Below are 270830 nucleotides of genomic sequence, written 5' to 3' on the forward strand. Positions count from 1 at the left end.
CTGTGACGTTATTCTACAAAATGGTGTTCAATGCTGTAAATCTTTGGTGCTGTCTAAGTGGTTCACAAGATTTAAGTCAGGGATAGGGAACCATCCATATGTGGCTCTTTTGATGGGTGTATATGGCTCTTTCCGCCTTTTTAAATCATATTTTTTCTTCATTAGACTCTTCTGCATGCACACTCTCATTGACTAGCAACAGTAAAATAATGTTCTCAAAAAAACCAAAGACCAATTCAAGACAAAGATTTTGAGGATTTTCGACCAATCAAAGGCCAACCCCTTGACAACCTGATCCAATCAATCATTTGAGAATTTGAGAGCAAACTCAAATTATGACATCATAGTTTTGAAAGAAAGCAGTCCGAGAGTCCTTCACTTTTCTCATCTTTTCAGCATCCCGAAGCCCAGCAAAAGTTTCTAAAGCTATTTTTAGCTTTTTATGAGCTGTGACCCACTTGGTGTGACATCAGAGTCATGGGGGTGGGAGGACACCAGTAATCCTATTGACACTCACAACGCACTGAATCTATGTGTAATCTGCATTTGCTCTCAATCTCACTCTGCGCAGGAGGTGAGCAACCACAGTCTGTCTATTGATCAACTTTCAGCAATCAGTTCAGGCGGCTTTTCTGGATCCAGGCAGGGTTTGAATCCTCACCGCTCCTGTGGCACTTGAGCGTCCTGAAGAGTACATTCTACTTTCAGATGCCAGTGTATTGCTATAAATTCTTAGGAAGTTTTCCTAAATTACTTCCTCAAGTCAGCCTTAGCAAAGTTGGAGAGTTTTGGAAATGTTATTTTGGTTACAACCGAAACGTGAGCCAAAGAATAACATTGCCTCAGACTTGTTAATTAGAAATCGATGAACAAAGATTGTCATTTTTCAGTTTAGGTTTGTTATTCAAATGCAGAACTCAGTCCGTTCATGAATGATGCAAAAAGTGACTTTATTTGTTAGCTTAGTGTGCATATGGAAACAAAACGCAAAGCAGACGATCCCGCTTGGACACCAGTCAGCATGCCGGGCCGAACTCCAACGGCAAACGCAAATCCCTCAAAGTGTGACGACTCGAATGTTTCCAGAAAAGGAGAAAATCCTCCCCGGTCACTCAATAGCTTTTGCCCCTCACCATCTTTTTTTTCATTTTTTAATAACATCCCCAAATCAGTTAGTTCTACGATGCATAATTGCAAAAACAAAAGGCAGAGCAAGTATAATAACACAAGGGTGGCCATTTTAAGAGGCGGTGGCCACAGGAGAGGCGGGTTTCTTCTTCAACACCCGCCTACCCGTTTGCCTGGGTGCGGCAGCCACGGGCGTCTGGCTTTGGGCCTGCCCGCTTCCTCTGCTGGCCTTCACCTCGTCCACAAAGGTCTCCATGGCGGTGAACTTCTCCGTCAGCTCACCCAGGTGAGCTTTTAGGGCGTTGAACTCCTTGTAGAGATCATCCAGGGCTTCGGCCAGAGGTTGGATCCTGGACGGAGGAAAGACGCCATCTTTGTGATTTTTATGTGTTTTTAAAGTAAGTATTTTTTGTAAAACCCATCTCGTTCGACCCATTTCAGACTGTGTCAGTCACTACTAGCAGAGGAAAACGCCATTGCCGACTGCTAATATTGTCATATCTTAAGCATCATATATGGAAATATAAACCCTATCCCTAACCCTGACAGGTATGGGATTGTTTTGTTTTCATGTTAGAGCTCCACACTATGTGTGGGCAAGAGGCCGAAGTGGCAATTTGGGTGGAAAACCAAATAAAACTATACAAGGAAAGGAAGCAGCAATACTGGATGGTTTTTCCTTCCAGACCAAACCACAGCGACTTCCTTTTGTTCTTTCCATAAGCTTCTATTTGGAAACTCCAAATAGCCAACAGCGCATTTGTCATGTTTATTTCCAGGGCCAACCGAGCGACGCATTCCTGTGGAAAATGGGATGGAGTTGGTTTCGGGTTGCCATGGTACCTGGCGTAGTCGGGCAACAGGGACTGATGATCATTCTCTAGGAGTCCCTTCATCTGGTTGAGGATGTCGAAACGCCAGTTGTCCAGGATCTCAGTCAGGTTAGCCACGCCCCTCATGTTCACCCTGCCAGCTGGGATCAATCACAACAGGTATTGAAAGGAGTTTATGGATTGCCAGCATCTGATTCTTGGCTTTTCAGATCCCATTTAAATATCAAATTAAGCAAAATGAGTTTTCTCACAGCCATCCCGGTAGTTCCACTCGTCCGTGGTTGCCGTCTGCGTTTGCGTCTGTTTCTGCGCGCGCCGCCGTTGCGCCGTTACACCCGCGATGGCAACGGCCAGCAACACCAGCACCGCCAAGCTCACTTTTTGAGCCATTGTCGACTTCAGTTGACTTTGAAAATAAAACCCTTTCAGAAGAAAAACTTAAGTGTAAATCAGGCAATCTTGTGCTACCATACTTTACTCTACAATAGGTCAAGTTTAATGTTGTGTTTCATCTTGTTGTTACATTTGGATAAACATATATGATCAAATTCATATTTTTGTAATTCTGAGCATGGAGAAATAATATATTTAAAATAAGATGTATAACAGATAATGTAATATTTGATAGTTTTAAGTGCATCCTTAATATAGATTTTATGTAAATACTGTATCTAACTTCTAAAATGAATACATTTTTTTAATGGAATAAAAAAATTGGCTTCCGCCCAAGCGTACCTGCTGCCCAAGCGTATCACCCGAGGTCCTTTAGTCTACCGTCGTTCTCCGACACGTCTGACGCTTTCAGCAGTGATCACCGAAAGAAGGCGAGAACACACCCTTCTGCAGATTTAATGTAAAAAACACACATCCACTGCGGTCAAGTTCTGGCCACCATTTGGGAGGCCCACACTGTGGTTTGGATGTAGAGCCAAGCCTCTGGATGTTTGGACTTTCTCGTTCAGATTTTTTTTTTGACAATTTTAATAAAATGAGTCACTTTGGTTAAAAATAAGTTTTTTTACTTGAAATATGCAGTTTTTTGTTTTCTTTTCGTTATGCATTTGGCATAGTGGATAGGGGATGCAAAATCATTTCCAAAAGCCATATTAGGTTTTATTTAAAATTCATTTTATAAAAAAAAAATACAGATTTATATTATGCCAGAAAGGAAAGGGTCGTAAATGTAGTTGCAATAATTGTAATCTTATAATTTTTAAAATGTACGTGGCAATTTAATGTATCCCCATCATATGTCATTGTTGTTTACAATAACTAGTTGTATCTTCAAAGATGATTGGTTCTAACAAATGTCTGTCAAAAATGACTTCCGGTGAAGGGAGGTTGCTAGGTAACACTCAGTTGTGCTGTGCCACTGCCGCAGCTAGCTAACTGGCTAATTAGCAGTGCACATTTTTCTTACATTTGGCACATTTTAGCTCCATTTGGAGCTGTAAAACGACACGTTTGGCATCATGATGACGATAAAAGACGGGGAGTACACGGCTACAATCTATAAACTGGTAAGGATATGAAGTTTATCGGGCACTGATGTTTGTAAACGATGTGTTTAGCATCGCTAGCTGTCTTGAAAACATGCTTAGAATAAAACTAAACTTTTTTTAAAATGACAAATGAACTGAAATCGCCATTTTTATTGACAAGGAAAATTCGACAGTCAGCTCCAGAGAAATGTGTTTCGGAAATATGAAATAGTATGTTTAGCCTGGAGAAATATTAATAGAGTTGTCTTGTAGATTAAGGACAGCCAGTATGTTGAGGCCATTCACATCCTCAATAGCCAACTTCAAAAGCACACCAGGGTAAGTTTTTGATCACAAGCACGACTCATTCTCCTCCTCACAATGTCAAATATTGGACCAAAAAATGAATTTGTCTTTGATGTTAGAACTTTGAAATTCACAAGACGTAACCGATCAGAGTGGTATGATGTGTAAATCTGAGTTTGGCCTGTAGCAGTCCAACAGCGTGGACAGACAGTCCAATATTTGATAAATGTTTTGTCCTCCTTAGTCCCGTGCAGCGCTGTCCTTGTTGGGCTTCTGCTATTATCACGTCCAAGACTTCAGCGGCGCGGCCGAGTGCTACGAACAGTTGACGCAGCTCCACCCCGAAGTAGAGGACTACCGGGTCTACTATGCCCAGAGTCTGTACAAGGCGGGCTCCTACGCAGAGGCCACCAAGGCTTCCTTTGCCCTGGACACGCCCAGCAGCCACACCAAGGTTAGTGACTTCATTTTGTTCTTTCTCTTTTTTTTTGTTTAAATTGCCTTCTTTTCTTCTTCACAGATGATCAAACTCCAAGCCTCCATTAAATACTTTGAGGAAAATTACTCTTCCACAAAGGTATCCTTGACCCTCACCTCATTCATTGCTATAAAATAATGAGTTGAGTTAATGCTAACTGTGTGTTGGCAGTCTCTGGTGCAGCAGCTTCCCCCCGAGGACGCCGACTACGTCTACAACATGGGGTGTCTGTTGTACCAAGATGGCAAGTACGAGGACGCGTGCAAAAAATTCTCCTCGGCCATGCAGGTGCTGGGATATGTGCCCGGTAAGCCTACCGATGCGATCAAAATCTCTTCTTTTAAAAATGAGTTGTTCAATATTTTTCCTGGCTCTTTGTGTCTCCTGTTTTAGCCCTGTCATACAACATGGCACTGTGCTACTACAGGCTCAGCAACTACGCACAGGCTCTCAAATACATTGGTGAAATCATAGAGCGAGGCATCCGTGATCACCCGGGTAACCAAAAAAACATTTTTACCTAAAAAAAGACGTTATGGCAGGAGGGATATTTCATTTTAAGATGACTATATGTTACGTAATAGTGTTTGGGGCTGCAAAATTAGCATTATGCGTTTTAAGAGTAAATAATGTGAAGCCCACAATGGGCTAAATCATCATGGATGGTCAAATTAATGGTTCGCGGGGGTTCCTGAGCACAGAGCTGAGCGTGGGTCTCACGACGGAAGGCATCGACGTGCGCAGCGTGGGCAACACGTTAGTGCTACATCAGACAGCGTTGGTGGAGGCCTTTAACCTCAAGGCTGCTATCGAGTACCAGCTCAAGAACTGTAAGAGAGACTCCTCCCCCAAATCACAACCAATGTAAATAACCCTAAAAAAATAGACATTCCTTTGCAGTGAAAGGAGCTCAAGAGGCCTTAACGGACATGCCGCCCAGAACAGAGGAGGTGTGTCTTTAATTCATTGACTGCCATTGACGCGGATAGATTTGTGTTTGGACTGTTTTGTGTTTTTGTGGCGTAGGAGCTGGACACGGTGACCCTGCACAACCAGGCTCTGCTCAACATGGACAGCAAGCCGTCGCAGGGCTTTGAGAAGTTGGCTTTCCTGTTGCAGCAGCCGGCCTTCCCGCCCGTCACATTTGGAAACTTGTTGCTGCTTTACTGTAAACATGAGGTCTGTACACTTCAACATCCTCATCATTTGGATGTCCCGATCTAATTGGACGCCGGTCGGTGTCTTGGCAGTATTTCGATCTGGCAGCTGACGTCTTGGCGGAAAACGCACACCTCACCTACAAATTGCTCTCCCCCGTGAGTTGGACTGGAATGACGTCTTAGTACTGTGTTTTCTCTTTCTGATGAGCCTGAATCTTCTTTTCAGTACGAGTACGAGTTTCTCGACGCCTTACTGACCTGCCAGACGGCGCCGGAGGAGGTACAATAACAGCCAGGTGCATTCATTCATGTCTAAGGTGACCTGAATTAAACTCCCACGTGGGTTTTTGTGTGTGTTCAGGCGTTCAGAAAATTTGACGACATGATTGGGAAAATGACGGAGAAGCTACGCAAGTTGGCCAAGCAGGTTGCCTAGTTACTTTTTTCCCTAACCATATTATCTTAAGCATACGTTCCGATGCATGTCTTCGTAGTCCAGGAGGACGGGGCGATAATATGATCGGGAATGTTTACGGCCAAAACTTGGATCCGCTGTGACGCATTTAATCAAAGAAATGTGGCGGCAGTGCTGCCCCACTCAAATTTGACTGACAGCATACAAAAGTCCTTCCAAAGGACGCCAATGTTACACTATATGACAAGTCGAGGTAAACTGTCAAACGAAAAGCAGAGAAAAGTAAACCCACACTTTTACCCTTGGAAACATGTTACCTTAATGCTAATTATGACGTGCAATTAGAAAGTACCACTGTACTTCTCTGCAAAGTGCCACACTGTCCCCCCAGTGGCCAAGGCAAGGACAGCACAACTTGAGTTTGACTTGAATTTGTGTATTTGTTATTGATTACATTAATATATAATACATCATCGAAAATAAGACTTATTATGCCACGTTTGACATGCGTTGACAGCTGCAGGAGGCCAAGACGGCTCTAGACGACGACGGGCAGAAGAAAGCCCTCCAGGAATACGACACCATGCAGGAGAAGTAAGAAGACGTCCCCCGTGAGGAGTTCCTGCTCATGGTGGTTAAACCTGTCACTCTTCTTGGGCCACCCACACACACAGGTACATTGTGGTCCTGATGGCCCAGGCTAAGATCTACTGGAACCGGGAGAACTTTGACATGGTGGAGAAGATCTTCCACAAGTCCATGGAGGTGTGCAACGAGGACGACACGTGGAAGCTGAACGTGGCCCACGTGCTCTTCATGCAGAACAAATACAAAGAGGCCATCAGCTTCTACGAGCCCATCGTGAAGAAGCACTACACTAATGTGAGTTGGAAAACATTCCTCCTCTTCTTGATTTTTTTTTTGTTCAAAGCAGAGCTGCCATAAACTATTTTTGGATTAATAATGTTTTTTGTTTTTTTCCACGATTTGACGCAACGGCTTATATAGAACGTTGTTGCATGAACGTTTTTAGTAAATGCAGGCTAAACATTTAAGCTAAAAAAAAATGCGCACTGGACTATGAATATTATGTAACTATAGTATAGCTGTATGATTGCTTCTTCCCAGGACAAAATGTCTCATTTAGAGTCAATACAAAGATAATCACCTGCTTTGTTATGGAAGATTTTTTTTTCGAGAAAATTATATACAAATAATCAAAAATTAAGAAATAAATGAAAATATGTCATCAAGAAGGGGTGACTTTGTGATATATTCTGTGAATGTTTTGACTATTCATTGTTTTCTGGATTGTAGATCTTAAACGTGAGCGCTGTGGTGCTGGCCAACCTGTGTGTGTCTTACATCATGACCAGCCAGAATGAGGAGGTAACAACACTGCACTAGTGACCCGCTTAAGCCAAAACAATGAAAATGTCTTCTTCCAGGCGGAGGATTTCATGAGAAAGATTGAAAAGGAGGAGGAGCAAATCTCCTACGACGACCCCGACAAGAAAGTCTTTCACCTGTGCATCGTCAACTTGGTCATCGGGTGACTTATAATACCCATGAATCCATTTTTTTCTTGTATTGATAGTGTTTTTTAATTGTATTATTATTTTATGTTGACAGCACATTGTACTGCGCAAAAGGCAACTACGATTTTGGCATCTCTCGAGTCATTAAGAGCTTGGAGCCTTACAACAAGAAGGTAAAGCAAGTGGATTGATGAATGATTTAAAAGCATTCCTTTTGAATAATTAACATTAAGCCACTAAACAAGTTAAATTTGACTACTTGATCTGAATCTGGTTCTAAATTGGTTCAAAATCAGAATAATGTACTTTAATGGTGGTGTACAAAAACTTGATTAAAAATTATTTGAAATATTTTTTAAGTGTTTTAGTCAGCCAATAAATGAATAAAAACAGAAACACACTTAGCCAATAACACTGTAATGTTGGTTTGTTTCCAATAATTGAACTTATTGCCAGCCTAAAATTCATTTAAACTGTGACTGTGGATAAATGGTCATCTTTAATGTTTGTAAACAAGTTGAATTCATTGTCTGATGTGCACAGTTGGGAACGGACACGTGGTTTTACGCCAAGCGCTGTTTCTTGTCCCTGCTGGAGAACATGTCCAAGCACATCATCACACTCAAGGGCGTGGTGGTCCAGGAGTGCATTCATTTCTTGGAGAACTGTGAAGGTAACATCCATTTTCATTTTTTCACAATTTGAAATGATATCCTTTTTTTTGTTGTTGCCTTTTTAAAGAGTACGGACGAGATGTTCCTGCCATCATCGAGCTGCCGCTAGAGGAGTCTCGAGTCCAAATGGGCAAGAACACGGTCACTTATGAAGCACGACTACTCAAAGCGTTATTCTACAAAGTCACCAGCTGGAATGAGTGACCACCACACACACACACTTTTATTTGAGAGACATTTTTTCTACGTAACGACATGTGACACTCGACATGTGAGACAAACCCTGTTGTTAATTCTATCAACAGTAATATGTCCTGTCGTAAGTTGATATCTATGGAAAAGGCCTTGGCGGAGAATATAGTTCTGAGGTCATCCTTGTGGATTTATAGTCCCACGATGAGGAAAAAATAGGAACGCAAGCAGGAAAAAGATTCTACTTTGGCGAGGTCAGACGGGAACTTCACGAAAGAGGCCTTTTGGTTATGTCCTGCTCGGTCAGGTGGAAGTTTAAATATCCTCCTAGGGCGCCCACTGCTACGGCGGTCATGTGACTTGAGCAGCCATCTTCCACAAAAGAAATAGACACAAAAAAAATCAAGTCACAACTGGTCAATAACTAACTAAGAGTCTGTTTTTACTAAGTTTTATCTGTTCTTGAACTGGTTCTGTTTCTTTCCATTTTATTTTTTTTAATGACCACTGTTTAATGGATGTTTGTCGACTTTTGATACATTTTTTTTATGTTGTGTTCATTTATTTATTTCATTTTTACTCCTTTACAAGAAGCCGACATGGTGCAATCTACCTTCTTTTATACTGGCCTAAGCAAAAATGATGCTAGATTAGCATCAGCTCTTGTTCTAAATCCACCGTTTCTTCTAAATAAAACTCAATTGACCGTCAATAGCCGTTCAGGGTGATTAGTATTCTGACACCGCTTTTGTCTTCCAGTAACTAACCCACCTGATAGGATCTTCTCCCTCCTCTTGACCCGGTGATGAGGAGGCTGGAGTTGCTCCAGCAGCTCGTCGCCGATCATCTGCGAGACCACGCTGCCTAAACGCAGAAGGTCACCGGAGTCAAAACATGCTTGGGCTGCTTTTTGCCGTCGGTGGACTCACGGTCGCGGCCGAAGCAACCCAGCTCGCTGTCCTGCCGCCGGAGAATATGCTGGAGCCAATCGGATTTGTAGAAGTCGGAGAAGCCAGCCAATCCGCAGATGAGGACTATCAACGACACGTCAGAAGGTTTGCTGGAGGTTTTTAAAATGAAAAAAAACTGAACATAATCCTTTTCACCAAGCTCATGAAAAGCATGACCTAAAAAAAAGTCTTATTTGGATAGATGTAAATATTACTAACTGTTCTCAATGAAGATATCCGCTGTCTGCTCACTGAGTCCTTCATTGGCAATCTCCTGGTTGGTCTTCATCATATTGGAGCAAAAGATCTTCTGGTAGGCGCGTTCCGTCATGTTGGCGCGGGATGCGCGGGTGTCGCCCTTCAGCAGATTGGTGCACCCTTTCTGCCAGCCACAAAAAGCACACGTCAGGTCCCCCAAACGAAAGTTCCTCAGACATTCCTTACCATCTTCCCGATCAGGAAGTAGAGTAGCTGATGGGACAGCGAGTAGTGGGGGCACCCGAACTGGGTCATGGTGTCGCGACATGGTTTGGTGACGATGCATGGCGTCCCTTTCTGTTTCCTACGACCCAAAAACAACCATGTTAGGTTATCCTAGCTAACTACGAGCACTAGTACACTCATACCTAAGGGCAATTTAGCATACAATTAGCATAGCATGCTTGTTTGTTTTTGGGATGTGATAGGAAACTGGAGTACCTGGAGAAAACTCAAACTTTACACAATAAGCGCCGACCTGGGATTGAACCCTCGACCCCAGAAATGCGAGGCCAATGCATAAAACACTATTTACTATATACTTTATTTTTTTTATTACCATGTTCCTAGAAGCAATGTGAGGCACTTGTCGCTGAGTTGCTCGTCATAACATTCGCTGGCGGTGGTGGCGGCGTACACCAGGCTGGCGTCGGTGCTGCTCCTTTCCTGAGGAACCTGCCAGAACTTCCACGACAGGAGGGGCTCGAACTCTGTGGAATGGGATTCCAGACAGGTATCGATTGTCCATTATTGGAAATTCAGTAGCCAACATTTTGGGTAATAGAAGTCAGACCTTGGAAGTACTTGGGGTCATTTTGGCGCAGAGCGGGGATAGCATTGTCAAAACTGCTGTCCAAGCGCTTGGCCAGCTCGACGGCCGTCGTCCGCTGAGCCCAGCTGACCGGGTCCGAGTGAGGCCACGTCTCCACGGCCTCTTTCAGCTCGGCTGGGGAAAAATATGGAAACCAGGCTGTGTTCATTTAAATTACAAGCCCATTCCCCATCAAATTAAGATTTGACTTGATCCTAAGCTTCACTTTCATATTGCAAAGTGGTTATATTAACAAGAAACAAATGTTGCAGAATAGTACAGTCAATCCATAGTGTCAAATAGTAAACTTTCTAGTTGAAAATTATATTTGAATAATTTTATTATAAGAATTATTTTGTAGAATAATATCTCCAGGAAAGTGTCATATGTATTTTGAGAACAATGAGTTCCAATATCTACTTGGGGGATTCCCCATACACGATGAGGTATAATAAATGTGATTTGACCAATGTAACAAGTGTTTATCTTTTTTTGTCAAGAACTCTGATCCAAAATTTGCACTGAATCTGATTGAAAAGATACAACATATGACATTGATATGTTTTGTTCAGCCAACAGATGAAACATGTAAATGATACTGCGCCACAAAATAAAGCAAGACGGGCGGCCCCCACCCACCCTGCAGCATGAGAAAGCCCACCACGCCGTCCAGATTGATGTTCTCGTGCTGGCGCTCCAAGAAGGTGGCACCCTTAGAGAGGCTGCCCAGCACGTCGTCGATCACCTCCGCCCGGGAGCAGCATAGGAAGCACGCCGCTGAAAGCGTCGCCAAAGCGGCCAGCCCGAGCCTCGAAGTCCGCATGCTGCTCGGACGTGTGGGATGGAGCTCGCTCCGAGGACACTTGAACGCGTCTTCCATCCCCGCAGGGGCGGGGCTCGTAATGACCTCACGGGTAAATAGACGTTTCCGTGGTGTCCCTTTAAATGTGTAGCCCCGCCTCAAGCACTGCCACGCGTCATCACAAGACCCAAAACAAACATGGCGTCGCCCGGTTCCAGCCGGACACTTTCCATTCCGAAAGTTTTTGCGTTAATTGCACTACTTTTGGCGGCGTTATGGGGCGTTGGCTCGGGCGTTTGGTGGCCACTGATGACCGTAACAATCGTGGGCTCCATAGTCGCGCTGGTTCGGCTGTTGCGCCGGCGGGACGACGAGACGGAGCGCCGGTTCTGTGTGCTGGTTCTCGGGGACATTGGTCGGAGTCCCCGCATGCAGTATCACTCGCTGTCCCTCAGTAAACATGGATATGAAGTCATTCTTGTTGGATACTTAGGTAAATACCTTCTGGTGACATAAATGTATTTCATGTCAATACAATTGTTGGTGTCTTTTGTTTAGACAGCAAACCTCGTCGAGATGTATTGGAGGAAGACCGGATTCACATCGTTCCAATTGTGGAAATAAAAGGCTTCACTGGTAAATTGTTATACTTTTCTGTAATATATTTGATGAGCTTATGACTGGAAAAAGCCTCCAAGAACATCTGAATTTCGTGAAACTTGAATCCCTGTCACTCAAAATGTTGTTGTCAATTCCAGGTGGGCCTAAACTTTTAACCTACTTGACCAAAGTGAGTGTTCAGTTCATGCAAGTTCTTTTGGTACTTCTGTTCCTCAAACCACATGCTCACATCCTCATGCAGGTGAGTCACCTGATCGCCCGAGAGGCAATCATAACGGTCACTTTTTCAAGTGATGTTTCTTGTCCCAGAATCCTCCAGGTCTGCCCGGGATGGCATCCGCTTGGCTGGCGTGCGTCCTCCGCGGTGCCCGCTTGCTGGTCGACTGGCACAACTATGGCTACACCATCATGGCGCTAAGCCTTGGCCACGCCCACCCACTGGTGCGCATGGCCCAGTGGTCAGTGGCTTTTGCTAGCTTTTTGGAAAGAACATTGCACGATAATAAGATTGTTGTTGTTTTTCGCAACAGTTACGAGCATGTCTTCGGTCCTCTGGCATCACAGCACTTGTGTGTGACCGAAGCCATGAAAGAAGATCTGGACCGGAACTGGGGCATCAAGTAGGATATGGATTCACATGAGTCAAATGAATTCAACAAAATAGGATTAATGAGGTTGTTGATTTGCATCCTTTGTTCTGTCCAGGGCGACCACTCTTTACGACAGACCGGCGGCCATCTTCAGGGAAACTCCACTGGAGGCACGACACAAACTTTTTGGGAGGCTTTCGCGAACGCTTCCTGCTTTTCGACATCACTGGCAAGTTGAAGCAATGCTAACTAAACACCCTCTAAACAAAATTTTGTTTGGTTAGCATCACCAATAGAATTAGCTCCACTTTTGCTTCAATTTTTATTACTGTATTTTTTAAACTATTTCCATTGACTCTTTGGTTTGGTTATAGCATTGAATTCTTTAGTAGTAGTTTTGTATTTACTTTTTTTATTGTCTTACTCTGAGCAGTGACGGCGATGATGATGCCATAGAGAAGACTGTCTTCTCGGAGCGAGGCCCGAGGACGGACACGGTGACCCTGAGAGCCGATCGCCCCGCCCTGCTTATCAGCAGCACCAGCTGGACTGGTGCGATTGAAACCAAAATGTCCGTTAGCGTTTAACATAGGCCCATGAGTTCATTTGACTTTTTACCATCTGCAGAGGACGAAGACTTCTCCATCCTCCTGCAGGCTCTTGAAGGTATACTGTGAAAACTGGTTTTCTAAGCATCAACAAAGCAGGTTTGGTTAATGATGTTGTCTTTGATAGAATACGAAGAGTTCATCTCCACGGGGGAAAAGCTCCCGCCACTCATCTGCGTCATCACAGGTACGCTCCACCTTGGCGTTGTGCGGCGCACAAGCGATGACACGTTGGTCTCTGTGCACCCGTGAAGGGAAAGGTCCCCAGAAGGAACGCTACCTGAAAATGATTGACAGTCTACGTTTGGAACATGTGAAGATATGCACACCTTGGCTGGAGGCCGAAGACTATCCGGTCTTGTTAGGTAGGGTTGTAATTTTAGTCTGCTTCTGTTAGGTTCATAATACAGAATAAACCCAACAGCTTCTTTATCTGATCCAATTGATATTATTATTTTTTTGTTTAGGTTCTTCTGACTTGGGGGTGTGTCTCCACAAGTCTTCCAGTGGTCTGGACCTGCCAATGAAGGTGGTGGACATGTTTGGATGTTGCCTGCCCGTATGTGCTGTACAGTTTTTGTGGTAAGTTTTGGAGGAGCAATCAATATTGAAATAAAAATGAATGCATTTTAAAATAAATGAAGAAAATGTATACAAATAGACAATAATGAAAAGTTGACAACACGTTTTCACATCTTGGACAAAAATTCCCTGGTTATGTTTTCAGCTTAGAGGAGCTTGTCAAGCACGAGCACAATGGTCTGATCTTCTCCGACAGCCAGCAGTTGGCCCAACAGCTCAAGGTGACGCTTCACTAATCAACACATTGATTCTTCAACTGAATAATCCATGCGTGCTTAAAACGTGTTTCCAGAGTCTTCTGTCAGACTTCACTAGCAGTGACGGCAAACTGGCCGCATTTAGGAGGAACCTCCGTGCCAACAGAGAGCAGCGCTGGGATGCCAACTGGGACAAACATGTCCTCCCACTCTTTAAACCTTCCTGAACATTCCCGAATGAACGGACACTTTTGTAAATATTAAAAAAAAACTTTATTGGCACGCAAACAGTTGAACAAGCTCTATTTCACATTCTCTGCTGTACTCAAAGACGTGATTGACGACTCCATGCATCACCCGGTGGCCAATTCCGGCATCACCTGCCAATCCCATATTGTCAGACACCACATCCAGCATGCCATGAACCAATAAGTACTTTGTCTTCCTACCTAGCTTGTGCTTGAAGTCTGCATACGTCTGTGGGTTCCTCACCGTGGAGCAGATTAGAACCTCTAGTGGAGCGCCTCGATGCAGGAACTTGGATAAAAGTTGGACCAGAACTGCAACCACCTCCGGATCGTAGACCACGTCTGTAACACGCAAAACCACCAGATGACTTTGGAAAGCAACACTCAACAACCTGCACAACAACAAACCTGCTGCAACGAGAACGTCCGCGCCGATGTCCCGAACACACTCCTCATTCACGTCCGTCCAGTCCAACTCCTCCACTGTGATTTCCACCCCTGCGGCGTTAGCGTCGTCAAGTCCGTTCAGGTTCAAGTTATCTCGGAGCCTCCGAAGGACGCTCGGATGACAATCGCTGAAGACGTACGACGACGGTGCGCACGAGCAACACACGGCGATGCCTGTTAGGCCCGCGCCGCTGCCTAGCTCCAGTACTCTCCTTCCGGTAAACATCTTTGGGTGGTCCAAAGCCCACTCGGTCAGGTAGAGGGCTGCCTCCCACGTCACCAAACCCGTCGTCCCTTTGGAGATCAGAGCCACGCTCTCCAACAGGCTGACGCTTTCGCCACACGGCTATAGGACAAATTTTGGTGACCTCATTGTACGATCCACGTTCAGTCCCTCTAGTAATGTGTTTTGGGAAAAAGTTGTTTTGGTACCAATAAGTAGGTTCTGTATCCCTCCGCCATCTCCGGAGCCGCCACGACCTCAGCCAGAGCGTCGTAGAGCTCATCCATAGGTTCACACGCCGCAGCCTCTACCTGCCAATGAGGGTTACCATGACAACAACATCCAGCTAAGTGCAGAAAATCATAGAAACACACCCGTTTGATGAGCTCTGACAGAAACGATTTCCTGTATCGTGGCGATGGTGGAAATTTGCGGCATAAGGAGTGAAGACACGTCTGATAGGAAAAAAAGTGCCATTAGAACCCATTTGATACATTTTAAGGGTATGATGCTAACCTGTTGAAGGAGCTCTAAGATGACGTCAGATGACTTGCTGCGTTCAAGTTCCAATTCTAAATTCTGAAATATCAGAAATTAGATGAAATGCCAATGTATAGCATCCGATTAAACGAAAGGATAATAGATGACTGAGAAAGAAAAGCATTTACATGAGGTCAGCTTCTTGGCTATATGGGCATATTTGCAAATTAGCTTTGGCACAGAACGTACTCACCGTCCAGGGGAATGAAACAAGGCGATTAGTAGCGAGAAAACACGACTGGAATCTTTTTAAAAACGTAGCCCTGTCTTGTGTTCTTGAACTAAACCTTTCATCTGACTTTGCACACTCCATCTTTCACGTGTTGCCTTGTTTACTTCCACGGCCATATTACAAATCTAATATCGCGAGAAAACGTTTTAGATCTAGAACTGTTGTCCCGCCTTTTTCTTGCGATGTCACTGCAAAATCAGATAAGTCGCTTATTTGGAGACAGCAGAAGCAGCAGAAAACGGGTTCATTCTCTTTGTAAGTATAATTATTCAGTTAATATATGACCATTTATAACAAATTAATCAGTATCAATGAAAGAAACTCATAAGCAATGTGGGAATTTGTATTTTTGTCTAAAAACTTTACAAAGAGTTCTTATTTTTAAGAAAAGGGCATTTTCGGGCATTCTATGTGAAAATGATTAATTTGTTAATTGTAGTCACAATTAAGCCGGATGTTAATGTCTGTGACGCAAACGCTCCTCCAGTTGTTTCCTGTCGGAAAATGTTAATGTCTAGGACTATCAACAAACAAAATGGCCGTTTGGGAAATCATGATCTCGTAGACGGGGGTAAAGTTTTGGAGTTGATATCAAGGTAAATATCCAAGAATTGTCTTTCTCGTCGTCATCAGAAAACATTCTAACGTCTTTTTTAATTGAAATGGAACTCATATTTGCTAGTCATGTTTTGAACAATGAACTGGGTTGCGAAACCACTTTTCCCCATTATAATCAACTCTAATATTACCCTTATATTAAGCTATTGCTATTATGCCAAATATGTAGATACGGTTCTATTTGTTAGGTATTTCTCCATGCATTTACAATTTGTAGTAGCGCATTAAAATGCTAACCAGCTAGCAGGAAATCAATGAAACTTGTGCCTGGGGTGCTCTGCCCTTCATGGAGGACAAAAATGGGACAGTCAATGTTGTTAGTACATAAACACGCCACAATGTTATACTCAAAACACCGCCATTTTCTTTTTAGAATGTCCTGGAATGTGTGTGTGTGTTCAAGTTGGGTTTGTTTCATCACCGGTCTGTACAGTTCTGCAGTCTTTAAATGAAAATGTGTTTTTAAATGAAATCTATGTTTGACAGGTTTAACATCACGCAATGGTTCTGAAGGTCTTCTTCCCGCAGTGCTGCAACCTTGCAGCCAGCGGACTGCTAGTCGGACGATGGATCCCCCAGCACGACTCGGCCGTCGTACTGGCCGTCATCCATTACCCATTTATACCATTCCAAGTCAAAGAGTATATACGAAAGGTGCTAACTACTACTAGTTCAATCATTATCCTAATGAGATTCCCTTTTAATTCCAGTTTGGGAGTTAAGGTGACTTTGTTGTTGCTCTTGGGTTAAGTTGCAATTTTCATATATCTATTGCTGCATTTTTATTGTCAGATGGGGAAGGAGAGCCGCATGGATTTGTCCATCTTGGGCACTTGGAGTTTGCCCCAGGATGGTGAGGAAGACAAGGACAACTTTCAGGAGGGCCTGAGTGCAATCTTCGATATGCAACGCTGGCTCCAGGTTAGCCGGCGCATGGGCCAGAAAGGCTTCGTCTGCCGCCTCCTGGGAGAAGAAAAAGAGGCCAAGAAGAGCGAGGAGAAGGGAGAAGAAGAAGATGAGGAGGAGAAGGTGATCTTCATCCACTACGAGCAAAGGAAAGTGATGTTGTCGGAGCTTCATCCCATCCAGAACGGCGTCCCGGAATCCCGAGATGATTCGCTGTCCGAGTTGAGACAGGTACAGACGTGGATGGGGTTTGGTCAGTTTTCACTCCTTGTTCTTAGATAACTGTTGTTGTTGTTTTCTATGTTGAGGTCTTCCACACGGTGTCCAATAGCGGGCCTCTGTTCTTCATGGACAAATACGACGACGGCCCCTTGAAGTCTACCCACTGGCAGTCGGAAGGCCGCGAGGGGAGCATCATCGTGGAGCTCCTCAAGCAGGCTTCCATCCCCCTTTGTGCGCTCCTCAGACGGCTCTTGGCTGTGTGGACCTGGATCTGCACCATGAGGTCTGCCCCTCTTTGTGATTCTAAACAACCCCAGAGTGCAGCACGCTAATATCTTTGTTATTTTTGTCCGGTGCAGGATTTTTGGACTTTTTCCGCTGCCCTTCCTCTGGTCGAAGTTGTCATCGTGCGTGCAGTTGAGCTACAGAACGCAGCACCTCAAGACGCTAACAGATGGCACTCAAGCGCAATTCCTCAGGTTAATTCATTGACGGTAACATACCATGGTATATTCTGCTCCGCTCACTCTATGTTTTGGTTGGATTTTTGTGTACATGCAGAAAGGCCAATGTGTTTGTGTCATTCCTGGTGGACATTGGCCTAGGTCTGTTTCTGGCTTCCTGGCTTTACAGGGACCGGCACATTAGCATGTTAGCTGACAAGCTACTGCCTGCTGCTGACGTAAGGCATTTTTTTTCAACGTTCTGTTATTTACTTTTTAAATCATCAGATTAGGACAAAAAATAATAATAATTCTAGTTGCAGTACCAGGCTTAGTTCCAAATTGATAGTTAAGTGCCATCTTTTCTATTTAGCATGTTGCTAAGGAGCTGGAGGAGCTTCTCCAGTGGCTGATGGGTGCCCCAGCCGGGCTAAAAATGAACCGGGCCCTGGATGAGGTGCTGGGCCGCTTCTTCCTCTACCACATCCACATGTGGATCAGTGAGTGAATCGCTCGCCACAGACCGTGCACGCCGTTACATTTGTCCCACATGTCAATCACTCCATGTCCTTTAGGTTACTTGCACCTGCTGTCCCCATTCGTGGAGTCCATTTTGTGGTACGGTGGCCTGTCGGCGTGCTTGGGTTTGACCTTTGCACTGTCTCTGCTGTCCGACATGGTGGCGCTGCTCACCTTCCACATCTACTGCTTCTACGTCTACGGAGCCAGGTCAGAATCAAAGCAAAAATAAATAACAAATGCCATTTTTTTACAAATATTTTGACATTCACCAGCAGGTGGCAGTACATCTGGCTAAAAGATATGATCAGTGAAATAATCATAAGGACATGGGGATAAAAATCACCCCAATTTTTACAGGCGTATCAATATGACTTATTCATACAAATGTGCAGTCCTTGCTTTGGGCACCGCTCGTAATAATGGACGATGAGGCAGAAAAGAGGTTATCGTGAATAATGCAGTGGCGCTAAAGATAGCCGAGGCTCGCGATGCATTATGAAATCTTTCTGCATATTCATTAGATTCATGTATAAATGTTATGTGGCAGATTGTATTGCTTGAAGATCTACGGACTGGCTTCCCTATGGAGGCTCTTCAGGGGCAAGAAGTGGAACGTGCTCAGGCAAAGAGTTGACTCGTGTTCCTACGACCTTGACCAGGTAACTAAGTCACGTTTCGCGGGTACATATTCGTATTATACAATCCCCAACCTCTTTTGTCTTCTTGTAGCTCTTCATTGGTACTCTGCTCTTTACCATCTTGCTCTTCCTACTGCCTACAACAGCACTCTACTACTTGGTCTTCACACTGGTAAAAGAAAAACAAATTCAATTGACAACATCAGCTTTGGTTATCATGAGCACACACACACACACACACAAAAACAAAAAGCTTAAAAAAGCTTGTGTATTCTCTTCAGCTGCGTCTGGTCATCGTGCTGTTCCAGGGGGTGATCCACCTCAGTGTGGATTTCATCAACTCTTTCCCACTCTACGCCATGGCACTTCGCGTGTGTCGTCCATACAGGCTCGCAGGTATGCGTACGACCGATATTGTTACGTTAATAATTCACGTCAACAAAATAACATCTATGTTTTCTTAATTCATCTGGTGTTAGAGGGCGTAAGATTCAGGGTGCTGAGTGAAGAGCCGGGAACTGCTCTCCACTTGCTGATGGAGGTGAGCCCATACGTTACTTTCAAAGAGCATTTTTTTTGTTTGTTACTATCCCAAATCGTATTCCATTGCGGTCCTCAGATAAACCCGTTGAAAAGTGGCGTGGTGATCAATACCTACCGCACGCCCACCTATAGCTGCTACCCCAAAGACTCATGGGGAGCCCTCATCAAGAAGCTCTTCGTCGGGGAGCTCATCTACCCGTGGACGCACAAGAGCGCCAAGGGCCACGCCGCCAAGGCCGACTGACGGAAGAATATGAAATGAATAAGTCATGAAATGGAAACAGATGGACACCGGCAAGACACAGGAAATGGAAAGCAAATGCGTCAAACGCTACTACATGCTGCACACTTCAGGAATTGGGGAGGGACCAATCATTTGACCAGCAACACCCTAACAAAGTATGGCACACTGACCTCCTAACAAGAAAATACTAACGCACTGACTGAAATTGATAGTGGTTTGATATAAAATGTGTTTTACATAGTATTACAACACATGCTGAATACTATACAGAGACCAGGGCTGGCCTTGAATGCGTTAAATGGATGTCTTAATGTCGTCAATCGCACTGAAAGGTTTACCATTCACTGCCAGCTCCTCCCAGTCCAAATGGATTGGACGTCTATTGCCTTCAAGGGCAACCAATGAGTTAAAAATGTATGCTGACATTTAAGGCCATCTGCCATTTCTTAAAGTCTTTTATAGTTTTATTTATTCACATTTTTTCATGTTGTAACCATTATGCAAGTAGTTTAATGTATTGAGCTTTAGAACAAATTCATTGCACTGACAAGTGACAAAAAATATGATATTCATATATAAAAATAGAAAGTGTACTTTTTAGTATATTCTGACTGTGCCAAAAGTGATTTTTAAACAATTGTGGTGAAAATGTGATGTTATTTATAATTCACTCTTAGGTTGAGATATTGTCTTGTTTGTGGTTAATTTGTACTAATTTCCTTCTTGTTGCTATTATTTTGAGCCTTTTGCTATTATACAGAGTTAATAAAAATGGGAATTTCTGATGCCAAACAATCAGTGCTTGTAGTCTATAGATAGGCATAACTGCCTAATGACAGAAATTCTTGCTTTGGATGAAAATCTTGTTTATTGAATAAAATTAATTTGCTATGAGGATTAAAATGTTATCACAATGACCTGGTGTCATTTTCCAATTGGTGTCACTCGTGAGTAATGCTTCTCCTGCCTTTGTTTAGTACCACAATTTGACCATTGTTGTTTCCCGCACCATCTGCGTGTTATTGAGTAGGAGGTTTGATTGACGACAAACCTCGACCAATGACATCCTTTTCTTCCGCGTTGCTGTGCCTATAGACCAATCATGCGAGTGATAAAAAATGGAGGGCGGGAATACAAAACAGGCGCTCAGTAGCGATCGAATTCAAGGAAAGAACAAAAGAAAAATTTACTCACTTTATAAGACATGTCATAAATATGAATTTTGTTATTATTCGGAGCATATGTTTGTTCATCTTTGCCATTTCCCACTCTATCTGCGTGTTGTTGACAAGAGTTTGGATTGACAGTTTTATCTGACTAATGGCGATAGCCTCCTACGCCTCCCTGAAACCAACAACCAATCACAGGCATGAAAAGGTGGGGCTAAAATCTGGAGAGAGTATCCCAGAAGCAATCTGTCAGACGGCCGCAGATGCTCACTGTTCTCGGCTCGAGTTTAAACATGGAGCGGAAGAATGGGGAAACATGGACGTCTCGGACTGACACGACGGAGGACTCAAGTAGATTCGGAGTGGGAGTATAAGCCCCCTTTTTGTAGACCCTGTACATAAAATCCCCTGGATGTGATTTTGGGGGACGTTCCAGTAATCTTCGTACCCGGACGAAAGGAAGAAAGGGGGGCCCTCAAATCACGCTTACATCGCTGTGAGTGGAGCTCGCCAGGTTAGCGCATGCTAACACCGGTCCGTGTGTTTATTTAAAACCGCTGACTCACCCGTGGAACTCGGCATGAGTGTGACATGGTGACGGTGTCTTGTTTACTCTTTAATTGATTTATTTTTGAAATTTTGTGGCGCCCACTCAATGACGTTAAGCAGTAACAATGTTAGCTTGTTAGCTTTGAGTTGCGAGGCAAGCTTCTTGTCCTCTTGTCAATAATGAGCAAATATATTTGTTTCTTCCCGATAAGAAGTTTATTTTTCTTTTTTGTTGTTGTACACGCCACCCAGCACACAGTACTGGAATGTCATTGTAAATACAGTCGAGATAAAACCTCTACATTAGATCTAATCTTTTATAAAGCACAAATTATAGTTTAAATTCACTTTTCATGACATCATGGACGATAACAATCCGTCCAATTTCACTTTTATTCCGATGTTAAAGATGCCAAAGAGTTTATTTTCAGTTTTAAAAGCACCAAAAGTCTACCTAGATTTAAAAAAAAATCCTAATTAAAAAATACTTTGAATTCGTCTAACCCACATCCCATTGGGCCATTGTTGTTGGTCCACTTTAGCATTTATTTGCAAATAACACATTGGTGTAAAGTCAGCACGGTGTGGCCACCATCAACATCTCGCTTATCTTTTGTTTGCTCATCAGGGCTGATGTGAGAGGCCATGGGCAGCCAGGGCAGCCCGGTGAAAAGCTACGACTACCTGCTCAAGTTCCTGCTGGTGGGCGACAGCGACGTGGGCAAGGGCGAGATCCTGGACAGTCTGCAAGACGGCTCAGCCGAGTCACCCTACGCGTACAGCAGCGGTGAGTCTCCCGTTATATTCCCCTTTTAAAAGTCAAAGAAGAAAAGTTGACAGTTGCTTGGCTTCCCGCTGGCTAAAAGCAACAAAAAAAAAAAAAAAAACAAGACCGTCGTACGGCCCAAAGTAAATATTTACACGGCAGAAAATCCGGACAGAAGAAGTGCATGATTTCATGAATATTTACATATCTAAATAAATAAAAAAAATACTAACATTTCATCACTTAAGGGTGTTGATTATTGATTTTATTGTATCACTCGTGGTCCTTTTTGTTTTTTTTCTAGTAACATTTTTACTACTAACAAAATGTCAACATCTCCATTTTTTAGTCAAAAGAGCAAGAAAACGTTCTATTTGTCCGAGTTCCGTTCTACCAAAATAGAAGCATCGAGCGTAGAGATCAGAAGAGAAATCGATCATATCAGGAAGCACTCGCTCCAATGGCACTATAGAATTAGCGCAGCACTTTAGCTTCCAAGGTTTCAGGATGTTGTTGATGATGATGGTGATGATGATGATGATGCTTTTCTGTGTTCTTAAGCAACTGCTCACTCTCGCTACTCTCCCATTATGTGGAATTGGACTAGCAATTTTTTCCTGAATAATCATATTTAGAGATATCCCTTGCTTTTCAGAAAATTGGAATCATAAAAAATGAAGATCATCTTTTTAAAATGTATTTATTTTTTCCTATTTTTTTATTGGCTAGCATTGACTGGAATGGACGTCCTCATCATGGAGCAAAAAAAAAAAAAATAGAAGAAATGCGCCTTCAGGCACATATAAGGCAACCTAATTTTTGGGGGAAATGAGGCCATAACCGACATTTTGTCAGCGTCGTGGGTGGCTTTTACTCTCGCTTGCGGAAAACTCAATGAGTGCCCGTAGTAAAAAAAAAGTCATCCATTCAACCTGCCATTCAGGTGTTTGGCCTCAGGTCTTTTCCGGCTGGAAAACCGCAGCAACCGGTTGAGAAGATCTCGCGGGGTAACATGTCCAAACACGTTGCATCAGGTGTTCGTGAGACTGGCTTTTGCATTTTGCCGTTCAACTGACAAATCAGAGAAATGTAAAATCAATGTTGCTAACAATCACCATTATTTTCTTCTTCTTTTTTTAAACCAGGCATTGACTATAAGACCACCACCATTCTTCTGGATGGCAGGAGAGTGAAGCTAGAGCTTTGGTAAGTGTTTCGACTACTTTCAAAAGTTCCAAAGACGTGACATTTTTCCACTTTTCTTTTAGGGACACGTCAGGACAGGGGCGCTTCTGCACTATTTTCCGCTCGTATTCCCGTGGCGCTCAGGTAAGAAAACGAGACTCGCAAGAACGAGCGAGTTCAAGACACACGCTTGATGTTCCTCTATTTTACGCATAGGGTATCCTGCTCGTGTATGACATCACCAATCGTTGGTCCTTCGACGGCATCGACCGGTGGATCCGAGAGATCGACGAGGTGAGATCTGTTTACTTTTAATATATGTCACAAACATACAAAGGCAAGAAAATGTGTTGCCGTCGTGACTTTGTTAGGGGGGGCCAGATCCGGTCTGCCGCATTACTTTGTGCGGCCCCTTTAAATTATGTACATGGAGTTGGTGTGATGCTAAAATAAACATGAAAATGATAGGCCGGGGGACTAGAGGAATCTCAGAATAGTTTCTGTTTTATATCTGGTTTTTAAATGTAAAAATGCACCAACATTTTTAGACCTTTCAAGATTAAAAACATTTACTTTCTAATAATCCTTCAAAAATTAAATGTTTTTTTTATTTTACACAGGAGAATATTCACAGCTTTCCCCCTTGTTTAATTATTTGGTAGTGAATGAAAGACTATCCTTACTCTTTTTTTAGCTTAAAAAATGCATTTTGAAGAGTCTTAGAAAACAACATTTTCCCAATTATTAGCTCAACAATATTCAACATCAAAAGCCTGACAGCCCCTGGTTTTCTTTTTGATGGCAGCACGCACCCGGCGTTCCCCGCATCCTGGTGGGCAACCGCCTTCACCTGGCCTTCAAGCGGCAGGTGCCCACAGAGCAGGCGCGGGCCTACGCCGAGAAAAACGGCATGACCTTCTTCGAGGTGAGCCCGCTGTGCAACTTCAACGTCATCGAGTCCTTCACGGAGCTTTCGCGCATCGTGCTGATGCGGCACGGCATGGAGAAATTCTGGAAGCCCAACCGAGGTGAGTCCCTTTTGGGAGCTGGGGGTCGGGAACCTGACCAGACCTGACCATCATGCCCCCTCCCCCCCTCTAGTCTTCAGCCTGCAGGACCTATGCTGCCGGGCCATCGTGTCGTGCACGCCGGTCCACCTGATCGACAAACTGCCGCTTCCCGTGGCCATCAAGTCTCACCTCAAATCTTTCTCCATGGCAAACGGCATGAACGCCGTCATGATGCACGGACGCTCGTATTCGCTGGCCAACCCGGTGGGCGGCTCCAAGGGCAACAGCCTCAAGCGCTCCAAGTCCATCCGGCCGCCGCAAAGCCCCCCGCAGAACTGCACGCGCAGCAACTGCAAGATCTCCTAACTTTTCTGGGCCGGCGATGTCGTTTCTCAGCGTCCTGCCGCCGCCGCCGCTGCTGCTACAAAACTTCACGTGAGACACAAACGAGGAATTTTCTCCACCTTTATACACAGTCTTTTGGCAACGTGAATCTGAAAACGGCCTAACACACTCACAAACACAAGCACATTGGCTGGAGATGATTTGAACTGCAGGCTTCCACTCGTCACATAAAAGCACTTTGCACTCGGATACAGTCTTTACACCCTCATACACACACACACAGGCTCTTCTTACACACACTTTGTGCACTTCTCACATGCTTGTGGACTCACTTTTTTTACTCGTTTGTTCACTCCAAACACGCGGTTATTCTATTGCTTATTAATCAAGACTTTTCTAATTGGCACAATTTAGGGATGGGAGAGTTTTTCCATAGATTTCCAAGTAAACACTTTTTTCTTTTTTTTTTAAAAACTGGGTTTTGTCTGTTTGAGTGACTTTAAAGACTCTTTTTACATTGACCACGCAGTAATTATGGCACATTAACACTTGAAATATTCATACTGAGGAAAGAGATCAGTAATCTTTCTGCTATTCTTTTGGCTTTAAATTCATTGAAAGAATTAACTTATCGGCTGCCATTGACAGCAATAGGCGTCGAATACATTTGGACTTTGAAGGGCTGTACTCAAACACCATTCAATGGCAGCCACAAAGTTAACAAGTCAAAAATGATTCCAAAGACAGCACAAATCTTGTCATGTCAGTCTCCTCCGTGTACCATCCCATGATTCATTGCTTGCTGAATAATAGATGCTCCTCGCTTGGATCTCAGGAGGATTTCTCCTCTTTTTTTAAAAATTTTAATAGTCATTAAATCCATGTAATTTTTAGTTTGGTGGTTAAATAGTGAGTAAAGAAAGAAATGTACATCTTTAAACCACCTTTTTCTCCAAACAAACATCTTGTTTTGAGGAGTGTAAAGTTCATAATGAAACATATCTGGCAAAAAACTTTTTTTCTTTTCTTTTTGGTCTCCGGCCGCTCTGTTTTGGTAGAGCTGGCTCGGTCTGTAATCCCGCACTGAGAATGTTCCTGGCACAAATGTCGGGCTCGTGGCGGATTTTGGTGTTTGGAACGACACTCCTGTTGTTGGGAATGCGTTTCCTTCCTTCCTGCCAGCTCCCGCTGCTGCTTTTTCACTCCCTTCTAAAAAAAAGGGGACACGCACAAAATGAAAGAAAACACATATCTTCACACGCTGGCTTCACTCTTGGTGGTGAGAAATGAATGACATTTTTATTCACCGCACAGGCATATTACACAATTATATTACCTTACAAGGAAACGACCTTCAAACTGTTGGAACTGCTCTAATAATATTTCCTCAATTAACTCATCACATGCCAGCCATCCCAGTTCAAATGGATTTGACATCTATCACTTTCTATGGGAGTCAATAATTTATGTCATTTTATGATGTTTTTTCCGTTCCTGTGACATGAAACAACCACTTTTCCCCCCCCTTTTTTGTTGCTATATAACTCCGGGAATCTATTTCCTCATTTTGGATGAATTGTATGATAAATTAGAGCAGAAAATGGAACAAATGTTTATGTGCCACTTGAGTTTTTCAAAATGGGGATTGTGCGTCATTTGCCACAAATTCCAGAAGAAGTTTTTATCTCTGGTGCAGGAAAACAAAGGCGTGGATGGTTGGTCGTTGCTGACGAAAGTACTAAAGACATGTTTTTTTTTTGTTCTTTTATGTTTTTTAAAAGATATCTTTTTGTGTATGACCTTCTTGAGTTGTCCTAAATTAATTGAGAATTATATACAGGTCCCCTTTGGGGATGCCCACCGAGTGCCCGTTTGGCTTTATATAAGGAAGCATTGTTTAAAAAACAAAACAAAAACAAACAAAAAAATTCAAACACTATTTTTGGGGCTGCTGAATCTAAAGTGTGAATGGGTTTGTGTGTATCTGAGAAATAAGATGAAACTTTTTTTTTCTTCATTTTTTTTAAATTATTGATTGTACAGTTTCGATGCCATAAGGGTTTGAGGACATACTTTTTCACAAATAAACGATTGAATGTTCAAGTTTATATGTGGACTTGTTGTTTCTTGTGTGATAGAAATTTAGTTATACTAGTAGTATTCTGAAGTTGTTGATTTTCTATGTACTATAACATTAAATGTATTCACTGTCCTCTTGTGGTCAAAGTGCTGAACTGCATGTGGAATTGATAACTGTTCCAAAAGGGGGTTTCTTGTTCCCATTACTTATGTTTTATTTTACAGCCGTCTTAAATAATGAAATTCAAACAATAAAGTTTAATAGCTAACATTTATGTACTTGTCAAATTCGTAGGAAACCATTTGGACAGCGATATTTGTCACCCAGCTTCAGAAAAATAATCTGACAAGGCATTTGGTGCATATTTAAAAAATGTAATTCCTTAAGAAAATGAAATACTAGCAGCCGGAAAGAGTTAAAAACAATCTCATTGTTTACAATGGCGTTCGCAATGGCGTTGCTTTTACGACACTTTACGACACGACCTGCAATCGACTTTACGACAGTAAGTCACTTCCTTTCACGCGGGCGCCCTATCGGGGTACTTTTCTCCGAAGAATACTGGTCCCTTCTTAAACCCTTTTATTGTATCGCCTAGGCCACGGTAAGAACGCAACGATGCGCGAGAAGGCGAGTGAAAATGACTTGCTTGCATGTGTCTAATTTATGAAACCTAAGCAGAAGTTATAAGTGTGCAACTCGTCTTTCAGCCGGTTAGCTTAGCGCGGCTACCTGGCGTGATGACTGGCCTTATAGCTGTTAGCATGTTAGGAACATGAGCACACTCATTGACGCCCTCAGTCAACCTAATCTGTCACATAATATAACCTTTAATCCAAGCTGTTGGTCTAAATACTTTCTTCTGATAAATTATACACGAGTACGACTGATGTCCAAATGTTTCTAACTGGACGTTAATGGCAGCCAATGAACTAAATCGTAGTAATTTTTCCTAATTATTCAAATTGGGTGCTTTCTTGTTTTTAGCTCGGAAAATCCTATTCGGTTTTTAACTTGCGTGTAATTATATTTCTCATTTTATTGCGGTGTAACTACGTTTGAAGTAAATCCAAATCATTTGAAAGTTGGCAATTGTATTGAAATGATGTTCCGGGGTCTGTGATGACTAGCCCACTGCGCAAACTGAGCAGTGCCTCTTTGTGAGAGTGCCCTGCTGGAGACAAAAGTGCTGATAAATGCCTGAGACCCTCGGATGTATAAAGCAGGTCTTTGCAACACAAATTACTTGTTGCCATTTAACCTATCGCAATTTGGGCCGCAGTTCATCATGGCCAAGTTCCACGCGCCCGTGATCCAGGACAACCCGTCGGGATGGGGTCCCTGCGCCGTGCCGGATAAATTCAAGGACATGCCATACCAACCCTTCAGTAAAGGAGACCGCCTGGGAAAGGTATTTTATAGTCGTGCCTCAATATCGCTCTCTCTTGTTTCCAGTTTTTTTTTTCAACGTATTTTTTTTTCCCCGTTCTGTGGTTGCCAGGTCGCCGACTGGACCGGGGCTACTTACCAAGACAAAAGATACACCAGTGAGTGCCTCAAAATGGTCTTTTTACAACATGTAGTGTAGTTCCCTGACATGGCACTCTGTTGGCAGACAAGTACTCCTCTCAGTTCGGAGGTGGCAGTCAGTATGCTTACTTCCACGAGGAGGACGAGTCTAGCTTCCAGCTGGTGGACACGGCCAAAATGCAGAAGACGGCCTACCAGAGGAACCGCATGCGCTTTGCTCAGGTAAGGACCCCGTTTCCAGAACCCGTCCCACACGCAAACTTTGTGTTTTGATCCTACAGAGGAATCTGCGGCGGGACAAGGACCGCCGCAACCTGACGCAGTTCAACATGCAGACGCTGCCAAAGGGCGCCAAGCAAAAGGAGAGGTTAGTCCATGAGTAGATGATTTAAAAAAAAAAAATGGAATCAGTCAGTCTTGCCACCCTGTGATGAGTCGGATTTGTATTGTTGCAGGGATCGAATGCGCATGCAGAAGAAGTTCCAGAAGCAGTTTGGAGTCCGGCAGAAATGGGACCAGAAGTCTCAGGTACTGTTACACCTTTCTATTCCACTCATAAAATTGGTTAAATCTATTGGATTAAAAAAAAAATCGTTGGTTCCATGATTGAGGATGAGATCAGTGCCACTGGTAGAGGACAGTGTTTTTGATCTGAATGTGTTTCCTAAGGCTCAGCTGAAGCCTCGGGATTCTTCAGTAGAGGTCCGAAGCGATTGGGAGGTCAAGGAAGAGATGGACTTCCCGCGCCTCATGAAGATGCGTTACATGGAAGTGGCCGACCCCGTGGACATGTAAGACCCCTCTACCCCGATCCCATGGTCTCTGAGCCACCTTTCACAGTTTTTTGTTTTTCCTCTAGCGAGTGCTGCGGCGCTTTGGAGTACTACGACAAAGCCTTCGATCGCGTGACGACTCGCAACGAGAAGTCGCTGAAGAGCATCAAGAGGATCTTCCACACCGTCACCACCACCGACGACCCCGTCATCCGCAAGGTGCGTTTCGGCCTATGTTTTTGCTCAAATCCATAACTCGCCCACAAAAAAAATCTCCAAATGGAAAATGATGTCACAACCAGAATGAGCTAAAGATAATTTGCATAATTGGATGGCGTATTAATGAAATGATCGTAAGTGAATGGTATGGGTACACGCAGCTGGCCAAGACCCAAGGCAACGTCTTTGCCACGGACGCCATCCTGGCCACGCTGATGTGCTGCACCCGCTCCGTCAACTCGTGGGACATCATCGTGCAGCGCGTCGGCAACAAGCTCTTCTTCGACAAGCGCGACAACTCTGATTTCGGTGAGAGCGCCGCCACGCACGCCGAGGTCGTCTATCGTCGTCCGCCGTTTCTCAATGCGTCGCCCCGTCCTCAGATCTACTGACCGTCAGCGAGACAGCCAACGAGCCGCCGCAGGACGAGGGCAACTCCTTCAACTCGCCGCGGAACCTGGCCATGGAAGCCACCTACATCAACCATAACTTCAGCCAGCAGTGCTTGCGTATGGTAAGATGGGGGCGTGGCGACTTGGCGTGGGCGAATCATTTCGTCAGTTGTGTGAAGGACTCTTTTGCTTTGGCGCTAGGGTGGAGATCGTTACAAGTTCCCTGCCAGCAACCCCTTTGTGGAGGAGGACATGGACAAGAGCGAGGTGGCGTCCGTCGCCTACAGGTCGGCATCAAATACATTTCATAAACAATTTGTCTTTGATAGGTAATTGGCCTTTAAGAAAAAGTAATAGTAACAATACGTATCAAACAATCATCCGCTGGCAGGTACCGTCACTGGAAGCTGGGCGAAGACATCGACCTCATCGTCCGCTGCGAGCACGACGGCGTGATGACGGGTGCCAACGGGGAAGTGTCTTTTATTAACATCAAGACCCTCAACGAGTGGGATTCCAGGGTAAGAGCGACATGATGACATTCGGGGCTTGGTCACGGACTCAATTTTTTTTTCTTTCCCGGCAGCATTGCAACGGCGTCGACTGGCGCCAGAAGCTGGACTCTCAGCGCGGTGCCGTCCTGGCCACCGAGCTGAAGAACAACAGCTACAAATTGGCCCGCTGGACCTGCTGCGCCATGCTGGCTGGTTCCGAGTACCTCAAGTTGGGGTGAGTTCTTAGCCTGACAATTTTATCCATTTATTACCCTCAATTCTGCACTAGAAAATTAGCTAACTATTAGCTGCAACGCACATTAAAAAAAGTATTGTCTACTCTTTCTCCTCGCAGCTACGTGTCCCGCTACCATGTGAAGGACTCGGCCCGCCACGTGGTTCTAGGCACCCAGCAGTTCAAGCCCAATGAGTTTGCCAGCCAGATCAACCTGAGCATGGAGAACGCTTGGGGCATCCTGCGCTGCGTTATCGACATTTGCCGCAAGCTGGAAGAGGGCAAGTACCTCATCCTCAAGGATCCCAACAAGGTAAGCCGACCGGATACGCGGTCCCTCAACCCCAGCGGCCCTCTGACGGCCTCTTCTCCCCTCGCAGCAAGTCATCCGCGTCTACAGCCTGCCCGACGGAACCTTCAGCTCCGATGAAGAGGAGGAGGAAGAGGATGAAGAGGAGGACGAGGAGGAAGAAGGTGAGACGCCAAAGACGGGCCCAATGTCATCGGTGAAGGAGACTAAACTGAGAAATGCTTTGTTTCTGATTCCAGATGAAGAAAACTAAAACGGGACATCCGGTGACCAAAACAAGCCAACAAACACACACAAATTCAAATTCATTATCAATTAAAAAAATCCAATTGGCCCTACCTAGCTGTTTTTGTTTTCATTTTCCACCGAGGACTACAAAAATATACTTTAGTGTCCTACCCCCACTGTAAATAACTTAAGCTTAATGACGGTAATAGACATCCAATCCTCGTCTTTCACAGGCAATAGCAGTAAAACTTGATCTTGACTTGTGGGGTTGCTTTAAAGGTATAAGTTCCATTTTTTTAGGCAAGATCTAGGAACATGTACTGTGCTCCATGGCCTGGCCTGACCAGTTTTTGAGTGCAAGCACTTTTTCCACAATGGAAGCACTTTTCCACGCTCGGCAGCAAAAACACGAGCGTCGAAGCACGTTTGGAAAGCGTTGGCGCTGGTTTGACTGCAAGCTGCTGCTGAACAAACAAACAGTCAGTCAGTCAGCACAGAGGTGGCCCTGAGGCCCGGCCACAACGCGACGATCACTTTTCACCTTGGTCATCATCAGCGATTCAACAAACAAACAAATCCCCGCTGACGCCGACACAAACGTCGCAAAGTGACGTTTTGGTGTCACATGAAGGGAAAGGTCAGCAAACGTGGAGGGAAAGAAAGGCTCATTAGGACATGAAATTCAAGGTACAATTTCAACCTCTCAGGAAGAATCCAATAGTGTTGATTTTTAACGCCCTTCTAGTTCAATGCTTATGCATTAAAATATGCTACTGTATTTCCGTTAAGGCCTATGAATACACTATAAAGCCAATTTGAACAATCTATACTTCCCATCGTTCATTGACCTTTGACATTTGCTGTAATGAACATACTTGTCCACGGTGTGGCAGTAAAACTCAGTTAACTAAATTGCTTTCCCTTAAACACTTCAAAACCTTTAATTTTCTCGCATGCCAATTAACACTTTAATAAAACCATCAAAAACGAATACATGTATTTTTCAATTTTGGATAGCAAACCACAACGTACTCGAACCGGCAAGTAAAACGCCAGGGGAAAGGAGAGAGAGCAAAACGCACGCACACACAAGTACACACACACTCCACTCGCTCGGAGCCAATTAAAAATGTTGGCGTAACATCTGAGCGAAGCCACCATTGCTGCTGCACTGCGCATGCACGCACACGACTACCGCGTGCGGCGGAGCTCGGGCTGCATACCGACCGGCCGAGGAGCGTCCATGTGTTTGCCATCGTGACATCTCCTCAGCGAGAAAACCACGACAACGACGCCGCCGTCTACAAAGAGGAGGAGGAAGAAGAGGCACCCATGCGCCCAGCCGGTACGCAGCAGGCGACTTGGGCTCGCCTTCGGGCTCATCCGGCCGGAGCAGAGTCGTGGAGAGGCGGCGTTCCCCCCAAGCCTCTCGCCGTATGTGCTGGACTGACGATCGGACGCTCAGCTGTCCGGACGCCCCCCGCCTGGTGAGCCCATCCCGACCCCGAAGGAAAGAAGCCTCGGTCCGGCTCTCGGAGAGCTCCCTATGGAAACGGAAGACCAGAATTTCCGGAAAAAGGCCAATCGTTTGACGGAGATGATGATGATGATGATGATGATCTCGATTCTTTCCCTCTGGGCGATGAATGCCTTTTGACTTTGAGTGGGCTGCTTTTTTCTTCTTCTTCTCCGTTTTTTTTGTTGGTCCTTGGAGCGTTAAATCCCAAATTCCAGGACGCAAATCCCATGTTTTGCTCCCATGTACAGCGTTCGTCTGATGATTTATGGACGTGCGTAGGAACAGGTTGATCCCACAAAGTGCTGCCTCCTTTTTTTCAAAGACCAGAGCGAGGTTTGAGGATTTAGCATCTTTCATTTTTAATTTTTGAAATTGATTAGTTTTTTTTTCTGTTGACCAGTCTTCATCCCAACGCAACCATAAGGCTCCTGGCTCCTCCACGTCACCCTCCTCCTCCTCTTCCTCCTTGTCGCCCCTCATCCTCATCCCCGTCCTCCTCCTTTTCCGCCTGGCTGAGGTCCCACGCTCCGTCAAATATTTACTTCCTGTACATCAAGCGGAAAGGGGGTTCCCCTTTCGTGGAATGCGGAAACATGGGCCTGTTCGAGCGCGGAGTGCAGATGCTGCTGACCACGGTGGGCGCCTTCGCCGCCTTCAGCCTGATGACCATCGCGGTGGGCACCGACTACTGGCTCTACTCGCGAGGGGTCTGCAGGAGCAAAAGCGCCAACGACAACGAGACCAGCAAGAAGAACGAGGAGGTCATGACGCACTCGGGACTCTGGAGGACCTGTTGTCTGGAAGGTAGGAACCTGCAAACTCGGTATAACTTTTATAGTCTGGTCCAAAAAAAAGGCCAAAGGTCAACGTTGACCACAGTGGGCCGCCAATGCCATCCTTTGCCATTGATGAGATTGTTTGGACGATAGCAGTTCCTGGTGCTAATGTGCTAAAGTAGATAATTACATAAGACGTAATGTAGTACAAGGGTTCAGATGTAGTTTTTTACCCTTCAGGGTCATTTTTGTTCAAATGAAAAGTATTGTCTTTTTTAATATCAGTTGGCTAAAAGATTTACGTTGTATTAAAAGGGGAAGATGATTTTGGAGTTGAACTTTTAGGGTGCTACTGAAGCTTTATTTGCTAGGTTACATAAGCTTCAATACTATCTACACTGCTTGAACATAATGAAGTGGAATAGTACCATAGTGATATAACTCCCAATATCTATTTTTGCTAATATTTTCTTCCATAGAGGCCCAACATGATGCTAGAGTGCTCCCAAAAAATTAGAACCAAGGAAATATTTTAGTGCAATACTGGTCTAACTGAGCATGTATCAGTAATAATCTCAAAGTTCTACACAATAGTGGTCCAAGTCCCCCAAATTCTCAGGTGTATTCCCATTTAATGTAAAGATGGATCCTGGTATGCAAATCCAAGTGCGGTAGTGATCCAAGTGAGGATTGGCTTTCAGATTTGACGTCTATTGCTGTATTTGGCAGCTCGTGGTGACTTGGTCTGTTTCCACATTGTCCAAAATAGCTTTTGGGGGGCAAAATGATGGTAGTCTCGCATTGGCCCAGAGTCCCAATCAATAAATGGGCTTCTTGGCGGCCTTTTTGTGCCAGCGTTGCGCCAGCGTTTTGACCCCAGGCCGTGTGTTTGATTCCCACCAGTTGCGTCGTTGTTTGCACAGAACAAATCGATAGGAACACAACGCCGCCGTGTCAGCGCGCCGGCAAAACGCCCGCGGCCTCGTAACGACACCCCGGCCGGCGTCCGGCGACCGCTCGTCGGCGTCGTGACCGGCGTAGTACGGCTAGAATGGGCGTGGCTCTATCTTGCCACTGCTTTTTATGAAGTTTAATGTGCTTCCTTCCTGGCTAATGTTGTGTTGTTTTGAGCGATTGGCTAATTAGGAGAATGGATTTTGGGATGCTATCCTTTTTCTCTACCACGTGGAAAGTCGAGAAAGCTTCCGAGGCATCTGATCTGCAGCACATCGCCTTCATCCCAAGAGTTAGTGAATGAGTACTCCTTGCTGTCACCTCCATCTGTCACTCCCCCCACCCTCGATAACCCCCCCATTTTGGCCCAGAGCCGCCCTCCGGTCCGCTTTGGGGTCGGTGCCAGAGCCGGGCGCTCCCTCTCCTGCGGGTAGCGCCACGTAAACAAGTGTGAACATTTGAAAAGAGACTTATCTTCTATTCTTATGGGAGCTTTCCATGCAATTCCTGAGGCGGATTTTTGTTGTGAAATGGACATTTTTTAGGGTATTTTTTTAATGCCAGTTCATGAAATTTCATGAATAGACCCACAAAAAGGCTTTTATTTGGATGTCTCAATTATGAGAAAACTCCATATAAAAGGAATCATACCTGAGAGGTAGACATTTTGTCTGAAATGGCCATTTTTGGATATGCTAGAGCGCTTTTGACAATTTGGTGCTTTTCTTTCTTAATGCCAGTTCATGTTAGGGATTGGTTTGCTATTTCCAACCCCCCCACCGCAGAAGCGGAATGCCGGCGAGTCGGCAGCCGAGACGAGCTGCCCGCTAATCGCGCATCCGTCGCGTCGCGTGTCATGCTAAAGCGCCGTCGAGTCCCTTTTGGGACGCTTGAACTCGCTCGTCGCCGCTTCTCGGCACGCCAGCGTCCAGGAGACGATAAACGTGGCGAGAACCCGCACGGAATCCCGTTTGGAAATTCCACCGACGGCATTTTTTTGCCCCTTACGTCATCTGTGGCATCACCGGGGTGGTGGCATGGAAAACACGTACGCCCACTCACGTCGTGGCGATTGGCGTTTGATCCGTTTGGACTGGGAGGGACGGCATCAATTGTAAAATTTGGATTTGGGGAGAAATTTTTGACATGCTCGGTGAGCTCTGAGAAAATCTTAATACTCTTAGTCTTCATTTTTTGGTACAAAAAGCACGTATTGTTGACTTTTAGCTTGCTGGATGTCTCACTGACGCTAAATGAGTGACTATCACATATTTTTGCTTGTGACTGAGATTTAGCTGTTTGGAAACGTAAGAAAAGTTGAATGGTGTCTATGCCGCAAATATGGAAATATGACAAAAGACGCTGGTTGTATTTGGCGAAATGTTTTCCGGAAGTAAGTAGCAACACGCGTCCAGTGCCGCAAGGTCACATCCATATAGACGGACGGACGGACGAATGGACGCACACAGAGTGCGGGCGGATACACGCCAGCACTCTGTTCATTAACTTTATGGACTTGCTGTTTGACTGCAAGAATCTAAGCGATTGTAGACAATGTAGCTTAGCATGCTTAGTAAAATGGCATTGTAATGCAAAGACTGCTTTTACTGCACTATAGAATCTTTTTGTGATAGAAAAAAACGAACTTTTTGATATTGTGATAATAGGGAATGTTATGTTTTTTTTCCCCCAAATTTTAGAAAATAATTTTGAGAATATTTTGGTTTCATCCCACATCCCAAATGCTCTAAATTGCCCTAGTATTAGGTAAAGTTGTGAGTGTCTCCTGTTGCCTGTAGTTAGCTGGGATAGGCTCCAGCACCCCCGCGACCCTGGTGATAAAGAAAATGAATGACTTGCAAAGTGCTCCAATCTAAGCACAATATCTCCCTAGCTTTTGTTCTCGCAACATTTACCGCCGCTGCTGTTTGGCCCTGCAGTGGAAGATGACATGCGGACACTCACGGAATTGACAATGGGCCCAGCGGGAAGGGGGCGAGGTAGAGGTGGGGGGGCATTAGAAGATGGTGGTGGTGGCAAGGTATGTGTGTGTGTGTGTGTGTGTGTGGGGGGGGGGGGTGTCTTTGACGCAGCCACACTGCAACCATCGGCGTTTTCTTTCCCTAAAGATTAGCAAGGGGAAGAAGGAAAAAAAACCCGCAGCGAAGCGCCACGCTGAATACTGGATGTGTCCCCCGATTTCCCCCCCCCCGTCCCCCCCCCAACACACCCACGCAGCATTTTGACCCGTGCTCACCCACCCTCCACCCCACCCCACCCCACCTCGCCTACCGCCATTGTAGCGCAGATCGATAATCACAAATGAGTTCTTCCTGGGATGGATGAAGAGCTTGTAGAAACTTGTTGTGCCCCTTTTTGGGGGGGCTTTGAAAAATGGACTGGCGTTTAGCCTACAGCAAGCTAGCTTGAGCTAAAGGTTGATTTTCACTCAGCTTGAATAGCTCAAATAGTCGGTGTTATAATCATATGATCCAATATTCATAATTGTAGAAATGAATTGAACTAAAAAATAATAACTAGTGTGAATTGATATTTGTATTAATATCTTAGTATCATATTGCTAATATTTTTTTTTTAATTGCTATTTTTTTTAATCAATATTAGTCAATTGGCCTATATAGGGGTTAAAGGTCAAAACAACACACATTTGTAACTCATTAAAATTCAATGTTCATTAGAGCCTTTCTAAAAATTAAATAGCATAACAGCAGAAGTATGTTTTGTTGCTTTATTGATATGAAAATAAAATGAATAACATTTTCAAAGTTCATTAAAAAAACATATCTATATATTTATATTCCATAGTTTCCTGACTCATTGGCTGCCATTGACAATGGCAGCTGTATAGTTCATTTAAACTGGGTGAACTGGGATGCTAACGTTTGAGTGCTATTTACGAGGCTAGGTGCAGTCTAGGTGGTTGTCAATTAGTTCTTTGAGGGTTTTTTGGGGGTCTTAATTGGCCGGACGCAGTGTTTGTCATTTAAGAGTGTGAAAAGAAGTCTGGTGGTCAGCGCGGCGTAATCCGCAGGCGCCGCTTTTTCGCGCCGCCGTCTTTTGGCTGCAGTTTTTTCGCAGCTCAGCGAAGGTGCCGTAATTGGCAAAGATGGTAGAAGGTGACTTTGACGGCTTATCTGCGCCTTTTTAAAATGGCCAACCAAAAAAAAAAAAAAGGAAAAAGGCCAGATACCCTCTGAGCGAGTCCGCAAAGTCGCTCGGCGGAACACGTAGCGCTCCTTCATTGGGCGGCGGCCAACGGGCGGGAAAGCGTCACCAACGGCCGGGCGTCTTGTCTTTGGGCGCCCCCGACTTTATCTGGCTGGAAGGAAGAGCTTATCGCTTGCGCTGAGCTCGCCACTTTTTAGGAAATGGCTGGCGCCAGAAATCTTTTCCAACTTGACTTTGGCCAGATAAGCAAAAAATAGAGAGAAAAAAAAATAGGAAAGTCATCCAATCAATCATTTTAAATTCCAAAATATATTTAAAAGTTCAAATAAGCACTATTCAATAAATCCTTAGCCGTCATTTCACTAAAAAAAGTGGTTGAAACAAACAAGGATTTTTAAGAAATCATGCTTTAAATGTTTCAAGAAAATGAACCAAAAATAGGACATCTTTTATTAGCCTGCTGGCATAGATTTATACACCAAGATTGTTTAAATTTTTGGTTGCGTCCCGCTACTTTTCCCCGTTTAGCTTTTGCGGCTCGCTAACAGCAAGACGAGTTGACGAGGGGTCGTCGGTCGCCAGTCGCCGCCTCGTGGGGACGTTTATTCAGATGAATGTGATGATTAGCAAAATGAATAGTGTGTGATTATGAAGATAAATGGGACCATTAGAGAGAGAGAGAGCTTCCTTGTGCAGGACAAATCGAAGAAAAAGCAGTCTTTTAGGGTAGAAAAATGGCCTTACTATACATCCTCTCTGTTTTTTTGCTTTAGTATACATTGTGGCCTTTTTTTAACCAAAAACCTTACTATACATAGTCTTTTATTATAATTAAATAAAACCTTTATTATACATGGTCTGTTTTGACAAAAAACTAGCTATACATTTGCATTTTTAACAAATAAGCTTTACTATACATAGTCTTTTTTAGCAAAACAATAAAACTTATCATACATGGTCTTATTTTAAAGCCTTAGTATACATTTTTGACCAAAAAAAGTATTTTTTTAAAACGCCTTACTATACATGGTCTGTATTTTTTAGCATTTAGTATTTAGTATCAATTTTTTTTAAAGGCTTACATTGTCATTTTTTTTACTTCAAGCATTAGTATACATTGTCATTTTTAAACGAATATAGGCCTTACTGTATATGGTCTTTTTACATGAAAATTAGCCTTATAAATACATGGTTATTTTTGTTTTGAATGGAACATAGCCTTAGTGTACATGGTCTTTTTTTTCGTAGTACCTACTTTGTGTGCGGGTATCCTACTTTGTGTGTGTGTGTTGTCACACCCCTGGGTGCAGATGCGCCATATGATCTCCACCTCCTCACTGTAACCACGGCAACCCAAGCCACGTCCACATGGCAACAGCTGCCGTAGGCACCGACATTGTGGGTTTGGGGAGGGGGGTCGCGGTACCCTCGGCCGCTGACGCATCCGCCGTCCGCTCGGAAAGTTTGCGAAAATTCCGCCCACCGCCGCTCGCAAAGTGAAGAGGCCCTCCATGTCTTCCTCTGCTCCCTCCCACTAAACTGACCCCCCCCCCCCCCCCCCCCCCCACATCACCTTTCCCATCGTACATCCGTTGGTGTCTCATCAAGCTTTTGTTTGATGACAGCGGCAGGCTGCGTGGGCCGGCCGGCGCCACCCGGATGTCTCCGGAAGTCTACGTTTCTCTGCTTTTTTACTTTCAATGTAGTACTTTGTTGGTATGGCATTTCCATGACCTTTGGCCTTTCTAGCCCCAATACTTTTCAGTTTGTCTTCTGGGTGTTGTCCCAATACTTTTGTCAACTTGGTACGTATGTGTGAGTGTATGTGTGCCGCTGGTGTTTTATGGCCGCAAGGACTAGAGTGGACGTGGGGGTCACGGGGTCAGCGTGAGGTTCATTGCGTTGGCACTGCAGTAAAGAAGGAGGGGCTAATTTTTCTAACCTTTTACACTGTAAAAAGTCTTTGCCATAACGTCTGTAGTTTCCCGTAAAAATGTCTAAGATATATCTTCAGTATGATATAAATGGTTAGTATGAGACGTTAGGTTTTATATCCAATATTCTTTCTTTCTTAGAAATGTTGTTGTATTTATTGTTGGTCCAAAATATTTTTTATGAAGTGTTTATGCATGACTTGATGTGATTTTGTTGGCTTGAAAGCTGCAGGCAGGCAGGCCTTATCTTGCTCTTTTTATTCTATTTTTTTGAAGCACTCAGCGTTTTAGCTTTTAGTGTGAACGGGACACTTTAGCGGCATCCCGCTCGGTTCCCGTGTTGAAGTCTCTCGATGGCATCGTTTGGTTTCTTACTACAAATAACAAAAATGAACTGGAGTAATTGTGGTTTTGACTTGCGTATGTCAAAATAAGAAAAAGTGGACTCATTTGTTCCTTTATCATAATACAACTTTTAAAGCAAGGGTGTCCAAACTTTTTATTGACACATAAGAACATAAAAACAAGAATAGAAAAAATAGAAGCCATGCAAAAAATGATTTGAAGAAAAAACCAATCAGAAAGTGCATTATTTGTTGTTGTTGTTGGTGTTGTTGTTGTTGTTGTTGTTGTTGACGTCTTTTTGTTTTCTTTTGCTTGACAGGAAACTTCAAGGGCATGTGCAAACAGATCGACCACTTCCCCGAGGAGACGGATTACCAAGCCGACCCTTCCGAGTACTTCTTGCGTGAGTACACACCCGCACAATGGTGGGAACCTACAAAACAATCCTCTCCATTGGTTATCCATTTTTAAAAACCCTTACTATACTAAGTCATTTTTAATGAAAAATGTCTTACTATACTATGTCGTTTTTTAAAGAAAAAAATCCTTACTATACTATGTCATTTTTAATGAAAAATGTCTTACTATACTATGTCGTTTATTATGAAAAAACGTTTATCATTTAAAAAGCGACATAGTATAGTAAGGCTTTTTCTCTTAAATGATGACATAGTATAGTAAGGCTTTTTCTCTTTAAAGACGACATGGTATAGTAAGGCTTTTTTTGCTTAAAAAACGACATAGTTTAGTAAGGCTTTTTGTCTTCAAAAACGACATAGTATATGTAAGGCTTTTTATCGCAAAAAAACAACATAGTATAGTAAGGCTTTTTAATCGCAAAAAAACAACATAGTATAGTAAGGCTTTTTATCGCAAAAAAATGACATAGTATAGTAAGGCTTTTTTCATCAAAAAACGACATAGTATAGTAAGGCGTTTTTTCGTCAAAAAACGACATAGTATAGTAAGGCTTTTTTCATCAAAAAACGACATAGTATAGTAAGGCTTTTTATCGCAAAAAAAATGACATAGTATAGTAAGGCTTTTTTAATCAAAAAACGACATAGTATAGTAAGGCTTTTTTCATCAAAAAACGACATAGTATAGTAAGGCTGTTTTCATCAAAAAACGACATAGTATAGTAAGGCTTTTTTCATCAAAAAACGACATAGTATAGTAAGGCTTTTTTCATCAAAAAACGACATAGTATAGTAAGGCTTTTTATTGTCAAAAAACGACATAGTATAGTAAGGCTTTTTTCATCAAAAAACGACATAGTATAGTAAGGCTTTTTATTGTCAAAAAACGACATAGTATAGTAAGGCTTTTTTCATCAAAAAACGACATAGTATAGTAAGGCTTTTTATCGCAAAAAAACGACATAGTATAGTAAGGCTTTTTTCATCAAAAAACGACATAGTATAGTAAGGCTTTTTATCGCAAAAAACGACATAGTATAGTAAGGCTTTTTATCGCAAAAAACGACATAGTATAGTAAGGCTTTTTTTCGTCAAAAAACGACATAGTATAGTAAGGCTTTTTTCATCAAAAAACGACATAGTATAGTAAGGCTTTTTATCGCAAAAAAACGACATAGTATAGTAAGGCTTTTTATTGTCAAAAAACGACATAGTATAGTAAGGCTTTTTTCATCAAAAAACGACATAGTATAGTAAGGCTTTTTATCGCAAAAAAACAACATAGTATAGTAAGGCTTTTTTCATCAAAAAACGACATAGTATAGTAAGGCTTTTTATCGCAAAAAAACGACATAGTATAGTAAGGCTTTTTATCGCAAAAAAACGACATAGTATAGTAAGGCTTTTTTCATCAAAAAACGACATAGTATAGTAAGACTTTTTATCGCAAAAAAACGACATAGTATAGTAAGGCTTTTTATCGCAAAAAACGACATAGTATAGTAAGGCTTTTTTTCGTCAAAAAACGACATAGTATAGTAAGGCTTTTTTCATCAAAAAACGACATAGTATAGTAAGGCTTTTTATCGCAAAAAAACGACATAGTATAGTAAGGCTTTTTTTCGTCAAAAAACGACATAGTATAGTAAGGCTTTTTTCATCAAAAAACGACATAGTATAGTAAGGCTTTTTTCATCAAAAAACGACATAGTATAGTAAGGCTTTTTTCATCTAAAAACGACATAGTATAGTAAGGCTTTTTATTGTCAAAAAACGACATAGTATAGTAAGGCTTTTTTCATCAAAAAACGACATAGTATAGTAAGGCTTTTTTTCGTCAAAAAACGACATAGTATAGTAAGGCTTTTTATCGCAAAAAAACGACATAGTATAGTAAGGCTTTTTATCGCAAAAAACGACATAGTATAGTAAGGCTTTTTTTCGTCAAAAAACGACATAGTATAGTAAGGCTTTTTTCATCAAAAAACGACATAGTATAGTAAGGCTTTTTATCGCAAAAAAACGACATAGTATAGTAAGGCTTTTTTTCGTCAAAAAACGACATAGTATAGTAAGGCTTTTTTCATCAAAAAACGACATAGTATAGTAAGGCTTTTTATTGTCAAAAAACGACATAGTATAGTAAGGCTTTTTTCATCAAAAAACGACATAGTAAGGCTTTTTATCGCAAAAAAACGACATAGTATAGTAAGGCTTTTTTCATCAAAAAACGACATAGTATAGTAAGGCTTTTTATCGCAAAAAAACGACATAGTATAGTAAGGCTTTTTATCGCAAAAAACGACATAGTATAGTAAGGCTTTTTTTCGTCAAAAAACGACATAGTATAGTAAGGCTTTTTTCATCAAAAAACGACATAGTATAGTAAGGCTTTTTATCGCCAAAAAACGACATAGTATAGTAAGGCTTTTTTTCGTCAAAAAACGACATAGTATAGTAAGGCTTTTTTCATCAAAAAACGACATAGTATAGTAAGGCTTTTTTCATCAAAAAACGACATAGTATAGTAAGGCTTTTTTCATCAAAAAACGACATAGTATAGTAAGGCTTTTTATTGTCAAAAAACGACATAGTATAGTAAGGCTTTTTTCATCAAAAAACGACATAGTATAGTAAGGCTTTTTATCGCAAAAAAACGACATAGTATAGTAAGGCTTTTTTCATCAAAAAACGACATAGTATAGTAAGGCTTTTTATCGCAAAAAAACGACATAGTATAGTAAGGCTTTTTATCGCAAAAAAACGACATAGTATAGTAAGGCTTTTTTCATCAAAAAACGACATAGTATAGTAAGACTTTTTATCGCAAAAAAACGACATAGTATAGTAAGGCTTTTTATCGCAAAAAACGACATAGTATAGTAAGGCTTTTTTTCGTCAAAAAACGACATAGTATAGTAAGGCTTTTTTCATCAAAAAACGACATAGTATAGTAAGGCTTTTTATCGCCAAAAAACGACATAGTATAGTAAGGCTTTTTTTCGTCAAAAAACGACATAGTATAGTAAGGCTTTTTTCATCAAAAAACGACATAGTATAGTAAGGCTTTTTTCATCAAAAAACGACATAGTATAGTAAGGCTTTTTTCATCTAAAAACGACATAGTATAGTAAGGCTTTTTTTCGTCAAAAAACGACATAGTATAGTAAGGCTTTTTTCATCAAAAAATGACATAGTATAGTAAGGCTTTTTATCGCAAAAAAACGACATAGTATAGTAAGGCTTTTTATCGCAAAAAAACAACATAGTATAGTAAGGCTTTTTTCATCAAAAAACGACATAGTATAGTAAGGCTTTTTATCGCAAAAAAACGACATAGTATAGTAAAGCTTTTTATCGCAAAAAAACGACATAGTATAGTAAGGCTTTTTTCATCAAAAAACGACATAGTATAGTAAGGCTTTTTATCGCAAAAAAACGACATAGTATAGTAAGGCTTTTTATCGCAAAAAACGACATAGTATAGTAAGGCGTTTTTTCGTCAAAAAACGACATAGTATAGTAAGGCTTTTTTCATCAAAAAACGACATAGTATAGTAAGGCTTTTTATCCCAAAAAAACGACATAGTATAGTAAGGCTTTTTTTCGTCAAAAAACGACATAGTATAGTAAGGCTTTTTTCATCAAAAAACGACATAGTATAGTAAGGCTTTTTTCATCAAAAAACGACATAGTATAGTAAGGCTTTTTTCATCAAAAAACGACATAGTATAGTAAGGCTTTTTATTGTCAAAAAACGACATAGTATAGTAAGGCTTTTTTCATCAAAAAACGACATAGTATAGTAAGGCTTTTTATCGCAAAAAAACAACATAGTATAGTAAGGCTTTTTTCATCAAAAAACGACATAGTATAGTAAGGCTTTTTATCGCAAAAAAACGACATAGTATAGTAAAGCTTTTTATCGCAAAAAAACGACATAGTATAGTAAGGCTTTTTTCATCAAAAAACGACATAGTATAGTAAGGCTTTTTATCGCAAAAAAACGACATAGTATAGTAAGGCTTTTTATCGCAAAAAACGACATAGTATAGTAAGGCTTTTTTTCGTCAAAAAACGACATAGTATAGTAAGGCTTTTTTCATCAAAAAACGACATAGTATAGTAAGGCTTTTTATCGCAAAAAAACGACATAGTATAGTAAGGCTTTTTTTCGTCAAAAAACGACATAGTATAGTAAGGCTTTTTTCATCAAAAAACGACATAGTATAGTAAGGCTTTTTTCATCAAAAAACGACATAGTATAGTAAGGCTTTTTTCATCAAAAAACGACATAGTATAGTAAGGCTTTTTATTGTCAAAAAACGACATAGTATAGTAAGGCTTTTTTCATCAAAAAACGACATAGTATAGTAAGGCTTTTTATCGCAAAAAAACGACATAGTATAGTAAGGCTTTTTATCGCAAAAAACGACATAGTATAGTAAGGCTTTTTTTCGTCAAAAAACGACATAGTATAGTAAGGCTTTTTTCATCAAAAAACGACATAGTATAGTAAGGCTTTTTTCATCAAAAAACGACATAGTATAGTAAGGCTTTTTTCTTTAAAAAACGACATAGTATAGTAAGGCTTTTTATTGTCAAAAAACGACATAGTATAGTAAGGCTTTTTTCATCAAAAAACGACATAGTATAGTAAGGCTTTTTATCGCAAAAAAACGACATAGTATAGTAAGGCTTTTTTCATCAAAAAACGACATAGTATAGTAAGGCTTTTTATCGCAAAAAAACGACATAGTATAGTAAGGCTTTTTATCGCAAAAAACGACATAGTATAGTAAGGCTTTTTTTCGTCAAAAAACGACATAGAATAGTAAGGCTTTTTTCATCAAAACACGACATAGTATAGTAAGGCTTTTTATCGCAAAAAAACGACATAGTATAGTAAGGCTTTTTATCGCAAAAAAACGACATAGTATAGTAAGGCTTTTTTCATCAAAAAACGACATAGTATAGTAAGGCTTTTTATCGCAAAAAAAATTACATAGTATAGTAAGGCTTTTTACTTCAAAAAACGACATAGTATAGTAAGGCTTTTTATCACAAAAAACGACATAGTATAGTAAGGCTTTTTATCGCAAAAAAAACGACATAGTATAGTAAGGCTTTTTACTTCAAAAAAACGACATAGTATAGTAAGGCTTTTTATCACAAAAAACGACATAGTATAGTAAGGCTTTTTTCTTAAAAAAAAGACATAGTATAGTAAGGTTTTTTTTAATGAAAATAGACATGGCATAGTAACCTAATATCTGATGTAAATATCCAATTCAGAACTGCTCCCCTCCATAGCTCTGGGTCAAAAAGAACAAGTCCAACACAAGTAACAGTTTTAAATATGCTTGTTGTTCCACGGCGGTCTTAGGGTTCCACCCTTTCTCTCCTGCGATTGTCCAGATGTCTCGGTAACATTGTGCTTGTGCATGCACCACGCTTGCACCGATGGATGTGCATGCATGTATTCAAGGAAACACTCTCCCTGTGCGCGTCACCAAAGAAGCAATGCAAAGCCCCGCTCCACTGGGATGATTTATGGGCTCAGCTGGGGTGCAGAGAGGTCAGTTTGGGGACACCCGTGCTTCACTGCAATCAACAAAACACAAGATTAAAACATCACCAAACTTTGTTGTTTTTACAAAAAAATAATCACTTTATTGTTAAAACAGATCGGGATTCGAACCCAGGAACCTGGCTCTCAGAGGCTATTGCTCTAACCATTCACCCAGCAGGGCCTTGAATAGTGAGTAAAAAAAAAAAAATTTGACATGGGTTTAGAACCCGTCACTAAACCCATGTCATTTTTTTTTTTTTTACTCATTACTTCAGGCATTGTTGGGTGAGTGGTTAGAGCGATAACCTTTGAGAGCCAGGTTCCTGGGTTCGAATCCCTGTCTGTTAAGTGTTTTTTTTTTTTTTGTTGTAAAAACAGAAAACAGAAAGAGAATCAAAAATTTTGAACATGACAATATATAAGTAAGGATTTTTTAAATAAGAAAAAGGTTAAAATCTATACAAACAACAGAAGAAATAGGGCCACTTGGTGTAGGGATTCACTTACCTGACTGTGGTGCGGGCAGGCAGGCTTGGGTCCAATTCCTGCTGGTGGTGGTGGTGGCAAGATTGTGGGAATTCTTGTCACTGGTCACCTGTTGAGTCCCTCCAACTTAGGGCTGTTTAGAGTGAAAGAATTTTAAAATCTATTACATAACAAATATGAATTCATTTATCTTCCATACCACCACCATACTCACCAGCAGGAATGGAACCCGCAGCAAAGTCAGCACAAGGCAGTCCACCAAAATCCATCAAGTAGACAATACTTCAAACGCCAGTTTCCTATTGCAAAGAGGTTGAAATTGGTCAAAAGAGTATATAAAAATTCAAATTGACACATTAAACCATCATTGTATGAACGAATCCCATTGAAATTTGGAAATCTCCCCCAAATTTGCACTTTCTACTGGTCAAAATACTATCTTCCAATACATTGTATCGCTGCACATTATTACAATGATTAGCATGGTCATATTCTCAAAGGTGGTCATGATCATAAGCCTTCCTCCTCCTCCTCTACCTCTTCTTCTACCATTGCATAATTTGCAGAATGTCACTCCAGGTGAAGGTTCACCCGGTAGTGACAATACACATGCCCAAAAATGGAGTTGGGGGAACCGGTGATGTCATCGCAAAGTGTAGCACAGTGCCAAAACAACTCGCAAACACACACACACACTATATTTCATTGAAATGACGTTTTGCTTTACATCGTGTGTGTAAAAGAAAGAAGAAAAAAAACGTACTCCACATCATGTCACGATAGACTTTAGAATTCCAGTAGACGATAGTGCGAGGATGTGTGTGTGCGTCAGTTTGCACACTCGGATGGCTGCATTATATAAGGCAGCCCAAGCGAGCGCCGCTGGCTTTTTAGATCATGCCGTGTCTGAGCTCCCATCATGCACCACTCGGCCGGCTGAGCGACAAGAAGATGAGGAGGAGGAGGAGGAAGAGGAGGAAGGAAGACTCAAGCGCAAAGAGGCGCTTGCTTGGTTATGCAAGAAAGCTTTTGGACAATCAATACTAGCTCGTGTTAAACGGCAACGCGCGGTTAGGAGTCAAGTCGTAAAAAATCACATCATAGCACAATTTAGGTCTTGTGACGGTGGCGTTGGGTCAAATCGGAAGAAAAAAAAACGGCATACGAGCACATTTATGCAAGTAAAATAAAACATGACTTTATCCACAAGTAGGTCGAATGGAAAAAAATGATGTCTCATTAGCTATGGGAAATGAAGTTTGGTGCATTTGCTTTCATTTAGGTCAAAATCTTATTTTACAGCGCAAGATATCATTACAAAATACATAGTCTCAGGTCCATGACTAAGAAAAACCTTTAAAAAATAAGCCCAAATAATTGAAGTGTATCCGGTCGTGGGTAACCCTAACGAGTGTATTTTTTGGTCATGGACGTTGGCGCTGGCACGAGTTCATCTGAGACTATCCGCCACTATTGACGAGTGCGGCGGGAGGGGTTGGATGGCCCCCACCCCGGGGCCCACAAACAGACTGGACCCTGGCCTCAACTGCCCGCATAAAATCGACGGGCGGGTCTGGCTTTGGACACGCACGCATGCAGAGGCACGGGCGGGGCTAGGGCGTGTGCGCTATGATACGCTAACAGGGGCTGGGTCGCCTAGGTAACAGATGGCCTGCAGACACCAGCCAGCAAATTAAAAGCTCATCTTTTTTTTTCTGCACCCAAATGATTGATGGCGATAGCCAATCAGTTAAATAAATGACATTATTTACAGCTATGGAACTATGTTGAGGTTTTGTTATGCTAAAAACTAAAACTTTTACCTGCTTTCTGGCATTTTATTTTTGGTGCTAATTTGGAAGCTGGATTTTTTTCACAGATTTTTTAGATTATAAATTATTCTATTGGGTTCTGGAGGTCTATTTTGCGATTTGAATAACGGTTAAAAAGGGTCAAAGGTCATTGAGGTCCTAGAGAGTTGTAAGTACTCACGTATGGCGTACTTGTTTGCGTGTGCAGGCGCAGTGCGGGCGTCCAGCATCTTCCCCATCCTCAGCGTCATCCTGCTCTTCATGGGAGGCCTGTGCATCGCCGCCAGTGAGTTCTACAGGTCCAGACACAACATCATCCTCAGCGCCGGGATCTTATTCGTGTCCGCAGGTCTGTTTGCAACTCCAAATAGTACTTCTTTCCCTGCTGGTGAAAAATACAAAAAGTATTTAGTCAGGTTTCAAATGCTGCTAATACATTGGCTGCCATTGACCACCCATGTTGACAATTTGAATTCCGAGCGCTCGCTCATAAGTTGAAATTGTTCAAAGTTGATCCAGTGCTATATTTTGTATTATAATTTACGTTTAAGGCCTATAAAAGTATTTTGAAGGTTTATAAAAGTGCATTTGTATGTTTAAGGCTTGTATAAGTAACCAGCATTGGTTGGTACTGAAAGAAACTTTTTTTTAAAAATGGAGATTACATATAGTATCTATTCCCTCTGTGTGGTCATGGCAGGCTTGAGCAACATCATCGGTATCATCGTGTACATATCAGCCAACGCGGGCGACCCGTCCAAGAGCGACTCGAAGAAAAACTCGTACTCGTACGGCTGGTCCTTCTACTTTGGGGCGCTTTCCTTCATCATGGCCGAGATGGTGGGCGTCTTAGCCGTCCACATGTTCATCGACCGCCACCGGCAGTTGCGGATGGGGACCCACGCCGCCGCAGAATACCTCCGGGGCTCCACCTCGGTGCGGACCCCCAGCTACCGCTATCGCTACCGGCGCCGCTCGCGTTCCTCGTCCCGCTCTACGGACCCGTCGCGGTCGCGGGACGCCTCGCCGCTGGGCCTCAAGGCCTTCGGGACGCTGCCCTCCACCGAGATCTCCATGTACACGCTACCGCGCAACACCCTCAAGTCGGGGGCGCCCGCCAATGCCGCCAACTACAACTCGGAGAGGGACCACGACTTCCTGCAAGTGCACAACTGCATTCAGAAGGACGCCAAAGACTCTACGCACGCCAATGCGGCTGCCAATCGGCGCACCACCCCCGTATGAGGGGACGCCACCCCCCACCCCCCCATCGCCCTTTTTCTGCATGACTCTCAGGAGCGGTCGGCGCCGTCCGAACCCACGCTTCCTTTATTTTTTTTGGGGACTTTTGCATTCAAACTGTGAATTGTTACAGCTCAGCCTGTGACCTCTAGTAAAAGTACTATGAATATAAAAATCTATATATAACTTTTATAACGATTCTTAAGAACAATCAAGAGATACCGATTACTGAAGCAAAAAAATACAAAGTCTATACGTGATAAGAAAGTGCTTTCGGTAACTCTTTTAGAAGACTAGAGTGATAAAATATTAAGTTATTTGGATAGAGCAACAAAAAAGAATAAAAGAGCCAGAAAATCCAAAAATGAAGTGCATGCCATTTAACTGCAGAGAACTTACGTTTTTAGGGCTCTATTTTTGTGGATGCCGCATCTGAAAGACAAAAAAATATATTATAGTCATTGGTGGTGGAGTCATTCATGATCGGCACTTGGCGTGAAAATAGAGTCCTTCCTCTCTCTACCAGAAGAAACAAACGCCTTCTATAATTTCACGTGTATTTGTTTTTTATTTATGTATTTATTTTTGCTTTTGTGAGCCAAACCAAACAAAACACATTTTATAAACAATAGTTTAAAGACAAAGTACATGTAACATCTATTGTTTGGGAAAGCTCACACAGCCTTAGCCATTTTTGTGTGTGTTTTGTTTCAAAGGGAAACTCTTGAAAAAGGTGCCAAAAGCCAGCGATCCTTCTACTTGGATGCATCAACAAGTCCTGATGAATAAATACCAACCCTAAGGGGAACAAGCAAAACCTTGTGTGCGTGCATCTCTAGGGCAAAATTGGCTTTTAATGCTCTTATCTACCAGGAAATAAAAAGATACTTAAATGACTCCTAAAGGGAAGAGATTGGATGGACACTATGAAGGGTGGGATCAATGGTTTGTGGGGGGCATTAATTAAGACCAGATAAGTTAGTGAATACTTCTGGGTGAGGCTGACTAAGTGCAGTTCTTTGGGTGTGGTAACAATAATCAGAGGGGGTAGGATTTGGAAGAATGGGGGGGTTGCAGGGAAAAAATATTGAGCTTTGGGCTACTATGTGAAGACTAATGTGTAAGGGAGTCAAAAAATGGCAGTACTGCATAGAGATAGGGAAGTTGTATTTTTGGGGTCATTGAGAATGTGTGGGCTCACCTTATACAAGACTTGGCTAGACTCAGGAAGCACTTGGGACTGAAGATGGGTCACTTGAGTGGGCAAGACAATCCACTCGTGCGGTAATAAAAGGTTGTTGGTCCAATCAGGATCTCCCCATTCTCTTCCGGCAGTGCATGTGAAGTACATAAAGACACGGGAAGTTACATAAGCTGACATGGAATTGACCTTTGTGTGACTTTAGCGTGTTGTGGAAAACGGGTAATGTCAAGCACCCACCGGAGCTTGGGTGGGGGGATGAACGGCGCCCTCTCGGATGTGGCTGGTGGATACTAGCATGTTTGCGTTAGTGCGTGTCATCTTTGTCCAGGCTCAGGGGCTGGCGACGTTTGCGCTGACAACACATGCTGACTGGGCTCACCTCAGGTTCTTGGTGGTGAAGGGTCACTAAGAGTTCAAAGGGAACGGAAGAGAGAACACACAAGGGGTTGGTTGGATTAAGTGTGTAAACAGTGACTCACTGACTGCCATTGACCACGACAGACGTCCAAGGCTTTTTGAACCAGGAAGGCGAGCGTTGAATGGCCTTGGTTGCACTGCCATCTGCTGGTCACAAAGTGTTTTGCGAAGAGGGATGGGGTGCATCCTTTGCAGCAAGGTCAGCACCTGCACATTTATTGTTTACAAGATGGCACAGCAGGCATTTTTTGTACTATTTAAACTATTCTCTACTTTGCTAAATCCTGTCATTTTAATCGTTGGCCTTGCCATACATTTTAAAAATGAACTGGCAGCTAGAATGGCCATCTATTGTGCCAATGGAAGACAATAAGGAATTAAACAACTTTTTCATTTTTTCTCTGCAGACTACCATGTCATGTCAAGTGTTTGAGGACCCATTAAACTAGAAAGAAAGACATTGAAATCAGTTCTGCTTTCCTTTTTTTTTTTTATTAAACTCTGAAGACATTACAGGCAAAACAGAGCTGATCCACATTAGGCAGTATCCTCCTTGATCAGGCGGTCCTTCTTGAGGGGACCCTGTTAACGTAAATGAAAAAAATTAGTTATTTTTGATCATATGAACAGAATGCATTTTTATAGTTAGTGTTTCCAGAGAGTGAACAGGGAGCAAGCACAAAAAAGGTGCTACTCCCCTGCCTCACTGGATTTCAATTTGGCACCAGAATGGAACCCGTGTTCCCACGGCAGGGCAACCAGGTTACGAAAAGTGCGTTCCACTTGTTAAACGGCGCAAGACTGAGGCTTACCATGAAGGCCTTCTTTTCCTCCAGGGTCTGGAAACGACCATGACCGAACTTGGAGGTGGTGTCGATGAACTTCAGATCGATCTTCTCCAAAGCACGGCGGCTTGTCTGGACCAGGAGAGACTGGGGAGGCAAAAACAGTACATTTAAAAACTGATTTTCAGGTATTTTTTCTTAACGTATTTTTTGTTGTTGTCTACCTTGCGAAGGGTCAGCACCCTCTTCTTGGTTCCAACCACACAGCCTTTGACCATTATGAAGTCATTGGTGACCTCACCATAGTGGACAAAACCACCCTGTTCAAATAAAATTGTGTTAACAACAGAATATCCAAGACAGCTATCTTTCTCCAAGTCTTACCAGAGGGTTGATGCTCTTGTTGGACAGATCGTACTCGGTAGAGGCGTTGTTCTTAACCAGCTTGCCGTCTTTCTGGTGGTAACCCTGGCCGATCTTGTAGATCTTGAAAAGCAACAGAGTTGTTAGGAAAGAAAACTTCCAGAAGAGAGATGAAGTACAAGTGTGTGTGTGTGCCTACCTTCTTGTTGATCTCCGTCCTGTGGTGGTAACCCTTCTGACCGGCACGGGCCACTGAGAAGGCCACGCGGGCTGGATGCCAGGCGCCGATGCAAGCAACCTTGCGCAGGCCACGATGGGTCTTGCGGGGAAGCTTCTTTGTGTGCCAACGGCTTGTCACACCTGCCAACAAAAGTTGCATCAAAACGACTGCCGAACAGTAAACAAACCCAATGGACACCAATGTTTTTTTTTTTTTAAAACCTGCAAATATCGAATATGGTCACCTTTGTATCCATGACCCTTGGTGACCCCAATGACGTCAATCATTTCGTCCTGGGTGAAAACGTTGGCGATGGGCACGGCCTGCTCCAGCTTCTCGCGGGCCCAGTCCACCTTGTCGGACACGGTGCCTCCGTTAAGCTGCACCTCCATCAAGTGGGACTTCTTCTGCTTCAAGGGCAGGAGGCGCATCTGCCGCAACACAAAGAGCAAGGTGGTGAGCCAGGAGGCCATTTTAAACAGGTACCTGGCTTGCGCTCGACCGGGTCTCAGAAGGAAGGCAGCTGGAATTACTCTTCACTCTTATAATCAGGCGCCATGCCTGACGCAGAGTTCCGTGGTCTCATCACCGACAACACGCACACAAAATCCGGAAGCCAAACGCCCCACTTTAGAACTGACCTGCGTATGAGCGATGATGCGAATGATCTGGCAGTACTTCTTCATGGCGTTAAAGTCCCTCTCGAGCTGCTTCTTGCCCTCGTCATCCTGCCACTTCTTGCTGTACTTGGTGAAGGCCTTCTTTTTGGACTTGTACCTGAGGCGACAACGCGGTTGGCGACAGGCCCCTCATGACCGCAAGGGTCAGCGGAAAGACACGGTGCCAGGATTGTGGCTCGTGGCTACGGCTTCTAAGCAGAACTTTCCACCAGCCAGAGGAGCCCGGAGGCGGGAGCCACCGTTAATGTTAGAATCGCTCAGGGAAAGAAAACAAGAACTCCCCTAAGCTGCTAACATCTGCATGGCAGGCAATGCTTCTCAAGTCATTGGCTGCCATTGGGGGCAATAGAAAGATCTAAAAATGACATTAGATAGATTGGCCACACAGTAACTTTGATTTTATGACCACTTATAGGCACAAGGATTGTAGAGCTGTGTGGGTCAATGGCAGCTATGACAATTGAGAAGCACTGCCCATCAAATCTGGAGTAGGGAATTCACCAGTTCTTGTAAAAGCGCCGTTTGCACTCGTCGCTAACATGCTCGGCAAACACCGTCTTGAGGGAGCGCATGCCGCGGGGGGTGTCAACGTAGCCCACCACGCCGACCACAATCATGGGAGGAGTCTCCACAATGGTGACGGCCTCCACTACTTCTTTCTTGTTCACCTCTGTAGGACGCACAATCTATCATATTTCTTGCAAAAACTAAGCAAATAGACTACTTGAAAGGTTTGCTCAGGAAATTTGACAATCACCAGGGACTTATTAAGGTCCATTCTGTCCGCCCGTCAAATAGCTTCATCACAGGAATTCTTAAGTAATTTTAACATAGTCATGTTAATCGACTCACTTGATCCAGGTCGGTCCACCTCGCGAACGATGTGGGTCATGCCGGCCTTGTAGCCCAAGAATGCGGTCAAGTGGACGGGCTTACTAGGGTCGTCTTTGGGGAAGCTCTTGACCTTACCCCGGTGACGGCTGCATCTCTTGCGGGGCAAGAAGGCCAGCGAGCCGTGGCGGGGAGCCGAAAACTTACGGTGAGACTAAGATCAAAGCAAAAAGGGAACTCATGAAATTCCTTGATAACGAGTTAGCTGTTAGCGGCTATAATGCTAGCGGCGCGCCACGTTGCTAACACTAACTGCAAAATTTAAAGCAGTGAGCTAAACACTTTCTTGGGTTATAGCCATTAAAGTAAATACAACGTGCAACAAATGTTATCTTATTGTTTACTTTTGAAAAATTTGAGTGAACAGAGTCACGCATGTTAGGCCACGATGACTGCGTTTCTCACATGATCCAAGTCGAATAATACCCATCGGCGAGATAATTCATCCTAGTATATTCAAATTTGGTGAAAATGCTCTCTGTAGAGCTTTGAAAAGTTGGAGGCGAAAGCGATGTCAACGATATCACACGGATTGACATTTTCAGGCCGGGAGGACTAGCAAATTTCACTCACCATCTCGTCTCGTGTCCAAATGAAAGAGAACCTCGAAATCACTGACAAGACGATATATTGCAATGCACCTATCGCGAGACCAAAAGCGGCTTCACTGAACAAGCCCCGCCTTGACTCGGCTCACTGCTCTGTCATTGGTCCAATTGCTATCACGTGGGTCTACGGACGCCATGTTGTTAGCCCGAGTGTCACTTTCCAGGTTTATTTAGCGTTTTAAAGTGAGAAAATGGTTTGTTGTGTGGCTGTAGGCTGTTCCACTCGTTTCAAACAAGGCGTGCGGATGCATCGTTTCCCTAGAAACCCAGAGAGACGACGCTTGTGGGAGATCAAAGTCAAACGAGTAGGCTGGAAAGCGCACAACAACACTTTTCTCTGTGACGTAAGTTTACATACAGTGAGTATAGTAGTTCAGTGCTGCTGTAGACACGTGGGCGGAAACGTCTAATGGGTTGCCATAGACGGTGATAAACGTCCAATCCATTGGAATGGGGAGGGTTGGCAAATTGATTGGCCGTCTATTTGTCACGGCTGGAAGTTTTTAACAGTCACTGAAATGGACGTCTATCATTGTCAATGGCACTGAAAGTAAATAATGTGATCCGGTCAAATGATGAATTGCTGTATTAGTGATCTTTTATAAAATTCAGCTATGAATTAATGCAGTGTTAAAATCCAAATTAAATCCCTGTGAATTAACATTCCAGAAACATTTTGATGATTCTCAACGAGAGTTGAACCATCCTGAAAGACCACTGAAATGGAGCGCTGTGCCCAATATTTTTGCTCACATCAAGCAAGTCATACCAAGGGCCCCCAGAAAACCAAGATCCCTGCGGGTTCCTACCAAATTCTGGAATGAGCTTGACCATCCATATGCTCATAAAAATCATCCAAATAGTGGTATGGCACATGTTTTGCTTCCAGGTCGGTATTTACTTTTCAACCACACTGTGACTTTAAATCAAACATCAATACAAATTCACTCATTTCTACTCTTACCCCCCAGATGTCAACATAGATGGAATCATAGAAGTGAAAGTCCAATCTCCAGATGGCATCTGTCCTGCAGCCGTCGTTTCGGTAGATCCTTATGAGCAAATTCACAAACTGGAAATTCAAAACCTCCTTTTACAAAGGAAAATTCGGCATGAGCAACGCTTAAGAAGAACCATGGCAAATGAGCGCATGGTCATGCAAAAGAAAATGATGAAGCTTTTCAACACTGACCAGATTAAGAATATGAGCAAATCATCACGTTCCTTCAAGTGGTCCAGAGATTCGTACAGAAAAGCCTTAAGACTAAGAAATGCCTGTGGCAAAACGGGTTACCAAGAACTTTTACGCCAATGTTTCCCGCTACCTTCTCTTCGTTCTCTGCGACAGACGGAGGTTGTGGCTTTGGAAGTGGACATTTTACAGGAGACCAACCAAAAAGTTTGGGATGAAACGTCAATCGATGCTGCGGGTCCAAATGTTACTCTACCCGAAACACCAACACTCGTCTACATTGTTTCTTAACTGAATTACTGCCATTGGTGGCAAAATACACCCAATCCTCTCCCTCATTTTCACACTGAATTAAAAAAACTAACAAAGTTTGTCTTAATGATTGTGTTTTTTTCCTCAATATTTGATGTGGTATTTTCCCTAGGTGATTTTCCTCCAATTTTTACAATGATATAATATGGCGAGCAGAAATGTTAAGAACATTTCACATTTAAATGGCCCAAAATAAAACAAAACACCACCTACTTTATGTCATTTAATTAAAAATAAAACATTCCATGTTAAGGCAACATAAATCTACTTGATGACATAAAAAGTTCTTGGAATTGTCTTATTTTTCAAGCCGAGAGGATATTTCATGCTTGCTTTGAAATGTACAGAAGTGCATCCATTTTCTTTATGGCTTGGCTTTACGTATGAGAAACACCAAAAATTGAAATATGAGCACTGTTGACTGAATGTCAATGCGTGTTCGGGAGATCATGCAATCTTTTCACCATGGATTATTAACCTGCATTGTACTCAAACTCACGTCACATGATCCTGAAAATGTCAATGATTGCGCCATCCCGTTACGAGGCGACGAGCTGGCGATCTTGGTTGACTTTCTGGAAAAAGGCTTTCCCGAACTCGTAAGTGCTGATCATGACGGCGCAGGCGGGCGCTACTTTGATCACCCGTGGCATAAAACCTGGGGGGGTGGGGTTATTATTTTTGTCACTTCCAAAATAATTTTAAGAATGTGACCAAGATGGCGGCGCATACCTGCAAAAAGCCCTCGGTAGCCCACGTCGCTCCAAATGTCCCTCATGATGTGCCAAGTGGATGCAGTTTTCTTTAATGGAGCTGCAGGGACAGTAACATAAAGAGGGTGAGAATGACTTGACGCCAATTACCGTCATTCTTCAAAATAGCCTAAACACACCTGTGAGTGTGTCCATCTCTCCCAGCTGTATCTGTCTGCGAGTTTTCACCACGTCAAAAGGCAGCGTCAAGATGGCGGCGATCTGAGAAAAACATTTGATTGGAACAGTGGTTTACCAGTATAGTGTACAGTAGTGTTTTTAAATATCTTCATACTTCTGTATTGTTTGGCCCCCAAATTAGAATTTGCATTTTAATTTTCGAAAAAAAAATAAAAAATGTCACATGTCATCCTTGTTATATATTCACAAGCTAGCAAGATTCTACATACTGTTCCTGAGATGGCGCCCGCGGTGAAGCTAATGGCAAAGTTAGCCTGCGGGATTTGAGATCGTTGACACAAGTGGGCTTTCGCCAACTCGTAGTTGAACCAGTAAATGGCTGTGAAACAGAGAAATTAGACATAACCCTCGACGCTAAATGGTGTTGCTGGCGTGGGCATTCTTACCCGAGAAGGGCACGTCTCTGAGCACGGTGGGTCCCCATCCACGCCACAGCGACAGCGGTCCGCCTTGGGCCACGGCGCCGCGGATGCACACGCGCAGCTCGCCGTACGTCAGGTGGCGTGACTGCATTTTGGTCCGGATCAACTCCAGGGGGCTGATGACCGTCACGGCGCCCACTGGAACACACCAACACGTTGAAGACCAGGTATGTTCGGGTTGGGGTGCGCCCGTTTGCTAGCTTACATCTGGCGAGCCCCCCGGCGAGGAGCGGGATGTGGTCGCCGTGGAAACCCATGCGCAGACGCAGCAAGTCCCGCAGCTGGTCGTAGCAGGTGAAGTAGATGATTGTGGCGGGCACGGCCATGACGCTACGTACACAAAAGAGCCCTTGAGACCACGAGAGAACATTTTGGAGGACTGGGCGGGGCTACTGACAGTGTGGGCGGGAGTCCGCTCCACAGAGACTTGAGGCCTTCGTGGCGGGTGATTTTCACAAAAGCATCCTGGGATACATCAAAAACAGATTGTTTTAGTACCCTATTTTTACTAATTAACTCATTGGCCCCCATTGAAGTGAACTCACCAGGGTGCCGCTGAAATGGGTTTGCGGCTTGTACCAGGCGGTGCAGCTGCTTCGATTCTGACACACGTAGATGTGATCCATTAAGCCATTGCAATACAGAAAGCACCTCCCTGAGTAAATAAAGGAAAAAATAGAGCAGGTTACCAAACTTTTGGCATTATGCCTGATTTAAAAAAAAAAACTTACCAGTGTAAATCATTAGTAAAGTCAAGGTAGAAAAACAAAGCTTTTTTGTCACTTACACACACACACAGACCTTAGTTGGGTTTGGGTACTCACATTTTAAGGGGCGGGCGGCACCGGCCCAGGAAGGAGCCTCGCTAGTTATAGCTTTGAAAGGAAAGAAATAGCAGAAGGGCGCCGGGATGTTAGCAGAAAATCAAACACCATCCGTCAGACAGCTTGTTATGGCAAACGCAAATCACAAACAAAGACGACGACAATGTTTTTTTTTCCCTCATACCTCGTTTTAGGGGGCTCTGCTGGGCCTGAAGTCGTATCTTCACCACATCCAAAGGTGTCACTACAATAAAATCACTGGATGAAAAGCACTGTACAAAAAAAGTACATTTGAAAGCTGGGAAATTTTGCCTCTCACCGAAAATGGACGTGAGGAGAGCCCCGGTGCCCGAAGCCAGCATCTGCTGCACTGGGGAGATGGCGGTCGACGCACCCCCGACAGTCCGTTCCGCCATCTTGCCCACCTATCACCAGAAAAATGGTCAAAAAAACAAAAAGTCATTGATCTACTTCATTCAGTTATAACCACAAAAATGATTTACTAATAATGTATTAAAGGTATGTGTATATTTTGTTGAACCCTTTTCTTATCTTTTACCTTGATGTAAACAAAGAAGAGGAGGAAAACAAATATTGGCCAATACTTAACAGCAAAGTAGTCGTGACTGTTGTCACGTTTGTCACACACTGGGTTTTGCTCACAAATAGTGTAATAAATTGTGTTTTAACATTATTCTTTCCATTAGAGGTCTAAGAAATGTGGTTTGTGCAACCTTTCCCATGAAGGTCATTGTTCTGTCTATTATTTAAAAAATATGAGAATGAGCCAGCTGAAATATGTCTTTTATTCTTTTAATAGTGTTTGGTGTGTTACATCATTTTATCTTGGGGAAAATGAATTATTTATGCTTTCAGAAAACATTAAAGAAAAAAAAGTTTGAGGTTACAACACAGTTATTAGTAGGAAAAAAACTTAGCAAGGCAGAGTTTGTCACTATGGTTTTTGTGATAGCTTATCAATTGGTTACAGAAGATAAATAACGCCAAAGAAGCACGGCGCTAAAACCAACGCCTCAAATGTTCAAGTTTACTCTTTGGCTGCCATTAACGTGAATAGACGTCCAGTCCATTTGAAGTGGAAAGTGCTGTCAGTGATTGATTGACAAGTCGCTAGCGTGAATAAAAAATACTTCAACGTCAGAATGTATCTTTACCTTCAAAATTAGGCAAAAGAGCCCATGTCTGTTATTCAACTCACTGAACAGTGACGCCATTTACATAAAATGAACGGGAAAGAAAATTTAATAGCGGTTAAAAAAATTGCAAAAGTATATACGTATTTAAAAAAAAAAACAATCAGTACACCATGTCCTTCTCCTCGTGCTAGCTGTCACACGACCAGGTCATTGTCACATAACACAAGGACATGTGTGACAAATCACATGTGTAGCACGATAGGAAACATATGATATCACATTACGATGAAAAACCGCATTGGACAAGATTTTATATACATTCGAGTTAGCATCGAGCACAACGGGTTAGCCAGTTAGCAATTTAGCACACGCGCTGTTGTATTTTTTCTACTCACCTTTAATTCAACTGGAGCCTTCTAACGCCTTTCCACCAAATATATTCACCCATACTATAAAGGCCCTTTTTCGAGCAGTCTGCTACCGTCAACTGCTCTCCATTAGATTTGACCATCGATGTTTGACCCATTAAAATGTTTCTTTTTGGTGCAAGGAGCCCTTATCAAAGCAGTGCAGATAAAACTTAATAGATCTATAAAATATCCTCAGACTGTCGTCGCGTTATCCGAGCTTTCAGAAGTATTACAGATCAGTGATAACATTTTCACTTCCGCCACATTCCCTTTTCGCTGTCGCCGTCTAGCGGATGGAAGGTGCATTGCAAAGCAATAAACCACCGACGCAAAATGGCCACCAAGTTACAACACTCGTTCCCCTTGGCTCGGACCACGAATGAGGCACCAAGTTGATGATTGGCTACCGTCGAAGTATGTCACAGCTCACTTCTGAATATCCTGCGATTGGCTGACGCGTCTCGTTCTGACGTATTTTCATGTTTGCATCAAGATGGCGATGCACCTGTTTCCATAGCAGTAACCAGCTCCGTTCTCTCGCGACGTATCTAATCGAAACGGCTTAAAGCGAGTCAAAGTTACGACCCTGCCCAACGATGTCAACGGAGGAACTGTCAGCCTCCGACAGCGAAGCCGCGATGGCCGGCACGGGCGTTCGTTGGGCGCCGGTGGGCGCCGTATCCAACCCGGAGGAGGAGCGCGCCGTCGGCGGCCAACCCAGGCAGGGAGACTCGCTCGTCGGAGCGGAGCCGGACGAGGAAATGGCCGGGCGCCTGAGGAAGCTGGAGGACGAGCAGGAATTGCTCAACTCATCGCTCCTCGCCCTCACGTCCCATTTCGCTCAAGTGCAGTTCCGACTCAAGCAGATCGTCCACGCGCAAAGCGACGAGAAGGAGAAGATGCTGACCGAGCTGGAGGAGTTCGCCTTCCGGGGATGCCCCCATGTGGTGGGGTGCGGACCCAGGGATGCTGGCCACCTCCATAGCACGGTGAGATTACAAAAATGTTCGCATTCCCGGCCAGTGACGAAGATAAACATTGATCTTTTCCATTGGACGTTTATCTCCGTCAATGGCAGACGATGACTTAATCTTGATGATTGAGGGTGTTTTGTCACACAGATTAAATCAATGTCCAATCTGAAACGGATTAAAGACATAATTTTCCCTCATGCATTGGATCATTAATGCTGGTGGAAAATGTTTCTGTCGTATATATATTCTGAGTATATGATAAAAAAAAGGAAAATAATGCCTCAGGCCGATGGTTATCTTATTTGATCAAGGCCGTTGTGTACTCGGCCAATATTTACTTCCTGGTTTTGACGTTTTTCTCATTCTCCCCCTCGCTCGCACATGCTTCACTCGAAGGAGGACTTGGTGAGTCGTTTGTCCACATTTTATTCTGGAGATTTCCAGTCATTTGTTGTTGCGGATGTTTTTTTCCAATCCAAAAATAGATTCACAGAACATTGAAAAAGCTTTGTTTCCCTTCCAGGTAATAATACAGACATTAATTACACTTGCATCGTCTCCTGCTTTAAATATTCTGAAATGGTGTTTTGAACCACAGATTTCAATTTAGGGGGAAGCCCAGAGCTTTTAATATTGATGAAACATGATTGGATGTCATCTATCCTCAATGGCGATGAAAGAGTTAAAAAAAATTGACCTTTTTTTGGGCTGTTGGCATTCCAGAGCGAACGGGAGAAGCGAGAACGTCTGGAAGCTCAGCGGGAGAAGCAAAAAGATTTGATCATCCAGCTCAAGACGCAGCTGGACGATCTGGAGCATTTCGCCTATCAGGAAGGAAGCTACGATTCGCTGCCGCAGTCGGTCGTCATGGAGCGCCAAAAAGTACGTCCCCCGAAACCGCTATCCGGTTGGGAATTCCCAGTTTGGCCAGCTCTTAAAGCCGGCGTGCCCGACAGGTCATCATCGACGAGCTGATCAAGAAGCTGGACGTCAACCTGAACGAGGACATCGGCGACCTGTCGCCCGAGGAGCTGCGGCGGCGCGTGGACGCGGCCATCGCTCAAATCGTCAACCCGGCGAGGGTCAAGGAGCAGCTGGTGGAGCAGCTCAAGACGCAGATTCGAGACCTGGAGATGTTCATTAACTTCATCCAGGGTAGGCCCGGCTTAATTACTCGCATGTCAGAATATTAAACGTGGCCTTTTCTCTGGCAGATGAGGTGGGCAACCCTCTCTTGTCTGACGGCGGGCGCTGCCAGCAACCTCTCCCGTCGTCCTCTGAGGGAGGAGGGAAACGGAGAGGTGACAACTTTTACTATGGCTATAATGGCACTTATGGTCCTTCCTTGACTAGAAATTGGCATTTGCATGGAAATTACTGGCCTCAGGGACAGTGATCGCCACCACTTTTGCAACTGTAACAATCTTTGTCTCCTCAGTGGACCCGGCCCAGGCACAGAAGATGCGCGAGACGGGCCTGCAACTCATCCAGAGGGCGCTGACGGTACTGCAGATGTTTGCCGCCAGCCAGTTTGGCTGCTCGCCGGGCCAGACGCCGCCGTCCTGGTCCCAGGGCTCTGAGGGGCGCGACTACGCTCCCCTCCTGCGCCGCCTAGAGGCCTCCGTGGACAAGGTCCGCGTGCTGGGCTCGCGTCGCCAGCCGGGCCCCGACCACGTGGTGCACTACGGCGGGCACTCGGCGGCGGGGCCGCGTGACGAGCTGACCACGTGTGTCCGCAAGGAGCTGGCTCCGGCCCTCAAGGACCTGTTGGCTCACGGCCTGGTGTCGCCGTCCCAGACGGTGAGTCTGGTCCTGGCGCCCATCTCCTGCCTGCTGCCCCGGCGGAGCGCCGGCCCTCCGGCGGCACACCCCTGGGAGCTCTTCGTCAAGTACTACCAGGGGAAAAACGGCAAGGCCTTCGCCGAGTCGCCGGCCCGACAGCTGTCGCAGTCCTTCGACCTGCCAGTGGCGGGCGCCCCGGTCGGCGTCACCCCCAAACAGTCGCTCCTGTGGGCCGTCCACACTGTCCTGAAGGAGCACGGGCGTTACAAGCGGGGCCCCGACACGGAGTTCAAGGCGCTGGTGTGCATGGCGCTCAATGAGCAGCGGCTGGTGTCCTGGATCAACTTGCTGTGCAAGACGGGCTCGCTAGTGCACCCCCACTACCTGTCCTGGAGCTACATGGCGCAGACGGGTTTCGAGGGTGCCCTGCGTACCCTGGGCCGCCTCAGCCACCTCAAGTTTGACCTACCCGTCGACTTGGCTGTGCGACAGCTCAAGAACATCAAGGACGCCTTTTGACAGCGCCCGTATTTCAGACCGTTGACATCAAAGATCACAGGGGTGGACCATAATTACTTTCAAGGGTTACGGGGGGTCCTGGAGCCTATCCCGGTTGGGGAACACACCCAGAATTGTTGGCCAGCCAATAGCATTTATTTAGTTTTTCCTCAAAAAGCTCTATTTATTTTTACATAATTGACCTCCTCTAAATAAAAGGTTCCTCTAAGCCTTGTCAAAACAATCCATTATGGTCTTTTGTGTCCAAAAGTTAGTCCACCCCTGTGATAACTTCTTCGACATTCCAAGAAAGAGCAGAAATGCTATACTTGTAGTATACTATGCGACCTGGTTGTGGCAAGTGTCTTCTCTCTGAATGTAATCGCCTTAGTTGCTATGAAAGTGCTACCTATTCGCCCGCATCGTGTTTTAAAGTGCTAACAATAATACCAGCGACATTTTAGACTTCTACTATTTTTTCGCTCTGTCATTTATGTACAAAAGAACTTATTTATTGGAGCATGGAATTGGTATTTGTTCCTTTTGTCTATATCCTGAATGCAAATATTTATTTTAAAAGATATTAATGAAGTCTCCCAAACCTTTTCTTGCAGAGAAGCATTTGGCAGAATAAAATGCGATGATTATCCAGCTTCTTTCTTCCATTTCTTCCCAATTTCAGTCTCTAAAATGACAATAAATGAGGTAAAGGGTTCATTAGATTTGAAATATTTAAGCATACAAAATTGAAAATATTCCCTTATTCAACAATGACATTTTTTGTCATATATAAATAATTCAACAAATAAAACGTAAACAAATTAACGCAGTGGAAAGAAAAAATATTGCCTAAAGTGATATTTTTTTAAAGCATTTATTCATATCGGAACGTTTTAATTGCTGCACCGGAGCGAAATTCTTATAGGAAGTGACGCCCTCATCTGGTGGGTCAAAGTTCTCAAATACCTCCTCCACTTCCTTTCCTACCAGCGGAGGCCGTAGAAACAGTACCAGTGAGTAAACATAACTCGCTATAATCAGCAAACATCGCGTCAAATATACTTTTTCGAGGTGTTTTATTGTCATCGACATAAAATAAACACCGTATTCCATTTATCCTTATTGTAATGTTGGAGAAAACACGTCTGATGACTTGATTAAATGAGCAATAATAGCAACGTTACTCCTCCGTGGTAATGATTCCAACATGGCAGCCTTGTTGTATTTGAAGCCACTATTGCTAAATGACGTCCTTTTTTTAACCATGACATGTTTTTCTGGTGTAAACCAATCAGAGAACTTTTGTTTCTAGTTGCGTTTTTTCCATCAATGATTGTTTAAATCTCACGAGAATTATACATATGTGTTAGCCACACGGAGGCTAAAGCTAACCAAGAATGGATATCGTTCATTTAACAAGATGTGGCTGAATGTTTACTCACTGCTTCTCATGTGGTTGTGCAGAAATGGGCAAATTTATGAAGCCTGGGAAGGTGGTGATGGTCCTCGCTGGACGTTATGCCGGCCGCAAAGCTGTCATCGTTAAGGTGAGCTTCCACAAAGTCAAGAAATGTCCCATGATCCACTTGCTGTTTATCCTCATTAAGAGCACCTGGTAAACACAAAGATGGCGAACCTGCTTTGTTAGAAGACAATGTCAACCTTGGTCATTTAAACTTAAATGACTTGTCAATGCTCACGTCTCAGCGCCATTGGCGATGCTAGACATCCAATCATTTTGAGTGCGATGGTTGGATGTACATTCCCAGCCTCCTGGTCAAGAATTGAACAAAATGACAGTGATAGACATGGCAGACATAAATGTTAAAACCATTGTTTTGGCAATTTCGACTTCATAATAGTTGACCCAAATATGTATTTATGGCTTTGTTTCAGAATGTCGACGACGGCACGGCCGACAGACCTTACAGCCACGCGCTGGTTGCCGGCATCGACCGCTACCCCCGCAAGGTGACGGCCACCATGGGCAAGAAGAAGCTCGCCAAGAGATCCAAGATCAAGGCCTTCGTCAAGGTCTACAACTACAACCACCTCATGCCCACCAGGTTTGGGATTTGGCTCCATTTGTGGAGGTTTGGCTCGGTTCCCCCTCAGGCAATGTTTTCATGGGCTTTTTTTTTGTGGTTGCGCAGATACTCTGTGGACATTCCTCTTGACAAAACCGTGGTCAACAAGGACATCTTCAGGGATCCCGCTCTCAAGTCCAAAGCCAGACGGGAAGCCAAGCTGAAGTTTGAAGAGAGGTGAGCACCCTATTCTGAAGTCTGCCATCCTGCAATTTTACTAAATTGAACTTTGTCGGCAGGTACAAGACGGGCAAGAACAAGTGGTTTTTCCAGAAGCTGCGATTCTAAATTCAACAGATTTCACTAATAAAAAAACTTTAAAAAGATTACAAAGTGTGTTTTGTCATGGGCGGGTTACTACAATTGCTTAATTTCTCGTTCTGAAAGACTACATTACTTAAAGTATCAATTTTTCACAGCTCTAGTGTAACCAAATGACCCATATGGAATCATAAGGGCTGTTTTTCCTTCATATCAATTGATAGTACTTTTAAGGATGATGTCCAATGATAGCAAAACAAGGTGATTCTGCAGAAGGGTCAGAAACGGGCTTTAATGTAAAAATAACTAAGTAAACGTAAACAACATACAAAGAAGGAAATGACATTACTTGGATATGATTGAGTGGAAGACACGCTGACCAGGACCAATGGTCAGCAGGCACTTGATACGGAAGACATCATCAACTCATTACATACAATAAATCCTTTAAAAACACCTAAAAAAGAAAAAAACGGGGACACACAAACTGGGTTGGGCCAGTGGGTCGCTCGCTCGTTTATCCCACCTGGCCGGGAGTGCAAAGTGGCCCCTCGCAGTAACCCTTTCAAAAAGAAGCACCGCACCACAGCTAATCACAGAACTATGAGTAACTTTGTGCTATAGAACGCATTTTTACAAATCTATGTAGTATAAAGTAGCCGTATTATTCCTTGAACCCAGTTCTTATTGCCACAAAACCGCGGGCGGGAGTGCTTTAGTGGTTTTACGTACACAGGGAAAAAGGCAGGAGTTACCAGTGGTCCAAAGTGAAATTACGGGATGTAACTGTTGATTCTACGGTCTTGTGCAAAAAACTTTTAAGCCACCACGGGCGCCCATTCGCTGGCTTTGCGTCCGTACTGTAAAAAAAAATAAATAAATAAAGATTTAGCTGAAAAATACACAATTTCTGTCGCATTTCTTGCTTTCATTTGTACTCGCCACTCACCTGGATATCAGTCAGCTCTTTGTAAAACCTCTTGGCCAGGTCAGGTCCGTTCTGCATAGTCGGGATTTCGTGCGTCTGATGAGGAAAAGTGCATTGTCTTGTCATACCGCAAAGGGAGCCCGACCAAGAAGTGCCCCCCGCCCCCCCTACCTGGCCCTTGTAGAGGAGGCTGCCCACGGGACAAACCACACAAGCCGTCCCGGCGCCGAACACCTCCAGAACTCGCCCGGCGTCCAGCGCGCTCAGCAGCTCTTTCATGCTCATTGTGCGTTCAGTCACTTTGAACTCATTCTGTATAAATGTCACAAAAAACAACAACCTTACTTTGTTTTGTTATCATTATATTATTACAGTAATACCTCATTTACCACAGTCAATATATTCCAAATAACTAGTGTTTTTATGGCACTATTGGGCACTGACCCAGTTTCTGGCCAAGTCCAACAGGGACTGCCTGGTGACTCCCGGGAGGATGATCCCGTCCAGCGGAGGCGTCAACAACTCCTTCTCTGCACCCAGAAACACATTTCTAGTCGGGGGCTTGCGAATGATGGCGAACGCGGTTACCGCGTTCGCCATTATTCGCACGTCCACGACCACGAACAAAATCCTCTACCTCCATTCTCATCCGTCCAGTAGATGAAAAGATTCATAGTCCCCACCTCCGTAATCTCCTCCTGGTCTCCATACAACCACAGAACCTGCTGACACCCACGTTGAAGCGCCTCATTCTGAACGGCGATGGTCGGTCCGTAGTTCCTGCACCAGAACCCACGTCAAAAAACCCCCGAGCCGACCGTCCGGCCCTCCCTCTTTTGGCGTCACGCACCCTCCCATCTTATAGGCGCCGACTCCTCCCTTCCAGGCACGCACGAAGGACGGATCGGCCAGCAGCGAGACGGGGTTGAAAGAACCCGTGGCGAAGTATGGTCCCACGGGGCCCACGATGACAAACAGCAGGGCTCGACTGGGTCGGGTCACGCCCAGCGACGGCTGAGGACGGATGGAGGTATTCGGGTGAGCGAGCGGTGGTCCGAACCTCCCGTAGGCGGAAAACTCACCTCGGTCCCGATGAAGGTGGGCCGTATGTAGAGGCTGGCGTCAAGCGAGTACGGCACCCACTCTCGGTCCAATGCCACCAGCTTCTTGATGCACTCCAGCAGCTCGGCTTTGTCGAACGACTGTCCAAGCGACGGATGTGAAAATGTGGGAGGTTCGGCACGAAAGGCCAAGGTGGGGCGTGGCAACTCACGGGAAGGCAGCTGCGCTCGGCGCTGCGGTGCATGCGCTGCATGTTGAGATTAGGCCGGAAAAGGCGCACGTGGTCGTCGACGCCGCGGAATGCCTTCATGCCTTCAAACAGCTGTTGATAGGTCGGGGTGGAAATCATAGAAAAATGACAAACATTATATTACAGATGTTTGTGTTTTGTTATGCTGTTTTTTTAAGGCTTTTTTTTTAAATGGTATTTTATTCATGAAAGTATGTATATTTGGAACCTGAAAGGGTTTTTAAAATGTAAAAACGCCTTCCTGACCTCAATGGAGTAATGCAAAGCCGAGCAGGCCGGATGGAGTGAGAGGTTCTGGAAGGGTTTGATTCGTGGCGCCTCCCAGCCGCCGTCAGCCGTCCACTCCACCGTCAGCATGTGGTCCGAGAACTGCTTCCCGAACACCAGCGAGGACGGGTCCGGCTTGGGCGCCAATTTGGGGTTGCGCTCCACGCTCAAATCGGCGGCCTGCGGCGACACATGCAATTCAGTATTTATTTACCACCAACGCGAAGCCACACTCAAAACATATACCAAAACATTAAAGGCAGTGGAATAATTGTCAATAATTATGCATTTCAATTAGAAGCAAGAGAGGAGGGCAACAAATGGCAAACTTTCCCATTTTAACCCTTTCAGGTTTCAACTCACCTTGAAGGAACTGGCGAGGCGGCGCGGCACCAAGCCGGTGGGAAGTGTCCGAATCCATCTCGTGAGGACCACCTAAGGCGACAGAAAAAGTCAACAATGGTGAGTGGCGGGGGTGTGGCGCTCTCGGCCAATCAACTCCTTGCAAGCTATAAATAGAAACCTCACAAACTTTGAAGCATGTGACAAAATAAATAAACAAATCCTGCGTGCTAAATGAGTGACTGGTCACATGATAAATCTTTTTAGTTTACAAAAAATATTTAAAAATTTAATCTTTTTATGTGCAATAGAATAGGCTTATACTAACATTCATTTTTTCTGTACTGCTGAATCTCCACGAGGGTTATCGGAGTAGAACATGAAAGTTCCCCACAGCATGACTGTGGCCTGGGATTGAACCCTTGATATCAGACCGTTGAGGCAGAAGTGCTAACCACTTTTCCACTGTGTCGCCTATACGAGATGTTCATTCAAATTGTACTGCCATTTAATATTAGGTTGTATTGTCATAGCCTTAAATTGGACTCATTTATGGAAATTGATCTACCAAACTCGCGCAATTCAAATAATGTATAACAGGGGCAACAACAGGAAACATTAACTAATAAAATGCACATTACTGTTTTTGCACTTATGATGCAACTTGCGATCCGATTGCAGTCATGAGTGCGGTGACGTCACTGGATTTGAGAAAATAAGAGTCACGTGTTTAATACATGAAAACATTGGCGAAAGTGCCACGAGTAAATGCAGGCTAGCCAAACATTTTGCCCTGAAGCCGTTCAATCTAGATTAAAATTTATTTGAGTAAATGATAGGATATTAAAAATAATCACATTGGGGCTATTACGTGTGAGTTTGGATAAACTGGTCAGTTTTACTTAACCAATTCGAAGGAACCGGAAAATTTCCGTGCGATGTCCTTGTTTTTTTTAAGATGGTCTTTTTAAATGAGTTTTATCGCCATCTACCTTCGCTATCTTTTTTTGCTCGTTATCGGTGCATTTGAAAGTGAGCCATTGACAAGACAAGATAAACAAATACTAATGACGACATTGTTCGCCTTTGGACTCACCGTTCGAAAAGCTGCCATCGCCGCTTCGCCGTGTGCTTACTGATTATTAACTCGTGCGGAAACAAATGTGCAAAAGTTCCGCCTATTAAGACACACCCTTGCGCGAGTGCTAAGTGATAAATAAATCCGAAATAAATACAAACTTTAAATAAATATTTAATATTTAAAAACAAAAGGTTTCACTTAGGCATAGAAAACGTAGAGTTTGAAATGAAACTGAAAGTAGATCAATCATTAATTTTTGTGGTACGAAGGAGTGACTCGAGCGTCGCTTCTGATTGGCTTTGAGGAATTTGACGGCTTACATCTGATTGGCTGATAGAGGGGTGGGTGGTTGGCTATCGAGCAAACTACCAAAGGAAAGTTTTTAGTCGGGAAACTATAAAAACACAGATGTATAAAATCGTTTTTTTGTTCAGATGACTGTAACACAATGCAAAAATAAAGAAAACCCAAAGTATGGTACAGCTCAATTCTCAAACACATGCTTCTATGTTATTTTTTGGTATGATTTTAACATGTTTACAGTAAGTTTTATGTGATATTGTAATTTTGCTCTTGTTTACTATTGGGCAAAAAAAGATAAAAATACAAATATTTAAAATAAACACTGTGTTTAAGATCATTTTTTTGTGATGAGGACGGGGGGCGCGGTGTCCCCAGGGGTAGAGCGGGCAAAGGGCCAACAGTGGCGTCAACCTTTGGACAAGTTGAAAGATTCAATTTCAGCCTTATAGCATTTCCCGTCAATGCCAAGATTGTTGGAGGAGAGAAAGTGAGCAATGGAATTAGAAGGGGAGTGGGGGGCGTCTCCATCAAGTGACCCACAAACACATTGCACGATCGCCTGGTTAACACCTGGTACCTCGGAGCCCTCGCCTTACTGACCCCACCACTTCAAGAGGGAACAGAGTGGACTACACCAGCGAGCCAGCATCGTTGAGGGGATGGTGGAACCCCCAGAGAGGGACGGGGGAGCAGTGAGTGCACCCTGAGGGGTCGGGGGGTCATGGCGATGACACTCGGTGGAATCCAAAGGGCTCTCCAATGAGGGCCTCTGTGAAATATAGTTTAGGGGTCTGAAGGGTCAACATATCAGCTAAAGAGGATTATGGCAAGAGCATTGCTTGAGGGGAAAAAGTGAATTTTGATTCTTTCAAAGTGGTCTCGCTGTGCTTCCGGGTTGAGAAATGGCCAGTCCGGACCAGGGCGACAAGGACAAGTGTCCACCCGAGGATGAGGACGAGCAGGCCAAAGATCAACATGACCAGCAGGAGAAGGCCTTGGCGCCAATCTCGGGCGGGGACACCGAGTCAGACCAGCCAGACAAGAGCAGACCGCCGTGGAGAGGCGGCCGCGCCTTGACCGAGCGTTTGGCCATCAACGTGTCGGGCATGCGTTACGAGACCCAGCTGCGCACGGTGGCCCAGTTCCCCAAATCCCTCCTGGGGAACCCTCGGAAACGTCTGCGCTACTTTGATCCCACGCGCAACGAGATGTTCCTGGATCGGAGTCGGGTGTGCTTCGAGGCTATCCTCTACTTCTACCAGTCGGGCGGCAGGCTGCGGCGCCCCGCCAACGTGCCTCTGGACGTCTTCATGGAGGAGTTGCGCTTCTACCAGCTGGGGGAGGACGTCCTGGAGCGTTTTAAGGAAGACGAGGGATTTCCTAAGGAGGAGGAAGAGCGGCCCATGCCCGGCGGGGAGCTGCGACGTCGTCTCTGGATGCTTTTCGAGTATCCAGAGTCGTCTGGCGCTGCCCGCATCGTCGCGATTGTCAGCGTGCTGGTCATCATCATCTCCATACTCATTTTCTGTCTGGAGACGCTTCCTGAGTTCAGGAACGAGAAGGAGCAGAGAGAGGTGCGTCTTCCTTAGTTGGTTTCATCTTTGCGGGAACGTGAGCGGGACATATATTGGGTGTTAATGGAAAGAATGGGTGACGGGGTGCAAATAGGCTGCTAATGAGGTATAGAGGAGGCATTGGGTGCTGATGGGTGTCCCCTTTCAGAGCAAAAACTGTAGAGCAGAGACATTTCTGAGGGCTTAGGGATCGGGAAAGAAGACACTTGGTCCATATCCGGGTGACCTTCATTACTGAAAGATAGAATGAAATGGGAAATAAGGAAAATGTAGCAGATGATTTTTTGAAGACTGATCGGGCGGTAGGGGGAGGATAGGGGAACACATTTAGATGCAGACGATATTCCAGGAGATGCACAGAGGCAGGGAAAGCAGATAAGGCACTCTCGAGTTACGACCTCTGAGATGTGAAGCCCGAGGCCTAAATATAGTCAATGGATAAGCCATCCAGACGTGATTATGTGTATTAATAAACAGCACAGAGACATGACAATCTGTGAGGACAGTCACCTAAGAGAATCAAGATTGGCTCTGATTTGAGATTGGATGATGTTGTGTTTTGGGTTAGTCGCAAAGGTCTGATTTGGATATGGAAGTGGAGTTCCAGGTTATGGATTGCTTTAGAGAATGGCTTCAGTCTTTTGAATTGAATTGAATGGAGTGCAGGGATCTGGAATGTAGACAATCCGTCAAGAGTGACAAAGCAAACAACGAACAAAAAAAACTCTCAGGGTAACCAAAACTAGCATTTTAGTGCCAAGTTCTGCACAGTCACACTCTTCCCAGAAAACCACCTAGTGTTGGTTTGAAACCCAAGTCTGTCCGTCTTTTTAAATTTAGACCTGGAAATTAAAGTCTGGGGGGGGGGGGGGTGGATTGGGTTTGTTGACCACCGACCAAATGAAAGCGGAGACGTGCTAAATGTTAGCATCAAAGTCAACTTCGGATAGCGTGCCGTGGAAGCCCTTCCATCCTTGTTTTGATTCACTTCAGCTTGTTGCCATGGCGATACTTGGCAAAAAAAAAAAAAGTCATTACAGGCCAATGTGTTAAACTAGCAAAGACTTAGCTGGAGTCTTTGTCTTTCAGAGGTTGAACAGCGCTCTCCACTCGTTGGCCAGCAACCAGACCACCTCGACGGTCTTCGCCCCCTTCCAGGATCCCTTCTTCATCGTGGAGACCATCTGCATCTTGTGGTTCTCCTTTGAACTCATCATCCGCTTCAGCTGCTCCCCCAGCAAGATGCATTTCTTCAAAGACGTCATGAACACCATCGACTTCTTCGCCATCATTCCCTACTTTGTGACGCTGGGCACGGAGCTGGCCAAGGACAAAGGGGCTCAACCCTCCGTCTCGCTGGCCCTCATCCGGGTCATCCGACTGGTGAGGGTCTTCAGGATCTTCAAGTTATCCCGACACTCCAAAGGTCTACAGATCCTGGGCCAGACCCTGAAGGCCAGCCTACGAGAACTGGCCTTGCTCATATTCTTCCTTTTCATCGGCGTCATCATCTTCTCCAGCGCCGTGTACTTCGCCGAGGTGGACCGCCCCGAGACGGCTTTCACCAGTATCCCGGAGGCCTTCTGGTGGGCCGTGGTGTCCATGACCACCGTGGGCTACGGGGACATGTACCCCGAGACGGTGGGCGGCAAGTTGGTGGGATCTATGTGCGCCATTGCCGGCGTGCTTACCATTTCGCTTCCCGTGCCCGTCATTGTGTCCAACTTCAGTTATTTTTACCACCGGGAGATGGAGAGGGACGACACCACCCAGTACAAACACGTGTCCACGTCCCTCTGGCTAGATGACGAAGATGAAGAGGAAGAGGTGGACGAGGACGGCGAGGACGCGGGGAAAAAGGTCCAAGCGGATGGGGATGTTGGCAGGCTCCATTTTCTCCCTGGAGAACTTCTGGTCACTCAGGTGTGAAGGAACCACGAGACGTAGGAAATCAACTCTGTGAAGGTAAATGGACAAGTTTGAAAGGTTCCCAGCATTAATTACTCTGTCCCCATTGAAGAAATGGCAAGTACTGTTAAAAGATGTTTTTGGACGACCCGCATGAGTACGAGGTCAACAGAAAATAATAGTACAAATAAATGCAGACCCTGGATGAAGCTTTGAGGAGGAGGAGGAGGTCAAAGGTCAACAAATAGTGCATATGAAAACAGTCTTTGGCTTGCTATTAAAAGTAAGGGGGCGTGGTTTGACAAAATCTTTGATTAGATTGATTGAATTTGAAACTGTGTCAATAAATGTCTTTGCACAAGTGTGATTGTGGCACGGCCAGAATGTGTCTCCTAGTCCATTAAAATCACTACATAGTACTGTTGTGTTGCCATTCCACGCCGCTAGAAGTCAGTGTTGAGCGGGATGATAGAACTGCTGCTTTTCATTTGCAATGTGACCAGGATTAACATGCACATCTTCTTGAAATAATCACAAGGCTAATAGATACCACATGGTTGTTTGATTTTCTTAGTTTTGCCATGTAAAGTCAAAATTTAAGTTATTTTCGGGTGTCAATAATCTCCCTGGCAATGAACGAGTTAAGGAAACTATTGATTTGTTTTTCAAATGATGCTAGCAAAAAGCTAGCTGTCCAGAATCACACAGTGAGTTTAATTAGCAGTAGGACAATGGGATGTCCTGAGATTAATATTTTATATTCACAAACACATATATTTGATTTATAGTTCATATGCAAGTACATCTGTATTGTTTTAAGTCGCTCCCAAACAGAAGAAAGTGTTTAGCGATGGAATGCCAAACTGAAAGGAAATCTTTAAATGATTTCAAAGACTCAAATTGGCTGTCATGTTTTGAAAAAAAATAACATATACATCATTGTCCCCTATTTACCATGTTAGGCTGTCATATGAATTATTCTTGTAGTAAAATATCACACAAGGGATTTGATACAATAACTATAGGAATGACTGTGATGGTGTAATTACCACGTTTGGCATGAGATGACGCTGTTGCTCAGTATGAAGGAGTTGCAGTGTGGCCATTTGTAGTGCCTAAAGTTAGCAAAAAGCAGTAACACAATTACGTTTTCATCACATCAAATATGTCAAAATTGACCCAGATACATATAAAACCCACCATTCCTGACTCTGAGGGCCATACCATGAAATCTCAATTGGGTTCAGGTCAGGGATCAATATTATACATAATTGTCATTCCAGATTATGTCCAAAAATCCCAATCAATAAGTCAATGTTAAAGCATTTGTCTAAAAACAGACAATTGCTAAATAAAAAATGGACCTTTGTGCGTCATTTTTCAGTCACTTGTCGTCACAATGACGTGTTAGCGCTAAGATTAGCGCATCCCCAAGTTAAACGACATGCGTCAAAGCATTGTCAAAGTTTCCCCTTTGACACACACACACACACACACACACACAAACACACATCAGGACCGCAACGCAATCATCCATCGCTCTGATGCTGTCTGGGAAGAATGAAAAGGATTGACGTCTTTCTGGCCATCTGCCACCTTCCATCTCCCACCCCTCCATCTTCTTTGAGAGGATTAAGTGTGTTGATATGTGTATCTTTGTTTCGTCAATGGTGTGTGTGTGTGTGTGTGTGTGTGTGTGTGTGTGTGTGTGTGTGTGTGTGTTAATGTCCGTCCAGTAATTTCTTTCTGATTTTTTTTTGTTTGTCTTTAACTGTGACGTGTGACCCCCTTTGGCACACCAAAACCTCCCACGGAAGGTAAAAGAAAACATGGCTCTAAAAGAACTCTCGGTGAGGTTTTATTGCACACACACACACACACACACACACACACTTAAGACCTGCCACGTTGAAAAAAAAGAATGGCATTCAAGCGGAGTAGTTGAGTGGGAGGTGGGTGTGTTTTGAAGATAAAATCGGAATAAAAGTCAAAATAAAACAGAGTCAGCCAACATTGGAAAAACACCAAAAGAAGAATCGCAAAGTGCTAAAAGAAAACTAAAAACCACTGTGTATGGCTCTAGTTTTTTTAGCTAGGTCTACAATGTCTTGTGTGTCTGTTTTGCTACTCCCAACTAATGACATTTCCCAAATATGGCATGAAATAAAGTTCCAATCTAATCTAATTAAGGAGAGGAAACTGGAGATCCAGTTTGTATGAAGGTGACACAAAATGGAGGTCTACCGTGTCCATTGGTAGTCTCGTACGCCGCTAACGTTTCTGCAAATGACAAATCTCAAACACGGCGAGAGATAAATTAATTTAATGGCTTTAGCATCAAAATGAGAGGTGTTTAGATTTTCACATACATGATTCAAATTGGAAGTCATTTGTTTTTACGGTAGGTCGCACGGAAGGATGCCGTGCCTCCGGTCGTACGCGGTGTCGTCGCTCTCCTCGCCGTCGCTGGGCTCGCCGAGCCCGCGTTCTCGTTCTTCCTCCTCCTCCGTTTCACTTTCTCGGTGCAGATGCTCGCGGCGGCAGCGTGGAAGGCCGGGGAGCTGCGGGAATATACACGGGTCATTGGAGTTCCTTTTCTCTTCACAACAAACTATGACGTTTTTCCAGACTATAACATACTTTTTTTCTGCTACAAACTTAGTAACAACCTACCTTCAGCGATAACATTCCTGAGGCTAAATGGAGCTACTTATAGTTGCGTGCTGACTTTTCTGCCTCAACAGAAGGTCAACTTAAGGTTAACCATCACATAATATACATTAAAAAATGGCTATGATCACACTGCTAAGGTCAGGATTTTCTTTTCCACAATTGTAGAAAAAGCAAAGTGCTTTTGTCTTTTCAAACTAGCTGTGAACACAGGTCGATTTCTCATTCCAAAGTAACGTAAGAAATAAGAGAGAAGTAAAATGAGTACTCGTACCTGGTTGTCGTGGCTGGGCAGAGCCGAGTATCCCGCTTCCGTCCTGCACAGGAGTCGAGGTGAGTGGGTGCGGAAAGGCCGAGGGGAGTGGGAATGGGAACAGATGGAACGCGGGGAGGGCGAACGGATAGAGCGTGGCGACGGGGAACGAACGGAACGGGACGGCGAGTAGGTCATGGAGTGGGATTGGGACAGGACGTGGCCGTGGTGGTTTTGCTTGGGGGGGCGGGGCGAACGGGGCGGCAGCTCGGGGGGCTTCAGCGGATCCACCAGGTCCAACTCGGTCAGGATGGGCGGCGGTGGGATGAAATCCAGTTCTTCCTCCGAAGGGAGGATTTGCATTTCGGCAGCGTCGATTTCCTGGAGCTCGGCTTTGGACAAGTGGTCCACGATGCCTGCCCCGAAAGAGTCGCCCACCACGTTGATGGAGGTGCGCATGCGGTCGCTGAGTGGTAGAAGAAAGCAGTCGGAACCGCTGACTTTTCCAAAATAATATATCCCTATTAGCTGCTTTACTAACAAATTCACTCTCAATTGACGTGCTAGTTAGCCTATCATTGAGTCCCTAGTTGTGCAAAGCCATGTAAACATGTTAAAAGACCCATAAATGCTCATAAAGCTATTTTTAAAAACCTAATAGTACCCTTGTTTTTTTCTACCACTCTCATGCCTTTTATTGGCACTAACAAGTACGAGAATAGTAAGATTCAGCAAAAAGATGACAGAAGTGGAATGCCAAAATGGCGTCATGACATACTTTATCATCCCAAGTCGTTTGAAGCCCACCCCTCCCCTCACCCACCTGATATTGGAAATCCCACCAACGAACCCCTGACTCACAGAAGCCAGTCGACGGCGATGAGCAGGCTGATATCTTGCGTGGGGAGACCGACAGCCGTCAGAATCAGCAGCATGGTGACCAATCCGGCACTGGGAATACTGGCCGCTCCCACGCTGGCTAGAGTGGCCGTCATGCTGGCACCAAAAAAAAAAAAAAAGGACAAGTAAGTATCTTCCTTTTGTGTCTGTTCCACAATTTGTTCACAAACAAACAACATCTGAAGGCAGACTGTCAGTCACATGCGGATATTTACGACGCTCCCTCGGCCGCAAGAGAAAATATCGTATTTCCAAGTTAGGCTTTGCCGCCATCGATCAAATACTTGCACACACACTGAGATCATTTGTCGGCACTGTGTCGCTTGGCGGATGTTTGCAATAAGTGATAGACGGCACCCACCGGTGGACCGGTGGCAATTTTGTCACCCGTGCTGGCCATTTTCCTGGAGAACGTTGGAGGATTTGGGCTTGGGCGACAGATAGCAAAGCGGGGTTGCTTCTAAAAAAGGCGACTAAACTGTAGACAGATGTGGCGCCCAGTACAATATTGAACTGATTCCACCAGGCCAGGCTAACAGACCACAGACAACAAAGCACACACAGAGAATGCAATGGGAGGCAAAAATCTCCGTCGGGAATGGATTATATGCAAATGTGAAACACATACGCACGCACGCACAGCAGCACCCAAACAATGCTGCTAGGGAAACCAGAAAAAGGTGCATTATTTCATTTACCGTATTTCTAAATGGATTTCAGTATGTGGTAATGTGTCACATCTGTGAAGGATTTTGGATTATTTTGACCAAGTTTTCTTTGGTGTCAATATTGTTTACGTACTGTGGATTTTCCATGACAGTTGTGATGTTTCTATGAAGAGAATTGCTGAAATATGTTTCTAGTTTGTCTGTAGACAGAAAAGTATTTTTTTCTAGTATAGTAGTTTTATTACGAGGAATTTGGTGACGCTAAAAATAACGTAAAAATATACCGCTTCACAAAATAACTCTCATTATAAAAATGTGTTTTGTTTTCCTATCAAAAAGTCATTTAATATGAAATATTTAGTTAATCCCCAAGGTCGATATCTATTCATTTTATTTCTAATTTTTCAAATAAAGCTACTGAATGTAGGTTAATATTTGTTAGCCTAGTTTTAAAAAATCATAATACTTTAAAAAGAAAAGTATTTTCATTTTATTTTCAGAATGAGATTGAAGATTCCCACTGACCTGACAGTGACGATCTGCCCCCCATCCAACGTGATGTCATTCATCTGGGCGATAAAGATGGCCGCCACGGCCTCGTAGAGCGCCGTGCCGTCCATGTTGATGGTGGCCCCGATGGGCAAGACGAAGCGGGTCACCCGTTTGTCGATCTTCAGGTTCTCCTCCAGGCAACGGAAAGTCACGGGCAAGGTCCCGGCGCTAAAGGAATCCACAAAAAAAAATTAGGTGGACAGGTGGTGACGTCGGGGCTGGCTGGCGAGGAGACAAAATCGTGCGCCAACGCCAGCGGGAGCGCGGCGGCCTCCTCCCGACAGCTGGCCATCCGCCGCGTGTATTAGAGGAATTTGATTCCCGGGTCGGGCTAAGCTGGGGTCTTAATATAATTAGAGGAAACATTGATAGGATTTCCCATTTGGAGGCAAGTCGTGTGCCAAAATAACAGTTTGGAGCTACTGGAGGTACTTTCACCGTAGCTTTAACTCTCATTTCTTACCTACTGGCCGTTCCCAGAGCGGTGATCCAGGCCTGGAAGATTCCCGAGTAGAAGGTAAAGGGACTTTTGCGGGTGATGCCGAAGAAGATGGCGGGTAGGATGAGACCCCCGTGGATGAGCAGGCCCACGACGACCGTCACCATGTACATGCCCAGCTGGCGAGCCATGGCTTCCAAGTCCCCGATGGCGGCGATTTTGCCCGCGATCAATGAGGCGATTCCCACCGGAGAGTACCTGCACACAGACATGTTTTGTAGTCCATGCGGGTCAGTTGCTGTAGTGGTTGTTTTTCCCGTAGCATGTCTCATGCACTCTGATCGATGTTTTCCATGGAAGAAACGCTTTTTTTTGTATACACAAGCGTCTTGTGTTTAGCTGGCGGCCGGCTAATGTGTTTAGACAGCGCGAGTGATGCGAACGTGAACGCTTCCTCTGGCCAGCAGCTGCATATCAGGGACATTTTTGGGGGGTTTTGTTTCACTTCCCAAAACTAAAATACAAATGCAGTGGTAAATTGATCACTGAGTTGCATTCCTTCTGTGAGCAATGTCCTACGATATTTGCTGGCCTTGATGAGTTAAGATTTATTAGGTGTTTTTCTGACAAAAAGCCACCATTTTATTGTTTTTTAGCACTGTTGTATGAAAGCATTCCAAGAATGGGGCGTGGCTTAGCGAGACATTTCAGAAGCTAGAGTTTGATTGGATAGTTACTTTAGCGAAACCTATAGAAGGCGCGTTATGGATCCGCTTACATATTTCTGACTGTTTGTTTGTGTTCGAGATAACGCAAGAATGAATAACGGAATTATTATCAGACTTGCAAGATATGTTTGAAATATGAAATTAAAGAGGTGAATACATCTGCTGGTATGAGGTCAAAAGGTCACAAAGGTCAGAAAAGGAAGCCCGTGTGGTTTTATATCCCCAAAATTATGTCGCTTTAAAAAAAAAAACTGACTTAAATAGTAAGCATTAGGAGATTTTGTAACTCAATTACCACCATTGACTGTGAAAGATGAATTGGTTATTTTTTCTGAACTGGGACGGTCAATGACGGATGTCGTCAAATGGATTGGACATCGATCAATGCCGACGGCAGCGGTGAGTTCACCACGGGGCAAAGTGACTTTTGCCACCGGCGCAGAGTGCTTACACGGTGAAGATGTTCCATGTGGTCCCCTTGGGAAGAAGTCAACATTGTTCCTACTCCCCCAGCATGTGTGCATACCAGAGAGTCCAGGAGCCCATCTGCGCACGTCCTTCAACCCGACACCCCCGCCCAGCTATCCGTGCCGCAAGCGCAGGCCGGGTTCCCACAGTGAGGCTTCTCCGTCACTGTCGGCGGGCGCCATGTGTGTTTTGTCCGCCGTGTCAAAATATCGCCGGTGAGGCAAAGCAGAGATGCGTGTTTTGGCGTCAGAGTGAATAATGTGAGAAAATAATCCTATTTCATTTGAGCAGTGAAATGTAAAAAAAAATGGAACAGAAGCTACTTACCACATGATCATGGACACCATGGTCATGATGATCTCATTGAGGATGTTGAAGAATTCACACATGACTCTGCCGCGTTCGCCCATCCTGCTCATGCAGATGCCAAAGGTGATGAAGAAGCCGATCAAGCCTGAACACAAGGAAAGAAAGCACATTTTAGAAAATGGAGAACAGACCAAGATATTTTCAAGTATTTGCCTGAATGTTTGTGTTCAAGGTAATACAGGAATAAAGGATCAGAGTCAAATTTGCAGGATATGCTTGTCACCAATGTCGTTATATGCAGCAGTGTATGATGACAATAAAGGCCTTTGAATTTGAATTTTGTCAGAAATATGCTTTGAATTTGCCTGCTTTGTCTGATCCCTCAAAGCCATTTTCATTTTGCCTATCATTCCATGGATTATTTATTATTTTTGGTTATAGGTGAAATACAACAGATTATATTAAAATGTACCCATTTATATGAATTGTTCAAAGACCATTGGCATACAGTGTGATAATGCAAATATTGCGTGGTTGTCCAATGTAATTTCAGTCATGGCGGTGGTTGCAATGAGCTCACCGAGGACATTCATGCCCCATTTGTACTCCAGTTTCTTCTTGCTAACGATGATGGGTTCCGTCTGGTTTGCCACCACCACTGCCGTTTGTTTGGCCACCGTCTGGACCTTTGGGCAAACTCCGGTTAATTCCCTAAAAAACCAAGACCTCCGCCGGTGGACTTTAAAACTCTAAGCTACCTGCTGAAAGCACGACTGCACCAAATTTTCAGGGAAGAGATTCCGGATGAGGTCGAGGAAGGCATCCAGGCTGCTGACTTCCTGACTCTTAGGTGAGGCGGAGGGGGCGGAGCCAGTGCCGCCACTACGGAGCTTGGGATTGCCGGGGTGAATGCTGAGCACCAGGATGACACCAAGGATGGCGGCGATGATGGTGGTGGTCATGTAATAGATCATGGCCCTGCTGCCCATTCGCCCACTGGAGCGAGCGTCCAGACCCGCCAGACCTGAAAATAGTAATATGGATCGTTGGTCCTGAATTGTATGTGCAGGTGCTACAATATTAATATTAGGCACCTGTGATGAGGCTGGAGATGATGAGGGGCAGGATGAGCATCTTGAGCATCCTCATGAGGATCTCTCCGGGGAAGGAGATGGTGGTGAGGGCGGAGCTTTCCGTCACCTTCATGTAGCGAAGCAGCATTCCCAGTACTGCTCCCATAAGCACACCTGCCATGCCATGTTCAATTCTTAATCAGTTGGACTTTTTGTATTATGGAAAATATCAGTTGTTCTTTATGCATATTATGAATGACTTTTCAATGACAATTTACCTCAATAAATTATATTGAAATATTAGGGAGAAAATGTCTATTTCCATTTCAAAATGATCTGTAATTAAATTTTCCATTCTCAATTTTAGCAATTTTTGTGCTCACTTTAAAAAAAAAATTCTCCTTAGATGCTATTTTGCTAAATGGAAAAATAGTAATTAAATTTTTTAACTATGTCAAGACAGCTTTTTAAATTAAGCAAATCGGCCAAAAAGAGCTTTTTTGGAATTGGTACAGCAACATTTTCAGATTTAAAAAAAAAACGCCACACATATTAAAGGGTTTAAAAGCTCTATGCCTGTAATCAATCATTTTTAAACTCTGTTGGACCTGTTTTAAATCACATCCTTTCTTCCACAGAGCGAGCGAGCGAGTGCAATTAACCCTACCCATGACGGTGAGCCCCAACAGGAGGTTGTGGGTGTTGCGGCTGCAGTGGCCGGCGTCTTTGTAGCCGTTCTCCGTGCTGTCATCTTGCCGGCTTTCCTCTGCCGCCTTGGGGTTGTTGGCGTTGGACTGATTGACCGTGGCCTGGTTCGTCATCCTGCCTGAAGACAAATGTTTGATAACTCTAAATTAAATTAGAAACATCCACAGAACTGTGTTGTTTTCCATTTAAGCAGCTTATCTTTGTAATGAATCCAAATGAGATATTTATCTGTCAGATATCTGTCAGCTGAAAGCAAATTTGGTCATTGCGCGACATATTTGAGGTCCGGCGGTTCAACGCAGGATTGCTCCAAGATTTCCCTCCCGACATTCTCACGGCCTCCGACGCAACAAAAGCTCTGATTGTAAACTCGTCCCCAGTCTGACTCCCACCACCTCATGTAAACACATCTGGAGAGCAGCGCCGTTGGCCAAGTCCACAGCACTGCTTTTCCAAACAGATACTGAAGCCACACAAAAAAAAACAACAAAACTAACAAACAACAAAAAAACCAAACGCCGTTACCTGTCCACCTCAAGCGCTCATCCTCCAAGCCCCCCTCGCCACCACGTCCCGAGACGGAGAACGTCCCAGTCTCTTTAGACGACGGGGATGTAATCCTCCGTCCGATGCAGAGTCGGAAAAGCGGAGGGTGGGGGGCGAGGGGCGGAGGGGGGCACCACTGTCATAGTCTTCACAAATCCTCTTTTCGATCCTTATGTCATTTCTTCATAGACGCATTTGTCCGTGAGTTAAAGCTATGTGGTATCAAGTAAGCAAAAACAGAGTGGGAGACCAAGATGCTAACCCTACATGCTCTTTGGGGTACAACAAACCCTTGAACAAGTTACATATAAAATACATTTAACTGTAAAAAAAAAACATAGTTTGAATCTTAAATGAAATCTGTTGCTAAAAAATACCAATACGTCACATTACAGCACGTGTTAGCATTAGGTTAGCGCATTTTCAAGACGCAATGAGTCTTATTTTTGTCGTTTTAGAAAAAAAGTATTCTTTTTATGCAAAATACAAATGTTTTCAATATGTAATAGTCACTGTTTCCTCTCCAAGTTTTCATGGGAAAACAAAAAGGAGAATCGGTAGCAACTGAAGGGTGGGGTTTTCGACAGCTAAACCATACCTGTCAACTGGTACGTTCTCGCCGTAATTGGTACAACTGAAAGCCCATTTTTATATTGGTACGCTGTACACATGAAAATGGTACGCTAAACGGTGATTTTGAGAATCGTTCCCGGAAACGCATGTCTGCCAAGTGATATATGTACCGGCGCCTCTGATTGGCTAAAAAAAAAAGATCATGATAAACATTTCGTTTTGTAACACTTTCACCATGTGATTTCCGTTTCCTGTTCCCTTGTTTATGTTTACTTTCATTTTGTTGTTCGTGATTTTTTACAAAAAAGTAAAGTGGTAAGATTTTCCATGTATTTATACATATATGTAAGGGCGAAAACAAAATTTGGTAAGATCACAAATGGTTCGAGGTTGACAGGTATGCTAAACTACAAGGACATGCTTAAAGACGCCAACCTGTTTAGCAAATCTGTGTTTCCCCAGCAGGCAGATTATTTGCCGCTCCAGGAAATGTCAGCGAGTAGTTTCAAGGTGAGGCCTCGACCGTCTCCGAAGAACCCTGAAATCCTTTCAGCCCACGACTATTTGGGATTTTTTTTTTGCCTGAAAAGTACTTAATTACACTTTACGGGGCCACAGGAAACAGATGCCGATGGTAGGATGACAGTAACAGGAGAAGCGGGCCCGCCTGCGTCACGTTAACAGCTTAGCACGGCTAGTAAAAAAACAAGTCACGGCGGTCAGAGGGTTCAGAGCGGCTGGCCGACCAGCCGCTTTACAGTAAATCCTTGATGTGGGCCTTGAGATGGCCCAGGTGGCTGTCTTCATTCAACAGGTGGGCCAAAAGGAAATCCCTCAAAAAGAAAAGTCAATCGCAATAAGTGAAACGCAAGTCGACATTATAGCAGAAGAAAGATGCGAGAACCTGAACAAGCTTGGCATTGGTAAGTCGCTTCAACTGGAAGTCAACTTTTGCCATGGAATCAGGTATTTGGGGCAGATATACTACCAAATGGACCAAAAAGGGGACTCTAGTTAAGAGGTCTTTTGCAAGACTGGTCAAAATGTACGTCCAGGGTTTCCGCAGACCTTCTCATATGCGTGACGACCACGCGTGACAACCATCTCAATCTGGACCGGCGACTGTCGTACTTAGGACGCAACTTGTTAATCGCCACCGTTTCCACGACAACGGGCGATGATAGGGTAAGTTAATCCCCTACCACACTTTGATTACTGTAATCGAGTCGGGGCCGCCGAAGAACGTGTCGTCAGAGTAGGACGTCACTGGCGACTACTACTTCACATATCGACGGTTAGTCATGTAAACTTACAAAAAATTCATTTAAACTTGTACCGGGTAAACTGACTTCAAATTTCATCTTCTACCAAGTAAAACGGTTAACTTTGCCCTCTATCAGATGAACTATTATAGTTGTGAAGTTCACCTTCTACTTACTTAAAAAAAAGTGCATTCTCCTTTAGTGAACGTGATTTTTTACCTAATTGACTAAAACAGTGGTAAACTAGGATTGGAATTTGTGTAATCTTTGTTTTCTATCATAGAGCTGTTAGTGACTATAACCCTAGAAAACTTGAACTTTCTCAGAGCAACAAACGTCAGGAGACCAAGTATGGAAGCACCCCTTCAAAAATAATCTCATTCCCATTTTGCTAGCGGGCTGATGATGTAATCGTAATCAATGAAAATCTACAATGTGAAAGCTGGGTGAAAGTGTCACAAGTTCATGTCAGGCGACGTCTCCACACATGAATGGAACAACAAATCAGGATTGTGTGAATACATATTGGAATACAGATTGTATTGTGTGTGTGTGTGTGTGTGTGTGTGTGTGTGTGTGCGTGCGTGTGTGTGTGTGTGTGTGTGTGTGTGTGTGTGTGTGTGTGTGTGTGTGTGTGTGTGTGTGTGAGTGTTTGGTGTGTTCAAGTGTCTGTGTGTGTCCTCGGGGATTACTTGCAACAGTTGATTGTTTGGTGTGGGTTTTGCAAGGGATGGACATATAATCCAATCCCTCCAACCCACGACTAAAGCAGCAAAAGCCCCTCTGTCGTCTCACTGGAAGGGAGACCCAGTGTAAACAACGAGCTAAAAAATCCCAGTTGACATTGAATCGAGCAGAAATCATAACTTTGTATAAAATTGTGGCAATATGATGACCAAAATGACCTTGTTGGACTTTACATGGGTAAATCAAATGGGGTGGTGACATTAGACTACATCAGCTCGGCAACACTCGATATAATCGCTCGAGTTGGAAAAAATGGTGGTGGTCAGTTAATTTAAATGATGGCAAAAAGAATCCAAATAGAAGGACAAGACAATAAGAAAAAAAGCCAAATGTTTGTATTCCGAGTATCGTGCCAGGCTTTCTCCACGCGCGGGCGTGAAGGTCTTCCCCTCCCTTCCCTTCCCTTCCCCGTGCCCGTGCCGAGATGATAATCTGCGTGTATTAATCTGTTGTTTGAACTCCTTAAGCGCAGTCCGTCAATCACATCTGCTCTCGTCACCCTTGCAAAGATGTGCTATTTTTAAACGGCGTCTTTGACTTTTCTTCCTTTACCGGGACTTGATTTCCTCACTTGGCCACCAGGTGCCTTGGCAACTCTTCACTCAGTCCACATTTTAACGGTATTAAGCGAATTTTAATCACTTGCACAATGGATAATTTTAAATGATGAAAGCTGTTCAGTAAACAGCAACTTTCAACAGGTAAACTTCACAATAAATTCTAAACCTTTGACTACTAGTCAATTGTTACTGCGCCATCTCAACTTTACATCCTGATAGGCAAACTATGAGAAAAGTTCAGATTCTATATCAAATCCTAGTAGAAAACTTCATGGGTAAAATACTTCATAATTTTAAGAAATAAGTGACAAATTCCATTATAAAATGTAAGTAGTATTATACAACAAATTAATTAAAAACCCTAGCAGCCCTAACATATGTATATAAATGATTAACAGTACAAAAATTAAAAAAAGAATAACATAAAAATGACCTTTCTGATGGCTAAACTCTTGAAAACATCACATTTTACCAGTTGAAATACCCATGAACTTACTTTCTACCAAATGCAACACCAAAAAAAATATCTTTTAACATAACTACCTAAAATTGTTTTAAAAAGTTGAAAAAGGGACCTTCCAAAACCAATCCAATGCAAGAAATAAAATAAAAAAGTCAAGCCATTGGAGTGGAAGTGCAATCCGGAATCTTACCTGCTGAGCGTCGCTGTCTCTCGTCCGCATCGGAGGCATCGGGAGATGAACAGGAGAGACCAAGTCACAGTCTTTGCGTCATCTGAGAAAATTTGCAGATTATATGCCACGACAGCTTGGCGCTGGCTGGGGAATAAAGCCCGTCCCGTCCCGTCAGCGAGCCCTGACACCCCCCCCCCCCCCCCCCGCCTCATTGCGATGCCTGCGAGTGCCCACTCACCTCCTAGACGTCACAGGTCAATTCCTGGATGCCCATCATTAGGATGCATGCGAAAAAGAAGGCGCTTCTTAGGATGTGAAAAAGGGGGTCTTGGCCTCCTGTTCACTAAGGGGCGGTGTGACTCTGTACACCAGCGACATTCGATGTGGTGTTTTTTCTGAAAGAACATTGAAATCGTTAGAAAAGTCTGTTCATGTTTTTAGTATTGATATGCCACGGTTAATTTTTTTTTTTTTTTTTGTCTCGCATTGTAAATTTCACTTTCAGTCAATTCGGGCCTTTCCTTCAATTACGTATCAATAGCGTTTTATTTTGGTAAAAAGGTGGGATAATGCCCTCTTTAACAGGCCATGTAAAAGGGGTTGCAGTCCCACAGGGACAGAGACAGATGGAGATAGCAGTCCGCATGGAGTCCATTGTAGCCCTGAAAATCAATCCGCGGCTAATTGCCCAAGCCTTCCCGACACAATGTGTGCGTGCGAAATTGGATCCGGCCGGGCGTTGTACGCCGAGTAAAGTGTACAACCTGTAACATTTTCCCTCCGGTGTGGAAGTGGCGAGGCATGTAAAAGGGAGAGGGAGGTGTTAGACTCGCGAGTGGATGATTAACTAGCGACACGCAAGCTGTCCGTCTACTTTTATTCGGAAACTATAAATTGGCAGTACATTAATACCCTAGGCTTAGGGCAAATTGTGTCTGCCATTTTGGGTTTCCTACCAGCCTACTACCATGCATATTTTTCTTTGGGGGGGGATATGCACATTCCACACAGTCAGGAGCCACCTGGGATCGAACCCTAGACCACAGAACTGGGACAGACGTGCTAGCCCAGGGGTGGGCAAACTTTTGGGCCCAGGGGCTACATTGACTTTAAAAATTTGACAGACGGGCCAGGTCAGCACAAGATACGATACACCTAAAAAAGTGCATCCGTTAACAGTAAATATGAAACGTAAACAGAAAAATAGGACTAAAGTATTTACATACTCATTACTCATCATTAAAGTAAAAAGTATAAAGTACACAGTAAAGTAAAAAGGAATGTATTAATAAATATTAAAATGTTATTTAAAAAAGATAGAGGGGCTGTAAAACAAGGAAAACAAATAAGAGTTGACACAGCGACTGCCACTGGCTTCCGCATGATGATTTTTTTCCGATGACCACCCTGCCCCAGGAGATAATACTGACTCACCATCACGTATGGATATTGCACCTGTCCCCAGCAGAGAGCAGGTTTGCGTTGGACTGCCAGACGTCCACCATCCCCCACCCGACTGTCCCCAGCCGCTGGCGTAAGCTTCACCTTTCAACCTTTACCTCTTTGCCACCGTGTCTAGCGCTGGGACATTTCCAGCTTTCCTACTCGGGCTAATTGGGTCAGATTGCAAGGAGCGCCGCATTACTCCCGAAATTGGAACCATGTGAGGCTTTACGGTACTTTGGCATTGCTTGCCTGTGTGTGGTAAAGGTCCCGTGATTGAAAAAAGGATGTCAGGAGTGGAGGGCGGCCAACAAATCAGCGTGGAAGAGGACGGGAGGATGCCCCACCCCCTCCGGACGGCGGGGAGGTACGGCGGCCAGGTTGCCGCAATTCATGTCTGACGTCTGCCACACTTTGGCCGCCCTGACGGCATAATTGACATAATAGCTTGTTTCCAATTAGAGTTTCCATTGAAGGAGGATGTCCCAAAAGTAACAGTAGACGTGTGTAATTATGTCACGCGAGCTATGCATGTGTGTGTGTGTGTGTGTGTGTTTGCGTTGGCGACATCTGGACTCGGGTTCGGGGTCCCCGGTCCCGGGCGGGCGGGTCGGCGCCAAAGCCGGTGCAGAGTTCACGTACGGAGAGCGGCGGAAATCGGATCAGGTTTGTATTTAAGGGGGATTTAACGACAGAATGGAAATCTGCTTTGGTTGGTCAAAATGGTGTTTGTCCCAAAAAAAAAAAAAAAAAAACACACAAATCCCACCCCCACATCCCAAAAGGGGGAAAAACAGGAAGTGTCTCGCTGGATTGCCGCGTCCTGTGCAAATCCACATAATGTTTAAATTATTATTTCGTGTCCAGGCCCATTTTCAGTTCAAGATACGTGCATTTTTTTTAAATAATTGGTTCAGACACTTTTTTTTTTTTTAAATCACATCATATGTTCCATTGGTCATTATAATTTTCATTTGTCTACAATTTACTTTTAGTCCGGAAATGTATTGAATTAAAAGGAAATTGTCTTAAATCTTTTAAGACGTGAAGTATTACGTCGTCACCCGTGGTTTTGCCACGCAATTTATAGAGCCCGACTTTGAGAACAAACAATTAATTTTAAAACCAGTGTTGAACGCGTTGACAGTTGCCACACTGCCACGAAACAAGAGAAGAACGTTGAACTCCTGCATGAAACTTTCACTCTGCAAACTCTTTCTGACATAACCCCCCCCAGGCGTAAAATTTTCAACAGCACGCAGGGCGAGTCCGGGCAAAGACGGCGCCGCCGCTGCCAATAATGGCGGGAGGCTTTTGCAGGATTTGAGTTGAGTGACATTAAACGGCGAGGAGGAGGAATGCCGCGAGGGAGACACCGAGGAGAATGCCAGTGTGGGCGCTTAATGGTGAAGATTCTGCTCAGGAATCTGGGAAATCTAATTTTAGTGGCGCTACTGTGCATCCTTGGAGAGGGGGGTGGGGGGGGGGTGCCGCTGTCAAATGGTGATACTCATTAAAATTGGGGAAAACCCTCTCAAATAACAGCAAAAAAAGGGACTGTGCAAAAGGCTACACTTGGATTCAAAGTAGACAAAAATTCCAGGAAAGCAGAAAAAAGAGAAAAATTGTTGCTAATTACCTCGTTTGCCGCTTGGTGTTGACAGATAAACGACTGGCGTTGTCGGAACGATGGCGCAACCTGGGAATATCCTGAAAAATAAATGCAATGGAAATGAAATTTATTTGGGTATACGTGTTATGAAAAGTTATCTTCTTCCCTAAGACTAACGAAATGCAATCAATTTCATGAGTTCCAACTTTGTCAATGACTTCACCATATTTTTACTTTTACAACTCATTAAATGAATTAAAGTATGACTTTGTGGGGAACACGAAACTGTCTAGCGGCCCGGCAGCAAACTTAGAAATGGTAATGCATCTATTCCAATTCACTGGTGTATCATACAAGTTACTGGTAAAGTTGATAACTTAGGTCTTTTAGTCACAAGACATTTAAAGGCAATACTACTGGCATTCCTTGAAAAAACTTGCCCCTTCCAAAGTAAAATGTGAGAGTAAAAAAACAAAACCATATGGGGGCCCAGTTTCTCCAGTTTCCAACTATGGAACTTCTCTCCCACCGGGGCCCGGTGCCCTTGTTGCCCTCCTTCAAATTCCGCCCCTGAGATAAGGCACTTGCGTATTATCCTTTCTACCACTTTGGTTACCGTGACAACTAGCGGCGGGGCTAAGGAGCGGCCACTGGTACCGAACCGGCGCTCAGACCGAGAACGTCTGCCGTGTGAGAAATGGTTTTATAGTGCGAGGGAATGGAAAATCTCCCGCAGCGTCCGTCCAGCTGAGCGGTTTTAGCGAGCGGCACTTGTGACGAGCGCCAGCGTCTTTCATGACGGGCCGGCGGTGTCCGTGTCTTCTCCCATCCCCGAAGCCTTTCATGGGCGCTCTCCGAGGGCCGTCCCGGTAACACGAGCCCGCCGGCCTTTTGTGCCCATTCTTCTGCTTATCCTTTCATCTCTTGAAACAACCAAAGACGGAAAGCACCGCTCGTTGAACGCCCGGGGAAAAGAGATAGCCGGGGTAAGAGGAGGGTGGGTGGGGGGCACAAGGGGGGGTGTTGAGGTCGCCGGCTCATCCCGCAATTTATGGCCGCGCTTTTCAACGAGGCCATTCAAGGTTTCGAGGTGGGGAGGCCCACCGGTCAAAAGCGCAAAAATGTGTGTGTGTGTGTGTGTGTGTGTGTATGTGTGTGCGTATGTGTGTGAAGGGATCACCTGTCTGAGGAGAGGACCCCGAAAACCGTCTGGGCGTCGGCCATTGTGGACCACGGCAACGTCAATGCAGATGCTAGAAAAGACAGAAACAGGAAAGTAGAAGTTGTCATGCTTTGATAGAAAAACATTTTTAAGTTTCATTTCATGTATTTATGCAAAGAGGTTGTTGTACAAATGTGAGTTTTTGGTGAAGAGCTTGTTATGTTTTTATTATTGGGAAAAGATCAATTTTTTTCTAACTCTGATTTATTTCATTTTTTTTTTTTTGGATGGCCCGTTTTGGAGGAATGTTCTACATTTCAGTTTCTATTAAAAAGTCATAAATGTCAAACAATCTACTTTTAACCAAAGTCAAGTTAAATAAAGCTTCATTTTTGAGGGACAAAAACTTTTTGGGAGGAAATAAAAAAACTATTACAATGTAGAAAAAAGAAACCATAGAAAAGGTTATTCTCCCAAAAAGCTTATTTTGAAAGAATGTCTTTTTTAGAGTGAAGAAATTTGAGCGCTTGCGTGTAGGTCCTATGTGTTGAGCATTTTGAGCGCACGCAGGGCAAGTCTTGACAAGGGTTGACCTTACATTAAGACGGCAACAAGCGCTTGTGTACGGATCACTGCAAAGACTTGAACGGCAGGACGAGATCTTCGGATTTCTGGCGTATTCTGCCGAAACAACACAAAAATTATTGCCACCATATCCATACTCCGATTACCCGGCCGACGACAAAACGTACCGAACCCCACAATGAGTTGATGGCACGCGCTGGCAGTAAAACATGTTCCTTCGACCGCATCGGTCTCTCTGACGGTGCTATATTCCCCGAAGACCAAAAGACGTTGCCTTGTGATGAAGCAGTCTGGCCTCCAGTTGGAGATTAGTCACCGGCTAGGGGCGGCAACATCAAAGTCAGTTTGAAAAGTTTATGAGGAAATACACAGGAACACAAAAGTAAAGTCCAATACCTAAAAGAAAAACAAAATTCCAGGATTTATCCCAAGCTACAAAAAGCTGGCAAGGTATCAAAAAGCTGGGATGCATCTACTGGATTTGTAGTGAATATAAAAGTCTACACACCCCCTTTGAAATGACGCCATTTTATGGTCATAAAAAAGGGAAACTATTCCCAGCGTTCATTTGGGGTAAACCCTCACAAAACTATTAGCCCACCATTTTTTTTATTACCAACGTGTATTTAATCTCATTTTTATAAGGATGTTATTAATTTGTCATTGATTTCTTAAAACATGAATGACAAATAATAACTCTAGAAATATATTTAAAAAATGATAGCTGGCATCCACAATACTTGCTCATCACATTTTGGCTCATGTAACCAAACTTTTATACCAAATGTTAATTGTGGCTTACATGAGCCGATTTCTTAACGGGGGTGTTTTGTAAATGACCAAAAAAAATGTCGTTTGAAGGGGTTAAAAAATGTTAAGTATTTATGGTTTTGAAAAAGAAATAAACAAAACAACAAGAAAATCACAGAGGGCCGAGGTTAATTAACAACATTCATGGCGTTGTTTCAGTATGTATACACGGTTAGCAAATTGTAAAAAATATATTTATATATAAATATACATATAATAAACTCACCTGGACGTAGGCCAACATAGCAGCTGCCATTTCGTTTAATTGTTTACTGATAAAAGTGTGTCAAACTTTTGTTTAGCCGATTACAAGGCGAATGGCGGTCTCCTCCTGCTCTCGATTAATTAAGGCAAACGCAGCTTGACATGATAACTGCGCTCATTTTCTTGCTCACTTTCGTGCAGCATGTTTTCCCCAAAAATAACCCTTTAAAATGACCTATTTTTGTTTAACTAGACGGGCAAGTTTGCCCCTAAAAATTGAGCCAAACGGATGTATTATTTGACGTTAGTAAAGTTCGAACGTCTTGATTGAAATGTCTATTCTTTCATATTTATGCTTTTATTTTGAATGCAAAAACCGGATGTCAGTTGTCAGGCTAGCGCTGGCTTGCCTACGCCCGACTTGACTTTTTGCGCGTTGCTTGCAGCCAGGCGGAGTTGCGGATCTTTTTTTGCAAGCTTTTTCTCCCAACAACGTGTTCACCTCGCCACCGCGCAGACTTGAAACGAGAAATTTTTTCATGTTTGGTTTCCTCTGAATAAGCACCTCCGGATATTTGTCCTTCCAACTCGCTTTTGGGGGAAAGATTGGTGGGTTTTTGGTGGGTGCGTCTTTTTTGTAGTTTTAGTTTTTTTTCTCCGCTTTTGACCCATTTTCACCACTTTGGATTGATTTTTAAAGTTTTTTTATTGCCATGAGACGTCATGGACTTTTTTAACAGAAGAGAAACATGTGCGAGCGTGTGTTTTGAGAGTTTTTTTGGACTTTCCCTCCCTTAAAGCAGTTGAGCGACTGACTGGGGTCGACAGGACTTGGGAATCAATGCGGTGTCAGCTGGAAGGACGCGGGGTCCGGATCTTAACTCAACGGTATGAATATTAATTAATACAATACTCGTAGTTCAGCTCTGTTGCCGTCCAAACCATATTGACCGGGAGGGATGGCAGCGATAAAAAAAAAACTGCTAAAAAACGATTGGGACATCTATTGCCGTCAATGGCAGCTAATCAATGAATTCCACCTTCAAACATATTTTATTTCATGCTAGTTTTTTTAATTAATGTCCTAAACCATGATTAGATTTCACTATGCAGCTTTTAGCAAAGAACAAAGTCATTAAAAGTCGACATCGTGTTCCGTTAAATAAATGATATGACACTTTTATGATTTCTAGTGCTATCAGCTTCCTAGAGTGAGGTTAGTGGCTTTTTGGGGGGTGTTCTCCCCTCATATTCTAAGGAACACCCAAATTCCTGGCATGTTTTTGGGATGTGGGATTTTGTGGGATCTCTACGACATCATCTGTCATTTTAAGTGAAGTTTGGAATGCCACCCCATTTTTTTCCATGGAAAAGGTGCCTCTGGTGTCATCACGCAAAGGATTAGCAATTTAGGATTAGCCATTTATTTTGACATATTCTTGGCGTCCAATTTCGGCGCGTTCAAGTGCTGGAATTTGCCTCAAAAAGGTGCCACACCATTTCATATAATATAAACACTTACAAAAACCTAATAATGTACACACAATTTCAAGTGAAACCACCACAATAACATCCTTTCATAATTCCCGGCCTAAAATGAAAACTACATTTCCCATCATGCCTATGGACGACATCAACACCTATTCCTGTAGTCTAACAATTTCCTGCTCTAATGCCAGTAATAGAAATAGAAGGATAAAAACAAACATTTCCACAGTGAATGTGCAACCTGACATTTCCAACATACCAGAAAGCGTCACAAGATTTTTCCCCGCCTTGAAACGGGGGCTTAGCTTTTATGCATCCCTTGTGCTAGCTTGTTTTACAAAGTGCCCCCAGGCGCCTCCAGATAAAGACGACTGGATTACTTGAGGAAAGCGGTGCTCGTTGCTCGTCAGGTGTTTTGTCATTTTGGATTAACGCGCTAACCGGCTAATGGCACACCAGGCGTTAGCATTATGGTGATGGGCTTGGGGGGCTTGGGGTCTCACAACAACAGCATTGCATCTTTTACAGGCTTTGAAGGGGATCAGAAGGTCCCGACACCCGCTTTTTTACTGGCCGAGGGCTGTAATAAACGGGGCCCCCCATCCCATAGTGCTCCCGTCGGATGCTTTCATTTCAGCAGGCTTGTTATTGAAAACGCACATAAATATGTCAAGAAGATATACATACTTTCATCCAATGCAGAAAATATTCGGAATAATCAGAAAATGCCTTTCAAAACAGATGGACTGAAATATTATTATTATGTCACATAGTTCCAATTGAATTCAATTGAAAAGGGCCTATTACTACTTGTAGACAGATTTATGAATTTTATTTTTCATAGTAGTACTATGTAATGATTTATATATCATATATAAATTATCCAACCCCCCTCAAAAGAAATTTAATATCAACAATTAGAAGAGAAAATAAAAAAAAATAAAAAAATATATATATATATATATTTATATACAATGCGTTAATGCATAATGGGAGTACAAAGTTAAGGTCAAAGGTCAGCCAGTGTGCTTTCTTCTCCCTACATGGAGGGGAGGGGGCGGGTTAGTACAGTGTTTGTTTACACTCCATTTGCAAGCATGTTAACACACACTCGCACGGCGGAGGGTCTTTGTTGAGGCGTGCACCAGCCAAGCGTGTGACGGGAGTAAATGGAGTGCGCTCATCAAGTGTTGAGCAACACGGTGCACCGAAAAAAAAAAAAAAAAACACTTAGTGTGACACACACACACTGTGTCAGAGGTGTAATTGCCCCCACTGTGTGTGTGTGTGTGTGTGTGTGTGAGAGGGGCGTGTTAACACCACTAAATGCACACAAACAGCATGTCAGGTGAGGGAAATTGTTAATTTATGGAGGTTTCCATCTGGACCTCCATGCCAAAACATCAATAAAAAAAGGTCAATTGAGTTCAATGGCTGCCAGTCCAAATTGGTTGGAAATGGTGTTTAAATAATTGTCATCAATGGCTATCAAGGTTTAAGTCATGTCAGGTCAAAAATCTAGGAGCAAAAGCATGAATTTGTCATATTTTTTCTTCCAGTTAGTTTTTATTAAGTTAAATTTCAATTGTAAAAACCTATAAATACTACAATCGGATATCGTAAATTGCTGGTCCTCCAACCGCTGTGCTGAAAATTTGATGGAGGTCTTGTTGTAAGTGACAGCAAGCTGACTTTTAAAGCCACACACACACACACACACACAGTCAAAATCAAAAGTAGCATCGGCACGAGTGGAATCAGGGGTCGGCACACTATAAGTTGATGTTTCAACAGCAGGGCGTGGCTTACTTTCACGTCCTGTCATCGCGTCGACTAAACTTCTGTACACACGAGATCGGCTCCCCGGCACGTTCCTTCCTTCCTTCCCCCTCGGAGACCTCGGAGGAGCCTCACCCACTCACTGGTGGGTGACACCTTCTCCTTGCCATTCCACTTGCTCTTCTTTTCTTCTTTTCAAACGTTTTTCCCACGAGTTGACCTCTCGGCGAGGCAGCCACGGCGGCACCCCGACGTGTTTCCGCGCTGACTCACGCACGCCCGCCGTCTTGACGTCACGTGTCAAAGGTGGTCCGAGGGAGCGGCACAGTTCTCGTCAAAGTTGCCGGTCCTCCACGTCCGGGATGGCATCTGTTGGAGGGGTGTGTCTTAAACACTGTAGAGTGTGTCAGTGTGTTGTGTCTTTTTGTGTGTGTGTGTGTGTGTGTGGGGGGGGGGGGGGGTTCCCCTTTTTGACTCACGATTAGATCTCGGTGTTGTGACGAGTCTGTCAACAATGCGCATGAGTGTGAGGGAACGTGTCTCATATGACTTATGTCCTACTCGTGGTATCCAGTTTGACAGTTAGCTAACGACAAGTGACGTTCAAGGTGTTGTCTGGAGCCTTCTTAAGGTATCCCTACTAATCTGGTTTATTTAAAAAAAATGGAAATGTGCTTTCGGCCTTTGGGAAGTTGGACTGAAAGCCCAATGATGTTGAGGACTTGAAATGGAGAGGTGTGTTTCTTTGAGACCAGGCATTGGGGATGTCAATGGCAGATAAAGAGTTAAGGCAGAATGGGCCTCTGTGCGGAGGAAGTAGATCTCGTCGTTTGTTTTGTTTTGTTTTTTTCCACGAGTTGCGCCAAAGCTCCTTCGTGCTGGCTGCGGCTCGTAAAGCCGCCAAAGCCCCCGTAAAAGTTCCTTTTGACATTTCCGCCGAGCCACTTAGCTCGATGGCATGGAGCGCCTTCCCAGAGTGTAACTCCGCCTCCCTTTTTTTTGTCTTCCTCTCTCCCAGCTGATACGTCCTGGGAGTGATGCACTGGCTTCCCCTGGTTGCCATGGTGATCGCCTCGGCCCTGCCCTTCCCTCACAAGCCCGTGTCCAGGATGGCCTCCGCCGCCGACTTTCGTTCCCGAGGAAACGACTGGCGCGCCCCGGTGGACGGCGACGAACCCACGCCCGTCTCCGAGGTGGAGACTCAGATCGTCCAGAGTCCGGCATCCGCGGGCCCGAGAACCCCGAGGGGATCGGCGACCACCGTTCCCAACGTCAACCTGACCGGGGAGCTGGACTTCCCGGACGGGGACGAGATGTTCCTGGACGTCCACCCGCGGGTCCTCTTTTCCTCGGCGGGGTCGCCCCCCGAGCACCCGCCCCTCCTGCTCATGCTGGACGACGACGGCGAAGAGGGTCACGGGGACCGGAGCCTGGCCTGGGTCAACGCGTCGGACGTGGGTCGCCCACTGCGCAGGGACAAGCGCTCGCATCTGATGGACCGACGGCGCGGCGAAAGGTCGGTGTGCGAGGCCGAGAGCGTGTGGGTGACGGACAAGACGGCGGCGGTGGACTCTCGCGGCCAGACGGTCACCGTCCTCCAGAACATCCAGACGCAGACGGGGCCGCTCAAGCAGTACTTTTACGAGACCCGCTGCCGCCAGGCCGAGCAACAGACGGGCCGGGGGGCGCCGGCGGGGTCGCAGGGCGCCGGGGTGGCGGGCGCCGGATGCCTCGGCGTGGACAAGAAACAATGGGTGAGCGAGTGCAAGGCCAAGAAGTCGTACGTACGGGCCCTCACCAAGGACGCCAACAACCTGATGGGCTGGAGGTGGATCCGTATCGACTCGTCCTGCGTTTGTGTGCTCATCTCCAGGGCCAATCAGATCCTGGCGCGAGAGGCGCAGGCCAGGAGGGGGCGGGGCTAACCTCCCACCAGAGATCGTACTATATATATATATATATATATATGTAGATGTTTTTTTTCTACAATTTATCTTTCGTAACCTAAGTTATTAGTACGTAAGCATGTGTATGATTTTGATATTAATATATTCCTTCGCCGGGTTTCGCATACGTATTGTGCTTAACAAATGGATTTTTACAACACTTATCGAATCATTCATCTCGATGGCATTTTATCCGTTATTTTAATATCTGTTACGAAAGAAAATCTAAAATGATATTGTCCAACATTGTCAAACTGATTTGATCATCTAGCGCCCTCAATGATTGAATACATTTGCAAAAAGGGATCTTCATATAATAAATGCCACCAAAAGGGGGGAACTGTTAAAATCTTTTCTCAATAAAACACCAGTCATAAGTCATCATTTACATTTTTGAAATGAGCATGTCATTTTTTAAAAGTCACTATTTTAAAAAGGCATTACAGAAAAGTACTTCATAAATTCACATGTGCCTTATTTCAGGGAGTTGTGCAGTAAAACCATTTGTTAAGCCTTGTATGGAGCTTGTATGTATATTTTGATAGAAAGGCGATGTCTCTAGGTGGAAGCAGCGCCCCCTACCGAGGCCTAGTTTCCATGTCCTAACAGATGGGGAGCATCTTTTCAATAAATGGTTGCTTTAAATTGCAAACGTCCAGTCTTTGTTTTTAAGTCAAATCAGCAAATGTCTCATCTTTCCAGTAGGAACAATCAAGTCCATTTCTATGCATTCTATTACAATAATGATCAACAGCCATTTTGTTGTTGTAATGACAAGCAGATCCGTTAGGATTGCTTTATTTGTTTTTTTACATCACCATTGTCATCATATTAGTTCATTTCCCATATAGGATATCTTGAGTTTTGTATTACGATCACTTTGCACTCATGGAAATTTTCAATCGTTGCACGACCGGTCGTCGGAATAGACACGTAACAGCAGCGCTAGCGAGCTCAAACGCTCGTCTTTCGGCCAAACCGCCAAATGTTCGGCTCCAAAATCAATGTATGTTAATGAGAGATAGAGAGATAGAGAGAAAGAGAGAGAGACGGACATGTACAGTACATACATTTATCCAATACATATCTTAAATCAAAATAAATAGTCATCGTAAAAAAATCAAAAATACAACTGAAAAAAATTTCACACATTTTACAAATTGACCCCGCCCCCCCTTGCACATGAGCTCCCCACCCCCCCCATAAATGTATCATACATACATGTCTTTTTTTTAATCTTTTGTTTTTCATTTTGAAGTACAATTTGTTATCTTTCCCTTTTTAAGGAAAAAGATTTCATTGTCTTTTTTTTTCTTTTTAAAACATGCATCGTAAACACGGAGGCTAACGGTTTTTGTTTCTTGGACTCACTCGCCCTGCCCCCCCTTTTTCCAGAGAGTTGCGTTATGGCTTGTTTGGGTAAAATGGGCGGCCATTTTCTATCTTTTGCGTATTTGTGTCTCTCCGCGGCCCCCTGATGTCACATTTTGGTCCCCAAAAACTAATTGGTAGCTCATTAACGTCCAATTCATTTCCCCTTTGACGTGGGAACAATATTTCATTCCAGTACCTTTCAGGTAGAACCCAGAAACAAGGTTTTCTCGCTGTGTGAACGCGTCAAAACGGTCGAACACGATGCCTGTGGGACTAAACCCCCCCTCCCACCACGGGCAACCTTTCAAGTCGGTTATTATGGTAAGCTTTCAAAGGAAATGGGATCAGCTTTCAACATGTCCCAGAGACAAAAGGACCAAGAAGACCGGCGAGGCTGTGATGCGGTCAATGCTGGACATGTTTTACTGTCCAAACGCAAGCCTTGACCACAACAATGGCGCCGTGAGTCACTTTGGCGCAACTCAAAGAGGCCGTGGAGAGACAACTCGGACTTTCTACTCGGAGAAAGAAAAAAAAAATGGAGGAATAATTAAGTCACCTTGGTCCAGTTGGTGTTATTGCAGAACCCTCAGCACAAATATCCTGAAGTTGAGTGTATTGTGTAGGAGACTTTCTTCTTCTATTCAAAGTCCTTCTTCAGTGGGTCCCGGTGGGATTGGCGTCTTCTGTAAAAGAAAAAAAATACTCTAACAAACTGCTTTTGAGGCTTTAATGAGCCGCTCTTTACCTCGGCGCGCCCCTCAACACGAATACGTCCTCACGGAGGCAGATTCACCCCGGGCATTGGAGCTAGCTGTGGACAAAACACACACATAAGTTTAAAACATTCCCATTAAGAGCCATAATGGCAGATAAAACTTCCTAGTGTGTACTTTGGTCAATGTTGGCCTTGTCATCAACACTTCCTCCGAGAAAGGAGAGAGGAATTCCAGAGCTGGGATAATGGCACCCTAGCATAGAATGCATCCACATCCACACACACATGGTGTTCATAATTGGACCTTGAAAAAAGGGGAAGTTTCCAAAACATTCCAAGTTCTTGAAAGTGCACATTAAACATGATTCATGAATCATTTGCACACCATCAGTAGTGTCGAGTCAATTACAGATCAGACAATCTTAATCCTATTTTTTTGTCTTTATCGGACTAATAGTGCTAACAATGGTGTCGCTGGGTCAATGTGACCAAGACAACTTCGTCACAAAAACAACAAATAACATGATTACTTTAATCCATCTCCTTCCAAAGGTACTAAAAACACTTTTTTTTGATTTAAATAGGTGGGTCAATGTGACCCAAGTCATCTTTATTAGCCTCTTTTGTTCCTTTCATACACTTTGTGACAATTCCACATGATTTAAATCCCATTATTAAGTCCATTACTAAAGACTTCCATCAATGGAGTTTGAATCTAACATCTTTATCGACTTGTTTTGAGCAACGACAAATAATGATTTGAACTTTGAAGTAAGATTTATACTCCATTACTAATAGTTGAAGTCAAATATTGTTATTATACAAAGGATTACATTTGGTTTATTTAAGTGCTTGAATACTCATTTTCGGTTTGGGCCCGCAGTCAAAAGACATTTAATCTCACATGTGATTTAAAAAAAAAAAAAAAAGAGGTAAGACTAAGACTTTTGGTTGTGCGTATATATTGTTGTGGGCATGTTACGACAAGCTAGTGGAAAAAAAATACATTATGTGTGTGATTAGCAACGCACAGGAACATTATGGTGCAGTCTGTATATGCAATGTCTTAAAAAATGAACAAAAAAATCCATATAAAAATTCTAAATGATCAAAAAGTCACTTACCTTAAGGGTTAAAAATTATAAATATCAGTCAAAATTTTAAAAAAATAGTATAACCATATATATACATACTAAAAAGAAGTGTAAACCATATTTCCAAGGTTGCCTGTCAGTTTAAGTATTCTAAAATTGTTTGAAAACAACCTATGTCCTTTTAAACTGTAATGTTGTCATTGAATGATAATCTTTAGTGCCATTTCCCAGTCTGAATTGGACACGGTATCCCATGAGTAAACTACTTGAATTAATTGTGCCAACCCTTCTACAAGCATGTCTACTAAATGAATCAAAGAAAAAAAAGAAGGGCTTTGACAAAACGGAAATCCTAAAACTGGATGTTACTCACTCGCCATTGAAGTGGCTAATCCCAATCCTGCTAAGGCTTTCTAATAGTGAGCCCAAGGCGCCATTCCTGTCATTCCGTGGCATTGAGTCACACCCCGCAAAGCAAAGCGGCGGCGGCTCAAAGGGGCCTCCCGCCCCGACCGCCCCGGGGGTTCCGAACACTCACCGTCGCTCTGCACCTTCCTGAGGGTGACGGAGGGCGTGGCGAGGGCCGAGGCACGGAAGTTGGCGGGCAGCGTCTCGGCAGAGTCCGAGGTGACGCCGCGCAGGTCCTTCTCACGGAACATCTTGCGCCACGACGGGGAACGCGTGAACGTCTTTGTGCCGTCCTAAACAAAAATATTAATTAGAATTCTTAAATGCGTGATTTGAGTGTTTTTGTCAGTTGTGTACATTTGACTGCAAGTGCATTTTGTGTTTGTTTGTATGTCTTTTGGTGGCTATTGCGTGTTGTTTTTCTGTTTGTGTGCGACTACATTGTGCAAGTGCATTTTTTGTATGCATTTTTGAGGTGATTGTGGCATTTTTCTCTGCGTCTGGATTTACTATGTGCATTTTTGTGGTTATTTTGTTAATGTGTGTTTGAGTATTTGTTTTGTGTTAGGCTGTGTGGTTACTGTGTGTTTGTGTTTTTTTTTCTAAGATTTAGTTCTGAGTGAGTGGGACTGCGTGTGTGTTCCTTGTGTATTTGATATATAGTGCTTGAAAGATATTTTGTGTGTGGCAATTATGATTTTTCAGTATATGTTCTGCACAATTACCTTTACATGGTTATTAAAGGTGCTTGTTTTTGTAGGATTTGTCATTTTGTGCGATTTATTATGCTTTGAAAGCTCTACTTAGTTATTTTTGGAGTGTGTCTGTATATATCTTTTCATGGGTGTGCATTCTTTGGCGTGTGACTAACTTCATCAGGCCGTCTCTCCGTTCCCACGGTGATGAGCGAGTTGTACTCCTGTTCCAGAAGCTGGCGTGCCTGCGGTACAGAGCGTGCTCATGAAGGCAAGTAAAAATAATATACGTATACACTAGTATGAATTATTTTTGAATTTGGTACCTGCGTGTTCTGATTGGGTATCTGCAGTAGCAGGGCCAGGTCAGTATAGTCGAAGGTGTCATCCAGTGCCAGCAGGGAGCCGTGTACGCCGCTCTCGCGAAGGTTGTCGGCATACTCCTTTAGGCCCACCATCTGCACCCAGCTCATCACTCGCTCGTTGGACCACACCATCACATCTGGACAAAATGAGAACCGCAGCATTATGCAGTGCAGTCAGTACCACCGCCACAAAACAAACAACACACTTATAAAAGCTCCCGTTTCCTCTCGTGTGAGGTACCAACAGCGCAAGATGGTGGACTCAATTAAATACCCAGACGTGTTTTTTTCTTCTTTTTCTAACGTGCTGCTCTAATTCAGTTTCATTGTAAATTTTAAAAAAAGACAGCACTCCCAACAGCAATTAAAGCAGGGGCAAACAAATGCTGAGTACATATCCTAAAGCCATTTTTGGAAGCTGCCGTGTATTAACGACTTGGCCAGCTTTAGGGAAAAGTGCGTATGTATTGACATCAGTGCTGCACATGCTCCTACCTCAACACGCTTCCTCATAAAGTGAGCAACCGCAGATACTACTGGTCTACATTTAGGCAGTTTTAAGTATACGAGATTTTCCGACAAGCAGGTTGTTTGCACGGAAAATGTCTTTGAACAAAAGCATGGCTAATGAGCCACATGCGGCTTCACCAGACATGCAGCATGTAAATTTTCGTCAGACCGCGTGCGAAGGGGGCCGCAAGATTTCTCTGATGAGACATTTACGCAGCATGAAGGACCAAATCAGGTCTGTAAAATATAAAAATAAAAAAGGACAAAGATTATGGGTGGGGTTGTCTCGCCTTTATTGTGGTGTGCGCTGTCCTCGCGCCGCCTCTCCAACTCCTTGCGGTCGTAGTTGAGGCGCTTCAGGCACATGATGCCGTAATGCAAACTCACCCTGTCGGGGTTAAAAAGAAAGAAAAAAAAATCAAACAATGGCGCTAAAACACAACAGAGCTTCCCGCCAGGATCGTGCAGTGCTCACCGGTGGAAGCTGTCCACCATTTTGAGTTGGCCTCTCAGCTCCTTCTTGGTGAGGTGGTCCAGCATGCGGGCGTCCACCAACGACTCCATGAAGTAGCTGCGGTACTGCGGCAGGCCCAGGCTGGGCAGCCAATCGTTGCCCACCCACTCATGATTCATGTCGCCGTACGCTAGGATCTGAACGGGGACATCGGATTGGACCATGTGGACAGCCAGTGATGTATCTTATTCATTCATTAGCAAGTTGATTAAAAATGTAGGAAAATATAACTATTTTTCTAACAGTTTGGTACAGATGTCATCAATAACCCAGGTCATCAACAACAATAAAATGGTTGTATTAATGCAAACACGTCTAATGTCATTTTGGGGAACTGAATACCAATACACACATTTTTTGCTTTCAAATGGCCCAAAAGGAAAAATAGCAAAACAACATCTGTTATTTTGTGTTTTAGAATGGGAAAAGACAGAAGCCAGCCCTTTAAGACTAAATAGTTTAGCATTTTTTTCCAGCAACTCTGGTCACCAATGGGTTTTAAATCCTATATCTTACTTGAGTAGCCAAAAAAAGTCCAATTGTGCTCACCTGATCCCAACTGAACTCCTTCAGCTCCTAAAAGGGCGGGAGGAGAAAAGAGTGGGCGGAGAGAGAGAGAGAGAAAGAGAGCCGGGAGGAGGCAGCGAGGAGGAAAAGATGGAGGCAAAGCAGAGGAGCAGCCAGGGAAAGAGGAGACAAAGGGAGGAAGAGTGTGTTAGTGAACGGGCAATTAGCTGGAAGCGCTTCACAGTGAAACAGCCACCAGAGGGACAAGATGCTTGACACTACAAGACACAACCACAGAAGAAGAGGAGGAGGAGGAAAAAACTCATCAACTTGGATCGTAAAAAAAAAAAATACAAAAATAAATCAAAATATCCCTAAATGCATGTATATAGTAGAGGTAGCATAATAAAAATATACATGTGGTAGGGAGAAAAATGGGAGGCACTAACCGGTGGCTTGGTTGCAGCATTCAAGGACTCCATTTCGGCATGGGTCATCCAAACGTTGCTTGTCGACTGCAAGCACAACATTTTCCATTTGTAGGTGATTATACATAAGTACAATAAGCACGCACAGGCATGAGGAGGATCTTTACGACAATCTTCAACATGCACAGAGTTAAAATGTGGGATTTTTCATGTTGCGTTTAAAAAACCCTCAGTGAAACTTAAGCCGCTCCTATGGAATTGACTCCAACCACTTGTGGAAAATTTTGGCCAGACTTTTAACCGCCATTGACATTTATAGGATGACGTTTGGCATTATGTTTTATATTCTTTTGCTTTTTACAGCTTTCTTTTTGGAGTTATTTTTACAGCCCCTTAACGCATTTCACCTGACTCGGCGTACAGAACTATTTGAAATCTATATCGGCGAAAGCTAACCGAGCGAGTGCTGGCGGGCGCTGAAGGGCTGGTGAGGGACACCATCTCCTGAATGGCGAGCCTGAGCTTGAGGCGGTGCAGCGGGTTGCTGATGCCGATCTCGCGCTGGATCTCCGTGTCCGACAAGTTGGCCATGATGGCGCCGCTTTTCACGTTGGCCCGGCAGGCCGCTACGTACCAAGCGGGCATGCCCACCCAAAGCTGCAAGGACGGTCAATGGCAAGTCAAACAAAAGGGGACTTGGGAAGAGAAGCTTGGAAAAGATATGGGGAATACCTCCAGCCAAGACACCACAGTAGGTCCGTCCCAGGATGCGAATGGCAAACCATGGCGACACGCTTCCTCTAACAACTCGTGCCTGAAGATTGTAAGATCAACAATCAATGATGTGTATTACCAACATTATTAAAAAAGACACTAATCAAGTCTACAATACTCCACTGACTTCTTCTTGCTTCTCCGGTCTTTGTCAGCCGGGCCCAGAGTCCCCGTCTTGTTTATGCCGATGAGATCCCCAGAGGCCAAATCTTCAGAAGGCGTTGACGCTGTGTGGACGGAGTAAGAAGTTTTAATTTCCAATACAGACGACTTGAATTTGTACAGTCTTACCGAGCGAGCCCGAGCCGTCTCGCCCTGGTGGTCCCATTCTACCTTTCTCCTTCTTCCCAAAGAGTCGCCCGATGGACGACTTGATGCTCTTCTTCTTGCTGGACTTGTGCAAGGAGTCTTGGCTGCTGTTGGAGCTGCTGCCATCTGCTGACAAGCTGTAAGGGACACAACGGGTTAAAAGATCTTGAGGCAGAAACCCAGTCGCCGACGCTCTCACCTGCGGAACTCGCGGGGGTCGTCCAGCAAGGCGCCCGGGTGAGTCAGGGTCATCCTGTCGAGGCGCAAAGCCCTCGGTGTGGGGGGCGGCGTGGAGTCCAGGAGGGCCAGGGAGCGCTCGTCATCTTTGTTGTTCTGGAGGACATTTTAAAAGATTATGATTTGTGTTCCTTATAATAATGCGTCAAGGTCCGTTTTTAGTCAAAGCCTGAGAGGGAATACCTGTCGATCGTTCTCACGTGCCGGTGAGTGAGGCAGGCGTGGTGTAGAGTGCCCCGAGCTGGGCGGAGAGGGTGAGGCCAGGGTGGACGAGGTGATAGAGGATGGGATGAAGCCTCGCCCTGTGCCGTCCCTCCCTAGCGAGGAGGGCGGGATGGGTGGACTGTCCAGGGCCACGCTGCTTACGCGGCTCTCGATCTCCTCGGCGCGCAGCTCTGTGTTTTCCTTCTCTTCTTGGATCAGCCTGGGGGATGAGTCTCATTAGCATCGCTAAACAATTAGCACAGAAGCCGGGATCCTTTTACTTGATCTCCTTGTTAATGGCCTCCAGCTGTTCCTGCAGCATGATGGCCAGCGTCTGTACGTCCGTCTGCCCGCTGGGCGACAGAAGCTCGGACCCGAAGCGATGGTCTCCGTCGTCCTCGTCGTCCGAGCAGCCCACATCCACGCCGTGGTCGTAGCCGGGCCCCAACAGCGCCCCTGTATTCCAGTCTGTGTACTGCAAAATCGTGCAAACACTTAACAATGGAAATAGAGCATTGTTTGAAAGGTTTGGATCAGTGAAGATAAACCCAGCCCACCTTAGTGGAGTCCTCCCTGGCCGAGCTCCAACGGGCCCGGTGGCTTCGCCTGCTGCTTAAGGAGGAGTTCCCGAAGGTGTCCAGGTGAGTGGTGGAGCCCATGGGGAGGGAACCGCACCCGTGGGAATACCGCAGTTCCAGAGCGCTGCCGGGTAGAGATCGACTGTAGGAGATGATGGGAGAGATAAATAGCGTGGATGAAAGGTTTTGTCAAATCTGCTCGCGGGCAGGAATGAAGTCATGCGACGCATGTTACAACACACGCAACAGACAGTGCTTGTGGATAATGAATTGGTGTACAGTACAAGTGTTTCGACAGTTGGAATTTTTTCTACCTAGAGTAAGAGCCTTTAGGCCTGGCTCTCAGCTGATCCAGTTCGAGCTGAATACGCTCCAGCTCTGCTATTAGCTGGTCCTGATTGACGGATATCGTGGAGGCAGGTGTTGAGAATCCAAGAGCAGCCATGAGGACAGATGTGGTCTCACCTTGTTTGCCAGAAGATCATCCTGAATCTTCTTCATGTTGGAAAGCTCCTCCGTGAGAGCATTCTGAGGCAATAGGAAAGCACAGGTTTTAGTTTGATGGGAAGCTCAATAAATATTCATAAGAATCTAGGATTGCCCTTAACAATTGAGTTAAAAGTTAATGGAATTTGTAATTGATTGAAAAGCTAGTCTATTTTTAAGGGCTAACTAGCACAATGTATATGTTAGTGCTAATGCTGTTAACCATTAGCTTTGTGGTGATTTTGACTCTGAATTGTAATGTTTCACCTTCTCCTCCAGGGCGGCCATCCTCTCCTTGAGGTGCAGCTGCAACCTCTCGTTGGACTCGGACAGCAGCTTGTCCACTGTGTCCGAGAGACGCTTGTTGTGTTCGTCGTTCATCCGCTCGCGCTGCCTGGCCTAAAGCGGGGCGGGGACCAGAAGCCACGTGAGACACCAAGCATTCATAACATTTTGTGTTGGGCTTGAGATTGCCATCTTGTGCTTTAGAAAATTAGAGTGTCTTTGTGAGCTTGGAGATGGCGGGCACAAACCAAGCGTGACTCACCCGCTGTAGCTCCTGGTTCTTCTCCTCCAACTGCGCCTCCATCTGGCGCAGGCGTTCCTCAAAGTTACCGTGGCGCTCCTCGGCCTGATAAAATAATAGTATTTAACCTGAGGGCTGCAAGTGAATTATCATGTTTCAGTGAATTATAATTAAAAAAAACTAATGTATGGGGTGAGCCCACTAGGATTCTTGACAGTTGGTTCTTTTGTTATTGCTTTTGTACCTTGTTGAGTGCAGCCACCCTTTGTGCGAGCTGCGCTTCGATTTCGGGCAGCGTCTCGGCCCTCTGCAGGGTCTGCTGCAGCTTCTGCTTGGCATCTTCCAGGCGCTCCTGCAGCTGCCGGTTCTTTTCCTCGCTCTGGACGGAGCAGGCAGTGGTTTGTACAAATGCCGATTGGGCCATGGAACAGCTTCACCTACCTGTCTGTGCAAAGACTCTTTGCTGGCCAGCTCGTTCTCCAGTTTGTCTTTGATGTCGTGGAGAGACGTCGCCTCCCGCTGGGCGCTAAGATACCTGCGGGCGGCGAGACGTAAGGTAGAGTAAATTAAATACAGTAACCCCTCGGGATTTCACGGTAAAACGCGGATTTTTTCATAAAAATGTGAAAATCCACGGAACCCTCGGAACCAGAAGCCATGCTTGGTACAACGACTCAGAAATAAAGACAAAAAATTTTTTTTAATTTTTTTTTTTATGTTATTTTTTTTAATACACCAACTCTGCAGTTTTTCGATTACTGCGGCCATGTCTGATCCACATTAACCGTGATATGTGAGGGATTACTGCATATAAAGACAGTACCTGCGCTCCAGTGTGGTGATTCTCTCCTCCATGTCTTCTCTCTGACACAGAGCCTGAAGACAAATGATGTCATCGTCACTTTGTGGTATTGACCATCTGATTAATCTCCGTGCGGTTTACCTTTCTGCTTTTATCGAGCAGGCTTCTAGTTTAGAGATTTTCACAGGCTAACTAGGATCATAATGACTTGTTTCATTCAATTGGCAACCTGTAGCGCCATTGCCACTAAGTGCAGCCAGTCTCTATCTAATACCGCGAGTGTTTCATTATATAACAACACTCTGAGATCCAAGTGTAGCAGTACACTGACTGATGCATGGTCTAGCACCCTTTTAGCGTTAACATTCCGGGTTTTGTGAGAAGACGAGTTATTTAATTTTTTTGTACTTTAATGTTTGAGAGCTGGCTGTGGTCTATGAACATTAATGTCAGCTAAAAAATAAAACTGAGTGACCTCTTTGACATCCCGTTGTAGTTTGTGGTTGGCTTCTTCCGATCGTGTCAGTTCTCTCCTGGCAGACGTCAGTTGCTCCTCAATCTCGCCGACCTGACCGGTGGGAAAAATGTGTCACATGACTGCAACAGAGTACTGAATAGTAATGGTGTGCATGCGTTTGCGCTTACCTGTCTGCACATGAGCGCCAGTCTCTCCTTCAGCTGGCCCAACTCAGATCGTTGGCGTTCAATCTCGCCTTCACGCTGTCGATCCACCTCGCCATCGTCCAAGATGGACGACGGTCCGTTGGGAAGACGCTGGTGCCGGAACACAAAGAATTGTGTTTCAAGCTAAATTTCACCCTAAATGGCACGTTCAAACCCACCTCTTTGTCCAGTCCTGGCTGCTGTCGCCGCTTGATTTGCTCGCGCAAAGACACAACCTGTGATGATAGTGTAAAAAGAACACCAGCGTTAGATTGGCGTTTTGGCAGGTGCCACAAGTGAGGGACCCACTTCCTGCGAGGACGTCTGCAGCTCATCCTCCAGCGTTGCCACTCGCTCCAGGGCCACACGCAGCCTCTCGCGGACTTTTTCGTCCAGAGCCTTGTGATGCTCGAAGAGCGATTTGAGGGCCTTGAGGACCTCGACCTCACTGGAGACGCCTGCTGGTGACTGCGTCTGACGCTTCACCACTGTCATCCTCAGGCTCCTCTCATGACGCGCCACCAGACATTCCAGGTGCTCCAGAAGCAGCTGAAAGAATAGTACAATGTCATTTTCAGAATATTTTGAATATAAAGATAAAACTTGTACTGACTCTTGTGTTGTTGCGTTCTGCCTTGAGCTCGGAGATCTCTTCTTCTCGTTCCAGAAGCTGCTCACGACATAGGTTCAGCTCTTTGGTCAGCACTGCAAATTCCTACAAGAAGCCACAAGAGGGCGACAATCATTTTTTTTATTATTTTCTTCATTTTAATTTTTTTATTGATGGTCTGAGGCACCAAAATTAATAATGAAATTCATAATGAAAATTTAAACTAATGAGAATGGAACTAAAGGCATGAAATGTGAACCAAAGGAAATTGAGATATATGATGTTAATGTTGCGAAAAATACTGAATTAATCAAAATTTTACTTTTTTATGTTTAAACTTTTAACATTTTTAAAGTGTATTTCTAAGATCACATTGCAGAATCAAACAGTATCTTCCAAACATTTGTAATGTTCATAATAAAATTTGAGATTTCCGATATTTAGTGTAGTTACATAACTGCTTTGACGTCAACATGTATTCAAAGCAACTCTTTCACCTGTTTGTACGCTTCTTCAAAGTAAAAAAAATGCCCCAAGGTGACGGAAAAGAGGCCAGCACTGATTGACAGACAGCAGACTGGTTGAACTTTCATCAAATTGTGCAATTATGTTTAATTGCCTTAAACTTGATTCTCCATGTAACTATGGTGACGTGTCAACAAGAACAGAGAACAAGAAAACACTTGCTATAATGTTTTTAACCTTTCTTTGGAGGACAAAACCAAAATCTAAAATAAACAAAACAAAACCAATGCATGATTTGACAGATGGTGAATTGTGGCCCTAAAGGATTCTGGGAAGATTTTTTGAGCCGAATAAAGATTAAAAAAAAAAAAAAAGTGGTGGGAAGCACATTGCACGCTTTCTTCTCTATACTTCTCGCCGCCTCCATTTTGTGACACAAAAGCAAGCTTGTCGAGAAGCCATAAGATTATCAGACTTGGCTTTTTTAAGCTTTTGAAAGGGTGGGCGGGGCATTTGTTCCTACCTGCGGCAGTGCGATGGACAGTTGCCTCTGTAGCGACTCCTTCTCATGTCCGAGCTCTCGTAGTCGGAGGTGGGCTGTCCCCAAGCTGTCCTGCGTCTCCCTCAGACTCTCCAGCAGCCTCTCCCGTTCCGTCAGCATGTTGACCATCAACGACTCCAGGTTCCCCGTGCTTCCCCCTTCGTCTCCGCCACTGCGGGGGTCTCGACTACCGTAGCCCGCTATGCCGCCGCTGCCAATACCTCCGCCCAGGCCGGTGCCAGTACCGGCCGGCGAGGAAGAGCCGCCGCCTCCGCCACGCCCATCCTCGGAGATGGTGGGCATCACCTCGCACATCATTTTGGGGAATGTCTAGGGTACAAATGGGTGGGAGGAAAGGGGGAGGGGGCAGGGAGACCTCGGAGAAGACCTCAGTCCCCAAGGTCCAGGCTTTTCCAGCAACACCACAGAGGAAACTGCAAGAATGAGAAAAATATTATAAAATGACCCGTATATACTATTAGCGAATAATATTTGGCAGTTAACAAAAAATAACGATTAATTGACGACCATTTGAAGATTTTGAGATATTGAAGGAATATTTCATCTTGAAATGTCATCTTTTTTACTTAACTCAATGTTCTATGTTCATCTTAATGAAGCTCCTCAACTCACTTTGCCATTCAAGATAGTAAGTCAGAAAATTGGCAGGTCTTAACTGATGGCAAACAGGACGTCAGCAAAGTGGAATTTTGATTGCCCCCCAAATCCTCACGTAGGAGGTGCTAAATTAAGGTAAAATCTCGCGATAAATCATCCGAGAACGAGAAATAGACGGAGTAAGGAGGGGTGGGGGCGCGTGCGTTGTCATGATGGGGCTCGTGCGCGCGAAAAGGAGTCTCCCGTGGCGGCCCCCAAAAGACGACATTTTGTGGGGGAAAAAAAACATAGCTCTTAGGGTGCTCTTGTTGCCAGGGAAGAGTGTGTAGGGAAGGGAGGGGCGCTTGGTCGAACGCTACCAGACGTCGCGTTAAGGTGGGAGGTGTCAATCATTCCCTCGTCAAGACGAGGCCTAATTAAAACATGGGTGACATTTCAAAATGGTGAAAAAAGCTTGTAATTGCTCAATTTAATGACGTCTGCCTTCCCATAAAAACAAGTGGACGGTCGAACGGCCGCCGCCGATGATGATGATGAAAATGAGGATGATTTCCGGGGCCCACCGAACGGCCTCTTATTCTTACCCGTGTCATGGTCCACCAAGGCCGGTGAGAAATGGAGAGCGGTGGGCCTCCCACATCAGTCTCGGCCGGTGGAGGGGTCACTGCCGGTTGTCCACGGTTCCAGCCCGGTTGAGTTACTCGGCAACCCGCTCCACATCCACATCTCCTCCCTTTGAGATGGGAGCGTCGGTGCCCGGGAAGTGTCAAAACAGACGCTCTGCAGGACAGCCACATCCGAAATGATGTCAAAACAAGAGCAGGACGTAGTAATACATGCATCTTTTTCGTCTGCCTTAATGAAGCCATATCAGTTATCAAAACGTAATAATTTACTCTTGTATTCATAAATTCAAAGGATATCATTTTTATTAATGAAAGGTGCTTTTGTGATCAGAATTATTTTTGTTGTTCTACAACGATGGGAAGAACTCTGAAACACCCGGTTGCACTTTTATTGTGAAGGCTTTGGTTTACATTTTCCGCCCTAGTGCCTGACGTTACTGTGCACCTGACCACTTCCTGTCACGTCCCTCCCCGCATCTCCATCACCTGGAAAATCATGACGCCAAGCCAATGCTGGCAACCATTATAATAGGTAAATAAAAAACTAATACCCTTGTAATCGTCAAAAAAATATGTATAGCTGTTAATGATAAGTTTAATTATTTACCATGTCCGTAATAATTTAAATATTAACACACATACTTAATAGTAAAACGGACGGCCCTGGTGGAGCGAGTGGTTAGCGCATCGACCTCACAGCTCTGGGGTACCGGGTTCAAATCCAGGTCATGTCCATCTGTCTGGAGTGTGCATATTCTCCCTGGGCCTGTGTGGGTTTGCTCCAGGTACACTAACCCTATCCCTTCCATAGCTAAACTTAGAAAATGAACCATTCTACTCTCGACATTTTTTTCTACTGGTCCAAAATGTAGCATCGTCATATATGTGATTGTTTGTGATACCTCAGATCTTAGCTTGGTTAGAGAGGAATTTTCTTCCTTTAGTGGACAGCAGGCAGACAGACGGCTGTTTGGACAGTAGAAGGGGAGGGGTCAGGCCATGAGTGGAACGGTCGTTCAACATCAAGAACGTCACAGCCCAAGTCTCTGTGGAAACCGAACGCAATTGTATAATGCGACATGCAAAACAAAGTTATCCGGCCATTTTACCTCATTAGCTGCCACTGACGATGGTAGACGTCCAATCTGTGGGACTATATTAGCAGAATTTAATGTCTCCCGCTATGAATAGTGGCAAATGAATAAGAAGTCATCTTTGATGAATGTATTTTAAATGGACACAAAATCAAAATGGAAGTCTGAGTAATTCAGGGCAATTTGGACATAAATTAAAAATTTATTTAAAATGAAAGCCACCCGCCGGGATAAATAGAAGACAGCAAAAGAACACTGCAAATGACAATTCTTCACTTTGTAATGTGTCTTGAGTCAAGTTGATGTTAGTCAGTCTGTCATAAGGAGGAGGACAGTCAGGTCGTCTGTGCAAGCTTTTTGTAGGTCAGTGCATGTCACATAAGTCAATATGCGCATTTGTTCAAGTGTGTATTGGAAGATTCTGCGGTGGTTCAGCAGGCAGATGATTTGGCGCTGGGGCATTTTCCTCCACGGCAACTTTTCCTGCTGGGAAAACAAAAAAAGATTTATAGGTAACAACTTAGATTTAAACCAATTTCTCAAATACTTGAATTTGTTGTTGATGATCATAAATTAAATGAAATTGAAAGGAATAGATGACCCCTTGTATAACTGACTTGTGTAGAAGGAAAGCTGAAGCTTACTTCACTTGACCAATACGTAGCTAGTAGATGGAAAATCTGAGATGCTTGCATTTGAATGGCTAAAACAGTACTGACATTTAAAGACATGTCTTTTATTGTCAATTATTATTTTATATTCTTAATTATAAATTCTGTTTCTTAATGATAGAAATTTTTTATCAGAGTGGTACCAATATTATTATATAAATACCATATGTAATTAAGGCACTATTTTTCTGATGTTGCTGCACCCTAACCTTTATCTTCCTGTTTGGCCGGCTGGAGCTGAATTTCTCCATCATGAGCTGCGGGTTGCTGCCTCTGCGCCATCTCCATTACTGCCTGGAACGCAAGTTTTTTGGTCAACTGAAAGTGAGGGATGCGCGCGGGATAGGACAGAAGTTCAGCTACCTGCTGATATTCCTTCCTCTGGGCCTCAAGGGCTTTTCCCCGCTCCTTCAGCACCTCCTGCTCCTGATTAAGCATGTCTACCTTTTTCTTTAGCTCCTCCTCTTTGTCACGTAGCTCTGCCTCAAAGCGCTGAAGCTCCTCCTCCGTGTACGCCGGCTTAGCGTCCAAAGTCTGGAGACAAGAAACATGGTGATAAAAAAAATGGACTTTTGATTGTGGGCGATCTGGCTGTGCTGACCTCCCATTCCTTGGCATTGTTGAACTCTTTCTTCTCGGTGGACTTGAGAAATTCCTCCAGGCTGACCAGTCGGTCTTTATTTGCATCCACCTTGAAGACAAAGAAGAGAGTCAGCTGTAAAATAACAACATTTGATATGTGGAATGGAAGATGACTCACGTTTTTCATGACGTGTTCCCTCATTCTAAGTCGCTCCTCCTCCATCTCCATCATGTCGTCTTCCTCGTTTTTGGGGTCATAAACTTTCTCCAGCTGGAAGACCAAAGACAGTCGCAAAATATTTTAGGTCAAATTCCCATTTGTTAAAACCGCCATGGTACCTCTTTGGTGAAAAGCGCCTCTAGCTCTTGCTCATCCAGGACGCCATCTTCGTTGGTGTCTGGGAAAAAAAGTCAAGGCAAATGACATCACCTGATGTCGTCGGAAATTGAACTACGTGGACTCCAGCTCTCACCATGCAGTTTGAAGAAAGTCTTGGGGTTGAACTCTTTGGGGTCCAATTGATCGGTCTCTTCCCAGACTTCCCTCAGCTGAGCCACACTACCCTGAAGGCAAGTGGTGACATTTTGCAGATGCTGTTTGAGAAATTACAAACAAAAAAAAAAAGAAACATACTGGTGCGTTGACTTTGGGGTGCTGCCGATGTTTGTCCTTAAGCTCCTCCATGCGCTGTTCTTCCTTTTCACGCTTTTCCTGGTCCAAACCTTTCAGATATTCACGTCTTTCGTGCTCCTTCAGCATTTCGTAGCGCTTGAACTCCTCGTGGCGCTCCGCGTCATAGTTTTCCAGATCTTTAGTGGCCTGTGAGTAGAAAATCACTTTTTGTTTCGTAACAATTGCCACTTTTGTTCACTTTCTGTCATAAGCTGCTCGTGGTGAGACGAATTGAAAGACAGCGTAGAGTCTTATTTACAGGTGAAACAAAAATAAACACAAAATGTGCTTGGAAAATTTGACTCTCACCGTGGAAATGAGAAGCTCCAGGTCTTTGGCCTCAAAGGCATTCTGGTTTTGGGGGTCCAGATGTTCAAACTGCTTGAGCAAGGAAGCATGATCCATTTGAAGACCTGAAAAAAAAAGTCATTTAAATGGACTTATTCCACATATAGTTTTATAAGAAATATGATGCTGACTCTGCGTATTGGTGCTGTCCAGCTTGGCCTTGAGCAGCATCCTGAGGCGCGAAACCTCCTGCCGTTTCAACTCGTCCAGACGCGTCCGAACGTTGTGGCTGACCAGGTCCAGCTCTTTGCTCAGGCGACCGTTTTTGATGTCCTCCGTGTTCGCCGTCTGCAGCTTCTCCCGGAAATGGGGGTCCGTCTCCAGCACCTCAATAACCTCTCGAAGATATCGGTCGTAGTACAGACCGGTGTCCTGCCAGATGAGGACTTTAGTCAAATAACGATCGAGTCAAAGACTGAGGAACTTCCGTACCATGTTCTCATCTTGGACTACATCTTTGCCTTCCTGGTTGACCTCGTTCCGGTCGATGGGCACCGACAGAACAGAGACAACGAGGAGAAGAAGCAACCAGGCGCCTTTCAACTTCATACTCCTGAAAAAAAAAAAACACCTGATTCACATACCTAATTAAATCTCCAGAAGAATGACACGCAAATACTTAGTCGCTGGTGGTCACGTTACATGCCAAATTCTTAGTATGACTAAAATACAATAAAACTTCGTAACAACTACAAAAGTACATGTACTCAATTAAGAAAAACGTCGAAAATACGGCATTTTCGATTGAAGTTCGGCGGGACGTCCTTTGATCTTTTTCCGGCGTAGACAATGTTTTTCCCGTTCGACAAAAACGACCTAGGCCAAGTTAGCATGCACAAATGGAGTCTTTATTAGTTATATAAGGCAAAAATATGAGGAATTTGTTGTTTTATATGACATATTTCTACTTTCACGACACATGTGCCGGGCGCTAGCAAAACAACATAAATAGGAAGCGCCGTAAATAGCTACATACGCAGGTTTTGTCTGCCTCGCAAATTCAAGCCTCTAGTTTGTAATTTCAACGACAGAATTGTAACTACATTTGTACGAAAATGATACAATTAAACTCACCGTATTTTTTTCTTCCTGTACCACAATTCAATCACGGTGCCTTCAGCGGATGGAATGACGTCATATACACGCGCCGAGGACTACGATTTTAAATACACATACTAGTTTAAATAATTCCTCATATTTAGGTTTGATTTCACACCATAGCTACTACATGATAATAAAAAGATAACATTTAACTAATTGTTGCTGTGTCAAACTTAAAATAAATACATATGAAGACAAGACATTTTTTCTTTATTTGTTTCAAAAATAGATTTATTCATTTAATGAGTTCACCGAGTACGTGGAAAACCATTTAAAAGTATGGCAGAGTAAATAAATTAACATTAAACGTATAGAATTGCACAAAATAAATAAATAAAAGGTATAAATAAGCCAAGAAGAGCATAAATAAAAAAGGGCCCTACGATAAAAATAGGGCACAAGTAACATATTAAGTTAAAAAGAAAAGTCTGGCAATAAATAAGAGAACAAATAAATAAACAACACAATTAGGTCATTTCAGTATATAGAAATATGTTATGTTATGGTCATAATTTACATCAGTTTGACTGATGACAACGATATCTGATTGGTCCACACTTGGGATTTGGCAGAACTTTAGAAATCAATCTCTCTCATATCGGTGGGTGTTCCGGCTCTCTCATCTTCCATTTCGTCGCCTTTGGCTGCAGGGGGGCTGCCAAGACGCTGCCGAAGGGCGCGCTCAATCATCTCGCTGTAGTGCTCCAGCACCACCTGCCATGCCGAACGAAAGATCTGTTAGACCAATGGTTTTCAAACGTAGAGGCACGAAAGCACGACCAAAATTTTACTCACCGGCTCGGTACGGCACAACTCGGCCAGCACGGAACAGACTGAGTAAGGCCCATCGCTCAGGCCTCGTAGGGCACAGTTGAGTGAGGCGGCGGCGACCAGGGAGGGTGTTGCCCCTAAGAATCGCCAATCGCAAACACACATGGCTGCCAATGTGTCACTGTGCCTCCTCAGGGTAGCGCTGTCCTCCCCACACAAATCCTCCAGCGACGATAGGAAGTGTGGTAGAAAGTCCTGAGGGGTCACGCCCGCTGTGTCCCAACGCAAGGTAGCAAGGACAATGCGCTCCATTTCCTGGAATAGTTAAAATTAATTGGACGACTATCAGAGTCATTGCCAGATAATGGGTGAAAAAAAGAATCCAAATATTTAGCTATGCATCATTAAAAGTGAACTGCAATCAACAATTTTAGTTTAAAGACAGCTAGCGTAGCTTCTCACCCGTAAGTTGGCAGGTAGGAAATCGTACTCGGCGTTGGTGCAAAGGGCGTCTGAGGTGACGCTGTCACACTCGCTCAACTTGGAGGCCACCAGGATACAAGCGGCCGCCAGGCAGCGCGGCGACCTCGGCGCCGACAATGTGACTGACAGATAACGGTCCATTAAAGAGACCGACAATGGGAAGACGGTTTCATCACAGCCACAATTGCAGCATACCTGAATTTAGGAGAGAAAGACCAATCCTTAACATTTGTCATCTGACATCTGTTTTAGTTTCGCTTCCCCTTCTGTACCTCAAGCATCCACTTGGCCAGCTCCTCACGTCTTTGGGGTTCCTGCTGTATAAGGCTGACGTACAGCGGTGAGGGCGCGTATCGTTTCTCCACACCCAGCAACCTCTGAATGACTCGCCTCCCGGATACCGACGGGTCCCAGGCGGCTCGCAATCGACCCCCAGCGCCACTGTGGTCTTCTTCTGTCTCCTCGCATCGCAGAGACATGCTGCTATTATCCGTCTGCATGCTGGTTGTGAAAAGTCCAAATGATACCGGAGAAACTTTGGCTGCCTTTTATACATGGAGGGAAAGAATAAGAGGGCGGCGCCGGTGGCTATTGACATCAACTGTTAAGGAGACAATTGCTTCAACAGGTGGGCCGTCAAGTTTGGAAGGGGGGCCCAGGGCTGGTGCAGACAAGAGAAGGAGTGGCGGGGCGACAGCTTGGGCCCGTCGATGAAAAGGGAGAAGAAAAAGGTCATCACCACATGCTGACAATGGGAATGGATGATAATAGCAGTGCTGTGTTTGTTTACAACAGTAGACATTAATAGAACTTACTGTAGTTAAGGACCCACACAATTCTCATCATTAATTGACATCATTAAATGGATAGCTATGATCCAACTCTTTAAGTAGAATAGATCACTAATTAAATTTACTTCAAAAGCAATAAAAAGTGAAGTAATTTGTTTGTAAGATGAATGAATTTTTGTTTGGTGCTTATATTCCTTTACAAATGACAAACTATGTATCTTATACATATCTAAATAAATGTAAATAACCCAAATATTCAATTTTTTTAGCAAAAATAGTGGTATTTTGAAAATATTTTATTACACACACACCAAAAATAGAACATGTAGCTGAATGAGTCATTACGATATAAAATATATTTACATTAAAAAAAAGCATTTGTTGAAAGAAGAGCATTGAAAAACAAGCTGCAATTGAAGCCCATCAATAAAATCTGGGCCCATCACGTCTCAATATGCCAAAATAATTGGCCATTTTCCACCCAAGTTGGCCTCATTGTCAAAGCAGCATAGCTCATAGCTGTGACCCGGGACCCCCCCTGTCACCCTCCCTCGTGGCAATCTGCTGCTGTTTAAAGAGCCGTGATGGAGGTATGCGCAACAGACAGTGGAGCATCGGGTCAACGCGCCCGATTGTTTGCCTTTACAAATCAGTGTCAGACGCCAGGCCCGGCCTGGCCTCCTGCCTTCTGCCCGCCACACTCTCAACGTATGGACACGCACCGCCCGGGCGACGGTCGCACGCTTGTCACGCACTCCCACGGGACCCCCGGGAGGGGGGGCCGCACAATGGTGCTCCGCAGTTTGGATTTGACGTACTGACTACAGGTGGTATTCTGTGGCCGTCGGCTCGCCTTTCAAACCGGACGGGCCCGACTCCATCGTCAATAATTCAGTCGACCTCGTTAATAATTCACGTGAATGTGAAGCAAACAACCCCATGAATTGAAATTCACTTCTTCTGTTGACGGCAATAGACGTCCAATCCATTTGGTCGGTAGCATTATTTGGAAATGGATTTGTCAAAATGGAAACTCGTAGGTTAATAGTCATGGAAATTTGATTAATACTTGCTAGCTCTGTCAAAAAAACAGTAGTATCGGGCATGTATTTCACCAACAAACAGGAAAATGGTTACAGGATCCAGTAAAAAAAAACAAGGTTATTCTGTTTGTGAGCCGCTTCAACTTTGACCTCCCCCTCTTAACACACACACACACCAGTAGTAGCAGCAGGTGTCTGTGTGCTAGTTGAATGGCAGTCTTAAAAAAAAGCAAAGGGAAAAAAAGAAGATCTCTGTTCTCCTGTGTCGCGGGAAATGAGCTGGAAAATGAGGGGCGGAGTGGCGCGCCTCCTTCTCAAGACCCTTTACTCGCTTTTGAATACAGCTGCCACGTATGAATTTTGCAGGCTGCTTAAACAGGCTCGCGATCTGTCACCAGGTTTCTTCCGGGTGACGCCCATTACCCAGTCGCCCCCTCTGCTTGCCACCCTGGCTTGACCCCACTTGAGTGGCACGAATAAGCCCCCTTATTCAAACTCAATCTGCTTTGAAAGTGCTTTAAAAGACCGCTGCCTCATTTGGTCACAATGACACCGATGGGAATACACGCTCAATTCATTTTGTCTTTTTTTGGTCATATACAACTTAAGCCCACGGGCATCCTAATCCACAAACCTGGACACATCAATACACTCATCTTCACTCGGTACTGGAAAAAATAATTTTAAATACTTTTTGTATAAACGTTTGACATTTGTCAGATTTATAGACTATAGATTTATACATAGTTAAAACCAATTAATGTCAAATTTTGTTCTTTCTAAGAACAAAAGGAAAGTCATTGTGACTGGAATTATTTTGTTTACTTCTTTTCCCCTTAAGTTGTTCAATTTATTTTTGCTCACATACGTCTTACCTCTAATCAACGTTATCCCTTCCCTGTAGTTGAATATGTGGAATATATTCCGCATATTTTATCATCAAACATACTTACTACTATGGCATTTTGAGTGTATTTCCCAACATTTACAATGATGTAGTTCTGCGTGTCATGTACTAGAGGCGCTGTTGCTTTTGTTCCAGAGTTTTTCAGCCGGAAATATACAAAAATTAACATTTACGTCATTACTAGGAAGTCTCTTTGCTCCTGTCAATGTTAAAAGCCGCATGCAATGATTTGGTGGAAGTTTCCAAGTCTACGTTGAATATTTACGACGTATTTTCTCGACAGTTTACCCAAGTAAGTTGTTTTTCTTAAACTTCCATTGTCTCAGAAAATGTATTTGTTGGTAGCTTATTTGTTTTAGCCAAGTCTTCTCACATGTCGTGTAGTTGTTTATAAACCACTTCACATTACCGCTGTCAGAATTTGGTCTAAATTGCTTTTTGTTACGGGAAGTCAACCTTTTGTTTATCTTGAATACAAAACGGGAATAAACTATGTACAATTATTTGTTAATTAAATGGAATACTGTTCCAGGTTGAACTCATTCCCTCCCATTGACCGTGAATACAGCACATTTTGGCGCGAATTTTCGCTTTGAAGTTTGACCGTCGATGTTTTCTCACTATTGACGGTAATTGTCTTGAAAATTCACCCTTTTCATTTGAATATTTTTTGTTTCAAGCCTTGGTGACATGGTAGGCTTTGACCCCAGGGCACAGGGGGTCCCCCTTAGCGCCCAGGAGGCAGCCCTGGCTGGGTCGGCTGCTGGTATGGTCACCCGAGCCCTCATTAGCCCTTTGGATGTCATCAAAATACGATTTCAGGTATCACTCGACGTAGCGTTGTCACTCTCCTTCCGTTTAACTGGCTCTTTTAACAGTTGTGAAATGGATATTTGTTTCCCTTCCAGCTGCAGATTGAAAGTTTGTCCTCCACGGCACCAGTTGGGAAGTACTGGGGTGTAATTCAGGCTGCACGCCGCATTCATGCTGAAGAAGGCCTCGCTGCTTTTTGGAAGGGTCACGTCCCCGCGCAGCTGCTTTCCATTTGTTTTGGGGCAGTACAGGTGAAGTCAAGTATAAATGACAGCCGTCATTTGACTAACTACGACTGGTTATTATCACCAACATTTTCTTAAAAGGTATTTTTTTGTGGGGTGGGTATTCTAGTTTGCTACATTCGAGCGCTTCACCAAGCTGGTGCACGAGAAGACCATTTTGGACAGCCAGACATCCGGAGTTCACTTCTTGTGCGGCGGTTTGGCTGCCTGCTCGGCCACAGTGGCGTGTCAGCCTTTGGACACCCTCAGGACGCGTTTTGCTGCCCAGGGCGAGCCAAAGGTGGGATAAGATGGCCAATATACAGTAAAGCAAGCTCATGTAAACTTACTGTGAAAGTGTTCATAGCTGTACAGGAACCTGACACATGCCGTGAATGTCATGTGGCGTTCGGAGGGCTCGCTCACGTTCTACCGCGGCCTTTCTCCGACACTCATCGCAGTTTTCCCATATGCTGGAATGCAGTTTTTCTTCTACAATGTCTTCAAAAGACTTTTGACTTCTCAACCTGCCGCCGGCAAGTCGCAAGGTATGTGCAGTCAGGCTGGGTGACCTGAGAGACGTGATTATTATTATTCTTTATTTACAAGTATGTTTGGGGGGGTTATAGAAAATCTGAAAAATCTGCTATGCGGAAGCGGCGCCGGTATGATCAGCAAAACTCTCACGTACCCATTTGATGTTTTGAAGAAGAGATTGCAAGTTGGAGGCTTTGAGGAGGCCAGAGTTCACTTTGGAAAGGTAACAATCTGATCAACTGTTTAACTTATTGGAAGTGATAGACAAATCAGATTTGCTCCACAAATGAACATAACCTAATTATTATTATATTCTTGGACACTGATGAAGGCGAACGTAACATGCCGAAACATGTCAGGTAACAAAACGGCCTAAAACACCATTGTGTATAAACAAAGTAGTCAAAACTTATGATATTCTTTATTAGATTAATTTATTCAGAAGTTTTGCACCTATTATGCATTTGGAGAGTACTTAACTGATTAAAAAAAAAGTTAAATTTTGCATTGGTGTCACTGAAAATACATTTCTGGTCAATGATTTTGTGAAATGTGACTTGTAGGTGCGACACTACCGAGGTTTGGTAGACTGTGTGACACGGATGACCAAAGAGGAGGGGATGCGAGGCTTTTTCAAAGGCCTCTCTCCCAGCCTGCTCAAAGCAGCGCTCTCCACCGGTTTCACCTTCTTCTGCTACGAAATATTCCTCGACGTGCTGCGAGAAGTCAAAAAAGACCACCAAAAGTAGCTGAGACGTTGTCACTTGTTTACAAGATGAGCTGCAGCGGTAGGACATATTACATTTATTTATCATATTCTATATATAAACAAATACTATCATGGGTTTATTTTCATATGAAACGGAATTTTGCACTTAACTGTTACGTCCCTTGACTTATGAGTTCTGAATGCCAAAAATATTTATTTTGATAGTCAATTTATATACACCAAAGCTAGTTAGCATGTAAACAACAAAAATAAGCAGCTCTGGACTATGAACCAGAGGGCTTAAAAAGGGTATCATTTTAATCATAAAAAAATTAACTGTGCGTCTAATTTGACATTATCTTCATCTCAATAAAAAAAAAACAAAAATTGGACTAAACTCATAAGCCAAGGAGGTACACTACTTATACACTGGTATTTATATATAGTGGACTTGAACGCACAACAAATGTGATATTTATCAGGTGAAATGTGGTGTTGGGTCATTTATGAGTTGAGTAAAGTTGTGACAACAGTGTTTTATTGAGTCATATTTACAGCATAGGTATAGTTGAAATGAAAAAAATAGTCAAAATGCAATGGAAACTTGCAAATACCAATATAACACTAAAAATCTAAATTACATATTTGCATAAACATCATGCAAGAACATCACGGAGTACTGTTGAAATCCACAACAGTCAATTAACAAGATTCAATAAGATCTTTTTCAAAATGGTCCGTCTATAGAGTTTGAGTGGGTGGAAATGATTAAATGATTTCAGTGAACAAACTTTTGCTGCAATTTTTTTTTTCACTTAACATATTATACCCGAGTAAACCCCGCCTCCTACAGGCACATAAATATTTAGAAGCTCCAAAATGTACAGTATTTCGTATTCTGTTTGCATTGAGTGTTGAAATATAGTATTTACATTCTGTGGGATGAAGTTGAGTAGTGATATGGTGCTAAGGAATGACTTCAAAAGAGAGTAGTTTTGTTCCGTTCAGACAATAGTACGAAATGCCTTGCTATCATGTTCAGAAAGAATAGTGCTCAGGGACTACCTGTCAGTTGAGGGCGTTTTTTAGAGAAATATAGTACTGTGTCGCCACCTCTTGGCATCTATTGATAACTACAAACCATGTTCATGAAGGCCTATAAATTATTCTTACATTTATAAAACAGGCATAACTGCAAAAAAATAAAAACATCCACAAATATACGTAATGTGTGTATGTATTACCTGATTTTTTTCTTTAAGTGCAGATGACAAACCAATGAGCAGTTTTAAAATATTGGTTAGACCCACCCAAGGGTAAACCTCAAAATATACAGCACAATTCCACCTTTAGCAATTGCCAAATCCATTAAGGTGCCATTAAATGTTTTTTTACCCTCTTTGACCTCATGACCCCAAATTTAATATTTACACCATTATTATTATTTTTTTTTAGCTCTCACATCCACAGTAGTCAAGTGAGACGTTCACAGACACGCGTGAAATCCTGACGCCAGCTCACCAGACAAAACATACGTGCGTTACGTGACTCCATCACCACACGTGAGCAACATGGTGGGCTTTTTATTGACGTATTATTCTTAGGAATGTATGCTACACGTAATCCAGCCAGCACGCCGACCGACGCTTCCGTCTTTTTCGAGGACCCGCGTCTCATTTTTGGGACTCGGTCCCTTCGGGCCGTACTGAGTTAAGACCACTGTCGTGCCATAAATTTCATTCGGGCTGTGGGCTGGTGTTCCACGAGAAGAAGCTGGGCAGTTTAAAAATGGAATCACGCCGGGCCTGTGGGTCGGGCAGCGTTAGGGTCTCGGGGGCAGACTTTTTGCGAGGGCGGTCCTTGGGCACGTTAAGGAACTCGGGGGCTTCGGTGGACAGAGGGGTGGACGGGGCACTGTTTGGTCCGCCGCGGGCGCCGGGTGCCAACGTCGTTTCGCTGATGCTGATAGTCGGTGGGAAAGAGCCCAACTTCAAGTTGGTGGCCTCCTGCGTGGCACGCTCGTACTCGCGCACCTCCTCCATACTCATATCTGACGGCAAACGACGGCCATAAACGTCCGATCCGCTTGGACTTTGAGGGGCCGGCAGCCACCCTCCCAGACCAAACGTATCGGATGTCTATCGCCGTCAAAGTGGACTGGGCGCATTTGGGAAAAAACAGTACCCTAACAGTAGTAAGTTGTTGAAGATTTCCTTTTTTATTTTTGCTCAAATAAAATTAAAATACATTTTCTGTCGTTAAAGAAATGATTTAATTTAAATAAAATTTAAACACTCACCAATCCACTCGTCAACCCAAGCAAATGCTTGCTTGTGTCCCAACAGCAGAACGTCTCGTATCACCTTGCAAAAAAGAGGATAAAGCTGACTCACAAGTTCAAAACCATGTGTCAAATTAGAGTTTTAAACAATGTGGTCAGTCCTGACCTTGTGTATGAATTGCTCCACGCGTGTCTGAAGGCCCCAAACTTCAAACTTGACGCTAACTAGCTTGTAGGAGCACATGATGGGATCCTGGTTTTGGATCCAGCCTTCCTGGAGGAGGCCGCGTTCTGTTTTCTTGGATTTGAAGTAGCGCAAATCCTGACACCAGCCGCAAAAATTACAAAAATTCCAACCATTTCAATTGCTTATAGGCCTCCCAGTCAAAATGAATTGGACATCTATTGCCATTAATGTCAGCCAATATGTTAATTGAGTGCTGAGATTAGTGCCCCCTACCTCCGTATCCTTATAATGCCGTTCAGGGACTTCGTCGTAGGCGATATCCACAAAACATACTTCGGTTTCCTCGTCTTGAGGTTCGCTGCCAAATATCTGCAAAGGGAAAAAGCACAACTCAAATGTGAACAAAAATGATTAAATAAATTAAATTAATAGATAAAAATACATCTACATAAATAATCCAATCCAATTAAAAAGAGATAAATACATTTTAAAACACACTTCTTATTTTTAAAACCAAAAAATTTTACCCAAAAAAACAAAAACAAACTCCCCTTCTTCGATAGCAACAAAAATCCAAACATCCCCAAGCCACAATTTCAGATACAACCACCGTGTAGCCCATTTGAATCATTAATTAGAAAGCAATCATGTTTTCATCACGAACTGAAGTTGGTTAAAGTGGCAGATCCACTTTACTACTCTTCAAAAATTCTGCTTCATAATTAAATTAGTACTACCACTCTCCTTTTCACATCAAATTTACACTTTACTCACTCACATTGGCACTTTATTTCAAATCCTGGGTCAATGTACTAAGACGGTTTTAAAGAAAACATTAGAGAGAATTAGAGATGAGACTCACTTTATCGTTGCTCCCTTTGTTGTCTTCATATTTGCTCTCTATGTGGATGGAGAACTTTGGAAGGAATGAGCACTGACGACACACAAGTGGGAAAAACATAATTAAACATTAGCATTAATACGAGTTCTAGACCCCCATTAAAAAAAAAACTCATAACTCTATGGGACTCTTTTAAATTGTTGCTTTCCATTCAATTTTGGGTGACAGAGGCTAACTACAAGGTTGCTTTTGCCTTGAATCTTCCTTGAAACAAATGTAGACAACCTGCTCTTTTTGTCCCCCACTCCAATTCCTTATTGATGTTTTCTAGTCGCCTTGAGCAGACAGGCTCCTCCATCTTCAGTCTGAGAGCAAAATCATTAGTACCTCAGCTCCAATCAATTAACAAGTTTTACGGCTGAGACCAGCCGTTTGCCGGAACATCTTTTACGGAGAAATGTTCTCGGTTTGTTTATATCGACTTGTCTGGCCTTCCCAAAATGATTTCTTAAGGTGATATTGCTGCATCACCGCCACTACCGATGAACATATTCATCAAAGTAATTTCTTTGCCAGTAGAAATTATATCTGTAAATTGACAAAACAACAATATATATTAAAAGTACTCACCGTGTACTCTGGGTAAGTAGACAGAGGTAGTCGATGATTTAGTGGGTAGAATTAATAAGAGACAAAATGAGTGAAAGAAAGGTGAAAAGCAATATTAAAAATAAAATAAATTGTTATGCAAACGAATGAAAACTACCAGTGATAGTGTAGGGGTAATAGTTCCATGCCTTCTCCGTTACATAGAATATCTTGGGCACCACAGCTCGGGCCCAACTTGGTAGCTTACTGGAAACCACAAAATAGAATGTCTTAGATGAAATGGTGGAACTTTTAAAACATGTTGAACATTTAACAAATTCTATTCCACAGTGAAGAACAGCTGAAACTGACTTGTTGAGGTAGATGCGTTTTTCGGTGAACTGTCCCGATCCGTGCTCAGGGTCTTGGTAGGGCTCATTCTGAACCACCTCCACTCCCTCGCCGCGTTCGCTTTGTTCATTGCTGTGCTTGCTGATCATGTACAGCTGCCCGATCCGGTACTGAAACACAAGGTGGGCAAACAGTCAGTGCCATTGACAACTTTGGATGTCCATTTAATCAGCCCCTCCCTCATTTTCCAGTGGTAAATAGCAGTGAAAAACTATGCTGATATGCAGCTGTCTACAGTATAACACCTAAACCTCCCCCGATCCCGAATTAGCACACAATAGTCAACCTTCTCGGGGCTTTCACTCGTCACTCAATGACCCACTTGGCTTGGTGACAAGCTTGTGGAAGTCCAGAATGCTGACTATTTTCCATACATTTGTGGCCATCGCCGACTATTTCCAGGTCCAAGAAATGGACACGGCCATCCGCGTGACTGATGCAACTTGGGTGAGGAATGCCAAACCGAGGATAGCCGTGTAAAGCTAACGGAAAGCCGACAAGAATACATTTGTCATTGCAGTTGCTAAATAACAATTTTCCATCTGACAGTCAGATGAGGAACAAATTTTGCATCTGGACTTGAACAGTGGCTGCCCTTGGCGGCGATAGACGTCCGATCTATTAGGACTATCGGCAAATCCTTGTCATGCAAATGAGTCCCATAAACAAACCTTGCGACAATGTGATAATTAAAACGATTGGACGGTGTGATGGTTGCTATGGTAACGGTCAAATTTAGCACACGGCAAGAGCGCTTGTGTTTTTCAATTAAAACGCGACACGACCCGCCACGGGAACATCAAATAGAAGCGTCGGCGCGGGGTGTAGAAGGCGTTTTTGAAACGGGTACGACATGATTTTGTGCTCAAATGGGATTCTTTTTTTTTTCTGTTCTCTCACAACAGCAGGTTGGTGGCGTGGGTGGGTGGCTGTGCAAGGAGGGGGTCTGGTCATTGTGCTGCTGCAGCCAAGGAGTGTGTTAGTCTCAAGCACACACTTACTGTACAGTGCTAACTTGTCATTAAAATTCAGCCACAGACTGTTTAATTACTACTCTGAGCTTGTTGTACTTTTGGGTGAGATACTAAAAAAAATGATATTTTTTTTTAGTCAAAAACATTATTTACTATTGCCGTTAAATAGTCTTTAAATAACAATATTGTTAATACTCTTTTAGTAAATAGAGTACATTAACTTGTGACTTCTTGAAATCCTCAATCAAATTCATGTGAAGGAACGTACATTCGCCATCACAGTCAATTCTAAACGAGCAATTAGACCTTCCTCCTCCCAAATCAATGTCAATGTGTGTCCTTTGCTGTTTCAGCACAAGCCCAATGGTGGCTGTTATTGAAAGCACGGCTGACTGAATTTGGAGCAGTCAGCAAAAAAATAAGATCAGCTCTCTATAATAGTTGGATCCAATCTCGATGGGCAGCATGTGGAGGGAAGAGGGCAGGTCTACGTACGACGAAAGGAGACCGGCAGCCCTTTTTTTCCTCATTTAACCGCCTCCCTCACTCAAGCACTCCACTGCAAGATAAATCCAAGAGTAATAAAAATGTCAACGCCAATGCAATGCCCTTCGCTTTGGGAGAAAACAGAGAGCTTTCTTCTTGCTTTGAGTGAGGAATAATGAGAATTACAACTCCTTTTTTAAATTTTAAATACAAATTAAACAAAAATTTAAAATAAATATTGACTTTTTCAAGTGTAAAATATTTTTCTATCATACTTACTGTTATTTTATTCATTTGTTCATGAATTAAAAAAAACATTTACCCCATTTCTTTATTTCAAATATATAATTTAGTAAAAGTATAAAAGTTTTAATTTGAAAATATTTAAAAAAATTGAATTTTAATACCAAGAGCCACAGAAATTATTTTTGTAAAAAGTTTTTAATGAGAACAACAAACTTAAGATTGCCTTTTTTAATTTAAAATTGGAATACATTGTAAAACCTTTTAAAATAAAGAAGTAAAAATATTTCCTTTCCTTTATCTGATTCAATAGATGAATCGTAGCAGCCCTCGCGCAAATATTTTCTCATGAATATTCAATGAGTTTCCAAAACTCAAAAACAGCTCACAAAATATGATCATACTTCTGATTTTGTAGCAAGCATCCTTTTGGTAGTGGCTTTCTGGTGATTTTCCTCTTCCTGCATCTCTGCAGTGTCTGAGGTCACTGAACTAGGCATTGCATAACGTCAAAATCACTCAGTTCGTATTTTTTTTTAGATAGGTAGGGGGTAGATTGGGAGGGCTTGAAGTAAAGGAGACGAGCGGTGCTTTGAGTATAAAAAAAGGTAAAGCACTGCAGACTGAAATTAGAGGATTGGGAGCTGTTATGTAAGCGGATTGGACATTTTTCCCCTTGTTTCTCATTTTGACTTCTACTGTAACTGAAGACATCTTTTTTCCCAACGTCCTTTCAAATTGTTAAATGTGGCTTCCACAATAGGAAAAATGAATAATGGTAACTTCACATTTGTCGTCTTTTTGTCATTTCTTTAATTTGAGGAAGCCTAACGGCAGAAACAGGTTGACTCCATCTTCACAAGGCTCATTGAGCAGCTCGATAAACAAGACTCTCTCAGCCAGTTACGTAAGCTTTCTCCCGTCTCCCCTTGGTTTTACTCGGGGGGTGTTTTGGTACAATTTCAGTCTGCTTGGGGCAATCCATCTGATTTATTATGCATATGGGGTACAAAGTGTACTTCTTGAGACTGCCGTTCAAATGGAGACAGATGGTGAGGAGGAAAAACTGAAAAGAAATTGACCAGAGTAGAAATAACTGTGTACTCAATCTCAAGTATTTTTTTAAATCACTCTGCGGCAAGCACTGTCCCAATTAGTTATGACCGCAGGGTTGACGGTGATCGAATAATTAAAAAAAAAAAAAAAAAACTACATTTTCTAATTTGGCCAAATACAACCAAACCTACTTAGTAAATGTATAGATACATTTGGGCTGGCACTGAATAAAAAAAGTTACATTTTAGCATATATAAATATTTTTTAACAATTCATACCAAAAAAAACCAAAAATATTTCTCAAATAAAATTGATTGGACATTGAGTTTAGTTTTTCATTCATTTATCTTTCATCCCGCTTAAGAATCCAACAGAAAATTAGAAGCCCCTGACTGCAATCCACTGATTGCACTCAGACACTAGATGAGCAAAATAAAAAAGGTGTCTTCCTTATTCTCAAGCACCTCCACTTCAACGGCACAAATGGAAAATACAATTTTCACAGTTGAAATGATTCTGATGTTTGCAAACGGATTGCAGTCGCACATAAGCGCGCCGCGTGGTTGTATAGTAGACTGGCGTTTTGCCTGCAGTATCCGTGGTTGCTACAGGAACAACCCACAACTGATTAACAGATCTCCTTGAAGATCAAGTGGTCTTCAGTGAATGTGTAGTGTGCACCTGTGCATGCAAAATGGAAGGCCATCGACCTTGTGACGGTTTCTCTTCTACAGGCCTCGATATTTACATTTAAAAAGGGGAAAAATACTTCTTTTTATGCGTATGGCATATCCAGTGTAGTACTTGTTTGAACTCAACTGTTGACATTTCTCAAAACAAAGTGGCTACTTGGTGGATTTTTTTTTTAGAGAGATTGTCATGCTTTTGTGGGCTCAAAGTTTGTTATCAAGTTAGCAACTTTAGCTTCTTTTGCTAATCCTAGTATTCATTCATTCAGGGGACTTACTCTATAGTGCATAATCTACACTGACGTTGTAATTAGTAGTTGTTAAGTATTAATTCTGGACTGTGCACAGGTAATGCATTGTAAATTCTATAAATGTGTTGTTGGTATTATTCTGTAATGCTCGTCTCACAAAAAAGAAACCGTTTCTAATTTGTATTGGCATCAGTAACATAAAAGCCAGCATGTGCGGCCGTGGGCGGTCAGGAGTAAAAATAAACCTTAAAGCACACGTCCAAAGATACGAGAAGCGGCGGCCACTTGGCAACACTTTTATGAGTATGTTTGCTTCTCCGGTCGGTACATCACTTATCTGTGCGTACACTGCGTCCTGATGCATTGTCATTGTGGCGTTTGCGCGCCACGGCCAGCTGCTTCCATCCCGCCCCTTCACGCTGCCACCTGACCCATAACTCTAGCCACCTCGCTTCTATTCTCAGCGGCCGTTATCACCTCTTGTTTGGCCAATGTGTTGACACTGAGGGCGAGGAAAGATTATAAAGAGTTTCCTGCCAAATGCCATCCGGGCGACTTCCTGTTTTGGGCTTCATTTATTTATTTATTTTTATTTTTTTTTAGCCACCTGTGACTCACCCGTCCCGTTAGTTGTCTTACGTCAAGAATATTCCCTTCTGTTAACCAAAATATTGGAAGAGCAGTCATTATCAAGCGTTAGAGACGTAGTTTTACTTTTTAAGTAATCTGTTGACGTGGAATCTGTGCTTTCAATCTTTTTTAATAGAGAACATCGATTTTAAATTAATCCATTTTTTTAATAAATGGAAATGGAGTATGTTTGTCTCTTGTGATAAAAAAAACATGGGCCAATGTGACTGACGATATGTCATTTTTATTACCGTTACTTTTTATTGCTTTGACCTAGCCGTTACCCCCTTGAAAAATGTTTTAACATTCTCAATAAATATCTTCACCTCGCCTCCTTTCTCACGGACTGATTTTGTGAAAGTGCAGCTGTGAAGACAACACTGCATTCATCCTTCACAGGCTGAAAATCAATCCCACTCTCGTGAATCATGAATAAATCATTCTCTCTGTGATCACAGAGATTTCCCGAATCCGTCCAAATCAAACGTCTTGCTCTTTTTTTACCCGCACACTTGCTATCGATTGGGGACCTCTTGAAATGTTCATCGTCTCTTATCTTGCTTGGCTTCTTTTCCGATAGAGATTTGATCATTAGGGATCAAGATATGCTTCCTTTGGTCATTGGGCTACGCTAAAGCTAAAGTCCTCTATCATTATGTCCTAATCTGATGTAACATTAAAGACAAAGGAATTGGACACATATCAACTGTCTGTGAGACAGCGATAGACATCCAATCAATCGCTTACAAAAGTAAATGATACCGTTTTAAAAACTTGGCAAAAACAACCACAATTGACTACCACAGCTCATATGTTGAAAGGTAGCTACAAGTGACAAGCCAACAGGTGGCCAACTTGCTTTGACACATTGGCAGCGAGAGGGCTGCTTCTAATGCGTTAAATGGAATTAAAATCCTGACCGGACCAAATCCATGGAAATTAATCAACGCGTCAATGCATTTGGAAATGAAAAAAAAAAGCCAAGCTTTCTTCCAACTGCTGCAGATCGCGGTTTAAAGCACCTAGAGGCTGAAAAAATAGGATTGTTATAACTTTTAAGTCAACAATCTTTTTTTTCTAACTTCACAACATTGTATAGTTTAACAGTTAATCAAAATGTGTTCTGCACACACAATGTGTCACGCACGGTGAGAGGGCTGCCTTTGTTTGCGTCACGTGGTCAAATGTCCTCACTTTAAATTTAGCTTCCGGCTATTAATAGAAGGTGCTTGATTGACCCTTTACATTCGCTCTGACATATTCACAATGCTATTGTAGTCTTTACTCCAAATATCAGCCCCCAGTTGAAGTTTACTGTCATCAACTTTACTCTCAAACTACTAATATGAAAAAAAACATATGTAATAGCACAGCAGTGGAAGGGCTTCATCAAAAAACACAAAAACAGCATTAAAATAAATCATTTCAGCATCAGGAGACAAATTGTCCTGTATGAATCACATGTTTTAAAACAGTGAGCCGCAGCCTGCCATTTAATTTGGGGATTAAAATTCCCTGACCAGCTGATTCCCATTGAGGAAAATTGAATTGTGTTCTGATTTGTGAGCACGCGAGCAAGGAAAACATATTTTGATCAAAGTCCATGAAAAATAGATGGGGAGTCAAATTAGGCAATATTTGAAACTGATTGATGGCTTTAGGCAGTAACCACTGGTGAACTTTAAATCATAAACGTATGCGGCGGACATATATATTGGTTGCCAATGACAGCGATATATTTAGAGCGCCCAGGGGGAGGTCTAAAAGACTCGTTTGCTTTGTACTTGTACCTTTTCTATTGAAGGAGACTTCATATCAGTTACAGAGGGTGTAGTGGTGTATTCCCATGACTTTGTGCAGGCAGCGTGGGATTGTTTCCTACTGTGATGATGATTGTCAATGGTTGACTGACTTGCAACCACTTTAGGGTGTAGTCTGCAGCACCACGCAAAACTGACATAGATCAGTATTGTCTATGGAGGAATAAATTGATTTTTTTGGGGGGGAGGTGTATACACACTTAATTCTGTTTTATTCCATCTCAAATGAAGTATGTAGACAATTCTAGACTTGGAGGAATGTGTGCAAACTTCTGCAACCACCTTATCTCTTACTGCCTTTATAAAACATAAATCATATGATGGTTGTCAAAGGCAATGAAACATCATTCAATCACAGTCCTCACAATTCCAATGGATTGGACATCACTCGCATCTTCCACAGCTTTATACAGCACGGCAACGATGCCATTTAAAGCGACGCTCTCTATAAGCCACTATGGCAACACGCTCTTTTATAGATGGAATGATTCCATAAGGTGGAAGGTCGACTCGTACCATAAAACGGTAAAACCTTGAGGCCAGTGCTGCACTCAATAAAATGCCTGTAGAGTAAATAAGTTCATAATTAGAATGTAAGGATTTTGTAAAATCAGCTCGTTTTTGATAAAAAAAACAAGATGTTCCATTGTTAATTACTAAAGCATGCCAAAAATCTATATACATGTTCATTTGTGTGTTTGGTGCTTATATTCAGTGTGTATAAAAAGATTTTTGGGTTAAAAAAAGTTTTTCCCAAATATATTTGTATTTACCTAAAAACAAAGACTGGCTACCGTAAATATTTGATTTCTGAGAGGTCTTAGGCCGAAATATATAATTATTTTGTTATGATATCAAATGATATATTTGCAAAATCTGATTTTCATGCCATGATATTCCTGATCTAACTTTTGTCAGTGCATCCTTTTTGAATCCATTGCATATTTCCAGCTAAAACCAGAATTCCAGAATACTATAACAGTAAATGATGTGCTTCTCAATAAATGATCCCAATTCGTCAAGTCATCACAGCAGTGCTTTAATCCTCATAACCGTTTCTGGGTGAACGCCTCAAAGTATAGGCATGATTGCACCCCCTAAAGGGTAAATAAGCAAAATCCTACTTACCTCCTCTACAGTGAGAGGCATGCAGATGCGGTACTCCTTCATTAACATATTCTCGCCCCAGAAATGATATTTTTCGGCTTTCAAATGACACTTCCTTTGCTCAGGTGAGTCTTTCCCTTCAAGTTATTGATTGATGGAAAAAAAGCCAGCCATCGAATCCCCTCCTCCGCACCTGCACTGAAAGATGCTGCAAAGTTGTCAAACGATTTGACTTCTAGCTTCTCGATCAATTTCAAAGTTTCAAAGTCTGACTAAAAGAAGAAAAAAAGAAGAGAAGAGTCGTAGTAGACGATTTGCAAACTCCACTCGTCAATTGAGCCCTAACAGCTACGAGCAGAGAAAGAAGAACAAGACGATTTGAGCAAAAGCAACGCAGTGAAGTTAGAGCCAATGCAGCGTCAGAATAGAAAGCGCAGAAGTCAAGGCTTCACAATAAAATCGTCATTGCGCCGTAAATACGTCATTTAGAACGATGTACGTCTTTGTCGGGAAACTGTTCGTCTCAGAAACTTATGTTCAACGCGAGGGCGTCTGGAAATTCTTGTGAAGAATTCAGGGGTCGTTTTATGAAGCGATCACCCTGATTTTAATTTGAAATCCCCAAAAGGACGCATTGACAGGGTTTTTGTTTTGTAAGGAACGGTCTGAGGGGCTTCTTGACCTCACTCGTTAAAAAGACACAAAATGAAACGAAAATCCAGATTGAAGTCTTGGCAAATGACTTTTCAGACTCTTTTAACAAATATACACTATATTACACTACATCTGAAACATAGGGCTGTTGTCGCCTGTACAAATGGGTCCCAAATAGGAGCTGACCTAGGTGCTGAAATGTACTCCTAATTATTTTTATTTTGAAAAAACAAGTATAACTGTATCTTAAAATGAACTGCTCGTATGTATGTCATGTATTGAAGTAGAAACCTAGACTGCAATGACCTTCAAGGTATCTCCTTTCAAATAGTAATCCAATTCTACATTGCACCTTAGCTCTTACACTGAAGGTACAAAAATCGTTTATCACAAGCATTAGATTTGAATACAAATTTATATTTTGTATATGTTATATTCTATATAATTCAGCACGAATGCAGTTTTTTGTCTCAAAATAACAATTTTCAGGGAAAACACTAAACATCAAGTAGTATAAATATATTTTTTAAATATACAAGTAGAATAAAAACATACTGGTACTTTAAATTACGAGTTACATTTATTCTGGGAGCCAGCTTTACATATATACTAACAAGCTAACAAAATAATGTGGTGTGTAAAGTTCAGATAGTGATGGTTGAGCGACGCCTTGTGGCATGAAAAAGAAGGGAGCAAAACCTATACAATACAAAGCTGGCAACTATGAATAAACGTTTCCAATATTGAACACAAGGAGGCATCACGATATAGCAAATGGTAATTGAATATTTCAAATTTCATCAAGACAATGTCTTAAACATCAGGAATGAATAGAAACAGGTACATAGAATTTCATGATCAAATTTTCTTTCCCCATTGAAATTAATTGTAAAACAGCCCATTAATTTATGACATAAAAACTGCATTAAGCATACCAACAGTTGAAAAGAACAGGATAGTACTAATAATTAGCTAAGAACTGAAAATAATGGTTAAATCACAGATGTTCAATTTGGCCACAAAGGGGCAGTGTAACCCTTGGAAAATATTTAGTATAAACATTAAACCACCTCCAATGGATAGGACGTTAGAGGCAGTGAAAAGCGTAGGATAGTACTATAACAAAAAACAATATCCCATTTATTATATTCACAAGTTTTTATGATAATACCTAGTAAAAATAGTAAAATCTCAAATGAATGGATTGGATGTCTATCATGGCTGCCAAAGAGTTATAATTGGAGACAATAGAAAATTTGGCTGTAGACAAAATTTTAAAAAACTTCAATAAGCCAACGATTTCTACTTAAACAATTAGCATGAAGCTGTGTTAGCATGTGTTTCCCCAAACCTAATTAAGGTTATCACCAGAGTATCTTTAATTGCTCCTCTTGATCACTTCCCTCCCACACAATGGGCAAATAGAAATGTTGCTCTGCTTAGCACAAAGCAACACGTCTAATTGGATTTCTCTCTTTTCTGCGGTCCCTCTCTCACCTGCGATACCTGTCTTGCTTTGGCGGCTGCATTCCCATCGGCTCTCGCAAACAAACGGCGTGTTTTCCAGAGCGGAAGCTGTTGCTAAGAGACGCTTCCTCGCCCCTCCACATCATTAGCCGGCCTTTTGCGGCCTTCGCTTGCTGGGCGGGATGTGCCTCTTTTTCTAAGCATGTTTAGCACGTCATCTGGTTTTGACATTCCTTGCCAGCCCTCTCATTTCAAATGCTTTGCACATCTTTTGCCTTCAATAGCAGCCAGTGATTTAGGTTTTCCATTCAAACCATATATTGAAAATATTTATTGAAAAATATAAGATGGCAGTGATAACACATTTGGGCACGGGAAATGTCGTCAGTGTTCACCGCAGAAGTTGCCGACTTTCTGTTTTGCAATTCAAATTGCCTGGGAAATTACATTTGCATGTGCCGAATTGTCGTGCAGAGTGTCGGCAGGTGGGTGGTGATGATGATGATGATGATGGGGGGTGCATGCATGCGTGCAGTGTGATTGATAAAAGCCAGCTCGGCATTCCAACCACTTTGTTGTCTTTGAAGCCACCTGCAACAATACTTAACTCATTGTCTGCCACATTCAGATGTAAAATTGTACATTTTTCTCATCTTTTGAATTGCCATTTATTTGTACTGTACATTATATTCTATTTACATAGGAAAACATTCCTCCAATTAGTAACTATGGCCTAATTCAGGATGAAATTGACAGTATCCCAGCTGACAAGTTACATCTACAAGAGCTAAACTACTAAATTAAAGTGTGATTGGATGTCTATGACTGTCAATGGCAGTATTAAATGTAGCTCTACTACTTTCTAAAGGCAAGCCATAAGTCAGGCAGCCAGTGCGACCTTTTCATCTTCTTTTGTGTCTTGCTCCCTCGTCGTCGTCATGGTGACCAAAATATTTTTTAAAAAGCGTGTATAGTTGAAATATTTTCAAATGAGATTGAGAAAACTTTACTTCTACTTTACAGCATGTTCTTTCCTCCCACGTTTTGCTTGGGAATGACTCACATGGAGATGAGGACTTTTTAGTTAGAAAATGTTCCATCATTCAAAAAAGTGGAATTAGTGTTAGCTTTATATTTTTATTTGCCGCTCTAAACTGACACACCTGTCAATGACATATTTGCCTTCCCGCTTTGCCGACTTTATGGAATCCTTTCAAAAGCATTTATCCACTGCTAAATAAATCAATTTCACACAAGAATTGAGCAAAAAATAACGACACCCCTCCGTGCCTATATTTTATAACAATTGTTTCCGCAATTATTTGCTGACCTTTTCCAACACCCACCGCCTCGACGTGATTGTGGAATCAGACTTTGGATTAGTCATTTCCAACAAAAGCTTTGATGCTTTTGACTGCTCACATTGCCACTGGCACCAAACAACGGCTGACCTTTGCTCTGCTATTAACTCCAGTTAATTCAACTTTAAAATTGACATCAATGACATCCAAGATGAATAGACTCCAGCTCTCCTTCTGTGACCCTATAGAAGTAAAAAAAAATCTTTAGTGTTCAACCCCCGTTGGGTTCAAGCGCGTCTCATTTCAAATTGATTTCATCCATCCAACAGAATTGTAAGGACCCTGTGATTTTTCTGTGTGCCCCTTTTAGCCGGATTGCTCCCTCTCAGGGGGGTGCCGGTGGATGTAAAATGCGTGTCGACTTGCCATCTGCGAGCACAGGAGTATAACATATCTGGCTGTGTCTGGGCTAATGGCTTGAAGTAACCTTGTATGATGAGGGCCAAGTGATACAAAATGCATAGGAATGAATAGAGAGCATTAGAATGCAGCCGGAATATGACTAATCTTGAACAAAGTGGGATCATTGACCCCAAAATGCCCACAAACAACATAACGTGTCTAGTAATCAATAGAAAGTCACTCTGGAATGTATAAACAGAACCTTATGGTTAATGTAACAGCTTGTGGTGTCATAATGTACTTAATTTTAATCACCCTATAATGTTAACGCTAGGGGGTAGGTCAAATTATAAATACAGATGGCATGGGTTGGATACAAAATACATTTTCCCCACAGAATAATGCAAGCACAAAATACAATTATATGCAATCAACACAAAATCTGACTGTTTAATTTATGGCTTGGATAATTGGATTAAATGTGTTAATAAATGTATCATTGTAGGATGTATTTATTTATTGCAAGATGAGTTTAAATGTATGTTCATACACTAACCCTATAAATCTGCTATTATCACATGAAAGCGTTATATTTACCAAAATGTGAAAACCATAGACACATTAAAAGGTAAAATCTATCACATTTAACTTAAAGTTCATCATATGTAGAATATATGCCTGTGACTATTCCTATACTACCTGCCTATGCGTGTTGTGACACCATTTGAGTTCCAGAAAAAAACAACGACTTTATCTTAGTCCATTTTTGTGGAAATTTTCTGGCAGCTAATCCAAGACGTCGGGCTCGGCATCCATGCACGTTTCCCAGGGATTTCTCGGCATGTGTGGCATGGAAATGAGGAGGAGCGCAGCCCCGCTGAGGATGAGGAGCGTAAAGGAGGCGCAGGCGCATGTAAAGGACCACGAGTAGTAGTACTCGATCCAAATGGTCTCGTCGCTGTCGATCATCTTCCTGACCGACTGACGCATGACTTCCACCGAGATGATGATGCACAGACCTGCCGCCAACAGCAAAAGTAGTAAACTTAAGTTTTTTTTTTTTACATTAATTGGTTTCAACACTAACAATGTTTCTATCGTTTCCATTTTTGGTATGTGAAAAAAAAAACAACCTGCAAAGGCGAAGAACATTCCAGCGGGCCTGAGCAGGTAGTCGCGGGCCTTCCCGAAAGAGAAGATGACGCACACGGTGCCCAGGAACATAAAGAACAGGCTGAAAATGGCAATGGCTGCTGCTGAGATGTTGTACTCTATCAACAACAGAAAAATATGAAAGGTATTCACAGTGACTTCATTAGAATGACTGATTTTTTTATTGTAGTACAAATTTTATAGACAGTATTTGTTTAGGTGACACTTCTTACCCTTCTGGGTCTTGACTTCAAAAACTTCAGCTTCTTCTCCAGATGTAAAGTGTTTGAAGTAGGAACAGTTCTTGGCTACAATAGGAAACATAGCAAGTACATATATATACACATACATACATTTATACACAGATTTTGTCTACCTTAAGCTCTATATGCAGACTAATGGGAAATATTGGACTTGTTTGTTACTGCAGATGTAAAAGAATCATTTTAGGAGGTTACCTAGCAACAAGTCAATGCCAGTCCTGGCTGGTCGAATAAGGCCAAATAAATTTTAAAGCCTCAAATCAATAGAACAATGATAAAGTATTTTTTTATATTTCACACTTGTTGAAATGTATTGTATTCAAGATAGCATATACTAAATTACATTTTAATAGACATTTTATATAACTTTTCTGCACAGTAACTTTTATTTTAAATAATAAACACATTTGGCATTCAAATATTTTTGACTTATACAGTTTTAAATCATAATTTCATCTCCTTATCAACCTCCATAAGAAATATGATTGAATGCAATAAAATCTAAACTATTTTTAAAATGTAATGTAACTGAAACACTAGAGGAAAAAATAATATAAATCTATATAGCTACAGAATACATACAATGTAATTATTGTTGAAGTGGATTGCACATCTCTCAACTGTTGCCTTGATGAATTTATAGATTGAATAATTTTTTCTATTGTGTGGCGAGCTCCCAATGGGACAACTTTCCAATAATGCAACAATGCCTCCAAGATTGCATCAGTCCGTTATCTTTATGCTCACCGTTGAACGTGTCAAGCGTGAAATGCGGCGCTCATTTAACACACACCGCCACCACCCGACATCGAGAGTGAAGACGGAACCGATCGAGGGACGTTTGGGGCGCATCATCGACCTTGCCGTGTAAATAATCTAGACGTTTCAGTCATTAAGGCTGGAGAAGCTGTCGTTTTAGTCACGCCATCTTGGACACCTGTCAATCAAAATCTGGTTATATTCAACCTATCATTAGCGAGATTTGATATTTCATTTTATTTTCTATTTTTTCAGGTCTCAGGATTGGTTAATAGTGGACTTGTTGTTGTAGTTACTTGAGTACTCCAGAAGAGGGCAGTGACTGGTCAAAATGGTTTTGGTGCCAAGTGGTTGTAGTTCATTTGAATGTAATAATTTAACATTTTTGAGTCAATAGATTTTTAAATCTATGGAAATAAATGAATTAATTTTGTTTTCTTATTTAGATATTTTGATCCTAAAGTTCTTAATTCGGGTTTTTTAGCCCCATTGTTCTGGAAAGTGTCCTTATTCATTGTTTTTTAATTTTTATTTATTATTTTATTTGTAGAATTTGGGTTTAAAGGCTAGCATGGTCCTTCAAAATGTACCTTGCACCATTTTCCATCAGCAGTTTCCATCACGATTCCATGAAAGAAACCATGTGGTACACAAGTTGTACTGTAGGTGCTTTGCCAGCAAATTCTGCTTCCATTATTATCCAATAAGATGATGTGGAGACCTTCACAAGGAATATTCAAGAGCTCCCCTTTGGACATTTGAACATTTTTAAACTTCCATCCTTATCCTGGACTCATCAATCCATTTCCCCTGTCACCCCACGCTATCTCTGGCTAGAACTCAGATCTCCCGGGTGTGCTTTTAACTGGTCAGACGGAGCTTCTAAGGCACACTTTATTAAGGCTGGTCCTGATGCGGAGGAACAGAAGCTAAAAGTCAAAGAAAGAAATTTCTTTGCCGAAGCGGCTGGGCACGCACACACAGTGAGGGGCCGCTAAAAAAACAGCCTGAGCCTCCTCCGTGAGTTTAGCTTTCCTCAAAGTGGCAAAAGTAGTCATGCTAAAGTAATGAGCTGAAGACTCTGAAAGTACATTTCACTCTGTCCCTTAAGTAAGTTTCAGGTAGGTATTAGGTTTTGGAGCATTGTTGCAAAATGTCTATGCCATATGCTAGTTTTAGAAGCTTAAAGGTGCTCACACTTCAACTCCCACTCATGATTCAGTTTCTCCAAACAGGAACTACTGATTGAATTTCACCTACCTACCCATCTACCTACCAACCAGTGGAATGGTAATCCTACCTCCAGGTAAGCCAATGGGTCCGCAGCCTTTGCCCTGTGGGTCCTCTTCCACCATGAAAATGCTCTTCTTACACAGCCTCCACAGGCCAAAGTGAGCGGCCTGGCAGGTGACATTGAGCTTGTCCACCCGAGGGCTGAGGACGGCCCAGTGGTCGCTGGCCACGGCAGCCAGCATGGCGGACATCCCCACCACGATGACCGCCGATGTGATCTTCACCTTGGTGGCCTGCTCCTCAAACATACCGCCACGTAAGTTCCTCGAACTTCCACTCCGGAGGTCGTGGGCGCTCGCCGTGCTCCGGTCCCCTCTTTTCTCGCCCTGTGTCTTGCGCCTGCTGCTTTGTATGAGAAAAAATAGGGGGATCTGAAAACGGCGCCCTACTTTCTCTGCTCTTGCTCTCTCTCACCACTTTCCATTTGCTGAGTGGATGACATGTTTTTTTTCTAATCCCACCAGGACCAATCTAGAGCCCACTTAAGGTCCTTCCTCGCAATTTGACACGTGTTGGGCCTTCGAAAAAGCATTGCCATTGCAGTGGATAGACGGGGATAGACGTCCAATCCATTTGGACTGGAATGCTTGGCACTGGCGAATTGTTCAATGTCTTAGAAACACAATCCAGTCGGACCACGTGAGTATTGCTATACTATCTGTCTACATGTGTTGCGTCCACATTTGTAGTGCACGTCAAAGCAATTGTAACGACGTCTAGTGCTGTCAATGGCATAAACTTAAAGCATGAGCAAAAGCAGTGCAATAGAAAGGGTTAAATCAGATCTGGTTCACCTATTGCTGTCAATGGCAGCTAAATAGTTAATAGCTTGAAAACTCATCTGCTTTGTGGTGCTGTGTGTCAGGGGAACCCCAGCGGGGATATTTCCTTTATTAGTTGTCGGATGATCTGATCCACTTACTTGGCCAATCAGGACTCACCGTTTCAGAAAAGGCTCCCACCGGGTGGCAGGACCGTTTCCTTTATTTCATTTTATTTTGTTGTTTTTTTTAAGCCAGGTGCTAGAACAGCATGTAAGAAATCATTTTAATGTTAGAACACAATTGCATCATCGTTTTCATTGGATGATGTTCATAAAATAAATAATAAATAAAAATCAATGAATTAGCTAATGAGTATCCTTTTCATCCACATGAAATACTCTAGTGAATGGACATCACTTTTTTGCAATGTGCCCCACTTAGGACTAGTTAGCCCATTTTCAACCCTAAGAAAGCAACTTTAAAAAGGTAAACAAGTGTTACAATACATTTTTCAGATAACTCAAGAAGGAAAAACAGGATTGTACTCAAACCAAGATATGTTTAAAATCTGAAATAGAGGAGGTGAATCGGCCAAATTTCCGAGAGAAACGTAATTTAGCGCTATCCCATTTGCTCCAAAGTCTTCCCAAAAGGTTAAATGCCATGGGATGGAGCCTGTTTTTCTTTCCCCCAATTTCCTCTAACCAGCACCCTGGTATCCCAGCTGTGCAATTCCACGTGGACACGTCACGCTATTTAAAAAGCGAGCAGTGCCGCCAAAGTGCTTTCTGTAAACACCATCACAAGTTAACTGAAGCGGGAAATTGATCATCAGAGATAAATCGGACGGCTTTAAAGAGGAGGAAGAAGAGATGCTTCTTCCACTCAGTAGTTTTTTTTTTCCTCTTATGTCCCTGGAGGGAAAGTCAGGATGATGCCGAATAGTGCCGCCTTGTGACCCCTTTCATTTGGGGGACGTCCCTAAATCACTCATTTGTCTGATGTTTGTCACAAGAATATATATAAAAAAATTCTGCTAATATATATATACATACACATACATTTTTCTGTCTCTGAGCAGTAGTTATGGCGGTGGTGACCCTTCTTTCTCAACTCTTTCTTTCTTATTCTTCATCAAGGTGAAGTCGGGTGCCGTCTCCTAGCAACCAGGCCGCCACGGCGACCCATCACAGCCATTCCAGCGGCAGTGATCCACCCGCATTCAGGATTGACGCCTCCAAAGTGCACCGTGATTAACTTCAATTGGAGCTGTCGGCCACTCTGTCAAGTCTTTTTCCAGCAGGGTAGGGAAAACACTTTTAATTGCTGGCTAATTCAACCCGTGGCGGGCCAGATTACTTCACTGGCAATTCATTTGCAAAGGACAGGCCACATTTCTGTGAACAATTAGATTAGCCGAGGAAAAGATGGATGCTCCCCGATTTGGTGACAGAAAGCGTATGACATTGCGTCGTCGTTGTTGGAATAAATTTACTGAGGAGAAAAAAAACAATGCAGCAAATTTTTCACCGCCACGTTTATTCTGGTAATGGTAAACCATATCGATACAGAGTAATACTCCAGGACATACACATGGCTTTTTCCATTTTAAGATCAACTGGATGAACAAAATCTCCAACAGAAGAAAATTAAATTTCACATTTCACATTTTTGTTGGGCATTAAAAGCATACAATTAAAAAAAACACACACAAATGTGTACATAGGTAGGTAGTTTTTTTCATGATTCTCATATACCTTTATAATACATTTGGAGTACTGTGAAATTTTTAGTTACTTATTTCATAGTGAGGCATCCATTTTGTAAACTGCTTGCGTATAAAATTGCTCAACATCTGCACTATTTTAAAAGGGAGTTAGAGATCAGCCATCTATCTATCAGTGGCAGCTTTTTTTTTAGCTTTGATTCAAGTACAAGATTTGATGAAGTACTTCTACTTCATCCAAACAACTTTACTCCTACTTCACTGGAGGTCCATCAAGTAGTACGTAAGTTTCCCCCCGGAAAAGGTCAAAAGACGCTTTTTCACGTTTTGTATACTCAATATATACAATCATGGAATCCAAGATTCCGTGATTCTTGAAAAATCCATCAAAATGCTGCATAACAGCCAGAAAAGTGAAAGAATCAGTGTGAGTACTGTTTCCACTTGCTGGGGACCCCTAAGGTGCCGGCCCAAACTCACACGGGCGTGGTCCTACGATTGACCCCGTCCTTCAAATCAGCGGGGAAACAGTTATGCACTTGCAGAAAGTCGGCAGCCCCCTCGTGCTCGGGGCTGTAGGCGTTGTCCTGAGCTCCGTCCCGCGTCAGGGTATACATGGACATCTCGTCCATGGGCCCGCCGGGCGGTGGCTTGAGGACCGTCACAGGCGAGTTTTCCCGCGACGCCTCGGTGGACCGCGAGCTGGCCCGCGACGTCCGCCGGCGGTAGCGGAAGCTAGGGATGCGCGAGTACGGCGACGAGGACGACAGGGAGCGAATGAAGTCGCGGCGTGCCTTCCAGCGCACTTCTTTGTTCCTCTCGATGTAGATGTTGATGGCGAGGACGGCCACCGTTTCGGCCACGATGAAGGACAGGGCGCCAAAGTAGAAGGACCAGCCGTACGAGTAGGTGTACTTCTTGTCGTCGTCCCGTTTGTCGTTGGGGTCCCCCGCGTTGCTGGAAATGTACACGATGATGCCGATGATATTGCTTAGGCCTGCGAGAGGGGTGGAGTCAAAGGGCAACTTGAGATATCTGTCTACATGTGTTGTGCCACCATTAAATTTGTTTTTAAATGATTAGGGCTCGCTCACCTGCAGCTACTAAGAGAATGCCAGCGCTAAGTAGGATGTTGTTGGTCTTACTGTACACTCGACCCGCACCCACACATACGCCACCCAGCATGAGTAACACCGTGCTGAGGATGGGGAACACGCTGGAGGCTCGTACGATGCCTGTCGTGAGAAACAATTAATGACTCATCTACGTTGGTCCAGATGCTAAACAAATCACGGCGCTCCTAAAGTGATGATTGTACACAAGCTCACTTACGCAACAGGTACTCCGAGCTGTCCGTGTCATAGTCGTTGTCGTCGGGGAAATGGTTGATTCGGTAACAGCTGCCTTGATTGATGCCTGTATCGTAAAAAGAGAGATGGAAAATGGATTTTAGAAAAAGGCTGTGGACATTCAGTGAGGAGACGTGATGTAACAACATGACAAAAGATGCTTTTCTTCTTTTAAAAAAAACGGCAACAAGGACTTTTAACAGTGTGGACAAAAGAGCTCAGGAAGGGCTTAGAGAAATACAGTTTGTCCTCTTTGTTTTGAAGCGTCCATTTGAGTGTCAGTTTGGGGCTTCCTACCAATGTGTGTGCTTTTTAAAGATAACAAATGACATTAGGAGGACTTTCATCCCTTTAAAATTTCCCCAACTTGTTGAAATGACATTATTTTTGTTGAAATATAACATTTAATTAAATATTAAATACTAATTTAATATAAACTACCCTTTGGGATCCCACCGGGGTCAATCCTGGGAACCTTACAGTTTTATTATATCGTTACCCTTTGTAAAGTGTGACAGAGTTGAGGCAATGTGCTTAGCAACCATGTTACCATTCAAATCGTTTAGGGGCGATTAAATAGGTCTGCCGTTTAATGGGAGACGACCAAATTAATTAGTGTCACTTTCATAGCATAAATGGAGCACAAGTTTCTGTGTCTAGTTGCAGATGGAGTACGACTATTTTAAGATGTCAAGTGAAAATTTGTACCTGTTGGAAAAAATAAAACACCTTTGTGTCTCACACTGTCTGAGGATTAAAAAAAAACATAAAAGCAGCTAATTGGCAGTTGACATCTTGAGTTGATTTCAAATAAAAACAGTAATAAAAACATAGCTAAATATATTTCTTACATTACAATAGAATTACAGTTGCAACCAGGTATTATTTTACTTTTATTTTGCCGATTGACTTGATTAGACGTCAATGGCAGCCGACAAAGTACACATATCTGAAGCACGTGTACTTCCTGGTGTGCTTTCACACTCTCTTTTGGCATGTACAGAGAGTGTGAAGAAAGCCTCGATAACTTGGCCTCACCCGAGCGATATTATTCCACCGACGCTTGGGGCTTCATCAAACACGTTTATGGCAAACAGGAGCAGAAAACAAGCTGCTGTCAGGACGGCGTGACGACCGGCAGGGGAGGCCGCCGTCAGTTTTCGCGGCTCCGGGCACCAGCGCCTTTTATGAAGCCGTAAACAGGTTAAGCGCTGTCCACGGCCTTGTGAATCAAATACCAACCTAGCGTCCATGTCATAATCATTTATTATTGTTCGGAAAAGACAAAATACATGAACAATAATAGTCTCTATGTCATGACCTTTGCCTAGCAACAAGTGGTCATTTTATTAATTGATCTCCGGAGCATTAGTAATTCATGTCTACGTATTCTGCCTAGCAACGAGGGGTCATTTTGAAATTTACCTTTAGGGCAGTTCAACTCTATTATTATTATTATTGCTTTACAGGACATTGAAATGTGTGCTCTTTGAATTCTGCCCTAGCAACAAGTAGTCATTTTCTTTGTTTATGTTTAGGGCAGTTGACTAATTAGCACCCACACATGTTTTCTAATCTATGCTTGAATGTGACAACTACACGAGCTAGCATCACTGTCACCTACACAGCCAAAAACAGCTTTTTCACATCACAATGCCGTGGGACATGTATCGTAACCTGCTAATGACTTGATTCTTTCCATTATAGCCCCGTCTGGAAGTCGTCTTTATTTACCGAAGTCGTGCTCGGCAACCTCGACCCGACTGCTGAAGCAGGAATTTATTTGACCTGAGTCTGGGTTTATGAACAGTAAAAAGCGGGTGAGTACTGCAAGCACTTCATAAAGAAAAGTAATGTTTTTATGAGCTTCGTGCCTGTCTAAATGTCACTGCTGGCTTGCAGGTGAAGAGGTGATGCTTGGTCAAATGGCCGTTTCGGGACACTGAAGACAAACACACACACACATGGTATGTTGTGTAAAATGACAATTCAGGGTATTTTATAAAGGATGTCAAAGCACAAGTGTTTGATTTCAAAACAGGTTCCTCAGCATACAATTTCAGGTTGAAGTAATATTTGGAGTATTTTTTTTTTGCTGTGAAATGTCAAAATGAGTTAAATTGGAGCAACGCTGTGTAATAAAAACAATGATGTCTTCCCTCAAAGTGCTAGGACACACAAGGGCATCAGTGTCAAAAAAACCTGCTATCTTGTATTGACCGCAGTCTGTGAGGATGTTTAAAGACCTCCATGCTTGGCTTCTCTTTACTTCTATAAGTCGTCATGACAACAGAGGCACCGTCCACATGCTTCATTCAGACAGACATGCTGAATGGAAAACAGAATGACGCATTAATAGGGTACCTTTGGAAAAAAAATGCAAAAAAAAATCAGCCTTCAGCCGAAAGTCATCAAAATTCAATTGCTTGCGTTGTGTTTGTTCATTTCCTTCCTATCAATTTGAGCAAAAAACATGTGTGGGATTTAAATGTCTGGCACTCTAATTTATCAGAGGTTGGAGAAAGAGCGACATGTTGATCAAATGTCTTGGCAGAGAAAAAAGTCATGTTGGAAACTTGTAATTTGACTTCTGCTGTTACATTTACTACTACACAATACTTTACTACATTTCTATTTTAAAAAAAAAAAACAAAAAAAAAACAATTTCACCATTTATTACTACATTAAAAGTAAAACAAAATAAATTAGCATAAAAAAAGAAATACTACTTTTACGATTTCACCTGTTTTTTCCCCTTCAGGTGATTTATTTCAACCAATCAATACATTTGATGAGTGAATCCATCCAAGTGACCTCTCAATTGGAGGCGACCAATCAAGCAAGGGCCACCGGAAGGAAGCCAGTAAGTAAAAAAAGCCAACATATGAGCAACTAACTACTCACGACAAAAAACATGATGTCAACATAAGACATGTTCATACTTTCCAACATTTCCGCATGTTTTGATATTTACTTTGACTCTTGCGCTCGGACAACACGCTAACTCGGAGTCATCTATTTTTAAATCAGCGGGCATGTTTCCATAGCGATTCCGAGAGACGTTGCCAAGCAACAGCATCGCGGAAGACGTGAATGAAAGTAGATGATCAGTGGGCCCTTTCCTCACAGTCAATGGACAAGGCAATTTAGTTTTCTTTTCTTCTTTTTTTTCTCTTTTTTCTTCCTTAAACGGTAATACTTTGGTTGCTATTGTGAGCAGCGACAGGGCCACGTAATAGCTTGTTGAAAAGCATAGCAGGAAGCGCTGGCTTTCATTTGTTACTTGGTCACAGGTTTCATTTCAATGGCGCCGCCTCTCCCATTCATGCAATGTACACATGCACAAGCCCATGTTTTTTTCCTTCAGTTATTTGCAACCACTAGTTTGGTAATGGATTATAATTGTTTATATGGATACATTTTCCAAATCCTCTTTTTGCATTGGTGACCCAGGTGTTTGTGATTTGTCATCTTTGTCTGTGTATTTAAACCTTGTATGTAGACATGTCTTAACAGCCAAAGGGGATACATGACAGTAAGTATTTTATTAAAAACAACAACAACAATATTGATCTGGTAAATGAAAATGAGTCATTAGTGTAGGTATTGAGTTGTCTGAAGAGAAATGTAGGGGACATACTAATTAGTCAGGGAGTGTTTATCCAGCAGGGTGTGTTTATCCAGTCAGTGTAAAACATGTGAATTCCCAGCATCACATATTACAAAAACTCTCATTTAACAACATCCCACTACTTATAAGCAGTGAGCAGTCTGGGGCTGTACAAATACATATTTGTAAAAATACAAATACCATCGACTGTATAAAACAGGCAACATTCAGGTGTAGTCTGGTTTGAAATTCAGTCTGTTATGATCCCTTAGGGATTTTTTTTGTCATTTATTATTAGTCACTAGTTCAACCCTAATTGTGATTTTTTTTCAAATATATATATTTTCAAATCTCTACCATTTTTCTTACACATATACTGCCTAATCTCATTAGGACCATACACACATGTAGCAATCCTTACCAAAGAATCGAACCCAGAACTCGGGACTGTGGTGCATATTTGTGACAACTCATCTGACAAGATAACATGCAAATTTAATTGAGTACGTACTATTGACTGTAACAGACCTGGACTGGATCCTTGCCAGCCCCAAATAGATTGGACTTCTATCCCCTTCAGTGCATCCAATGAGAAACACTGTGTAATCCTTAACAAGTTCCATAACAGTTACAATCATCATCTCCTGCATTCTAGGATGCCCATCTCCTCTCTGGAGAAACTTTTGGCATAATCAGAAGAATTGGATTTCCAACCCAGAATCTTTAACCCCCTGCCCCCTCCCCACCCCCAAAAGAAAAAAAAGGAAAAGTGCATTACTAGTTACAAACTCACCCTCAATACAGCAGATCCTCCAGAGCCCTGAGTGCGTGAGGTCCCCTTTCCTGCTCCTCATCTGCGACTGGGACTCGTCAGAGGTGGCGTTGGTTCCGTTGCAGATGTACGCTCGGGAGTAAAGCCAGTAGTCTGTGCCGATGGCGATGCTCATGAGGCTGAAGGCGGCGAAAGCCCCCGCCGTGGCCAAAAGAGTCTGAACCCCTCGCTCGCACCAAGCCATGCTTGCTCAAATCCAAGTACTTCACACTTTGATACGGGCGCGCTCCGCTCGGGTCCACTCGGGTCCACTCGGGTCCGCTCGGGTCACCTGGGGGCCATGCGCCTACTTGTTGATGATTACACTCGCTTCATTCATGTTCGTCGGGATGGGTGCGACATGTTCAGGTGTCAAATAAGACTAAAATCTTTGGCATTTGTCTAAAAGGAGCCTCTCGATGACTCCGATGGGGAGCACGTCAACTCCTTTTAAAAGAGACCCCACCCTCGACTGAAGCCAACCAATGGTGGAGAGCTACTAATCAGTCACATTCAGACATTCTGCTCGGGTAAGTGCTGATTTTTACCGTCTGGCTTTCAGGTTCGGGGGGAAAAATACACTGTGGATTGGACGTCTGTCACTGCCAATGGCATTCAGATTGAATTGAATGGCTTGTCTGTTTACTTTTTTACATTCTTGAAAATGTAGTTTTTCTACATATGCCTTGGCTCCATCCAATTTTCTAAACACTTAATTAAAGAAAACTTTATAATATCGATAAAAATCTATATTTTCTCTTTTTTTCTGGTATACAAACACATTGAACTATATGACATTAAAAAAGACCTCAGAAATTGCAAGTCGAATCAGCAACCAAAAGGTGGCGCTTGCTACTCGCTTTGCTGTTGTGGTATTTAAGTTACGGCTCATGCGCATTGGTACGACTGGCCACTTCGATCACATGACAAGACCCACGCTGCCTGCCATTGGTCGAGCTCATCCCATCGTCCACGCCTGGTTCCGCCTAAACAAAGGCCTGCCCCCTTTTTTTCTCCTCCATGAGGATTTCTCCTTCGCCCGTCGTTACTTTTACGTGTAATCGCGATTACAAAATCGGATTACGACAAATAATTGTATTCTAGGTGCCCTTTTTGCGGCCAAACGCGGCCGGGATGGACTTGGAGTTCAACGCAGGCTGCGGTGAGACCAAATCGGCCATACATTCTTGGCGTTATCGCCACCATTTCACGTACAAGGCAGACCAAGGCAAAAATATCATCGTGCAATGTAATCTGTGCCTGCCGAGGGTAAATCTGCTCTCCACATCCAAGACGTCCACGTCCAACTTGAAGAAGCACTTGGACGTAAGTTGCGAGGCCGTCCTCAACTTTTCAACCATAATTGTTGCCAGGTCAATGTTTGTAAATAAATGGAATTTAATCATCGACATTTTGCTGCTCGCTAACTACCAAGTGTGGGCAGTCACGAGCAACAAGGCCTTCTCGATTGGACTCTGATCTATACAACATAATAAAAAAAAACGTATCTTCTTTGTATGTAGATGCATTTGTAAATCGAGCTACCTTTGTAATTGTAATTCAGTGTTATTGTTGTCAGGTCGGAGAGTTAAGAGAGGCTATGCCTAATTCAGTTGCAAACAAATATTTTGGAAACATGATTATCATATACATACATATAACATTTATGTCCATATAATTAATGTGGATTTTCAAAATTTTGTATTTCAGAGAACCCATTTGGGATGCGAAGCCAGGCCAGACGCGAAACGCGGGAGAAAGAAAGAGGAATACAACGGCGAGGAGAGCAGTCACTGTCAACTCAAGAAGCTGAAAGCGGATATCATGTCCAAATGCATGACCCAAGAGAAGATCGACGACCTGGTCTTCAACTACATCGTGGAGGACTGTCAGTCGTTTCAAGTCCTGGAGCAACCCGGCTTCAAGAAGTTGATCTCTGGTCTGACTGAAGGCCTCCAACCCATGGACGTTGTGAGTTTATTCTCTAAGGTGGACCTGAGTTTCTCCAAGATGCGCGACGAGCTGATGGCTAAGCTGGCCTGCGTCCAGTACGTTTGCACCACAGCCGACCTGTGGACCGTCGGCAGAGGCAGTTTTTTTGGCATGACGTGCCACTGGATCGACTGCGACTCGCTGGAGCGCAAGTCGGCCGCTCTGGGTTTCGCTAAGATGCCGGGCCGACTCACCTACGACGCCGTGGCCGGTAGGATCCACGACATCCACGTGGCGTGTGGCATCGAGAGCAAGGTCCAGACCACCGTCACCGACAACGCCAGCCCTTTCGTCAACGTCTTCAAAGAGTTCACGCCGGACGCTGGCGAAGGCGACGACAACGCTATCGGGCTGTTCGAGAATGTCGGTGCCCTGCTGGAGGGGAAGCCGGAGCAGGACATGTTGCTGTTCTTGCCCACCGTGCAACGGTGCGCATCGCAGACCCTGGAGCAGATTGTCAGTGAGGACTTTTGGCGGGCTGTCTCGCAGGGACCCATGTGCCAGCTCTTCTACACCTCCATGTCCAAAGTCTACTCCATCTGGAGCAAATGTCATCAACTCCAAGTCGGGATGGAAGCGGCGGAGGAGGTCCGAAAGATGGCTCTGTTGGTTCCGGCCGTCATCCGCTGGAACGTGGAGTACTGTGCCTTGCAGAAGATCGTCTCGCTCACCGAACGAGAGCTGACGGAGCTGTCGGCTCGTCTGGACGTGCCGCGTTTGCAGCCCGAGGAGATGGACTTCCTCAAAGAGTACGTTTCTGTGTTCCACCCACTGGCTTTTGCATTGGAGCTCTTCCAAGCTGAGCAGAAATGCTACCTGGGCCTGGTCATCCCCACGGTTCTGAGTCTGAAGAATAAGCTGAGCGAGCACAAGGACTCCTCCAAGTACTTTGGCGATGCGGTGGTCACCATAGTCCGAGCCATCGACACACGCTTCCAGGAGCTGTTTGCTAGCAACGAGGCCCGCTTCGCCACGGCCACTACGCCTCAGTTCCGCCTGTGGTGGCTGTCCGCCTCAGAGAGGGAGGACATGTGCTCTCTTTTGGCCATGGAAGCCTCCCAGGTGGACCCCTGCGACATGATCGTGGTGAACACTTCCCAAAACCTTTCCACCATCAAATCGGAAGACGACTTCTTCAGCTACGGCTCGCCCAAACTAGCCGCTCACATCCAGGAGCGCGGCGTCACCGAGGAGATCCGCAAGTACGTGGAAGGAACTGGCAAGAGCTTGGAGTGCCTGCAGGACTTCCCCAGGGTCAAACAGCTCTTCCTCAAGTACAACACCACTTTGCCATCCACGGCGCCTATCCAGAGGCTTTTCAGTGAGATGGGGAACATGGCCACCACACAAAGAAACTTTTTAACCGATGAATACTTTGAACGCATTCAACTGCTCAGATATAACATCAACGTGTGCTCCGTGCTCAACGGCTGAAACCTTTGCCATTTTAGAGTCGGACCTCTTGCCATCAATGGCAGATCAAGTTATCATCAGTAAATAGAATAATGTTATGTGTTCATGACCATTCCTTGTTTTTTTTTAAACAGCTGTTGATGAGAATGTTATATTTTGTACAATACAGTAGAACAAAAATGCATTTTTGGTTGTTTTTTTTTCTCAGCTATCCGCAAGAGTGGTTAAATAATGCATGACTACACCAATACACTTGTCAAAGTGGCATTTTATTTCATAGGCACAAAGTGGGTGAAAGGTGTTTACACATCCTTGTCTTAACAAGCCTCTTGTCCCTTTTAGATCCTCTCATGTACAAAAGCAGCTAAAAGAGACAAACTGTGCCTCAATGTCAGTCCTTTGAATCTGTTGTCCTGTCAAGAGGTTAGTTAGTATGGGACTTTGATCCTGGCCTATTTCTCTCTCATTTTGGCCTGCTGGCTACTAGACCCGATTTTTTTTGACTTTGACTTCAAAAGATTATTTTTAACATGACCGCGTAAGAGATAGACAGGAACCGTGACCCAAAATGACGATGGCTGAAAACAGAAGCGGGGAAGGAATTTGTATTACTCCAAGAGTTAAGCATGAAACCTTGTTCCTGACACGGCTGGCCCATTTCTCTCTCACTTTACTTTTCTTTCAGGCGGGATTGGGGTCACTGTAGGAGAACCTTAGCGGGGCTGAAGTAACCTAGGTTCTCGCAGGAGCGGACCCAGCGCTGGACATTGGTGGGGGCAGAGGGGGCGGCTCCTGCGAGTAGGAGGCAACAATAGCACGCCACGTCGGCTAGGGAGACGTCGTGCCCGGACAGCCATGGCTGGCGGCCTAGAGTTGAGTTGAGGGAGCGCAGGACCACGGCCCGCTCCTTGGCACCACCCTCGGCCAGCTGGAAGAAGGCCGCGTCCACCCAGTTGTCCACCAAGGTGGCCGATGCGGCGTCGGACGGGTATGGCGATAGCAGTTTGAAGAGAAAGCGGGCCACGTTGGCTTCACCCTCCACGGGGCACATGTTCCGAACGCTGAACTTCATCTCCAGTTTGGGGACTGTGGAAGACGACAAAGGTACCAGGTGGTTAAAATTCACCACTAGGGGGCTCACCTTCTGTAATTATGAAAAAAAAAATGGATTTTGCTGTAGCATGGACTGCTTACCGTCTTTCCATATGAGGGTAAAGCCAAGCTGGAAGAGTTGACGGGCGTAGCTGTCCGGATGGCGTGGTCCAAGGCAGGAGAGAAGCTGCTCCGGCACGTTACTGACCGAAGAGTGAACGTGGACGGTGGAGAGGGCCCTGTAGCGCTGACACAGCAACTTGTGAAGAACCAAGAGCGTGAGGGGGGGCTTCGCCGGATTGGCGTTGATGACAATGTCGCGGAGAGCTCCCAAGTCCTTTGGATGAAAAACAAGTTAGTAGTGCGGTCGGAATTGTATTTTGCTTAATTTTATTTGTGTCCTACCTTGCCCAGCAGTGTGTCCAGATCAGCGGTGCCATGGAAGGCGCAGCCTTGGGATGGCGAGTGATCACCACCGATGGTCAGGTCCAGGTCAGCGTCAGGGGTGGTCACCGTCTTGGCCAGACCCTCCACGGCCGCCTTCAGCTCAGATAGTTTGCGCATAATCTCATCCTGACGGGCCTCCAGAGCTTTGACGGCTGGGTCCACCTCGCCATTCTGCGGACAGCGTGCCAGATTGTACATCAATGAAGACTGCAAATTCATTTCTGGTATGTTATTTTGAAACAATATCACACAATACAGCCTTCCTAATTGGAATGGGTTTGATGTCAATACTTGTCACTGCCAGAGGCAACAAAATAATGTAAGATGATATAGTATTAACTTTACGGGACGCAGCATAGACCTAATACTGTTTTCGTTATGACAAAATGTAATAACAATGAAGGCCGTAGCCAATCAAAGCGAAACGTTACATCAGCATCCCGTCGAAAAGATAAGCCGGCTAGACGTAACCCCAAAAAGCACAAATAGCACATTCATACGACGTGGGACGATAATAAACAAAGCGAAAGTCAAATATAAGGCCATGTTTAAATGAATGACTTGTCGTTTACCTGCAGCGCGTGCTCGTGAGTGCAGCTGTTCCCCGAGCGCGCGTGGATATTTGCTAACTTGTACATGCAGTCGGGCAAATCAACCGTGAAGTCACCTCCGCAAACGGGCTTTACCTGGTACATGTTGGAGGGCAAGAGTGTGTTTTTAGACGACATAACAAAAAGCCCACAAATAATGGGATAAAAAGAGGCCAGCCGGGGAAAGATGAGAGAAGAAATGGACCAGCGTGATATTGACAGCTAGCAACAGCTTGCAAACCAGAGAAGGAGGAAAACATCGTTCCTCGTCATATCCCCCCAAAAGATTAACGTGTGCTTTAATGAAAATATAATATCCATATAATACATTTTTATTTGTGTATTTGAATGAAAAATATATTGGTAATACTAATTCATAATTATAGTAATATATCTATAAAAACGTTTTCCCTAATCCAAATCGGTTCTGGTAATACCTTTGGAATACACGAGAGGGCGCTTCTGCACAATGTGGTTCTGTCACAGATCATCTCAACAAATATTCCTATGTTAAATCTAAGTAAATAAGTTTTAGTTTAATTAAGCATTTTGTCTAAGAGCATCCAACAGCACAATAGATCTTGAAAGGATAGTATTTCGCTTTCACCTGCATGTTTTTTTTCATGATTTGCTTTGACCAAGCAATCCGAGGACAGAAAAATCTCGATTTCAAAATACTTGGCATTACACGTCTTGCAATCAGCCAAGCAGATGCCACATCGGAAAGAAAGCAAGTCGCCGCGAGGGTCAAGTTTCAATCACTAGTGGTCTTTTGACCTGATCGGACATGGCAACCCAACCCGGCATCAGGAAGCAATTCAAGAGGCCATGACTTGGCCCAGTTGTCCACATTGACATGTCCCCTTGTGGTCACATCCCGTCAGTGCTTTACACCTGAGCGACGTCCACTCTCGGGCGCGTGACTTGAAACCCGAGGAGGACGCTTGAAACCTGACAGTGATGAGCGGGAGCTTTAAATGATGCAGGAACCTAGGAGACGGACTTTTCAAGGCCGCCGGGCCGGGTCACGCGGCTACAAGATGAAGGCGACGCGGGCCTTGTAAAGGCTCGCTCACGCTCTTAAGTCACGTCAATGCTGACAATTGTTTGTCTCAAAGACAAGGATAAACAATGAATGATTTATTTAATAAGTTGCACTGGTACGCAGAATGCCGGTAGCTAACTGACAAAGTTAGTTAGCATAGTTAAGAAGCCTTAAGGTCATCAAACAATTTGTGAATACGCCTCTTCAAATATTAACCGCTCTCTGATTGGTTGGTAGTCCAGACGGGTCCCGGGGTCATAACCAGAGTATATTTGTTGATTCTGGGATGAGTTCTTCTTGGCAGAGGATAAAGAATATATGACTTTTTGCTAGAGTTAAAAATAAAGCTTGTAACTAACACAAGTTCATCGTTGGAATCCATACTTGGGGATCGTTTTTCTTTTCTTTGATATGACTTGAAGATGGGACGGACATTAAACTTTTAAAAAGGCCTAATGAGTAAGATGAGCCTGACACACCTTTCTATATAACATTTTTTGGTGGGGGACAATGAAGTGTTGGCATCAATAATTGAATCACTAAGATGATAATTAGGCCTTTAATCCTATGGCTTCTTCAAATATTTGCCGATATAATGCTGTAGACCAGAATAAAGTTTAGAAAAGTGCATTCAAAATGTCTTGCCGGGTGGACATTTTGGTTGGAAAACTGTTGGTGGACTTAAACCTAATCCCACTTCATGGACAACTTTGGTTTTTCATTTGTGTGCACGTGAGACTGTGGGGGGAAAAAGTCTGCACACCTGTAATCGGACCTTCCTACCGAAAGTCTGCACTAGCTGTGCAAAAAAGACAGCTTGTCACATGACCTCATTGTGTCGTCCCACATTCAGTAATTCAGTGTTGACCTGTCGGCTCACGTTTCCTTCCTATTTCCCATTCAATACACTAAACTTGTTTTTTTTTTTTTTGTCATTTCAAGCAGAGAAACCTTCACACAAGTGTCCATTCATACTTTTTAAGTCTATTTAAGAGAAAAAAATCATTCCTTGCTCAGCTCCTCTACTTACATTCAAACACACTTATATACAGTATAAGTATGCTTATAAATTGTGTATTAGTACCATTCATCTTTTGTTATATGTGATATAGTGGAAAAAACTTGGACAAGTCAACAAAAGTGGGTTTTATTATTTTTATTGATCTAGATATATTTGATGACTTTTACATTTGCTTATGCGGGAAATCATGACAAAAAAATGGGAAAAAATCCATGTGATAATGTTGACCCGATGCTTAAATTAAAGATGTCAGCAAAGACGTGCAAAACGATGGAAAGCCCAGACATGTTTAGGAGAGAACCATAGCTTGGAATTCTGTGGAGAAAACAAAGACATATAGAAATAGACAGTTAGTGTATTCTATTTAATAACCCCAATTGGTGATATTGTCATTAATGCTATGTATTTGAAGGGTTTGGATTATCGCACCGTCGACTCCGATGCGACCGTCGCTGTCGTCATCTGCGGCGGCCAGGAAATCCTTGGTCTCCTTGTCGGTCAGGGCCCGAGCGGCGGGGCAGAACCTCTGCAGAAAGAACCTGGGGAGGAAGACATCCACGTGTAAGTCAGAAAAAGGCCGCCATGTTGCTCTCAATGGCATTTACTTGGCGTCCCATTGCGCCGCACTCACTTGAGCTCTTCTTCTTCAATGTAGCCGCTTCCGTCGTTGTCCAGGATGCCGAAAACTTTCTTCACATCTTGGGGGCTCTTCTTGGCCAGGCCGCAAGCCTGGAAGAACTTTTTGGGGCAGAAGGAGTCTGGAGCTGGGAACAAAAAGAGGTCTGTTAACATTGTGGACTTTGATAACATTCACCAAAAATAATTGCCCCCAAAAAAGTCAAAGTCCACCCCGCAGTTTTTGTTGACAATGTTTTGGTGCTTTTAGTTGTACTTCTATTGCTAAGGAACTATGTTGAAGTTATTTTAAGTCATTCCAAGCCATTGAGGGTTAAAAAAAAATCCAGTTGATGATCTTTCAATGCCCCCAAAAAGTCATTTTTTACTTAATTTCTTTATATTTTGAATTTCTTTTTCACATTGGTAGTATTTGTTAAATGAGACAATTAGAAAGCCTCACATCTTTATGAAAATAATATTTAGTGTAGTCATGTGACAAGTGTGGCTTCTGCAATATTTGTCTATTCCTTCAGGATATGTACTTTATTCTATCAAAACAAACCATGTGGAACATACTTAACGTTATTCTTAACAAAACATACATACAGATCTATTTTTTTGTCTTGGGGGGAATAAATTCATTTGAATTTATAATGGTTAGCAATGGTTGAAACAAAGGTATTTACAAATAAAGACATTTCACAATAGAAACCAACTTTTCTCTTCTTCTGATAGAAAAAGTGAGACGTCATTTGTGTTGGGAAATATCCGTGAAAATGCAGCTGGCACCAACACGTGCGAAAAGGCGCAAACGCTGACAAAAGACAGCGATGATGATGATGATGTGCAAGTTGATCCGTACCTTGGCAGTCCTTGACGGCGCCGGCGATGGCATCAGCAGAAAGGAGAGATGACAGCGACATGTTCTTTACCTGCAGGCAAACCTTCAATCATTATTGTCATATTTCACCACGGGGGGCAAAAGTCACATCCAAAATGTGCCCATTAATCAAATAAGGATCATTTCACACTTCACGGTCTTGACTCAAAAATAAAATGCCTGTCCAAATCAGAGAATATTAGACTTTTGTTGATATGTTGAAAAATACCCATTAACAGCAATAGAAGTCCAAATCTGAAAGGTCTTTTTTTGCTTATTTTGAATAATAAAAGACCATGAAAAGTAAAAAAGGACAACTACACCCTCTTACTTTAAATTTAACATTGGAAAAATAATAATATAACACAAAACCCCATCTTTTTTTTGGTTAGTAACTTATACACTGCCAGCCCAAGTATTTGACCATTACAAGAATATGTGTTGTGGGAGTTAGCAGTCCCAGCAGAGTGAGATTTCTACTAAAAAAACACAATTTATGTCCAAGCCGTTTGGACCGGGGAGGTCTGACAGCAATGTAATGATGGTAAAGTCAATCGATTTGCAACTTACCAAGTTGGACGGCTTGTTGTGGATGCAGTAGAGAGACCAGGTGAGGCTTGAGTGGCGAGCGGCGTCCGCCAAGGCGGCTTTTATAGCGACAATGGGCTTTGCTTGAGTTACCTGTCGACGGATCAAATTCTAACTGGCCGCCCCGATCCTGTTTCCCAGCTACCTAATTAACCTTTACTATTTATAAACGCCCACGGCAGGCAGGAGAAGAGGAGCCGAGCGAGACGGGGCCCCGTGGACGCGTGGAACACCCTCCTCGCCCATCGCCCTCGCCCTGGCCCGGGGCAAATCCACGTAAACGAAGGATGCTTCACTTCTTACTTTTCAGGTTTTAAAAGTCAAACATGGCCCAAAATGATTCAAAGCCATCCTCTTGATGTCATTGGAGGAAATTTGAAACACACCATTTCAATTCGTTTTATATTTAATTTGCACCATTTTATGATGTGGAATATGGAATAATGTCATATTTGGTTCCGTGCCTTGCGATTGGCCATAAACCAATTTGGGGTGTCCACGCCCTCTTCTGACCGTGGTTGTCTGGTATAGGCTTCAGCACCCTCTGCGACCCTGGTGATGATAATCGGCATGGAATTAAAAACAAAAATGGTTCTTTTGTATAAGACCAGAAAAATATTGTAAATATGATGAAATTAAGTATACATATTTTGTAGTTCCAATTGAATGTCAATAGATAGAAAGACAAAATGAGTAGTAGTGGTAGTAGTACTAGTAGTAGTAATATACCTATCTGGGCTGGGAGTAAATGAATCCATTTTCACAGCAAATAGCCTCTAGGTGGCGCTAAATATACACAAAAACAGTTAGTGCATCTTAACTGGAGCACAGAAGAAGGAGTATAATACACGATGGGCCTTTTTCCTTACCATTTGTTTGTTTCCTTTGGTAGGCCGCATCCCACTCGGAAACTCAATCGTCGACCCCCCCAGAAGAAGGATGGCAGACACCGGATCGAGAGCCGCCACTCTCGCCGGATGATGTCATGTGCCAAGACGATACCTTTGCACGCTATTCTGTTACCACCGATCATTTATTCATTTACATTTGCTAATGCCTTCAACCTCCCCATACCAGCGTGTGGAACAACAAAGTGCATACAGTAAGTACACAGGTGCAGTACATTAAGTTTATCTTTTAATAAGGGGAAACACTTTATTCTATTGTGTGACAGTCAATGAGTTATAAGTTAGAAATTGACATGTTGATTTCAAAATTGATTTCACTTTTGTGCAAACAACTTTTAGTTACATCCAAAATCCATGAATTGCATGGATGCCTATTCATTTTATATTTCAATGTGTCAATATTTGAAAAAAATATGAAGCTATATTTTTCATACTTTTGTAAGAAAATGGGGATCATTAAACATGATAGAGGAGAAAATAATATGCTGGCTTCCTCTAGTGGTGCACAAAAGAATCATTGCTTATAAAAGTCATAAAGATAACTTTCAGGAAGTACATTTATATTACCTACATTTTAAATCAATGTTTATAATTTCTCCATATAATCTTAGATATTTCCCTTCAAATTATTATCTAGCTACAAATTGTAGTAGTATACACTGTTGTCCGTTTTCACCTAAATGGCATAGCGCCACCTTGCGGACAGGTATAGTATTTTGAATTGTTTTGATGTAAGTGGAAAGTTAAATATGAACGAACAAAAGGCAATTTTCCTGTCCACAAATTTATTGGGTGTTCTTCCAGTCATGTTTTCACAACGTCAAAAAGAAACATGATGAACCTTATAAAAGAATCTTTCTTCCTTTTGACCATCTTTTCTGTTCGTGGAAAGTGCCATGATTTGTCCAAATTCCTAATTAAGATGTGAAGACAACCCAAGGACAATGGCAATCATCATTTCCCTGGACAGCGTAGTGTGTTGCATTGGAGGAAACGTCTCTTAAGCAAATGTATAAAAATCATATCTCTTCAGATGAAAAGGGGTTTTCCTTGTTGTTCCATGCCAGATGTTGCTCACTTTTGACACTTTATGCCTTAACCAAGGTGGTGAACTCTGCAAAAAAAGCAAAAGGGCAACAACTATCATAAAAATAATATTATATTATATAGAGTATATATATTTTTCAGAACAGAAAATACGTAGGAAAAGGTCAAAGGTCAGCCAGGCATACCATCGACTCCAATCTTGCCGTCACCGTCGGTGTCGCCGGCTTGGAGGAAAGCCTTGGTCTCGGCGTCATTAAGTGCGCGTGCGCCTTCCTTGAAGTTCTGCAGGAAAAGCCTACCCAAATAGGATAGATGGTTTACGTAACAAAAAAAAAATGAAAGGCGCTCACAACGTGGCAGACGTTTTCCTACTTGAGCTCCTCCTCCTCAATGAAACCGCTCTTGTCCTGGTCGATGATGTCGAAAGCCGTCTTCAGGTCACCCGAGGACTTGGCGGCCAGGCCGCAGGCCTTGAAGAACTTCTTGTGGTCGAATGATCCGGCATCTGTGTTCAAAATTGGACAGCCTGTGTCAGTATATGTGTGTGAACTGTGCGGGTGTGTGTGTTTTGTCACCTTTGCATCCATCCAGGGCTGTAGCCACGTCAGCCTCTTTGAGTAAACCTTGCAGGGGCATGGTGATATGCTGCAAACAGAAGCCATTATTAGAGTGTTGACAGCCATAGATGTCTAATCCGTTTAAACTGCAGCTATTGAATGACCGCTGACAGCCTCCCTCTTTCAATTGGACCACTTTTGCTGTCAATTAAAGCCCACATTTTGTTAATGGTAGAATAACACTTTTTTGAATTTGTGAAAATGTAATTTATATAACACAATAATATTTCTATTTGCCACTAAACAAGCCTTTTTTGGTCACACATTTTTAAATCTATTGATAATTGAGTTTTTCTTAGATAAAATGTATTTTGATGATGCCAATAAACACAATTTCACAATTCAAAGCACATTAATGTCATTCCAGTTAACATTTTCTCAAACATAAGGTTTGTGTGCCAAATTATGGATCATCACATCATTATATCCGGTCCGCCATATATTTTCACAACGGATATATCATTAAAATATGATACAAATCACTCTCCACTAAAAAATATAACAAAAATAATCCTAGCATGTAGATACTAATTCTAGAAGGCCGTTTTCCTCACTCACCTTAATTAAACCTGTAGGAAAAAAAATCAATCTTCCTAAATCCAATTTACCTGTTCGGGGGAGTCTTTGTTTCGGATGGGACGGATGATGTAGGACAGAAGTCGGGGAGGCGACTGCAGTGATCTCCCGCTTTCCACCGCTGACCTTTTTATAGGTTCACCCCGAGGAAATCCGAAGCATCGGAGAATTGACACCGCTCGAATGGGCGAAAAGGAGGGGGTCGGAGGGGGGTGGTCCAAGGGGGTCCAGCCAACATTTTGTCCCTAAGCCAGGGAGCGCTCTATTTTTAACATTTGACAAGCCAAGACGCTTAAAAGGTGCGTTTGAAGACGTCTGTGAGCCTTCCCCCCCAACCTGACCCCCTCCCTTAGCTAAGAATAGTGTGGCAGGGGTGGCAAATTGGAACCTTGTTTAACATATGGAGCTTTCATTTTGGACACTAAATGAACATTTTGAAATGGCTAAAGAGACTGAAGGCAAAATGACAAGAACTATTGGATCTGGCTTGGAGGTGCAATAATATTTTGCCATCTAGGACGTGGTACTACTACTGGCCCACGCTGGGGACCCGTTTACTTGTCAGCTGTCATTTTGAACGCTAACAAGAGCCTAAGAGCCGCAATTGGATACAGGCTGAGGTTGCCAGGATTTCTTTTGCATATGGACTTACATTGGTTCAAATAAATTGGGGATCTACATCATTAAAAATAAAATCAGAAGACCGATTTGCTTTTAAAGGACATGGCAGTTATAGTATTAACACAGTTTTTTATTGGCAGAGGATAAATAATATATGACTGTCAATGCCAGCCAATGAGTTTGTAATAAAAATAATTAGCATTAACCGTCATTTTTATGACATCATCAAACTCTTAAGTGTGTATGAAAAACAAGCGTGTGACAAAGGAGAGTATTTTTGACACCAAAAGAGTCTTTATTCCAATTGTTTTTCACTCTGCCTCAAATGATGGTGTACAACTTGCACCAGTTTCAGAACATGTTGACAATCAGTCCGCAGGCAACCCATAAATAAGCTATAAAAAATATTCTTTCATTTGATGATTACCGGATCCCGTCTGGTGGGCCGGGAAATCAAAAGGGGCTTCTTGGTCGGTGGGGGCTTCTCCTTTAGGCCTTGACGAGAGCAGCGAACTCTGTGAAGGGAAAAAGGAAAATTCAGGAAGGGATTTGATAACATTATGAAAACAGTATTGTTTCTGTAGTATAAATTTAACAAATTTGGATGTCTGGAAAAGATGGGTAACATTTAATCATCAATTATTAATAGAAAGGTCAATTTACTTTTTTCACCCAATCAATGTTCTCTTTCCACTATTATCCAAGTGACATAATTTAAATTCCAAACCAATTTTTCTTCTGATTCTGATGATCAACAGAATCAATATACAGAGTATACCCTTTCCACACAATACAATTTTTGCTCCTTACTGGTAATTCCAGATGAGCTTTTATGATCAATTTACAGGAGAAATAGAATAATTTTTCTTACCCTCAATTCCGATCTTGCCATCACCATCGCTGTCACCGGCGGTGAGGAAGGCTTTGGTCTCCTTGTCGGTGAGAGCACGGGCGGACGCAGAGAAGTTCTGCAGGAACAGCCTGCAAAAGAAAAAAGAAAAAAAAACATCAATATGATGAACTCATTTGCTGCCAGGCCCCTTAGTCCCAATGGTGCCAATGATTTGATGTCATCTCACTTGAGTTCTTCCTCCTCAATGAAGCCACTGTTGTCCTGGTCAATGATCTGGAAGGCTTTCTTCACATCGTCGGAAGACTTGCCGGCCAGGCCGCATGTCTTGAAGAAGTTCTTGTAGTTGAACGAGTCTGCGGCTGCAAAGAGAAATAGAAAAAAAAATGGTTAAATAAGATAACATTTTTGGTCAAAGTAATAATTCATTGACAATGCAAATAACATGTATTAATTAATCTAATATGTATAGGAATTTAGAAAAGTTTTTATGCTTAAAAAATACTATACAAAAATAGCATGATTTCTTCTGGACCAAGCAATTTGAGGCAAGTTGTGATTACCTGAGCAGCCATCCAGAGCTGCTTTCACCTCGGCTTCAATGAGGACACCAGCGAAGGCCATTTTTTATTCTTATCTAGAACCAAGAAAAATAAATTCAAAATAAATTGACAGTCAAATCACAAGCATTTTCCTTGCTATTTTACTTCCACCCTCCCATTGGCTACTCACAAACTAAAGTTAAATACAATAAATGACAAGCATAACTAATAACTTTGCCACCCCCAAAATTCCCAACTCCACTATCAAATCAATCAATCAAATCAAATATATAACAGCATCTACAATAACCATCATCATCATCCTCTTAGTCTTCTGCCATCCTTCATGTGATCCATCAATTGCCTCCATGTCATCATCATAATTATAATGATAGTCCAGCGTGCAAGAAATGTCCTCCATATCCCGGGTGGTGTGGTGTGGGGGGGTCTTGGATGAAGGGTGCGCACTCACCTTTGCGCTGCGTGGAGGCGAGTGAAAAGACCGAGGTGGATTCCCAGCGAATGTGCCAATAGGGTTGGCCGCTTCTTTTATATCCTCCAGCAACACCATTTACAGCGCTTACTTGGACTTGGTCTTGGTCTTGGGCCCCTGGTATCGGGTGCCAAGAAGCAATTTGAAAAAATGTGTCTACTAGTCCACTCTATTTTTAGGGCAACAAATGAGGGATGCTTCCATGTGACGGGCCAGCCAGTCAACGGGGGTGATCCAGCAAGAGGCCTGGCCAACACCAAGAAAAGTCCATTGGAATGTCATTAAAAGTAAAGAGTCACTTGGAATCAAAGACACGTGCTCGCTTGGTCCTCGGAGATACCGCTTCCTGCTCCGCGACCAATCAGAATGGAGGTAACGGATCAAAGTGTTTATGGTGGTGATAATGAGTTGAATCGTCATGTTACTGCCAGATGCTTATTGACACTTTTATATTGGGGGTGAGGAAAGTCCAAGGTCAACATTGGGTTATTTATTGCTATTTGGATGGAAAAGCTCTTTTTGATGCTTTCTTTTATTTAATAAAGTTTAAAAAATGGGAGCAAGTGTAAAACACTCTAGCAAAAGTCTAATGTAATATGTTCTCTTACATTTGGACATAGTGTATGGCAGGTTTATACTATTTTTTAATTGGATTTTATTGGATTATATTTCAATGGAAGACCAATTTAAGCAAACTGTTCATTTTTGTGATTATCATAGTGATCAGAACACATCATATGATCAAGTATTAGAGAAATATAAGAAATTAATATACTTTATTGTGTCATTGCATGTGGAAGGAGTAGTTTTATTACTTTTCTTATTCAAATAAAGCTCTAGAAAAAATACAAAAAGGACAATATTAACACTGTATTGGCCATATGCTCTACATAGTTGTCCTAAAAATAATTGATAATGATATTTATAATTATATAAAGGTTGGATTTGTTTTAAATGCATGTCATAGGGCAAATGAGTCTAGGTTTAGGAGAAAAAGGCCAGATATCAACTAGGAAATTCTTTGATTTTTTTCATTCAATGGTTTTTACTATTATTGATCATATTTCCAAGTGACACAAATTTAAGCGCACATATTTGTTAAGTGATGCTGTCCTTCTATTCTCGTCCATAGCGGATCGGTTCCTACATGTTCTCACAAGAAAGATATGTGCTGTCTTAGGTCTAAATTTCAGTCTGTCCGTGGATGAAGAATCAGACCCAGACAATGGCATCACATAATAGTAAGTACATTTATTGATCACTTCCAATTAATAAGGAGTTTCGGAAAAGTTGAAGTTTCTCATTGCATTTTTTAATTCAATCCATTGGGGGTGTTCATTTTTTCATTTTAGGAGATGGCAGAATTCTGTGGAGAAATTAAGAGACGTAAGTAGTTGAAATGCAACACAGTAGGAGTGTGGGTGACTTTTTATAGTGTGATTTCAGCACTTGATAGTGGACAGCTCCCTAAGCACATCTTCACATTGACTCGTTTTTAGGATGGATGGAACACATTATAAATGTACAAACTTTAAAAATAAAAATAAATCAATACATTTGGGAGTCTTTTAAAAGACATATTAGCACTTATTTTGTTTTTTTAAAGCAACAGAGGAGCATTTTTTAAAAAAATATTTCTGGGAGGATAATAAAAGTGTAAGCATGTCACAAGATAAAAATGACTGCAACAACATCATTTTACATGTAGAAGATGAATTTTATACTCCAATGTGGCTCCCCCCCCCCCATCAAACAATGTTATTGTTATTCCACCCAAAACAAAACAAATCTTTAGGGAAGATGACTTTTGTTTTTTAGCCATTACTGTGATCCCAAACCAGATATAATGACAAGAAAAGAATGTTTTTTAAGTGTTCCCATGCTGATTGTGTGCATAAGTATATTTTCTTTGCACTTTCCAAACCTTCAATGCCAATTTTTCCATCTCCATCTCTGTCCCCCGCCGCCATCAGCGTCTTGGTTTCAGCCTCCGTCAGCTCTCTTGCACCAGGGGAAAAGTTCTGAAGGAATAATCTGATAGCAAAATTCAAATGATGCACGATGGATTGATGACATTTCTAAAACGTATTGCCTTTAGTCAAAGCCGCATGCATTAATGAACAGATGTAACATTCAAAGAGTAACTTCCACTTGAGGGCTTTTTTTTTTCTTCCCTGCCACAAATGTGCCAGCTTACATCCTTATTTAGGCTTTTAAGCCACTCACACATACTTTAGCTCCTCCTCCTCAATGAATCCACTCCTGTCCTGGTCCAGGATTGTGAACACATTTTTCCAGTTTGCTTCCGACGAGCCCACCAGTCCCACTTTTGTAAAGAAGGTTTTGTAGTTGAATGTGCCCGGCGCTAAAAAGTGATAAAAAAGGAAATCAATATAGGTCAAGTCAGATTATATTACACTTTAAAAAATACATCAATTTTAATTTTGCTTGGGAAAATCGATGATATAATTAAACACAGTAGTTTTATAATACTACAGATTATTTGATCCTAATGCACATTTTTAGCTAAAATCAAATACGATCATAGGAATAATTTAGATTTTGGAGACTCCAACTATACATAAGCAATGTAATGAACATCCATCCAAATACTAGTCCAGGACATTTTGGAGAAAATCCCAAACATCAGCAATAATACGAGCTTTGCCTTTCCCTGGCCTTGGCATGGCGTCACCGTCCGTGCTGTCATGCAAACATAATAACTGGAGATAAATAATCAAGTGTTTTTGAGACCCGAGGGCTCCTTCTGCAGAGGCGGCTGAGGGGGGGATGATGCGGTGCGGAAGACTTTCAGGTCATCAAGCCCAAACAAGCCCAAGATGCCAAAGTATTCGTGTCCGGACTCACCTTGACAGGCCTGTACGGCAGCACGAATGTCGTGGTCTCTCAGCATCCCGGCAAATGCCATGGTCCTTTACTCTCTTCTCTGTGTGTGCTTGCTGGCCTGAGGGAGTCACGCACAGACACGCAAACGACTGTCAAGCCTGCCAAAGCTGCTCTCTGTTTTTTCCACAATGCGGGAAATGAGTTGACAGAGCACGCACAAGCATAAGCGGGATAACTCGGGACTCTAGTCATTGGCAGAAAATCTATCAGCAAATTAATCGATAACCATTTTTTAGAGATGTAAAAGTGGTCCGAATCCACCATAGGAGACTTTTAATAGTAAATGAATGACACTTAGTTTATTCTTATTGGGGAAATGATCATTAGATGAAAATATATATTCTGTTTTAAGAATTTCTTTCAAATATAGGTTATTTGAAAAAGGTAAAATGTTTTTAAATGTATTTTTTTTTTGCAAATTCCAAAAAAAAAGAAAAACAATGGGAAAATCAAACATACAATACATCATAGAATTTGTAGTTATATTTGCCTGGTTTGGAAAACAATGCCAATTTTATTTTATATTAATCTTATTCATATATACATTATATTTAGTTGCATTTATCCAAGTAATAGTATTTTTTGAACACATTCTCAATTCAAATGTACATAGCCCAGTTTAATATAACACCCCAAAAGATGTGAATAGTACCCAAATCTGCACAAGTATCAAAGTAATTGCATTTTGTATGTTTTAGCCCAAAAATTTCAGTTCATTTGTTAGTTGCTATGAATAAATGTATGAATAAGCAAGATGCTTACCGTTCTTTTGTTCTCTGTGGCGTGACTCAGTTGCTTTTTTGCAGCGAGTAACTTGGCGCATCTGTCATCCAAACCGGGGAGAGTTTTCCTACCTCACCACAGCAAGAAAAGTGTCCTCCTCCTCTTCGTCATCTCCTCCTCTTCATCGCCTCCTCCTCCTTCATCCGTCAATAAAAAAGCACGTTATTTTCTAACTTGTTTTTTTTAGAAACAAGAATGAACCATGTATTATTTTTTTATGGGTAATTATTTCTGCTCCCAATTGTATGTTATTCTTGATGGGTTTACCTTTGAGATTTGGTAGTCCTGCGTCATTGCCATTAGATAAGATTTAATTGAGTAGTTTGTCTGTTTGTCTTCATGTTTGTGCTTTGAATTTGGTGGCTTAGGCAGAAGTCTGGGTGCTCCTCCAGTTCTCTGTAAGAGAAAACATTTCAACATGTGTAGTTTTGATACAAATGTTTCAGAAGTCAAGTTTATCCATTTGTGACCTTGACTTAGCAACACCATCTGTGCCCACATTTTTCTTCCAAGATTTTCTCCATGCTTGGACAGTTTTGTTATGGGTCAATGAAACCAAGTGCAAACTTTTTTAACTGCATTTTTAATATTATTTATTCACCATAAACAAATATAAAATGAATAATATAAAAAAAAACATTTTATTTTATTCCATAAAAAATATCACAAAGTATCAAACTAACATAACAGGCCTACCAAAAATATATAGACTATTAATTAAAAGTACACAAATGAAACACATTAGTAATAAATTGATAACCAAGTTTCCACAGTCATGTTTATGTAGGTCACATAAAAGGTCACCTATGTGACCCCAACAGGTTTAAGTCCAAGTGCTAAGTGGATGTCAGATCTCTATGGGGTTTAGTTCAGTATTTTTTGAAAGACCAAAATACTGTCATTACCAAAAATACTTTGGTGTACACTGAAATACAGATTTTCTGACAAACTCATAGTATACTGTTGTAAACTTCGCCCCAAGCTTTACGAAACGCTTTGTTTCTATGACAAATAACAAGGCGTGCTGATTGGCCGTCCATCCCACGGTGTTATTTATCCCAAGTAGTGATTGGCTGTCAATCAGCGTCAATCGCGTATTGGTACACGCCCCATTTCGTGATGTGACGTCGCTAAGGAATATGGCGCTTCGGAGGGGCTGAATTTCGTGATAGTCCGGTTTGATTTATTCCTCTTACTCGAATTGTACGCGAATAACGTCAAACAAAATGACATTCCGATGGGCTCGATCTCAACTCTTGTCCGCATTGACAGCGGGATCGGGCGTTTTATAGCCGATGTCGTTGTCTTTGGCTTAGACTGTTATCATTGAAATGCTAGCCGAAGCTAATGGCTAAAGAGCGACGAAATGTTTGTTTCCGTGCCACCTACACGCACCTGCATTATAATCCAATGACTGAAACACGATTTATCATCGTTCCCGACCCTCAATTGTGCACGACAATTTCAGGCGTCTAGCGACGTGTTTTTCAAGCTAAAATCGGAGGATGAAGAGCTGTCATGGATATGTTTTGCTGCTGCTCAACGCAATCTTGCTATGGGCATGCTGGCCGGTGCAAGGTGCTCCTCTTCGGGATCAGCATACTTCAGGTAAGTCTTTTGGGAATTTCATTGAAAAAAAATTACATTAAATGGGGAAAAAAATCAATTCCAAAAGACTGATCTCTTTATTTCGCAGCGTTTGTCATGGCTACCAATGTTGATTCTTGCCCCCATCACATGTCAATCAAATCTGGCCTGTGATTTTAACATGTGCAAGCCCATGCTTGTATTAAAGTTGTTGTACTGAATGCATTTAATTCCTTGTTTTTAAGTTATGATCTTTTAATTACTTGGTTATTGGAATCGCTGGCCTGAGAATTGCCCTGTTTTTCTATTTTGTGCTTAAATGTTTAATGCAGTCTCATGTTCATGTATATTTACATTTATTGTTAAGCATGTAGTGGGTATTTTCTACTTTTAAAATTATTTATTTATTGAAGTTTGTTTATGTTTCTCATTTTTAATCTATTATAATAATAAAAAATCTCTGATCTCATTAGTTCTCAAAGAAGGCAAATTGATGATTTATGTTATTAATCAACTTTAAAAAAATCCTAAAATATACTACTTTGGAAACAATGGTACAGTTCTGTAGTTATTTAAAATTAATGGTCCAACAAGAAAAGGTGCTTAATTGGAAAAAAAATAAAAAAAATGTGGCAACGTTAACTGCATCATATTTCAAAATTTGCCAAAATATCCCAATCATAATACATTGGACATCCATTGTTGTCAATGGCAACTGATGACTCAACAAACTCATTTGCTGTCTTGTTGAGGAATCTTTGTTGAGCAAAAGTGAATATTTTATAATGAAGCTGCCAATGTGTAACCATTACACAGAAAATCCTTAGTCAATTATTTGCAATAGGTCTTGTTTACTCAAACATAAGTCTGAATTCAGCAAAGACATGTTGGTACAGTCTTGAATGTCTTTTTTCTTCATGGCATTGCAACATGTGTCCTCTGCCCTGCATTCAAATGACAACATGGATGGATAGCTTCAATGCAATACACCATTTGTAGTAAAGTGAAAATATTTGAATGTGGCCAGTGATTTGTTCAGGAAAATGTGCCACAACCTTTTGGATTGTTTCACATTGAACATGCCTTGCAGTTAACTTGGGTAAATGTTTATCTGTAATGACAATCAGGTGACGACGAAACTTCTCAGCTTGGACTGTGGACTCAACTTGGCGTGGGTATTAAATAACTGTGTTCAATCTGTGCTTTCTAAAATGATGTTATTTCACTAATTACACCAACTTTGCTTAATTGAGGACTGAAATGAGTTAAAAAGGAAATCATCCTCTTTTGTCACAAATAAAACCTAGCAAGTGATTTATTGGACTTTGGCTTTTTCTACTTAGCCCAACAACAACAACAATACTTTGCACAGTGATACAGGAACCCGCAATGAGATAATAACATAGCATGACGATATCAATGTCATTGTCTGATGTGACTGACAGATACAATTAATCGACAACTAACTGCTTAGCAAATCAATCCACAGCTATTTTCATAGTCGATTCATTGTTATAATACATTGTTGACCTAAAAATTAGATATATATATATATATATATTTATATATTAAATTATGTAAATGTTCTCTTATTCATCTTTAATGGAGTATTTATCCCAACTAAAAAAATGGACCAAATTATTCAAAAAAAAGAAATACTTTTTGTTTATTAAAAAAAAACATTTTAATTTGGAATATATTTTTTAAGTTATAGAGCAGTAAACAGCATGGGTTTTAGATTTGAGCCAATTAGTCTACAAATCAAGTATAGAATAGGCCATTCATCCAAATCATAGCTTGTGGAGGCCAATTGACCTGAATTTTCACAATGTCATTGTTATAACTGGGTGAAGAAGTGATGTCGGGTGTTAATTGTTGTGGTATTTCCTTCTACAGCGCGCTGTGTTCAGCTACTGTTTGGTGTCTGCCACTTGTTCCAGAGGTGTAAATTGCTGCATTGACTTATATGTGCCTTTGGGAAAAGGTTACAGATACTGTAGGGAATGTTCTTGCGTTTCTTAGCAACTGTAGAACAAAACTGTACAGTGTTTTCCTACTGATTTTTAAGCTGTCGCACACAGGCTAGTCTAAATTTAATGTTGATTTTTTTTTTTATCGGTTTTTAAGGCTTTCCTGAGACATTTAAAAAAGAAATGAAATTGTAACTATTCTCTTATTTATGTATTTTGACCTGTTTCAAGTATTTATGATTTTGGCTCGAAATGAATAAGTCAAAAAGGGGATTAGACATCCATCACCATCAATGACTTAAAAAAACACGCTTGTGTACTATTGGAAAATCCAAGTGTGGGTCAGTCGTCCTTCTCGTGTCCCGATGTGACATGGCGGCGTGTACAACAGTCCATCCCGAAGCCTCTCAGATTGCATCATAAGCATCTCTGTGAAGGAGTGACATCAAAAATTAAAAAAAAAGTCCAAACTGCCATCACGAGAGATTGACTCTAACGTCTTTAGACTGTTGACTCAGTGGCATCCGAGAGTGAAAACGCTAGGATGGAAAAACAAAGTGACCGGTGATGGTAGAGGCTGAATTGAAATGGCCAGTGAAATTGGAGAGGGCTACCAAAAGGGACATGCTGCTAGGACAAAATCTAATGCCTCATAAAGGACTGAGATATAGCAATACTTTGCTCGCCCTAATTTCAAATCTTTTTTGGTGCTGTGAGCGCTTTATAGTCTTGATAGTCTTATTAAAAAAAAAGTGTAGAAATGCATGGTCAGCCACAATAAGTCCCACTAGCAATGGTGGGAAATTTGCATTCCAGTCAAATTCTTTGGGCGGTAAAGTACACGGTGGAATTTAGAAAATACTCTCAGCAACAAAATAATACTTTGTTAATACTCCAGACTTTGTTGATGAGGAATTGGATTCTTTGAAACACTTTTTAAATCTGATGTTGCATTTGCATGTACTTATGGTGGAGTTCATATTTTATTCTCCATCCTAATGTTGCCCATTCCTAATGTAGTGTATTAAGATAAAATTGGATAAAAGTGTGAATCCTCACTTAACATCTTCTTTTCTTGAATTGCAGACAGAGGCACCAGGGATGTGTTTTATGTGTCCCTGTCCTTTTCCGTGACGGCCTTAGTGGCCCTGGTGGTGCTGCTGGTGAATTGCGTGACCTGCTGCAAGCAGCGAGAGATCGACTTCAAGGTGCGCCGCATAACTCCAAATTCGATGACGTGCCATCTTTACTGTTACCTGACGGGTTGATGTCTTTTGAAATATGTCTTCTTTATATATTTTTTTTACGGCTGTCATTCGGGAAGGCTTACCGCCGATGTTTGTGCTTGCAGGAATTCGAAGACCACTTTGACGATGAGATCGACTTCACGCCGCCAGCCGAGGACACGCCTTCTATGCAGTCGCCGGCCGAGGTGTACACCCTCGCTGTCTCCCCCGTTGCCCTGCCGGGACCTGTGCATCTTCAATCTCCAACTTATATCACAGGTAGGCTTGATTTTGCAATGTCATGTTATTTTTTTACTATAGGAAATACCATTTAATCATTTACAACATAAGAAGTTGTGCTGGCTATATGATATATTTTGCTAAAATGGCAAATAGCTTCTATTCTGGTACTTTATTATGAAATTATATTCTCTCCAGTGGTATTACTTTAAATGTTACTTTATTTCTGAACTGAATATTAATCAAAAATCCAACCGTTGCTCTTTGATTGAATCCACAGAAGGATCAACGGGCTCCCAGCTAGCTCGTCATAGTTTGAGTTATATCCAGGAAATTGGCAATGGATGGTTTGGCCAGGTAAGACGTGCACCTTTGCAATTGTGAGGATTTCTTCTAAACTGGATGGATTCATGTGCCCTGATAGGTGATCCTGAGTGAAATCTATACGGATCCCGGTGGTACCAGAGTGGTTGTGAAAGAGTTAAAAGCCAATGCCAATGCTAAAGAGCAGAATGACTTCCTCCAGCAAGGGGATCCTTATAGGTAAAAGTGTTTTGGTTTTGGAGGGGAAAGTGGGATAATGATAAGATATACAGTGATCACCTGCCTCACCACTTTTTGTGGGCCTGTTTTCTTGGCTCTGCTGTGTGATTCTCAGAGTATTGCAGCACCCCAACATTCTCCAGTGCCTTGGCCAGTGTGTGGAAGCCATTCCCTTTCTGCTTGTTTTTGAATACTGTGAAATGGTGAGTTACTTGCATTTTGGGGGCAAATTCATTTCATTCACATCAGCATTTTTGCGGAACCAAATCGGATCTTTTCACTTTCCCGAAATAGCTGCACATTTTTTTTGTTATGCATCATGACATCATAGCAGCTGAGTTCCTTAAAGTCCATTCCGGGCCGGCCGGGTGTGCTGATTAGGAGCTGCCCAAGCTCCTCTCCTGTCCCTACCGCCACATTGCTGGTCTAAGCCCGTCACTTCTCACATTCCCACCGCAACCAGTAATGCAACGATCTCCGCTTACGCTCCTCCAGTGTCTGTCGCAAAGGCCAGTTGCTGTGTTTGTACATTTTTACTGCTGGCGACTTGTGTATTTTGGATCCGTTTTGAGCTTGGACTCATGTAAAGTAAACAAAAGCTACAGTAAAGCTACATTGTCACATCCTTGACCTTGGCAACCCACACCACCGATTCCACTCGCAAAAGCTTGGCACAAACAATGACTAACCCAATTCCAATTATTTTCCCTTTGCCAGATATTGCGTCACTATTTTGGGCTTGATTGATGGTCAGGCGACCCTGTGTTATTTTTTTGGGTATTATTGAACCAAATTAAAAAAAGGACTGCAAATATTCCGATTTCTGTAGTCGCCAATGAGAATAGATGATTATCCAAGCCCTATCCAAAAAAATGCTTATTTTTAGTTTATTTTTTACATCTAGCAAGAATTCTTGATATCAAAATGTATACACAAGAAGCAATTGAACCTGCAAAGTCATCCGCACAAACGCACACACGAAGAGGCGAATCCCAAAAAGAGTTGATACGATGACGTTACCTTTAGCAATGATTGATGGTGCGTTTTCGCGCCTGTATCACTCGTGCTGGGTAACCCCGAGTCAAAGCATTTTAGACATGAAAATACAGACGGGAACTGGTGCAGGGGCTACAGAATGTCACATGCCAGTGTGTGAGTGGCAGCTTCTTATGAATGTATCTCCTCCTCCCCAGTGGTTAATAGGGACTCAAGTTGACTCTCTTCTCTGGCTGGTTGGGAGTTGCATTGCGTTTTGTCCTCTTTGTTTTGACGACCTCTAAATCCATCCATTTTACTGTTAGCTTAACATCTATTTTACCATCCAGCATGCCAGCAGAATGACAAAATTATTTCGTGCTGCCAAGGTGAAATATTGAACTGCCGTATTCTCCGCACTATAAGGCGCCACAAAAATTCTAAAATAAAATATAATATCTAATAATATGGAAAGGTATATTTCATTATTTTTTGGCAATGGACGTCTAATCCATTTATAGTGAGAGGTTTGGCAGCGCATGGACAAAAGTTTATTCTCAATTTATACTGAATCTGGAATGAAAGTCCATTGGAAACATGTGGTGTTTCCCCAGTCATGCTTTGGAGGACACATGCTGGTGAAAGACATTCAAGCCAACAATTTGAAGTGGGAGTGCGCTTGGTACCATGACATAATTAGACATTTGGAACCAAATACCATGAACAGTGTGTTCCCTGTATGTTCTGAACTCATTCCTCAAGGGAGCTTTGTCCCACTCACTAATCTCCTCAACACATAAGGCTGATCTTAAATTGTACCACTTTGTATGAATGTGTAATGGACAGACTTTGATAGACTTTGTATAACAAGTTAACTCAGTGGTTGCCATCGATAATTCACTGCCCCGTTGTGGCAATCTCCCTCCATTGCATTTAAGCCTTAGTTTAGTTTTATGTATTCTTAACATTGTTTGGACTTGTGGCACTTATATGATTATTTCAATCAAGTTTTTTACCTTGTTGTTGAAAAAAAATAAGTGCCAGTGTAAAAAAGTTGAATGACTTCAATCTATTTTTTCAATCATAATATTTTTAAGTGTTTTGAATGATTTTTAATTGAGTGGGATGCAAAATGACTGAGTGGCTGTTAGATAAATCATGCAGCGTAACCTTTTTACTACTGTTTAACCCAAGTGCAAAGTAATTAAAGAGGCATGTTAGCCATGCCATGATAGCTGTTTCAAGTATGTACTAATAAATATTAATGACAATTTTATTTCCCTTGAGTGTCATGCTTGGAATATGTGAAACCATCTTGACCAATGACTATCTCTCTAAAGCATGTGAATTTTCATTTCATGTCATTTGTTGTGTAGTAAAACAGTGATCCATACTTTTTATTTACATACAGTTTAATCTTAAAAAGGTCACGAGTCATTGTTGTAAAATTCCAAGTCGTACCGCAATTCTTTTAAGTCGAAAGTCATCAATTTAATGACTCGTGCTCAAGTCATGACTCACTCATCAGGAGGCTCACCATTCAACCATCGTTATCATCAATCAAGTATCGATTATTTGATAACTCCAATGTAACTTAACTTTGGGTATGTGTTTTTGCAGGGGGATTTGCGAGGCTATCTGTGTCAGCAGGACCGCTCGTTTCAATGTGCTGAGACACTGCCACTGCAAAGGATGGCCTGTGAAATAGCCGCCGGCCTCACTCACCTTCACAAATACAACTTCTTGCACAGGTAGCACTACAAAAGTGTCAACTAGACTGTTTTCTGATTCGCTTAGCTTGCCCTGTGTGTCGTGACATTTTGAACTCAACTCTCCATTGTGTGTTTACATTGTTGCTTTCTTGACGCATTTGTATTTTTACATTTAGGTTAGAATGGAGCAAGTTTTTGATGTCATTCACACTACTCATTTGAAGTAAAAAAACGAAGTTTATTTAACCATACGAGGGGAAAAAAATGTTTTTGTGCGACTGCCAATGAAAGGCCAGCAAAGTTTAGGGAGTTTGTCAAGCAGGACGCAATGCTTCCGCGCCAATTTCAAAATAAGAGATGCAGGAAATTTATTAATGCTTTGGGGAATTTTGCAACCTGGATCTTGTTTTTTTTTGTATGATGGAACAGTCATTTCTTAACCAAAAAATTGCATATGTACAATAATTCGTAAGTAGAGGTACCACTGCAAACTGTTTCTTTGCTTGCACTCAAGTTACTGAAAGGAGTTCCTAATGTTTCCCAAAAAAGGGTTATTGACCGGGCCGCCAGCGTATGGGCGGCTTAATCGCTAGCAAGTCAGCGGGGCGTCTCGGGGTAACTAACATATGACGCTCATCTCATCAACTCTATTCGCATGCTCGGAATAAGCTAAGCGGATTCCAATTACACAGCTCCAATGCATTGCCACAGTGTCAGCTGTCCGCTGCCTCAGGCACATGATGATTCGGCTCTTTGCGTGTAAAAGGATAGCCTCATTTCAATGGAAGTTGTCTTTTAAATCCTTGTTACAATTCAGAGACACTTCTGAGATGGAAGAATTTGGTCCACCATCTTGAAAATGTTTATATGCCAGAGGCCAAACCGCGTCGATATGTGATCCCGGCCCGGGGGCTGCCAACTGGCCTTGTAGGGTTAAATGGCCGGGCCCGTTTCCTGCTGTGTTTCCCAGTCTGGGGCGCGTGGCCAGTACTGCGGACAAGGTGGTTTAAAATAAATACCCATTCGTCTTCCAGACTTTTCACCAGCTTTGACACGAGTAGCGTGCGACTGCAGAAATGCTCATGTCAGCGGTGTTTGTCATTAGCCCAACGCGGTATTTTTATCTCAAGAGGGTAAGAAATAGACGAGTCCTTTTCATGAGTTTCATTGGGAATTAACTCCAGTACATGTTAATTGAATTAACACATGGAGAAACTGAGCCGCTAAGTTTTGGGGCGCTATATCCTGGCAACAACACAAACAATGTGTACAGCCGCCATTTGCCCGAAGAAACAATATCTTGTCACTGTATGCATAAGTAAGGAATAGTCTTTTTCCCACTAACCTTTGTCCTATTTCTTTTTTTTTTTGTAGTGATTTGGCTTTGAGGAACTGCTACCTGACGGCAGATCTGACTGTCAAAGTCGGGGACTACGGAATTGGACCCTATGCATATAAAGTAACTACTTTTGGGGCAATTTCATTTTTTGGAGGGTGACTCATTAGAAAAATGGTAAATAAGGTTAGGGGGAAAATGTGTTTTTTTTTTTTTGCACTATTTTTCTTTGCGTGACTGCTAGCAACACAGCGTTGTCATCTTGATAAGACTTTTTCTCTTCTGTTTTACAAATTCATTTGGATTCAAATGGCCTACTTACTGCCAGTTTTGGTAAGAAGAAATTAATTGCATTGAATTGGTGCTGTTCAATGTATAAGTGAGAGCAAGCGCTTGCTTGCAAGGCCCTCCTGTCTACTAGGTTCCTTAAATTCTGCTGATCTGTCACTTTGAATTTAATACTCATAAGATAAGGTCACCCAGCGGTGCTATTTTGGTCGAAGCCGGCCGGGTGAGCGTACATTGCCCTTCTGGCGGCAAAGTGTAAATCACTTGTGCGGGCTACAAACAATCATTTCTTTTGTTGACTCCATTACTTCTTGTCGTAGTATTGTTTGTAATGTTTGTTTTTGATGTTTGTTTTGTTTGTCATCACAGAAGGATTACATCATCACAGAGGACGATGTATTCGCGCCTCTTCGTTGGTTGGCCCCGGAGTTGGTGGGGGAGCGACACGGAGGGGTGATCACTTTGGAGCCGACCAAGCCTGGAAATGTTTGGTGAGTATGGGGCGGAGCATGTTTGGCGCGAGGTGCACAGTAACTGGGGAGCAATTTAATCAACTCAATTTGGTGGGTGGGCCAAATTCAGGCCAAGTAAATCTCCTGTGGGCGGGATCATTTTATTTTTGGCGATTAAAAAGCTAACAGAATGTGATCTTAATCCAAGATTGGTCTAGGCTGTACCATCCTAATTACACTATTAAAATTAGACCCCGCAAATGCCAGTCTATACTCTGTAGTGTCTGCTTTGCCACTAACAAGGCATCGTGTAAATAGCTGTAGGGTGCAGACTGTGAGCCAAATGCTCCCCAGTCACAAATTGCAGTGTTACGCAAGGTACTAGTTCTTATTACAAGAGCCACATTACCTTCTGAATAAAGACATGGTGAAATATCAAATTCACTCTCCCCTCTGTTAAGAACTAATTCGCTCTTCATTAGGTAATGGTTTAAGTGTGCCACCTGCTATTAGATATACTCAATCAATCGTTAAGTATATTTTTAGAGCCGTTTTTCGTTTGTCAGATTTTTTCATTAGTAGGTTGAAAACAAGGAGTGGTATTTTGTCATGGAGGAATTACGGATACACTTGGCAACTGTGCCAAGTCCTGGTTTATGTTGTGGAAGATCCGTGGGTCGTTATGTCTTCCAACTAGGCTGCCAAAATGATTCGATTAATGAATTGATAGCTTTTCTGATTGTGTTGATCATTTTTGCACAATCAAAATAGTACAAATATTCTCTTGTACTGGATTTTTTTACATTCATATCTATATGGCTCTCCTTTTTTTAATTTTTAGGTCGTTGGGGGTTACCTTGTGGGAGCTTCTGGAGAACGCCAGTCAACCGTATCCGCATTTGTCAGACCGAGAGGTTCTCAATCATGTGATCAAGGAGCAGCAAGTCAAACTCTTTAAGCCACAGTTGGATCTCCCTTATTCTGACAGATGGTGAGTTTTTTTTTTTTTTCTTGAATGCTTTTAGGCACCATATTTTCTGGTTTATACACCATATTTGTTGCTCAAAAAAGTGCTGACTGAATTAAGGTACGCCTTTTTATATGCACTAATCGGTAAATACGTAACAAGGCCAATTGCTGCTCCCACAGGTACGAGGTCCTTCAGTTCTGCTGGCTCTCTCCTGAAAAGCGCGCCACGGCAGAGGAAGTCCACCGTCTCCTCATTTACCTCCGCATGCAAGGCCAAAGGGACATGGAAGAAGACTTTGAGCAGCGTTGGGAGGCTCTAAAGCCCAGCGTTTCCACTCGCCAGACCACCATTAGCCACTCCTCCTTTCCTATCCTGGAACAGTTTACCGACGACGCGTTGCAGCAAGACATCGACGAGGTGCTGACCGTTACCGAAACCAGCAAAGGACTGAGTTTCGAATACATTTGGGAGGCGGCCAAGCAGGACCACTACGACGGCAGCCATTCTCAGCCGGGCTCGGACACCACGGTCAACTACCACAGCACGTTTTTTCCGGTTTCCACCGAAGATATCCGGGCCCATTTCCCGGATCCGGATGGAAGATCGCCAGCTGCCGGCGGGGAGAAACCAGCCGACGCCAATGGCTACTGCATCCGACTGGAGGATCGAGCAGAAGTAAGTGTTCTTGGAGCAGATGAAAAAACAGGCTTCCATTCAAGCCAGCAAGACTTTGTTGTTCTTCAAGATGTTCGTTTAGATGAATCCAGCACGGATGCCGACTTTTTTCACCACAGCATCGACTCTAAGGATTCTTATTTAGCAGACAGTCACATTTGGTCATCTCTTGAAAACGACAGTCCGTACCACGCTAATATTTTTACAGATGGAGAGCCTAAGCAGGAGGACTCAGTGTCCTGGAGACACGATTTTGTGGCGCTCCCGCAACGTAACGGGAACCCTTTTTGCGTGGATTCGCCTTTAGACGAACAAGACGTAAATGCACTGGATTCCTTTTTCGGGACTTGTTCAGAAGCCGCTCAGCGGACACTGGAGACGGACAGTGTTGATCCGGGGAAGCTTCTGAATACTGAAAAACTGGTTGAGAATTTTCTCTTTCTTAAGGAACAAGACCTGATGAAAGAAGGCTCTCGCTTTCTCAATCCACAGCAGAATTTTCTATCTCCTGGCGTCTTCCATGAACCCGAAGAAACCTTCAAAATGGCTTCATGGGACCACCCGGCGGACATTTACGGCAGCTTAAACATGGCAGAGAACGACGAGACACCTGCCTGGAGTAGCACATCCCCAAGACGAGGATCCTTAGAAGCGGCAAGCAGCAACTTTGGGGAACATAATCCCTTTCGTGTACAAAATCAAACTCAAACAGTGCCTTCCATTACTGTTGTTTCTGAAGATGATCTACACGAGCACCCGGCAGTTAGCATAAGCTCTTCTGCCGAGGACCTTACCCTCCTCCAACCCTCGGACAGAGACTCTGATCTCAATTCTACCTCGGACAGGCCGGACATTATCGTTCGTCAGACAGAAAATCTGATTCCCTTGTTCTCGGAGATGTCTGGCACCCCCGCTGTTGAAACCTCAAACGGTAACGCTATACAAGTCGCACCTGAGAAATCGCACATCCAAGCGTCCGACAGTGGACACCTTGAGGATTTAACCAACGCCGATCTGTCGAGTCAGCTGATCGAAGACACAGAAATGGAATCCACTCTGTCTGACCAGGAAGAATTATTCACAGATTCTGACGGACGACCGCGGGGCAGATCCTCCCTGCTAGTGTCTGGGCCTTCTTTGGACCAGATTAGTCAGGACAGCTTGCTGGAGGACAGTGTGTCCACCGCGTTACAAACCGTCGACCAATCCGCAGAGACGCCAGACTCTTTAGACTCGCTGGATATTCACCGTTTTGGAGACCACCACAAGCTGCAGCCTCCGTATAAAATCGCTGATAGCGGCTATGAGACGGAAAACCTGGAGTCTCCAGAATGGAACTCTCAGCCCAACGAAAAAGATCTCTCGCCCGCCCAAAACGGCGAGACGGTAGGTCAAAAGACAGAGGACACCCAAGAGTTTTCTGCCGCCAATCATCTGGTTCCTCCGGAAATTGTCATCTCTGAAGCGGACGGTGTGTACCAAGCTCCAATCCAGCACCACCAGGACGTGGTTCCTGGTGAAGAGCCTGTGGTGAGCAGTAATTACAGAGACTCCGCCTACTTTTCAGACAACGAATCAGAGCCGGAGAAGAAAGCCGAAGACGCAACCGCTGGCGGTTCCGCCGAAGTCACGTCGCTGAGAAACTCTTCCAAAGTTGAGGAAAGTCCTCCAGAGAATTTTGAGGAATCTCTAAGACCGCAACAAGAAGCTTCCGCTGGCCTGGAAATCCATGGTGACATCAGAGAAGAAGCACACCCTTCTGCGGAGATGCCTTCAGATGTCAAGGAGGTCCCCGAACCTCCGATTTGGCCCAATCACGACGGCGACGTGTCGGAATTTTTCTTGGACGTCCTGGAGTCCGCCGAGTCGTCGGAGTCCGCCGTTCACGAGAAGCTAAGCCGACCCCACGTTGGGGAGGCGCTTAAAATTAAGGAGCCGGACGTTGAGGGCCGCTACCTGGCTCGACGGGACGGCCCCGAGGACGGAGCGGACGCCGACGAGGAGAACGAAAACAGTGACGACTCGGACGACGACGTCCACGCCTTCCAGCTGCACAGCTCCAGCTCGGAGAGCGAGGACGAATGCACGTACGCCGTGCCGCTGGTCATCTCGGACGACAGTCACGCCAAGAACCTGAAGAGCCTGTTGAAAGCCGCCAGCCTGGACGTGGCCACGTCGCCCCCCTCCTCGGACACGGGTAACCGAAGAGCCGTGTCCTTCTTTGATGATGTCACCGTCTACCTCTTTGACCAGGTACACGTGCGTGGGTGGGCCGTCTCCTCCGTTTGTCGTTGTCAGAATTCCAATTGTCTTTTTGTGGGTTTACAGGACACCCCCACCAAGGAGCTGGGCGACCACTCGTCGGGCTCCAACACGCACACGCCTCAGTTCAGCAGCCCGGTGACCAGTTCGGCCTACCTGAACCGTTTCACCAACTCGGAGAGCTCCACAGACGAAGAAGGTGAGTAGGCGGTTTTACCTTTTCCAGACGAACCTGGCCTTTTTGACACCGTCCCTCCCCTTCAGGCGGCGGCTTCGAGTGGGACGACGACTTCCCCTCGGCGCCCGCCTTCCCCTCCAAGAAGCCCAAGGACCCGTCGGCGTCCGAGGGCGTCATTACCCCGGCCGTGGCGACGTCCAGTTGGGGAAGCTCGTCTAACTACTCGCGTTTCTCCATTTCGCCAGCTAGCATCGCCAGCTTCTCCCTGACGCACCTCACCGACTCGGACATGGAACAAGGAGGTGAGTTTTTGACCAATATGCACTGTTCTGGCTTTAAAACGTTACTTTTGGTTTTGCCAGTTTTTGGTCAGGTCAAGAATAAGTGTTTTTCTACACACACAAAAAGACTAAATCAATTCCCATGGTAAAATCCTATACAAATTTAAATTTAAAAAAATGTAGCTCACCAACTCACATAATTTACACATTTAAAAAAATCAATAAAGCGCAAAGAAGGTTGTTTATTTTTGTCACAAAATCATTTATTTCAAACAGCTACCACCAAGATGTGACCGAAAATTCTCTAAAGGCAAAAGAAAATTATTCCAAATCGATGGTGGAATGCAAAAAAAGTTTTCTCAATAAGTTGATGTTCTGAAAATAATCTATTTTTTAACCCGCTTTTTTATTTTTTAGGAAGCAGCGAGGATGGTGAAAAAGACTAAAGCTGCTGATCAAAAGCCACTCACTCCATTAGTTGTCATGGCACCATCCAACACTTGCACTTTTTTGCGGGAGTCACTCGACCACTTACTGTATACAAAAGCGTGATCGACATCTACGGCGCCCCCGCACAAAAAACAAAAAGATGATTATTTTTTTGGGATGCATTGTGACATCACAGCCAAATAGGAAGAAACTTTTGGAAGTATCTGCAATTCTTGTTGTCATCATCACTGCCATTATTCCTATTTGTCAATTGTTTTTCTTTTTTCTTCAGGCAGTTTTATACCTACAGAGAAATGTTCATGTTCTCCACTTTGAGGAGAGATTGTCTGGTTAAGGTTTAGCCACGCCCCTTGCTACTATTCCAATGGATTTTAGATGAAAATTAAGTAAAGTGTTCCAAAATGTTTGACCCTAATTAGTAGGCTAATTATTTTGACAATTTTTGTTGAAAAGACCTCAAAATTTCACAGCTTAAGTAGAAACCTTTCAAATTTGTGTGTATAATGTTTGTCATTTCTATCTTTTCAGGTTAAGAAACTCCATTCACTCCAAAAGAAAAGGCATTTTATGTGTTAGAGTATGTTTGGATCCAGTCACCTAACAAAGTGAAGCATAAGCTGTAATGTTACCAAGGGAAATTAGCTCGGTGGTTAGAGTGTCACCCTTGCGGCTCTGGGATCATGAGTTCGAATCCCGGCCTCGCAGTACATTCTTATATTATGAAAAGGCAAATATCCTAAGTATTAGAGTATTCACTTAATTTGTGAGAAGCAGTCAGATTGAAAATATGCACTAAGTGTGTTGTATGCCCATTTTACCATTAAAAAAATGACTAAGTGTTTCACCCCATTTCCTTGGATAAAAGGTTTCAACACCCATCTATATGTGTGAGGGTGATGGCCCAGTGGATAAGTCATCAGTCTGCCACCTCTGTGGTCCTGGGTTCAATTCCCAGTGCAGGCAAAGATTTTCCACAATTGTTCAGTTAAAAGAATAAGTATTAATGTCTAAATGTTTAAGTGTATAAGTGTTCAGTGGTGGATGAAGCATTTTGACAAAAAAATGACTAAGTGTTTCACCCCAATTCCTTGGATAAAACGTTTCAACACCTATGTATAAGTGGGGCACGAGTTGGTGTAGTGGGTTGCACACTCGCCTTTGCACCGAGAGAACGTGAGTTCGCTTCCCGGTGTCGGCGGTTCACTGACCAAGCAAGCGGTCGAGGGTCGGCCGAAGGCCGACCCGAGAACGCCTTTCGCACAGACAGGTCCTTCAACTGTCTTCCGAACTGCCGAAGGCAGTTCGGAATATAACCTTTTGCTGAAAAGTATGACTAAGTGTTTAATATAAATTAAAAAGTTTTTTCTTTTTTTTTTCCCTTCTTCTTATTCCATTGACCAATTCTTCTTTCCAAGTATTTTCAGCCAAACGACGGCAGCGGGAATCGAACCCGGGTCTCCCAGACGGGAGTCCGGTGCACTAACCTCTGCGCCACCAAGTGGCTACGAAATCATTTGAGTATCTTGACTACAAATGCAAGTCTTGACACCAAGATTTCACAAAGCAGTAGCCGGGAATCGAACCCAGGCACACCAGAGCTATGAGGCTCTGACATGTATTTGTGCAATGCTCTAACCACCAGGCTATCTCCACACAACAGAACTCGAGTATATTGTCGATCTGACTGCTTCTCACAGGTTAAGTGATCACTATAGTACTTTGGAGAATTGTCATTCATAATATAAGTATTGCCAGGCTGGGATTTGAACCCAGAATGTCAGAGTTGCAAGGGTGACACTCTAACTACTAAGCTAAATTACCTTGGTAACATTACAGGCAGTCTTCCATCCAAGTACTAACCATGGCCAAAGTGAATGGTATTTTTAACCTGAAAAGATAGAAATGTGAAACATTACTCACACAAAACTTGGATAGTTTCTACACATGCTGTGAAAAATTGAGGTCATTTCAATGAAGTTTTTCAAAATAATTGGCCTATAAAATGGGCTGAAACATTTTAGGACACCCTTTATATCCAATAAAAATTCAGGGATATTTTTGATGTCCTGGTTAAAATGCATGTCCATGTATACTTTTTGTTTTTAGTGTGTAAAATTGTGAGTAAAGAATTGTAGATGGAATATCAGATGGATGTTAAAAGTCTTAGAATGAATGCCAAGTACTTTAACTATTGAAATTCATGATGATAAACCAGTTTCTTAAATTAAATTTAAAAAAAGGCTGCTTGCAACACTACCAAATCTTATTTTCAAATGACACTAATGAAAATTTGTTAAAAAAAAACAGAAAAAATGAACAAAAAAATGCGTACAATCACTTGAACGGAATACTCGTCTTTTGCCTTTCATTTTTAATGTGATTTGTTTTATGAACATAATTATTGTTTCATTTTCTAGTCATCCCTCCTTTCTATTTAATTTTATTTTCCTCAAGACGGGAACCATTTATGGTTTTAGACCCCCCCCCCCCCCCTCGCTTTCGTGTTATTGGTCTCTGTGCACTCGATTCAAACTTGAAGGTTTATTTAAGGACTGAATGGATGACAATTGCATCCATCGTATTGCACATTTGACAAACTTACTGACATGTATTAAGTGTACTGATGTAATTTGGGGGACGAGGTTTGATTGTATGAACATATCGTAGTTGCAGTTCCACGGAAAGTTGACGATGGCGGCGGAAACGCGCTGTTGAAATCTGTTTAAGTGATATTTTTACTTCTCATTGATCATGGTTAGTGTCATCATCCAATGAGCCGTTTATAATGACATTGTTTCATATGAAAATAAATCAAAATGAACTACTGAATGATTCTGTCATGTTCAATGCCTTCTCATGGCCATTTTTTCCCTCTTTTTTCTCCACTTTCCAGATAGCATCTCGCTATTATTAAAAATTAACACCATATGGCAGCAATATTGAACGTAGTGTCATTGCAGTTAAGACCAATAAGAGGTCAAATGTTTTTTGGTTTGTTTTCAAAGTACACAAACACTTCTTTATATTAATGTCATACTTTGCCATATTGCCCCTTTTATCACATTCATGCCTTCGACACCTTTAATTGCCATTGATGCATTTAATGCCAACAGGAAGATCTTTGTATTATTAATAGAATTATTGCAGAATCCTCTGTATATATATATATATCTTTTTTTAAATATCACATTTTCGACAGAGAAAAAATGTGCAATAATAACAAATGCATGTACATAAACTGAAGTGAAATAGCATGCATGCTAAAATGCCAAGATTCACTTCAAACCAAAATCAAACGTTTTGGGAAGATTTCATACGTTAGCCCTTTACACGATGGGAAGTCCACGTACAAAAAAAATAATATTTTCAAATCTTCAGAATTATTCTTGAACTCATTAGATTAGCAATAAATATCCAATCCATTTTGAAATGGATTTGACGTCTATCGCTGTCCTTGGTAGCCAATTGGTCATTTATTGTGCCTTAGTTAGTCTTTGTTGCCATGTGTCCACTGCAATTGCAGGCAGAAAAAGAAGGATGACATTCCAATTTACATACCAACGGCTTCCCCGTTGACCCTGGTGGTGAGCGGACTACGCGGCTGCACCGCAGCGGCAGGAAGCGAGTGTTGCGTCCTCGGGGGCTCCACCGAGTTGGCCCGTACGCTGATGTGCTCCCACCCTCCCTTAAAGGAAAAAAAATAAATAGATGTATAAAACTAGTTTTTGGAATATCAAAACACAAAACATGAGTAAAACATAAAAATAAAAACATTTTTCTGCACACAACTCACCCCAATACCATAGTCCCACGATTGCCCCTTGGGTCGCACGGGGCCCACCCCCTGCCTGTGAGCCACGGTGCCAGGCGCCTCGGCGGGGAAACCCGGCGTTCCCTCGGCGATCATCCACACCTACAAAAAAAATTAAAGGCTTTAGCACATTTGTTGTAATTAATTTGGAGCAAGCTTCTACTTTCCTGGTCCAACGGTCCCACCGAAACGCTGCCCACGTTGTTGGAGATGAGCTCCCAAGCAGAGCCTTGAGGGTAACTTGGGGTCAGACCTTGCCGGTACCACAGGTTGGCTGCGTTCAAGCCCAAAGGACGTGAGTGGCAGGCACTTTTATTTTGTAAGGACGGCCCACTTGAGACCACTCACTGTTTTGGTCCACTGCAAAGACGGATGTGCGCCCCACTGACACTTGGTGCAAAGTTTGCCTGGGCGGAGATGGGATGTGATACCAACATTCTCCTGTCACAGAATCATTTTAAAGAAGAAAAATGAATAACACCCTAAAAAAACAGCATCATTATGGGAGCCCTACTACTAGTCATGAACAATTCAATTTTACCTGCAGGATTTTGGGCTGACACGGACCCTCTGTAGAAGACAGCTCCATCCTTGGCGATGGCCCACACCTGATTGGCTCCGCCCACCGAGATAGACTTGAAGGGCTGGTCTGTGCCCACGTGAAGCCACGAGCCGCCCTAGTAAACCACAGATTATACCGTTATACTGCCGCCACGCCAAAGATAATTTTTCGGGGAACTCACCGCGGGGGTTTCCGGAGTGACGCCCAGCCTGCACAATACGTCGCCCTTGTCGCTGAGCCCCCAAAGCGGAACCTGCTCCATGCTGCTGTGAGCCAGGCACGGCATGATGGAGATGTCACTCAGCGAGACGGGGAGGACCGGCCGCCACGGACCTCGCAGCGTGATCTTGCACTTCCTGGACACAGCGACCAATCCGTAAAAAGACGACACCCGGCCAGCGCGGCCAAAATGTTACCTGCTCCAACGTCTGCGCCGGACAAAGTCCTTCAGTGTTTTGTGCCCATGGAAAGTTCTACCATGAAAGCAGGGAAAGGATTTTCATTGAGCGCCCACCCGCCTTTTTCTGGCTTTTTGCGCCACGACGGTCACCTACGTGGGGAAGTCGGCGGCGTACTGCCATCCTTCGTTGTCCGTCCCGCCGGGTACGTGGGGGTCCACGGCCCACTCGGACACCTACGACACAGGGAAATGAGGCTCTAATGTTTCCATATCTGTAATGTATCTTGGACTATTTATTTATTGATCATTTGTCTGTCTATTGTTATTTGTGCATTATGTGGTGAAAGCTGGTGAAAGCTTTAAATCTATATAATGACAATAAAAGCATTCAATTCAACATATTAAAAACAGCTCCATACCTACCCCTTGTTTTTCATTTTTTTTTATTTCTGACATGGTTTGTAAAAATGATGGTATAAAAATTGGGATGGGAAGTACTTACCCATGCCCACTGAGGAGAAGGGGGCTGTGCATCGGCTTTAGTGCACCCCCTTAGTCCACTCTCATCACTCCACATAGGGCGGTCAGTGGGAAGTCCTCTGGCAAGAATAAAAAAATAAACTTCAATTAAAATTCTGCTAGGAAACAATTTTGAGGAAAGAAATCATGTTGCAAAAACCCTGACATTTTCACAAAATTGTCCAATTACTTGTTTTAACTCACTTAAAACCAAATATCTTTTTAATGTATTTAAAAAAAAAAAGTCAAAAACTACATTTGCAATAAAAAAATATGTTTGTGGAAAACCTTAACAAATGAATTCCATCAAATATCCTCTGAAATTCTTACAATTTCGCAAAAATATATTTCAATATTTCTTCAAAATAATTTGAATTCCTACCTGTCCGTGTAGCCAGTCACAGGGTTCCATCTTTGATTCTCATACACGTGAACGCTCCTGACGTCAGTCTGTTCCATCGCCAGATCCGAACCGGCTGCCATTTTGTGCCAATGAATCAATACAACAACAATTAAAATGAGTTCAAATGATTCTAATGAAGAAAAAACTCAAATAAAGACTAGGTACATTGGAAGACCCAGGCCGTGCCATCCCACCCGATGCCCCACACTAGCCCCAGACTGTTAGTCTCCACGCGGCGCAGGTGCCCCGGGACTTGACGCCAGAACCTATGACGCCGCACAGAAGAAGCGAACGGAGCCGGCCAGCGGGCGGAGGGCGGCATTAGAGCAAAGAAAAAGTTGGGGGTTAGTACGGAAGGGGAGAGGTGGGAAAAAGACGCCGGGCGGTGGTGGTGGTGGTCTCACATGAGGTCAGAAGATGGCGTGCGCGTGGCCCCCTCCAGGGACAAAGACGGCTCGTGGACAAAAACGTCACCTTTGGACGACGTGGACCACAAGGCTTGTTTGGAGGGCGGCGCCATGATACCCCGACAGTCGCAGCAAACGTCGGATAACAAGTTCAACTGCAGAAGGGGAAAAAATTGTCAGTAAAAAAACATTGGTGTCCATGCTATGGTCTTTCCAAAATATGAAAATATTTCAAAAAGCACATTTTGTTACACTTCTGAGCTAATTAGATGAAGCTAGTCATAAAAACAGTGCTGTATTAGCTCAGGAGTTAAACTTAGAAATGTTAAAATTAAATGTAGGAATATTGAAAAAAATACAGTATTAAAAATCAATTTGGAAATATTGAAAAAATGCAGTATTTTATTTTTTTACATAAACTTTTGTGTATATTCTAAATGAATTGAGCCATTTTGGTTAAGATTTTTTTTTACTTTCTCTTTGGTTTACAAAATACTTTGTTTAGATTTATTTTAATTTTAGACCTTTTACACTGCCTTGGACAATTAGAAACATCAATTGAAAGGCTAAAATTGAGTCATGTTTGTTCTTGTCAGTGGCAGTTAATACTTCAAATTTGAACACTCACCCAGTCGGCCATGTCCTGTTCCGTTTGGGCCGCCAGAACCAATGGACTCCTCAGTCTGGTCCGTTGGCCCGTGTAGATGGCAAAGGCGTAGTGGCAGTCCCGCAGTACCGGAACCAGAACCGTCACTTCATTGATGAGGACGTGAAGGTACTACAAAAAAACAGAGCACCATAAAAAAAAGGTACAACTCATGTAATGTAGCTTAGCAAAAAGTATTTTGTATGTGGAAAAAGCTATTTTTTTTCTCCACCAACTAACCTTTTTCTCATCATACTGCGTGTAGTAAACAAAAAAGATGCTGTCCTTTTTCCCATCCGACTTGGTGGACTGTTCCAAAGCCACGGTCACGTCCACCCAGCGCTGCGGCTTCCAGTCTCGCCACCATTTCAGCGTGCCTTTCCTTACCCAAACCGACTGTAAATGAGATATGCATGTTAACATACGAGTCCGCGTGGACGACGAGTGCAAAAACAATACTGAAAGGTCGTACATTGCTTCTTTCCATAGGTTTTTTGATAATCTTCTCTTTGTGCTTTTGCTCGCTCCAGGCTGAGGACTGCACGGGGGTCAGTGACAAGGAATTGACCAGCGGACCTGACACAAACACACACAGTGGATATACATAGATGTGAGTAGTAGTAAAAGTTTTTGTACAAAATACAATGGACTCTGTAAATGTTCAAATTTTTTGTCAATTACAATTACACAATTACATGCATTACCATTTGTAACATCCAATTCTCATCCTCGTACCTGTGGCGCTGAGCCAGCTGACTTGCGAGTCGGCATCAACGTTGCAGCCCCCTCCTGAGATCCAAGCCCAAACGGGACCGTCCTCCTCCCCGACACCCCGCCCGCTTTCCAAACCCAGTCCGTAGGAGGCGTTGGCCTGCTCCGGACAAGGCTCCGCCTCTCGTGTGCTTCGTGCCGCCTCCACGCCTTCCAGGTCCACATTGCTCCAAGGGGCACCGGCAGCTGCCCTCTCGGGGCTAATGAGGAAGCGGCCCTCCTCCTCTTCCTCCTCCTCCTCCTCCTTCCCGAGCTGCACGCTCGACTGTTGGCTGGGAGAAGTTCTATCGCGGTCCGACACCAGACTGTTGATGAAACTGTCGCTAGGGGGGATGAAGGCTTTGGGTGTCGGAGGTGCATCTTGGGTCTCCAGACAACCCACAGTGGCGATGTCCCCTTCTAGGATGGGGGCGTCGCTTGTGCTGATCAGTGGCTCTTTGGGGCCTAACTCGGAATCAGAATCGGCGGAGCTCACGACTGAAGCATCCGTCTGCTGGATACTCAACTTACAGCTTTGGGAAGAAAATACAAGAAAAATGTGATAGGGCGAATTGAATGATAATTGACAACTAGAATGTCAATACACACACACACACACCTGGGTGGGACATTGTCTTTACTGTTTCCCCACTCTGCTGAAACGGGGATCCAGCCGTTGCCGCTCGGCTCTGACGTGGTCACCCCTATTCGGAAATAAAGGCCGCGGTCCTCACCCACGGCCCAAACCTGAAAAAAAAACAGGTTTTACAACATCACGTGACCTTTTGTTTGGGTAACAATGTTTATATGAATTAAGCCTGTTGGCAATGCATATAATGGATATTCTAAACCTCTAGGTAACAACCAAATTCAATACAGAGTTGTGACTTTATAGGGTCATATTGCAACACCACAGCCCGCCTTTAAGCGCGGCCTCAAAATATGAAATGCGGGATTTGATGTCAAGCTTCTAATTAGGGAGCGCCCCATATGTCAGAGCGCTGGGAAAATAGTTGTACCGATATATATATATATATAAGGCCGGCCTGGAAGCGCTGGAGCTGGCGCGCTGGCCCGTCTGCGCTCGTGTTACAGGACAAGCACGGGAGACAGACGGGTGGGGGGTGTCCTAAGTCCTCGGGGTAAAAGGCCACGGGCAGCCGGCCCAGATCGCTACACTCATGTCCACGTGAAGGCCTGACCTTCTTTTATTCCAAACTTTTTGCAGATAGTACGGCATAAATAAAGAATGCCATTTTTTTTAGATTGCCTCACTAGCTGCCTTTGAAAAAGGGCTGGCCACATTAAAATCAGTGAAGATTTTTTTAAAAGTTTATCATTTTTCCCCCATCTGTCAAAATCTCAACTATATTTGACAAAATAACTGCATAACAGTACAAACACAGTAATATTAATTTCTACTGGCGACTTAAAAAAAAGACCAAATGGCTACCCAACCTGGTCATTGAGTCCGACGTCAACCATCATCATCTCGCCGACGATGCTGATCCACCCGGAGCCACATGGATTGTGGGAATTGACCCCTCGCCTGAACCACACCTGCGAGCAGACAGTTAAATTGCATATTTCCTCAGTGACATCATCAACTCGCGACTGACTCACCTTGTAGTCCTTGGTAACCACCCACACGACACTGACTCCCACAGACACATGGAGGGTTTCCACCTCCTGGGCCGGCGATTCCACTTCCACCCACGACGTTCCTGGTGGGAGACCAGAGCGAGGCCGTCACGGATGTTCTGGGAATGCTAGCTAAAGCGGGGAGGGCTGACCGGTGGGGATATCCAGACTGAGGCCAGTGCGGACCAGCAGGTTGCCGTCCCAAAGAACGGCCCACAGCAGGTCTCTGGGGCCCAGCGTCAACTGGGCCACTTCCTTGGGCGTCTCGACTTCTTCCCAGCCGATGCCCTCCGGGACCCGTGGGTGAATGCCCTCTCTGAACCACACCTGAACGAGAATAATTACCACATACATGATTGCTTTCCTATTCCAGCGACATTAATGTAACATCTCTTATTTGAAGTCATGCTGCCCCCGTGTGACTGAACATCCAAATGGACACAACTCAAATTACAGCAATGGTAAATAATACATTTTCTCCACTATTAGACCTGAGAAAATTTAAATTATTTAATTTTCCAGTTTATTAAGCAAGATTTTTTTCCACTGTGGTGTAAAGGAAACAGTTAAAAATACTTTAGTCATTTTTTCTACTTTCTTTTTAACAAACGAGTATAACCTTTTGCATATATTTTTAAAAAGCCACACGGGTTTGAGTTTTATTTGAAAAATATTAATAATAGTTCGAACTTCATTCATCCAATTCAAATGAATTGGACAGCTATCGCTATCACTATCAATGATGATATTAAATATTTTGGCAGATTTACTGACCTGTCCTTGTTGAGACACCGCCCAAAGATAAGGATACCTCCCGGACTCGTCGCTCATTTCCCAGCCGCCGCAACTGATGTCACAGAGGGGTAGTGGGGGCTTCCTGGATTGGTCCAAGGGGATCTGCATGGAGCATCTCCATTAAGATGAAGTTCTGGACTGGATAGAATGGACAAAAAGAAAGGACCTTTGCCCAGTTGCCTTGTGCTGTATATCTTCTGTAACGGATCCAGCGTCGACGACGCACACAGGAATTCCACTTTTTGTCGGGGGTGAAGTTAGCGGGGAAATCCACTGCATATTCCCAACCCTGCCGGAAAACAAATTAAAAGTCCACTGTAAAAAAACATATATAACAACCTGCCAGAATTTGACATCTCAAGTCAATGCATTTCATTTGAATGTTAAAATTTTGAATTGAAAGCTTGCGGGAAATTTTTTTACACTTTAATTAAGTGGACTTCATTAAAAGTAAATATATATCATATTTTTCTCTATACTAAAAAAGTTAATTCTGCTCTACCCCAAAAACAAGCTACTTAAGAGAATGTGTTTGTTCTCACCCCAGTCTGGTCAGTCTCTCCACAGCTATGGTCCACATACCAGTCTCCCTCCCACTCCCAGCTGCGGGATGGCAACTGGAAGCTGTGAAGCGGTTGAGGGTTCATCCCCATCACGTCGCTCCAGGGCCAGCGGTCGGTGGGCAGCAACGTATCCGTGAAGCCATCCACCGGGTTCCATCTCTGAAATTGCAATGATTTTCAAATTGGCACCAACAATGTCAAAACCCGTCAACTCGTACATACCTGGTTTTCATAAGTTTCCTCTTTGTAGCGGATGGGGGTCTCGTGGGGGATGACATTAAGGTAGACGTGGTGGTCGCAACCGATCCCCCAGCATCGCCCCTTTGCCGCGGTGACACGCTTGAGTTCCAGGAGCGAGTCATCGGCACGGATCCAACGTTGACCCGCGGTGGAGATGCTGTACACACGCCCGTACACGTCCACCGCCCATAGCAGTGTTATGGACATGATGTTTCCTGGGTGGAATTGCACAATTTAGGCAAAAAAATGTGTAATTTTGTGCTCTTTGATTTCCTTAATTTTTGACAGGCAATTTAATTCAATCCAATTTTTTTTAATTCATACATATTCATTGCTTTTGTAATTGGGAATAAACAACAATAACAGTTCTGAAAAGTGATAACAATACAATTATTGTTATTATAAAAATTCAAAAGCATTACTTTTACTTCGACACACCTACTCTTACATTTAATTTGAAACAACTGACCGGATCTTTGTTTTGTGGACTGATACTAATCCGCTATTCCAAGCGATTCCAAACGGGCCTTTTTTTTTTTACATTTTATTTTTTGCGATTTTCGTTCGAACCGCAACTAATATGCATGGGAAATGACGATGCAGACTTCACGACAATAGTTATGCGTAAGTGTTAGGTAACCTACCTGAATGTAGGTATCCGATATCGGTTGTCAAGGGTCTATGGAAGGAGGCGTCCCGGAATACTTGTGGAACATTCTGCAAGATAAAACACCCATCGTCAATTAAAGTTTGCATCCGATCACCACAAATGTACCAATTACTGTTTACACATCCACTAGCTTTTAGCCTATTAGCGTTAAATTATTTTCCAAAGGCACAACACTCACTTAGTGAAACATGTGGTCCTGCTATCCGATGAGGTGAGCAGATTAGCGTCCACGCAGGTGAAGTGACTCCTGCATTTTCCCACAATGCTATTTTAATTTGACAAGTAGTGGAATGCTGGTTCACAACTCGGGAAATGGAGGTAGCTGCGCTCTGATTGGTTAAAACAACGCGTAGGGGTGGGGCCTGTCGCCCTTCCTTATTGGTCCAACCCGGAAGCGCCTGACATTTGTTGCTGTTCATTTGCGCATAGAATTTAGCCACTGCATTTTATTAATATATTTTTAAATACTATGCGCATGTATTTTTGGAATCCCCTCGTGACAGTACTTTTAATGCACTTTTCAGTCACGTTGATGGAGGAAATATGCTTGGGTTTATCGAAGTAAATGTGCCAAAGTCAAATGTTATGTATGTTATTAATTTGCTGCAAATTATTGCTTAATTTCATATAAAGACCGCAGTTGACGGATATAAACGTCCAATTCCATTTGATTATCCTTCTCGGGAAAATGTCAGCTATTAAAGTTCAAATGCATTTGATGTTTATCATTAATTAAGATGACACGATTTTCCATATTGACCATGCACATGAATGTATTCTGCATTATTTCCCCCACTAAATTATTACATGTTCAATCATTTGTCCTTTTTTAAAACTATAGCAGGTGTTCTTTTAGCCTGAAAAAAAATAGTTAAGTGTGTCACATGTGAAACTTCAGCACAGAACTATTTGGTAATAATAACGCGTGACGTTAGGTTGGCTGTACTGTCCCTTTAAGAAGCCTGGGCGCTTACAGGGAAGCACCAGCCGCTCATCACATGATTCTTCTCTTGTGACAATCTAGAAAGCGAAGGGAAAAAAAAGGTTGGAGTTCATCGGAGTTACGATGTGCTTCGGTGGGACATGCTTCTTCTTTTTGGCCCTAGGGAAACCAAAGATGCAATTGAGTTAACTCTCGGAACACTCTTGCGTCGACGTGCATATTTCAAACTGAGCTTTGTTGCGTCGCGACGGACGAAGTTGGCGCATGGACAGCGACCAACTTTCGTTTTTGACGCAGTGTCTTTTTTGGTGAATTTGTATCGTTTTTTCCCGTTTTTTTGGAGGGTCGACGCATCTTGGCGTCTTGTGTTTAAAGTTACGCAGCAGATCGGACAAGTTTGGCTGACATGGTGGACAGCAAACCCATTCTTCAGGACAGACCTCCAGCTTACAACGCTGTCCCCGGGGCTTATGAATATGCTCCCCCGCAGCAGCAGCAGCCGCAGCCGCCGCAAGGCTACGGGGCGATCCCCGCCGCAGCTCCGCCGCCCTACCAATACCCAGACAACAGACATGGTGAGCAGACGAGCCAGTCGTCTTTAAGTGTCGCATTGTGCCTCGGTGGAACGAAAGTCAACGGGGGGATGAATCCCACCAGCATACTTCCGGGTTCGTTTCAGGCATTAGTCGTGGGAGTCGGCCCTGAAAAGTAATGAAACTGCGCCAACAATTTTGTTATATACGTCAATAATGTGCCCATCAAGAAAGGTCGTATAAAATGTACAAATTGCTAATTTTTATCGTAAAGGAAGAATGTATTCGTTTATTTAGCTAGAAAACGCCAAATGCGTTTTTTGGGGAGATTGAGGGCGGAAATCGTGATTGAATCACGGAAGTAAGCATGTTTTTGTTTTTAAGGGCGGAAATTAAAATCGTATCCCGGATGTTGACATTACAATTAACCACAGTAATGGGAGAAGTCAATCACAATTTTATAATTTATATTTGAAAATAAAATAACAGATTTTTGCACCCAGTTAGGTTAATCAAAGTTCATCACATGCTATCGTGGATCAATGTTCACATAAATAGCTCTCGAGTGATGTCAAATTTTCTGATTATTATTATTTATATATGAGTATTCACAGCTTTATATGGAAAAATTTACAACTTCTTATTCTTTTAGCCTCTTAAAAAAAGTTTAATTTACAATTATGACTTTTTTTTCCTGATTCGCAGCCTACCCATCACCCCATATGGGACCACCTGTATCCCGTCAGCCCTTTTCTGGAACCTACACAGTCATTCAACCTTCCGTTGTGGTGGTTGGAGGCTGCCCGGCCTGCAGGTGAAGTAGCACAACTCTCATTTAATCTTGGAATGAAAATGTGACTTGTGAAGAAATACTGTGTGAACAAGGAACAATGCGAGCGTCACATGTTCACCGTGACAAAACCTGTAAGCCTTGCTAAAACAATTAGTTAAGCAATAACATGGAAGCTCACAGTTTGCATCTTGTGATGCAAACCACCAATGTAGTTGCACTAGGTTGGGAATAAATTCAATAACTAAGTGTTTTGACAGCTATTTTGTTTCTCCCCATTAGAGTTGGCGTTTTAGAAGACGATTTCACCTGCCTGGGAATCCTGTGTGCCATCTTCTTCTTCCCACTGGGCATCCTTTTCTGTTTCGTGTTGCGCCAGAGGCGGTGCCCTAACTGCGGTGCCACCTTCGGATAGACCAAGCAAACAAAGGCTTACGCGTGTACTCGATGGCCAAAAGGTTGAGAATGTTGGGCATAAAAGTCAAATGTCAGCATGAAGCAAAAATGTCCAACATCCTGAACCTTTCAAAGCAATGTATACAACAATCCAGTATTTTCATGCCTTTTTTTCTCGTTTGTTTTTCTCATCACATACTGCTGTCGCTGACATGAAACATGCTAAAAAATTGAGATTCAACTGATTTATACTTTAGATGTAGTATTTTCTTCATCGATGAAGCGTAATATTCTCAATTTGAGTTCATGTCTAGGCTAAGTGCTGCTGACCAATCTCATATTTTGGAGTGGATAACCTTGAGGGTGGGATGGACATGAATGGACAGCTGCCAGCAGCGGCAGCAGCGTAATTTGTGTATGATTCTTCCAGGGTCATACTCGCACTGATTGTTAATGACTCTGCTCGCTTATTTTCCGCATTCGCATCTTTTCCTGGCCAAGAAAAAGACGACCTCAGGTACTTTCACCTCCATTGTTGGAAGAGCGGACTTTTTTTTTTGGTTGCTTTTTTTGTGGAGAGCGCAGAAATGATGAAAAATGATAATGGCTAGCTGGACTCGTCCAAGGGGCTCGCCGCCCACTCTTCTTCCGCAAGACAATCAAAACGTGTCGTCTTCCATCCTGCAAAAGATGTTAACCAGGACTCTTTTGCTGGAGAATTTTTCTGTCTTTGGAAATAAAACCTACGCACGTATGCTCTCCTGATCGAGCTTCTTACTTTTATATACTGTAATCTAGTTTATGATATTAAAAATATGATACCTATATTTTGGACTTGTTTTCTGTGTCTGGCCTGCTGGCCCATCTACAAATTCCTTATATTAACCCTTTCAGGGACAGCTGCCATTAAAGCTAACAGTCAAAAGTTTAATTTAAACATTTATATATAGCGAGACATTTTGGTCATTTAAAACTAACTCATTGCCTAATGTACGCTCCATTTAAAGTACACTATATGCATCTGTATAAGATTTGCATCATAACCTGACTTTTTAACCATCCCAAACCGACTGACTTTTGGAATTTTGACATAACAAATGAGTAAATTCACTCCTGTACAAAAAGCCATTGGAGCATTTATTCAATTTCCTTAACATCCAGTCTAAGGTTTGTTTACTAGTTTCTCTTTTGTCCTCACAAGTGAAACGATTCAGCGCACGAGTAGACAATTGTCTCAGTTCCACTAAGTCATTTGTGCACACTAGTAGGACAACTTGAGCATACATAACGTCCAGAATGGTCAGGGAAGTGGCAATTTCCTAATATGGCCACCGCCAAAGACACATTTTTAATTAAAATACAGGAGCATCACAAGTCCTAGAAAGGCTCCAAAATACTCCCAAGAGTTTCTGAAATCAGATAACCGGGGCCGATCGGTCGTTGGTGACGGTGGGACGTAATCGAACGGTAGAAAACGGGTTTCCGCCCCTAAAAACACAAGAAAGATTAAATATGTGAAGCGACTGGAATAGAAAGGAACCATTGAGCAAGGCTTGACTTACGCTAGGTAAGCGGGTGTCGGTCTGGAGATGCCGTTAGGCTGGTTTGTCTGTGGAGGGAAAGCAAAAGATTACTATGCAAAAAAAAAAAATAAATCACTATGTAAATATTGCCCTGCGTCGGAAAGACATCACGAGACTGACTGAGGAATCTTGCACGTCTGGAAGTGCAAGTCTGATCCACGTGTCCTATTTCCTTATTTCTAATATGCACCAATTTCAAAAAGAAAAAGAAAATACCCATCCATGCTGATAGCTGCTGATACAAAACAGTCTATTTTTTGGACTAATAGTTATTTTTACCATCGTTTTTTAAAATTTGTTATTTAGTGATACTGAACTTTTGGGGGTGATTTTTTTATCAAAGTACCTAAATGCCATACAAAATTCCATCTAGAGAAAATGAGATGACATGACATAGGAATCCAAAGAATTCTGTTTTTGGGTGATTGCCCTTGAAAATAATCCATGTAGTTCTCCATTGTGACCACAAGAGGGATTAAAAGGATCCCAACTTTCTTGCATGGAGACTTTTGAATTTATATTTGACATAAAAGCAATCTGGATTTAAGGTAGACATAATTCTAAGGATCAATAAAGAAAAAATATTGAATTCAAAGCATGCAAGGCATGAAGCTTTTTCTTTTTCATTTTGTTGGGTGTTTGATTGTTGTTGATTACAAACCAGTATGTGAGCATTTTTGCGTTGGTGCATTCCAGAGGGGACCAGTACACAACATTAATCCCACAACTCACCGTGTGGTGCTCGGAGGATAACGATGAGACGGCGGACGGCGTGGGCGAGTGTCGCCGGTGGTGATGGTGGTGGTTGACGGCGCTAAAGGTGCTGGCGGACGTCTTGGCAGAGGCGCGGTGGTCGGCATAGTCCTCCGGTGGGAGGATCATGGTGGCCTCGTCCGTTTCTGTGTCTTGGTGGTGCAGGTTGACCACACTGCGGCTGCGGTACGGCACTGCCGACACGCTGCCGTTTGACGGGGGAGGGCGGGACTTGAATGATCTGGTTTCGGAGCAATTGTGGGTGTGGTGTTTTTAGTGGGAGTCTGCTTACCTGTTGTTGTTGTTCACCAGCGGCTCCGAGAATGTGCGGCAATAGGACGTGGGGAACCAGCCCCTCCTACGACAAAGAAAACAGATGAAAGAGTGTTATTTAAAAAAAATGTATTGTTGCTGAGGAGAATTCAAAAGGTGCTAAAACTGCATTTGCAAGTACATTTAGCAGTTGACTATGGTTTTACATTTCACTTTTGTTTAAGACCTTGATCATGCAGAAAATGGCAATTTTCCACTTAAGTAGACCAACTCGCCATTGTCAGAAATGTTTAAATGCCGTATTATTTCTGCCAATAAAATGAGTATCACATTTTTACCCACTCCAGTCCAAATGGATTCGACATTCATTGCCAGAAATGATGAAATCTTATCTTTTGAGTCCTCCTCACGTATCCCCCTCCCTCCTCCCTCCGCGTATATCAATATTTGTATATCCGATGAAAATCCATTGTAAGCGCTACTGTCACTTTTAATCGAAAGTCTGAAATGAAATGTGGAGCATTTCCCATTCTGTTGCCAGGGTGTTGCCCGGTAACATTATCAGCGCCCACGACAAAGGAAAGTGAGCACAAAAGGCCAACCTGGACCGGAAGGCCAACGGTGATAAGGAGCGGGACTCACTTTCCGTTCTTCTCCATTTCGCCGTACATCCAGCCGTCTTTCTCCTCGGGTATGAGCAGAATGATGACGTCGCCCTCGTCGAAACTGAGAAGGGTGTTGTTGTTCCCGGCGGCGTGGGGGAAGATGGTGCGAACCCGCTGCCTTTTCACCACGTGATTGAGGCCCGCGGCCACCGACACAGAGCGGGCCAGGTTGCTATCACCGTTGCTTTCGTGCTCTAAAGTCAAAATTGAACAAAGTCAAATTGTTAGGCGGGGAGAAAAAGAAATAGTTTGACAGCGTGTTTGCGTTACCTGTGTTGTCGCTGCCCGTTCTGAACCCGCTGGGAGCTTTGTTGTCCGGGGTGAACAGGCTCACCAATGGGCTGACGTGAGCCTTCTGAGAGGGAGCGGGTGGTGCGGAGATGTTCTGTGGCACACATCAAGGCATGCTGATGTTAGTACATGAGGACCGAAATACCAGAAAAGTACGTTAAAGTGAGATGGGAAGCTTCATTTGGTTTTATTTTTGCACCATCTAAAGAACCGAGTTAACATGTCTTATTTTGCCTCAACTTGTTTTGAGTGGCTTTGTTCTGGGTAATTATAATAATTTGACAATTTTTGGCAAAACTGGGCAATGAATCCATTTTGCAGCCTGTCATTTCATTAAAAGTGGTCTTTTGGCATTACATGGTGCTAATTGATAAAAATATTGATATATTTTTTGTCAAAACTAGTGTTTTTTTTTTAACCACCATTGTACTCAGGAAATATGTTAAAGTGCCTGACTTTGACAAAATAAGTATTTTGACACCATTTAAATCTTAAACTATGTTGAAGTGAGTGTGTATTTCATACAAAAAAAAATCATGAAAAAAACAACAAAAAAACTTTTGCACTAAATTGAAGTGCCTTGTTGGATGGATCATTTATGGCCATTAAAACAAGTGTATTTGGACAAAAGTAGTACTTTGCTACTATCTTTGCAACAAAGAACTATGTCAATGTGAGTTGAAATGCTCCATTTTGCCAAAAACATACCAAGCTGCGCCGCGATGGTGTCGGCGAGGGCATCGGCGTGATGGAGACGGGCGTACGCAGACCCTCAATCATGGTAACGACGCTTTCGGGCATGTCGGTGGCGTCGTTGCATTGGTTTTGCCAGCTGCTGAGCTTGGCCGACAGGATGTCTCTTGCCTGACCCCCACAAAACAAAACAAAACAAAACAATAACAATAACAACTATGAATCTCCAGGCGGCTGATTGGAGCCACAGTGGGGTGGATGTGTGACCTTGTCGTGAAAGGACGCAATCTGGTAAGAGAACAAGCAGTGTTTGTCCACCAGGAAGCAGAAGCGCCGTTTCTCCTCCAGCAGGGCTTCTTTGCATCCATCGGCAATGAAGAGCTGCATGTCCATTTGCCGGTTGCTTAGCGTCTCCAAGCACTGGCGACACACAAATACACAAGACACACTTTGAGTGAAATGTCACCCGGTGATGGTCCCGGTTAACGAGCGTCGCGTCGGACTTATCTCGCCGTCCACGCGCTTTGTGGATTGGCGAGACAAGCTGGACTTTTTAACGGAGCGGTCTCGTAAAAAGACGGATAAAAATGGGCGAGAGATAAGTACTCTGTGTTATCTACAGTAGCAGACAACGCTTAAGATAAGTTGAGGATGCGTGTGCCAAACTTTGATTAAAGTGTTCTTACCGGATTTTGCGCTAGTCATGCTTGTTTGTACTTGCCAAAATATCACAGAATCCTTTTTTTTTTTAATTGCAGTAAAACGTTGTAAATGTCAGGCTTTAAAGTGACATTATTATTTCTAATTGATCTGGATACAGAAACGCCTCATAGTCGATTCACTGAATTTGGACTGACAAAAACAAACGTACCCAAAAAGTGCAAAAGGAATTTGTCAAGATATTATCACGGATTAACTAAGAAAGGTAGGCGGCATCATTCCTGCTAACAACACAATGAGAACCAAAGAAGGCGTGTGATTTAGAAGAAAAAAAATCTCATCTATAACACTAGCAAAAGCATTTTTTCACCTACTGACATGACAACAAACTTGTTGCGACCTGTTCTATATCACATGCCTTGTGATCTGATTCCAAACGCAAATTGCACAATCTCCAGCCATGATGAATAAGTGTTTTTAGAGAAAGTCTGTGCTGAGGTGCGCCCTGCTGTTGTTTGCGTCAGTCAGGTTGTTCAACCCACCAGGCGCAGCCACTTTATTGACAGAATACATCAAACTGTGAAAGATTCCAAACGCCGCAGCCCGACTGGCCCGATCGATGCGAGCCAGGTTATGCAAGCACCGAACTCTTCCAAATGAATGGAAAACTTCTCTACTGAAACAGCTTGATTTATTTTAGATATCAAGTCACTATATTATCACAAATATTTTTTGTGATAATATAGTACGTTAATAAAAGAAATTTAATATACATCTATACTCTTCATTTTAATTATATCGGCACTCATTATTGACTTTCCCGGGCCACACAAATTGATGCGGCAGGCCAGATTTAGCCCCCGGGCCGCTACTTTGACACCAGTTATGTAAATAGTGGTTGATTCATTTCATAATCGATTAATGGTTGCTCTAGTTTTCAACAAAGAATAAACACAAATCATTAGATGATAAGCTGACAAATGCTATTAACACTTTAGTCCAGTATTAGGCTTTTATTCTAAAAGACCACGATTACTACTTCCAGTACCCAATGCTGTCAATTATATTACACAAAAAAACTCAGCCAAGTCAACATTTTTCCACTTGACAGTACATGGCACCCAAAATTAATTTGACACCCCCAGCACAGTTAGTGATATTGGACTCACAGTCTGAATTAGTAATGCTTGTTTGTTCATGAGTCTCTTGCTGTTTAGTCAGTGTGTTGGCAACCTTTTATTATTATTTATTATTTTCAGCCACATGCTAGATGACTTGTACTAGAGTGAACCTTTTGTCCCAAAACATTGCTACACCTGGCAGTGTGGCTCAGGTGACTTTGTGCATAATTATAGCTTAGCAAATATGAATAGAACTGTGTGTGTGTTCGAATGAGTCAAGTGTGTGTCTGTATCGTCTCACCTCACTCTCTTTGTTCTCATACTTGTTGGCATTCTTTCCTTGGCTTTTCCTCCTCAGCTTCTTTAGGTCAGCCTGGGATTTCTCCAAAGAGTCCTGCTTCATCTTATGTTCCATCTGGTACCTTTTAAACGTGGCCTGGAAAGAAACAGGTTGCCAGACGTTGAAAATCAGAAATCTCGCTGGCGTTTTTGCAGTTTTTCGCCAGTATTTTTTTGTGTAGATTTGTGAGAGTCATTTTATTCTGTGTAATAATTGGTTGGTTAAAATTCCAAACTAGAACAACCTTAACGTGTTCTAGTTTTCTAATGAAACTGAGTGTGCGCATGCCTTCTATGCAATGCTCCTTTCACAATGTTAAATTATATAGTTTGTAGTATGCAGGCAGGCAGTAACAACAGTTAATTGTAGAAAATAAAAACCAACAAACCACATAGTTATAGATTCCACAACTAAAAATGAGTTAATGACAGCTGTCAGACAACAATGTTTTGCTTTTTTTTTGTTGATCAGAAGTGAATGGAAAATATGTAGGATATACCGCAACATAAATTCAATTAGTTTCATGACAAAGCAATTACAGCACATTCACAAGCATAATTGGAGGAAGTATAATGACAATTATGACATCATGACTTCAATGCCAAGTGCCTAGTTATTTCAAATCAGGTTTAAGTGGTAGTTTTGATGAGTCCCTATAGTCAGATTGTTTTAGATTTCATCAAATATTAAAGCACAGTCGTGAAAAATCGCTATTTGTGAAAAATATTTAGTATTTCAACAAAATGACCTATGACATGTCAGAATTTGTGAACGTTCTTTTCCCATGGAATATAGTGCAAATTTTTCACATTCACTAAAACCATATTTAATTTATTTTTTAACTTACCGTCATGTATTTGACATCCATCTCCGTCTTCCTCTCCAGCTCGTTTATAATCTCCCGATGGAATCTCTTAAACTTCAGGTTTGACAAAAAAAGACACACAATGAGTTCGAAACATGGAGGAGGATTGGATATTGACTAAGATAGGGAAACCTGTTAAATAAGAGAAGTACATTTATATTGTATTAGCACATATGTGTGGGGGTGTTTGCAAGGTTGAAGGTTGTGCTTATGAATGAGTCAGAAATAAAGCGTGGGAATGCCCACAGACTGCTCCCTCTTCCTCTTTGGATTGCATTCTGGTTCATTATTGCGAGGGTGGCCCAGCATACAGCGTCCGCATGGAGCACTCAAGTCCAAACACAAACAACCGGCGAGGTTGTCCCCCGTCAATTTTGGTGACTAAAAGTCTATTATTTGAGTCAACCCACCCACCAGCAACAATTCATAGACAACGTCTTCACCAGTGACAGATGACTGTTTCTTCCCATCTGTGTCCACAAAAGCCATTCAGTACTTTAATACTGATTAAAGTTCACTAATTTTCTCTACTTCAGTCTGAAAGAGGGGGAATATCCCACTTTATTGGGAATCCATGAGCAAACTGACTCTGAGACAGGGCCAAGTTTTATATTTCCAAAAGTCTCAATCTTGTCTTAATCTCTGTCTTTTCTTGTTTTGATCTTGTTTCAGTCTTGGCCTTTATTTAGACCTTTTCTCTTAATCTTAGTTTGTGTTTGGTCTCAATACTCTACTAATTCCTTCTCATAAATGTCCCTTCTTCTTTGACCTCTGTTCCCAGAGAGTTTTGCTCAAAGACCAAATTTCAAGAGCCAAGAGGTTAATACGCGTCCCCTCAAGAATTTGCACTAATTGTTATGAGCAAAAAAGGCACCAGAGATAAAAGTAGCAGAAAAATGTGCATTAGGCAAGTTGATAAGACTACAATTTGTGTCAGGCAGAGATTCTACTCACATTGTCCTCCCACTCAAAAAAGACTTTCCGGTGGACTTCCGAGATTCCCATCAGCACCACCCCTAACCAGCAAAGAAGGAGAACAAGGTTAAACATTCATATAGTCTTGCTCTAAGACGCCATTGGCAGTCAATGAGTTAACAACTCTTGAGCGCCTTTGACTCACGACCTGTCAAACGTCACCGTATTTCACAATGTGGTACAAAAGGATTCACTTTGTAGAAGGAAAAGGACATAAATGCAAGCGTCTTAACTGGAAAAACTGGACCACCAACTGTTGGGCTAATCAAAAAGGACTTAGAAAAAGTGGACGGCTATACATTTGCCACTTGCTCTCTCTGCATGCACTTTGACAAAAATAATCAATTTAGGATTATGACAAAGATGTATTCAAAAAATGCTGGTCTGTGCTACGTACTAAGATCTGAGAATTGAAATTGGGTTTTCAGAAGAAGCCAAAATGCAGATGGCATGCCAGCTGACTTAAGTCTGTTTCCAACATATTTTATGCAGTCTGGATAGTACTTGTTTATTGACACCATTCTTATTGACATTTAATAACACTTGGTAGAAAACTGTTAGTCACAAGAAGACAGTGTAATGTGGCACTTTAAGAGCTGAGGGACCAAATCTGCATTCAATAGAGTGCTAACTACCATATATTCAACACTATAACTTGCAGGTAGTATTCATGTTTGAATATAGAATATTTACATAGTACTTTTTACTTTAAAGCTGATTTTTAAAGAAATTTTTGATGTAATCAGGGCACAATACTGCTGCCATACTTGTTTTTGTGGGCAAAATAATCCTGGCATGAGCGACAGCCACCTGATGCGCCATGCAAACATGCTGGGATTATGTTAAAAAAATAAAAAGCCATGTGATCCGCCTAGATGAAAGGACACTCCAGGATCTGTTGTTCAGGTTTGTTTTATGGCAACGATTCTTTTGACTGAGGGCTTAACATTTGAGCTGAGAATTTTAATTAAAACCAAATTATAGTTGTCGAATTATTATTCAATTAATTGTCACTGCCTGGTAGAAAACGGAGTGTCTTTGTAATTATAATTTCGCAGCCAATCTCACAAAATCATAAATACAAAAAAAATAAGGTCCTCGAACATCAAAAAAATTCTCAGACAGAACTGCAGAACAATTAAAGACTTTAAGACCTACCAGACAGAATATAAGGCATTTTAAGACAATACAGTCTCGCAACTTTTTAACATGGCATCAACAATGTGGCAATAACTTGGCAAGAAAGTTCAAAAATTAGTCAGATTCTGCTGCTAGATTCCTTTAATTGCAACTATCTGGAATGAGAACTATCCTTTTTTTTCTTGTAGATGATAAGCAAACCTCCATCCTGGCATGTATTTTGTCCATGCTTTTTGTTTCAGCTATCAGTCAGCCTTGGTTAAGCCTCCGACTCAATACGAAGATATGAAGACTGATAATGGATTCCTGTTCAGGGTCCTTCTGGGGGAGGGAAGTCTGTTGCAAGTGGTGGAATGAAAGAACTGTTGACATTTGAACTCTTACTGCTGAGAAGGACAAGAACGAGGAGGAGGAGGGGCGCAAAAGGAAGACGGCGAGGACAAGGTGCACTTGGTCTTCCGATATCTCTCAAGAGTATCCCATTTCTGGTCGGCTATACGCGACAATCTAGCTCAGGTTTCTCAGCAGCCAACCTCACTCCGTCAAAAATACGCAGGGTTTTAGCTCACTGAACCTTTACGGTACACAAAAATTGTGTATATTTTTCCTTGCAGTGACTGTAAATTCACTTGGAAAGAAAAACAAAGGGATGGACTGCTGTTTAGACAAGTAAAATTTTCCCTCCCCCACATTTCACTCTACAAGTCTGCACTGACCTTGTATTTACTGTACAGTGGGTGATAGTCTAAATGAGTCTTCGAGATTAGGTTCCTGGTTTACCTGTAGCATATCTGTCAACCTCGGCCAATTGCTCCCCATATTAATGATTGTGATTCCCCTTAAGTAAAAATAAACAGTACAAATGCAATATAGCACATATTTACTCACATAGGGTGCACTTAAACTTTTTTATGCACTAAATTCAAGATTCTATACGACGCTGATAGATTGACTGTCTAAGTACATTGCTTGCTGACACACTATATTTATATTGTGTTAAAGTAGCAGAATGTGCATATCATGCTTAATGCATGACAATATTAGCAGTCGAGAGGATCTGGATTACAGCCAAAAATGGCAAAACAAGATCGGTTTTACAAAAAAACTTACTTATAAACAAAATACCCGTGCAAAAGTTGAAATGATCAAAAAAAGTATAAAATATGGGGAAAAACATAAATTGACAGGTATGCTGTTGGTCAATCCAAACAAATGCAATAGCTAGGAAGGCTATAACATCTACATTTTCTGCCCAAATAATCCAAATACTCTTCGATTTACCCTTACATCACGAGGAAGGTAACGGACACCAAAACCTTAGACAACACCAGACATTCGGCGATTCATTTTTATTTAATCCCCACAATCCCAGATGGTGAGTCAGGGAAAGATCATTTCTGGGCCAGCACACAAGGATTAGTGGATTGTACCCACAGGTTAAGGGCTCAGCATGACTCAGACAAGAATATAAGAATACAATAATAATTCGCACCTTACTAGAACCTCACCCATCAATCATCTATTCGATCGAATCTTAGAACTGAGACAGTCAAACTGCATCGGGTTCAACTTTGGGAAATGACTACGCTAACCAAAAATGACTCAACAAGAATCCAGAATCCTGTTCAAAACTATTTAAAAGTGCGTGTCAAATGATTTATTGTCGGTCTGTTGATCCCCTAAAGATTTGCCAGGCGGCCACATCACATCTCCCATTGTCCCGCTCTATTTAATTAGCAGTTCCGCAGGGGAGCTGAGAAGTAAACAGTGGTTGAATCAAAGTGTACTACAGGTGAAGCAGATATAATTTCCGTGTGGGGAGTCACCCGGGCAAAGCAGCATGCTAGAAATTAAATTGCGTAACACTGGTACCTGCCATACAGTGAAACTGTATCGCCGTTTGGTTTACTCAGTAACTGTACTTTGCGCATTACTCGGCACAATTCAAACGTTGACTGCTTAAAGACATACTTGATTGAATATACTTCAGAAAGTACTTGTAAATATGGCATTCTTAAGTTTTACTAAAACTAATAAAAAGGACTGATGAGAACATGAATTTACCTAAATCTCTGGATACAGGAGAAACCACAGCACTCTCCCCAATTTTTGACATGGCATCAAAATATAATCTTCCTGACAAAGTCATTGCTATGGAAAGAAAAAAAATCAACAATAATCAGTATCATCAACACAAAATGTTATTTTACAGTGCAGCCCGAGTTTATTTTAAACAATGTCAAACTACTCACCCGCTACAGATTTCTCGTAGTTCTTCCCCAAGTTGACCAGGTTTCTCAGACCTGGGTTGAACTGGTCCATCACATTCTGAGAAACCAGACGAGAGGAAAAGGTTTATAATTTATACATTTGATCATGAGTGTTGTTTTGAGACGGATTTTTAAGGTCTTATTCTTGTCTCAGATCTCAAATCTTGGTGGGGTTTAAGTCATAGCCTTGAACGCAACACAGTACTTTGAACTCATTTGCCCTTTTGCAGAATTTCCCAGCTATATTAATCTACAAAATGATCCAGAATAAAATTTAGCCATTGTTTGTTGTTTTGAGATAGTGGGATTTTTCCTCCCATTTCTAAAAAAAAACCTGAATATTTAATTTAAACCAATAGGGGTACTTTTGAACAGCAAAGCGGAACGGAACAGCTGATCTGATCTCTGTAATCATGTCAATTAGCTCATCTTAAGTGCATTTCCTGGTAAGACTCACACCCAAAACCAGAATGCAGGAAATCAAATAAACACAAATACAGTGCAAAACCTTTCAGTACTCGTCATCCATCAGTGAGACCGTGGTAGACTACATTCCTTAAATACTCCAGATTGAAATGAGGTGGTTTTGCAATGTATACTTTCAAACAATGATCAATTCTGTGAAGACTGGAAACTATAAAACCAGTGGAGTTACTGTTATTGACTTTATGCCACCTGTGGAACAAGGCATTGTTGGCCATTGACAGCAATAGACGTCCAATCCATTTGAACTCCCATTTTAAATAGAATGGATGTCTATGGCACTGGATGAGATAATTAGCAAGTTTTACAATTCTTTTTTTAATACATGCACAATCTGGGAAAAAAACAAGGTATATTATCAATATTATTATCATGAAACTCAAAATCCAGATTGTGAGCTAAAATTGACTAAACTGACAATCCCTTGGCCTCAATACAAGTAAAATAAATCTAAAAAGTAGATTCTCATCAGCCATTTTGTTTTATGGCAATCCCCAAATATTAAACATATTATGACAGATTTGGACATGTTTGCTACATGTGTTGACCCCTCCCATCAAACAATTGTGCAATTAGTCAAACAATGAATAAAACCATGTTATTCCATGATGCAGATCAACCAAACCCAGTTGAATTATGGAAATATGTATTACTAGTATGTATTACATCGTGGATTCATATTTTGTAGTACAATAATGAGGGAAATGAGTGGGTCTAATAAAGTAGTGTGGGCACACCTGTTACTTCACAGGTGGCCAGTATACGTACCTTGTATGTACTTTCAGTAAGCTTGTTCACCTCCTCCGCGCTCCTCGACATTTTTAAAATCCCTTGTGGACCAAAAATGGAGATGGGATTGGCAAAATGATGTTTGAAGATGTTCAAATTCGGTCGATGATTAAAAAAGTCATAAATTAAAAAAAGAAGGCGTGGGCTGGGGAGAAAAGCTATGGTCGCCAAGTCCACATACCTCACCGGAGAAGTAAAACGCGATCATGTGGATTAAAATAAAATCCTAATAAAATGATTTTAAAAAAGGCGTCCAGTAAAGGGAAGATCGGTTGTGATGTGTTGCCACGCAGGTAATGAAAACTGCTGTCAAACTTGTTGCAGGTTGGCGAGTTTACGGTAGGGGAGGGGGGGAGGGAGCAGGAAGTGAACATTACAAGGAACTGTTTTCTGTTCCGGTATTGATTCCAAAATAAGACATTTTATTTGCAGTCCAGGAAAACTAGATTTTTGCAAGGTTGGAACTCTCACTTGTCACCTAGAACGGATACACATGATGAAATGCATTGAATACATCATATCATATTCATTATATAAATTTTCATCCATAACTGTATTAAGATTGTTGAGTATATTCTACCACCAGATGTCAGTAAATGCAAACTGCTTAACTACAGCGCATAACAAGATCAACCCATTTACAAATTGATGTTTTATGAACACTGACATGTTTTGAATGAGTTTTGCATATTGGACGTTTATCTATTTCATGTTCCACCTTAGAAGCCCCCCCCCCTGCTGAGAAATGACACTACAAAAGTAAATAAAAACTGGTGAGCTTTGATATGATAATCCTGCAAAACACATTTCATCCCCAATGGCGTTGCATGTCCATTCAGATGTAGTTCCAAGGAACCCCTCCCTGCTTTTACACTAGACTGACCAAAATTGCAAACATTTCAACTACAAAGTGCAATTTGCTCAAAAATGATGAATATGGTATCTTAAAATGGCTTGAAATTGCACCATAGGATGTACCAAACTGGTTCACAATCATTGTCAATAGTGGCTAATGTGTAAATAGTTAATATTTTTCTTAATATGCATTTCACATTTTCAGTTCTTTGGTATTACTAGGACAAAAATATGGTTGGTGGCATGGTGGGTAGCTGTTAGGACGACGACTAAAAGTTCTGAGATAAAAGGCCTCCAAGTAAGGAGTTTGAATGTTGAATATATCCCAGTTTACCCCAACATCCCAAAAAAGACATAAAAGAGTCTGACTGGATTCTCCAAAATGTCCCTACATATGAAACAGCAATTATTGGTCTTGTGTAGCTTGTTTTAGAATATATAGTGACTTGCTGTTAAAGTTGCTGTAAAAGGAATGATTAACTTGCAAATACAAGCTGTCAACCGTGCAGTATTTTGAAAAACAGATGCCTGTTGACGCAACTCGCTGCGGAACGTTGCACACGCCGAAGTTCTGCATTCCTCCGTCTGCGTTGTCCGAGCTGTTATGACCTCTCGCTCATTGTTGCCAATCCGACATTTTCCTCCGAGACGCCTGTACCAGGCAAGAAAAGAACACTTTTCCTTTACAAGAATACATCAACGTCATTTGAGGTGATGACTCTTTCACATGTTTCAGCTTTAGACAAAAGAACATACTCAAGAGTTTTTCTCTGTACCCTTGAGAAGCACAAAAGAAACGGTACTCAGGTTTGAGCTGGCGGTTTACAACCAATCACAGCGAGACAGGCGCAAGGACATTCTGTAAATGCCGAGATTCAACTAGTTTTTTTCTCTAATACTCTTTATGAAACATTGAATCGTTTTTTTCTAAAACAAAAATCATGGCAATACAACTTTCTTTTCAATTTGGATTCTAACACATACTGCTGTCTAGGAGGAACCTTCGACTAAAAATGCAACTTGAGCAAGAAGACTTGATATTTTGTTCAAATTTACTGAGTAAACGCATTCTTTACCTGACTTCACTTTTATTCTTTTCAGGCTTTTTGTCTGATGTTCTGGTTTCGTTTATTGCATACATTGAAAGAGCAGAAATTCCAATATAAATTTCATTTTAAATTAGTATAATATTAACTTTGATGGATGCCGATAGATGTCCAATCCAACCAGGAAGGCTGGCATATTGTTGTCTTTGGCACTAAAAATACAATCCAATGGATGTCATACTTGACAATTGATCTGTAATTTGTCTGGAAAATTGAGTACTATCTTCTTAAATCATAACATATAGCTCCAAAATTTGTCTTTTATTTACTTTATAGTTCAAGACCTGAACCTCTTTACACCAGCTGGCTTAACCTGTATTTAAGAGGTTTGACATGATAAGACCAAATCCACCATTGAGTTCAATCAAATCTCATTTCCACTGACCTGATCCATGATTCAAAAAAAATCTTTTTGTTATCATTTTCAAAATGTCAAAGACCGCTGAAGGTGTGCTTTTTATTAATTTATTTATTTTCCCAGGGGACACAAGCAAGTGTGAACGAGTCCTGCCTGAAGCCTGACGTGGCCTTGTAGAATGATTCTCTATTCATACTAAGAGTTTACCTCAGTGCCTGCTAGACTACACGTCCTTTTGTGAGAGGCACATTTTATTTTGCTTTGAATTAAACTGCGTAGCCACGGATTTCATCTGAATAACAAGAGAGCTGTCACTTTTACGTTAAAGCAGTCTAGGGACCCTAATGTAAACGTATAGGAGCACAAACACCATTGCAAGATGTCATATGGGATACCTTTCCACTAATGTGATATGTTAAAAGTCCAAACAGCACTAGTAATATAACCACATACACACACACTATAATAAACGCACTCATACCCATCTAGTTTTTTACTGGATACATTTTCATAGTTTCCAGCACTCACACCTCAAGTAGCATCCATAAAATAAAAAAAGTTTGTCTCTCAAACAAGTAGAGTTCACAACCCATGGTGTCCACTCAACGAGCTGACAAGGCTGTTTGTAAGTGGTGAGAAGACGAAGATTGTTCCTCTCAAGTGAGATACGGCGCCCTCACATCTACACTGGCGCAGCAAGTTGGAGACAAATTTACAGCAATCTATGTGTCCAACCTTGAAAATCTGGCACAGATGTTGCCGCTCAGTCATCGGGAATGGGAACGCAAGTGGCTTTTTTTTTGGGGCAAATATATAAGTTCCAAGGCTTCCTGCCATAGGTGAACAATTGCAATATTGGGACAGTATTTTTATGCTGTTTATTTAATAATATTTGCACTTTTTCCTCACTGTACTATTATTTAACTCAGCCATTACTATATTGTTCACTGTTCCTATAAATACTTCATATATAGAAGCCGCGATAGTCGATCTGCATAGTGGCGAGGTTCAATTGTAGTTTCCATAGGGTCAAAATCTCAACTTCACTACATTTTACATGCAGGAATTAGGATTTTACTAGATTATAACAAAAAAAATCAGCAGTGCCTCTCCTATTGTCTCGTATTATAATTGAAACATTGTTCTCACACATAAAAAAACACATGATTATGTTACCATCTGTCACTACGTCTTGTACACCCTCTGCAACAAATGTTCATTTTAGTTTGGACCAATCAGCAGCCAAAACTCCTGTTCTCATCCACCTTCTGTGATTCTTTAGCGGAAGTAATAAAGCACATTTGATGTCTGCATCAAAGAAGGATTGACTTAGTGGGAACAGGAAGTCTGTACGCGTGTATTGGAAACGCTAAGCAGCCGTGCAGGGTCTATAAATAGTAAAGGGGTTAACACACACACACACACACACACACACACACACACACACACACACACACACACACACACACACACACACACACACACACACACACACACACACACACGCACACATACACAGACAGAGTATTATATCTGAAAATCTGTTTCCGGATGAGGGTCACATAGCTTCCTCTCTTGGGTTGGAACACTGTCTGCTGATGATTTTGTTAGCAGCACTAGATGAACTAAATAATACACTCAGCACAGACCCTGTGGAGGATGCCAGATCAGATGATATTGCGCCAACATTAAAAGATCACAGTCACTTTTGAGTTGGAGACTCCAGATAATGAAATACTTACTAACCACGACATCATTGAACTACTTGTTCCACTGATCAGTAGAGAAGATTGACGTTGACTGACAAAGGTTTTCAGGGCGGCTAAATCCATATGATTTGACCCAAATAAAGGGATGGGTTGAAGGTGGTATGGATCTGGATTACTTTGTGCTTGGGTTAAGGCAAGGGGTTCCAAACCTTTTCCCCTGAGGGTCATTTTTAGAAATATCACAGGATGGAATGTCCAACTTAAAATCCTTGAGTTCCAGGACGAGGAAATGTAGTTTTTTTGTGTGCCTTATATAAAATCCATTGAATAGCCTTGAATCAAATGATGGCATTAATGAGGAAATATCATTTAATTGTGCAAAGAATCAATATCATATCATCATAAAAGGCCGTTATAGAGACTGAATTATGATCATTTACTGCCGGCCTCCCAGTTTGAATGAATTTATTATCTGTCACCATCAATGCTAGCCAATTAATCTTGTTTGTGGTTTAATCATTAATTATATTTTGAAAAAAAAATGATGAGGTTTGTCTGAACATTAGCCTCCAGCTGCTATATTGTGAATAGTGTTGCATATTCCGTTGATGTTTTGATTGCATTTTACTTTGAAAGTAGTCATAAAAATGTTGAAATTCAACATTTACAACCAAGATATATATATGAGATCTTTTTACTTTAGCAAGTTACTGGTGCAAGGCGACATGGCAAACTTTTTAGTACAAGTTGTGATATAGTTAACGCATGTTCTCAACTTAAAGGTGTGTTTTTTTGTTCTGTCTGACTCACTTCCTCTTCTTTCATAACAAGTTGGTGTCTCCTTTATAGCTTCTGGTGGTGGGTGGTGGGAGTGGAGTGTTAAGTGCAGTATTATCCCCAGATGGACTAATCCACACTGGGACATAGAAAAATTGAGCTGCAAGCTTTTTGGGGAGGGATTCAGTAAAAAAAAAAAAAGAAAAAGTGAGCTTTGTTGGACTCTAATTTGTATCGGGAGGAAATATTAATATTTTGAGGGGGTTTTAAGGGTATTGAGCCTTTAAAAATGGCAAGAGAGTCAATTTTTAAATATTGTAAGGCAATATTGTGTGTTAAGAAAATAGCAATAGTTTGTTTTTGGGTAAAAAAATCCAATTATTTTACTTTTTAGCATTTTCAACTAGTTTTATCAAAAAATAAACTTTTGCAACAATGTCAACTTTTATGGAGAATTCTTGTTTGATTATATTTGTGAGGTTTCATCATGCTTATAAAATCAATTTTATTTGGTATTTTTAGCCCAATTAGTTTTAACTATAATTGGAATAATTACGTAACTGCCTAACATGATGGCATGGCATGAAAGGGTTAATGATATGACTATTGCTCACAAAATATTTACATCTTAATTTCAAAGAGAAAACATATATAGAGCGTTTATACATCGCCTCCAGCCAGTGCAATCAAAATGGATTGAAATAGGATCACTTGTGTGTGTGTGTGTGTGTGTGTGTGTGTGTGTGTGTGTGTGTGTGTGTGTGTGTGTGTGTGTGTGTGTGTGTGTGTGTGTGTGTGGAAATTTGTGAGATTTCATCATGCTGGGGAAAAAATGTTCACTTTGAATTTCAACATGAAAATAAAAAGCGATTTGTCTCCCTTCCACACTTTGTTATGTTGAGAAGCAACGTCACTGATTGTGTCAGCTTTGTCTCCCTCATATCAATTTTTCCTCCATCTTCCATCCAAAAAAAAAGTGTGCCTTTCTCTAACAGGATTGTTATTCATAATAAATGTATTTTATGGCAAAAGAAGCGGGGGTACTTGCGTGCCTAATTTAAAACTAGCTGCTAGACAAAACTCAACTTGGGAACACGAAATTCGATTGGTGATGCACAATTTTTAGAGTCGTGGTACAGGCTGCAGGGGGTTAGTCACTGATAAACACACACACACAAAAAAACACACACACACACAAAGACAAAATCTTCCTAATGCCTCAGAGTGACTTCTTCTCCGGCTTTAATTATCAACTTAAAAGACTCAGCTGGACTGCGTTCTTGAAATTGTTTTTCACATTCTCTCCATCTAAGGGGCTCCATTGGGACTGGAGAATTTGAAAAGGAAGAATCTTTTTCTTCATAATGGAAAAAAAAAGAGTCCACTATTTTGTGTCAAGATAAAATTATAGTCAATGGAGCATGTACTTTGAACTAGATATGGATTTATCAGTTTTTAGAGTATTTTCAAACGTTAGGTGGTCAAAAATGCTCAAAATGCAGTAAATTTTGACTCAAAATTTAAACCACAAACTTCACATTTAAAATAAAATTCAAAATAACTTACCTTTACTCTTACCTTTGCCAAATGGCTTTTCAGTATTTGTACTTCTATGGTGCAAAAAAAGGCAAAAATGTGCTATATAGCACCCTGTGTTGTTTTGGAGTGGAATCTAAATGCTGCAAATTCTGTTAAAATAAAAAAAAACTATTGTATATTTACAAGTCACAGTTGGGAAGATTACTACATTGGAAAATTAATTCTTTAAATTGTTATCTTGTCAAAAATGTGATCGTTGTAAACCTGTTTTTTGTCAAAGTAATATAACTCATTGTATTTTGACGGATTACTTTTGTATTCATTTTAGTTGAAATGAATGCTACAGTAATGGCACATTTTCAAATTTAAATCAACCAATTAAAACGATTTATATGTGCTGGTTGGAAATGTGTTTATTGACAGCTGGCATTTGCAAACATCAGACTGCACATAAACTGCAAAAAAAAAAAAAAATCCCAAAATCAAAACATCACACACTTGCGATTTGAGTATCAGAGGCCACAGATTGGTATGAATTCAGAGTAGCATCATTTCATCTTTTTTTTAATTATTTTTTTTCATTTTTTTCTAACAAAGCAAACCCGCAGTTTTCACGACCCGCACTTGTGTTGTTCCTGCTGCCAGTTTGGTTGCTTTCTTTTTTAATATGAATGATACACAATTATTTCTTTGTTCATCTTCTTTAAAGATTGATGCACAGATTTGAAAAAAAAATACAATAAAAAAATAAAACGTAAAGGATGGCGCATTTGGCCTCAGGTGATTTTTTTTTCCACTTAAATTATTAATCTGGTTCTTTTTAACAAATGCAAATGCCAGAGTGAAAGGATACACTTAATAAAACACAAGCAAAGGTTTTCTTTTTTGCGCTCTTTTCAATAAAAAGGCCATTTGATAATGCATGACTTTACATTGAAGCATAAAAAAAAATCAATTCAACAATCCGTTATGACTTTTTTTTTTTTACAACATTCTGTGCTGTCCTGTGTGAAACGGTATCATAATACTACCCAGGAATATTTTTTATGGCAGCCAATGACAGCGATAAACGTACAATCCATCATGATTTGGGATTAATCCCGCCCCTTTTTTTGTCAAATTGGACAGGACATCCGTATATAGCCGCCAATGGCAGTCAATGTGTAAGGATGTTCTGAAAAAACAAAATAAAAACACATTACATAAATAAAAACTAAATAAACAAGTGATCTCGACAGGGAAGTTAACAAATTTATCCAAATTTGATCTTTTTATGTGAAGAGTGGAACCCTGCATTTGCAAATTGAATTCACACAGAAGTAGAATTGGTTTAAAATTAAAATAGATATTTATCCGGGAGACTATTTCATTCAATTTCAGTTTTCCAAATGTAAAGGCTTAATTATAATGAAAATATATAATTCAGAGTTTAATTACATTTAAGCACAGTACTGCATGATGGGAAAAAAATGCCGGTTTGGCCCCCTCGGGGTCAATCCCCCCCGCTGTCGTTGTGTCGGCCGGCGTCCACCACCGCCGCCGGGTTTTATTGGGTTCTGGGCAGCTGTCCGTTCTCAACCTGAGCTGTTTGGGATATGGCAGCTGCTCAAGGGGCGGAGAGGTATTAAGCCTAGATTTACAAGAATGAAAATGTCCGCCCTGGCCGCTAATCTGTGGTATTTGAACACGCAAGACATTCACTTACGTAATGTTCACATTCATTTTGGAGCCAGCGCACACACCGCTGACGAAAAAAAAAAAGAAGGCATGCATGCACTGTCTTTCCCAAACGTTCACCCTCGCTCGGGCTCATGCATAAAATATCGAGGCGATGAGCGGCGGCGCAACGCGAGCTCCGCCGTCATAACGACGTGAACTCTTCAACAACTTCTTCTCATCGGCTGGTTCTTCAAAGCGTTTGGCGTTCCGCTGTCGAAATCCGGAATCATGTTCCGCAACACATGAAAGACGGCTGTCGTGCACGCTGCGGCGTTGTCGATGGGAGGAAAGCGTGGAGAAAGAAAGAAAAACTAGATTTTTGCGCAGAGTTGGCGAATGGAAAAAGAGGCAACACACAAGGCCCGGTTTACAAGGATCTCAAATTGTGTGTTCATGCGAACACTTTAAGCTACTAGAATTTAAATCGCTAATTCATTGGCTGATTTTGACGATGATAGACGAACCATAACAGTTTTCACTTTTGACGCAGTGTGACATATCACGAGTTTAAACCGATTGGTCCTGTTCTGCTTTAATCTAATTTCTTAAATTGACTCACTTTAACGTGATTACTTGAATAATTGGGTAAGAAAATGAAATTGCTAATTACTCCTGTAAATGTACGTTAAGGTACAATTGTAAAAGGTTATGTCAGAGGAAAAACAACTTAAAGCTGTAAAATCAGGGTTAGAAATTGTGACTCTGAACTAGTTTTAATCCAGATCCAAACCCCATTTTAACATATGAACTAAAACTAAACTAAAACTAAAAAGTTTCATCTCATCTCTTATAAAGTTTCTTAGAATCAAACCTCAATTTGTAATATCACCAAAAATTGTTTCAATCCAGATCCAAACCCGATTTTAACATAGGTACTAACATGTCCGTGAACTAAAACTAAAAGGTTTCATCTCATCTCTGACAAAAGTTTCTTCAAATCAAACCTCAATTTATATCCAATTATTGACGTCTATCACCAACATTATCAGCCAATGAACTACATGATTTGAATTAGAATCCAAGACGATCATAAAGCAGGCCTCAAATGTCGCCAACGTCATATCTTCCCCTCACGGTCACGAGCGTGACATCTTCTCCACGATGAAAACTGGACGGATGCACGTTGAAGCCAACACATGTGAATGTTGGAGCGATCGCACCGTATCGGTACGCCGATCCTCCTTTGCTTTTTGGGCAATGAACAAGGATACTTGGCTTTCTCCAATGCAACCAGGCCCTCAACGTTAGGAATCAAAGGCGCGGTCCTCACAAATCTCCAGAGAAGCTTTGGTGGCCCCACCAAACACTTCCACGTTGGCGTCGATCCAAGGGACCACGTTGCCGGGCATGTACGCCGAGCAGTTGGCCAATCCCACGATGTCCACCGGCCTCAATACTCGGTCCCACATGTTGAATTGGCTCAGCTCACCCACGAAGGCCTGGGTGGCGTCAAAACGACCTCCGACAATGTCCTTGGTGGGAGCAGAGGATTACATTTTAGCTTCAAATTTTGGGGGAAAATAGATCCTCCCTTCTCTAGTAACTATTTTGATACATATTGATAAGTAATGAACGTTCAGAAGTTTAAAATAGCTCAGTTTCCTTATTTATGGTCATTTTTTTTCATTTCATAGTTGCTTTTTAAAAAGATTTGGCATTATCACAGTAACAGAACTTCCCATTTCCAATGGATTGGTCTTGTTGATTCTTTCCTGCAAAATTGTAATAATGCACATTAAGAAATGCATATTCTTTTGAATATGCCTACATTGGAGAAACTGGCATTGTTCATTTTTGAAAAGTCATTGAAATGATAAATCACCCTGTGCTTTTTCCTGCTTTTCATTTGACTGGCCTTCATCATTGAACTCCTGAAAATGAATCACAATCAGCGCAAGCGTATCCCTTTCCAATGCGCTCTAAAGCCAAACATAATCCAATATGGATGAATGTTCCACTGAAGATTATTAAAGCAAATTAGTCATCGAGCTTCCACACTAATGAAATGACATAATACTCCATCTCTGCACGAGATGAATGCAGCAATACTTAAAAGAAACAGCATAGATCCCTTTTTCATGGCAGGCCTCGGGCAGTAAATCCAGGAGGAAAATGCCTGCCGGGATCTTACATCCACACATTCCACACTCGTGTCTTTTACGACCAGAGCTTCTCTCACGCTCTCACCTGCTCTTGACCCAGAATGATCACCCCGCCGGATTTAATTGGGTGCCATGGGGCCAGGTTATCCCCAGTGCCGAGTCTCTCGCCATCCTGATAGGCCTCCCAGAATCCGTCTCTGGTCGTCCAGGTGACGCAAATGTGGTGCCAGCGCCCGTCGCTTACCGAAAGTGGGAGCTGGGCAACCTGGACACCAGAGAAAGGGGGGGAAAAGAAAGAAAGGACATTTAATTGGCGTCCCGGACTAACAAGGATGCCTATTAAAAAGTGGTGGTGGTGGTGGTGGTTGGGGGAGGCTTCAAAAGACAAGCAAGTCTCTAGATAAGCCAGAGGTATAAAATATACATTACCCAGGTGACTTGTTGCAAAGTAGCTTGAAAGCAGACAACCTGCCAGCAGCAAAATTGTATCCTCATGTTTTTTTTTTTGTTGCAAATATATAGCTTTGTGACATTGTGGTCCATGGAGGATAACGCAACACTGCACCTGATCTCATTATTGGCATTTATTGAGAATTCCAGGAATTTCATGAGTACATGACGTCCTCGTGTGTAATACACACTCCTCAAATCACTCTTTAAAAACACTCTGTGAAGCATGAGTTCTAACCACTTGACCACCATGCCGCGAGTGTACATAGTTTTGTACTAAATTGCTCACTATGGGACCAAAAACATTAGAATTGTTGGGTAATCGTGATACTTTCAGAGGTTGGAGTTCGTATGAGTCGATATTGATAAAAAGATTGATGGCTGATGTTGGACATTAACATTAACCTTATTGCTCATACAACACGCATACCAAAACTAAAATTATTACATAAAACATCATATATTGGAATAAAACTACCTTTTTATGTTCACTGTATCATATATATTTACAATGAAAACGCATTGGAAAATGTGTATTGTTTTTGCAAGGCTAACGCACGTTGTCTAATTGGTTGCTATCGATGGGGATCAAACCAGATTTCCTCTATAAAATAAATCTACATTCATTGGCCACAAAATAATTTTGTCACATTACGAAACTAAAGAAACTATCTTCCTACTCCAGTAAAAGCTTCTGTAACTATATACTATATATAGTACCAACTTCATTTGCAGTGGTAGACGCCCAATCCATTCAGACTATATAAATAAAAGGATTACAGATAGATAACCCCATTTTATACAGATTGCACTTTCAGGTTAGAGTAAATTGACAAAGCTTCCGCTCCCATCTCGCCCGCTCCGGTCGGTCATGACGGGTGTAGTATTTGCGACAGCGGTATTATAGTACGAGACGAAGTGAAGCCATCCCAGATTAAAGCCTTGGCAGTTCCACCCACTGGTTAAATGAGGCCGCAGTGCACATCCAGTATTCCACTGATGTTTCCCCACAAAAACAAAACAAACCACAAGCGATTGGGACAGCTTGTGTATGTATATTCTACAAAGAGTCCACCGTAAAAGTGTCTTGCTGCTTTCCATGTAAAACAAATCAGCTGATTGTACAGTTGAAGCCATCAAAACCCAGTTGAGCCTATTCACACATGACCACAGTGGTTGTGTTCATCTTTCTGATCTGTCACATCTTCTACTTCTTCATCTTTTTTCAATGTTTTGACACTTTCATCCGCACCAAAGCTCTGCAAGCCTCCAGTCTAGTTTTCATATTTGCCAGCCTTCCTCCCGCCATCTTCCTCTCATCTGTCTGACTTGACTGCATGTATAATGCATGACCAAGGGAAAGCTGTGGGGAGACCTGACTGTGGCTTAGCAACCCCCCCAATGAAATCAAAATAAGTTTATGATAGCCTATGTCATGATAGCGATATGTTTCGTACTAATACATTTCAATTATCTGATGGAATATGACAGTGAGGGGAAAATTGGTTTGCATTAGAATTGACCCTGCACTTCCCAGTATGCATGTCAAATTAATCATTTTTAATAGTTATTGTATTGCTTTTGTCAGGGGCTATTTATTTTCCCAAGCAGTTGTAGTAGTAATCACTGCATGTTTACCTCACTGATAACAGATTAATTTTCATTAAGTGTGTTGAATTTATGCATCGGTGTGTAATCATATGAGCAATTTGTTGATTCAAAGGTATTTATTTATAGCCCATTCTATGCGATTGGAGTAAGAGGTATGATGATTTATTAATAAAATTTTAAAAAAAACCTGCAGACTATCATGTACTGTAATCTATCATCTACCAAAAGAAATATTTATTCATTAATTTTTGCATACTGCTTATCCTCACAAGGGTTGCAGGGGTGCTGGAGCCTAACTCAGCCAACAGTGGGCAGTTTGTAGGATAAAAACTTGAAGTTTGGTCAAAATCACCTGTATAGTAACAAAAGAAAAAAAACAATGGAAACTTTTTTCCTATCATCCTTCATTTGTAAAATTTAGCTTTCACTTAGACAAAAAAGATGCTCTGTAGGGCGTAAAAAATGAGTTTAAAAATTGATTTGAAACAACGACAGCTTTAGTTACTTGAACATAATTCCACCGGTTATGTATGCAACTGTAGCTGCACTATCAGCATTTGCAGGAAGCAAACACAAGCAAAGAGGCCCTTAAATGAGCACATTAATTCCCTAATGAATTACTGTTATTGTAGAACCAAGGCGCTATGTGGGTCAGTCCTATTAAATGTTTATAAGATGCTAATTTAATAATCGCAGCTGAAGGTCAGAGAATCTCCTTTTATCACTGTTGCGCTCAAAGGTACGCACAGTAGTATACGGCATGAACGCACGCATGCTTTTAATGAGCGTTGCTGCAGCCAATGGCATCATCGCACCCAGAGGGGTTCGAACATGGGAATCAGTCCTTCCGAGCAGAAAACAACATGACGCACTCACCTTATCGTTAACCAGTAGTTCGATGGGGTTGTTGCCCCATTCGATCAGCACGATTTCATTAGCCTGGCCCGGCACGCCGTACGAGAAGGGGGTGCCGATGCCGGGACTGGCGCTGGACTTGAGCCACATGCACACGGTGAAGGCGTACATTTCGGGCAGGGTCTTCTTAATGCGGCCGTACAGGTAGTTGGTACGCAGGGATAGGGATACCTTGAAATCCTCGGGAGACTTGAAGGCGTTGTTGTCTGAGGACACAGCAAAAATAAGGAATAAGTGGGAGATTTATGGTGGGGAAAGATTTTAGGAGGATTTCAGTGATGGGTCAGGATGAATTTAATTGAATGTGTTGGAAATGCAGCCTGTTAGGTTAGGAAAAAATATGATGGATATTTTAGTGGGAATAAAACTCTCTTTGAAAAGTTTATACTGGAAAAAATGCTTGTCATGTGCAATGTGATGACAATACAAGTTTATACGGGCCATTTTTTTGTATTCATCCACTTCAAATTACTTTGACGAATCACTAAATCAAGCCCCGGAAGGTGTACGTTGCGGGTTATAACATATGATTCTCAGGTTATGATATTTTTTTTTTTGGGTGGAGATTTATGGCTCTCAGCCAATGCAACTTTTGATATTATTCCAAATAATGAACTTAGCTTGCGCTTTCATATCACACCAGGAGCTGCTACTCCATCTTCCGTCATTGCATCTAGGAGGAGCCCATACCAAGGATACGTATATGAAAAATTCTACATTTATGAATATGTTAATGCTCCGTTTAAATAGAGGTTATCTCAGAAACTTTTGCCAAAGGCAAAAAAGGCAAGCAGGTTCATTCAAAGTATAAAATGTGAAAGCAAACGTTGTTTTGGCCAAGTAAGGATAGCCACGCCCATAATCTTGCTACTGACGCACCTACACATAGAAGTATATTTATATTTATTTCCATATTTCTTTCTTTTTTATCTGTATCGTATCACTAGGACTTACTTTTCTCCAGTTCTGTGATCCTCTCCAGGAGGGAATTGAGCACATTCTCAGTGCGTTGGCGGTGGGCCGCCGTTTCATTGTAAAGCTGGCTTTTCTCTTCCTCCAACTCAGCCACCTTTCGCAGGAGCTGCGTCTCCAGCACCCCCAGACGCTGGCCCAGGAGCTCCCGAAACTGTGGTGGCAAAGGAGTCAGAGCCGAAGCGGAACTTCCGGCTGACGCGTTTGCGTTGGAGATTTGCAAACTCTGTTGCTGAAAGGCACAGTGGGAAAAAAAACAACCATTAAAAATTCATCATAATGACAAATTAATAATTTTTAAAGAAAATTAAATGTTGGGCTTCTACTATTACTTGATTAATCAGCAACTGGTTGTTTATGACAGCTAGATTGTTTGTCTATTTATTGCTTAGAGACATTGTTCACCTCAAAATGGCCTAAATCATCTTTTGTAAAATTAATTTATCTCCCTTTATGGTATATTTGTCTATATATATATATATATATATATATATGTAGAGAGAGATAATGGGGAAAATAGTTCACAATATAATGACTTTATTTACAAAATAAACAAAAATGAAAATTTAGTCAGTCAAAATTCAATGTTATCATTTAAAATTTTTCAGAAATATTTTGTGAAGTCCTCTAAAAAAACTTTTTAATTAATCAAAATGAATAATTTCCAAATATCTGTATGTACAAAAATATATATATATATATCTTTTTCCAACAGTTCTCATTGTCAAGTTTTTGCTTCTAATGCACTTTTTCAGCTAAAATGCCAATTCCAGAGTAAGAAACACGATTTAAATATGATCCAATTAGTAAATTAATCACAAAAATACTCAGTATTTAAACTAATCGATAGTGGTTTCCCTAAACGAGTGACAGACCACTCACTCACTTTCTCAACCAATCACAACGAACTGAATATCCAAAAAAAACAACAACAAGAAAATGCTTGTGTGACGTGCTTGACCCAGACTTCACACCAATTATAATCCGCAGATAAATGTTAGAAAATAGAACAAAACCTAGCTTACTGGTGGCGCACTCTCTTATACAAATAGACATTTTACCCTCTGTAAAGGGCGCTAATCCTTCCCATCTGTCACTGAGTTTGATTAATATTTGCTGACACAATGCCACCATCTGACTGGCATCAAATTTGCCTCGTTTCTGTAGCTATTCAACCTTTAATGAGTGGGACCAGGTGTTGCTACTAGGCGGGGCATCGTGTCCCATTGCCATAATCATAATTATCCTCATAGGCATATGCACAACTATTCATTAAGTTAATCTAATGTGGGTGAATATAGGAAAATGTTTTTATTCAGAACACGTGCTAGACAGGCTCTTGTTTGTTCAATATTTTGATTTGTTCATTGCTGTCTGCCACAAATGATTATTTTAAGTTGATAAATCTGCAATTATTTTTTCAATGAGTCAACGAATTTGCTAATCAATATTATTCATGTTATGTTTACACTTTAGTCGGAAATGCACAAATGAACTAAAAACAGAGGAATGTTCAACTATGAAAGTTTTTAAAGTTGTTTGGGTTCATTACAAAGATAATCATTTGTTTTTTTTTCTCCTGATTTTGTTTTTTTCCCTTTAAAAGCAAAATGACAGATTTTTTACAGTTTTTTTTCTCGTTTTTATTTTAATTTCAATAAATAAAGTATGAATGATTCCATTATAAATAACATTATTCACATTATTATAGTAGTATATTATCATATTTAGATTTGACTTCCTTTTTATTTAAAAATGTGATCATAAATGAATTAAAAAGTAGGATGTATTCTTATAAAGAGGCTAAAGAAAAGCATTTGGACATTTTTTTGCTCTACAACGTTGCTAACAGAAAATTACCGATCAATTTGACCATTGATTTGTTGTGACAGCACTAACTGTGATAGTTTGTCATATGCTCCACGTTTATATCCCTCATAATGAGCCCCCTAATCTTTCCAACATGTTGCTATCTTATTACAAAGCGTCCCAAGGCCAAGTTCTCTTCATTTGTTTCTTCAAGACAAAAGCTGTTTTGATTCCCGTTGTCTGAATGAAGAAGCAACACGCCATCACCAAGAGCTCGCATCGTCTAACTTGACTGTGACACCTCACTCTTGCCGCATTTGATTTTCCAATTTCCACTGCAAGTAAAGGAGCTTCGATTTGGTGAGACGAGCCTCAGGTTACCAACGCCCTCCCAGATTTAATCATTAAATCAAGGAGATAGTAATATAAATCGATAGACGTCTCACTGTAACGTTTCCTCGCGTGTATTAAGACTCAATCTGGGCTTCAAACCTTCCAATCAAGCAAAGATGAAACAGGAATAGGGAGAAAAAAAAGAAGAGATTGATGTTTCCATGTCGCAGCGTATGGAGCACTGAATTTAATCGAGCGGTATTGAGAATGCGAATAGTCAAGAGTAGCAGATGGCAAACAAAAATACTACTCCATATCAGATAAAGGCTGATGTTTTTTCCACCTTGTTAAGCGCTTGACTTTTGGTTGACCTGTTAGCAGCAGGGGGCCACCTCTAATACCCGCTGTATGATATGAATGGACCGTGAAAAAGATGAACGAGGAATGTGGAAAGCAGTTACGAGAAGTTGATTTCAAAACGATTGATGCAAAATGAAAGACTGAAAAGTGGAATTAAATTGGTTGGAGGCTCCAGTTGGTGCGTTGAACTTTAATGAAACGACTTCCCTATAATGACCATGTTTTATAGTATGACTCATTGGCTGCCATTGATGGTGAAAGAGAGCCAATCCATCAGAAATGTCAAATGGATGGGAGGGATGTCTACAACCAATTACTGGCTGTTGTAAATATACAAATCGTATTACATACCACAATAAATTCTCTATGAATACTTAAGCATTGCAACACCATTCATCTATTCTAACATGCAAGTATACTCCACTTGTGTGATCATTTCTAATGTGCATTTTACATTGTAGTGTCTTAAAATTCCCAGTATAATATGAAAACTGGTGGTTGAGTGGTTAGCACCTCTGTCTCGCAGTTCTGAGAACAAGGGTTCAATTCCTGGCTTTATGTGTGGAGTTTGCAAGTCCTCTCCAAGCATGCTTGGGTTTTCTCCAGGCACTCTGTTTTCCTCCAATATTACAACAACATGCAAGTAAATGTACTAAACTTCTTGCCTTACGATTGGTTGATGGCCTGCTAATGATCATGGTGACAATGGTTGGGAAGATGAATGAATATGAAAAGAAATTTCAGTTTTGAAACCATACTTTTAAACTTTTCAAGGCTTAAAAGAGTGTGTCTGCCTCACAGCTCTGGGATCCTGGGTTCAAATCCAGGTCACGTCCACCTGTGTGAAGTTTTCATGTTGTCCCCGGGCAACCCAAATTCCAAAAAACATGCATGGTAGGTTTATTGGACACTCTAAATTTCCCCTAAATTGGTATGGGTAGGAGTGTGCATTGTTGTCCGTCTCCTGGTTAATGTGATAAATCTCAGGAGAAATAAAATGACCTGAACCTCCAAGGTTTTGTTTGCTGATTCCAGAAGTAGCAGCATAGGACAATTAAAACTTAAAACAAGCAGCGTTTGCATTTGAAATTCATCGCAAGCGTGATATAACTTAATAATTTCCTTATTTTTGTGTTGTGTCCATGCTCTTGTCCACCCCACTTTATGACCTCACAATTTAGCACCATATCCCAATTAACTTGAATTGAATGCTTTTACTGTCCTTCTACAAATGAGATTTAAAGTTTTCACCACGTAGTGGACAAATAACCACAATAAACAGACTAATAAATCATCAATACATTTGAAAAAAAGTATTCATTTGAAATTCATGACAAACCTAATATAATAACATCATATTTTTCCCCTTTTACTTGCATGCCCATGACCATCTTCTCACCTCCAAGCTCTCCAAGCGCCCTTTCAGGCTTTGCATGGTCTTGCCCAGCTGGTTGATCGTCTCACCGGGGTCCCGGGGCAGGTCCCCCATAGTGTTCTTGCCATTGTCCTTCCTCCGGGAGCCGTGCCCCCGCGACTTCCCCGGGGGAACCGAGTCTTCGGCTGCTGCCTCGCAGCGAGCCAGCTTGGAGTTGAGCTCCTTGATGGTCCCCTGTTGCCTGACGATGGTCTCTTTCTGCTGCAGCAGGCTCTCCCGGAGTTGGATGATGGTGTTTCGCAGCGCGTCTTCAACGGGGACGCTCGCCTGCAAGCGGCTGCCGCTCGGAGCGTCGCTGCATCCGGGCTCAGCACCGGGTGGGATGGCGTTGCAGACGAAGCGGCGAGTCGTCACTGACGCCGGGGCGTCCTGGCTCAGAAGCGGACTGAGCAGGTAGAAGAACAACGGCAAGACTTCGGACAGCATTCTCCTATTCCCAAAAGCCAGATCGTTGGAAAACTAAAACAAAAACTCAAAGCAATCCAGTTTAAAGCAACTTTTTTTCACCCATGGAAGTCTTTGCATCCCATATAAACTTGTCCATCCAAATGAAAACCTAGTTGTATCAGAGAAGAAGAAGAAAAATCACTCCGTGTTCATCCTTTAAGTGGAAAAGTAGATACTTTCCTCCCCGGTACCCCCGCCCCCCCAAAAAAGAGGTTCCAAAATGTGGGTGAGACTTCGCCAGTGTCTGTCTGCTCCGGTTTCACCGAGCTTGTGAACGAACAAGCAAACGGTCGGATTATGATGATGAGGACGCTGACGTTGACGATGATGGTGATGATGATGATGATGGTGATGATGATGGTGATGATGATGGTGGTGGGAGGTGTGCACCATCGTCTAGTTTCTCATTGGATTCCAGCCATTTGCCCTCACTTGCTTCCATTCAAACGTCAATGCGGAGAAAAACACCAAATCAGAATGATCTATTCCGATATGATATATCTGTCCGTCATATCCAACAATTGATGAACTATAAATGGTAATGATACCAGTGGTGGAAACATCGAAGTCATTTTCTGAAGCACTTTATACTCATTAGGGTCGTGGAGGGGTGCTGGAGCCAATCCTAGCTGCCTTCAGGCACGAGGCGGGGGATCACAGGGCACTAGGACAAAGAAAACCATTCACGTTCACACTCATGCCTACATAGGGGCAATTTAGAGTGTCCAATCAGCCTATCATGAAATTCTTTCAAATGTGGGAGGAAACCAAAGTACCCAGAGAAAAGCCACACACACCCGGGACAACCAGCAAACTCCACACTGGTGGATCAACCTGGATTTGAAAACAGGACCCCTCACTGTGAGGCTACTCATCCACCGGGCCGGCCCATTAAAGTCATGTTCTGGTCAAATCTACTCTTTTTCTCCACAAGTTTTTATATATTGATTAATTTTTCTGAACCGCTAATTCTCACAATGATTGTAGGGGGTGCTTGAGCCTATCCCAGGGAACTACGGGCACTGCAGGCACGGAAAACTTTGAATTGGTGGCCAGCCAATTGCAAGGCACAAGGAGACAAAGTACCATCAATCATATCTAGGGAGAAAGAAATCCACCTTGGATCAAACCATCAACCCCAGAACTGTGGGGACGATGCACTAACCACTCAACTACCAGGCTGCCTCTTCATATATTAAAAGGCAAATAAATTAAAATTACAACAAAAAAATGAGTGAGTTGTGTTCTAATAGAATAATGGACATTGTATGAATACTGCTGAAGCAAATCAAATGTTAATTCTGATTAAAATAAAGATTATGGAATCATTTAAACACTAAAGCAAAGAGTCAAGTTTAGTTCATTCCAGTTTGTGCCTTTCTTGTGTCTCCTCCTTGAGATGACCTATTGATTTCACCTGGGGTTGCTTGGCTGCCTTCCAATCAACCACTCCAAACCCCCCACCTGGGTCTCATAGTCAGTCTCATTACTAACATGTCTTTGTATTGACACCATGACAGTGTTTTCCTTCTACAATGTCTGTTAGTATTATTATCAAAGTTAGATGTATTTTCCTGCACCCATCTACACCTCATTCCTGGTATGTTAGTAATTTCTTTTTTTATTTGCTGAGGTACATAAAAAACTGTAAAAAAATACATGCAATGCATTGTTTCAAACAAAAAGTCACCAACTTGAATGATCACTCAAATACATTCAATGCTGAGTTTTTAAAATGCAAAAAAATGAACAGCATATGTTTGATTTGATTTATTTATGCATTATGGGATAGCCCATGTTAATGAACATATTTATATTGATGTTAAACTTGCAGAAATGATCAAATCTTCAAATTATAAATAAACAAACAATTCTGATGAATGAGTAGCAACAGCATGGACAAATGCAATAATCCAAGATGGCCGTTTTTGACCAGGAAGTCCTGCACATTTTCTGCACAAATGACAATCTCAGGTGCAATATTCACTGTAGCATTTTTAAGTACTTTACATATTAGATGTGTTTTCTGCAACATTTTTGGTGGAGCAATGTTGACAAACCTCTTTGAATTTATAAGCTTGCTTTGGTCAATTGGTAACTTTAACAGGGAAGTCATGTGGTTACAAACAACCTGTTGTGAGGTAAGAGGTTATCTATTTTTGTTTTTCTAGCTGAGGCTTTTGCCAATTGTCACACTTGTTTACTCTAGTAAGAAATCTGTGGAGAATAAAAAAATAATGCATAAAACATATCCGAAGCAGTACTCAGGCGAGTTGAACTGAATGTGTAAAACCAAAACAGTTCAATACATCCACATGAAGCTTTAGACTCCTAGTAAATAATACAATATTATATTAAATTCATTGTAGGCTGTAGAATCCAAATATCCTACCATTGACTAAATAATTTATATAGGAGTAGTGATTTACACTCCCAGTAATCATCTTTTGTGTTTATTCCAGATACAACATTTCAAAATGTCAGCCTTTCCTTTTGAAAACTTGCTTCTGATACAGCCATGCAATTGGATGTGAGATCCAAAAGGTAAGAGTTTTTTTCTTCATATTCGCATCACTGCTTCTAGTTGAAACCACCCGGTGACCACTGTGGTGGTCTGCAAAAAGGTGCCAATGCTGATTTACAGTTCAAAAATCTGGCAGGAACTATAAAGTACACCTAAAGGAAGTACTCTGAATTGTCATGTGTAGTCAAATTTGATTATTACATTAGGGCTGCCACAAATTTTGTATCATTTTCATAGCCAATTTTTAGGATGAGTCAGTAAAGCACAATATTTTCTATTGTGTTATACTATGAGTCAACATTATAGCTGTAAATCTGCATTGTATTATTTAACATTTGTATAAACTTTCTTAACTATTTTTGTGTACTTTTGTAATATTATGACTATGACTGGATGCTTTTCAAACGTAAAACTTTGACTCATGTTGAAAATTGAAGGACTTTTTGTCATAAGATTGAGACAATACAGCTTTATTGATCGATTGATCATTTCCCATGATACCTTTGCACATTTATTGCCTTTCATATCTCTGTTTTATAACCCACTGAAATTGAAAATGACGTCGACACACTTTCTCATTGTGACATTGGCTGCCATTGATCCCCAATCTATTTGAGTCGGGGGAGACTGACAGCAAATGTACACCGTCAAACCCTCCCACTCCAAATGGATTGGACTTCTATCATCAATGGCAGCAAATTATTTGCTAAGTACATAGTCGAGCGAATGTATGTGTATAAAACTGGACTCTGTGAGTCGGCAAGGGATTACACACTCTGGTCACGTTTTGTAGATGAAGCGTATTCATGCATAAACAGGCATAGTACATACACACAAACACAATCCTGCAAATGCTCCTTGACACGTACAGACTGGGCAGAATGAATCTAATATGAATCTTCATAGCAGCTTGTTGACTAAATCAGTGCCGGCCATCTGCACTAAATAAGAATATTATCACCGGATGGATATTGAACGTCTATTTTAGGCCTTCCAGGAAATATTTATGCTTAAGCATAAAATGGCATTTCAGGGTATTCCCATTACAATGTAGAATACAGAAAGTACGCCTTAAGAGGAAACTTGATGAGGTACAAGCTAATAAAATGTGATTCCTCTACTTGGGATTGGGGGAAATGATAAAAAAAAGTTATTCACATGAATTGGAATCAAAGTATTTAATGTGAATGGCCAATGTATTGTTAAACTAGGCTATAGTGTCATTTTACGCAGTTGACTAAAGGCTGAACCGTCCAGATTTTATTACTATAGTTCTGAAAAATATGATGAGGCACAAATGACTGTAAACTGCAGGTTTCCATTTTTTTTGCTTGTAATGATTGCATATTATAGAGCAGCTTGTCTTACTGGTCAGTTTGAAATCAAGCGTTTTTTACTTTAAAAAACAGGTTGTGGTTTTAAAGTTGGACAATTAAATTTTCAATAGTACCTTGAATTTGTCTTCTCAAATCTTGTCAGTCAAAGCCAACAAATCTTGTTTTCCCATAATGCTACAAAACATCAGATGGCACATTCTTTCCATAGTGTCAAACAAATTGTTGCAAATTACGTTGTAAACTTCACGCTAGCATAGCAGCATTTTTTTTATTTACGTGTTCTGAAATGGCACTGCAGGTCTGCACTTAACAAGTCTGCAGGTGTCTGAAAATATCTTGCCTACTTACAAATGTAGCCTCAAAAACATGTAAAGCATTTGCTTTCAATGACTGAGAAAATGCAGTGGATTATGGTTTAAAAAATAAAAAATAAATAAGCATAGATTGAAAGAGTGTTAAAGCATCTCATCTGCGAAATTCAGATCTGTAAAACATAATGACAGATCCCTTTAAGATTGTTTTGGATTTCAAACAGCACATCTTTTGATATAAGAGTCGTATTAGTCACGGAATAAGTTTGAGAGTTTGACTTATTTCCCACACGATTGCGTATCTCACCAGCAACACTCGAGTTAGTGCGACTGGAAGACGCACTTGATAAATGCTCGACTCCTCATTTTTACTGCCAAACTAAATCTCTGGCAATCCCGGGTGGAAGTGTTTTAAGTTTGATAGGGGAGTCAAGCAAGGAGAAGCTCTCAATCCCCGCTGACTTCCTAACCCCGCCTCCCCGCAACTGAAAGGGCTTAAAGAAGTCGAAGGAACTTCACCCCCGTGCTCACCAGTTGCAGCATAAAAGGGAAATACAATTCCATCACGTCAACTTTGAAGCGTGCAATGTCATCCCTGCACTCACAAGTCTTGAAGTGAAGACGGCAGGAGATAAAGTTGCCATGGTGATAGTGTGTCCCTTATACCCGTGGGACCCTCCATATTGTTCATTCTCTAGGCTTTTCTTGGCCTTTTGCACTCCGTGCCATGCTGAAAATTCATCACGCTTGACATTTAGACCACACTTGTGTCCAAAAGATGCACGGGTTGACGACTCTGGTGGCGATAATCGTTAATCCACCTGGATAATGTTTCACAAATCAGTCAGTGGGTATTGTAGTTCAGTCCAGAGGCGGTGTGGACACTCCGGGAGGAGCTGATTCACTAACATTGATGGCAAGAGATGGACGGCCAATTCATTTTGGCTGGGAGGTCTGACACTGATCATTCCCCTCCTGTTGAAATTACCCAAAACATGCAGAATAGGCTGATTGAACACTCTAAATTGCCCCCAGGTAAGAGTGTGAGTGGTTGTCTTTGGTCTCCTTACGATTGGAAAATTCAAGGTACTATAGTGAATTTAATTGTCCTGCCGATGGGATAGGCTCCAGCACCCCCTGCGACTCTGAAAATAAGGGTTCAGCAGGGTTTAAACATGAACTTATTGTGTTTACATGAACATTCATAAATGGGTTATTGTCAGAAATGCAGTTTTGAAAGGGCTATTGACTGCGTAGAAATCCGGCCTTTGTCTCGTATAAATGACGCAAGTAATCCATTATGTAAAAAAAAAAATAGAATACTACATGAACAGGTTCAAGTCGTGACTTTCCATTTTAGTATGTATGCGCAATAAGCTTGCTTGTAAGTATTTTACTGAAATTTAATTTTTGATAAAGCCTTTGGGCATTTTAATTAACTGGGTATAAGTACTTTACTGTCATTGTGTTTTATTGCGTTTTATTCAATCGTTAAATGATAGCTCCACTCTTCACAAGTTTGATAGCCAATGACGTTGACAGATGTCTGATCCATTTCAACCTGGAGGGTTTGTCAGTGATTAAATGAATTGGTTGTGTATTAGCGTCAATGGCATTGAGACATTCTCTGCTCTAAATAAATCTCTTCAGTTTCATACTATTACAAGATCTGTCCATTTTCCCCATTCAAGTCTGTCTTCCACCCCAATAGACATTTCACTAACATATCCAATGCGCTTATCTAATGCATCAAGATGGATTAAAACAAAAAAACAAGATTATATTTAGTACTACTATGTGGAGTGATAGCCTCTAAATGATTATTTATCAAGCACATTTAATGACATAGATACGACAATGTGCAGACTGAGATGCTATTGAGTGGATTTCAATCCAAGTGGTAAAAATAGAATTTATTGAATGAGTACTGCAAACGTATTCTGCATGTCCTTGAAGCTGCTCAGTATTAACCAATCACAGGACATTTTGTGCTTGTAATACAAGAAAGATTTTGGGGTTTTTGCCTCCAATGTTTTCCTCTGCAAAGAGTTTTATTCTCTAGTAAGATGTAGCATTTAATATAAGAAAAGTGGCAGTATGAAACACGCAGTTCAAATCTAGACTTTCTGCTATAAGAGAAAGTATTTATCTTGTTTTTTTGCTGGGAAATGGCCTATGATACTGGTCTACTGCCCAATACAATAAATACATGTTTGCTTTATTGTAAAAGAAACCTATTTTGTGGTAGAGTTCAGCTAGAAATGTTACTTGTTTGAAAAGTGCTGTTGCGAAAAGCCTTTTCCAAAGCCAGATGCTGAAACTACACAAAACTAAAGAAAAACTCTTTTTTTCGACTCGAATGGCCCTGAAAAGGTCAGGTTTTGATTAAAAATAGGTCAGCTTTGGTGAGTAGCAGTTGGCTCGGGATGGAGAAGGGGGTGGAGCTTCTACTTTGGCAGCGTTGGCACCTGCAGATTGAGCCGCGTGTGCAATGTTGCCAAATGATGTTGTCAGAAAGCCTGATGCGAATCAACAGTGTTGGCTTTTGCAAACTTTTAGAGGTCTTCATTGCTGGATTTGGGATGCAAGATGGATGCAAATTAAAAATTCAGTCTACACGGACGGTTAGCCTGAGCCAATGAATTGTTTGTTGCATCTGAATATTTAGTTTAGATTTATTTTTAACCATGTCTATTTAACAATATTATTATCTCTATAGTTTTTAGTTCATTCAACAATGAGCAAATATGGTATTTTAATGTGAAAATTGCTTTGTAAAGACTCTTAAGATAAAAAAATAGACTTTTACAGTTGTTCTTTCTATATTTTTTATTATATACAACCGAGATTTGTTTTCTTAAATTTGTATGGAAATTATGCAAATATGATTTAATCTCCACATGATTTTTTTTCGAATTAAACATATTTTTTTGTTCCAAAATGCCATAGTTATGATCGATGGAAAATGATCGGATTTTAAATTGACCACTCAGTAACTTTGACACAACACTTAAAACATTCAAACTAAGATTAGATCAATAATAATCTTCCTACTGTTTAAATATTAATAGTAATCAACTGCCATTGACAACATTAGACATCAACTTAAATGGACTGGAAGTACTCTATCACCATCAATAGTAGCTAAAGAGTTTAAAATGCTGGTGGATTTAACAGGCAGTTGAATTTGAATTCATGATGGAATATGTAGAACTCCCTCAGAAGAAGTTTTTTTTCTGAAAACACTTCAACTTTTGACACAAACTGAATTTATTTAGTGTGAGAGTGAGGCGGGGTCATGCCCACAGCGTATGCTTCCTGATGCAAGTATTCACTTTTTCACACGGCTGCTGATGCCAAAACGACGCGCGCTTACATGCCACTGTTAGCCCATCTGCCTGCATGCCATTAATAAGAAAACTTGCCCAGGTGTTGTTTGCATTCATGTCAAACTTTGCCACAGAAATCTGTGGGCGGAATGTCAAGCGGATGTGCGAGGACGCGTTGGGTGTCTTAACGTTCAAGATGCTGTGTATTTGCAGAATAGGGGCACGGTAAAAATGGGGGATTTTATTTATTTTAAGTTTTTGGCATTTTCTGCTGAGGTGTTTTTCCAAAATTTCTTTTTTATAAACAATTTTAGAGTGCTTTTGTATTTAATTTATTGACTGCCATTAACTGTGTTGGATGTCCAACTCATTTTGACTGGGAGGGGTGAACATTTGATGTTGAATATTAGAGAAAAATAATCAATTTTAGATGTAAACATGCAGTTGTGCTCAGAGTATATTGTTTTTAACCTTGTATTGATCTTTTAAGGGTCTTAAAGAGACTACTAACTCATTTGTTGCTTGTTAATACATGAAATATGTTTGAGGTGAGCAATTGAATGCTGAATTTCTTTTGTTATAGGCAGAAACTTTTGTTTGGATTGTTGTCAGGGATTTGTTTTAGGCTTGTTTTGTATTTTTTGACTTCTCACAGCCCATCTTTAGCACTTTATATAAGGCTTCCCTGTAAGTCAGTTGTTTTCCATTTTAGCAAGGACCAATACCACAATGCCTTTTAACATGCATAATTCCCGGATCCCACAATGCATTAAAACCTGGCGACTAAATGGAGACCCGAATTGACAGAAGCAATCAATGTTTGCATCCATTTTGATTGTATCCATCGATATTTTTACGACAACATGAAACGTTTGTTTAAATGCCGTTAACTGATTTGTAGTCACAGATGAAATAGTGCAATTGTTTTTTTTTTTTTTTTATCTGGATGGGCTGGCTGCCATTCAAATGGATTAAATGTCCATTACCGTAAATGGCCTTGAAATATGCTCATTCATAATGCCTCCTTATGAAACATTTTTTTTCCATTTGAAATTTCTGAAAGGAAGGCGAAATGTCCACCCGCTGAGAAGCTTGCCTTGAGGTGGTGTTTGCTTCATTCTCAGCACACTCTCCTCCACCTCACATCCATCTTCTAGCCCAGTTATTGCCCATCAGTTTGACTTCTCACGTCAAGACAAAATAACCCTGTGGCCGCTTGGGAAATCCAACAGGATGTTTGCCGGGTCACCGTTACCACAGAAATTTTGATTGTCATAATGCCATCTTTGAGGACTTTTATCGTTGGCTAATTCAGTGGAATAATATCATCTTACTGAAATATGAATGTCATTGATTTGACAAGAATGTGTGAAGTAGTCTTTGGGATTTGAGTGCCAATGAATTCACCTGGCCACGTTAAGGGAACCAACGTTAAGAATACCAATGACTAGAAAGGCTAAGGAACAAAGCTGTTTCCTAAAGGGGCTTAACATAAAACCTTAGCTACGTTTCTATTTTGCTTTTTCTTTGGCACTCATTTGGGAATGTATTAACCTATTTCCACTCCAGCTGAGCCATAATGCTTTAAAAGAGGGAATGCAAATGGCATCATAATTGATACTTGGCCCATTTTGATTCCAATGCTCCTTTTATAGATCAAATGTTAAGCCCAGGGAAACATATCATTAATTTGGACTCTAATGCATCAGTGTATTGTGCCAATTTGTTAACTAATAGCAGATTATAAACAATAGAATAGACAAAGTACTTTTTTAAAGGGGTTTCCTCCCAGTTTAAAACCCATATAATTAAAATCTCCCCAAAACCGTGTTATTTTTTTCTTCCAAATACTCTTTGACAAGCTTTCATCATATAATTATCCATTTTTCTGGCTTACAATTCAGAATTTTCCAAAACCCAGTACATTTTCCATCTTTGCGCAAATGTGTGCTTTCCACTCTGATGTAAATATGCGAGTTGTACGTTTGAATTTCCAATAGGAAGCTCCACTGTTTGTTCCTGGCAGCAGCTGTGAACGTCGCACTGCTTTAGCATTCTTTTTGTCCTCACAGCCGCACACACAGCCTCATCACATATTCTTTATTATTGCTCCCCCTGAGGCGTTGTGAGAGTACACTGAACACTGACCCGCACTGGCTTTCTCCTTTCGCCTGCTCTAATTCCTAATTTTATCTGCAAGTTGCTCGTTCAATTCAAGCCGCTGGAGTCCATCCTTTATTTGTATTGACATAGGAGTGCACGACATTGTGGCTTCCTTGTTGGTCTCTTACCAACTCTTCATTCTTCATTCTGCATGTCTTGTTAGTATGGATACCTGAAATATACTTCACCCCGGTATTGGTTTGTGTTACGATTGCCAACAGAAAATAAATAGCAAGTTCTGGCAAATGATATATATATTTTTCCTGATCTTTGACTTGTGAATTGTTGGTTATCCATTGCTGGATCTCAACGTGCTCATTAAATTGTTGTTCGTCTTGCTCTGTTGATCTAGTCTATTTGTTTAAGTGATGAGATGGTTGAATCTATCTTTTTGAGGCTTTTAAGGGATCTATTTTAAGGTAGTAGTAGTGGTTTGAGATATGTGGTGCAACTTTTATTAATTTGGTGTTTAGTTCAATGTACTTTAATTATTTTTTGTTTGTTTGACTGCCATTGATGATGTTAGAAATTGATTATTGGACATTTCAGGTTGTGATTGGCAGCAAATGGGTCAATCATGTACATGGATCCAATTGCTTTGGATTATTTTGCAGATGCTGACATATGGTAATTTTATCTTTGCTGTGGCTTATTAATCAGTAGTCAAGGTTGACAAACCCATTTGGATTGGAAAACATTTGACAGGAGTATGAAAAATAATTTCATTGATTTTATGTCTATTTGTTGCGATGTCAGATAAAACTAAAGTTTGAAATAACTTTAAAAGATTGATAAAGTTCTAGATTATATAGTTCAACTTTGCACTTTAGTTTTTGCCTCCATTGCAGTTTTTTATACCCAAATTAATATAAGATTAGATTAAAAAAAATGTCTGTGTATATATATGTATATATTGTTACACCCCTAAAACAGAATACTATAAACCAAAGTAAAATAGACAGTTATTTACCCACTTTGAGAGTAGAATCATTACAAATCAACATTTAAAATCAAAGACGAGTCTATCTGTGTCAATGTCGGTGAATGTCTTAGATGCAAATTTTGAGGGATAAAAGACTGGAGTCACCTCCTTTTTGTTTATTCAGATGTCAACACATTCCATATTTCATAATGAAACACTGAATAACATTAAATCAAATAGAAATAGAGCCTTTTCTGTTAGTACAAGAGTCGCTGATGACCATTTTTTTTCTTCATAAATGATCAGCTACGACATGCTTTTGTAAATGACAGGATACAAAACGTTTAAAGGCATAAGTAATCTTCCTTTTTTGTTAATCTATAGAACAGACTGTGCACATAACGTGAATATCGATTGCAGCCAATTGGAAGAATGCCTCACCAAGAACGTATATCTGACACCTCAGTTGCCAATGGAATGATTTTTATATTCCCTTAATGTAACGCTTTTTTCATCACTCAAATCACACCTTTTGAAAGGGAATCTTTTCTTCTGAGTCATGTAAAAAAAACAGCTCAATAATGTAACTTGGCTGCCATTGACAATGACAGGTGTCCAATATTGAATGGTTGACAGCAATCATTTGCTAAAATGGATGGAATGGCCTTCAATGAGTTTGAAAAAAAGTTTTTGGAGCAGTGTTGGGTTAGTTACTCATAAATAGTAATTACTGTATTTTTTATATTGATTTTGGGGGATAACTATGGCCTAAAAAAACAGGCTTATGATGGTCAGAGTGGAAAAAACAACAATAATGTGCACTTGAATATTAGTCAGAGGCCCAGTAAAACTATGAAAATAAGGTTCCACTTATACTTCAGTTATATTAGTAGCAATTTAATGAGGAAAAAAAAACGATTTCAACCAATATAAACAGGAGTTTTTTTTTTAGCAAACAAACATTGACTTTATTTCCCAAGCCCTCCCTCTGAGGCAAGTCATGGCTCTTTAAACACAAAATCAAACCAAATGTGAAAAAGTCACAAAAATAAAAATCACACTTACCAAGGAGGACCAAAAACAATATCAAAAATATCAGGGAGCAAATACTCAAAAATACTCAGTCACTCTTTCACTAACCAGAACCACTTTTTGTGCTAATATGTGATGGGAAATCCATGAGCCCCATTTTGTGTGTATTCTGTCCATGGTTATATGTGTGATTGATGTTCTGGCTCAGTGTGAGTGAGGACTGCTGGGTATTATTGTCTAAGAGTGCTGTTGGAAACACTTCTGAGCCGTGTGTGTGTGGATATAAGGTTGTGTTTTGACAAGCTATTGATGTCGAGGATGAATTTAGGCGACATTGTGGATTCTTCCAAAGGCGAAGAAGAAGAAGAAGAAGACGTTCTTCAAATGGATTTCACAAGGCGGCAGCAAATTATAAGCAAAATTGGAAATAACAACGGTGCACACGAGTAACTTTGGTTGTCATATCAGTTGTTTGTCAGCTATTTTGCTAATATTTTGTCAGAGTATTTTAAAGAAGGGATTTTTGGAGAGGAAATGAAAAGTTTAGAAGGATTTCCAGTGACTCGCTGTGATGGTTCTTTGGTCCTTTTGATTATGAAACCTAGCAGAAAATCCCTTCTGATTCATTATAATAATGTTCTATTTGAATAGTATTAGGCTTCACCACCCTCGTGAGGATAAGTGGAATGGAGATTGATTGATATTTGAATCATTTAGTGGTAGCTCTTTCAAACTTTATTGAGTTATGGCCCTTATAGCAAAGCCTGAGGGTAGAGAATCTACCTGGCAAAATAAATATGAATGAATTCAATTATAAAATAGCATACCAATTTGGTAAAATTATAAACTCTAACACAGATAAGTAAAGATGAATTTTTGTTTTTTTCCTTAGTGAATATTAACTTTTGGGCCAAAATACTCTGTGCCATTGCATTTTCTGCTGTTGCTAGGTAAAAGTTATTGGATTCTACCATCATTTTAGCCACTTTGTTGTTTGGAAGATTTCTCAGGCCTCACTAAGTTAAGAAGAATTAAAAAACTTTAAAAATACAGGTAGCCAGTTTTTATACAACTCAAACATAAATATTTTCTTGCTATACCGATTTCAAGGCATCAATTAGAGGTCATGGAGAGCTGGCTACTGGAAAATAATCTCAAACCTGTTTCTGGCAAATGTTCAATAAACCCACTCACCTAAAAAAAAAAAAAAGGTACTGTTGTTTTACCTTTAGGTGTTGTAAACGTGCATAAGAAATTTCCCTTCTCGCTTGAGTTTCTTTATTTTTCTTCGGTACGACCTCTGTAATAATTACATATTGCCCAAAGCAGTCAATACAGGAGCGAGAATCGAGCCCACGCACTTAATGAAATTCCTCCCACTTGCGTGCACACGTACTTAACTCAACAGGTGCAGTAAACAAAGACAAACAAAGTTATTTTTTGACCAATAATTAAAAGTAGAATTCAGTCATTTGCTGCCATTAGCGTTTAAATTGTACGTTTATGAGCGTCAATAGCAGCGTGTCATCTTAATCTTTTATATGTCTAATTCAAAAAGCAGTGCATGTTCCATTATTCCTAGCTCTAAATAATTTAACTGTTCAGTGTGTTTTTCAACATCTCAACCGCTGCATTTAAAAAGAAATTATTGCTCAAACACCACATCTGAGCGGGCCAAAAATATCGTGGGTAGTAATAAAATCAATTAATAATGAGTAGAAAATAGAAGTTGAGCATGGCCGCCGTGGCTTTAATGGTCCAGATGAGAATGCAGTGTGTTGAAGGAGAAGAAATGATTCACGCTTGAGGGGAAAATAAGAAAATAATCATTGCCAGTAGACTTGAAGCAGGCAATAATGAGGGAGGGAGGGAAGGGAATTAAATTGAAAGGAAAAGCAAAAGGAAGAGTTCAAATAATAGTTTTGCGTGTAAAGAGTCATTTGCACTACCTGCAGCAATGATCTCTGTCAAACTTCAATTATTCATAAATCTCAAGCGGTTTGCTATGTGTATACTTTTCACTTATGTGATGTTTTTATTGTTCTTGCATTTCTTCATTTTGAAGTTGGTGCAATCACACTCAAAAATTCAGTCAAAATGTTCTTTTATGCTATCAGGTGATGATTATCCTGATTTATCAAGAAATTTAAGACGGTAAAGTGTGATAAAGTTTGTATTTTTAGCTTAAAATGTAAGCAGTGAATATTTGAAGCTTATATCTGATTCATCACGTAATGTGCATTTTCTTTATTAAAAAAAATAAACTAGCTTGACACATTTTAAATGGTAACTTCTACTCTGGAAAGTTAGTTTTAAGACATTTAACTTCCCTTGTCATTACTTATACTTATCATGGATAGAGTAATTCCATATGGAATTTTTCTTTTTGCTAGGTTATGACATTAAAGTTGTGATATGTGTAAAAAATGTGTAATATTGCAGGGTTAAAATGATTAGTTAATGGAACTTTACATGAATATAGTGTGACTAATTTAGCTAAATGCACTTACTATACATTAGTGAGTGCTTTGCCGCCTCCATTAAAATGGTTTCACGAAAACTCTTCATATTTTGGCAGATTTGCATGAAATTCTAATCAATCTATCAATATTATGTCGAAACATCCATCCATAATACGTTACATTACGGATTGAATCACATTACGTTCTAACTTTTTCTTGTAATATAACCACTTTTTTTTCCCCGGTATTTCAATGCATGACTTTATTCACATAAAACTGTAATATTATGACTATTTACATGGTCCTAGTATTTTTCTCCCTCCTTTGTATAGCCGTCGTACTCCATGGCACAATATACAACAATAAAACATGAGGTTATAACGTGAAACGGAACTATTTTCTGGTACAGCGACGACATTATCTTTTTGCCCTGTCTTGAGTTCTCCATGAGCCGATCGGAGATTAGGATGATACGGTTGGATAAAGAAAGCATTAGGACACAAAAAAAAAATAGAAAATAAAAATAGGCCTCGAGCAGCCGAGCTCTATTGATCTTCTCCCACGAATTGTAATTCACAGAAAAGAAAACATACACGCTGTCAACTTTATTGGTACATAAACACCAGTTTGATTGTGATCTAATGGCTGCAAAATGAGGAGATAGCACCCATCTTATTGTAAAAGAAGCCACATTTGCAATGTAACACCTCGTGTTTTGTTCTCTGACCCACTTTGCGTCCCACCTCCACGCTTGGCTCCCTTGCCTGTCATCTTTATCCACGTCGGGCGCAAACAATAACTCTCAAAGCCAATTCCCCCTTTATTTCCCACAGGGGCGGTATCAAGTTGCATTTTCAATAATAATAAAAATAAACTTTCCTCAATCTCTCCTGACGCCTTCTCGCGTTGTAGCGCCGGCTCGCTAAACCTTGTGTTGTTGGGCGTCAAAAGTGGAACATTACATCTTACGCTAGAGTCTTTTTAAACTCCAATAGTGTCATTTTCTTCAATGGAACGTGACATTTTAACATGAAACATTGTTTTTCTGCAGAGTTGACCACATAACTTCATTTTTCCAAGTGAAATTATGATTAGTCACTTGATATTAAGTAATTATACTTTGAAAAGATGTGAACGTAAAACTTTTGTGTTAAAGTGAACTTATTTGGCAAGTAAATCGTATTCTTTGGACTATAAGTCGCACCTGTCAAAGAATACACAATTATGAGGAAAAAATGAGTAGCATTTTTTTATTTAATTAGTAACCAAGAACAAAAATGCGTAATAATAGGCAAAACAAATCTTGCTAATTCAAGAACCACTATTAGCTCAAAACCAGGTTATTGTCATTGTCGTCAAAGGCAGCCAATGAGTTAACATCAATTCAAATTTATGCAATCCAGACTAAATAATTGACTGATACAAATCCAGCCAAACTAACTGCCACTGCTATATTTTTGTCTCAAGGCACGTCCATGCCTAGTTAAAAGTAGCTTGTCCAGGTTGCCCAGAAAAGTGCCTGGAGCTGCATTAAAAGTCAATGGCAGCCATTTTTGGGAGTGGATTCCCTGCGGCTTTGTGGCGAGTCCTCATCGCCTGCAGTCTTGACTTTCTTTCTCCCTGAGCAATATTCGGACACTTGAGATTCAATTTGGAGCACTGTGGATTTTCTCTCTTTGATCTGAAGAGCCTGGCGAGCCCACAAGACACCTGGTGAAAAATAAAAAACAGGTATCATGCATTGAGCGCATTACGTGCTGGAGATAGATGTCTTTTCCTCGGGTGGAATTTTTCAGTTCCTTCAATGTAGTTGGATAGGAAAATGAAAAGGAGAAACGTGGGCAGGTTGTCAATGTTTAAAAACAATGGATTCATCAATGTGTTGATCTTGATCCATGTATTGCGACAGCCCATATATTTGGGATACATTATTATTAGTCAAGTCATCGCCTATATTATGTGTGTCAAAGTGGCGGCCTGGGGGCTAAATCTGGCCTGTCGCATCATTTTATGTGGCCCGGGAAAGTCAATCATGTGTTTTAGGATCAAATTAAAATGAAGAGTATAAATCTATATTACATTTCCTGATTTTTCTCCCTTTTAAATCAATAATTGTAATTTTTTAATCAATTTTTCTGTTTTTAGTTCAAAAATCATTTTGTAAAATCTAAAAATATATATAAAGCTAAAAAACTTTGTTTTAGATATATAAAAAACTGAATATCCAGGGATTTAATCCAGTTCCTTTAATCCATTTATTAAAAAAAAAATCTAAATATATCTAGAATGGTCCGGCTTGACACCCTTGGCCTATACGCTATATTTTCTATATTTAATTTTTTTACGAGTATTTCGGGTCAGCTACTGCTGTGTTTTATGAGAGCCTAATGTAAACAAATAACTATAGCAATCATGAATAAGCATAGTTCTTATGGAGAGTTTAGGGAATAAGGATTTAGTGGCACTTTGGAAGAGAAAGGTGGGCGGTTTCTCGGTGCTGAGTTTGGAGGAGGGAGTGCAGCATCTCATTATAAAGGAACCACTTAAAAAGCAGCTGTGACAAGTTGCTTATGTTAGGCAGGGTTGCTGGCTCTACACTTAAAAGCCTGATTATTGTTAAATGAGTATGATATGCATGTTAAAATAAAATATGAGTATTGCAGTGGGGCATACACAGATTGTTTAAATTATCCCAATAGTTTCAAGCATGTGAATTATGGGCTATGGAAATAAAGAATGAAAAGAACCTTTCATTTGATTTATGCCATTTTTTATTAGTCTGGTCTTTTCCTCCCAAAATCTCCCCCCGTTTGATCCACCGACCATTGAAGTACTTCATAAATCAAACACAGCAGCCAGAGTTCAAAGTTTGTCCAAATTTGAACGCCTCTGAAATTAAACCAAAAAAAAGGACATTTCATAAAGGCCTTTTGCCGGAATCTAAAGGTCCGAAGGGGGTGGGTGTTTGATCTATGAAAGGGCCCATGAATTTTCCCACTCAATTAGATTTGCCATTTATAAAGGAAATGACAAGACTGAGTAGAAATGACCTTCATGAGAAAGATGGTTGCCCAGAACAAAGGAAAACATGCAGATCACAAATTTCTTAGAATTACGATAACATAACAGGGTGGAAATTTTATTGGCTACAATAGCACGGTCATTTTGACATTGTCAGAGGCACTCTAAAGCGTCAATGTTGTGTATCTTTCTGCATCTTTGATGTACTTGGAAACTAATTTAGATTTTCCTCTTTACGAGTTCCAGCGTGTGTAAAATATTGAGTGTATTTATTCCAGAGCGAGCAAGGAAAAGTGGTAAATCCTAACTTTGCATATTCAGAGGGGATGTACAATGTAATGAGGAATTTTTTGGTATGATTTATGTCTGTGTGATACTCTGAATCATGGGTAGAAGATGTAGCGAGTCCTCTCTCTTGGTTGCAGTTTCATCAGAATATTTTCCATAAACGGCAGTTTTTACTTGGACATATTTGCGTGTGATGTTGCTGGTGTTATTTTGATTAAACCAACCAGGTTAAAGAAGCAGTTTCTTTACATTGCTTTCTGGAATTCATTTTTTAAAATGCCATTCAGTCATGTGTAGTGCTACGTTTTAGTGGTATATATAAAATGTACATATTTTCCAATTCAATCTTAAAGTATAGTTGAGATATTCTAATAGTTGTTGTAGTCACTTTGGGGAATTTCGTTTTCTGCACTAAAATGGTCAAAGTTCAGCTCGCTATAAAACACATTTTTTGTTTTTGGCACTTTAACAAAGGATAAAAAATGGAAGGATGGTTCCTTATGTGAATAAAGTCAATATTCTGATTTTTCTAGTCTCCAATGATTTAACTATTGATTAAATTTTGCCCATCTTTTAGTTGTAATGCATATTTTGGCTTAAATGTGAAGCCCAGAAAAATCTAACAGTAAAAATCTGTGATAAATCAAAATTATCTCTTGTAAAAGTCCTGATAAGTGATCGAAATTAGATTGTATGTATGATATTTTTGCCCTAATTATCTTAAAAGACTCAACAAAAAAAATCAAATTTTTTTAGGTGAGTTTAGAGTGGCGTTTCCATTAATTTCAGTGGGAATAGATTGAAAACCTGCATTTTTTTTCTTGAGTCATGGAATAAATCAAATTGATATCTCAAGGTATAAATTTGCACCCATCAAATCCATTCGTCATGTTCCTCCTCCTGTCTTGCATCAAGGCTCAATTCTACATTCCCCCCAGCATTTATTTGAAACGTAATCCCGTTAAACTTGGCCGACTGGGTCCGACCGACCTCAAGGTTACCTTTACTCTTCAAAAAGCACATTTCCTTACTTCAAGTGCAAATCTACTAATACGTGCTCCTAGACCACAGCAAAAAAAAAAAAAAATCAAACCCTATTTCTCCAGTCTGCAGTCGTACAAAATTATCATTTATGATTAATGCACTTCTTCGTTAAAAGTAAATCACGAGCTGCCCCTCGCGCAACTAACGAACACGCGAGCAACATCGAGATTTACGTGTTGGGTCCCCTTGGCTTTTTCCACTTTCCGAAAGGCCAATTCCGAGAGTTATTAATGACAAAAGTGTAAAATGGACGGAAAAACTTGAGGACATAGCGTGTACATGGAATCATTAGGCGCCTGCACTTTGATTGGTTTCAAATAGGGAAGAAAAAAAGGAATAAGTAATCAGTATGCCTGCAAAGGAAGAGCTCTCAGGCATGACTGCTGCTCTTCATTAGCAACAATGTAGCTTTTCTCCATCTGGAGGATCTTTTTACTTACTTATTCTCAGGTTTTTTTCTTTTTTTTTCTTCAATGGTTATTAAATCCCTGCTGCCACCTGAACTTTGACATCTCGGCCTTTGCAAATCCCTTCTACAAGCTGTTTGCCAAGCGTGCTCGGTATCGATCGGAACAACAATAGTGTGGAAGCGTCATTTGCACGGCTTCTGGCCTATCCCTTTTGACTTTGAAAAAGAAAAGAAAGAAAGGTCGCCATCGGGATCGCCAGAGACTTTTGTAACTGGAGTTATCTTTTGTACATGCTCTTGAAAGATTAGAATATCTTTCCTTGTGGAACTATTTCCACCATGCAATACAAAACTGATATAATTTAAGTAATGGTTTACCTCTGCATAGATGAAACCAATGACACCCTTCTTTTTCGTGTAACATGTTGGTATCCAAAGTTGAATATGGGTCCAATCTGTTAAATTCAGGAAAATAGCCATTGAAGCGATTTAGTTGAAAGCTGAAGGAATGAATCTACTATACAAGATGAAAATATGCACGTGTTATGATGAAAATTAATTTTCATCTTGTTTCGAACCACTTTGAAGTCCGTCAAAGCTTTTTGTTACGCTGCTTATCTATATATAGTAACCATGACAACTGGGGCATCTAAGACTTGAACTTTCGTGTCTACTTTTTGTTAGGTCGACCACTTGTGTGTGTGTGTGTGTGTGTGTGTTGTGGCTGACATAATAGCTTATTGACATTCTTCAATCCGTTTCAGAAAACACAGTCAAACATGCCTTTTGATTTTTTATAAAAACCTTGGCAGAGTCCAAGTCTATTGCATGAAACGGACATTGTTACGCAAGTCTTTCTTCATGTGGTTAAAAAAATAACAGGAGAAAAGTCCTTCCTCTGAAAATTTCATGTCAAGGATTGCTAGTCTAGCTCGTATTTACACCTTGTCTGTTTGGTCCAAATGATTTAGAACAGACATGGGCAAACTACGGCCCGTGGGCCATATGTGGGCCGTGAGGCATTTTAATTCGTGTTTTACAGCCCCTCTATCTTTTTTAAATCACATTTTAACATTTCTTAACACAGTCCTTTTTACTGGACTCTGTACTTAATACTTTTTACTTTAATGATGAGTGATGAGTATGTTAATACTTTTTTTTCTCTTCTTTTCTTTTTTCTGTTTATGTTTCATATGTACTGTTAACGGATGCACTTTTTTATATGTATCGTATCTTGTGCTGACCCGGCCCATCTGTCAAATTTTTAAAGTCAATTTGGCCCCCGGGCCCAAGAGTTTGCCCACCCCTGATTTAGAATGATGGCTGTTCACTCTCCCAGTCATAATGAATTGGACACCTATAGCTGCCAGTGTGTTAAAACCAGAAACGTGCTATTTCATTGCCAACCGTCCCTGTCGAAAAAGGTTGCCGCCAACCGCAGCCTTTTTAATTACGCCTCAAACATCTTTTTAGCATGCGCCATGTTTGCTCCAATGCTTAACGTGCGTCGGTGTGAGATCACTTACATCACCGTGTTGATGATGAGACTGCGACACTTGGATATAAGTTGCGATGGCACACTGACCTGTTTAGGAGACGGGGACGATGTGCCCGTCATGAAAAGTTGGGGGAGAGAAAAAAACCTAGTACTCGGAAAACGGAGTATAATAATAAAATCAAAAAGAGGGGATCTTACTGAAAGATTCATAAAAGACTCATTCAACAGGCGTTTCCATGGCAACACAAACGTCCGCGGCGAAAAGAACTGAAGGCCTCGTTGCCGCGTCTCAAGGACCCTTAGATTTTCTGTGTGCTTGCAAAGCGCAAAGTCGCGCTTCATTTCCACATTTGTTATTTTTTTTGTTTGTATTGCTTTTGTTTTTTAGTTCATAGTAGAAAAGGACATGATATTTCCTCGTGCTTGTTAATAATCTCATTCTGATTTGGCCAGTTACACTCTGCTAGTTTTGCAATAACTTGAAAACGTTGCCTCCCTCATTTAAATGTGAGATTTCCGGCTTGTCGCCCAACAGATTTAATGTAATGACAACAATATGGTGGAATCAGATGAATAAGGGGAGCATTCAGCCGCAAAGCAATTCATGTTAGTGGTTTGTCTTATCATATTGGAGAAAACGTCGTGTTGTTTTAATTCGGTAAAGTGGTATAAAAGGTTGTTGTTTTGTCAATAGGAACCATCTTTAATTGCCTTTTGAGCTCACAACATCACAAATTGCCCGGTTTTATGATGGCAACTATTTGTTTGCAACATTTGGGATGTACTTTTTAATTCAGTGACTGCTACTGATGGGAAAGGATGTCCATACTTTAAGGGTGAAAAATTAAAAAAAGATTGCTATAAAAGCTTGGACGCATGCGTTAATAATACCTTCAAGCTTTATTTCATATTTTACAAGTGCTCAAATGATCTCTCATGTTACCGATTATTCTCAGGAATTTATATAGACAAAATTTATAGTCCACCATATGTTCCTTTTCCTCTTTATTGTGTATTTTTTTGACTGCTGTGAATTATACACCAGTGCAACTTAAACCCTGAAAAATACAGTAGTACTCAAAAGCTAAATTTAGACATTTTAGTGTATTTTCTTCGTGTTATATTACACAATTGGAAAACAAACTGTACCATATATTTAAAATCAACATTCATCAAAATTCCTTTCAGTTTAATGGGATTTTCATAATTGAATATTTGAATATTTGGTAAAAAGAGCCAGAGAATAGGGGAAAAAATGCATATTGTAATTTCAATTCCATCCATAGAGGAAAAAAATGTATTGGCTAGGTCCTTGGACACACACGTGCGCACACACACGTACGTACATCACCATGATGACACAATTCCTGACTCACTAAAGAGATAAAGAGATTAAAAAAAACTCACTCTGGAGTCGGTTGGTTCGGGAGGGCAAACACGTGATATGAATGTTACTTTCCTTATCTTTTTCTTTTTTGTGTGTGTTAGACGTGCATGTCTGCATTGTTCCCAAGGCTGTTTTATTCATTTATTTTACATTCATAAAATCTTTAAGATTGAGTTACCCAAGGCCTAGCAATTGGTTGACCTCACGGATGTTGACTTTGTAAAAAAAGAAATGCACTTTTCTGGCTACTTGAATGAATGCTTTTCTATTTTTTTATTTTATTTTTAAAAAAATGTATTCAAACTCTTCAGGTGAATTTCTAAAGAAGATAATAAGATTTAGTAAAAAATGTTCAATCAATGAGCTAGATGGAGGTTTAGGTTATAGTGACTCCCTTTGGTGCAAAACTACAACTGCAGCCAGTAGTAGTTTTTTTATTTTCTCTATGAATATTTCACTATGAAATTCAGAAAATGAGAGGAGATCCAAATAACTAATACCATTTTAAACTTAATAAAAATACTGTAGTAACATTTAATTAGGCATTTATGTATTTTATATATTGGAACTCCTACATATTGAGTCCGGAATGTGTCAGTCATACTACACAGGAATTCACATTACATGTTAAAAGTGTTTTTATTTTAATTTTTTTTTTATGCTTTCTATATATCGTGCATACTCCAAAAAATGCAGGTGGCTGTGGAACATATGCAAAGAGGCTTTGACTTCATTTCTGCTTCCGGCTTCTTTTTTTTCCTCCATTATTCAGCATTTGTGTCTGTAATTGGATCATGCACTGAGTCACTATTATGTAAAGGGCCCGAGTGGGTGACTTTGCTAAAGCACAATCAGGTAGTCAAAGCAGAGTTTGTCTAGTACTTTAAAGATTTTTGTTGCATTCATAAATTCACTGAAATTTAATACACTAAATGCTCCCTGTGATACACTCAAAACCATTTCAAGACTGAAGTTGTTGTAGTATTTTGCTTATTAACTAGACAAGACAGAGAGTTGTGGTGGAAATATGGAACAGTTGGACATAGTTGTAGTTTTTGTTGCTACAGTGACTTATTCCTATTTACTTTTTCCATCATTTGACCTCTTGCAATTCCAGACTCTGAAAAAGTGAGCCATTTGTAAACTTTCCATCAACATCAATGTCTCACCATTTAGAATTCAAAGTGAAAATATGTCAATATTGATTCTTATCACTTTTTCTCTGATTTACATTCCATTATAATTTCATGTCAACGGACTTTGTGACAAAGTACTTTTTGACATGGCAATATCAAAACTGAAAAATTCATATGGGCCCCAGGTTGATGAATTGATTAAATGGTGTGCTTCATACAGCGTACAGATTATTTCAATGACCATTATAGGATTTGTATTAGTTACCAAGTTTGGCACCTGTAATTCTTTTGCTTTTGTTGTCTTTTTTGCACTAGAGGGCACTGATAGATCCTTCTACATGAAGAGAATCATGCAGAAGCTCTTAGACAAACATTTAAAGCTGCAAAACTGATGATCAGTTGTGCATCCAGTAAAAATCGGTTATAGAAAGTCTTATCAAAGCCCCTAAGTTGCTGTTCTTTTCACTATTTTTTGTAATTATTCCTGCAATCCTACATTTGGTATTTACTTTTCATCAGATGACATTTGATGCATTGACGAGTTAAAATGTATCTGCTTATGCCACGTGATGTGGATTTGTATTTTCTTTGTGTTTCAGTGCAATTGAGAGTTATTATTTCTTTCTACTTTTGTATACACAACTAATATCGTAAACATTTCTCCCACTGTGTGCTATTTGTTTACTTCACACCTTAATATGGTTAATAGCAACTTGAATTTGCTCAGAAATCAGTGATGTGGAGCATCACGAGTAATTAGCAACACATCATTAACTTTCACTGTGGAAGCCACACAGTCTGCTTCACCCCTTTTATTTATTTAAATCATCATTGTATGATATGTTCCATTAATGAGAGGTAATGAATCATTCTATTTCTGTGAGATCGCCAACGCACAACCTGATCAAACCGTAGGGGAAAAAAATGACAAAAGCAGGTATCTGCATGTCTTCTCTCTGATGCTGGCACCCTAGCAACAAATTAAAGCATCGATTGCTCGCCATGTTCTTAAACTTGTATTGATTTATCTCTCCTGTCTGCTACATGAACACACCTTTGCACGGTATCGCAATAACAGCCTTCAATAAGGCCTAGTGAGTCTCAGTACTTCTATCTTTTCCAGCTATGACTAAAAAAGCGGCATTACTACGAGTACTACTCGCAGTATGACATTAGCTGTTTCTTTTGGTTAAGATTAGACAATAGGATTCAAAATGAATGACCTGCATGTTTACATGAATTTAATTCTTTTTGTGAATGAGCATTGGAACCCAATCCAATATTGTGCATGGAGAAAAAATTTGTACTACAAATAATATGGCACTTGGGGTGCTGGAGCCTATTTCAGCTGACCTCAGTGAGAGGTAAACCACCCTAAACGCATGTCAATCAAAGCACACACAAATTGGATTTTTGGAGTAAAAGGGAAATTGTACTTGTATATTTGCGAACTTATTTCAAATTTAACTGTTTTTATGTAGCCACTCCCTGTTAGAAATGCTTTTAGTCTCAATAATATCACATTAAGACTGATATTTATGTGAGGTGTTCTCACTCTCCGAAAACCGTACATTTTACTTTGCCGCTATGTCTGGTAGTGCTGATGAAGTATTTCGAGCTCTGCATGAAGTGTAAGTACAAAGTCAGAATATGAATTGCAAATGGCTCTGTGTTTGATTTCTGCCTAATGAGCATGTGGTAGGAGGCATAACCGTAATTTTCTGTGTCACAGTTGCTTTCCTACCATTGCTTAAAAAGATTCCCAAAAGTTTGGTCATTTAGTCCACAATATGTCTTTGTGTCACCTGAGTGTGAACCTATTATTTTGAAAATTGTGGTCGAGTTTGTGCATTTAGGGAGCTCAGTTAAAAAACTGCTATTGTTCAGCTGCTCTCAGATTAGTTTTGATGAGTACAAAAAAATCCTAAGGGCCAAACATAGTCCATTTGTTGTTTTTCCCTTCCATTAGAAGTCAAAGCAACTTTTTCGTTCTTCCCACATAGCACACCCACATCATTTTTTTCCCAATACAAGCCAACCAATTCTTGTATGTTTGATCCATTAAAATGTATTTCGACTGCAAAAAAAAAAACGCAGTTCAGTGTGTAACATCGTAAAATGGGGTATGCTTCGGCACCCCTTGACCCTCATTATGATAAAGCATACTATTAAAAACTGATGCTATTCTATACCCACTAATACAAGTTCAGCACTTGGCAATATGAAATGAAGCATAAAAAATAGCATGTATTTTAAAAAAATATATATTTTGTTTTCTCTACATATATAAAAACGTTTTAAAATATATTTTCCCAAGATTTTCTATCCAAGCCGCATTGCCCAACCCTCCTAGGAATGACCTAAAGACATAGATGTCAATATTGACAGAAAGCCACCATAGATGTCTAGTTTACAACGTATCAGGCACAACTATCAATCTGAGATAATGACCGACACCAATAGATTGAAAAGGATGCGGTCTTAAGTGGTGGAAGGAAGAATGAATGTGCGTTCTGCTCGACAACCTTGTCCTTGTGCTGCTTTTTAATAGAGTCATAAATATCTGCAGACTTCAAGTCCTCTGTGATGATGGCCCAACTGAGCTTCAGGGCTGTCATTCATCCGCACAAAAGTCTGCACAATACCACTATTAGCATTTGCCATACTCCATATGGCTGCACAAATTCACCTTTATCTCTATGTATAATGCTAATTTTCAAGCATAACCACTGGCAAGCAATTATCAACTCTTTATAAAAGTCAATACCATACTGTTTCATCACTAGTAGAATACGGTTGACTTTTTCATAGGGTGCTCACTTGATTCTTTTCTCTTTATTTTAGCTTGAATTTTAGTTTTTGGTAGTTTTAAAGAATCTGCAATGAAAACAACTTGAATTATTAAATGTTTTATTGACAGAATGACGAATAGCCATCTGAGGGTGCAGTGCTTTTTTTTTTTTTTTTTTTTCCTCTGCCAGATCGATGGTCAGTGTGATTGTGAGTGCCATTGGTTGTCTGTCTCCATGGCGACCAGTCTAGGATGTGGTTCGTCTTTGGTCCCAAATCAGCTGGAATGAATGAATGAATAAGAAAAAATCAAGCTTGTGTCTTGAAAAAGTTAACTTGAGTCAAACTGAATCCTGAAGTGTATCCGGAATTCTAAAACAGAGTAAATAACATTACATTTTTTGACAAAATCCATATGGTTTCTAAATGTTTACAGTTATTTCATGAAATATTGCCTAAAATCCCTGATTCTAATTTGATGCACATTGGGGGAAAAAATCAAATTTTCTGGAACAGATTTTCAAGCAAGTCTTGTTTATGCATTTCCTTGTACTTTAGTTTTTTTCTTGCACCCCCTCCCCGACTTTATCAGTCTTCATAATCTCTTCTTCTTCTAATCCTTATGTGAGTTTCCAGCTTGCTTTGTTTGTGCATTGCAAGCTCTTAATGCACCAATCAGTCTGTTGTCTTGACGTTAATGAAATAGAAATAGTAGATAAGGCAAAGTTCTTTTGGGGATGGAGCTAATTTATTACCAGCCAACGTGCAGTAGACAGTTAGCTTCTCTGGGGGATAAAAACCTATTAAGATATGTATAGTTGCGGCACCATGGCTCGGTTCTGTCAAAAGACGCTAATTGTGTCTGTCAGAATTATGGGAATACAGTCAAATACCCCAAACGTGCTCTAATGCTATTAACATGGTGTATTATTTTGAAACTTGAGTTCCCCATATTGGCCATGTCGGGGGTAAAACATCACGATAAGATCACAATAACAGTAATTTCTTATAAATCCTTTTCCAAATTGTAGAGCTTTGTCCTATGCTCACCCACAACCGACTTGATATCAAACTGGACTACTTTCTAATGACTTGAAAATGTATTGGATTTTTGTTCAAATCATTGGGAGACAAATTCAAAATTGGACTCAAAGCAACATTGCGAGTATTCTTCTATTACCACAATGAAGTTTGATAAAATACCTAATTAAAAATTGGACTTCTAGGCTCGAATGTGTCTTCCTAGAGGACTGGATGTGCATTAAATTGTCCATTGTTCAAGTCCCAAATAATCCAAAGGCAACTGAAACATATGGCCATACCTGGCTAATTATTCACCCACAGACTATACCTAGCAAATGACATTCTTAAGCTTGTAATAATACCAATAGCCTTTAACCCCTTCTTGGCCAAATGGAATTAATTCAATTGGCCTTTGGCTTGAGGTGGCCTCCCACCTGCCAGGATGGAACAACTTTGACCTGACAAGGATTTTTGGAGCTCCTGGTAGAACCCTCTTGAGGGCTTTCTCATTGACAGAAGCTTTGGCCTTCTGCAGGCATGAATACTCTCATGAATATTCAGTGCCTACCCCATCTTTTCCTGGGAGGAGAAATGCCAGAGAAGTCAAAACTTGTCCTACATTGTCTTTTGCCCAATTATGTTTGCATACAGTGCGCGTGTCATGTTAGGCGAATATATTCGTCAAATTATTTTCTTAGCCCCAACCTCATTAGATAAAGGTTAAGGCTGAAAAACAACTCAACAGGTTGGGAGGGAGACTATCAAAAAACCCCTCCCCACCCAGTCAAAATGGACATCTAGCGCCGCCAATGGCTGTATGCAAATTATGTCACTTTTTGGGATAAAAAATAAAGTAGTCTGGCTCACTTTAGATTGTGTTGGCCGCCAACTAAACTGAATTTGACACCCGTGCTCCAATGAGAGAAAAAATAAATGCATTATAAATATAAAATATGTATACAGGGAATTGCTTTTATCAGTTTTGTAAGATTACTCCAATAGGAAGTGAGGAGAAGTAGTTTTGGCTTGCTTTTCTAATTAACAAAAAGCTGATAGGGTGTTCTTGGTTGGTTGCTTAACGCGTTCGTGCATGTACACGCGTGTGTGCTAATTTAGATGGCGCCCTCACACAAAAAAAACGACTTCAAATCACACACAAGCCTCATTTTACAAAGTCATTGGTTTCCCGATCACCATCAATGGCCCTGAAACACGATCATGCTCTGCCAAACCTCCAAATGTCCAAGTCTTAAGTCTACCAATGACTTTACAAGGATAGTTTTCCTCTTTTTTCACTGTCAAGATGAATGACTAAATTTGTACTTGATTCTACCTGCCCAAGTATTTGTCAGTCATCACAGTTAGTATCTAATCTACTCCTTTAGCTACAACAGCAACTCGGTATCTATAAAGTCCAATAAGCGTGATTAAATGTGACAGAGGTTCCAGGGTGGCAGCATGGAACAGCTGCACGCCTTCTCCAAAAGCTGTAATTACTTTTTTTTCTTCTTCAGCATCCTTAGCTCTATCCCCACCCTCTGATTACTTACCTGGGAGAAAACCTAATTGACACAGCAAATTGCCAAACACACTTGGGCAGGTTCAGCACCAAGCTGCCGCATCCTGACAAGATAATTGGGCAAAATATACGTCTTTAAAAACTTTCCTGGAATATTTCAAAGGCAATTTGCGTGTTAGGTATGTTTACTGTAACGATCATCAAAACATTACGATTACCGTTGAAATCCAATGGATATAAACAGGAGGAGATTATAATATTAAATGCAAGGCTATTGAGGTTGAAATATAATCACTTTAGTGGTTAAATATTCAGTAAATGTAGGATTTCAGTCGGTAAGTCGAAATAATTGATAACACAATGCAGGCATGGTCACATATTTATCATTCATGGAGGTATTCACAGTTAATGGAAATATTTGGCTTTGTTTTGTAACCATATGCTCACATCAGACTAGTTTTTGCCTTCATAAAAGAAAACAATTCTGATTTTTCACGATATGAGCAGCAATCAGTGTCTAATGTTCCAGAAAAAAAGCTTTTCTCTCGCTTAGTGTGTTTCCATGTTTACTTAATGCATTGGTTTGTTTTCTTTCTTTAAATGGGTTCTTCTTTACTAACAATGCCCCATATTTAGGTAAAAAAAAAACATAAGTGTCTGTAATATAACTTTATGTAACATAGTATTTCACAAAATGAAAATATACTGTTTTGTCGATTACTTTTTCATCTATTTTTGTGTTAATAGCTTGCTCTAAATAGCAACTCACACAGTCTAAAGACTTTGCTTTAATTTTTTTTAAAGTCATGATGATTGGCTGATTCAAAAGACAGCCTTCATTTACCAGAATTGCAACACACAAAAGTTCCACGGCAAATAACAAAAAAAAAAGAATATATTATCCCCAACATCCGTCACCCCGCATCACGACTGTTACATCAACATCCTGGAGCGTTTGAGCCTTTGCTTCTTTCTCCATCCCAGTGACTGCACAGTAGCCCAGAAGGGGGGCAAAGGGGTCCATTGGTCCACTGCAGAGGTCTCGTCACTCTCTACCCATCTCCCTTCTCTTTCCCCGGCCTAAAAAACGTTAAGAGCTGCAGCAGGCCGGCCGCTTCGGGCAGTTGCCCAACAGAAGCAGCCGGTGGAAAAGCAAGAAGATAAGATAAGGGACAGGGTGCCTTGATGTGTGCACAAGACAGATGACGTTTACTCGAGGATACAACAAGTTGGACTGGAGAGGCGGAGAGTTAAAATGGAGCAGATGCCACAATCAGGATCTTAATCGGAGAAGACAAAAGAAGAAAGCAGAAATGACAAACAAGAGGGGGCGAAATAGTGCAGATAGAGAGACCCTACAGGCCCCTTGTGGACCAGTCCTCGAAATGTCAGCACCACCCTGAGAGGGCAGCGAGACCCCCTATAGGTTTACGGGAGGAAAAAAGAGATAGCAACTGAAACAGTTGGAACTCGTGCATATAATCTCACAGTCAAGTGCTGTGTTGCCATGGTTGCGTGTTGACCCCGATCCCCAAGGGTTGTAGTCCCGCAAATAGTACTGACTAAAAAAAGTCTTCTGAAAATGATGTCAAATGTAGTTCTGAAAAATGGGGTAAACTAGTTTTAAGGGAATTTTATGTACATTAAGTTATTTGTACTTATAGTATATGAATGTAAACACTGCAATTTCTATCAGATGGCATTGAGGTCACCATCTAACTTCTCATGAAGGTCCTTAGTACTAATTTGATGCGAACTACAATGACCTTGTTGCTGTTTGTTTACAAACACGAGGCTGTGAGTTCAATTCGACTCTCGGCTGAATAAACAAATCACTTCCCAAAGCGAGGATGCCGTCAGAGACATGGCAAAAGAGAGATGTAGTGAAGGAAGAGATTCAAAAAATAGAATCAAAGACAGCCAGCCTGAACAAAGCAGTCTCACCGCCCACGGTGAAAGACGGAGGGAGGAATTAAGCCAGAGGGAGAAGGACCAACAAAAGAAGGCGGGTGGGAAAGAGCAACCTGATTAATTGAGACAGAGTCAACTGACCGCAAGTCATTAAGCTGCCACCGGGCCGAGCGCCAGTCACTAGACATTCTCCTCACTAGCGTCGGGGTCCCGCGCGACCAGCCTCCTATCATCCCCAAACCACTTGGCTGCTTCTTTCACACAGAGGCTGATACCGGGGCGTAATTCCTCCCAGACAGGATGCTTTACTCGGAGAAACGTCTGGCTTCATTAGGCATCCCCCCTCGCAGGGTTATCGTCTGGGGTGGCTGCTCTTAAGAGCCAGATGACAAATGATAGTCTCGCATCACCGGGAGAAATGGAACACTGTAGGCTCACCAGTTAAGATTTCATCTTGTTAGAGGTTATGGAAGTAGTTGCAGTTTTATTTGTAGCCCTTGACTGCAGGTGGTAAGAAATGCGGGGTGATTTTCCTGGAATTTTAGAAGATGATAGTCACTGATTTAACTTTTAGTAGCTGTATTATTAGATAGGAAAGCAATTTTAATGATACATAGTGTTTGGCAACTCAAGAGCACATCAATTTTAATGGTTTTTGGCGAGAATACTAATAGTACTCGCACCTTGGTCTGGGCTAAACCCAAAAAGTTTGTAAATACAACGCAAAAACGCAAACTATGGACTTTCCTGGTGATTATTTTCCTTCACTCTTGGTCTCAGTCTGTCCTGTTTTGCTCTTCTTCTTGACTCATTCTCAGTGGATTAATTTTAGTATTGAACACAAGACTAACTCGATAAGAATTAAAGTAATATTGGGTATAATCACCACTCCATTTGGAAATGTATTGTATCCTTAAAAACACCAGAATTGTTTTTTTTGGACCAAATAAACAGCCTGGTTTCCTTCCCAAGTTTTGTGTTAGGCTACAGCTCTCCATTCAGATCAGTTTGACACGATAGTGTGCAGACAGTGTGTAGTATTAGCTCATGTATAGCTAATTTAGTCCATTTGAATATCCTTCACTCACAGCCGAGGAGCCGGCCGGCCCGGGCTACATGGCGATGAGTAGTTCATTGGAAAAAAAAATAAAAACTGCACTTTGATTAAAGGCAAGTGTGCTGGGTGTCAGGGCCAGGTCACGCTCATTCAAACGTCCTCATTCTGCAAGACATGCATACCTACTGAATGTTTCAGTTTCTCTTTATTTGGTGAAATTTCAATTTAAAATCCTAATCGCCTTACCAGTGATTTTTTTTGTGTACTAGAACGATGTCAACAAATCTGGGACAGTTTAGTTTTTTAGTTCTTTTGTGAAAGACCATGAATTGGAAGAGCTCAGTTTTAGAAATGAACCAGTTTAGGCCTAGAGCATTTTAGTTATAAGGGATAGTTCAATGAAAGTACAAGTTATACCCTATTAAATACATAAAAAATAATATTTCAGTTATAGGGAAAGTAACTTTATGTATATACTTTGGAATATGCTTCTACTTTTATTTCTACGTTTATTTTGTCAATTGTAAGCCTTAACTCATTCACTTGCACTGACGTTGATTGGACGATAGCTGCCAACCTTTCCAGTCAAAAAGAATTGGACGTCTGTCTCTGTCCATGACAGCTTATGAGTTAATAATAATAATAGTCAATAATAATAATCGGGCATAGGCTTTGTCATCATCAATGACTCGACAAAAGCCTCATTGTCTTCATACCAAAAAACTGCGTATGACGAAATTGGTACTTTACTATATACTTAAAATACATTTTCATACATAGTCTTTCATACCTGATTCCAATTGTCTGTCTAACAAGTAAATGTGGTATAATTTCTAGTTGGCCCTTGCGTCCTTTTATATTTTTAATTTATTTATTTGTGTTTTGAAAACATCCCTCTTCGCTCCCCTATTTACAAATGTAAGCATAAAAACTTTTACTGCAACTTCAGGCTCATAAAGCATACACCTCCTACTTGTCCACCTACACTATTGGTAATGACTCCCCCGTTTCATATTACGCTGTGTTGGAAAAAAAAAGAGAAGGGTCTAGAGTTTGGAAGCAGTTTTATGTTGAGATTTACCGTGTGGATGCTTGTGTCCTTGTCGCTCAGCGTTCCCCACCTGCTGCCATCCGCTTAAGCGGTGATGACACATCGCTCTCAATTCCTCCATCGCTGACTTCCGCTGTCATCCCCTTACATCAAATCAACCATTTGATAAGCAGCCCTGTGCACTGCTTATGGATCACTGGCCTGTGAGTACACAGCTTTCATGACAGCCCTTCACTTTTTTTACAAATCTCATGTAACAAAAGAAAAAAAATCATGAAAAAAATGTACATTTTTCAGATCAACATACAAACAAAATATTTTACACTCTCCTGTTTGGAAGGAAATTTGAAATAATGCAGTAACACCTTGAGATTGGCTCGACATTGTTCCCTTTCTTTAGCAAAAAGATGAAATATGACAATACTATATAGTGTTACCAGAGCTGTGTAATTGGTGTGTTGGCAAAAACTTGCCTGACCTTGTTAAAGCTTCTCGCAAGTACATACACATGCATGGTGCCATATTCGCTGTCCACGGCTGCTCCTCAGCTGGGGATCTAGTTAGTGGCTAATGCCCCCCAGCCCCAAGAGCCCACCTCTCTACCAAGGGACAATGTGACCCAGCTATGCTCACTGTCACTGTGAGTCACGTTTTCGATCACCATACAAAGGGTCAAGGCGATTGTGGTAGATGGCATGTGGTGTAGTTGACATTTAGGCCATCTTTGCAATAAGTGTTGTCTTGTACTTTATCTCAGAATGGATGGAATCATATCTGTTTTGCTTTTGGGTAAACTAGGGATGTAAATCACAGTTTTTGGGAAAGTAGCCTATCCAGGGCCTCCGATTGATTTAATAGAGTAAGATATAAAGTATTTTTTGGAATATAAGTCGCACCAGCCATAGAATACTCAATGAAGAAGACAAAATATATGTAAGTTGCATTTAGCTATAAGTCACAAACGGGGCAATTTTTAAAATATATGGTAAAGTAAGAATAGTAAAATGGAGAACAGGCTAAATTTTGCATGTATTTTTTGCAGGCCCACCTAAAATATGACAAAAAATGTTGATTTATTAGAAAATGATGCAATTGCAGATATTCTAAATAAGGCCACCATTCTTTTTGAAGACAAATACTTTCAATCAAGAAATCAGAAACTGTATACAATTGATATTCTGATGTAGTGAGATATAACAGGTAGTATTCTAATAATAATCTCATACTATTAATGTCAGTGGAACATGATTACTTACTGCTAACCCTCCTCTTTCAAATGGATTGGACATCCATCACTTTCATATAAAGCATGCCAAATCCATACTTAAAAGCCACACATGATGTGCATTTTTCATCATAAGAATCAACTTCAAGATGGTGCTAAAGAATTATTAGATGACTGATTCTTGAACTAATCCAACATGGCCTTTGTATCAAATACTTTGCATTTATACTGATATTGAAATATTCCTCTCATCTTTCTTTAATTTTTTTTTTTATCCGCCACAGAGCAATCAATGTATTCGCAAAGCCTTTGGCAGGTTGAATGTATAAAGTACATCATTAAAATTCTAGTATGCGTTACAATGAATAAATGGGATCGTTTGTATTCCAACGTCAAAGTGCATTCCCCCTCAAAGGGCTGCGTCTCCTTCATTTAGTTAATAGAAAGATAAGGCACACAATGGGGAAAAAATTTGATTTAAAAAAGAAAAAAAAAGTTACCTGTGGGTATCAGCACTTTTATGGAGTATGAATGCAGAATTTTAACCACTGTGAACACTAAAGTGTATACAGATGTATATACTTTGTGTTTTTTTTTTAATACAATTTACTTTTAAGTTACATTTTTAATTATTATTAATACATTTTCCATCTTTACCTTTTGGAAATTGTACCTGTTTGGATGGGAATTTAAACTCTATAAATGGCCATTTCCTGACCTTGACTTTAAAGTATGAAAACTTTTAGCTTTCTTTAGTACGATCAATGGCTGAAACTCTCATTTCGAAGCAGTTCATATCGTCCATATTGTTGTGGCATCTTTACAGTTTACAGTTGTCCAGTAGAAAGCCTCCATTTGTGACCTGCACAGATCTCAGGGGTGTTTGTTGGCAACTCAAGGTTGAAAAGGATGTCATTCGCTGCCTTGGATTAAAGTGTACCCGAGGGGGTTTTCTCATTGTTGTGTACTTTGGCTGACTTTGTCCTGGAGGTAGATAATATTCTTTTCTTTTGTTCCAAAACCAGGTTGTTGTTGTTGTTGTTGTTTCACTACTATTCCAAGCTGCTTTGAGATTTGTCATCCATCTATTGATTATTTAGATTTAGAAAAATGATGAGGTAGAATTGCAGCTTGTTTTGGGCCAAACTGCAATGTTGAAAACAAACAAAATGACTCATTTGATGAGCCATGGCAGATCATTTGGACTTAACGCGCGCATTTCAAAAACGCTCCAAGCAGCCAGTAAAAAAAAGTCATAAGCATAGCTAGGCAATTGCGTACAAAATGTCAGGAGGGCACAAGACATTCTACATAGTATAGATGTGCATGTTTATGATTTGTGGCGTTTAGATGCTGGTCTAATAATAGATCAGAAGGATTCACGTTTCTCCATTTGACATTCATGCTCTGATTAACTCAATGGCGGAACATCACATTCCTGCCAGTCTATCATTGCCACTGGCATTTTTTTAGGTAAAAAAAGGGACACCGATTTGTTCAAATTTCTTCCACTGTAGTCACTAGAATTCCTGGAACTTTAAGTGACTTGTCTCTGTCCTCCTGGTATAATTTGTTCATCTTTTTGCTGTATGTGCATATGATCAGGCATAAAGTAACTTTTCAGGCCTATATACTTTTACATTTTGCAAATCTATAATGTACTTTCCTCCTTAACTTCTGGAGCTGTGAGATTTTTTTCATTTTTTTTTCTTCGTGTAGGCAGTATGATAATAATTTGAGTCGAGCAAGCTTATAATGCATGCATTGTTCCATATATCTAATCCATTTGGGAATACATTTTTTTTTCTTTTTCTTCTTCTTCTTCGGTCTCACAAGCTGTGTTTCTGTTCGTGTTGCTCAGTATGTGAATCCCCAGGCTCTGAGCTGATTAAAATATGAAATATGCACTGCTTGGGAAGAGAACTGATCCAACTATATCACACATACAAATTTATACATACAGCGGCTTTATTTTTTTTCTGGCAAAACATAATTTCTCATTGGTTGCCAGTAAAGGCAATACACGTCCAATCCATTTGAAATGCTCCAATTGGCATTAAATTTTAAGAAGAGTTGCGTCACCACAACTAAAAATGCGACCGTAAAATAATGTAATATCAGCAAATTTAGTAGAATAATAAATGCAAGAACATAGTTTTCCCCGTCCACTCAATTTCATCATTTTTACCTCATAATTCATGCAGGAACTACTTATTCAACCGCTTTTAATAAGCTAAACTGCTACCGTAGCAAAGGATTGAACTCTATGGAGTATATTTCTTATCATTTAAGTTTTGTCGGACGAAAAGGCACATGCTGTCATTATTAGTTGTGTTAGATGTCCAATCCTATTTGGACTGTGAGGAGTGGCAGAAAGTATTTTTGTCTACTAGAGAGTGTCAATTATTAGTGACTGTGAAACATAATAAAATGGGAGTATTCCTATTAAGTTCATAAGAAAACAGGCACAAACAAGTACAAAAAAATAGGTTGTATTTTACGGAGTGTAAGTCGCTTTTTTCTCACCATTTGGAACATGCATGTTAAATAACAAAACTTCTTATTCATGGGGTCTTGTTTTATTCATCCATTCATTTGACTTCAATGACATTGCATAGCAATCAGGTTTTAGTGCTACCAAAAATTAACCTGACTTAATTAACTGCAAGCTAAGAAGTAAAATACTTTTATTTTTTCATCTTGATAATTTTAATGACCAGTTGTTTTTTAAATAGAATTGTTGCTTTGCTGAATTTCATAAATCCCCTAATTTTAATTTCACTTTCATCTCTTCATAACTATTGGAAGTATTGACTTGAGATAGAATTGAGCAAAGTTAAGTTTTCAATTGCATTAATTGGGCAGGAGTTTGAATGTGGTTAATTACCGATTCCGTGCAAATCTGCAATACTTTGATGTGATGTGAAGCGGTGGTCCTAGGATTATAGGCTCCAAAGCAACATCTCTAACTGCATCGATCAACATTTTTTTTGCTGAACATGCTAAATGTAAGCTCAGGGATGAAAGTTTTTGTGAGGAGAAAAAAATCGAAGTAATTTGATGTCTCCTCTTTTCTCCAGAGACACCAATCAGGAGTACGCGTGTCATTACAGGAGTAGTTTTTACGAACTTTTATTACTGTTGGGGCGTCGGCATAACAACGTGAAAGTCACTCCTCTGGGATCCATTGTTGTGTCTCGTAAAGTGGAGGGAGAATAGGAAAGAAACAAGTCGGGTACTTGCAAATGTCAAAATGAAAGACTGCAGTGACCCACTTCAACGCACTCCATTTTGTGGGACTTTAGAGGACCCAGCAAAGGAGAAAATACACAATTGGTGCCTTCTAATTGCTTCTTTTGTGATGCTAATAACAAAGAGTGACTGACATGACCAAAAAAATAATAATTCAATCGTTGGAATTAAAAATACAATTTAATATTAGTGGGTAACTTGACATTTTTAACTTGCAATTTTGTCAATATGACATGCTGAGCCATGGAACGAAAGTAAATGATACTAAAATGACATTTTTGTTATTTTTAAAAAGAAAATGTGGCCCTTTTAAAAAAAATAAGGTCCATAAGGCCCTTTTTTGAAGGCTCCAATTGGAGTAGTAGTCTGAGTTATAGTATTTTTGATTCATAATTCTCAAATGGAAGTTTTTTTTGTTAGTTTTTTTATATAAGCAATAAAAAAATGGTGATTAGCCATATTTTAAGTGTCTTCAAAGTAGTTACTTTTTGAGTGATGTTAATACCAAACAGTACTTTAATAAGCATTCAGAAATTTCATTGCTTACAATTTCAGTGCAAACATGAAAAGTAATATAAATAATAACGTCATTTATGGGGTTGTTTTTAACATTAGCGAGACAAAGTGCCATTAATTTGCAATGTTCTTGAAAATAGCTCCCATTCTTTTCTGATGAAACACACTTTTTACTTTAGTACACCAAGTGAGTGTAGTTAGGTTTACAACAAAAGATAGCAAAATGATTAAAAGTATAAATGACAAAGTACAATAGCCAGGGTCATCATCATGTACTGACTGTTCTACTGAGAACATGTCAATCAATCTTCAAGGCTAAACCTTCAACTTCTTTATGAGATTTTTCTACATGACTTATGGCGTCCTTCCGCTATTATAGGTTAACAAGATAGGTAGTGTGACCATACGCCTCATCTTAAATGAGTCCATTTACCTTGAGAAAACCTGCGCGGACACAACGCCATCTCAGGAAAGCGGCTTTCCATCACTAAACGGAACAAATTGTCGGACTCGTGGAGGTGGAAGTGGGGGCTGGAGGAGGGGGCTGGGTGGGGGGGGACTATTGATGGGAATATTTGAAGAAGGCAGCAATGCACGAATGCCCAAATTAGTGCGTTAATGTAGCGTCACCCATAAGTACAAAATGATATTGCGGCAATAGGAACAGCCAGCTGTGTCGCCATTAGGGCTTATTTTCCACTCGCTTGTTTAATAAGCATGGATTACTGCTCGTAAAGATTGATGGTGGCACACAATGGCTGACCGGGGCGAAAGGGGCGACTGGGATATATTTTGGGATGTTTACAAGGAACAATGTTTTGGGTTTTGTTGGGGTTTTTTTATGAATCAGTTGAGATTGAATTTATACTGTGATAGACATGATATTTATTTGCAATGGCTGGACACAATTGGTTATATTTCAATCCTATTAGCAGGTCTAGACATCAAATCCCTTTTGGGTTGGAGTGTTAGCAGTGATCGCTCATTAAAAGCTTATTTACTGTTTATTTGTGTACAGTTTAAGTCATTTCTAATGTTATCCGCGCTTGGAGAAAAGGTTTTTTTTTTGTGTTGTTGACTTGCTTTTTCACCTGGCTGCCTCAGTCAATCCTTTGGTAGCCATTAGTTTACATTGATGGATGAGTCTAATAAGCGTTGCTTTGGCTTTTGGGACCTTCTACTTTGTTGTGCCACTGGTTTTGACTCAAATCAGATTTTTTTTATTTTGTGTTATATCACTGGCTACCATTGATATTTCTTTTTTGGGTGTGGATGTGAAGTATCATTTGAAAATCGTGGTTTGAAGTCAGAAAAAGTTGGATGATATGTCCTTAAAATTCTTTGTATTTTTAAACAAATCTTGAAGGATTTATATTATATTTCATTGTATTTTCTGAAGTACAGACCCCAAACATGTCTTTCTTGCGCCATAAAATCGAACATTCACCCGCTTTAAATGTGGCAAGAAAAAAACGTGGGAAAAATAACTTAATTTTTTGGTGGCAATAGTATTGAAAGATCTCAGACAAGTTGACTTTAGAAGATTGACCTTTTTCACTTGAGGGATATTTTTCCAGATCAACTTCTCACGGCACGTGGGTGGGTGAATTACAAAGACCCACACTTAAAAGGTGATAAACACTTGTAATGCACCACCGGGGAATTAATAATGGCTCCTCGCTGCTTTGCTTGATTCCATTGCTGGAGGGCAACTAAAGTTAGGCTGCAGCATTCCCACTTCACCCTGCAGGCACTTTGTTCTTTCCCCCACCCGACCAAACTTCAGCGTTTCTCTGAAGCTTTCTTTATTCGGCGGGTAAATACACGGCGAGGTCGGTCTTCTCTCCCTAATGCCCTCAGGCAGGTAAAGAAACTTGGACTAGATCAGACAGCAAAGTCTCGTTGTGCTTTTTCAGGAGGCCCAAAGTGCTGACGGAAGCAAAAAGTTGTTGGCAGATGATCAGGGTAGCAAATGGGATTGTCTGGAATTGGCCACCCCGAAAATATAGACACGAATTGACTTTTCTAAGTGGACTCGATCAATACAGTTTGGAGAAAATGGAGCATTCGAACTTCTGTTGGGTTTTGAGAGGAGCGCTTCATATTATCTCAACTGAGTTATGTTATTTTAAGCTTTAAGCTTTAGTTTATTCATCATCTGCTTAAACTGATTTAGCAAGACGCATTGGAAATTGTAAGGGAATAAAAGGATAATGCAGAGTCCACTTTCCTCTAATATTAGGTTAGATTACATAACTTTTCATCGCGTATTCAGAAAATGTCATTGTCACAAGGTGAGAATACAGACACAGAAAGACATTTAGACATAAAAAAATAGGTAATAAATATATGTATACATGTCAAATTATGTTTTTCCCGTATTTTAAGTTTTTTGATCATTTCAAATTGTGTACACCATATAATAATGTTTTTAAAGTGTTTTTTTGTCGTAAAATCGATATTGTTTTACCCATTTTGACTGTAATCTGGCTATTAATGTCATTTCTTAAGCATAATAGGCCTATGCAAATTCCCATTTTCACTATATAAATATAGCACGTCAGAAAGCCGTCAATTTTGGAGAAAATGTTAGACTTTTATGTGCGCCCTATCTCAGTAAATATGTGCCGCATAGAATTTGTACATTTTTTTAAATGTATTGCTTATTAAGGGGAATTGCAATGATTAATAAGGGGAGCAATTGGCCAAGTTTGACAAGTATGATAATGTGGAGCCCACTTTCCTCCAAAGAACTGCCCCTAACGACAAGCAAAGTGATGAACTGAAAGGATCTGATGGACTGTAGTGGACTGGATGATGAGATAGTTACGGACAGAAACTCTGGTTGCTGACCTCTTTTCGGACCTTTCTCGTCTGATTCGGGACTCCCTGCTGATCGAGAGGGAGGAAGGAAAAAAAAATGATGCCAGTTGTGACCGTGAGGCTGTAGCCCAACTGCTGAGCCGGAGCCGATGATTCACATCTCTTACTGTGCAGTTAGTACAGTATATCAGGATGCTTGCTTCCTACACATTTCAGTTTTGAAGTAAACCCCTGCGGTCCCTTTTGGCTTTTCAGGGTTTCTTTACTAGCCAAGTATGTTAGAATCCCAAATGTGCCAAGAATTAGTCTATTAGGGCCACTTTAGCATTACAATAAGCAAGCAATTGAACAGAAGTTGTTTTGTTAGTAAGAATGTAACATACAATAAGTACACAGTCATTTCTGAGCGAATAGACACTTTGCAGAGGTTTTTTTTGTCTGTAAATAATCGATGTTGAGGTCAAATGAACAGAAGTGAGAGTTTCTATGCCTATAGAATATATATGTACTATGGAAAGATGAATATTTGTTTTTGTTTCTGATAAAATGTGGTTTAATTTAGGTTTTGGTAGACTAGTTTTGCTTTTGCAGATACTTGGCACTTGCATGACTTTGTAGATGACCTACAGCCTCTTGTCTTTACTGATGGTTGTGAGAATAAATTAAAGGTAGCCTATGGATTAGCATTAAGTAGGAGTTATGGTAAAGCAGCTCCAAAGTCCCTGGAGCTCCATTTTGGTGCACCCAGAGAAGTGACGGAGAAAGCGATCAGATTCATCGTAGGGTAACTTTATAATTATTTACTCCATTAGCCATTAGTGGGCCACACTAAGTGCACCGACTCGCGAAATTAGAAACTTTATCTGGATGCTCCAGAGCATTCAGCGCATTTCCAAACAATATGAATGTGACCCAACAAGGAAGTGTTGCGTATACATCGTGGGACACTCCAAGCAAATGAGAATCAGCTATTTATTTAGGTGGTGGTGTTTTTTTTTTAATGAAAATGTGACTGCAAATAAGATTTCAATCCCTCCACTGCTTTGCTCTTTTTATCCTGTCGCAAGATCTATGATAGAAACCAAGCTTTTTTACCTTTTTTTAAGACTTCTTGAACCCTGCAAGACAATATAATGGTGGCAGGCCTCCCGTTTTGTAAATCTATTTGATGTCTATCACCACCAAAAGGTTAAGATAAATGTTTTGCAATATTTTGGGGGCTGCATGTAAGAATTGCATCATCAAATGCAATGCTAGGTGTTGAATGGAGGGGTGGAATTCACGACATTATTGAAGGTATTCGTAATTTCCATTGTTGGGGGGGGATGGCTAATAGTTGGATGGATCCGTTTCATTTTCAAACTAACCTTAGCTAGTTTCTTTTCTCCAAAATCATGTTATCTGAATTATTCATTTCTTCATTTTTATACTCCGTCAAAACAAGAAATGGATACATTTTCTAATATTTTTTTAAATAATGGAGAGCATTATGTTGCAGTTCAAAAAAATCTAAAATTTCTGCTTATCATTCAGCAAGTTTTGAGCTATTTTGGTGCCGTTTTCGTCTCCTTACAGAATTTATTCGTAACACTTTTCTCTTGAAGTTTTTCCCCAGACAAAAGACACCATTACACGAAAACCCTTTAGATTGGTCACCAGTTTGTGTTGTTCCTGTCTTTCACCAGGAGTGTTTTGTTGTTTTTACCGTCCACCTCGAGGTGCTCCGTGATGAGTCCATTATCCAAACAGTGGCCCAATTTCCTCTTCATTCTCTTTGAAATGTTTGCCGGCGCCAGAAGAAATGTCCTGACAATACTTTGTGCGCCGTACCTGTCGACTTTGCCGTGACTGACTGCGTTTAGTTGGAGCCTTTACGACTTTGTCTACAGAAGCAATTTTCCCACAGCAAACTAAATCACGGCACTGTCGATATCATCCCAGACTTGGACAGGGATGCAGTGTCCACTACTTGTGAATGAAACCTAGTTGCATTGTCTTTCCTTATGTAAAGTAAACCAGAAGGTTTTTAGTTTTTCTGGGCTTCAACTTTTGTCAATGTTAATGGCTCTGCTCCAAAGTCCACCATTTCAATTCCATATTTGTGACACCATGATTTTCTGAATGTCATTCAATCTGATCCACCAACAAGCAGTGACACGTACACGACCAACGTGCCACAGCATATTTACTTTTTTCTTACCCATACAAATGAAATATAATAAGAATCCCCCGGGCCTCTGCTCATACCAATATATCAAATTCGCATCCCTTATTTCAAGGCCAAAAAAATCCACATCATGCAGTCCGTCACCCCACTCACATTATTTACATTATTTATACATACTGCAAACTAATATATAACTTTACACAGTTAATTCAGAATCTTA

At 41.7% G+C, this 270830-nt stretch overlaps 35 protein-coding genes, 3 long non-coding RNA genes and 2 other non-coding genes across 56 annotated transcripts; 16 read left to right on the plus strand and 24 right to left on the minus strand.

Moving 5' to 3' along the window:
• Positions 1 to 925: 925 nt before the first annotated feature.
• On the minus strand, positions 926 to 2833 carry LOC144208810 (uncharacterized). 2 transcript variants are annotated; one of them, XM_077734835.1, is made up of 4 exons: positions 2697 to 2833; positions 2213 to 2383; positions 1972 to 2101; positions 926 to 1478 (listed from the first exon to the last, which is right to left on the minus strand). In XM_077734835.1, exons 2-4 carry the CDS (start codon positions 2349 to 2351, stop codon positions 1241 to 1243), a joined length of 507 nt encoding a protein of 168 aa, XP_077590961.1. In that variant the 5' UTR covers positions 2352 to 2383; positions 2697 to 2833; the 3' UTR covers positions 926 to 1240. The 2 variants fall into 2 exon arrangements, with proteins under 2 accessions (XP_077590961.1, XP_077590962.1); XM_077734836.1 differs by having other exon boundaries at positions 2213 to 2367; positions 2697 to 2824.
• A 406-nt stretch (positions 2834 to 3239) lies between these two features.
• Positions 3240 to 8708, plus strand: ift70 (intraflagellar transport 70). The gene is made up of 19 exons (XM_077735386.1): positions 3240 to 3481; positions 3716 to 3781; positions 3993 to 4202; positions 4269 to 4325; positions 4398 to 4533; positions 4620 to 4724; positions 4928 to 5056; positions 5127 to 5176; positions 5253 to 5405; positions 5477 to 5542; positions 5613 to 5666; positions 5748 to 5813; positions 6319 to 6395; positions 6476 to 6683; positions 7119 to 7190; positions 7250 to 7353; positions 7434 to 7512; positions 7883 to 8012; positions 8081 to 8708. Exons 1-19 carry the CDS (start codon positions 3434 to 3436, stop codon positions 8215 to 8217), a joined length of 1947 nt encoding a protein of 648 aa, XP_077591512.1. The 5' UTR covers positions 3240 to 3433; the 3' UTR covers positions 8218 to 8708.
• c15h16orf89 (chromosome 15 C16orf89 homolog) lies at positions 8211 to 11132 on the minus strand. The gene is made up of 8 exons (XM_077735397.1): positions 10864 to 11132; positions 10207 to 10359; positions 9973 to 10123; positions 9600 to 9717; positions 9375 to 9537; positions 9135 to 9239; positions 8977 to 9069; positions 8211 to 8577 (listed from the first exon to the last, which is right to left on the minus strand). The coding sequence occupies exons 1-8, from the start codon at positions 11102 to 11104 to the stop codon at positions 8474 to 8476; spliced, it is 1128 nt and encodes a 375-aa protein (XP_077591523.1). The 5' UTR covers positions 11105 to 11132; the 3' UTR covers positions 8211 to 8473.
• A 53-nt stretch (positions 11133 to 11185) lies between these two features.
• alg1 (ALG1 chitobiosyldiphosphodolichol beta-mannosyltransferase) lies at positions 11186 to 13912 on the plus strand. The gene is made up of 13 exons (XM_077735398.1): positions 11186 to 11519; positions 11585 to 11662; positions 11785 to 11888; positions 11957 to 12105; positions 12178 to 12267; positions 12353 to 12466; positions 12671 to 12789; positions 12865 to 12903; positions 12973 to 13032; positions 13100 to 13210; positions 13313 to 13427; positions 13573 to 13648; positions 13720 to 13912. The coding sequence occupies exons 1-13, from the start codon at positions 11225 to 11227 to the stop codon at positions 13849 to 13851; spliced, it is 1482 nt and encodes a 493-aa protein (XP_077591524.1). The 5' UTR covers positions 11186 to 11224; the 3' UTR covers positions 13852 to 13912.
• Positions 13817 to 15451, minus strand: eef2kmt (eukaryotic elongation factor 2 lysine methyltransferase). 4 transcript variants are annotated; one of them, XM_077735396.1, is made up of 7 exons: positions 15276 to 15448; positions 15059 to 15121; positions 14917 to 14997; positions 14752 to 14853; positions 14281 to 14665; positions 14074 to 14214; positions 13817 to 14004 (listed from the first exon to the last, which is right to left on the minus strand). In XM_077735396.1, exons 1-7 carry the CDS (start codon positions 15393 to 15395, stop codon positions 13898 to 13900), a joined length of 999 nt encoding a protein of 332 aa, XP_077591522.1. In that variant the 5' UTR covers positions 15396 to 15448; the 3' UTR covers positions 13817 to 13897. The 4 variants fall into 4 exon arrangements, with proteins under 4 accessions (XP_077591522.1, XP_077591520.1, XP_077591521.1 ...); XM_077735394.1 differs by having other exon boundaries at positions 13817 to 14214; positions 15276 to 15449; XM_077735395.1 differs by having other exon boundaries at positions 14074 to 14665; positions 15276 to 15449.
• Positions 15452 to 15488: 37 nt separating this feature from the next.
• pigq (phosphatidylinositol glycan anchor biosynthesis, class Q) lies at positions 15489 to 20367 on the plus strand. 2 transcript variants are annotated; one of them, XM_077735388.1, is made up of 13 exons: positions 15489 to 15569; positions 16419 to 16586; positions 16725 to 17069; positions 17147 to 17343; positions 17420 to 17539; positions 17622 to 17742; positions 17877 to 18003; positions 18079 to 18232; positions 18573 to 18684; positions 18755 to 18835; positions 18945 to 19059; positions 19143 to 19204; positions 19283 to 20367. In XM_077735388.1, the coding sequence occupies exons 2-13, from the start codon at positions 16434 to 16436 to the stop codon at positions 19448 to 19450; spliced, it is 1755 nt and encodes a 584-aa protein (XP_077591514.1). In that variant the 5' UTR covers positions 15489 to 15569; positions 16419 to 16433; the 3' UTR covers positions 19451 to 20367. The 2 variants fall into 2 exon arrangements, with proteins under 2 accessions (XP_077591514.1, XP_077591513.1); XM_077735387.1 differs by lacking the exon at positions 15489 to 15569 and adding an exon at positions 15768 to 15910.
• Positions 20368 to 20862: 495 nt separating this feature from the next.
• Positions 20863 to 26582, plus strand: rab40c (RAB40c, member RAS oncogene family). Its single transcript, XM_077735040.1, is given in 6 exon segments — positions 20863 to 21133; positions 21797 to 21955; positions 23080 to 23140; positions 23203 to 23413; positions 23925 to 24147; positions 24221 to 26582. Coding segments are annotated over 5 exon segments (912 nt in total). The 5' UTR covers positions 20863 to 21133; positions 21797 to 21813; the 3' UTR covers positions 24496 to 26582.
• Positions 26583 to 27054: 472 nt separating this feature from the next.
• Positions 27055 to 30845, plus strand: eif3d (eukaryotic translation initiation factor 3, subunit D). Of its 2 annotated transcripts, none has more exons than XM_077735389.1 (16): positions 27055 to 27158; positions 27837 to 27965; positions 28056 to 28101; positions 28170 to 28306; positions 28366 to 28451; positions 28540 to 28612; positions 28754 to 28875; positions 28944 to 29076; positions 29238 to 29385; positions 29460 to 29590; positions 29670 to 29755; positions 29860 to 29989; positions 30055 to 30197; positions 30318 to 30510; positions 30578 to 30671; positions 30747 to 30845. In XM_077735389.1, the coding sequence occupies exons 2-16, from the start codon at positions 27843 to 27845 to the stop codon at positions 30758 to 30760; spliced, it is 1659 nt and encodes a 552-aa protein (XP_077591515.1). In that variant the 5' UTR covers positions 27055 to 27158; positions 27837 to 27842; the 3' UTR covers positions 30761 to 30845. The 2 variants fall into 2 exon arrangements, with proteins under 2 accessions (XP_077591515.1, XP_077591516.1); XM_077735390.1 differs by having other exon boundaries at positions 28760 to 28875.
• A 1008-nt stretch (positions 30846 to 31853) lies between these two features.
• cacng2a (calcium channel, voltage-dependent, gamma subunit 2a) lies at positions 31854 to 49799 on the plus strand. The gene is made up of 5 exons (XM_077735391.1): positions 31854 to 32587; positions 32655 to 33058; positions 39772 to 39855; positions 47949 to 48089; positions 48441 to 49799. Exons 1-5 carry the CDS (start codon positions 32520 to 32522, stop codon positions 48983 to 48985), a joined length of 1242 nt encoding a protein of 413 aa, XP_077591517.1. The 5' UTR covers positions 31854 to 32519; the 3' UTR covers positions 48986 to 49799.
• On the minus strand, positions 45005 to 50683 carry LOC144209154 (uncharacterized). 2 transcript variants are annotated; one of them, XR_013329012.1, is made up of 6 exons: positions 50184 to 50683; positions 49382 to 49414; positions 47922 to 48122; positions 46144 to 46228; positions 45951 to 46062; positions 45005 to 45475 (listed from the first exon to the last, which is right to left on the minus strand). It is a non-coding gene; the product is annotated as an uncharacterized LOC144209154 (long non-coding RNA). The 2 variants fall into 2 exon arrangements; XR_013329011.1 differs by having other exon boundaries at positions 47922 to 48125.
• A 386-nt stretch (positions 50684 to 51069) lies between these two features.
• rpl3 (ribosomal protein L3) lies at positions 51070 to 54265 on the minus strand. The gene is made up of 10 exons (XM_077734775.1): positions 54116 to 54265; positions 53504 to 53696; positions 53153 to 53321; positions 52613 to 52748; positions 52216 to 52402; positions 51951 to 52111; positions 51773 to 51874; positions 51613 to 51708; positions 51416 to 51535; positions 51070 to 51185 (listed from the first exon to the last, which is right to left on the minus strand). The coding sequence occupies exons 1-10, from the start codon at positions 54116 to 54118 to the stop codon at positions 51141 to 51143; spliced, it is 1212 nt and encodes a 403-aa protein (XP_077590901.1). The 5' UTR covers positions 54119 to 54265; the 3' UTR covers positions 51070 to 51140.
• LOC144209233 (small nucleolar RNA SNORA54) lies at positions 51250 to 51381 on the minus strand. The gene has a single exon (XR_013329059.1). It is a non-coding gene; the product is annotated as a small nucleolar RNA SNORA54 (small nucleolar RNA).
• On the minus strand, positions 52473 to 52568 carry LOC144209235 (small nucleolar RNA U83B). Its single transcript, XR_013329061.1, has one exon. It is a non-coding gene; the product is annotated as a small nucleolar RNA U83B (small nucleolar RNA).
• LOC144208765 (uncharacterized) lies at positions 54237 to 55702 on the plus strand. Its single transcript, XR_013328918.1, has 3 exons — positions 54237 to 54494; positions 54820 to 55039; positions 55122 to 55702. It is a non-coding gene; the product is annotated as an uncharacterized LOC144208765 (long non-coding RNA).
• A 162-nt stretch (positions 55703 to 55864) lies between these two features.
• Positions 55865 to 59722, minus strand: slc25a39 (solute carrier family 25 member 39). 2 transcript variants are annotated; one of them, XM_077734981.1, is made up of 12 exons: positions 59406 to 59709; positions 58173 to 58278; positions 58038 to 58097; positions 57854 to 57904; positions 57575 to 57684; positions 57427 to 57494; positions 57235 to 57359; positions 56994 to 57167; positions 56817 to 56926; positions 56547 to 56628; positions 56387 to 56467; positions 55865 to 56312 (listed from the first exon to the last, which is right to left on the minus strand). In XM_077734981.1, the coding sequence occupies exons 2-12, from the start codon at positions 58267 to 58269 to the stop codon at positions 56194 to 56196; spliced, it is 1077 nt and encodes a 358-aa protein (XP_077591107.1). In that variant the 5' UTR covers positions 58270 to 58278; positions 59406 to 59709; the 3' UTR covers positions 55865 to 56193. The 2 variants fall into 2 exon arrangements, with proteins under 2 accessions (XP_077591107.1, XP_077591108.1); XM_077734982.1 differs by lacking the exon at positions 57854 to 57904 and having other exon boundaries at positions 59406 to 59722.
• Positions 59723 to 59831: 109 nt separating this feature from the next.
• Positions 59832 to 63325, plus strand: rundc1 (RUN domain containing 1). Its single transcript, XM_077734979.1, has 5 exons — positions 59832 to 60409; positions 61118 to 61276; positions 61351 to 61549; positions 61609 to 61695; positions 61833 to 63325. Exons 1-5 carry the CDS (start codon positions 60017 to 60019, stop codon positions 62693 to 62695), a joined length of 1701 nt encoding a protein of 566 aa, XP_077591105.1. The 5' UTR covers positions 59832 to 60016; the 3' UTR covers positions 62696 to 63325.
• Positions 63326 to 63603: 278 nt separating this feature from the next.
• rpl27 (ribosomal protein L27) lies at positions 63604 to 65087 on the plus strand. The gene is made up of 5 exons (XM_077734984.1): positions 63604 to 63687; positions 64139 to 64221; positions 64571 to 64740; positions 64828 to 64938; positions 65001 to 65087. Exons 2-5 carry the CDS (start codon positions 64141 to 64143, stop codon positions 65047 to 65049), a joined length of 411 nt encoding a protein of 136 aa, XP_077591110.1. The 5' UTR covers positions 63604 to 63687; positions 64139 to 64140; the 3' UTR covers positions 65050 to 65087.
• A 200-nt stretch (positions 65088 to 65287) lies between these two features.
• bcat2 (branched chain amino-acid transaminase 2, mitochondrial) lies at positions 65288 to 69135 on the minus strand. Its single transcript, XM_077734980.1, has 11 exons — positions 68968 to 69135; positions 67893 to 67964; positions 67509 to 67709; positions 67224 to 67334; positions 67033 to 67152; positions 66801 to 66964; positions 66588 to 66730; positions 66395 to 66480; positions 66122 to 66262; positions 65972 to 66046; positions 65288 to 65882 (listed from the first exon to the last, which is right to left on the minus strand). The coding sequence occupies exons 1-11, from the start codon at positions 68983 to 68985 to the stop codon at positions 65841 to 65843; spliced, it is 1173 nt and encodes a 390-aa protein (XP_077591106.1). The 5' UTR covers positions 68986 to 69135; the 3' UTR covers positions 65288 to 65840.
• A 1022-nt stretch (positions 69136 to 70157) lies between these two features.
• On the plus strand, positions 70158 to 72918 carry kcna7 (potassium voltage-gated channel, shaker-related subfamily, member 7). The gene is made up of 2 exons (XM_077734552.1): positions 70158 to 70829; positions 71919 to 72918. The coding sequence occupies exons 1-2, from the start codon at positions 70158 to 70160 to the stop codon at positions 72756 to 72758; spliced, it is 1512 nt and encodes a 503-aa protein (XP_077590678.1). The 3' UTR covers positions 72759 to 72918.
• A 2126-nt stretch (positions 72919 to 75044) lies between these two features.
• slc1a9 (solute carrier family 1 member 9) lies at positions 75045 to 86130 on the minus strand. Its single transcript, XM_077734978.1, has 12 exons — positions 86067 to 86130; positions 85847 to 85928; positions 81465 to 81623; positions 80819 to 80971; positions 80483 to 80748; positions 80305 to 80410; positions 79743 to 79869; positions 78244 to 78477; positions 77754 to 77948; positions 76522 to 76656; positions 75682 to 76126; positions 75045 to 75298 (listed from the first exon to the last, which is right to left on the minus strand). The coding sequence occupies exons 3-12, from the start codon at positions 81616 to 81618 to the stop codon at positions 75134 to 75136; spliced, it is 1980 nt and encodes a 659-aa protein (XP_077591104.1). The 5' UTR covers positions 81619 to 81623; positions 85847 to 85928; positions 86067 to 86130; the 3' UTR covers positions 75045 to 75133.
• Positions 86131 to 92108: 5978 nt separating this feature from the next.
• ntf4 (neurotrophin 4) lies at positions 92109 to 96869 on the plus strand. 3 transcript variants are annotated; one of them, XM_077734364.1, is made up of 2 exons: positions 92109 to 92532; positions 95930 to 96869. In XM_077734364.1, the coding sequence occupies exon 2, from the start codon at positions 95949 to 95951 to the stop codon at positions 96834 to 96836; it is 888 nt and encodes a 295-aa protein (XP_077590490.1). In that variant the 5' UTR covers positions 92109 to 92532; positions 95930 to 95948; the 3' UTR covers positions 96837 to 96869. The 3 variants fall into 3 exon arrangements, with proteins under 3 accessions (XP_077590490.1, XP_077590492.1, XP_077590491.1); XM_077734366.1 differs by lacking the exon at positions 92109 to 92532 and adding an exon at positions 94968 to 95056; XM_077734365.1 differs by lacking the exon at positions 92109 to 92532 and adding an exon at positions 95407 to 95542.
• Positions 96870 to 98054: 1185 nt separating this feature from the next.
• On the minus strand, positions 98055 to 111066 carry ppfia3 (PTPRF interacting protein alpha 3). Of its 2 annotated transcripts, none has more exons than XM_077734363.1 (31): positions 110868 to 111066; positions 109648 to 110099; positions 108663 to 108764; positions 108359 to 108598; positions 108229 to 108285; positions 108032 to 108160; positions 107862 to 107954; positions 107408 to 107460; positions 107026 to 107119; positions 106829 to 106963; positions 106606 to 106689; positions 106326 to 106457; positions 106038 to 106100; positions 105887 to 105966; positions 105552 to 105714; positions 105276 to 105469; positions 104974 to 105214; positions 104753 to 104886; positions 104578 to 104690; positions 104372 to 104471; positions 104203 to 104284; positions 103927 to 104127; positions 103492 to 103557; positions 103085 to 103111; positions 102497 to 102672; positions 102312 to 102409; positions 101473 to 101648; positions 101323 to 101391; positions 100582 to 100744; positions 98980 to 99045; positions 98055 to 98917 (listed from the first exon to the last, which is right to left on the minus strand). In XM_077734363.1, the coding sequence occupies exons 2-30, from the start codon at positions 109981 to 109983 to the stop codon at positions 98993 to 98995; spliced, it is 3654 nt and encodes a 1217-aa protein (XP_077590489.1). In that variant the 5' UTR covers positions 109984 to 110099; positions 110868 to 111066; the 3' UTR covers positions 98055 to 98917; positions 98980 to 98992. The 2 variants fall into 2 exon arrangements, with proteins under 2 accessions (XP_077590489.1, XP_077590488.1); XM_077734362.1 differs by having other exon boundaries at positions 104536 to 104690.
• A 1119-nt stretch (positions 111067 to 112185) lies between these two features.
• On the minus strand, positions 112186 to 115424 carry nucb1 (nucleobindin 1). 2 transcript variants are annotated; one of them, XM_077735119.1, is made up of 12 exons: positions 115352 to 115424; positions 114710 to 114830; positions 114409 to 114649; positions 114239 to 114342; positions 113891 to 114076; positions 113730 to 113820; positions 113596 to 113654; positions 113435 to 113527; positions 113276 to 113365; positions 113038 to 113208; positions 112884 to 112968; positions 112186 to 112486 (listed from the first exon to the last, which is right to left on the minus strand). In XM_077735119.1, the coding sequence occupies exons 2-12, from the start codon at positions 114824 to 114826 to the stop codon at positions 112404 to 112406; spliced, it is 1320 nt and encodes a 439-aa protein (XP_077591245.1). In that variant the 5' UTR covers positions 114827 to 114830; positions 115352 to 115424; the 3' UTR covers positions 112186 to 112403. The 2 variants fall into 2 exon arrangements, with proteins under 2 accessions (XP_077591245.1, XP_077591246.1); XM_077735120.1 differs by having other exon boundaries at positions 112186 to 112489; positions 115352 to 115404.
• A 376-nt stretch (positions 115425 to 115800) lies between these two features.
• On the minus strand, positions 115801 to 117298 carry ccndx (cyclin Dx). The gene is made up of 4 exons (XM_077735137.1): positions 116905 to 117298; positions 116612 to 116827; positions 116174 to 116464; positions 115801 to 116092 (listed from the first exon to the last, which is right to left on the minus strand). The coding sequence occupies exons 1-4, from the start codon at positions 117130 to 117132 to the stop codon at positions 115955 to 115957; spliced, it is 873 nt and encodes a 290-aa protein (XP_077591263.1). The 5' UTR covers positions 117133 to 117298; the 3' UTR covers positions 115801 to 115954.
• Positions 117299 to 119543: 2245 nt separating this feature from the next.
• slc25a19 (solute carrier family 25 member 19) lies at positions 119544 to 146399 on the plus strand. Of its 3 annotated transcripts, XR_013328825.1 has the most exons (15): positions 119544 to 119665; positions 120054 to 120195; positions 120282 to 120437; positions 120541 to 120711; positions 120778 to 120958; positions 121040 to 121170; positions 121511 to 121735; positions 137831 to 138081; positions 138186 to 138341; positions 140454 to 140524; positions 140595 to 140767; positions 140976 to 141150; positions 142415 to 142579; positions 146058 to 146170; positions 146253 to 146399. XR_013328825.1 is itself a non-coding variant. In XM_077733742.1 (8 exons), exons 2-7 carry the CDS (start codon positions 120064 to 120066, stop codon positions 121694 to 121696), a joined length of 957 nt encoding a protein of 318 aa, XP_077589868.1. In that variant the 5' UTR covers positions 119544 to 119665; positions 120054 to 120063; the 3' UTR covers positions 121697 to 121735; positions 127292 to 127565. The 3 variants fall into 3 exon arrangements, 2 of the variants coding, with proteins under 2 accessions (XP_077589868.1, XP_077589867.1); XM_077733742.1 differs by lacking the exons at positions 137831 to 138081; positions 138186 to 138341; positions 140454 to 140524; ... (3 more) ...; positions 146058 to 146170; positions 146253 to 146399 and adding an exon at positions 127292 to 127565; XM_077733741.1 differs by lacking the exons at positions 137831 to 138081; positions 138186 to 138341; positions 140454 to 140524; ... (3 more) ...; positions 146058 to 146170; positions 146253 to 146399 and having other exon boundaries at positions 121511 to 122048.
• On the minus strand, positions 123005 to 133467 carry pitpnc1a (phosphatidylinositol transfer protein cytoplasmic 1a). Its single transcript, XM_077733745.1, has 9 exons — positions 133242 to 133467; positions 125926 to 126074; positions 125732 to 125820; positions 125596 to 125603; positions 124987 to 125058; positions 124398 to 124493; positions 124104 to 124259; positions 123956 to 124019; positions 123005 to 123706 (listed from the first exon to the last, which is right to left on the minus strand). The coding sequence occupies exons 1-9, from the start codon at positions 133287 to 133289 to the stop codon at positions 123393 to 123395; spliced, it is 996 nt and encodes a 331-aa protein (XP_077589871.1). The 5' UTR covers positions 133290 to 133467; the 3' UTR covers positions 123005 to 123392.
• On the minus strand, positions 135814 to 140851 carry cacng1b (calcium channel, voltage-dependent, gamma subunit 1b). Its single transcript, XM_077733743.1, has 4 exons — positions 140519 to 140851; positions 138430 to 138504; positions 138178 to 138315; positions 135814 to 138063 (listed from the first exon to the last, which is right to left on the minus strand). The coding sequence occupies exons 1-4, from the start codon at positions 140757 to 140759 to the stop codon at positions 137831 to 137833; spliced, it is 687 nt and encodes a 228-aa protein (XP_077589869.1). The 5' UTR covers positions 140760 to 140851; the 3' UTR covers positions 135814 to 137830.
• Positions 142795 to 149219, minus strand: cacng4b (calcium channel, voltage-dependent, gamma subunit 4b). Its single transcript, XM_077733740.1, has 4 exons — positions 148754 to 149219; positions 144334 to 144417; positions 144096 to 144236; positions 142795 to 143998 (listed from the first exon to the last, which is right to left on the minus strand). Exons 1-4 carry the CDS (start codon positions 148974 to 148976, stop codon positions 143478 to 143480), a joined length of 969 nt encoding a protein of 322 aa, XP_077589866.1. The 5' UTR covers positions 148977 to 149219; the 3' UTR covers positions 142795 to 143477.
• zbedx (zinc finger BED-type containing X) lies at positions 147111 to 152360 on the plus strand. Its single transcript, XM_077733737.1, has 4 exons — positions 147111 to 147213; positions 149181 to 149301; positions 149876 to 150097; positions 150482 to 152360. The coding sequence occupies exons 3-4, from the start codon at positions 149906 to 149908 to the stop codon at positions 152195 to 152197; spliced, it is 1908 nt and encodes a 635-aa protein (XP_077589863.1). The 5' UTR covers positions 147111 to 147213; positions 149181 to 149301; positions 149876 to 149905; the 3' UTR covers positions 152198 to 152360.
• Positions 152361 to 152424: 64 nt separating this feature from the next.
• Positions 152425 to 154562, minus strand: aimp2 (aminoacyl tRNA synthetase complex interacting multifunctional protein 2). Of its 2 annotated transcripts, none has more exons than XM_077733739.1 (4): positions 154402 to 154562; positions 153674 to 153886; positions 153371 to 153605; positions 152425 to 153262 (listed from the first exon to the last, which is right to left on the minus strand). In XM_077733739.1, exons 1-4 carry the CDS (start codon positions 154441 to 154443, stop codon positions 152874 to 152876), a joined length of 879 nt encoding a protein of 292 aa, XP_077589865.1. In that variant the 5' UTR covers positions 154444 to 154562; the 3' UTR covers positions 152425 to 152873. The 2 variants fall into 2 exon arrangements, with proteins under 2 accessions (XP_077589865.1, XP_077589864.1); XM_077733738.1 differs by having other exon boundaries at positions 154288 to 154562.
• Positions 154563 to 156515: 1953 nt separating this feature from the next.
• On the minus strand, positions 156516 to 158572 carry pvalb8 (parvalbumin 8). Its single transcript, XM_077734185.1, has 5 exons — positions 158440 to 158572; positions 157852 to 157921; positions 157003 to 157135; positions 156801 to 156910; positions 156516 to 156686 (listed from the first exon to the last, which is right to left on the minus strand). Exons 2-5 carry the CDS (start codon positions 157910 to 157912, stop codon positions 156661 to 156663), a joined length of 330 nt encoding a protein of 109 aa, XP_077590311.1. The 5' UTR covers positions 157913 to 157921; positions 158440 to 158572; the 3' UTR covers positions 156516 to 156660.
• A 766-nt stretch (positions 158573 to 159338) lies between these two features.
• On the plus strand, positions 159339 to 165516 carry LOC144208134 (uncharacterized). The gene is made up of 4 exons (XR_013328837.1): positions 159339 to 159559; positions 164291 to 164483; positions 165292 to 165352; positions 165464 to 165516. It is a non-coding gene; the product is annotated as an uncharacterized LOC144208134 (long non-coding RNA).
• On the minus strand, positions 160134 to 161751 carry LOC144208133 (parvalbumin beta-like). The gene is made up of 5 exons (XM_077733821.1): positions 161638 to 161751; positions 160988 to 161057; positions 160785 to 160917; positions 160598 to 160707; positions 160134 to 160479 (listed from the first exon to the last, which is right to left on the minus strand). The coding sequence occupies exons 2-5, from the start codon at positions 161046 to 161048 to the stop codon at positions 160454 to 160456; spliced, it is 330 nt and encodes a 109-aa protein (XP_077589947.1). The 5' UTR covers positions 161049 to 161057; positions 161638 to 161751; the 3' UTR covers positions 160134 to 160453.
• LOC144208132 (parvalbumin beta-2-like) lies at positions 162499 to 164249 on the minus strand. Its single transcript, XM_077733820.1, has 5 exons — positions 164091 to 164249; positions 163640 to 163713; positions 163306 to 163438; positions 163098 to 163207; positions 162499 to 162741 (listed from the first exon to the last, which is right to left on the minus strand). The coding sequence occupies exons 2-5, from the start codon at positions 163698 to 163700 to the stop codon at positions 162716 to 162718; spliced, it is 330 nt and encodes a 109-aa protein (XP_077589946.1). The 5' UTR covers positions 163701 to 163713; positions 164091 to 164249; the 3' UTR covers positions 162499 to 162715.
• LOC144208130 (parvalbumin beta-like) lies at positions 165343 to 167938 on the minus strand. 2 transcript variants are annotated; one of them, XM_077733818.1, is made up of 5 exons: positions 167781 to 167938; positions 166980 to 167076; positions 166338 to 166476; positions 166036 to 166145; positions 165343 to 165477 (listed from the first exon to the last, which is right to left on the minus strand). In XM_077733818.1, exons 2-5 carry the CDS (start codon positions 167038 to 167040, stop codon positions 165455 to 165457), a joined length of 333 nt encoding a protein of 110 aa, XP_077589944.1. In that variant the 5' UTR covers positions 167041 to 167076; positions 167781 to 167938; the 3' UTR covers positions 165343 to 165454. The 2 variants fall into 2 exon arrangements, with proteins under 2 accessions (XP_077589944.1, XP_077589945.1); XM_077733819.1 differs by having other exon boundaries at positions 166344 to 166476; positions 167781 to 167934.
• A 967-nt stretch (positions 167939 to 168905) lies between these two features.
• Positions 168906 to 183084, plus strand: lmtk2 (lemur tyrosine kinase 2). The gene is made up of 14 exons (XM_077733957.1): positions 168906 to 169409; positions 172445 to 172566; positions 172710 to 172863; positions 173105 to 173181; positions 173249 to 173367; positions 173483 to 173570; positions 175963 to 176093; positions 177429 to 177513; positions 178048 to 178169; positions 178972 to 179121; positions 179280 to 182028; positions 182104 to 182236; positions 182302 to 182517; positions 182914 to 183084. The coding sequence occupies exons 1-14, from the start codon at positions 169307 to 169309 to the stop codon at positions 182940 to 182942; spliced, it is 4278 nt and encodes a 1425-aa protein (XP_077590083.1). The 5' UTR covers positions 168906 to 169306; the 3' UTR covers positions 182943 to 183084.
• tecpr1b (tectonin beta-propeller repeat containing 1b) lies at positions 182785 to 194676 on the minus strand. Its single transcript, XM_077733958.1, has 26 exons — positions 194532 to 194676; positions 194328 to 194400; positions 193666 to 193898; positions 193423 to 193602; positions 193047 to 193169; positions 192860 to 192982; positions 192238 to 192412; positions 192068 to 192168; positions 191903 to 192004; positions 191064 to 191191; positions 190430 to 190977; positions 190167 to 190270; positions 189935 to 190090; positions 189677 to 189826; positions 189046 to 189203; positions 188807 to 188907; positions 188621 to 188714; positions 188222 to 188318; positions 187874 to 187953; positions 187736 to 187792; positions 187501 to 187675; positions 187299 to 187434; positions 187106 to 187198; positions 186924 to 187031; positions 186740 to 186858; positions 182785 to 186631 (listed from the first exon to the last, which is right to left on the minus strand). The coding sequence occupies exons 3-26, from the start codon at positions 193888 to 193890 to the stop codon at positions 186497 to 186499; spliced, it is 3468 nt and encodes a 1155-aa protein (XP_077590084.1). The 5' UTR covers positions 193891 to 193898; positions 194328 to 194400; positions 194532 to 194676; the 3' UTR covers positions 182785 to 186496.
• A 638-nt stretch (positions 194677 to 195314) lies between these two features.
• Positions 195315 to 197842, plus strand: bri3 (brain protein I3). Its single transcript, XM_077734777.1, has 3 exons — positions 195315 to 195871; positions 196535 to 196643; positions 196902 to 197842. The coding sequence occupies exons 1-3, from the start codon at positions 195703 to 195705 to the stop codon at positions 197032 to 197034; spliced, it is 411 nt and encodes a 136-aa protein (XP_077590903.1). The 5' UTR covers positions 195315 to 195702; the 3' UTR covers positions 197035 to 197842.
• A 289-nt stretch (positions 197843 to 198131) lies between these two features.
• Positions 198132 to 210277, minus strand: baiap2l1b (BAR/IMD domain containing adaptor protein 2 like 1b). The gene is made up of 14 exons (XM_077734776.1): positions 209896 to 210277; positions 208627 to 208702; positions 208439 to 208525; positions 205214 to 205275; positions 204242 to 204313; positions 203356 to 203490; positions 201541 to 201693; positions 201289 to 201444; positions 200560 to 200674; positions 200267 to 200483; positions 199644 to 199709; positions 199331 to 199556; positions 198578 to 198624; positions 198132 to 198503 (listed from the first exon to the last, which is right to left on the minus strand). Exons 1-14 carry the CDS (start codon positions 209944 to 209946, stop codon positions 198431 to 198433), a joined length of 1536 nt encoding a protein of 511 aa, XP_077590902.1. The 5' UTR covers positions 209947 to 210277; the 3' UTR covers positions 198132 to 198430.
• An 8196-nt stretch (positions 210278 to 218473) lies between these two features.
• On the minus strand, positions 218474 to 228695 carry nptx2a (neuronal pentraxin 2a). The gene is made up of 5 exons (XM_077735159.1): positions 227931 to 228695; positions 224012 to 224261; positions 223019 to 223263; positions 220167 to 220346; positions 218474 to 219451 (listed from the first exon to the last, which is right to left on the minus strand). The coding sequence occupies exons 1-5, from the start codon at positions 228390 to 228392 to the stop codon at positions 219224 to 219226; spliced, it is 1365 nt and encodes a 454-aa protein (XP_077591285.1). The 5' UTR covers positions 228393 to 228695; the 3' UTR covers positions 218474 to 219223.
• Between the last annotated feature and the right edge of the window lie 42135 nt (positions 228696 to 270830).

The sequence above is a fragment of the Stigmatopora nigra genome, chromosome 15 (genome assembly GCF_051989575.1).
Source record: "Stigmatopora nigra isolate UIUO_SnigA chromosome 15, RoL_Snig_1.1, whole genome shotgun sequence".
NCBI lineage: Eukaryota > Metazoa > Chordata > Actinopteri > Syngnathiformes > Syngnathidae > Stigmatopora > Stigmatopora nigra.

Excerpts from the sequence above, each read along its gene's own strand:
- LOC144208810 (XM_077734835.1), bottom strand. The coding sequence starts at position 2,351 with ATGGCTCAAAAAGTGAGCTTGGCGGTGCTGGTGTTGCTGGCCGTTGCC. Across the intron at positions 2,102-2,212 it reads GTGGAACTACCGGGATGGCT|CTGGCAGGGTGAACATGAGG; the intron begins GTGAGAAAACTC and ends GATTGATCCCAG. Across the intron at positions 1,479-1,971 it reads CTGTTGCCCGACTACGCCAG|GATCCAACCTCTGGCCGAAG; the intron begins GTACCATGGCAA and ends TCCTCCGTCCAG.
- ift70 (XM_077735386.1), top strand. The coding sequence starts at position 3,434 with ATGATGACGATAAAAGACGGGGAGTACACGGCTACAATCTATAAACTG. Across the intron at positions 4,725-4,927 it reads AGGCATCCGTGATCACCCGG|AGCTGAGCGTGGGTCTCACG; the intron begins GTAACCAAAAAA and ends TCCTGAGCACAG. Across the intron at positions 6,396-6,475 it reads TACGACACCATGCAGGAGAA|GTACATTGTGGTCCTGATGG; the intron begins GTAAGAAGACGT and ends CCACACACACAG.
- c15h16orf89 (XM_077735397.1), bottom strand. The coding sequence starts at position 11,104 with ATGGAAGACGCGTTCAAGTGTCCTCGGAGCGAGCTCCATCCCACACGT. Across the intron at positions 9,718-9,972 it reads ACATTGCTTCTAGGAACATG|GAAACAGAAAGGGACGCCAT; the intron begins GTAATAAAAAAA and ends TTTGGGTCGTAG. Across the intron at positions 9,538-9,599 it reads ACTTCCTGATCGGGAAGATG|AAAGGGTGCACCAATCTGCT; the intron begins GTAAGGAATGTC and ends TGTGGCTGGCAG.
- alg1 (XM_077735398.1), top strand. The coding sequence starts at position 11,225 with ATGGCGTCGCCCGGTTCCAGCCGGACACTTTCCATTCCGAAAGTTTTT. Across the intron at positions 12,467-12,670 it reads CCTGCTTTTCGACATCACTG|TGACGGCGATGATGATGCCA; the intron begins GCAAGTTGAAGC and ends TACTCTGAGCAG. Across the intron at positions 13,649-13,719 it reads AGTTGGCCCAACAGCTCAAG|AGTCTTCTGTCAGACTTCAC; the intron begins GTGACGCTTCAC and ends ACGTGTTTCCAG.
- eef2kmt (XM_077735393.1), bottom strand. The coding sequence starts at position 15,395 with ATGGAGTGTGCAAAGTCAGATGAAAGGTTTAGTTCAAGAACACAAGAC. Across the intron at positions 14,998-15,058 it reads TCTTAGAGCTCCTTCAACAG|ACGTGTCTTCACTCCTTATG; the intron begins GTTAGCATCATA and ends TTTTCCTATCAG. Across the intron at positions 14,666-14,751 it reads GATACAGAACCTACTTATTG|CCGTGTGGCGAAAGCGTCAG; the intron begins GTACCAAAACAA and ends TTTGTCCTATAG.
- pigq (XM_077735388.1), top strand. The coding sequence starts at position 16,434 with ATGGTTCTGAAGGTCTTCTTCCCGCAGTGCTGCAACCTTGCAGCCAGC. Across the intron at positions 18,233-18,572 it reads TTCTACGTCTACGGAGCCAG|ATTGTATTGCTTGAAGATCT; the intron begins GTCAGAATCAAA and ends GTTATGTGGCAG. Across the intron at positions 19,205-19,282 it reads CTCTCCACTTGCTGATGGAG|ATAAACCCGTTGAAAAGTGG; the intron begins GTGAGCCCATAC and ends TGCGGTCCTCAG.
- eif3d (XM_077735389.1), top strand. The coding sequence starts at position 27,843 with ATGGCCAAGTTCCACGCGCCCGTGATCCAGGACAACCCGTCGGGATGG. Across the intron at positions 28,102-28,169 it reads CCAAGACAAAAGATACACCA|ACAAGTACTCCTCTCAGTTC; the intron begins GTGAGTGCCTCA and ends CTCTGTTGGCAG. Across the intron at positions 28,613-28,753 it reads AATGGGACCAGAAGTCTCAG|GCTCAGCTGAAGCCTCGGGA; the intron begins GTACTGTTACAC and ends GTGTTTCCTAAG.
- cacng2a (XM_077735391.1), top strand. The coding sequence starts at position 32,520 with ATGGACGTGCGTAGGAACAGGTTGATCCCACAAAGTGCTGCCTCCTTT. Across the intron at positions 39,856-47,948 it reads CCCTTCCGAGTACTTCTTGC|GCGCAGTGCGGGCGTCCAGC; the intron begins GTGAGTACACAC and ends TTGCGTGTGCAG. Across the intron at positions 48,090-48,440 it reads GATCTTATTCGTGTCCGCAG|GCTTGAGCAACATCATCGGT; the intron begins GTCTGTTTGCAA and ends TGGTCATGGCAG.
- rpl3 (XM_077734775.1), bottom strand. Across the intron at positions 53,322-53,503 it reads GGTGGACCGACCTGGATCAA|AGGTGAACAAGAAAGAAGTA; the intron begins GTGAGTCGATTA and ends TGCGTCCTACAG. Across the intron at positions 52,749-53,152 it reads CGGCGCTTTTACAAGAACTG|GTACAAGTCCAAAAAGAAGG; the intron begins GTGAATTCCCTA and ends TTGTCGCCTCAG.
- slc25a39 (XM_077734981.1), bottom strand. The coding sequence starts at position 58,269 with ATGGCGGAACGGACTGTCGGGGGTGCGTCGACCGCCATCTCCCCAGTG. Across the intron at positions 57,905-58,037 it reads GCAGAGCCCCCTAAAACGAG|CTATAACTAGCGAGGCTCCT; the intron begins GTATGAGGGAAA and ends TTCCTTTCAAAG. Across the intron at positions 57,495-57,574 it reads CCCATTTCAGCGGCACCCTG|GATGCTTTTGTGAAAATCAC; the intron begins GTGAGTTCACTT and ends GATGTATCCCAG.
- rundc1 (XM_077734979.1), top strand. The coding sequence starts at position 60,017 with ATGTCAACGGAGGAACTGTCAGCCTCCGACAGCGAAGCCGCGATGGCC. Across the intron at positions 61,277-61,350 it reads TCGTCATGGAGCGCCAAAAA|GTCATCATCGACGAGCTGAT; the intron begins GTACGTCCCCCG and ends CGTGCCCGACAG. Across the intron at positions 61,696-61,832 it reads GGGAGGAGGGAAACGGAGAG|TGGACCCGGCCCAGGCACAG; the intron begins GTGACAACTTTT and ends TTGTCTCCTCAG.
- rpl27 (XM_077734984.1), top strand. The coding sequence starts at position 64,141 with ATGGGCAAATTTATGAAGCCTGGGAAGGTGGTGATGGTCCTCGCTGGA. Across the intron at positions 64,741-64,827 it reads AACCACCTCATGCCCACCAG|ATACTCTGTGGACATTCCTC; the intron begins GTTTGGGATTTG and ends GTGGTTGCGCAG. Across the intron at positions 64,939-65,000 it reads AAGCTGAAGTTTGAAGAGAG|GTACAAGACGGGCAAGAACA; the intron begins GTGAGCACCCTA and ends CTTTGTCGGCAG.
- bcat2 (XM_077734980.1), bottom strand. Across the intron at positions 66,731-66,800 it reads GGCGCCTATAAGATGGGAGG|GAACTACGGACCGACCATCG; the intron begins GTGCGTGACGCC and ends GTTCTGGTGCAG. Across the intron at positions 66,047-66,121 it reads GCCTCCTCTACAAGGGCCAG|ACGCACGAAATCCCGACTAT; the intron begins GTAGGGGGGGCG and ends TTTCCTCATCAG.
- kcna7 (XM_077734552.1), top strand. The coding sequence starts at position 70,158 with ATGGCCAGTCCGGACCAGGGCGACAAGGACAAGTGTCCACCCGAGGAT. Across the intron at positions 70,830-71,918 it reads ACGAGAAGGAGCAGAGAGAG|AGGTTGAACAGCGCTCTCCA; the intron begins GTGCGTCTTCCT and ends TTTGTCTTTCAG.
- slc1a9 (XM_077734978.1), bottom strand. The coding sequence starts at position 81,618 with ATGACGAACCAGGCCACGGTCAATCAGTCCAACGCCAACAACCCCAAG. Across the intron at positions 80,972-81,464 it reads GTTGGGGCTCACCGTCATGG|GTGTGCTTATGGGAGCAGTA; the intron begins GTAGGGTTAATT and ends ATGGCATGGCAG. Across the intron at positions 80,749-80,818 it reads CATCTCCAGCCTCATCACAG|GTCTGGCGGGTCTGGACGCT; the intron begins GTGCCTAATATT and ends TACTATTTTCAG.
- ntf4 (XM_077734364.1), top strand. The coding sequence starts at position 95,949 with ATGCACTGGCTTCCCCTGGTTGCCATGGTGATCGCCTCGGCCCTGCCC.
- ppfia3 (XM_077734362.1), bottom strand. The coding sequence starts at position 109,983 with ATGATGTGCGAGGTGATGCCCACCATCTCCGAGGATGGGCGTGGCGGA. Across the intron at positions 105,470-105,551 it reads CCAGGGAGGACTCCACTAAG|TACACAGACTGGAATACAGG; the intron begins GTGGGCTGGGTT and ends ACGATTTTGCAG. Across the intron at positions 100,745-101,322 it reads CGGAGAGACGGCCTGATGAA|GACGGCACAAAGACGTTCAC; the intron begins GTTAGTCACACG and ends ATTTTTGTTTAG.
- nucb1 (XM_077735120.1), bottom strand. The coding sequence starts at position 114,826 with ATGAAGTTGAAAGGCGCCTGGTTGCTTCTTCTCCTCGTTGTCTCTGTT. Across the intron at positions 114,077-114,238 it reads TGGAGCTTCTCATTTCCACG|GCCACTAAAGATCTGGAAAA; the intron begins GTGAGAGTCAAA and ends TTCTACTCACAG. Across the intron at positions 112,969-113,037 it reads AGAGGAAGGAATATCAGCAG|GCAGTAATGGAGATGGCGCA; the intron begins GTAGCTGAACTT and ends CTTGCGTTCCAG.
- ccndx (XM_077735137.1), bottom strand. The coding sequence starts at position 117,132 with ATGCAGACGGATAATAGCAGCATGTCTCTGCGATGCGAGGAGACAGAA. Across the intron at positions 116,828-116,904 it reads TGGCCAAGTGGATGCTTGAG|GTATGCTGCAATTGTGGCTG; the intron begins GTACAGAAGGGG and ends TCCTAAATTCAG. Across the intron at positions 116,465-116,611 it reads TCCTACCTGCCAACTTACGG|GAAATGGAGCGCATTGTCCT; the intron begins GTGAGAAGCTAC and ends TAACTATTCCAG.
- slc25a19 (XM_077733742.1), top strand. The coding sequence starts at position 120,064 with ATGGTAGGCTTTGACCCCAGGGCACAGGGGGTCCCCCTTAGCGCCCAG. Across the intron at positions 120,959-121,039 it reads TGCCGCCGGCAAGTCGCAAG|AAAATCTGAAAAATCTGCTA; the intron begins GTATGTGCAGTC and ends GGGGGGTTATAG. Across the intron at positions 121,171-121,510 it reads CCAGAGTTCACTTTGGAAAG|GTGCGACACTACCGAGGTTT; the intron begins GTAACAATCTGA and ends TGTGACTTGTAG.
- pitpnc1a (XM_077733745.1), bottom strand. The coding sequence starts at position 133,289 with ATGTTAATGAAGGAGTACCGCATCTGCATGCCTCTCACTGTAGAGGAG. Across the intron at positions 125,821-125,925 it reads AAACGCATCTACCTCAACAA|TAAGCTACCAAGTTGGGCCC; the intron begins GTCAGTTTCAGC and ends TGTGGTTTCCAG. Across the intron at positions 124,260-124,397 it reads GGCATTATAAGGATACGGAG|GATTTGCGCTACTTCAAATC; the intron begins GTAGGGGGCACT and ends GGCTGGTGTCAG.
- cacng1b (XM_077733743.1), bottom strand. The coding sequence starts at position 140,759 with ATGTTTGAGGAGCAGGCCACCAAGGTGAAGATCACATCGGCGGTCATC. Across the intron at positions 138,505-140,518 it reads ACCCATTGGCTTACCTGGAG|CCAAGAACTGTTCCTACTTC; the intron begins GTAGGATTACCA and ends TTCCTATTGTAG. Across the intron at positions 138,064-138,177 it reads AATGTTCTTCGCCTTTGCAG|GTCTGTGCATCATCATCTCG; the intron begins GTTGTTTTTTTT and ends TGTTGGCGGCAG.
- cacng4b (XM_077733740.1), bottom strand. The coding sequence starts at position 148,976 with ATGGCTTGGTGCGAGCGAGGGGTTCAGACTCTTTTGGCCACGGCGGGG. Across the intron at positions 144,237-144,333 it reads CAGCTCGGAGTACCTGTTGC|GCATCGTACGAGCCTCCAGC; the intron begins GTAAGTGAGCTT and ends TTCTCACGACAG. Across the intron at positions 143,999-144,095 it reads CATTCTCTTAGTAGCTGCAG|GCCTAAGCAATATCATCGGC; the intron begins GTGAGCGAGCCC and ends CCCCTCTCGCAG.
- zbedx (XM_077733737.1), top strand. The coding sequence starts at position 149,906 with ATGGACTTGGAGTTCAACGCAGGCTGCGGTGAGACCAAATCGGCCATA. Across the intron at positions 150,098-150,481 it reads ACTTGAAGAAGCACTTGGAC|AGAACCCATTTGGGATGCGA; the intron begins GTAAGTTGCGAG and ends TTTGTATTTCAG.
- aimp2 (XM_077733738.1), bottom strand. The coding sequence starts at position 154,443 with ATGTCGTCTAAAAACACACTCTTGCCCTCCAACATGTACCAGGTAAAG. Across the intron at positions 153,606-153,673 it reads TGGACACACTGCTGGGCAAG|GACTTGGGAGCTCTCCGCGA; the intron begins GTAGGACACAAA and ends TTTCATCCAAAG. Across the intron at positions 153,263-153,370 it reads TACCCTCATATGGAAAGACG|TCCCCAAACTGGAGATGAAG; the intron begins GTAAGCAGTCCA and ends CGTCTTCCACAG.
- pvalb8 (XM_077734185.1), bottom strand. The coding sequence starts at position 157,912 with ATGTCGCTGTCATCTCTCCTTTCTGCTGATGCCATCGCCGGCGCCGTC. Across the intron at positions 156,911-157,002 it reads ATTGAAGAAGAAGAGCTCAA|GTTCTTTCTGCAGAGGTTCT; the intron begins GTGAGTGCGGCG and ends CTTCCTCCCCAG. Across the intron at positions 156,687-156,800 it reads CGGTCGCATCGGAGTCGACG|AATTCCAAGCTATGGTTCTC; the intron begins GTGCGATAATCC and ends TTTTCTCCACAG.
- LOC144208133 (XM_077733821.1), bottom strand. The coding sequence starts at position 161,048 with ATGCCCCTGCAAGGTTTACTCAAAGAGGCTGACGTGGCTACAGCCCTG. Across the intron at positions 160,918-160,987 it reads AGCCCTGGATGGATGCAAAG|ATGCCGGATCATTCGACCAC; the intron begins GTGACAAAACAC and ends TTTTGAACACAG. Across the intron at positions 160,480-160,597 it reads CGGCAAGATTGGAGTCGATG|AGTTCACCACCTTGGTTAAG; the intron begins GTATGCCTGGCT and ends CTTTTTTTGCAG.
- LOC144208132 (XM_077733820.1), bottom strand. The coding sequence starts at position 163,700 with ATGGCCTTCGCTGGTGTCCTCATTGAAGCCGAGGTGAAAGCAGCTCTG. Across the intron at positions 163,208-163,305 it reads ATTGAGGAGGAAGAACTCAA|GCTGTTCCTGCAGAACTTCT; the intron begins GTGAGATGACAT and ends TTTCTTTTGCAG. Across the intron at positions 162,742-163,097 it reads TGGCAAGATCGGAATTGAGG|AGTTCGCTGCTCTCGTCAAG; the intron begins GTAAGAAAAATT and ends TTCCCTTCACAG.
- LOC144208130 (XM_077733818.1), bottom strand. The coding sequence starts at position 167,040 with ATGGCATTTGCCGGGATGCTGAGAGACCACGACATTCGTGCTGCCGTA. Across the intron at positions 166,477-166,979 it reads TGCCGTACAGGCCTGTCAAG|CGCCGGGCACATTCAACTAC; the intron begins GTGAGTCCGGAC and ends ATCACTTTTTAG. Across the intron at positions 165,478-166,035 it reads TGGAAAAATTGGCATTGAAG|AATTCTGCCATCTCCTAAAA; the intron begins GTTTGGAAAGTG and ends ATTTCTCCACAG.
- lmtk2 (XM_077733957.1), top strand. The coding sequence starts at position 169,307 with ATGAAGAGCTGTCATGGATATGTTTTGCTGCTGCTCAACGCAATCTTG. Across the intron at positions 172,567-172,709 it reads AGCGAGAGATCGACTTCAAG|GAATTCGAAGACCACTTTGA; the intron begins GTGCGCCGCATA and ends TTGTGCTTGCAG. Across the intron at positions 182,518-182,913 it reads CTCGGACATGGAACAAGGAG|GAAGCAGCGAGGATGGTGAA; the intron begins GTGAGTTTTTGA and ends TTTATTTTTTAG.
- tecpr1b (XM_077733958.1), bottom strand. The coding sequence starts at position 193,890 with ATGTCCATAACACTGCTATGGGCGGTGGACGTGTACGGGCGTGTGTAC. Across the intron at positions 189,827-189,934 it reads CGCAGTATGATGAGAAAAAG|TACCTTCACGTCCTCATCAA; the intron begins GTTAGTTGGTGG and ends GTTTTTTTGTAG. Across the intron at positions 187,032-187,105 it reads CTTTGCAGTGGACCAAAACA|CCAACCTGTGGTACCGGCAA; the intron begins GTGAGTGGTCTC and ends GCTTGAACGCAG.
- bri3 (XM_077734777.1), top strand. The coding sequence starts at position 195,703 with ATGGTGGACAGCAAACCCATTCTTCAGGACAGACCTCCAGCTTACAAC. Across the intron at positions 195,872-196,534 it reads ATACCCAGACAACAGACATG|CCTACCCATCACCCCATATG; the intron begins GTGAGCAGACGA and ends CCTGATTCGCAG. Across the intron at positions 196,644-196,901 it reads GGAGGCTGCCCGGCCTGCAG|AGTTGGCGTTTTAGAAGACG; the intron begins GTGAAGTAGCAC and ends TCTCCCCATTAG.
- baiap2l1b (XM_077734776.1), bottom strand. The coding sequence starts at position 209,946 with ATGTCGAGGAGCGCGGAGGAGGTGAACAAGCTTACTGAAAGTACATAC. Across the intron at positions 208,703-209,895 it reads TTACTGAAAGTACATACAAG|AATGTGATGGACCAGTTCAA; the intron begins GTACGTATACTG and ends CTGGTTTCTCAG. Across the intron at positions 200,484-200,559 it reads AACGGGCAGCGACAACACAG|AGCACGAAAGCAACGGTGAT; the intron begins GTAACGCAAACA and ends TTTTGACTTTAG.
- nptx2a (XM_077735159.1), bottom strand. The coding sequence starts at position 228,392 with ATGCTGTCCGAAGTCTTGCCGTTGTTCTTCTACCTGCTCAGTCCGCTT. Across the intron at positions 220,347-223,018 it reads AACTACTGGTTAACGATAAG|GTTGCCCAGCTCCCACTTTC; the intron begins GTGAGTGCGTCA and ends TCTGGTGTCCAG. Across the intron at positions 219,452-220,166 it reads TCATTCTGGGTCAAGAGCAG|GACATTGTCGGAGGTCGTTT; the intron begins GTGAGAGCGTGA and ends GCTCCCACCAAG.